Raw genomic sequence first — 288,358 nt, 5'->3', positions numbered from 1 at the left:
TAAACTGTTTGCTATTGAGCGCTCTGCCTGTTTGGGTCAATATAACTGTAAGTATGTTTTGAATATCAGAATTTTCTTTGACCTTAAGTGTGCATTTGAGCAACTATTAAAACTCTGTGTAATCTGTCAGATTTCTCACAAATGCCTTTCCCAAAGCAAAAGAATTTGATTTGACTAGTCTAGGTTCAAACCATGTCTCACCTTGTACAAACCTACAAAGATTACTTGTAACTGTGTCAACATGCCAATATCCAGGGGGAAGGTGAAACAATTTATCAGTATTGCTAATCCATGAATGTTATAGATCAAATAACAGAATATTTTTATTTTTTGTTCATGTCTTTAATGAAACCACTGCCCCTTGCATCACCAATTTTTTTCCTAGTTAAAAAGAGAGAGGACTCAATATCACATATTAAAACTACCTCAAAGGTTCATTGACCCTATTTGTTCTTAGGAATCTAGACATCCAGATGATTCCCAGTTTTTGTCTTAATGAGTTGAATAGTTATTGCCTAGTTGTTATAGAATAAATAAGTACAGTTTTGTTTTTGTTTGTTTGCCAGACTGTGAAAACAATAGTTAAATCAGGAGATCTTTTACAGTCGCTTTCGATGGTGGTCTTCTGGTCAGTTACATTATCATTAAGGGATGTCTTAATTTTGAGAAGAATGTTGATTCACAGATATAGATTAACTAACTTGGAAAGGCACATTTATGGGTGATCATAGCCTATTCTTTTTGTTAGGCATCTAAGTAAAGTTTCAGATTGCAGTGTCATCATACCTACAGTGGCATGTCCATAAGCCCCCCATGGATCATGTTTTGCCCCTTAGCTATTTTTGTATTTCATTTGAAAGAAAAATACTAACAAAATCACGTAAAATATTTATTTTTGTAATTTGATGATTCTAGCCAAAGTAACTAACCTGTAAGCTCATTACAGCTAAAATTAGACTGAAAATCTCTCTTCACCTCCTCATCTCATACCACCACTACAACATGTATACTTACCTTACTTTTTCCTCCTTTCCCTGAAACAAAAAGACCATCTCACCACAAAATAAAACCCTAGGCAGGTGTACACAAAACAGTGAGAGATCATCTAGAAATCTAGTGTTAGATTCAACAGAGCACAAAATCATCAAAAATTAAAAGAGAGCACATACTGAGATTCCACAAAGCTGTTTTTTTTTTTTTTGAGGAAGATTAGCCCTGAGCTAACATCTGCCGCCAATCCTCCTCTTTTTGCTGAGGAAGACTGGCCCTGCGCTAACATCTGTGCCCATCTTCCTCTATTTTATATGTGGGATGCCTACCACAGCATGGCTTGCCAAGCGGTGCCATGTCCGCACCCGGGATCTGAACCGGTGAACCCCAGGCCACAGAAGCGGAACGTGCGAACTTAACCGCTGCACCACCAGGCTGGCCTGCACAAAACTTTTGAAAATGCTTTTATTCTAGATATTAAAGGTTAGTTTGCTCGATTATATTTTGAATACTTTTTAAAGTTTTGCACTTATGAAACAAAATCATTATTTACTATGTACACACTTTCTTGAAAGCATGTCAACCAATATTTAGACTTTAATTTTTATTGAAGAACTCCACCAAAGGCCTCTTTTTTAATCTTGTTTTTTTTTTTGAACCAAAGTTATCGTTTTCCAACCATGCAGTACAACACACAGGCACATGTGAGCAAATGTACACTAACACACAAAGACACAGCCTTAGTGTTATGTGCAGAATTCTTTTTCACAAGACCTATTTTTAGATGAGTTCTGCCCCAAACTATACTGTTTCTTTTTTTTTTTCTTTTTTTTCTTTTTTTTTTAGCTAAGAGCAATATTTCATTTACAAATGTTTTTAAAAATATGTTTGAGCCTTCTTGGGAATAATCCAACTGTTTTGGTGAGCTCCCTCCCTTTTTTTTCAAGGTTGCACAAGTACAAAGAGTAGATTCAATGTGTTACATAAAGGATGTCCTCAGAGGAGACAGAAGTTTCTTCTAGTTAGCAAGTTCTTTGCCCTTCAGGTAACAATTTATCACAATTTGACAAGATACACTTTTTAAATTTGAGGTTAAGAAGGAAAGTAGAAATAGCTCTGGGCCAAAAGGAAAGGCTGGCATGAAAGTATATAATGTGTTGCGATGCCATATTTTACTCCACACCCATATTATAAATAAACACAACTGGAGTATAGTATAAAAATCCTCCAGACATTTACGGTGCTAACACTGGGGCATGTGTGCTATATTAAGAGAAGTGGTATAGGTGTTTGCATTTGTGGAAACTGGCTGGTAGTTTTCATGACAAAATGCTTGCTCCCCGCCCTGCCCCCCCAAAAAAAGTCTTCACAAACTTCTTCATTGTGATCGTATAGTTTGTAATTAGAAGTTCACCTTACACGTGGTTAGAGATGTACAATTTTCATTTATAAACTTTGTAGATTATCTATAGGCAGTTTGCTCTCTTTGGTAGTCATTTTAAAATCTGGTTGGCCTCTCCTTTCTATCTGAACACTGCCTGGGGTTTCTTCCCTTCCAGAAACCTCCTTAAATTTCCCAGCAGTGTTTACAAAATAGTAACTAATTTTGAAGATAGCAAACCTGCTCCGAGAAAGGAGCACACAGTGAGATTATTTGAAGGTAAATGTGTGTTGTTTTGGTAATCTGCTGTTTGGAATGGTGACATCACCAGGCAGTGTGTCATTCACAGAACCCTGCCCAGGTGCTAGTCTCTTACCAGTTTGTTTACCTCAGACTATTCTAGAAACAAGTTAGGCTATGACTCAGGGCGAGCACGGTGATATTTTGTAGCATTTAAAATAATTCACCAGAGTGTATATTGATTTTATATCTCTTTAGTCATGAAACAGGGGGAACCATTGTATTTTGAAAATATGGACAACTTTTGGTATGATTGTTATCTGTCCAGCCAAAGCCAGTAACTTTCAGGAAGCTTAAATCAACTATTCCACTTTTGGGAAATCAGAACCCCATTATTTAACTTCCACATATAGTAATATCACTTTCAATTATTGGGCTGAGAATTACTGACATGTAATATCTACAAAGATCATTCTTTCATTAAACAAACATGTATTGATGTCTGTTTCGTATCAGGACTATGCTAGGTGCTAGGCATGCAAAGATAAGAGAGGTAATCCTTGTCTTCCAGGAGGTCAGAAGCTAGGGAGGGAAACCAAGCCACAGACAAATGATTATAATGCAGCATGGAATACATAACCTTCAGGATGTGCCCACGGTACTGTGAACACAGAGAAGCATTCGTAACTCCACAGGACAGGGCAGTAAGGAAGGCTTCCTAAGGGAGGATGCCTGAATTGAATCAAAGAGGATGAGTATCAGCATGTCCCCAGCCGAAGTGGGGGAAAGGGCATGTGTGGGTGGGGTGGTAGTGACGGCGGAGACAGGCCCTCGTGCATGACAACAAGGATGCAACAAAGAGTATGACGCACTCCGAGGAAGGATAAGCAGTTTGGCGTTGTTGGCACGTAAAGTGAGAGAGAGAACGAGGCAAGGGAGGAAGTTGGCACAGTAGGCAGGGCTGACCCCTGAAGGCTTTGGGGCCATCTTAATAAGCTTGGACTTTGTCCTCAGCCAGTGGGGAGCCATTGAAGATTTTAAGCAGGGGAGTCAGAGGGTCAGAGTTGCATTTTATGCAGATCAATTTACAGAGGACAAATTGAAGAGAGCAAGACTGAGCCCTGGGAGGAGAGTTATGAGATTCTTCGAGTCACCGGGGGAGAGAGGGACTAGATGGTGTTAGGAATGGAGCTGGGAGACAGCCTCAAGAATTGTAAGCATCGCATCACCAGAACGTGGTGACTGACTGGACCTGAGCCGGAAAGGAGCAAGAGAAGTCAAGGGGCACTCCTAGCGCTCCAGCTCAGGCGACTGGGTGGATGGCAAGATCGAGAATAAAGAGGGGTCTCTGGAGGGCAGATTATGGGTGCGGCTTCCTCTACACCTGCCACCCCAACACACACGCGCGCGCACGTACACGAGTACACACACATGCTGTTTAAATCCATCTTTCCCTCTCCCCTAGTGCAGCATGCTTCCCCTCCACGAGCATCATTGCGCTTCATTTTAATTGCTTACTTAATTGTCTGTTTCCTCAGCAGACTGTGAGCGCCTTGGACCAGGGATTATGTTTGCCTTCTTCATTCATTATCCATTCCCACAGTTAGCAGGCTGCCTGGCCCATAGTAGGCATCAGTGACTATGTACAAAAGGAATGAGTTCAGTTTTCAGATCATAACTGAGAGTCAGCCATACCTTTTCAGTTAGTTTTCTACAGTCTCTTCTTTTTTTTAATGACAGCCCTGCTGAAGTTATTTAATAAAGAGACTGGAGCTGTGGACACTGGTGAACCCGGGTTCCAGTCCCAGCCCTGCCCCTTGTCAGATCTGTGATATTGGGCAAGTGACTTAGCGCCCTCCTGGGTGTCCTTTCTTCATGAGTATACATGGTTAGGCATATGGATGGGTATGACTGCTGGGGTCCTGCCCAATCCTGATGGTTTACAAGAAAGGAAGACATTTTATAGGACTGACCAAACAGAGAAAAATAGTAATAATACATTAAATACTTTATTGAGCAGAAAAAAACTCAGGAGAACAGAGAACCCAGACTCTGACTATACTTACCTTTAAACTTTCCAACTTTTGGGATGTATATGGACTTACTAAACCAAAGAGAAATCAGCTCGAGTGATGTTTGTTACATGTTTCCGTGTGGCATCGCTGTTGTCCTAAGGTCTTATGGTTCCAACAGTTATCAGGCTAAGAAGTAAGGGGCTGGCCCGGTGGTGCAGCGGTTAAGTTCGCAGTTTCGCTTCTCAGCGTCCCAGGGTTCGCCGGTTTGGATCTCCGGTGCGGACATGGCACCACTTGGCACACCATGCTGTGGCAGGCGTCCCACATATAAAGTAGAGGAAGATGGGCATGGATGTTAGCTCAGGGCCAGTCTTTCTCAGCAAAAAGAGGAGGATTGGCGGCAGATGTTAGCTCAGGGCTAATCTTCCTCAAAAAAAAGAAAAAAAGAAGAAGAAGAAGTTCAATGAGACATCAATGTTCCTGGTGTGCTGGCGTGTGCCCCAAAGCAGCCCCATGTGTGCCGCAAACTCATTTGTCGCCGATGTCTCTCTGTCCCTAAGAAACCCTGCATTGATTCTCCTTCTAAATGCTTCCTCCGCTTGCAAAGCATCATTATACTCCATAGAAAAGAATGTGAGCTCAGAGGCGTCTTTGTCCAAAAAACTTTGAAGGCAAATTCCTTGAACTTTTGAGACATTCAACATGGATGCGTGTGTAACTCTGGCAGGAACCTTTGACATATTTTTCCATAATTCCATTTATTGTGACTTCCCAGGGATATTTCACTGTTGAAAATTTAACTAGAAAAGAAAGTACGAGTTACTCTTGCTAGGTTTTAAATAAGCTTGAGAAACCCATTGGTTTTACACTAATCGATAATAACCTTCTTAAGACAGCTGTGGGTTTACCTTGCTGACGTAGCAAGGTGCGCTGAAGTGACGTGCATGGATTAAGTTTCTGTGAATCGAAACATGCTAGGCAAGATGGTTAGTTAAAGGAATTGGTCATGTTCCTTTTTAAGGTGAAAAGCCTACTTTATAGGACAGTCTCCTAACTAACCTACTTACTAGTCCCATATATTATGACATCAGAATAGCTGCTTCTCCCCACCTTGACCCTGATCCAAGGCATCTTCTGTCTCATCTGGACTATTGTTGTGATCTCCTAGCTGGCCACTTAGTTCCACTCTCGTCCCCACACAGCAGCCAGAGCGATCCTTTTAAAATGTCAATATGTCTTAAAGCTTAACTCCTTTATTCAGAACACTCCAACACCTCCCCATTTCTCTCCAGGGAGAATCCTAAACCCCCACAGTCGCACACACCAGGCGGCTCCCCTCTCAGGGTCTCTGTGCTGACTTTTCCCTCCACCAGGGACCTCTTCCCAGAGACCACACGGCGGCCCCCCTGCACTCCTCCAAGACTTTTCTCTGCTCCTCACCGGCTCAGTGAGGCTGACCATGACCACTTGATTTAAAACCACAATTTTCAGCCCCACTCTGCACCCCTCATCCTCCTTCCTTGCTCAGTTTCGGGCAGTCACCACCTTCTGACATACACTGTACTTGCTTATTTGTTATGCTTCTTGTCCCCATCAAGAGAATGTCAGCTTAATGAAGGCACAGCTTTTTCCAGTTTTATTAGCTGCTGTAGCTCCAGTGCCCAGCATGGGGCCAGCACATAGTAGGGGCTTTAAATATTTGTTGAATGAATGAAATATTTATGGAATGAATGAATGAGTGAGTAAACTGGGTGTATTTCACATGTAATTTAAACGAAGTCAAATTTTTATTTTCTATATAGTTTAAGCCTGTACAGTAAGGGCCAAGTCTATCAATGTGTACATTTTAAAAATTGTTGGTAACTTGCTAACAAGGATATTCTTTATGACATGGAGAGTAATGATGATGAGACCTAAAGTTAGGGAGGCCTAGAAGACAGTAGAAGCACAGACTTAGGGCTTAGCCAGAGCGTTCGGGCTCAGTGTTTGCATCAGGAAAACGTGCATAATGAGACCTGCCATTGTTGTAAGGATTAGAGAGAATGTGGATAAAGTGTCTAGCCCACCTCAATGATTATGGCATAAATAGAATATTCATAAGCTCTAGGTCACTCTTTGAAGCCATCCTGGAGATTGCCTCAGCTGCCCCAATGACTTAGGGCTTCCAAGAAAGGAAACAAACAAGCCAATTTCCCACTGGAGGCCCTTCCCTCACCACAACCCCCAGAGGGGACAGACTGGAGCAGTGCACGGCACCAAAGCTATGCAACCGTACTGCTCTTCAGAACAGAGGTTGAGTGAAGGAACAGATTCTCTCCCCTTGCCCAGGGTAAAGCAAACGCTTCCTTCCGTCGACTCTATTTCTAGCATTTTGCACTTGTCAGTGCCTTTGATGTTTCAGAGTCTTGCACGTGTATCATTGCCTCGAGGGAAGCCTGTGAAATCGATGTGGCAGGTACAGTCGCTCTCAGTGCCAGGTTCCAAATGACTTGCCTGTGCAACAAGGTAGACACTCCAAGTGAGTGTTCTTTTTGCCATTTATAGCCTTAATTTATCTACGCAATGAATATTTGCTTATTACAGTCATGCGTCACTTAATAACGGGGATAAGTTCTGAAAAATGTGTCGTTAGGCGGTTTCGTCATTGTGCGAACATCATCGAGTGTACTTACAGGAACCTAGATGGTATAGCCTACCACACTCCTAGGCTGTATGGAGCCAATCTTTTGGGACCACTGTTGATGGAAACATCGTTATGTAGTGTGTGCCTGTATATGGCAGGCACCGTTCCGGGCACTGGGAATACAGCAGTGACTCTGACCTCAGGGAGCATACATTCTAATGGAGGGAAAAGAGACAATAAACAATGACAAGTAAATATACAACATTCCAGGTAAAGATTCCCGCTCTACAAAAACATCCAGCAGGTGAGATGCATCGGATGCTGGGGGACTGCTATTTGACAGCTGGAAATCAGGTAAGGGCCTGGCTGAGAAGGTGACATCTGGGCAGAGAGTGAAGCAAGCCTTGCAGATGTCTGGGGAGTGTTGCAAACAGGGAGCAGCAAGTGCAGTGGCCTGAGGACGATGTTTGGATCCTGGAAGCATGACAAGGCGGCCGGAGTGGCTGGAGCTCGGGGAGCAGGTGGGAGAGGTGGTCAGAGAGAGGGGGCAGCGGGCCAGGCCCTGACTGGCTTTCTAGGTCATCAGAGGACTTTGGTTTTTACCCCGAGTGAGATGGGAAGCATTGAGAGGTTTGAGGAGAGGACTCATCATTCTGCCACTGTGTTGAGCAGTCTGAAGTACGACCAGGGGACCCAGGAGAGCAGATCCTGCAGCAGATCCAGCTGGGAGGCGTTGGCAGCTGAGACCAGAGCTGTAGCAATGGTGGCGTTGAGAAGTGGTTCCCTTCTGGATCTACCCAGCAGGTAGAATGGGAAGATTTTGCTGAAAGACTGAAAGTGGGGTTTCAGAGAAATAAAGACATCGACAAGTAGCTCCAAGTTTTGGGCTCGAGCCACTGGAAGAATGGGGTTGCCTTGTCCCCAAAAAGGGAGACACTGCAGGTCGAGCAGGCTTTTGTTGGTTTGATTCTTTCTTTGAAGGATGCAGGTGAAATCAGGGGTTCATTTTGGATGTGTGACGTTTATTAGATATCCAAGTGGAGATACCCAGTAGGCATGTTGATAAGCTTAAGTCTGATAGGAGCGCAGGGCCTGTCTGAGATGGAGATACGCATTCAGATCCATCAGTGTAGAGATCCTGTTTAAACCCATGAAAGTAGATGGAATCATCTGGAAAGTGGGTGTAAACAAAGAAGAAGCTGAGGACAGGGGGTCCTGTAGTACTCCAACATCTGCCAGTTAAGGGATAGCAAGGAACCAGCAAAGGGGGCTGAGAAAATGTGGCCCTGGAGTTATAAAAAATGATGTTGAAACACAGTCATGATGGCAGGAGCTTGAGTTTTTTATTTTTGCATTATAATTTTAAAAAATGTTCACTTATCATAGAAATATATGCTCAATGTAGAAACTTAGGAGCATGAAAAGCAAAGAGAAACAGAAAAAAAATTACCCAGCATCTCACTATCCATGGACAGTTTTTTTCTACGCAATTTTCCTTATATATTTGAGACCATATGTGTATATATATTTATGAGTGTGTGTAACCTTTTTATTAAGCTTAGTATCATATCATACATTCCCAGGTGATCGAAAGTGCCGTGTAAACATCATTTCTAGTGACTGGACTGCACAATATCTTATTATATGATATATCATAATTTATTTAAATATTCCTCTACTGCTGGATATTTAAGTTTCCAAATTTTTACTATTATAAATAAGATTGATCGTAACTTCTTAGTTCTCATTGGAGGTTAATTCTTGGGATAGCTAGCCAGAAGCGATAGAAGATGAGAGCAGTCAAGGCTACAAACATTTTAGAGCACTTGGTACGTATTGCCAGATTGCTTTTGGGACAGTTTGTGGGAATATACACGCTCACCCAAAGTGAGTGAGAGATGCTTTCTTACCCCTTTCTGGCACTGAGTATTATTAATCATGTTAGAGTATTTTTTCCCATTGTTAGAGCAATATGTTTCATTGAAGAAAATTTGAGAAATCAGAAGTGAATAGAGAATTTTAAAACAAATAGCAACAAACCCTTTCATGATTTTTGGTGATGTCTTCATGCTTAATTATTTTTTTGCAAATTGGAATCATGCCATATGTGTGTATACAAACAAACGTAAAGCATATACATATGTATGTATTTGCCTTCTTAACTTGACATTACTTCATAAAGCATTTTCCGTATCATTAAATGTAATTCCCATACATGGCTTTTAATGACCCCATAGTATTTCATCTCATGGGTACACTATAATTTATTTGCTATTCTCTGATTGTTGGGTCTTTGTATCACTTTTTCAGTATCATAATTCTTGTATGTAAATCATCATGTTCACCCTCTGATTGTTTAATATAAGCTCCTAAAACTGGAATTACAAGGTCAAAAGTGAATATGTGTTATTAGCATCCCTCCAGGAAGACTCTACCAATCTCTGCTTCTACCAGCTTTGTAGAAGAGCAATACTGATTTTACTGCGACTTCATCAGCATTATCTATCAGTCATTTTTCAAATTTCTTGACGATAGAGTAAAAATTATTTATCAATGGTGTTTGCATTTTTTTATGAGATTTTTATGGCTTTGTATATATTTTGTTAGTGTCTTTTGTCAATTTCCCTGTTGGAGTCTTGTATTTTTCTTAGTTACTTGATCAAGCCACTCATGGTTATTCTAACAGTTAGTCCAGATTCAAACTTATATTGGGGCACTTAAGTATATTAAAGCTTAAGCTTCAATGTGCCCTTAAACTTATGTAGTAGTTGCTAAATACACATTTAACCACCACTCTCTTCCAACTCCCTTCACTATCGTGATTGAATACCGGGAGTCTATTTTTCCAGAGTAAGAAGACCATTAAGGCCCTCTTGAACTCTGCAGAGTCAGACTCGTGTCAAACTGCCACTCATTAAATGCATAGTAAACACATCTTAGAAACCCGACCATTCCATGTGCTACCCTAAAGGTATTTTCAAACATTATTTCCAAAACATGTTTTTATTCCCAGTAATGGGAGTAGGTCTCGCAATTAACTAATTTCCAGCCAAGTCTGAAATATCAAAGGTTAGTCTCCAGAGATGGCAGTGGGTAAAAGAATGGAAGCTCTTGTTTTAAAATTCAGCTGTGTTGATCTTACAATTTCAGGACTGGAAAATGGCCAGAAGACTGGATTAACCTTCTTTTCAGTCTTTCCTAAGAATTCTCTGGTTTCTAGGATGCCAATTAGACTCCGAGAATTCATGCTTATTCTGTTGCGCCCCGGGGGGATGCCCATGGTTATCAGTAGAGTGAACTGCAAGGGGGAGGGGTCAGGGATTAAAAGGGTAAAACTCAAGTTTTTAACCCAAGTATAGGGGATATGTTTCACCAGGCATCACAGTCAAGTTAAGGACCACCTGGAGGTTCAGGAGGCCCAGAAAAGAGGAAGGAAGTTCCAACCATATCTACCTTTCAGGGCATAACCCCAATTGCTTGATCCTTACTAAAGCTTGGTTTCTAGCTTGTTCTCTTGACTGAAATTTTAGTTCCTATTACCTTGGCCCTCAGATCTGTAGGTTAGAATCTTAATAATCTTTGCTTCTCCGTTTTCCACCACCAACCCTCCTATCCATCCTCGGGCCCCAGGACTCTGTCGCTTGGGCTGCCCCAGCTCTGAGGCTGGGCTCTTCAGAGCCGTGCTCTCCAGGTTTAAAATGTTCCCCAGGTTTCATCACTCAGGAACATTTCAGAGGAAACTCAGATCAACATGTTTATGATATGATTTGACCCAGTTCAAATATACTTCAGGAAAAGGAGCATGGTTTCAAGTACAAAAACTACAATTTATTCAGAAATAGCTGAGTTGTAAACTTTTGCACGCAAATTCACAGTATGTAAAAATGATCACAGAATTTTGTAGTGACAGTAGCCCCTGCATAGAAATATTTTTTGTAGCACGGCAGCAGGCCCAGATTTCAAATAGACTGGAGGCTGTGGGAGATACACATACCACAAACCTATAAATCTTTAAAAAGTAACCTAATCTTCCCCATCTCCCCAAAACTAGTCTCTCGCATTCACTTCTCTCTAGCAGTATTAAATCTGGTATAGATTATGTGTATCTTGCCCTAATTAAAAGTCTGTAAACTAAGAAATTTCCGTAAAAGCCAACCACCAAAACATGTGAAACTGCAAAAATGTTGATATAATTGAAACTTCTCTTCCATGTTTGCTAAATACATGTTTTCCATCCCTTGCTATCTAATAAACAATTGTACAGCTATGTCTCGGTTTAGAATTCCAAGACCTGGATTCAAAATACCACAGGAAAACAGCCAACTCTGGTTGTCTCTGGGTTCATGGGTTATTTTTTAAATAAATACCAAATACGTAACTAATTTTTTTAAAAATCAAAACATTATATCTGATTGACTGGTTGAGATACAAAACTTTCCATGTGGTAGAAGATAATAAACAATGATTATCAACTTTCCCTGCTCAAGAATTCCAAATAACTTAGGTGACACCGCTCCTCGAGGAGGGTGAGCATAACTCCTCACGCCTTAGATATGGCTGCACGTGATGACATCCTTGCAAAGAGTAAAGGATGCAAAGGGGAAAAGAGACTTCATAGTGGAGAAACCTGACAAACACTAGTCAGCCAGGTGATCAAGGTTATCGTCAACAATGATAAGGACCCTTGATATGATTGATGAGTTGGGCACTTCACCTTTCTGGGCTTCCTCCCCCAAACTCGTAACCCTAGTCTAACCGTGAGAAAAACATCAAACCCTGATTCAGGGACTTTCTACAAAATACCTGACCATTATCCTCAAAATTGTCATCAAAAACAAGGAAAGTCTAAGGAACTATTCCAGTCACAAGGTACCTAGGGAGACACCATGACTAAATGTAATAGGGTATCTGGGATGGGACCCTGGAACAGCAAAAGGACATTAGCAAATCCATATAAAGTATGGGCTTTAGTTAATAATAATGCATCAGTGTTGGTCCATTACTTGTGACAAATGTATCATAGTAATGTGAGATGTTAATAACAGGGGAAGCTGGTGTGGAGACATGAGAACTCACTATACTATCTTTACAACTCTTCTGTAAGTCTAAAATAAAAAGTTTATTGTAAAAGACGCCACTAACAGACCATGCAAATGGGCCAATATGGTGCTCCCCACAACCTGATTTTGAGTCACTCCTGCTTCTGTGTTCTAACTCAGACTCCTTACCTGGTGAACTGTCTCTGCACCTTCTCTAGGGCTGAAACATCTTTTAAGTTGTTCCATGTACTTGGCACCAGGGTCTGAAGTTCCCTAGAGTTGTCTGAACAGAGGCCCACACAGATGTAGTAGAAGATATTTACCTACTTGTTGCCTGCCCTTTATCTGACTCTCGTTCCTGCTTTATGAGTTTCCATGTGGTTTCCTACTACAGAAATTGAAAATCCCAGACACTGGCCTGAGATGGGGTCCTCTGCTCCACTTGTCGGACACATCCATGCCAGCCTTAGACTCAGGAGGCAGGGTGGTGAGGAAGCTTCGCAGAGGGCAGCACTGTGTTGTGGGGCAGGGGCTGGTGGAACAGGCCTGCAAGCTACAGGGTCTCCTGTTGGGCAGTAGAGTGGTGGCTGCAGCATCCTTGGCTGAGCAGTTCTGCAGCATGCTTCATCTCCCTTTGAAGCCCTGAACGTGGTTCTCCAACCCTCCCAGCAATACTGAAGCCATACAGTATTCTTTATACAAAATTGCTTATTGGAAAAGAACGCATATATGTAAGACTGCTCGGATCATAAGAGTATAGTTGAATTAATTTTCACAAAGTGAATCAATCCTTACTAGGACTCATATCAAGAAACAAAATCCTAGAAACACCTCACATTCCTTCACATCTCTCATCAGGCACTGCTGCCCCCAGAAGGAAATCAGCACCCTGACTTCTCCCACTATGCATTAGTTTTGCATGTTGTTTAAACTTCAAGAAGGTAGAACCATATAGTACTTACCCTTTGGTGTTGGGCTTCTTCATTTTGCGGTAAGTAGCCCCATGTTGTTCTGTGTCATTGTGATGGTTCATTCCCGTTGAGGTGCTGTTTTCCACTCCATGAATGTACATACCACAATTCACATGTCCGTCTCAATGTCCATGGATGTCTGGCTTGGGTCCAAGTGTGGCTGTTATGAAGAGTGCTGCTATGAGCATTCTTGTACTCATCTTTTGGGGCCAATGTTTAAAGAAAAAAAAAATCCCTTTTCTACCTAAATCAGTGAGAATTAGCTTTCATTGTTTTTAACCAAGATCTCTGATTCTCGGAAACATTACTGCTGTTCCATCTCCCGGTGCTCTGGCCATTTCAAAGCTGAAAGCTGAAGACACTTTGAATAGAGAAGGTAGAATAACATGATGATTTTAGATGTTATGATTCTTACTGTGTTGACAACTCTGAAGTGTTATCTATTCTTATACTTAAACTTTGATATTCATTTTAAAGATCATTTTGGTGAGGAAGGTTAGCCCTGAGCTAACATCTGTTGCCAATCTTCCTCTTTTTTGTTCCTCCCCAAAGCTCCAGTACATCATTGTATATCGTAGTTGCAGGTCGTTCTGGTTCTTCTATGTGGGATGCTGTCACAGCATGGCTTAATGAGTGGTGTGTAGGTCCACACCCAAGATCTGAACCAGCAAACCCCAGGCGGCCAAAGTGGAGCCCACGAACTTAACACTCGGCCATGGGGCCAGCCCCTTAAAGATCATTTTGTATCTGCTCTTGCTTTTTGAATCTTGCAAAGGTATTTGGCCAAAAGCAATACATTTCTACCCTGATCTAACAATGCCAGTTTTTAACTGGATAAAAAAATTCTCAACAGCAGGATCTCTTCACCTGCCTCTGCCTAAGACAGAGTATACATTTCTGTTATAATGTACATCAGAAGATCAAAACTGGGCATTGTGCTGCATCTTAGATTCACTTTGTTCTAAATCTTTGAGGATTGGGTCTGAGTTTTGAAAATATTTTTATCTCTTGCAGTGCTTAATAAATTGTCTTGTTGATATGATTAATTAAACTCATATTTACATTATAAGGAAATACAGATCTAGGCTTGTGAACCTACTTTTGAAACAAGGTACAGCTAGGCCAATAATTTGATTTCCTTAAGCTCAGCTTGAAAGACATAAGGGAGAGTGATGACAATAGCAGACTGGCTCAGTGAGTTGCCGCATTGAAGTTTGTTGGTACTGACAAGAATTGTTTATGTGGTAGATTAAAACACATTATTTTAAGGGCTTTGTCCTTTTCCAAGTAATAAGTATCCATATTGTTATAATCCAGTGACTTGTTGTTAATAATTTTATAGTGCTGCCAAGTCATCTCTGAGTTATTGCTTATTCATATTAATATGGATAAGGTCTGGCCATAAGCAGAGGCTTGCAAGGGAATAGCTGTATTTTATAATTTTTAGCAGGTAGATTAGAATGATGTTAATAGTTAGCTCTTTATCTGTATGTTTTATAGTAGAAAGAATTTGGGGGGGGCCGGCCATGGCCGAGTGGTTAAAGTTCCACTCTCCACGTAGGTGGTGTAGGGTTTGTGGGTTCAGATCCCAGGTGTAGACCTATTCCACTCATTAGCCATGCTGTGGAGGCCTCCCACATACAAAATAGAGGAAGATTGGCACAGATGTTAGCTCAAGGCTAATCTTCCTCAAGCAAAAAGAGGAGGATTGGCAATGGACATTAGCTCAGGGCAAATCTTCCTCACACACACAATAATAATAAAAAATAAAAATACAGTAGAAAGAATTTTGGAGTCAAGTATACATGGGTTCAAGTCCTGGCTCCACCACTTATTGGCTCTGTGACCTTGAGTCATACAGAGACATAGGTCATGTCCCCAAGCCTCAGTTCCTACAAATGAAATATGTTAATGACACTTATTTTGCGGGATATTTGGAAGGCTTAGATGAAATAATGCATATAAAATGCCTACATAGTGCTTAGCATAAAATATCTATTAAATGTGAATTTCAGCTGTTAATCTAGCTGGATGTATTTTTTTATTCACCTTCTTTCTCTGCTTCAGATGTGAGACTTAATTCCCAGATGTTTCTTAGTTGATTCACGTATTATGTAATTTTACTTGTCTTTACTGGGCAAAGCAAACCTTCTCATGAGGTCCGGAACAATACCTCTAAGGGAAACTGCCTATCAGGGTCCCTGCTGGCTAGACAGACATGTTTGGGACTACATCATTGCCTTCCCACCCCATCCCCTGAAGCCACAACCGATTGGACCAGAGTTGGGTATCTGACCCAAGTAAACAAACCCATAGGCTGGCCAGTGACGCATGGTGTTAAAAGTCAGGCTGGGTGGAAGCAGTGATCTGTGTTGAGAATGTGACTTGGTGAGTGCTGGGGCAGCAGCTGAAAGGATGTCAAGAGTGAGTCAGGGCCATGCCATCTGAGACCGTAAGAGAGAAAGGGCTGTGATTAGTAGAGGAAGCTGGCGAAGAGAGACAAGGAGAGGCAGAGCCTGCGAGAGGCCGTGCACCCGTCCCCAGACCTGCCTCCCATGTCAGGTTCTATTTCCTTTTCTCTGTGTCCTCATGGTGAGCCCCACTTTTCCTGAGTTGGTTAGAGTGTGCTTCTCTTCCTTGCAGCCAAAATAGCCGGAATAGAAAACTGTCTCTCCTGGGCATAGAGAAGACACCTAATCCTCCAGGGAAAACTGTGACTCGCTCATGGTAAAGTCTCCTGGGAATGAATACCTACGTTCAAAATCATTGGCTTGGGAGGGATAATTAAGGCCACTATAGCATGAAAAATGAGATGTCATTTAAAGGTTAGGCTCAAAAGAGTGATAGTTATAGAATTAGATATAATGTTGGAATGGAGACTAGGAGGTTGGAATGCCAGCAATACCCCAGTGATGCCTGATCAGTGGTCTTTAGTAAATCATTTCTCTACTTGCCTGCCTCCCAGTCTTTTGGGTGGCCATCATCTGGTCTTCAAACCATTTAGGAAATTGTTCCTTTCACAGTGAGTGACACACGTACAGTGACCCACCCCCCCCCCCCACCGTTGCCAGGGTGATAGATAGGCTTTATCTTATGTTCCAGCTCTGATTGGTGGTACAGTGGCTGTCTGGCAGGCTGAACTGAGAAGGTCTTATCCACGCTCAACTGTAAGGACTGCCTTGATTATAGTGATGTCTGCCTTGAGTCCAGGAGGGGACCAGGTGCCCAGCAGGGTGTGTAGTTACTGATCCCAGTCTTGACCGTTGACTTGGCATCAAAGACCCTCCATGATCAGCCTCTATCTTTCAGGCCCATCTTTCACTGTCTCCCCAATGTATCCCATGTTCTGGCCACATTTTCACACAATTCAGGCACAGGAAGAGAGTGTTAAGAACCTGTGCTAAAAGATGCTGCCTGAGTGACAGCATAATGATTTTACATGGCAATGAGTCTCATACATTAATTTGCTATCAAAGTCTGTGTCGAGCCCAGATGTTGGGGGAGAAAGTGAAAATGACACCCCAAACAAAACAAAAGTCCCTTTGGTTCATGTGTTTGCTGGCAGCCTGTGTGTGTCAAACTTGGTGAAATGCATGTGCCGTCCTCTGCCAACATTTAAGAAAGCAGCTGTGAGTTCTCATGCTGTGAACTCCACAAGCCACCGAAGCAATTTAGCTGATGCCACTGAGTATCAGTTTATGCTGAGACAGTGAGTGGACTGTTTTCTCCTGGGCGTTTTGCCTTCTGGACGGTTCATGGGAACACGCGTAGAGACTATAGAGGGCATGTAGGGCATTTTAGGAGAACTGGGCGAGTGGCAGTCAACGATCACACATTTATGGGTCCGCTCAGAGTTCTAAGTGCTTACAACTATTTTTTCAAATTTCTTTTATTCATTTAGTCTTAGCTAGATATGTTTGTTTACAAATATTTGCTTAGCATCTGATATGCAAAACCCAGGAGAGAATTTCCAATGTCTATTTGGGACATTTTTCTTTGCCTTGCATTTCTTCCTTTATGAATTCCATAAGGACAGAGATTTTGTCTTTTCCATTTGTGAATCCTCAGGTTTGGGCTCCGGGGGGACAGTGACTGGCTCATAAAAGGAGCTCAAAATCGAATTAATGACTTTGTGGTGTGTTAATCTCCACAAGAGATTTGATCCTTTAAAGCTGGTTTTACATAATTGAAGCAGAGAGCATTCAGAAAGTGAATGGACTTGGAACCTGAGTTCATATGCTGGCTCTGATATTTATTAGCTGTACTGCAACCAGGGAACCTGACCTCTGAGCCTCGATCTTAACCTGTACTGTGGGACGATAGAACTGCCCTTCAAGTTTCTTCTGAGGATTAAAGGATGGACTGTAGGTGAGATTCCTGGCACAGAGTGGTACTCATGGTCATCGTTATAAGCGTCATAAGAGTTAAATGCTTGAGAGTGAGGGCTTTAGAATCAGACTTTGGCTCTAGTCTCAGTTCTCCTATTGTCTTGCTGTGTGATCCGTGTGAGTCATATGGCACTCTCCCTATCCCTCAGTGAGTGATCGATAAATTATTATTATTAACAACAACAAAAGGCAATTATCATTACGGTTGCTATTAATAAATTACTTCGCTAGAAGGACATACAAAATAAAGATGTTCAAATCCATTTAGAGGGAAGAGAAATAAATTTTAGAGGGAATTGGGATGAGAGAATTTCTATAATGAGCACCAAATTTAGCTTTGAGTTTCCTGGCAACCAGGGCAATGAAAAGAAACACAATAGTTTACGTTTTGTTATTATCAGCTATGATTAGTCAACTAGAGCTGTGCTATCCAGTGTGGTAACCAGTAGCCACGTGTGGCGATCGAGTCTTTGAAATGGGGCTTATCCCAATTAAGATGTGCTGTCAGAGTAAAATACACTGGATTTTGAAGACTTAGTATGAAGAATGAAAATATCTCACTAATAAAGTTTTATGTTGATTACATGTTGAAATTACGGTATTTTGGTTACTTGGATTAAATAAAACATATATACTTTTCAGTTACAAAGGTTTACTCCTGACAAAGGTGCCTAGAGATACGAAAGTGTATTTGTCAGAACTCGGAGCCTGACAGGACCTAGAACTTTGCACCTATAAAGATCATTTATTCTAACAAACTCGTAAATTAAGCTTCTGACTATCTCTTCCCACATCTGTTCCGATTGTTGTGTTTTTTTTTTTTTACTGTTATTTGTTTTTTTAATTCAATTTATTTAAACTAAAAAGAAAGGCAGTTCACCCATTTCTCCCGCCTCCCACCCCCTGTATTATTAACATTAACTCTGCCTGTTTCTTTTTACTTTTCTGGTGTGGCTACTAGAAAATTAAAAATTTTATATGAGACTCACATTTGTGACTTGTGTTATATCTCTCTTGGACTACGCTGAACTATTTTTGACTCTCATTATTCTAAGTGGAACTTACATTTTTATATTTTTTATATTCAAATAAAATATTCTTATAATTATATAACATCATATAATTACAATATATTATAATATCAACTTATAAATATATAATAAAATATATAGTGAATGTATAAGTATATGATTATATGCAATATGATTAATATAAAATAGTAATATAAATATAAAATAATGTTATATATTAACATACTATTATATACTTTATATTATTTATAAAAGAGGCTTTTGATAACCAAATGAGTAATAGCTTCACCTACAATTTCAAAGAAAATTTGACAAGTATCCTGATGAGGGAAAGATGTAATGATCATCGTAATAGCTACCATTTACTGCATGCTTGCTTATGTACTGGGCACAGTCTTAATTTCTTTATATGTATCAGTCATTTAAAAATTCATAAATGGTGTGATTATTCTTACATTACAACAGAAACTCTTAGTAAGTGGTATAAGATATAAAAATATCTGGCTTCTCTCTCTTTTTTTTGTTTTTAGTGAGGAAGATTGACCCTGAGCTAACATCTGTTGCCAATCTTCCTCTTTTTGCTTGAGGAAGATTGTCACTGAGCTAGCATCTGTGCTCATCTTCTTCTATTTTTTTTGTATGTGGGTTGGCACCACAGTGTGGCTTGACTAGCAATGTTAATTCCGTGCCCGGGATCTGAACCTGTGAACCCCAGGCTGCTGAAGCAGAGCATGTGAACTTAACCACTACACCACTGGGTGGCCCCTGTCTTCTCTTTTTTCTACCTTTCTTTGGATATCATTCACAGCATTCAGCCAGGTGCTGGGCAGCAAATGATGCTCAATAAAGAGGTATATAAATGAATTAATAAATAAATGGTGCCTTCCCCTGTCTGCCATTCAGACTGGGTATATAGTTCTCTTACATCTGAGTAAGGGCAGGACATTTAAAAGTCTATGAAACTGGGCATAAATTGTCACCTGAAATTGTGTTGCGATTTAAAGTCTGCAGGAAGAACTTGGCAGGAGAATTGAAGAGAGTCTGCTAATAGATTTCCTCAAGCTCATTTGTGCTCGGAGCCTGACTGTGTCAAGGTGAACTGAGTTACAACTAAAGAATTAGCTATTTCCTGTGGGTAAAAAGCATCTCTAAATTTTTTTGAAATGCTTGTGTAATTCAAAGAAACTTATTACAGCTTGTATTGATCGAATCTGAGTACATTAAAAAAACAAATATTTCAAAGAATAAACGGTTTCTACAAGAGGTAACAGTGTCAAAGAGAATAAATGAATCTGATCTCTTATCCTCAGCCTTCTACACCCCACTGAGATCAGGAGAAAGAAACTGTGGAATTTAGAAAAATAAGTTTAAAGTTTAACTGGAAGTCATAAATATGAAGATGTGTCCAGCTCTACATGTGAATTGCAAGAAGGACCAAGAAAATACTGCCTTGCAGGTTGCATAACCTGCAAAGAGAAGAAAACAGAAATCATTTGAAAGAGAGTTAGAGATGTTGACAGGTTTGGAAAATAGGTCTAATGAGCAAACCTGGTAGTTGGTGTTATTTTTCCTGAGGAAAAGAGAGCAAGTTAGTAATGATTGAGAATACACAGACGTTGTCGTCCAGGGCACTAATATTTGGTCGCATTCCATCTGCACTAAGGCTGGGCAGAATGAATGGTCTTAAGATGGTTCTAAGTGTGGATTTCAGGCTATAGCTAAAAGAATTTCTTCACACTCTGAGATGTAAACCGATGATCTGGCCAGCAGGGGGACAGAGAAGAATCTTTCTTCCAGGAGGTCCTTTAGTAGGCTGATCTGGGCTACCTGTGACAGCTGGGGCTGTTCTGGGCTCACTGATGGTGGAGCATCCTATTTAACATAGCTGTTGTCCCCAGCAATCCTGATCTGCCGCAGATATTTAGACAACAGCTCTCTTGACTCGGGATACTTCATCCTTATCTTAGTAATTCTCAAACCACATGAGCGAGAAAGGAGAGGCACAGTTATTTTTTTATAGGATTGAGTTTGAGAAGATGAGATGTGGAGGTTGAGAGACTGGCTCTTGGTTGCATGAGCGGACCCAGAGTCACAAAGAAAACCTGTCCCGTCTGATCCAAGGCTGTTCCTCACGACCATGCAACAATTTGCAGGAATAGCTTTTGAATGTGAAGTTTCCTGAATCACAGCATTTATATTTCAGTTCAAAACTCCTTGTACTTGACTAGTACGAAAGTACCTGTAATGAGGTGGCATTCCAGATGGCTGCGGGGCCACTTTCCAGCTGTAGATGGAGGCACAAGAATGGGCTATGTTGGGTCATGAGGTCTACAGCCCGGAGGACATAGCACTGTCCACGCCCTAATGCAAATCAAGATGCGATTTTTTCTGATCATGGCCACAAGCTTCTGCAGCTTAAAGGCCGCCATGGTTCATTTCGACAAACTGCAATATTTTATCCCAATAAAATATCTCAGCAAAACCACTCTTGCTCAGAATTTAAAAACTGTGAGGAATTGAAGCAGTTACCACTTGGACATTGGTGGGTTTTAATAGCTGCGTCTGTGGAAGCTTGGTAGAATTCGGAAATCCATTTCCAGCAGACATAAAGGACGGCTCCTGACAGCTCCATCGCCATGACTCGCTGGGATTCACGCATTAGAAGTGACTCTTAGGCACTTTAGATGGGGATAAAAGTTGATTTTTAACAGTTAAGGAGAGAACATTGTTAACATCAGAGCATAGAACAAATAACAATTTAAGATAAGCATTAGAGACCGGGCTTTGTCATGACTATTTATTGAAGTGTTTCGAGGAGAATAATAAAGATTTCAAAGATCCGTCTTATCTCTTCCTGCATTGCTCCACCGAATAGCCTAGGAGTAGTTGTTCAGGTGCTTCTGTTTATTTATCAGAAATCAGCTCAGAACACACGCAAGGCTGGTTATGATGGGTCTTGATGTGAAAATAGATAACCTACTGACCTCTGCCCTTGGAGCCTCCAGCTCATTGACATTGATTACTTCTGGGTCATTCTCCTCTCTGAGATGCCAGAGAGCTACCAGTTGCGCAGGTGGGATGCCTCATGAAGTCAGAGCCCTGTGCTGTGTCACTTGACTGTTGAGTCTTTTCTGTGTGCTAGTTGTTGAGGGGAATGCAAAAGAAATGTAAATTGGGGCCAGCCCCAGGGCATAGTGGTTAAGTTCTGTGTGTTCTGCTTCAGTGGCCCGGGTTTGAGGATTCGGATCCCCAGTGCGGACCTACACCACTCATCAGCCATGCTGTGGTGGCGACCCACACACAAAATAGAGGAAGGTGGGCACAGATGTTAGCTCAGGGATAATCTTCCTCAAGGAAAAAAATAATAAAAAAGAGGAAGATTAGCAACAGATGTTAGCTCAAAAAGAAGAAATGTAAATTTTGCCCCCTAAAAGATTGCCCTCCAGCTCAGAGACAAATGCAGCACACCCAAGATAATCAAGTCCAAAGTGAAGACTGTGTATGCACAGGAAGTGGCCAAGTGGAGCCTAGGGCAGAGAGAGATGGGCCACCTGGAGAGGCTGAGGACTTTGTCACGGAGGAGATGAGACCTGGGCCGGATCTAGGGGGATGGGCAGAAAGCAGAGCAGACACTTACCTCCCGACGTTGTTATTTACATGTTATGCATGCTTTTCTTATCTCCCACCCAGATTGCACAGTCCCAGGGAACAGCAACCTTTCCCTAGGTAACCAGCACAGAGCCTTGCATACAGCAGGTGAATAATCATCTCCTCTGGAAGAAGGCTATCGTGAAAGTGCTCAAAAATAAAGGGGGGAGGTTAATTTGCAATTATTGGCATTGTTAATGTTGAGGATGAGACATCTTTGAAAAGATCTCTTCAAAACCTCTGTGATTCTCCTGCAAACATTTCAACGATTCGAATCAGAATAAAGCCAGAGATTTCTAATGCTTATCTGAAATTGCTCTTTGTTTTATGCTCTGATGTCGACAGTGTTCTTTCTTAAACTCGACATGAGTATTTTGTTAAAATCAACTTTGATCTCAATCTAAAGTGCCTAAGAGCCACTTCTAGGAAGGGGAGGCTCATTTATAAGGAACATCCTAGAGGAACTGCCTGAGGATGCTTTCAAAAATTTTTTTAATAATTAGGAGATGAGATCATTGCATTTGGATGCTTCCTGGCTGTGGGCAGTGGACTCTGGACACCAGATGTGAGCAGTGCCCCGGGGGGTTGAGATGTGTGCGTGGTGTCCATTTGATGGTCTCCTGTCCCACTTACCTTGCTGGACTTGGAGAATAGAGGAGAGACACGAAGGGACCACCGTTGCGTGGACACCTGTGTTTAGAGGACAAGGGCTATCTTCATACTCACGTGTTACTCCCACTTTTCACTTTCACCAGCTTCTTTTATTTCTTGTCGATAAGCACCTTGGTTTCCGTGTTTTCCAGAGAGGAAATGGGAGCAAGCCCAGAACCAGATGAAGTAACCAGAACACTCTCCCACACACCTGCCCTCGTGTGGCCGAGGTGTTTGGCCGGTTCATAAACACGCCATGGTGATGACCTAGTAATAACAGACATGTCACAACCTGGCAGGCAGCAGGGGACATGAAGAAGCCTGGCCTGAGAGGCTCTGACGTGTGCAGGCCTCATGCTCCGGTTCGAGTTTCACGCAGTTCCCGAGCACCCAGCGAAATGGGACCCGGGACTCCGGCTGGGGCATCTGGTCTGAATGAACCACAGCAGAGGCTGCCAACAGAGAGAGACATTTACAGTCTGCAGCCTGCACTTCTCAGCGTTGTCAGATGTGGACAGGCGCTAGAACGCCTCCTGACATGGTCTGGGCTTCAGGCCCAGGCTGACCTTGTCACTCTGTGCTGCTGCTAGGGAACCACGGCGACTTCGAAATGCATTCTAATCCGCCCTCTCGCTGTGACCATTGGTATGGTACGATGAATCTAAAATTAAGGCTCTCAGCTAGCTGAGAAGAATAACTTCGGGGCCATCCAGAGCAACTGTGGTTTGCACACAGGGTACAGCCTGACGTTTGAAATGCTTCACTTTCGAATCCCCACCCATTCTCCCACCCTTGTCGCCATATCTGAACGCTGTCTGTCCTCCACACCCTGCAGGCACCTCTGCTGTCTGTCCTTCCCTCTCCCTCACTGCCCTCCCACCCTTTCTGCCTGTGACACCAGATTGGTCTCTCAAGGCCCTGTTCAAATGCCACCTCCTGCCTGAAGTTGTCTCTCATCCACTCCTTCCATGGAGACCCACATATGTTGCTTTATGACAGTCATGTTTGGTAAAATGGACACCTGGATGATTCCAGCTCTGCAGGCAATTGCTTGAAGCCATGTCTTAAATGTGCTTTGCTGCACCAGATGCAGACTGAGAGCAAAGATGCAGAGAAAACCACAGCCCTACTGTGACAACTGGCTCTGCTTCTCACACTGATTTCTAATATAAATATATTATTATATAATATTTATACAATAGGTTTATTGCATATGATATATAAATATTAATTTTATTGCAATACAGACATATGTTATATACACATAATAAATATACAGTATATTTTACAATATTTATAATATACTTTTTATTTATAAATATACCCTGGGGTATTTGTTTAAAATACGGATGCCGAAGTCCTACTCCAGGGGTACTGATTCACGGATTCCTGGATGGGGCCTAGTGATTTGCATTTCCACGTAGAGCTTCTGATGCTGGTGGTCTAAGGATCCTGCTTGGAGAAACACAAGCCTAGGATGTGCTGACCTGTTCCTACGTCCATCCTCCCTCCTGTTCCCTTCTTATTTAGCCTTCTGTCAGTGTTGGACTCCGTGAGATCTCTGTGTGATGGTTAATTGTATGTGCCAACTTGGCTGGGCTGCAGAGCCCAGATACATTGTCAAGCATTATTCTGGATGTTTCTATGAAGGTGTTTTGGTATGAGATTAACATTAAAATCAGTAGGCCTTGAGTAAAGCTGATTGCCCTCCATAATGTGGGTGGGCCTCGTCTAATCAGTTGACATCTTACATAGAACAAAAGCCTGACCTCCCCTGAGCGAAAGAGAATTGTGCTGGAAGACAGATTTGGATTTCATGTGCAACATCGGCTCTCCCCTGGGTCTCCAGCCTGCCAGCCTATGCTGCAGATTTTGGACTGGTCAGCCTTCATAATCTTGTGAGCCAATTCCTTAAAATAAATTTCTTTATACACATATCTCCTGGGGTCCAGCCCCATGCTGTAGAGGTTAAGTTCAGTGCACATTGCTTCAGAGGCCTTGGTTTGCAGGTTTGGATCCCAGATGGGGACCTACACCACTCGTTAGCCATGCTGTAGAGACAACCCACATACAAAGTAGAGGAAGACTGACACAGATGTTAGCTCAGGGCTAATCTTCCTCAAGCCAGAAAAAAAAAAAAAGAGGAAGATTGGCGACAGATGCTAGCCCAGGGACAATCTTTTTCAGCAAAAAAAACCCCAAAAAACCCAAAAAACCCCAGCCGTAATATATATATCTATCTCCTATTGGCTCCTATTGGCTCTTGTCATGTTGGTGTCCTTCCACTCCACTCTAGGCACTTTTCCTCAGAGGGCCACCACACGGCTTCCAGATGCTCCTGAGGTGATTTCCTGGAGTGGCTGTGGGTCCTCTCAGCCACCATGTGAAACCCAGGTGTATTAGTTCCCTGGGGCGGTACAACAAAGTATCACAAAGTGAGTGGCTTGAACCAATTGACATTTATGCTCTCCCAGTTCTGGAGGTTAGAAGTCCAGAGTCAACGTGTCTGCGGGGCCCTGCTCCCTCCAACAACTCTAGACGAAGACTCTTCCTTGCTTCTTTCAGCTTCGGGTATTTGCCAGCAATCCTTGGCTTGTAGATGCATCGCTCCAACCTCGGCCTCTGTTGCCACATGGCCTTCTCCCTGTGACTCTTCACATTGCCTTCCCTCTGTGCATGTCTATCTCTGTGTTCATTCTCCTCTTCTTAAAAGGATGCCACGCAGTGAATTAAGGGCCAACCCTTCTCCTGTATGACTTCATCTGAACTTACATCTTAAATACATCTGCGGAGGGCTCGGGAGCTCCTCGCTGGTCTAGTCCTTGGTTCTCCATGCCTGGTTCCACGTTGTGTGCAAAGTATACACGTATTGATTTGAAAGGACCTGGAAATCGGTTAGGAACTGCTGCTTGCAGGCTCAGAGTTCTCAAAAACTCACACCACACTTGGACATCTGAAAGAGAAAGGAAAGGAGGCAAATCCAGACAAGTTCTGTGGACGTTTTGGTGGGGGAAAGGATTGCAATTTTTGGCTAGCAAGAAGAGTGGGATTTCATTTTTTAAAGGTCCCCATTCCTCACCTTGGCTGGATCCTCAGAGGTGAATGGAGAAGTCAGAGCAGGGATGAAGAAATGTGGGCTCTCCTGATTTTTCCTGCCGGCACTTCTAGGAGGAAAAGGAGTCGGGGGCCCTTCACTCTGTGGATTTCTGCTAGCACATCTCCCCCACTCCAGATTCTAACTGTTTTTATGTTGGAAGTCTAACCACTTCCTTTGCCTTTGGTTGTTTCTTTTTTTTTTGGCTAGGAAAGATTCACCCTGAGCTAACATCTGTTGCCAATCTTCCTCTTTTTTGTTTTCCTCCCTAAAGCCCTGGACATAGTTGTGTATCCTAGTTGTAAGTCCTTGTTCTTCTATGTGAGCTGCCACCACAGCATGGCTGCTGACAGCCGAGTGGTGTGGTTCTGCACTTGGGAACCGAACCTGGGTCACCGAACTATAACCACTAGGCCATCAGGGCTGTCTCTCCCTTTATTAATTTTATTCTCACTATTCTAACTGTTAGAGTAACTTTTATCCTTTGTTTAATGATTCAGAACCGTCGGAGGCTCATTTTAGACCCTTTGTACACAGGAGAATGTCTGAAATAAGGGGTGATTTTTGTCCTGGTCGAGAAATTACAAAAATAGGCAAATCACCTCTCAGAAAAAACCAGGGGGGGTTTTATCCAACTTCCACTACTCAACAGAGAAGCATGAAACTTAAGTGTTGCAAGGGCTGTTTAAAAAGGGTGATAACTAATTACTTTTTGTATGTATCCAATATTTTTTTGTTTTACTAGTAGGTAGAAATAGATGTCATTGTATCATTAGGGGGAAAAAAAATCAATGTGTGCAATGCTCAGTTTAGCTTCTCCTCACTAACAGTGAGGTTTTTATTGCTCTCTGTCCCTGAATTGACCTTTCTCTGTGTGTGCTGGAAAGAAAATGAATCAACCTCTCTGGTCATGAGCAGATTGGGATGTTTGTACTCTGGGCTTTCTGTCTCTGTTGAGCTGGGCGGAGCTGCCAAGGAGCCACGGGCGAGGAGAGGGCAGGGATCTGAGTGCGAAGTCCTTGTCTGAGCATTCGCCCTGGAATCGGGGTGGAAAGCTCACCAATACCACGGGGAAGGGAGAAGCTTACTCTAAGTAAAATGCTGCACCATGCTCATAATAACTGTAAAAACTATAGCCTTAGAGTTTTTTTTTTTTTTAAAGTAACAAGGATATAACTGTATTTACAGCATAGCTTGGCACAAAAATTCTTTTTGAATCATCTTACAACGAAACCCATAAAACTGACTTTCTGCTAATACACTGGCCTTGATAAGATACTAAGGTACTACATGATGCCCTTTACACTTATATATATTTATAATATATAATATAATTTATAATAACATTATATATATCACATAACATACTATATATGTATATATGAACATATTATATACAAGTATATATATTTATATATTATATATATATTAGCTTGAGACTTTCTAACAGTGGTAGCACGTGTCAAAATTGGGCCTGAAACTGGTAGGAAGCAACATTAAGAATGTTACGTAGCTCAACCTAAACTGGTTCTTTAGAAAAACTTTTGTCTATCTCTTGCTTAGGAGTTGCAGTGGTGGACAACAGAAGGTGGCGCCTGTCCTGAAGGAGCACATGCTCCAGCGGAGAAGGCAGAGAAGGAATCTGGGGGCCGGAGGGGGCTGTGAGGGCCTGGGTGGGGGCAAAAAGTCAGTGCACTTCAATTGAATATTTAGTACCAGTTGGGTTGGTTTTCTACACATGATGCCTGATGCAATTAGCTAAATGTAAATTTGTTTGGTTCCTGCTAAAATAGACAGTACCCTCAAGTGGAAATTAAAACAACAAGAAGCCACAGGTCTCTCCAATGCTGCTCTACACTTGCTGAGTGTTTTTGTGGCCTGGGTGTACCTGTCACAGTGGGTTGGAATGCCAGCATCAAAGAATAGATGGTATAGTGCTGTTTAGAGGAGAGGGGTTTATTTGATTCTATAACATTCAAGACTTCTAACATGCCTTCCTAGAAGGGTTCTGGCTCGGAAAATTGTAAAGGAAAATTAAGAGAACTAGAATTACAGAAAGCAGGGGAACATTTGGCTGAGCTTTCCTCACACAATGGAAATGAATTAGTAAGTCACTTTATATATATCTATATATATATATTTTTTTTTTGGAAGATAAATTCAGTTTATCCTTTTTGAACATTTTTTTTTTTTTTTTACTGGGAAAGATTGACCCTGAGCTAACATCTGTTGCCAATCTTCCTCTCTCTATCTTTTTTCCCCTCTCCAAAGCCCCAGTACATAGTTGTATATTCTAGTTGTAAGTCCTTCTAGTTCTTCTATGTGAGCCACCACCACAACATGGCTACTGACAGACGAGTGGTGTGGTTCTGCGACCAGGAAGTGAACCCAGGCTGCTGAAGTGGAGCGTGCAGAACTTTAACCACTAAGACATCAGGGCTGGCTCTTGAATAAATATTTTAAAATTATCATTTGAATGGATGCCAGTTCTTAGCCTTCTGGAGTGCCCTGCCCTAGGGGGAGTACTTCAGCAGGTCAGGGATGGCCTCCTAAGAAACAGGAAAGGTCTGGCTGGGCAGACAGGGTGGTGTGATGGAATAGGAACTCCTTTTGCACAATTCTAGTAGCAGGACCAACTATGGGGCATTTGAAGCACTCAAAAAGGTTCATTATGGACTTTCTTCTGACAGCAATGAGATGTCAATCAAATGAACTAGGTAAGAGAGTGACACATTTGATGGAGCTTCAGAAAGACGCTTGGGAGTGCACTGTGGGAAAAGATGGGGTTGGGAGTGGACACACCATAGAGGCAGGGTACCAGGAGACTGTTGCGATTATCCAGGTGAGATATGAGCGTGGTCTGAGCAGTGAGGATGGAGGAAAGTGAATGGATTTGAGAGGAGGTGGAATTTGACAGGATTATGGACTCATTGGTCAGGGGGCTGCAGGAGGGGTTGTTCAGAGTTCTGACTGGATGAAGTGTGCCACCCAAGTCAGAACACAGCAAGGGGTAGGTTTGAGGCTGGTGTGGGTAAGAAGGAAGTAACTTCAGATCTTGAAACGTGCGATACTGAACTGCTGAAATGAAGTTGCACAGAATAGGAGAACACAAGTAACAAGACAGGCTGACCCAGGACGCCTAACTGACTTGAATGAAGAAAAAAGTCACTGCACTTCAACTAAATATTTAGTACTAGCAGACTGTGGTTTCTGTGTGTGATGCTTTACATGACTAGTTAAATGTAAATTTGTTTGGTTCCTGCTAAAATACACAATACTCTCAAGTGGAAATTAAAATGACAAAAACCACTCATTCTCCCAAATGCTGGTCTATATGTCAAATATCACAGATTTGCAAGCTTGGAGACTTGAGGACAGGCCCCAGGCTGACTGTTCTTGGGAATGATTTGTGAACCATGACTTATTCAAAATATTAAAGTACTTAAAGATGAGTTAGTGAGGAGAAAGTTAAACGATTTGCTCATACAACGATCTGCAAAGAAAATTTGAAATTCAGTAAGTAAGAATCTATTACAATTTTCTTTTGAAATAGTTGTATGGCAAAATCATTTAACTTTAGCCTGACCAATTTGGGTAAAACAGCATTCCCCTCTCCCACCTCTTTCCTGGCTACTTTTCTCCATAGCAGTTATCACTGGCTGATTAGCTATAGATTCACTTATTTATTTTTCTTTTGTTTTCTCTCTTCCTCTTACCTAAGTAGGATGTTAGCTCCATGAGGAAAAGACTTGGTCTGTTTTGCTAGTTGCTATATGCCCAGCATCTAGGATAGATCATTACACATATACACATTTAAGAAGTATCTGTTGAATGAATGTTGTTAAATACATAAAATAAATGTCATTTCTGAAATCCAGCACTATGAGGCCATTTACATAATACACACTATCATGATATAGAAAATGGATTGAAGCAGTTTTTCAACTACAGAGAAATTTCCGTAACGTACTTTGAGCACAACAGAGCTCATTTCACAACTGGCCTGTAAATATAATCATATTTAAATTTTTCTGTCTAGTCAGTTTTCTTACCAACATTTATCCAAAACGTGTATTTTACATATTCAAGCTCAACGGAACGAGGTTTTACAACCAGTGCATTTGAATGAATAGAAATGTATTTAATTTTAAATGATGCTATTTGGAATCAACCCTGGACTTCACCCCATTGGAAATTCTGTAAATATCTGCAACTTAAAACTGTGAAGCCTCAAGTGCTAAGAGTACACGATGCAGGGGAATTTCAACAGTATTTCTGTAACTCTGAAATACTCCTTTAGAACTTTTTTTCCTTCGCTACAGGAGCACTCCAGCCCATTTCTGGAAGATCAGTACACAACCTCGTGATACTGAGCTTAGGCTGGATCACTGGTTTTGATGTGATCAAAAACACTGATCTGAGTTTGATGTGTCCGTTGAAGATTGCTCTTTCATCAGAGCGCACCCTCGCCCTGCCCCGGGACCCACGGGTCCCCCAAAGCTTCCACGCCCGCGTGTGAGTTGTGAGCGCCTGCGTTACATCCAGCCCTATTTCTGAGGATGGCATCACCTCTGGCGGTGAGCCACTCGCTGAAGTTTACAAAGCACTTCGAAGTCAGGCATCGCCGCCTCCCCGCGGCCGCGCTGCCCTTCCCGGGTCCCCCGTGCACGCCCACCGCCGACCACCTGGGCGCACAGCCCATCGCACGCTCCCCGCCCGCGAAACCCGGCGGCGGCCGCCAGACCTCGGCCCCCGGGGCCAAGCGCCGCTGCTCCGACGTGCCTCCAGCGCCGCCGCCTCGGTCGCCCACGCCGCCGGCCACCCGGGGCCGCCCCCTCCGCCCCGCCCCTCGCCGGCCCGCCCGCCAGCCCGCCCGCCGGCTCGAGCGCCCGCCGCCGCCGCCGCCGCCGCCGCCGCCGCCGCCGCCCTGGGAGGCTTGTCCCTCGCCGCCCGCCGTAGCCCGGCGCTGGCCGGTCGCCGTCTCCAAGATGGCCGCGGCGCGAGCGGCTCCTGCGGCGGGCTAGAGGCGGAGGCGGAGCCGAGTCACTCCCGCACTTCGGGGCTCCGGTGCCCCGCGCCAGGCTGCAGCTTCCTGCCCGCCGCGGCCATGCGGGGCTCCGTGCACGGATGAGAGAAGCCGCCGCCGCCGCCGAGCTGGTGCCCCCGCCCGCCTCCGCCGTCACCCCCGCCGCCGCCATGGAGGAGCCGCCGCCGCCGCCGCCGGAACCCGAGCCCGAACCGGAGCCCGAGCGCTGCCGGTCGGCGAGGTGAGTGGGGCCGCCGCCCGGCGCCCACGGCGGGGCTCGTCCTGGCCCGGGCTCGGTGGGGGGCCGAGGGGGCGTGGGGGCCTCTGCTTCCCGCCAGGTGCTGGGGGCAGCATCCAGCTCCCGGGCCGGGCCGGAGGGCGGGGTGCAGCCCCGGGACCCGGGCGCCGAGGCCGGGGGTGCCGGGGGTCCCGTGCCCGGGCGCCCAGCCTGCTGGCCCTCCCTGCAGCTTCCCTGCTCGCCCGGAGCGTGGGGGGGCACCCGGGTCCTGCGGGAGCTGCGACCCCTCTGTCGCCGCGAGCTTCGGAGCGGGGGCCGCGCCGAAATTGCTCCATCGGTGCTAGAGGAAAATGCGCCCTCTCCCTCCGCCCCTGTTCAAGTAAAGAAGTCGACGCTCGGGAAGCAGATACGCACTGTTTCCCCTCCGTTCTCCTCCTGCCCTTCTTTTGCCCCCTCTCCAAGCATGCCTGCTGCCTCTCCTGGAAGAAACTGCCCTGCGTCTCTGCAAACGGGCAGGTTGGTTTCTCTTTCTGAGGGCCCGTACCGGCCCTTCGGTGGGAGCATTGTGCCGATTGTTGCTCACACGTGAACGTAAACTAAAGGATTGATTTGTCTAAAACTTTACGACCGCACGAAGCTCGAAGATGGAACTTTGGTACCCGGAGCATTTGTTGCATTCTGTTCCTTAGAGGCTCTATTGATTAATTTTATGCCATTGTTTTAAAAATTGGGAGATCAAACTCACCATAACTAAGAAAGAATTTCCCTCCTCTTTTATGCTTGTGTTTGTATGTTCAAATGTCCTCTTACCCCGTCCTTTGCATCCCACAGTAAACTTGCGAACTGCTGCCCCCTGTCCCCTCCAAGGAAAATACTTGCACAGCTCCTCCTGTATCTTGCTGTCTTGCTCTGTTGTTCCAGGAATAAGGCAGTTAAGCGTCCTCTTTCTTTTTTCTGCTTAAAGAAATTTTAAACAAAGTCTGTAGCTGTCGTTGAAACTGAACACAGGAACCGCGTTCTTGCTTGGCATGACCCAGTCGGTCCCAACAGTTTTATTTTATGCTTATAAACTGTGAAGAAAGTCGTTCTTCATTTTCCTTAATTCTCAGGTAGTTCTGAGATACTCCTGTGAGCTTTTAAGGAACAACTTCTCTAAATAATGGTACATGGTGTAATGAAATTCGTTTTGTTTTGAATACATCTAACATTTTTAGAAGTTTTGTCAGAAAATTTATTGAGTTAATTTGTTAGTCGATTCAGTCGTGGAGCATTTTGACTCCTTTAAGTTGTTCTTTAAAATGTAATAGTGAATGCTTCCTAAATGCTTATGTACCATTTTCTTGAATCCTTATAACAACCCTATGAGGTAGGTCCTGTTATTATCTCTCTTTTACAGATGAGGAAACTGAGGCATGGAGGTTAAGGATCTTGTCCAGGGTTTCACAGGTGGTAGTGAAGTCAGGTCTGGCTGCACATTCCATGCTCTTAACCACCAGGAAGAAGCAGTGTGCTTTCATTATCCACATCGGCAGATCAGAAGTTATAATTCTGTATAACCTATACTTTGGGAAAAAATGGATGTGAACGTTCTTAGGTAAAGGTAAAAAGGACAGGAGAAAGTCAAAATGTGCCATAAAAATGACTATTTCTCCAGTGATAAAAAGAAACCTTGATTTTTCAACCAGGTTTATTTCTGATTTGTTATAGTAAAAATAGGTCAGGATAATGGGCTTCATCCAACTATAAGTGAACAGCAGTGTACAGAACAAGAAGATCTTAGAAATATTTTTCTTAGCAACATTGCAGTTAATTTTACAATGGCAAATTTCTAAAACAGATTACTCAACAGGGCGGTTGTTTTCTCTTTCATACACCCTCATTGTCACCACCACCTCTTCAATACGCAGAGCTGACCTCTGACAAACTTACTGTAGATCATTAGTAAAAGATGTTTCAGGAGTTCTGCGATTTGTTTACTTAATTCCTTTTGTTTGTGTTTTTAACCGTTTTAAAAAAGCTCAGCATGCATGTTCAAAATGTGGTGGATGCCACATTTTTACGCATTGGAGATCAATAATACGGTGATCTGTGCTACCAGGTTAACCGGTTTGGGGACAGACCTGAATAAAGCTCTGTCTGCCATCTTTGTTCAGATTCTTGATGTCAGTGTGTCATTGATGAGGAAGACGGTTCCAGTGCACAGGTCTTTTGTAGAATGCAGGCCTGCACATGTTGGCCAGTGCACCACTGCGGGAGGTGCCAGCCCCGCGCATCTGCTCCGTGTGTGCTGACGGGAGAGTTATGCAATGACCAAGGGACACAAAACAGGTCGAGAGGTGATAGTGCTCTGTGATAGTTTTGCTGCTTATTGTCACTTGTGGGTACTTCTTGTCCTTATTTTTGATGAACAACTCATGATAACCATAGTAGTTGTTATTGCTAGTGGTTGAACCTAGAAGTAAACATTCCTTATAATTTCTTTTTCAAGTTTGGGGGTCAGTTGTAGGAGGATCCTGAGATTAAAAGGAAAGCTATTAACACTAATTTGGAACAATTTGCTTTCATGATTTCTTGACTCTGAATTTAAAAAAACATAGAACTTGGGTATTAAGGCTGATATAAGACTGTTCCTATCTACAAACCTTTCATTTAGAATTATTTATGTTAAAAATAACCTCATTGTTCTCACTTATTGACCTTGTAAAGTTCATGTTACATGAACTTAGGAATAACTTGTTTTCTTTACCAATGACCTTATCTATTATTTGCTTGATATGGTTCTTCCAAGTTCATTTGAAAAAATGGGTTTCACTACTAAAAAAGTACTTGCATATCCTATCACTCCTAGGTGATTTGATCTCTCTCTCAAGTTGAATGTTTCCTTTGACCCTGCATGTTTCAGTCTTGACATTGGATGTCACCTATTCTCCCTAGCGAAATCCACCTTACGGTGCCGGTGCCGCTGCGGACTGTCGTGGCTGCTTCAGTGCTGGGCGTGGCTTGAGACCATTACAGCAGTAGATACCGTGGGTGGGGGTGGCTTTCGGCAGAGAAGCAGTGACCACACAGCAGTAACAAAGGGCTCCAGTGATGGCAGAAGCTCCCTCATGCCCTGAAATGGGGACAGCTGGTCTCTCAAGAAGGACTTTGTGGTTCCCTTTAATTGTCATGTCGTTAGAAGTTGCTTCTACTTCCTTCACGTGTGTTCTCTTGGTTTCTTGTAAATCTTGTTCTGAGCTCTACTGAAATATGGGGATATAAGATCTTGACTGCTTACAGGATGTTTTTGCCTTGATAACTTCCTGTTACTTAATAATTCCTCATTCCTCAGTGATTATCTTTTTTACTCATAGAGTTCTGTTGTCTTAGCCTTCTCATTTGACCAGGTGGTATGTATCCTTTTTTTTTCGTGAGGAAGATTGGCCATGAGCTAACATCTGTTGCCATTCTTCCTCTGTTTTGCTTGAGGAAGATTGTCGCTGAGCTAAGATCTGTGCCAACCTTCCTCTATTTTATGTGGGATGCCACCACAGTGTGGCTTGATGAGTGGTGCTAGGTCCACGTCTGGGATCCAAACCTGCAAACTCTGGGCTTGCTGAAGCAGAGGGCACGAACTTAACCACTGTGGCGCTGGGTCAGCCCCAGTATGTAGCCTTTAGTTTATATCATTGTGAAATTTCAGTGGTGCATTATTTCTTGTCTGTCGCAACATGGTTGCTCCCCTTTACCCCCTCTGCACACCCCTCACCCCCCTTCCCCTGGTAACCACTGAACTGTTTTCTTTGTCCATGTGCTTGTTTATATTCCACATATGAGTGAAATCATCTGATGTTGGTCTTTCTCAGTCTGGCTTATTTTGCTAAGCATAATTCCGTGCAGGTCCATCCATGTTGTTGCAAATGGGATGAGTTTGTCTTTTTTTCTGGCTGAGTAGTATTCCATTGTATATATGTATACCACATCTTCTTTATCCAGTCATCAGTTGATGGGCACTTGGGTTGCTTCCACGTCTTGGCTATTGTGAATAGTGCTGCAATGAACATAGGGGTGCATATGTTACTTTGGATTGATTGTTGATTTCAAGTTGTTTGGGTGGACACCCAGTTGTGGGATAGCTGGGTCATATGGTAGTTTTATATTAGTTTTTTGGGGAATCTCCATACTGTTTTCCATAGTGGCTGCACCAGTTTGCACTCCCACCAGCAGTGTGTGAGGGTTCTCTTCTCTCCACACCCTCTCCAACATTTGTTATTTTTAGTCTTAGTGATTATAGCCATTTTAACAAGCGTAAGGTGGTGTCTTAGTGTAGTTTTGATTTGCGTTTCCCTGATGATTAGTGATGTTGAGCATCTTTTCATGTGTGTATTGGCCATCTGTATTTCTTCTTTGCAAAAATGTCTGTTCATATCCTCTGCCCATTTTTTGATCCGGCTGTTTGTTTTTTTGTCGTTCAGTTGTATCCTTTTTAAAGACGCTTTCATGTTGCCAATCAGTAGGCCGTTGGAAATAGTTTCTTTAAAGAGAAAAGAGAAGAGCTGTCAGAAAAAGGATTTGGCCTATGGCTGCTGTGGATCTTTCTGAGCTGGCATTCCTTTGGCAGGGTAAAGTAGAGAAGGTCCAGGTCCTGTGCTTCAGCTCCTTGTCAGCTTTGTCCACACCTGGTGGGTTGGTGTCTTTCCTTACTGATAGAAAGCCAAAGTGTCCTTAAGGGATTGATTGGTAAGCATGACATCAGCAAGGGAAATTAGTTGCGTGATCCTAGTGACTAAAGTTAACAGACCAGAGAGGCTGGCTTACATCCTTCGCAGGCGTCCCCCTGCTCCTCGTATGAGAGGCATGTGACAGAGTCTTACTCTGGTTTTCATTTCCCGAGACTTCACACAGGCTGCTTTTTTCCTCTTGTCACTGACTTACCTCAAATGGTTGGGTTATAGTGTGTGTTTTTAATCTTCAGTCTTACTTTAATTAAATTGTGACAAACCTTGCTTTTCCTGCTTTACTTGGAGGTATATTGTATCCTTGTCCCTAAAGACATTTGTTTAAATAACCCTCAGGTGTAGATTTTAACAAATGGCGAGTCTCAGAGGATGGCTTAAGTGTCTCCACCTTCCCCATAATCCACCGCCTGCTGCCGCCCCCCACAAAGAAGCCTTTGGCATAATTTCTGAGAAAGGTGTGGCACAGATGGCAGCGGTTGGTGCTTTCATAAATGCCTTTTGACTCTTGAGAGTATTGTGTTCAAAAAAGATCATGATGGTATGTGGTTTGTCTGGATTTAGTTATAAAATTAAATTTAAGAACTTTAGAACCACATCAGAATTCTGTGCAGCTATTAAAAACCATGTTTCTAAGAAATAGTCAGTGACATGGGAAAATACTTTGTGTAAATCCTTCTAGAGAAGTCCTTACAGATGAGTGGGACCTGAGTACCTATTTTTAAAAAGATTGTCGAGTACTTCTGATGTGTATATACCTAGCACTGTGTTCGGTGAGAAAAGCGGATTGTAACACTGTGGTTGCGGAAGATGTTAGTCAGAATTTGAGACGGCTGCTCAGCTCATCTCTCTCCACCGGCTGTGTCTGTGCTGCCTCCATCTTCCCTCCCCTCCATTCTCACCTCTCTCAACTCTAGCTTCAAGGTTCGCATTGCAGCTGCCCTCTGCTTACACACTCCTGGCTATAAGGGTGCACACTTGACCCAAGCCGGGCCATTAGGGTTCTTTCCTGGGGTTTTCAAATTGAAGCTGGGGGAGAGAAATGCTGTTTAATAATCAGAATGTTTACTGTCGAGTCCTGGGCCTAGAGCCAGCTCCCTGAAGCTGTGGTCACAGTCTCGGAGAGAAGTGGTTTGGTCTCAGGCAATGACATTAACCCCCGGAGAAGAGCAGAGAGACCCAAAGAGGTCTTTGGCCAGTTTCCTTTTATGCTAGGTTCACCCCCATTTTTCTCTTGATTTGATATGTGAGTTAATAAATTCTCTACTTTTGCTTAGACTGTTAATAATTTGAGTTGAGTGTCTTAAAAATCCTAAGTAGTATTCAGTATGATCCCATTTAAGAAAAAGTGTATATGTGCATAGAAAAAAGATTAAAAGGATACATACTAATTTTTTCCTAAAATTTTTTAATGAACATGTTACATTTTTTTAATAATAAAAAGCTAGTTGTGTAATCCAAATTTTTGTATATTTATAATTATGTTTCCTTTCTTTGAATTGTTACTAAAATTGAAATGGATAAGATTATGTATGTTGTGTAAAGAGAATATTGTTGCCAACTTTTAAATTAACTTAAGTTTTCCTTTTTAAAATTTATTTTTACTATTGATGAACTATCTGAACTGACTATCGAGATGGTTTTCTTTAATTTTTTAGTTCATCTTGGGAAACAGAATTTGTACATTAGAAACAACTGCAATAACAAAATAAACAAAAGGCTTGCTTTATGGTGGCCTTTTATATTTATAGAATATTATTTAGAATCTGTAACTGTATTCTCAACATGTATGTTGTGTTAAATGCTTTCCCCCTTTTTGAGAGGCATATTTGAAACCACTATTTTAAAAGGAACATTATTCCTCTGGAAAGTAGGTGTGGTAGGTACATTCTTCTGTTTCCCACAGACTCACATTCACACTCCTGTAATGCAGTGCAATTTGCCTTTAGATGTTTACTCACTAACTGCATAGGCAAAATGAAATTTTGTTTTAGAGCTATAAGAACATCATTTGTCATATTTTGCAGACATCAGTAGAAGTATTAGTCTCGTGGGTCAGGATGCCAAATGTTTATAAAGTGGCAGGGACAGCTGTTAAGAATATATTAGGCATTCTCTCAAAAGTGTTTCATAAGTGGGTTTCATTTGAGCATAGTTTCAGAAGAACTAGACCTTCTGTGAGCAAAGTGCGTATTAAGCTTTGAAGCTGATCAGATTTGATGTTTTCAGTGGAGCTTTTTTTTTTTGCATGTGAGCAGGCCATTTGAGGATACTGCTGAGCTGTCGAATGTTCTGAATAGGGCTTGTTAGGGGACAGCCCGTTTAGAGATGTAAAATTAAGAGAGATTGTCAACCTTTTTAGTCTTTCAGTGGAAGTGTTTTGTAAGAAAATTTATACATGCTTTATTTTTATTGTACCATTAAAAATCCTAAAGTCTTTTTAAGTAGGAACATAAATGTATAAGGACATAAATTTTTTATGTAGGAACATAAAAAAAAACCTCTCACATATAATTTGGTTTTCTTACAAAATTTTGAGAGTTAGTTTCTTGAGTGTATAAGTATTTAGTTCTTCTTCAAATAAGGAATTAAGCACTTACGAATGAAATCTTATGGGTGGTAGGACTCTTAATTCATTTAGTCCAATGAATTTCCTAGCCGTTGCTTATAGACTTAGGAGAGTTTAGAGCTGGAAGGGAAATTAGAGATCATCTGGATCGTGTTCTTTATTTTAGAGATGAGAAAACCAACCTAGAGAGGCTGCGGCTTCCCCAAGGTCAGAGCTGAAGACCCAGGCCTCGCTTATGGCCCACTGCTCCCCTTGTTAGGGTCCAGAGCTGAAGATGCTCTGCAGTCACCTGAGCGCGCAGCCCAGTGTCAGCTCAGCCCGCACACCCAGTCACTCAGCAGCTGAGGGATACTGTATTTTCTGGATTAATCAGAACTTTGCAGGAGAGAGCAGTGATGAAAGATTCGTTTTCAGGAAAAAAAAATGCAGAAACCCCCTGAAATCTCCCCCCAATTCATTGTATATAACTTTTTTTTTGCCATGAAACTTTTATTTCAAGTTCACAGGAACCAATGCTCAAACCTTTTTAGATATCTTGTTATTCTTTTCTGTGTTCAGTCTCTAGACTAAGCAGACAGTAGACGGTAATTTCTTTTCGGTGGTGGTAATGTTGAAACTCTGGCAGTAAGAAATACATTTTACGACAGTATGTGTGTGCTCCATAACTGAAATAAAATTTACGAAACAATATTTGACCTTGTGAAATTTGATGCACTCTGATAATTCTTGTTCTCTTCTGTTCTATGAAAAAATTGTTCCTCATCACCCATTAAATTGACGTTGTTACTCACAAATGGGTTGTGACTGTCAGTTTGAAAAACATGGCTCTACCAAAAATAAGAAAAGATGCTGCCGTATTCTGTCCCTTGTCCCTGGAGACTGAATCAGGAGAACAGGCACAGTACTTACCCACTCAATGATCAAAAGGAGTTTTGAAGAAGCTAGGCGAGGTTAGGATCCTAGTATTTCTTCCTTGAAAACAGCATTCTTTCCCAAAGGCAAGGCTAAGAATGCATCTTTCTCCTTCTCTTTCAAGGTTGCTCTCTTGGTTGCTTATCCTTAAACACAAGATTTGTAAAGATGAGTTTAAAGTTTAGGATTAATTTTAGAGTAAAATTGGGGTTGCAATATATGAGTACCTTAGGTAATTTGTTCATTTCCCCCAAAACACTGATCTGTATTTAATTTTTTTCAAATAGAGCGATCCTGAAGAAAAAAAAGGAACCCATTTTCTTGTGTGTGTGTGTGTGTGTGTCCGTGTGTGTGTCTGTGTCTACGGCAGTTTTCACTGCAGGGAGACGTATTTTTAAGAAAAAGGTGACCTGGAGTGTTGTCCCTTGCCCTTCCTTCAGCCTGATAATTCTTTCTCCTCTTCCGGCTCTTCTCTCAGGCAGTGCTTACTTTGGGTCAAGCTTACCTTGACCTCTCCCCTCGCGCCCTTCCTCCTAGACTAAATTAGGTCCTTCTGTTAAAACTCCTCATAGTCCCTCTAGTTTTCCACCATAGAGCGTGTCACCATTTGTCATTATATATTTGTAAGAGTGTTTGTTTACTGTCTCTTGCCTTTGGTAGACATTAAACTCCATGAGGGCAGGGACATTGTTTGGCTTACTGTTATATGCGAGTCCCTGGCCCAGTGTCTGACAGTTGGTAGGCTCTCTCCATCTCTCCACCAGGCCAGTTAGGTGAACGAGGCAGGGAGCGTAGTGGTTAGAGCATAGGTTTTGGTGTTAGGCTTTGAATCTTACCTTTTGATTGATAGCTGTATGATTTTGGGAAAGTTATTTAACCTCTCTCAGACTCAGTTTCCTGATGTGAGAAACAGGAAGAATAATAGCACGTACTTCTTAGGTTGTTAAGATTAACTGAAATAACCTTTTATATAAAGTGCTCGGCAAGTATTAGCTGTCGTTACTACATTTCTCTTCCTTCCTTTTTGGTTTAACATGAGAAATGGAGAAGTCCCTCGTAATTAATTTTCTTAAAAAGCCATCAGCTATGCTTTGAGGCTAGATACTCTTGAAAATAGCTGCAATAGTCTGTGTTATTCAGGAAACACTATGTCTGCGGAAGTCATAGAAGGGAGAAACAAGTTTTTGGGGCATGGCTTTTCCAAAATCCCTCTTTGCTTCAGTTGTGATTTATTTTGCATGTTATTCCTAAAGGTGTTGAAATTTGACCCCTTGGAGGGTCATAAATCATGCTACTAACATCAGAAGTGTAACCCTACTAATTGAATGACTTGTTTAGGTCATAGGCACAGCTCAGGCTTTTTCTTTGGAAGTTCTTTTTAGCTGTTTATTTAACTTGACATGTCTCTACAACTTAGATTAATACTATTTTCATTTTTTAAAATGTTTTACACTGTATTTAAGAATATTTTCCAGATTGATCTAGCTGCTGCCTCAGAAAAGCGAATGAAATTGTTCGATTAATAAAACTAATCAGTTAGAAATCTCTGATTATAAAAGCAGTGCATGTCTATTGTGGAAAAATCTGAAAAATATGAAAAGTATAAAGAAGAAAATAACTAATTATAATCTTACCATCTAAAAATAGTTACCTTTAACATTTTGGCATATTTCTTTCCAGGGCTTTATGTGTATGTGTGTGTGATATCTATATATATATTTTTTTCCTCCGCAAACTTATCTTTAGCAGCTACCATATCATGAGCACTTTCCCATGTTGTAAACATATATAATTACAAACAATATTCATCTTTATGTGTATATCATAATTTAATTGTTCTTAAATTATTTTATGACATATGTTTCCACTTATTACTAATGACATGATACAAATCTTTATGTAAACTTTTCAGTATTTTAGATTATTCCGTTCTTTTTTTTTTATTATTTTTATTTTTCCTTTTTCTCCCCAAAGCCTCCTGTACATACTTGTGTATTTTTAGTTGTGGGTCCTTCTAGTTGTGGCATGTGGGACGCCGCCTCAGCATGGCCTGATGAGCCGTGCCATGTCCTTGCCCAGGATCCGAACTGGCGATACCCTGAGCCACTGAAGCGGAGCGTGCAAACCCAGCCACTCGGCCATGGGGCCGGCCCTCGATTATTTCTTTAAGATAGATTGCTAGATCATAAGATATTTAGAGTTTTAAGACTGGAGACATGTTGCCACATTGCTCTTTAGAAAGGTGCTAAGTTGTTACACTCACACCAGCGTAAAAGAGAAAATACACTGGACAGTTTGAGTTACAGAAGCATAGTCTCCTAAATTATCTTGCGTTATAGGTAGTTTAAGAGAAAAGAGAAAGAGATTTCATACATATCCAGAAAATAAAACGTTAATAAAGCAACAGCATTCCAAGCAAAACCCACAATCATCCTTCGTTAGTTCATTCAGGCTTATCTGGTTTTCATTCTCGTTGATGTTCAGTTAGCAGTCTCATGCATCCATCTTCTTGACTAGAGTTCTAGAAATCCTGACTCAGTCCCCAGGTATAACCTCAGAGTTGTTTAAACACGCCATCAGAAGCCTGTCCCCAAAAGCACCCAGCAGAGTCCCTCCCCACGGCCTCTGAGACAGCCTTTCTTTGTGGAGGACAGCGGCTGGCTGCAGGTGCTCTCAGGGGAGCAGCAGAGTAAAAGCAAACGGGTCTGTAGGGGATGGAAAACTTAAGGTGGCTCTGGTTAATTTATCACTTGTAGCTTTCAAAAAGGGAATATCTGTTGAGGATTCCTTACAAGATTAAGGCAATAGATAAGAAAATTCGGTTGTTTCTGTAACATGCAAAACAAGATAAAAGCCAGTCCAAAATTTTTTTAGACACAGCATTTATAAACATAGTGATTAGCTCTATTGTCAAGAAAGAGTGGATATTGTGTCTAATTTATGAAAATGAAGAACACACAATCTTTATAGAGAAAAAAGATTTTCAAATGTAACATATAATAGTCCTGATATAATATATCAAGAATATACCAAACATGTAGTTAGAATATACCAAGAATATATGAAGGATGTGAAGTAAAGAGATTCTGTAAGTCTGGAGTAGGTCCTAAACATCTGTGGATGTTAATAAAACTCCATAGGTAAGTGACATGAATCTCCAGTTGAGAACCACTGGCTTAGAAGATCCTAGATTCAAATGAAAGAAGTTGCAACCGAGTAAGCGTGGAGCAAACATAACTGAAGTATGCCTGAGAACACTGTGCGTTTGTCTAATATCAAGCAAAGTGGTTCCAGCACTCTGATAAACAGAAGTGTCATGGACAGTGAGGGTATTGACAGTTCTCTACGAACTTCCTATACAGCAAACCATTCCTGAAATAGTTACCACATCTTACCCACAAATTTGACGTGGGAAGGCTAAGCCTTTCCTCTGATTTGATTAAGTCATCAATAGTAACGCATCAGATACACTTAATTGTTTCTAGCACCTCTCATTTGACAGGGTGAAAGAACAAATCCTTTGTAATTTTCCAGTGGCCCTCTGGGAAGTCTTAAAGACAGTTTTAGGTATAAAAGATACCATTTAGGATTTGAGTTGGGGAAGGCAAAATATCAAAAGTTGTCAGGAGATTTGAATGCTTAAGGATAGGATCATGGACTACCAAGAAATAATACTTGGATATATATTTAACCAAAGCGACAATAAAGGTTCTAAAAGTAAACATGGAGGGGAGTGTAACGTGATTGTAAAGAACCTTTCCTGGATGAGAAACTTGTTTCTTAAATAATGAAGGACGTAACATTCCGGCTATTGCAGTGTGGAAAACGTTCATTAATGGAGAATGTCTCAAAGAGGAAGGAGAAAACTTGCTTTATGAAACATGGGAATCGTGGAGGAAGACAGGGGTGGGTCTTGTCTCATAACATGCGAGGACATGGCAGCCCTGTAGGTTAGCCACTGCTTGGAAGACAGAAGGGTGGGGGGATTTCTTACTCATTGCTCTCTTCCAGGACCACAGGGCTCAGATAAAATTCAGCAGTTATCCCAAGCGATGTGTGTAAGTGCCCAGCTGATTGTGTCCTCTGGAATGTTGAGTATCTTCATTTGTATCAAATAGTTTGAAGTAGGTTATTTAATTGTGAATATCTGGACATAATCCTTATGAAAATCTGTAAAGAAAGTTTTCTCTTTTAAAAATTGCTTTGGTTCCTGTTTATTTTAGTGCTTTTGCTCTTGAATAGACTTAATTTCTAGCTGTCTTATGCTCATTTAACTTCTTGAAATTGAGCTTTTAAAGAGTAATATTTTAGCAAATATAAGACACCACTGATTGTAAGATGCAGTATAATTTTATATATCACTAAGGAAAGAATACTGCAATTAAACTATGACGCAATGCTTTTTATATCAGTTATAGGAAATGATGCAATGTCAGAGGTGTTAAAATGTGGGAAAAATGTGCATTTTAAAGTCAGTGAAATATGAGAAAGCCTTGACTCTTGCTGTTTTTAAACTTAATGTGATTCCATATGTGATATATAGGAAGCTGCTGACTTCCTCCACGTAACCTGTTCAGTTTATGAAGAGTGAAAAGAAAGTGGATGGTTGAAAGTGGGATAGGGTAGAAAGAAAGTGGGATGGAAGCGTTGTATTACATAATGTTTTGCATTATCTGGGTCTACCAGTAGGAACCTGTGTTTGGCAACTGCATACTGACTTCCATTGAATATTTTCTGATATTTCTATTCCAGGAAGCCGTTTGTGATCTTAATTAATTTAACCAGTCCTTTGTTGGACTTTTAGGGTGTTTCCATTTCTTTTTCTATTATAAACAACATTGTTATGAGCATTCTTTTCAGCTCAATCTTTATGTATATCCAAGATGTCTTATTAGAATAAAATCTTGGAAATGTAATTGCTATATCAAAGAGTTATGCATCTATATATACTTAGTTATAATCTGTTATTCTTTAAGTACGGAATTTTACATACTGAATTTGTATATATAAGAGAGGCAACTGTACAAACTGTGGACAGAATTTGATAATACAGAGATGAAAGAGAGAGGCCAGTTCACCAATTAGGCAGGACCCGGTAGGTTCCTTTCAGGTTTTTTTATTTTAAATTTTTGTGTAATATTTATTGGTGTATAATGTAACACAGACATTTGTTTATATATGAAATGTGTAGCCTGATAAATTATCCAAAAGTGAATGTACCCTTATAAAGATCACCAAGTGGAGAAATGGAACACGGGCAGCGTCCTAGAAATCCCTTCCTGCCCCACACAGTCACGGCCCCACCTCTCCTCAGCGCCCTGACACTTACTGGTATTTTACATCTTTCTTGCAACATGATGTGTGTGAGATTCATTTATGTTGTTTTGGGTGGTAGTGGTTCTTTCCTTCTTGTTGCTGTAAAATAGTCGGTTGTGTAAATGTATCACAGTGTATTTATTCATTCAGGGTTTTTTCCCTATAGTAACTATTTTTAAGGGTACTGTTCAGTAGTGTTTAAGTACATTCATTCACACTGTTGTGCACCAAGTCTCCGGAACTCTCTTCATCTTGCAAAACTGAGACTCTGCTCATTAAATAACAACTCATCCTCCGTCCCCCAGCCCCTACCACCCCCATTCTACTTTCTAGTCTCTGAATTTGCCTGGTCTAGGTGCCTCATGTGTATGGAATCATCAGTATTTGTCTTTTTTGTGACTGACTGCCTTCACTTAGCAGAATGTCCTCAAGCTTCATTTATGTTACAGCATGTGTCAGAATTTCCTTTTTAAGGCTGAATAATACTCCATTGTATGTATATACTGCATTTTGTTTATCCATTCATCTGTCCATGAACACTTGGGCTGCTTCCATCTTTTGGAGTGTGCATAATTTTAAAGATCTTTCATTTCTGTTGCCAAATACTCCAGAAAATTTGTGCCAGTTTTCATGAGGACAGTATGGCTTTATTCTTGCCATTACAATGATAATTTTTAAGTCTTTGCCAGTGTTTTGGTTACTTGTGAGATTGAACTCTGTCTTGTGTCATTTAGTTACTTACATTTCTTCCTATTGTGTTTTAAAAATTGTTCATGTATCTTTCTTCTTCTCTTGACTGTGAACTACTTGAGGGTAGTGACTGTCATCTGAGATGTCCTGTTCGTCTGTGAAGTGCCTAGGACTGTGTCTACCACATGAGATGCCTAGGGTTCGTAAATAAATGAATACGTTTGTTTGGGGATAAGACTCATAAGACTGTATCCTTACAGTATTTTTTGTTTTGTTATAACCTATTTTAAAAATATTTCTTAAAGTAGTTGCATAGTAAATAGTCTCAAGTAGTATTTGATAGCTGGACTCAAGTAGCATTTGATTAGAAATTATCTGTTTTAAGCTTTTTTCTTGTTCTACATTTCTTAGCTTAAAACAGTATGTATGTTTTTCCTCAGATAGGCAGCCTTAAAAAGTTCAGTGTAAATAAAAGTCATGTTGATGCATTAAATTTTTCTTTGCTATTTAGTCCTTAGCCCATCTGCGTTACGTGTGCGCTGGCCTACCCCTTATTTTCTTTTCAGTAGAGCAGATAAGCTTGACAGTACTTGTTAAGCCTCCGTTTAGGATCAAATCACTGATCCCTTTGCTGTACCTGCTATCATTAATCCTTGTTAAATGCTCAAACACTAACAGTTTGATTGTCTGGAAAGTTTGAAAAAGGGCTTACACTGCCACGTGTCAGATCTGATAGAAAGCGTTTTAAGCAGCTTTGAATTCACTGCTCTGGAACTCTCGGGTTAGGGGTCCTTGAAGGCCGTGAGCCTGTTCTTCCATGTGGCTTTGGTTGTGCTTTTTGTGCCTCTTTCCCCTCGGGATTGTTTGGAGGGGAGGATCCTTAGAACATCGGAAGAGCTGCCAGGGGGAGAGCTCCGACGCTCTGGTGCTTCTGCTGACACAGTTCCCTGGGGCGTAACTCTAGAGGTGCTTGTGGGCGAGTGATGAGCGAAGAGGACAACAGAGAGGGTGAGTGTGGGCTGCAGGAGCCAGAGGTCCAGAGAAGGAAGAGGAGGCGGCAGAAAACAGGCTTTCTTACTCAGGGGAACCCGCTTGTCCTGATGGGCTCCTAAAAGCAAAGACTTAGAAAGATTTTGAAAGTAAAATGCTTTTAAGGTCAGTTTCTCTGGTGCATGAATCAAGTCGACTCCTTTAACGAGAGGTTCCCAAACAGGCACTGAAGTTATCAGCCTGCAGTGAATCGATAAAGTGACAGTGTGGTGATTTTTTTCTGTACAGTTAAACTTATTTTCCAGGGTTAAATTGTATGTTTTTGGAGATGATGGTGGCAGTAGATGTCTACATTTTTAGTATCTTTCTTGGCAAAGTAAAATGGTAGCAGCCCTGTGTTGGTTCCCTTTAAGTACCCCCAACCCCCATCGCACCGTTAATTTTGGATATCATGTCTTGAACTAAAATAATTAATTTAGAAACTGTTTAGTGATACTCATTAATCTGAAGAGGTAGGACCTCAGAAATAAATCGGGGAAAAATACTTCTGGAAACATCAGAAACATTTGCCATGAAGCTTCAGCCCGAACAGTGAGCTTTTACTTTGTAAAAGATGCCCTTAGAGTTTTACTTGCCTCTTTGAATACCTAGGTGTTCTTTAACAGAAAACCAAAAGGAATATGTGTGTACTGAGGAATGGTTACTAAAAATGGAGAGTCAGTAGCCTGATTATGTGAATGAAATTTAAAAACTCAACCGTAACTGTAGCGATTAGAAGTTGAGATGGCTCACTTCTTCATCCCATCTTACCCATTAAACCTCCTGTACCATTTAGTCATTTCCCTCGCAGGCTCACTCGTGTATGAAGTGCCTACTGTGTGTTAGGCAGTGCTGCGCCAAGACCATGGACTGCAGTGGTGGGTGAAATAGACCTGGGCTCTGCTTAGTTACCAGGCCCTCGGAGAGCTTTGATAAGGCCCTCGGAGCTTTCTGAGTTGGAGATCTCCCCACCCTCAGATTTAGCTAGAATTAGGGAGGCCATGAATTTCAGTTAAAGTCACGTTTGTGAAGAGACCTCATACTGAATGCTTATATACATTTGCCACTCAACAGTAGCAGAATTTGAGGCATCTTTAAGCTTGAGGTCCAGGCCAAGTAGACCTGCTGAGCCCCTTCCCTTCTCGAATATAGTTTCCATCCACACTGAATATCTTCCCAGTTCCTGAACATGCTGTTGTCATTCTCAGTTTCTTGCCTTTGTGTAGATTGGTGCCTGTATGTCAGCTGCCCTTTCCTCTCTATTCTGTTGGAGTCATTTCAAATGGTACTTATCTTATGAATATTCCTGTATTCCCCCAGGCAGATAGTACTTTTATTATATATAAGCGTGATGTAAAAGATTCCCTGCCTCCAAGGAAATTATAATCTAGTTAAGGACAAGAGATAAGGTAATGGAAACTTTCTAATTCATGGTCTGGTACAGAAATGGTAATAAATTTACATGTGTCATCTGCCTGTGTGCTATCATTCAAGTGGTGTAATATGTTTTCTGTAAAGATTACAATGAACTTGTAAAATAGATGGGCATTTTCAAATGAGGAGAGTGAATCTTTAAGAAGTGTGTTAGTTTAGAATACGTGCAGCCAGGACTCAGGTATGTTTGTTATACTTCAGAGTCTATGAATCTCTATTTCTTATGCTGTCTCCTCAGGCATAAATGTGAAAGGACGTGGTGAAGGATTTAAATAATAGTTTATTATATCAATATGAGATATCACAAGAAGGATTAATTGCTAAGTAAATTATACAGGGGTGAGAAAAGGTCATTTTAGGCTAAGGTGGGCATGAAATATTATCTGAACATATTGTGAGCATTTGCCGGGTTAGTAAAAATATGAAAACGTCCTTTTTCAGTGCTGCATCGTACTCGGTTTTGTGGTTGTATTGTGGATGACTTAAGTTATTCCCAGGTTCTCACTGTTCGGATGGCACTGCTGTGGACCTCTTGGTGCACAGCTCTGTCTACTTTTGTAAAATCATTTCCTCAACATAGAATTCAAGAGGAGTTTGAACACTTTTAAGAGTTTTACTATCTAATATTAAACTTTTCCTTCTGGAAAGATTGTACAAAATGTAGAGGCTGTGAATAGCGCTTACCTTACTATACTCTTTCTGGCTTTGAGTGTTACAGAAAGTCTTTGCTAATGAAATAGGCCAGAGAGAGTTATCTTGTTCTAATTTGAGTGTCTGGTTACTAGCATAGGTGGAACCATTTTCATGTTTTATTGCTATTTAAATATATTTTGTGAATTACCTTTTTGTATTCTTTGCTTATTTTCCTCTTGATATCTTAGGGTTTTTCTTGTCAGTTTTAAATAAAGCTTTTATACATTAAGGACAATTTTTTTTCTCCAGCTTAACTTTTTTTTTTTTTTGAGGAACATTAGCCCTGAGCTAACTGCTGCCAGTCCTCCTCTTTTTGCTGAGGAAGACTGGCCCTGAGCTAACATCTGTGCCCATCTTCCTCTACTTTGTATGTGGGACGCCTGCCACAGCGTGGCTTGACAAGCAGTACATAGGTCCACACCCAGGATCTGAACCAGTGAACCCCGGGCCACCAAAGTAGAAGGTGTGAACTTGACCAGTGTGCCACCGGGCCTGCCCCTAAATAATTTCCTTTAAATTTTCTTCCATTTCTTTAAAGCTAGAAAGTCCAACACACGAAATTAAGGGAAAATGATGTCAGGCCCATTTTCTAAAAAAATACCATAAAATACATTTGCTATGGTATTTTATGGAAAAATGGTATAGCTGACATATACTGTAAGCTATGAAAGATATATCTCCTTTTCGCTCATTCACCAAACCGTTGTGTCCATGTTTACTTAAAACCTTTTTCTCTAGAAGGTTTTGCCTTTATTGAATTTAGCGAAAGCCTTGATTATGAATCATTTAAATTAACCATGTGACTAAGTTATGGTTAGTTTGTTTTAATTAACCACTTTAATTAAAGTGTGGAGAGTGTGGAGGTTAGTGTCATTCCAAACATGAAACAACAGCGTATTACAAAAGATTGAAAATTACTCTTATTTGGTTAACTTCTTGAAATTTATGTGATTTTTAAGTCAGTTTCTTGTAAAGCTAGTGTACCTGGTTGGGAAGGGGGTTGTCTCTGTTCCGTGTGGAGTGGAAGCAGCCTTTTAGCTGGGGCATCGATTTTGAATAAGCTGTGCATCTGACGCTTTTATCCTTTGAGTGTCTAATGTATGTTGGGACGAGGTATTTTGGAAAGAACCCTCCTAAATGTCTGGTAAATATTGTCTAAGTCAGTGCTGCTTAACCTTTTTTGGTTTGTAAACTGCATTTGAGAATCTGTTGAAAACTATGGATTCTTAACTCTGAAAAATGTACGTGATAAAAATTTGTATTCAGTTTCAGGGCACTCGTAGTGCCCAAGATTGAGGTATAAAGTAATATAGTTTTGATACTTTAACTATTTTTTACATTCCCTATATTTTGTACATGTGGCATTTAATTATATACTGTGAGACATTTCTTTTCTGAAACTGTATGTGGGGTTTATATTTGGAAAACACAGGATTTTAGGCTTCACAATTCCAGTAAATTTCACATTGGCCTTATTTATTCAACTACGATTACCAATTATGTTCTTCTTAGCGAAGAAAACCATAAAATTAAGCACAGGAGCTTTTATTTTTTCTTCTAAAATTTTTTAAGATCCATTTAAGATTTTTCCCAGTTTATGTAGTTTTTAATTAGAAGAAAGTTATATTTTTCATGGGACAAACTTTATTTGTGTGTGTATCTTCAACTACATCTTTGATGTTGGGTAGTGTTTTAGTTTGTAGATGTCAACTTGCCATTTTTAAGGATTTCATAATTTGTAAAGGTGTTGTTCCTCTCAAGTGAACAATTCTCTTTCTCTTTTGGGTCCCGGCAGGTGAATTGGTCTTGTTTATTGGAGTGGTGTAGACAGAATAGCTGTCTAGGGTGACTTCAAGACCAAATAGTTGAGAAGTCTAGTGTGTGAAGAAGTCAAAGTAGTGTTAGAAAGTTGTGTATGTCTGTGTGCCTGTCTGTTGGGGTAAGGTGATGTGGTAGAGGCTTTGACGAGAAAGGCAGGTCCACTCCTGCCCGTCCCTGCCTCGTGCCCTTCATGGCGGCACCTTCCTGTCAGGACGAAGGGCACGGCGTCATCGGACCACCGCCCGCTCCTTTGGGTGCTCTTGCTCACTCTGCCCGCTCCGCTCTGGGCCATCATGGTCATCGGACCACTGCCCGCTCCTTTGGGTGCTCTCGCTCACTCTGCCCGCTCCGCTCTGGGCCATCATGGCCTTTCAGTTTCTCAGATGAGTCGTGTGCTCTTCTGTCTCAGATCCTTTCCACGTGCTGTTCCTTCTGTCTCAGCCACTTTTCCCTTCCCTCTTCCAGTCAGTGCCTTCAGAGCTTTGAGTCTCTGTTTAAATGTTCCTTCTTTAAAGTCTTCTTTGTTATCTTCCTCCCTATTCTCCAGGCTTCTTTTCAACTGTAAATAAATAAATCGTTAGAATAGTGATCCAAGAAACAAAAAAACCGAAAGTGAATAAAATAAAATAACATACATTTAAAGATTTGATAGCGTCTTCTATCTCATCTCCTAGACAAAATCCTGTTCTCAATGAAAAAAGTTAATTGTTAATTCAGAATTACTCTAGGGGTAGTTTATGCTCTTTTTTAGACATAAACACACAGATTTACATGAAATGAACAGAAACACCAGGAGCCTGATCTGATAAATGCTCTCTTGGAGGAACAGTGAATTGGCGTTCCAGCGAAGGCAGGGCGTTGTTCTTATCCTTGGTGGGGAGGTGAGTAGTTACCTAAACGAGAGAGGATTTGGATTAGATCTTTGATTGGATATGCAGAAATAAGTGGGCGAAGCAAAATCCTCACTTTTTTTCCTTTCTTAAATTGTAGCCAAGCTATGTCTCCCTAGACCCTGAGTTTAGATTCAGGGTCTCATCCAGGCTAACACCTTCATTTATAGGTGAGGAAATTTAGACTTAGAGTGGTTAAAAGGTTTCACCAAAGATGTGAGCCCTAGAGCTGACCAGAGACCTAGATCTCTGAACTGTCCCCCAAGCTTTTTCTCCAGCCCGTAGGGACGTCTTTCCACAGGGGGGGCAGTCCTGCGTGCCTCCCACTGGGAAAGGACAGGCATCCCAGTGACCTGAGAGCAAGTGGTGGGCCGAGGGTGGGAGGGCCTGGGCCTTGGGGTGACACCAGGACTCCAGTTCTGGCCCGGACACTTTCCAGTGGAGCGGACAAGTTCCCTTTACAACTCTTCCTGTTCTGAAACACAGTGATTGTGATAGTACCTGCGGGGGTCATTGGGAAGATTACATTGGATGACATTTGTAAAGTGCCTAATTGAGTGCCTAGTATGTAATAGGTGTTTGATAATGAATACCTCTCATAATCAATGAGAATTGACCTTCTGGGCAAAAATCCTTTCCTAAAATGGTGCCATAAAGCTCTGGCGAGGATTCAGTGAGATTATATATGATATTTAGCATAGTGCCTGGCAGATGGTCAGTACTCAGTACCTAAAGGTAGCAATTATACTGTTAGAATGAAAATTTTTTATTACTGTGTAACAAATTGTACAGCTGATTAGAAATGTAGGTAGAAATCTGACACATATCCCAGTTTTGGAAGGGCCGATTTTAAATGGCATTTCTTCACCTACCACTTACATTTTTTTTACAGCCACAATCATTAGTTATATTGATTAAAAAAATTGCTTAATTTTATAATTAATGTTATATTTTTCATTTAGTCCTGGCTCTTAGTCTTTAATACTTGTACAGTAGCACCAAATTTATTCACCATTGTCATGGAACTATTCCATATAATGTAATTAAATTAATTAATTTTAAAATAAACTTTTAATTTTAGAATAGTTTAGATTTAGAGACAATTGCAAAGATAGTACAGAAAATTTCCATATATCCTGTGCCCAGTTTCTACTATAGTGAAGTTTTACATTACTATGTACATTTGTCACAACTAATGAACCAGTGTTGACACATTATTTACTAACCGCTGTACTTTCTTCAGATTTCATTCATTTTCCCCTAATGCTCTTTTCCTCTTCCTGGATCCCATCCAGGACACCACATTACATTTAGTCATCATGTCTCCTCAGCTGCTTCTTGGCTGTTGCTGTTTCTCAGACTTGGCTGTTTTTGATGACTTCAACAGTTTTAAAGAGTACCAGTCAGGTATTTTTTAGACTGTTCCTCAGTTCAGGTTTGTCTGGTGTTTCTATCAAGGTTTGATTGGAGTTAGGGGTTTGGGCAGACGACCACAGAGGTGAAATGCCCTCTGGTCGCATCGGGGCACATTACCATGATGGTGTTCACCTGGATCACCTGGTGGCGGCCGGTACGGAGTTTGCCAGGGTTCTGCCCGTAAGGTTGCTTTTTGGCTCTAGCTTTCCATAAAAGTGCAGCCCACACTTCGGTGGTGGGGAGCCAAACTCTACCTCCTTGAGAGGTAGTGTCTACATAAATTGTTTGGACTTTTTCTATCCAGGAGATTTGTCTCTTCTCCCATTTATTGATTTAGTGATGATTTATATCAGTGTGGACTCGCAGATTTATGGTTGTAATCCAGGACTGTGTCATTTGTTTTCTTGCGGAGATTGTTCCAGCTTTGGCCAATGGCACTTCTTTCACTTGGCTCCCCGGTCCTTTTACTGTGCTCCCATTGGTTTGTTGTTGTTTTTTGAGCACTTCCTCACTTGCTGGCACTACAAGATGCTTCAGGCTCATGTTACAGCTTCCTTGCCCCAGTCCTGCACCAGCCATTTCTCCAAGGCGTCCCGGTTCTTTTACTGGAGTGTGGCATTGGACACCAAGATCTGGCTCCTGGATAAAAGAGCTCTTTCTGTGCTACTGTCAGCGCAGAGGTGAGAGATTTAATGTCCAAATCGTCCTAATTGCTTTTGTCACTTTTCTTTCCGTTTTCCTTCACTCAAATCCCTGGGAGAAATACAGAATATGCTTATGTTTCCTAGATTTACCCCCCTAGCAGTTGGAGTTCATCTTTTGAAAGTGTATGTGTGTCATAGGGCATATTTACAGTTAACTATTTTTAAAATCCAAGTTAGGAAAAAGGTAACTTGAGCTAAGGAGATTCAGACAGCTCCTCTCTTTCCTGCAGAAAGTGGCTCTTCAGTTACTTGATTTCTACGAATGACAGGGAAGTGTAATTCATGATATAAATTTTTTTTCCACCAATAAACTCAGAATAAGGGAATTTAAAAAGTATTCTCACTTGTAAGAAGAATGGGTGAGGGACATCATAATTAGATTTTACTTCCTTTAAAGTTTTAAACATTTTTCCTGTTTCTCTTTAGACTCTGTTTTGTGTGCACTTGGCAAAAAGACCCTTTGTTTGTTTTTTCATCCAGCTGTGATACAGTTTTTCATCTTCCACATTTCCCTGGCGTAGCCCCAAGTTCTCTTTAGTTAAGCCTAAACAACCTTTGAACGAATCGTCACTTTTATTTGATATTGCTTTTCTTTAAATATTTTTTTCATTGGCATTTTCATTGTAAAATGCATCCACCACGAGACTGAAGTGGCACTTATTTTCACTTCTTGTATTGAAAGGACACCCTCCACCTGTGTTCTCTGAGTCACTTCCCCTGTACAACCAGGTGTATCTGAGAAGGGTTTTCATTCTGTTTTGATTGTCTCCTTGCCAGTCTGTACACATACGATGGAGTATTGATTTGCAAAGCTTTGGCTAAAGATATAGATATAGATATACTCACACTTTTTGGATCTGGTAAAAATAAGAAGGCACACCTGAAAAATGTCTTATTCTTTGTGCTCTTGTTATTAAATACTCAACTGTTTGCAGCAGAATTGCAGAAATAAGGGAAATAATCACATTTGTCTTTCATCTGTCACTTCTCTCTCTCTCTTTTTTGTTCTAGCTCTTTTTGGATAGTGTTCTGGTTAAGCAGAGTGAAAGATAATAATATGAAGTCTTTAAAGCATTTTGTTGTATTTGTTTATATGATTTTATAAGAGTTTATTTTCTGAAAGCCTTCATCTGAAAATATTTTTTAGACAGCTTATAATTATTTTTATTTCTAATGATGAGCAAAGTTTATCTGTATGGGGTGATTTTTTTTTTTATATATATTTGTTTTCTATCTTTATGTTTCTTATTTGTTCTACTTAGTTCAGGACAGATAAAGTATTCTTTGTATAAATCTATGAGTGAAATAAAAGACCTTTTTTTTGGTGAGGAAGATTGGCCCACAGCTAACATCTGTGGCACTCTTCCTCTATTTTTTATATGGCATGCCACCACAGCACGGCTTGATGAGCGGTGTATAGCTCCACACCTGGGATCCGAACCTGCCAACCCGGGGCCTCTGAAGCAGAGAGGGTGAACTTAACCACTACACCACTGGGCTGTCCCCTAAAAGACTTTTACCAGAAGCTCTAAGTCAGCAGGCCTTATCTACTCTGCCTATCCCTTTCCAAGACCTAGTCCTATCCATTCCTTCTATAACACATCCCGACTGCTGCTCACAGCATCACGAATGCTTACTGCTCATAGGCTGCTCTCCAGAATGCCTGCGATTTTGTTCCCACTAACTGAACTATATGCTTATCAAGAGTTCCTGGTTTGTTCCTAAATCTATTGTACATTTTATTGTTAATTGCCAAGTTTAGTAAATTATTATACAAATATAGGAAATGTGAATGCAAAAGAGAATTGTAGTTTCTACATAAACTAATTAGGAATGCTTTGGAAATTCTCAAGATAGGTCACAAAAAGAAAATTGCTATCAAATTAGGTATAAGAGAGAACTGTTAAAGTTTAGAAAGGAAAATCATGAAAATCCAGAAGCATTCCTCCCAAGAAGTCTTAAAAGAGAGTGGGGATTGCAGATGGTGCACTTTGGTTGTGGTGTATGTGACGAAGTCGACTTGTGACTTCTCTCAGGGAGCCACACTAAGAGGCAAGGCTGTGGCCCTCATCACAGTAGGATTTAAACTCATTCTTGGGCTTAAAGTGAAAACAGAATGTTTCAGTTTTGTGTGTGTGAGAGTTATCTCTTACAATTTAACAAACCATACTAAATCTGAATGGCTTCAAATAAAAACCATTTTTTATCTGTTAACGATATTGAGTGGTTCTTCTGCTTCTCATGCTGTTGGCTTGGGCTCAGGGACAGCTAGAAGGTCCAAAATAGCCTTACTCACAGGCTGGCAAGTTCGTGCTGACTGTCAGCTGGGAGCTCAGCAAGACTTTGACCTAACTAGCTTCTCCTTCATGCAGCCTCCCTTCCTGGTTAGGGTGGGCTTCCAAGACCGTGGCATCTCAGGGAGGTTGGACTGCTGACACGGCGGCTGGCTTCCCTGGGAGTACAGAGGTGGCCTTCTTAAGGTTCAGGCCCAGACCTCGCCCAGGGTCACTTTTGCTACATTCCATTGGTTAAAGCAGGTTACTGGGTCATCCCAGATTCAAGAGGAGGTAGTCACGCAAGGGCGTGAGTACTGGGAGGCCAGGTTCATGGAGGGCCTCCAAGAAAAGCCACCACGGATGTTTCCTTTCTTTATTTGCGTGTTTTATTTTTAATGTTTTTAGTATATATTTTTAAAATTAATGGCTAACCACAAGTCCCAGTGACATTTGATAAGAAGGCGTCCAATAAATGAAAGTGTTTACAAGCAAACTTATAATAATTTGATTAAGATGTATTCAAACTAGTAAGCGTGGGGATGTAGGGATTTCAGCCCACATTATCTGATTCCCATCATTATTCCTTACACCATACTCCACTGCTGTCATTGGGGTCCGTAGACGGTCTTCTTGGCACCTAGGGGTACAGTATCACTTAACTTTATTGTCAGAAAACAACAATCTTTAATTCTTGTAACTTTTAAAAAATTACATTCTTCAAATAATTAAATGCAACTATATTCTAGTAGAATTTAGGTAATGATTAAGTCTAAACTATCAAGGGTAAAATTATTTACCTCATAAATTCATTTATTCAGCAGATAGTTCTTGGGACATAATCCATACCGGGCGCTGTTCTAGACGCTGGGGAAACGGTGGTAAAGAAGACAGACAAGGTCTCTGCCCTCATGGAGCTTCAAGTTTACTTATGGGGGATAGTTTCTTGTTCATTTCCATAAGAAGTATTTTAAAAAATATCTGCTTCTGGGGGCTGACCCTGTGGTGTAGTGGTCAAGTTCACACGCTCTGCTTTGGCAGCCCAGGGTTTGTGGGTTCTGATCCTGGGTGTGGACCCAGCACTGCTTGTCAAGCCATGTTGTGGTGGCATCCCACATATAAAATAGAGGAAGATTGACACAGATGTTAGGTCAGTGACAGTCTTCCCCAAGCAAAAAGAGGAAGATTTGCAGCAGATGTTAGCTCAGGGCCGATCTTCCTCACCAAACCAAACCAAACCAAACTACTTCTGTTAAAAAAATGAATTTTAGTTAAAAAACAAAAAAGTCTTGCATGTCTATCCTGAAAAATAATCAAGACTCACTAGGTTTGCAAAGACCCTGCACTGTGAATAAAAGGAAATGTTAAATAGTGAATGTTGGATAAGCTTGAGGTTTGACAAGAGCTCACCTGAAAGTTAGCTGATAAATGTTTAATTATAGGCTGATAATAAAGATCAACTACCGTATTAATTAATTGGCCCTTACAATACCAACATGCAACCTCAAACTTAGCTGAGCTCCCTTTGGTTTTTACTGCAGGCCAAGCAAACTATACAAGTTCTTAAAAAAAGAAACTCAAAAAATCCACTTCCTCTGCCTGCCTCCCCCTCCCTCCTTAGCCCTCAATAGCAGAAGTCTCCCTTTAGTTATTACTTAATAGAGAAGAGGTTCGCGGGGAAGCGGAGGTGGTGGAGAGAACCTCACACAGGTGAGAACTGTACTTCAGAAGTGAATAAAATATTTTATTTCTAAGGACTTAGCTAAAGAACTTTTAATGAAGTTTTTTTTTTTAGGGCTTTTGCGAAACCGCAGATGTTTTCGAACTCATCTAATCCAGCTTCATCATTTTATAGATGAGCTATTTCAGGCACCATGTGGTTTACCTACTATGTCAGAGCAGAACTATTTAACCCCGAGTTACTTGAAGTTTTGTCTTGTCTTCCACACATCTTTCATTTAAAAACTGCACTAAAGCCCCTTGGATTGAGTTCAAGACATAGTTTTCTTTGACCAGATTCCAGGTCAGGTGAACAGTACTTTAGCAAAGTTTTATGTTAAAAGAGTGAAGCACTGTTTTATGTGACTGTCAGAAGTTTAGTACAAGAAAGACATTTTACATTTGTATGTTTTTAAACACAAATAAGGCAAATGTTTCAGGGCAACTGGTGTAGACCTTGTACGACTTTCCTCATCCAAAATAATTGGTATCCATGGAAACAGTGTGAACCAGTCAACTGACCGCATTAGCTCATCTCACATGAGCTAATACAAAATGGGGTTTGGGATGCTTTTGGTTAGTTAATTGAAATGATGCAAGTTCTTTTGAGCTTACCACTAGTATTTATGTTCCTAGATTTAGTATATAAATTTTTTTAAGGAAAAAAGGAATAAAGTTGCTTGATTTCCCCTCCCACCTCCCTTTATGTATTGCTTCTTAGCCCCCAAACTAAGGGTTTTTTGCTCTGGCTGCTTTTAAGATTTTTCTCTTTATCACTGGTTTTCAGCAATTTCATTATGATGTGCGTAATCAAAAACTGGTAGTTTTCTCGTAGTTCTGCTTGGAGTTTGCTGAATTACTTGGATCTGTGAGCTTATGTTTTTTTCAAATTTGGAAAATTTTCAGCCTTTATTTCTTCAAAGATTTTTTTCTGTGCCTCCCTTTCCTTGTTTTGGACTCCAGTAACACATATGTTACACTGCTTGATATTGTCCCACAGGTTCCTGATGCTCTGTTCTTCTTCTTTTTTTCCACAATCTTTTTCTCTGATTAATTTTGGATAGTTTCTGTTGTTATCTTCAAGTTCACTGATCTTTTCTTCTGCTGTGTCTAATCTGCTTGTAATCCCATCCAGAGTATTTTTCATTTCAGGTATATTTTTCATCTCTAGAAATTCCATTTGAGTCATTTCTTGTCTGTTTCTACTGATTTTTCTCCTGGGTTAGTTCATATTTTCCTGTTTCTTTGATAGTTTTTGATAAGATGACAGACACTGTGAATTTTATTTCTTGGATACTAGACCTTTTTTTTTAATTCCTTTAAATAACGTTGAACTTTGTTCTGACGTGTAATTAAGTTCCTAAGTTACTTGGATGGAATGTAAACCAAAGACATTTCCAGCAAGTATGAATACCATCTTGACTGAGTTAAGTAAATCCTAAGAAAGTATTAAATGCATAGTTTCACTTTTGTGTAATGCCTGTCCTAAAGTTTATTTTAATTATGAATTATAAATATAGTGGCTGGCAGCACCACATGACATTTTTCCTACCTCATTTTCCATGATGCATAATGATCAGGGGGGATGAAATGTATTATGTTTTATCTTATTTTAATATATTGTTTATGGCAGTGTTCATCTTCACTTTCATGTGATTATGTTTCCTTTTAAAATAATTAAATAGTAAAGGCTAAGATAGATGACTTTTTGTTTTGCAGTAGATATAGGTGTGAAAACAAGAGATCTTCAGCTTCTGTGGAATGATCACAGGGATTTATTCTTCTACTTTTATTTGGAGAGTGCAGCCAAATGAATTTTTTCATGTGTAGAGAAATAACTCGTCTGCAGTTGGAGGACAGTACAATACAAGTATCTTTTTCTGTTTCCCCAAATGAACTTCTTGATAAAAGTTAACGTATGTTTTTGCTGGGAAGGGTTCTCCCTGAGCTAACATCTACTGCCAATCTTCCTCTTTATTTATTTTTTCCTCCCCAAAGCCCCGGTACGTAGTTGTATATTTTAGTTGTGTGTCCCTCTAGTTCTTCTGTGTGAACTGCCACCACAGCATGTCTACTGACAGACAAGTGGTGTGGTTCTCTACCTAGGAACCGAACCTGGGCCACGGAAGCAGAAGGTGCCGAACCTCATCCACCAGGCCATTAGGGCTGGCTCAACATTTTTATTACATGTGCTTTCTTAGACTCCTTCTATCTGCTGAAGCACAGGAATTGTTCCTTTGTAGGTCAGAGGAGGGTACTTATTTAAAAAATAAACTCTCCTGTGCTGAGATCCTGGCTCTGTCCTCAGGGTAGGGGGCTTGCCATTGGACACTTGGCTCCTTCAAGTTTGGACATTTTCAGGCCCTATTCAGAAAATCCTCTTCCACTTTTACTTTGCATGTCATTAATTCTCTCATCTACACAGTACTGATGGATATTAGTAAAATATACCATTTTATATGCCTGGTTGGTATTTTAATATTTTTTGTATAGCCCTTTATTTCCATTATTTTTTTTTTTGAATCTTCACAACTGAATTTCCTGAAATATTTTAGAATGTTGACCTTATGAATGCAAAATTCGTCTTCTTCTTGGTCTTAGAAAGAACAAGTCGTGCATGCAGTCACCCATCCAGTAAGCCTTGGCCTCGGCCTTAGCACTCTGCCTCCCGAGTTCACGGTCCTCCTCACCGCAGAGGGCGTGTTCTGAACGAGGTCGTGTTTGCTCTGTCATATCTGACTCCATTTTTCTCTTTGTCCTGGTATTCTGTGCTGCCTGGCCTCAGTGTATTTAACTGACTAAATGTTTGTGCTATAGTTTTCTGGTGATTATCATTCTAACACATGAATTATATTATTGTGGAAAAGCACTGAATTGTTTTGAGCACTCTACTAGAAACTATTGGATATACAAAAGTAGTATATACAAAGTCCTTCCTTACCATTGACTTTATCTTAGTAGGGAAATTTTTAAAAAGTTATAATATTGAATTTCTAAGAATTTGGAAGGTGTTAAAAGTATTAAAATGGCTTCCTGTCCTGTACCCACCGAGCTCACCTGCAGACTTCTCTCCTAATGTTAAGCAGATGCTCCAGGACTAAGCTTCTCTCAGTGGGTGGTGAGCGAGCACAGCGCCTTCCGAGGCCTGTCATATGAGGGTATCACCCCTTTGGTGAACCCTGACTCTATTAGTACTCTTTTGTTAAGCATGCATTATTGGATTTAATCCTTAAACATATGGAGTCTGAGTATTTATTGTTCTTACTTTGTAAAAGGGCAATATGGAGATTTTAAATAATTTGGCCTAGGCCCACACAGCTAGTAACCATCACAGCCAGGATTTGAACCTGAGTCCCTCACACCACAAAGCCTGTGCTGTCACTTGTTCCAAAGCCTGTCCTAGTAACCACCAAAACATATGGAAATAAGATTAGCAGCCTTGTCATTTATAGCCATGTCTCTTCATTAGCTGAATCAACTATTTTGCCGTGAGTGTAGAAGAAATGGGTGTAGGGGATTTCAAGCTAATCTGTAAGTTATATTATTTGTTATATGACTTTGTGAGACTTAAAAATGTAGTTTATTTATTCATATACAGTATTTATTCCTACAAAGGAATAGGTACATTTAAAACTTGCTTCTAAATCTGCTCATGATTAAATTCGTTTTAGTTAGCTTTTAGGTCATCTCACTTGTGTGTCTTACTGTGGGTGTACATGTGTGGGAGCGTGTGTACTCACAATATCTGGACTGCTTTTGTCTTCTTAAAAAATAGGTTTTGGCCTGTCAAAGGCATTCTTTACAGATTTCAGTGCTGCAAATTTGTATAGTTCTCCATCATCTTTATTTTTGTGAAAGGTAATTTATTTTCTGAAGTTTTATTTGTCAGTCCAATTCATTAATAATGGTATCAGACATTTTAGAGTGGTTTTTCTTTTTTCCTCATGATTTTGCAGTAGCTTTGATTTTCTATCAGGTTATAAATTATCAGGAAGAAAACTGGCAGAAAGCTGATTGTATCTTAGATGTAGTTTGGAGTTACGATTATAAAACATATTTTATAAAGAATATTCAGAATAGGGTAGACTGTGGTGGGACGTATTTGAAAGGAACTCCATGATTGGTGCCCTCTAGTTTGCTGTTTTGGAATTATATTTGTTCTCAGTGTGTACCATTAAATTTTATTTTGTTAGCATTGCAAAAATAAAACTTTATCAAAGTAGTGCTATCATTTGAGAAGTCAGCTGGGGAGAGAATTGCGTGAAGTCTTGCTAGAGAACAAGGTAATGAGGACCTGCGTTTTGAAGGTGAATAGAAAGGAATCCCTTTTCCTTCTTCCATAGCGTCCTTCTCCCCCACCCCGCTCCTGAGGTCTGTACTGTAGTGTTTGTCAGAGAACATAGAAAAGTTGACCTACTGTGTGTTATCACTGCTCTCTGCTTTGCTCCTCGGGCCACAGTAAAGTGTTCCTGTGCTTTCTGTTCTGTGTGTGCTTTGAAAAGAGAAAGGAGCCAGGCTCTGAAGTCAGGGCAGGGCTGTATTTGCCCACTCATCAATTAAGCTGGCCAGTGGCTAGCACACAAATACGTACTTAGTTCTGTCTGATTTGAATCTTCTGGTCCTTTGCGCTTTTTTCCCTTCATCCGTAAGTTTTTGGTTTTAAACTTCGTTTATGTTAGAAAGAATTCTACGAAGAGCAGAAACTGCACATCCGTCCTCCCGTCTGGTACTCCTTGTTGTTCGCTGTCAGAGCAGCAGCAGGCACGGGCCTTATCCCTTTAGTGAGACAGAAGTTCTCCTTGTGAGTTTCCACAAGTGCAAATAGAGGAGAAAGATCCACAGAAAAGTTTTACAAAGAGTTCTTAAAAGAAATTAAAAGTAGTTTAAATTTGAAATCACCTGACAGTTACTGAATATCCTCTCTGCTTATTGTCTTTCACAGGCAAGAGTGCACACTGGGAGATTCAGCTTGCAAGAATTCTGAATCTGATCCAGAGGATTTTCCGGATGAAACGAGTACAGAGAACCTTTATGGCACCTCTCCCCCCAGCACACCTCGACAGATGAAACGCATGTCCACCAAACACCAGAGGAATAATGTAGGGAGGCCTGCCGGTCGATCTAATTTGAAGGGTAAGTCTTGTACTAAAAAAGAAACACACGAGAGGGCCTGGCACTTACGGTACGTAATCTTTGTATAATGTGTAGCTACTGATTGATCCTTTCCAAGATAATGTTAGTTATTCCTTTTATTTTAAAAATGGTCTTAATACTGTTTTTAAATTTTATTTTTTGATTTTTGAATTACCACCATTAGCAGTATTGTTAATAAAGGAGAAAATAATTCTCCAGAGATAGAAAGGTTTGTCCTGAGTAACTGTTAAAGTCGCGGTGTGAGGCGTTTATATTCCTTTTAGGATGTGGAAGAAGCCAAATGTGGGTGACTCAATGTACACCTCCAGGATGGCTACTGGTGTGGGCTTTCTTTTATTCTTTGAATCTCTTAGGCTGAAGTTTCTAGATTCTGTCTTCCAGACATGATGTGTTGGACACTTTGGGAGAGGCAGATCCAGGCTTTCTTCCCCAGGATTCCTGAGGCAGCCCGAGACCTGTGCTCTTTGCTGATGACTGTGATGCTGGCCTTAGTGGCTAAGGTCCTCTTTCTTAATCAGCCCGCTGCCTACACGGTACCCCACACCTTATAACCATGGACAGAACCTGTATTCTACTTTTCTCTTTATTTAGAGTTCCAAAGCCCAGATAGTGTTTGGCTCCCAGAAGCTGAGTTCTCTCCTTTCGTTTCTGCCTCCTCCTAGCATGTCACAGCTGTTATTTTCTCAGGTAGATGAATTGCATTGTGCTGACCTGCTGCCTTCTTGTACCCTGCTTCCTGTTGTGGAAAATCAGGTCACTGAAGCCTTGTGGTTTAGCCTTTCCCTGTTAGTTTCAGCAAACGGTTGTCCTAAAACTGATCTTACAGCTTCCTGGAATTCATCTATCTATTACTGCACAAGATAGGGATTTCATTCTTTATCTCATGTGAGAAATTTCCCCATGTCGTGTTCTCCCTACTGAGGTCAAGCTCATTCCCGTTTCGCCCTTTGTTTAGCAGTGCTCTTCCTCTCTTTCGCCAGGTTCCCGCTCCCACAGATTTCTTCCACACATTGGTCTCTGTGTGCCTGTCATAGCCCTTCCTCAAGAAAAGAGGAGGGCAAGAGAAGTGGATTTTATTGTGTTTATTTGCTTGAGTGAAAGCTTATCCAAGGAGGAATTCCTAAGCAGCATTCTTTTCCACAGGGAAATTATTTTTTACTTTCTTTTAAAACTTTGTTTGTTGTAGGTTGTTGACCTGTGGCCTGTACTTACTGGTAACCCTTTGGAAATTAATAGCTTTCCATTGTAATTTATCATCTTTAAAATCAATCTTCATCCATTTTTCTCAAAGAAATTTCTCACATGCTTACAGAAGGTTTTTTTAATCTAAAATAGTATCAGTGAAGCAGCATCTACTGAATCAGTATTAGTTAATACATATTTACTTTGTGGCGGTACAGTGAGAGGATGCTGATAGTATGTCTGCTTTTTCTTTGCTTGTTGGTTCACACAGTTTTAGAACCGGAGCTGACGGCACAGGTCCCCCCCGTTGTATAAATAGAGGAACTGAGGCCCAGGGTTTTAGACCAACTTCTTTAAGGCCAGAAGGCTCGAGATAGCAGCAGGGCTGTGTTTAGAACTGGTTCTCCTGGTGCTCCGTTTAGACCTTTTCTTAGGACACGCAGCAGGGGTTAAGCTTGCCTGATTGCAGTGCTTGAGTTGACTGGACTGTCTTTCACTAATCAGTCAGAAAAACGGTCACCAGATGTTCGTTGGGTTCCTCCTGTCCTTCTGGGCTGTGTGGGAGATAGAAGGAAGAGGAGTGTTGTCTCTTTTCCTCCAAAACTTCTTTTCATTGTTTATTTCATAAAATTAGAGAACTTTCCATCTGGAAGGAGTCTCAGAGACCACCTGCTTCAGCTCCTGCCATTTTTCTGGTGAAGAAGTGAATGCCCTTGAACCTTTTGACTTGTAGCTGTCTAGTAGCAGACTCAGGACACCAAAATCCTTAATAACGTATTCTTTTTCTTATTGCAAAAGATTACATATTTGTTGTAGGAAATTTAGAATATACAGATAAGAAATAAAAATACTCATAGACCCAATATGCAGAAGTAACATCTTTTACCATCTTTGCCTTGTACTCTCTTTGCTTGCATATTTTTATATTGCCATACTATATTTACTGTTTTATAACCAGCTCCTTTTTTCATTTAATGTTTTGTGAACTTTTTATGTCAAAGAATAACCCGTTCTGTTCTTTTAAATGGCTGCTGTGTCGTTTGTAGCAGCATTTATCCTGTTATCACTAACAGTTATTGAGTGTTTATTCTGTGCTAAGCACTGCTCTTAGCTCCTTAAATAACAGCTATCTTTTAAATATCATCATGCCCCAGTGAGGTGTGGTCCTATGTAGTATTCAGTTTACGGTTGAGGAAATACACACAGAATCTCTAGAGTTTTTAGTTTGAAGTGTCTCAGTCATGTGTATATTGGAAAGTAGCTTCCTGTGTTTGCCGTCTGGTGGATTGTGTCTTGCCAGCATTCTTGTTCATGAATACCAGGAAAAGATGGAAGTGAAGCGCCCAGGTTGGTCCAGCGGGCCATTTTCACGTTTGCTGATAGGGTGTTTGTGCTGCGATGGTGGAACAGTCCCTGAGAACTCACTTGTTCTCAGACTGCAGCAGCAGAGCGTGGTGGACAAGAGCACAGACTCAGTTGGCAGACTGCCTAGATTCTAATCCTGGTTCTACCAGCTTCTGTCTGGGCACCCTCTGTCTCTTATTTTCTTCATCTGCAAAGTCATCTGCCTTAGTGTTGTGAGGGTCATATCTTCAGTGAGTATTAGCTGTCATTATTATTGTAAGCTAAAGGTTTCTTTCTCAGTATTGATTACTTTCTTGCCTTAAATTTTAAAGTAGAATTAAATAATAATGTCATTGAATGTATCCTTATTAATTGGTGTCCCCACTTTCAGGACACTGAGTCTGAATTTCACATAGCTACCCAGTTGTAGAGTTGGGACTCCAGCCTGAGTTAGTCCCGCCTGGACTTGTTGAAGCTCTTCCTAGCCCTTTTTCTGTTTCTCACTGTGTGTGTTGCTACCATAGTTACTTTTTCATTAAATCTTTTTCCTTTCTTTCTTTCTTTCTTTCTTTCTTTTTTTTGGTGAGGAAGATTGGCCCTGAGCTAAGATCTGTTGCCAATTTTCCTCTTTTTGCTTGAGGAAGACTGTCACTGAGCCAACACGGGTGCCAGTCTTCCTCTATTTTATGTGGGATGCCACCACAGGGTGGCTTCATGAGCAGTGCTAAGTCTATGCCTTGGATCCGAACCTGTGAGCCCCAGGCCACTTAAGTGGAGGGCACGAACTTAACCACTATGCCACCAGGCTGGCCCCTCGTTGAATGTTTCTTTCCTTCCCTCCCTTTCTTCCTTTTTTCCTTTAGCTCTCTTTCCTTTCTTCTACCCCCTCATTCTCTTCTTTCTTTCCTCCCTTCCTTATTCCTCTTTCTTTCTTTCCGTTGAATCAGACTTTGAGTGACTCCATAGGCATGTACTGTTTAGATGATGGGTAACCCCTAGCCTCATGTCTGGTAGGAATCGCACAGATAAACAGGCAGTGCAATCTCGTGTGGTAGAGCTGGGATGGAGGCTGCTGCAGGTGCCCACAGGAGGGGATCAAAAAGACCTGGGGTTCGGAAGACTTCTGGAACAAGTGGTATTCGTGCTATGACCTGAGGGCTGAGGCAGGGAGACCAGTATTTCAAACTAGAGTGTGCTCATAATAATATAGTGGCCTCTCAGTATTTTCAAGAGCTTTTGGAATTAATTAGATTGGTCAGATTTATTTTAAAAGCTTTCCAAGGAAATCTGAACTGGTGCATTCTTTCTTTCTCACTGCGACAAGCAAAGGCTCTCTGAATCATACTGTATAGTCACTTTACAACTGCAGTCCAAGGGGACTCATCTTTTTAATGAAGGTCACCAATGATATTTACATTTTTCTGCTTATTTGTTGCTGTGTAACAAACCACCCTCAAACTTCGTGGCATGAAAGAGCACTCATTTTATGTGCTCATGATTCCCTGGGTCAGGGATTGAGGTGGGCCACAGCTCCTCTCTGCCCCTTGATGTCTGGTGCCTTCGCTGGAACAACTCAGTTGGCTGGAGGTGTTGTCATGGCTTGGCTGGGGCCCTGTGTCTGGGCCCTCAGTTCTTTTCCTTATGGTGTCTGCTGGGCCTCTAACATCCCACACGGCTCCTTCCCTCACATGTTTGGCACCCGGGCTGAGGGCTGCCTGGCATTGTTTTTTTCCATGTGACCTCCCATGTGGCTAGCCTGGGCTTCTTCACAGCTTACTGGTCCCTGGGTTGTTGGACTTCTTGCATGGCAGCCGGCTTCCCTCAGAGAAAGTGTTATAAGAGATCAAGGTAGAAGTTCTAAGCCGTCTTACGTCTTAGCCTGGGAAATCACACAGCATCCCTTCAGCTGCATTCTTTTGGCTACTCAGGGCCAGCCAAAACTCAGACTGCACAGAACATCAGCACCAGGAGGGATGGTTTGTGGCTTTCTTGAGAGACTAGCTCCTCCCTGCATGTAAGGCTGCGAGGAATTAGTGTCTGGTCAGTCACACTGTCTTTAGGCTCTCCAGCCCCTCTCCTTCATAAATACAAACAATGTCAAGAGCATCCCTGGGGCCGGCCCGGTGGCCGAGTGGTTAAGTTCATGCGCTCTACTGTGGTGGCCCAGGGTTTCACTGGTTCAGATCCTGGGTGCGGACATGGCACCACTCGTCAGGCCACATTGAGGCAGCATCCCACATGCCACAACTAGAAGGACCTGCAACTAAGATATACAACTATATGCCAGGGGGATTTGGGGAGAGAAAGCAGAAAAAAAAAAAAAAGATTGGCAACAGTTGTTAGCTCAGGTGCCGATCTTAAAAAAAAGAAAAAGAACATCCTCGAAGAACTGTAAGCATACAAAAAGGTATGAGGGCAACTGTTTGTTGAAAGGAGGTGAGAATAACCATTAACACTTTTTTTTTTAGTGGTGGTAGCCATGGTCATAAACTGATTACATGTATAGGATTCTTTAAATATTTTTATTATCATAGTCTCAGAGTCACTACTAATGTTATAGATTTATTTCTTATAATTGGAGATTCAGTTCCAGGGCACCTTTTGGTCAACTGACTATAAATCAAAGGTTCCCATGAGCCCCTCTCACATTCCATAATTTGTTAGAACTGTTCACAGAACTCAGAAACACACTTTACTTAGGTTTATTGCTTTATTATAAAAGGCTCAGGAACAGCCTAATGGAAGAGGTGCATAGGGCAAGGTATGGGGAGGTGACATGGAGCTTGCAGGCCACTCTGTGGGTACCACCTTCCTGGTACTGAACCTCTTAATCTCAAGTTCCTGTTCCTGTGCCCGATGAACAGTAAGGCAATCATTGAGACATGGTGCAGGGAGATGGAGGAAGGTTTATTTGAATTGGCCAAAATGAGAAGGTGGGAGGATAGGTTCCCTCATACCTTCACAAGAGAAGAAAGCAGGGGGTTTTATAGAGCTAAGGGCTTGGCAGGAGGAGTGTTGAGAATCAAAGGAGTAATCTGTGTGCCTTTCACTCCCAGAAGCCCCTGGGCCATCTGACTTCCGGGCATCAAGGCCAGCTGGGGGCTAGTCATCTGGTGATCCTTGTTCTGTAAAGCAAGCTCATAAATCTTTGTGACTTTTGAGTCTCTCCTCAGGTTAAAGGGAAGAACAGTAAATTGACAAAATTAACTTAATTTACAGTAACCCTCAGGTACTGGCTTCACTCCCAGCCCCTCGATATGTTCCCCAACCTGGAAGCTCATCCAATCTTCTCCTTCAAGAGTTTTTGTAGAGCTTAATCTTCAGACCTTCCCCCACCCCGACCCTCTCTGGGAAGTCAGGTTGCTGGGTGGGACTGAAGCTTCCAACCCTCTAATCACTTGGTCCTTCTGTGACCAGCTCCATCCTGAGGCAATCTAGGACCCCACCCTAAGTTGCCATATTAGTGTAAATTTAGATGTGATTGAAAGGGGCTGCTTATGAATAACAAAAGACACTCTTATCACTCAGGAAATTCTAAGGGTTTTAGGAGCTCTGTGCCAGGAACCTGGACAACAACCAAATATATTTCTTATTACACGCCAATGAGCAATATCAAATACTTGCAAAGATGTGGCAGATGTCGGTGGGAGTGTAAATTGTCTCAACCCCTGTGGGAAAGTAATTTGTTAATACAGTCAAATTGAGGTTGATTGTATCCTTGACCCAGCAAATCCACTTTTGGTGTAGACTTTAGAGAAGTTTTGGGATTAGACTTTAGAGAAGTTCCTGCAAATGGACACAAGAAGTCTTGCAAAGAGATTCATTGTTTTTTATTTCCATCCATAATATGCAAGTGTGTAATCACCAGATAGGAAAGTTCAAAACAGTATCTGTCATAGCCATTGTCTGAGACAGAGGACTGAGGCGACACGGGATACTGGACAAAGGTGAGGCCGCCACTGCCTGCAACGTTTTCTTTCTTTGTATTGACAGACTTTAAATGATTGCCACTTAGATGTGTGGAAAACTGTATTTCATCCAATTTTTGCATTTTCCTGATTTTGTTTCCCTGGGAATATTGGATAAAGACTTTTTTTGTTGTCAAAATATTAACTTCTGCTTTTAAAAGCTGTAATAAATATATAGCAATGTTATGATATCTAGGTAAAAACAGCTCTTTATTACCTAAAAAAAATCAGTTATGTGACGTCCTGACTGATGTAGTCTACCAGTTAAGCTTTTGAATAAGCTCGCTGACCAGGCTCGATTTCATACTTTGATGAGTAATAGAATGTAGCTGTGCTGTTATTTAAGATTATACTTCTGGATAATGGTGAATAACTACCAAATAATAGCAGTTAAGATTTCGGTAAATTTTGGGCAGTAATTAGGCATATGTAGCTGTTTCTTAAGGTTGGTTTAAGAGAAAGACAAGCTATCTCATCCTTAAATTTTTGTTCTTTTTAATATAGCAGAAGGAGGTAAATCCAGTTCATCTCATAGTTTAAGTAGGTTAATTAAGAATTAAGACACCCAAGCCAAAGCCCTTTTCAGAGTGAATCTGCCTCATAATCATTATCAGCTAGCTCCATTTTGCAGCAGTTTTATAATACTGCAATAGCCAGATTATAGAGCTAGAACAAATATCTTGAGATAGCTCTATCAGAATTTGTACATATACACACAGGTGTGTGTATGCATACACATTTATTAATCTCCCTGTTGTTAGCATATATCTCAAGGTGTGTGTGTAAGTAAATGTGTGTGTGGTTTTTTGCCAACAGTAGTGAGATTAGCAACTTTTTTTTGGAAAAATTATAATACTGCTGTAAAATTGAGCTGGTAAATGGATTCAATCTGTATAATTAGAGAAATGTTCGTCGTTAGCTAGAGTGGACTTAAATCCATGTTTTAGCTCTTTAGTCCAAACTTGGCCTATCAAGGTTCTAATTTATATTTCTAGGCTACCTATATACAGACTCTAAGTCTCTTCTTTTCTGCCTTTCTGTCTTTTCATGCTCTTCTTCTCTGGTTTAAAATATCCTCTTGTCTTCCTTGTTACCCTTGCTTAAGCTGAATCTATTCCTCAAGGCTCCCAGTCTAGTACTTGGTCTTGCTTAAAGCCTTTGCAGTTGAGTTGGCCCACTGTAATCTGTCCTCCATGGCACTCAGTATCTTAACCTCTCCTTGGTCAGTTGGAACTGCCGTGTGAACAACTTTGACAGGTGTAAAGGTGTGATGGCACCAACATGGGTTAGCCTGTCCATACGTTTGCTATCTGTCTACCTTTGTATGTTCCATGGTAATCTTCATCACACTGTAGTTGTGAAGATTATGACAATGTCTGTAAAGCCCCTACCTCACAAATGAGGGGATTGAATAGAGCAGTGTTTGCCAAAATATGGTGTCATTCTAGCCAGGATGAATCAGAGATACTGGGAGTAGGCCCAGGAATCTGCATTTTAGCAAGAACGAAGTGGTTCTTAATATTTACTGAAATTTGAGAACCTTGGATTAGAGGGTCTCTAAGCCCCTTCAGATTGCTAACATTGAGAGTCTAGGCCCTCATTGCTCTAATGATCATCTCACAGTTAAAGGAGAGAGCAGACATCTGTTGATGCTTTCTCATTAGAGAGCTCGAGGAAGACCAGTGTTTGTAATTTGACAGTACATGTATGGGAGAACATAAGATTTGCAAGGACTTCATAAGAAATACATTTTATACGTATTCTAAAGAGCCATTTCTAGGTGTGGATGGTGGGAAATTCAGTTGATTGTCTTTTTCAGTTGATCTGTTTGAACAAATGAACCGTATTACTTGTCATTTGGTTACTTTCGGTTTTGTTATAAAATGTTTTTTTTTCCTTTCGTGTTCTTCTGATTTGGCAGGAATTATTGCTGATTGACCAATGGAAAAAGTAACTACTCTGGAGGTTTCTTGAACTGTACTATAAAATTGCACCATGTAGTGTATAGCAGCCACTGGGAGATCAGACGTTCTCTTAGTCTTACTTAAGTTGTTATGAACTTGTTTTGTGGTGCTGTAATTAAAACTTGTCGTGTAATACATTCTGTATACTTCTGGTCCATCTCCTTTTCAGAGGCTCTCTTGGTATTTGACTTTTTGTTAATTGCAGAGGGATTTCGTATCAACAGTGAACTAAACAAACAAGCCTGTCCATTAGTAATGGGCTTTTGAGTATTATTAAAAGTTTCTTACTCATGTCAGAGTGGATAAAGACAGAGTATAGTGCTTGGGGAAATTGCTGGGTCTGAACTTACAGATTTTTTCTCCCCAACACCCTAATGCTTCTCATATCTCCCTTAACTGATGGGTCCCTTCTGATCTTATAGAGGTCTCCCTGGGCACCAATCGCTAGAAAATACTCTCGAGTTTCCTCTTTCCATCACAAATACATTATTTGAAAAATACAGTTCCTGACAGGATGGATAGATTGTTGTTGTCTTTTCGCGTGGTGGCTAGACTGCAGTTCAAGTCTATTTCAAGTTTAAATTACATCATTTTTAAACTAAGATTCAATTTCCATTTGTATGTTTTTTCAAAACCAACTTAGTTTTTTTTGTTTTTGAAAAAAATATATCTTCTTTGGCCCATCTGGCTACTTTTTCAGTTTGCTTTTCTTTACACACATCGTAGATCCAAATATTAAACCATTGCTTTTTATAAACACAAAATTTCAAAAAATTGTGTAGTATACTGTTTGACAGTGTGCTGGAAGATACACTTAAGATTTGTATATAATCTACAAAAATTAGTTTTTTTAGGCTTGCTAAAATTGGGTTCTGTCTAGACAGAAAAAGAGGGTTGTGGCATTTTTCCTAAGTTCTTTTAATTGTTGGAATAAAGATGAAGGCTGAGAAGCTGCATCTCTTAAGTTTTCCTGCTTTGAATGTCAGCTCTCTGGTAAGTGTGGAAGAGTTGGGACATGAAGTTTATAGCGCAGTCCTCTGGGGTTAGTAAGGTCATTCCAGGTACTCTGTCAACCCTGCGTTTCATTTAGGACCTTTAAATCATGGATTAGAAGAACATTTAAAAGTTATATAAGCAAAGTAATACTTTTTCATGTTCAATATTACTTTCAAATTATAAGTTATATGCATACATTCCCTGGCCATTATCAGTAATGCTACCCTGTATTCATTTTATAGTCTTCTTAGGGTCCTAAACCTTAAGTTAGTAAAGCGTTCCGTTCTAGGTTCTCATTGCCTCTCTTCTGCACGCATTTCTTGGATGTTCTTATGTGCTCTCCTGCTATTAAATAACATCTCTGTGTACTGATGATTTCCAAATCACTGTCGCTGGGTTTCTCTCCTGAGCTCAAGACCCATAGGTTGGTTACCTGCAGATATCTCCGCATGGATGTCCCATAGGCACCTCAAAATTCAGTGTTTTAAAAACTAAACTCATTATCTTTACCTCCAATCTTACAGTGATACCATGTATATATCATTTTGTGTTTCCTAGTAACAAAGTATAGTATGAATTGCTAGCTTGAAAAATACAATATAGTGTAGTTAAATTTGGAAGCAGTTGTTTACTTTGCTTTCAAATAACTGTTGCTTTACGAAGTAGAAATGAATGGTATGTACATGCCCTACTAATAAAGGTATAAAGAACACAGTTAAACAGAACATCAGAGAGGAGGCAAAGGGCTAGCCTGAACAAATTTCTTATGAATGAATGTTGATAAGTATTTGTAAACAGTAAAATTGTGAAGAAATTTCTTGAATGGAATTTATGAAAAGTTTTAAGACATTCAAAAGTAAAATAGGTTAAAACTACAGGTAAAAATTCCATCAGTTAGAAAATATTGCTAACTTAAAAAATAATAGTAATAATCTTTATATTAAAATATAGCAAAAATCTCTATAGACAGATGAAATCCTTTTTCATGGATCATAAAGGAAATTAAGTATAATGTGAATCAAATAGGAAGTGCTCTTAGGAATATTTGTTTTAAAACCCTTATTTTAAAACTAATTTAATTTAAATTGATTAGGAGGTGAACTGGTTTTAAACAAGTTTTCTTTGGTGAATTGATTTTGGCTGTGTTAGTCTGTAACCCATATAAATATACCCTGTTTCGTCAAATCTGATGGCATACTATAATAGTATGTACTAAGAAAAAAATGCTTACAAGTAATGACACAGTGTGTTCTTAGAGTTATTTATTTATTGAAAGAAATCTTTTATCCTTCTTGATATTTAGATACAGATTTAGAAAAACCATTTCTTACTATTATGCAGGTATATAAGGTAAACGAAATGTATTAGTGAATATGTTCCTAAAACTTATTCATATCACCATTAATTATAAAAAACGTATTCTAATTTCAGGGATGTTAAAATACAAAATGTGTGCCATAGATTCAGTGAAACAAAGTCTATCTTGAGTGTAGGGGGAGAGTGGGATGGGTTTAGAGGTTTGGGCGTTATCAGTATACGAAGCGGAAGTAAAGGAGATCACCCAGGGAGAAGGAAGGTAAGATGGAGATCGAAGAGTGGAACTCTGAGAAACATTAACTTTTTACGGAGTGAGCAAACTTCCAGGGGGGGCATTCGAAAAGCAGTGACTTAGGAAGTAGAAGAGAACCGGAGACTGTGGTGTCTAGAAAGCGAAAGAATGAGGGTTTTCAGTAAGGTAGGGGTAGTTAATAGTGTCAGGAATGCCAAACAGGGGGAGGTTGTGTGTGTGTGTTCATTTCAAAGCTTGGGAATTAAATTAATAGAACTTTTTACAGTTGTTCAAAGGATAAGTGTGATGTTTACTTTGCATTAATTTTGAATGATTTCATGTGACAGTATAACAGACTAGGCAAATTATTCTGAATTAGTCTATATGTCTTCATTTTTGTTAATGCTAAATTTAAAATGTTTTTCTTCATTTGTTTGTGGCAAAGAAGAAATCGAGGAATAGAATAAATTAAGGTTAACATTTTTGCTTATCATCTGTCTTCCAGTTCTTTATGAGGATACTCTTAAGGGACCTAAGGACTCTACCCTCCATCTACCTCATTTTACAAATGAGAAAAGTGACCCAGAAAACTTAAGTGATTTGCTCTAAGTTAAGACGTTTCGTTTATGGCAAAGGCAGGAATCGGATGTGTTTTCTACGCCAGGTTTCTGTTGGATCTGCCATCTGTTTCTCCCTTCTTGAGGTGAAGGTGGTAGCCCATGGAGGTTTGACTAGCTGGATAACTGCACTTGGCAGCATAGACGTAAACAGCTTGTTTTAGGTTAGCAGTGAAGGATGTTAGAGAACATAGCAAGTACAGTATATCAGGGAAGATGGAGAAAAATCTTTCCAAAACTTTAGAGAGAAATGTTACATATATTTTGATTCATTTAATTTTCAGCATATGGCATGATTTTTTTGTCTCCAATAAGAGCCCTAAAAATGTACGTACATGTGAATATCAGTTTCGTTGAAGATAGTGAGAATTGCTTCATATTTTAGAGTAATATAATGTTCTGCTTTTTTTAATAGAAAAAATGAATGCATCAAACCAGCCTCCACATAAAGACACTGGAAAAACCATGGAGAATGTGGAAGAATACAGCTATAAGCAGGAGAAGAAGATCCGAGCAGCTCTTAGGACAACAGAGCGCGATCACAAGAAAAACGTGCAGTGTTCATTCATGTTGGACTCAGTGGGTGGGTCTTTGCCTAAAAAATCAATTCCAGATGTGGATCTCAATAAGCCTTACCTCAGTCTTGGCTGCAGCAATGCTAAGCTTCCGGTATCTGTGCCCATGCCTATAGCCAGAACTGCACGCCAGACTTCTAGGACTGACTGTCCAGCAGATCGCTTAAAGTTTTTTGAAACTTTACGGCTTCTGTTAAAGCTTACCTCAGTCTCAAAGAAGAAGGACAGGGAGCAAAGAGGACAGGAAAATACGTCTGCTTTCTGGTTTAACCGATCTAATGAACTGATCTGGTTAGAGCTCCAAGCCTGGCATGCAGGACGGACCATTAATGACCAGGACCTCTTTTTATATACAGCCCGTCAAGCCATCCCAGATATTATCAATGAAATCCTTACTTTCAAAGTTAATTACGAGAGCTTTGCCTTTGTTAGAAATGGAGCTAGTTTTAATGGTACTTCAGTAGAAGGGCAGTGCAAAGCCCTTCATGGAACAAGGGTTATGGGTTACTCAACATACCATGAGCATCTCCAACGCCAGAGGGTGTCATTTGAGCAGGTAAAACGGATAATGGAGCTGCTGGAGTACATAGAAGCACTTTATCCATCGTTGCAGGCTCTTCAAAAGGACTATGAAAAATATGCTGCAAAAGACTTCCAGGACAGGGTGCAGGCGCTCTGTTTGTGGTTAAACATCACGAAAGACTTAAATCAGAAATTAAGGATTATGGGCACTGTTTTGGGCATCAAGAATTTATCAGACATTGGCTGGCCAGTGTTCGAAATTCCTTCCCCTCGACCATCGAAAGGCAATGAGCCTGAAGATGAGGGCGATGACGTAGAAGGAGAATTGAAAGAGTTGGAAAGTAGTACGGATGAGAGTGAAGAAGAACAAATCTCTGATCCAAAGGTACCAGAAACCAAACAGCCCCTTGACAGCAGTTTCAGTATCCAGTCGCAGGACTGCATGCCTAAGAAGCTCGAGAGGCTTGAATCTGAGGACGACCCTGTTGGCTGGGGAGCACCAGACTGCAGCACAGAGGCAGGCTTTAGTAGACATTGTCTGACTTCTATTTATAGACCATTTGTAGACAAAGCCCTGAAGCAGATGGGCTTAAGAAAGTTGATTTTAAGACTTCACAAGCTGATGGACGGTTCCTTGCAGAGGGCACGTATAGCACTGGTAAAGAGTGACCGTCCGGTGGAGGTAGGTTTCCAGTAGGCGTCAGTATGGTCTTGTCCTTAGTTTCATTACTTATTGTAAATTACAATGTGTGTTGTGTGGATTATTATGTACTTCCGTAGTCTTGATATTTCTAAGGCATAAATTGTAATTATTGTAAACTGCAGATTTCAACATTTCTATAAAGTACTGAGATAAAGGGGGAAATGGAGCTACGAAAACTTTATGAAATTTGGTGAATTAAGTGCAAGGTGGTGTGTGGAGGGAAAAAATCCAACCATATGACTATAGGATGGAAAAGCACAGGCTAGGTATAAATAAGGAGGGAAGAAAGCCATAATCATGCGTGACCACAAGCTGAATATGAGTCAGTAAAAAGTCAGCATGATGCTAAGGTATTTTTAAATGAATCTGGCATCCAAAGTTGTGTGTATAGTTCTGTCTCTATTCTTTGCTATAGCTTACTCCCTTTTTGAGTAGCGTGTCCAGTTCTGGTCACTATATTTTAAAGAGAGGTGAATTGTAGAGAAATGTAAGAATGATCAAGGGGAAAAGTATGCACTATTTGGCAAGGTTCAAGTGTTTAGTGTAGATGATGGAAGCTTGAGATGGAAGCTTAATTATTATCAGATACATGTTTTATATGTGAAGATTTTTGTGAGAGGAATATGCCTACTAGAGGAAGTGGTTTGAAACAGAACAAATTTGGTTTTTATAGCTTGCTCTCTCAGAAATTCTTCACTGTTAAGGATGGTAAAATGAGAAAGAGGCATATTGTTGGATATTGTTCTTGGGAGTAAAAGAGTATAAGCAATTTTTCCGTTGTGGTGAGTTCATCTGGCTGACAGCACACGCACCCAGATCTTTGGGATCCCTTGTACCTGGGTTTTGCCACGATTCTAAATTTTAGTAGCTGTATTTGTACGTATGTATGTACTTTTTATTTTTTAACTTCAGTTTATTACACAACCTGGCTTGCTTTGGAGTCAGGGATGATAAAACAGAAGGCATTCTTTAAGATGGGAAACATCTGACGAGACCCTCAGTTTGCAAATATTTTATTTTTCATCAAACATCCACATAACATAGCCAGATGTTTACAAAATGAATCAATACTTTGTAGCTGTAAGAGGTCAGTTTACTTTGAGTATTATTTTGATTAGAACTCTGTTTTTTTTTTTTTTGCTGAGGAAAGTTAGCCCTGAGCTAACATCTGTTGCCAATTTTCCTCTTTCTCTGCTGAGGAAGATTAGCCCTGAGCCAATGTCTGTGCCAGTCTTCCTCTACTTTATATGTGGGTTGCTGCCACGGCATGACTGACCAGTGGTGTAGGTCTGTGCTGGGGATCTGAACCCGCAAACCTGGGCTGCTAAAGTGGAGCACGCCTAACTTAAACATTATGCCATGGGGCTGGCCCCTTGATGAGAACTCTTAAAAAGGAATTTATATATGTCATTTTCTTTAAACAGTATTTTAACTTTGTGAATGATTTTTTATGTTTGTTTTATTATAGCAAATAAGTTTTCTTCCTTTTAATCCATCAATAACTACTTTGTAATAAGATTTTATTAAAGTGCAAGTTTCAAAATCAGTAGAGCAAAAGTAGATTGTAGTAAGGCTTTGTCATATGCTTCAGATGGCGAATAATTTACCTTGGTTTAGGTTTTTGCCTGGAGTGGTTCAATTCCAACAAGGACGCATGTGAGCACGACAGGGTTGATGATTACTTTTACTATGAAGCCCTATTTTTGAAGTAACGTGAATGAGAAAGCTCTGGCAGTATTACGTCATCTCTGACTCACTGGTTTTCGTAGGAGAGGGGCTCGTGGTGAGAGTCAGGGAGCCAGTCAGGACTTCTTCAGACTGCTTTACACGCCCTCCCCCAAGCTGCCTTCCTCTCCCCTCCAGAGCTTCCGTGGCAATGAACCATTGCTTCTAACTGGAGTGCTTTGTGTCACTTAGATGTGTTGGAACAAGAAAAAGATTGAGAAGGAATGCACTGCATTTTATGTTAGAACTCAGGTTGAAAAAAGACGATAGTAGGGAATCCGTAGTTTTAGTTTCGAATTCCCATTAAAGTTGTATTCCTGTGGTTAGACCAATTAGGATTTCACCAAAAAAGGTATCCTTGTTATAGAAAAAAGAAACATACAAATTCAAAGTTTATAAAGTGTGTGAATGAAACACTATTAGAATCATCTGTAGATTGCTTTTCAAAAAAAGTACAGAAGCCCCTGTTGTTTTAAATTTTGGTCTATAAAATGTTGTGTTTATCAGATAATAAAAGAGTAACCAAGACCCAAAGTAGAAATTCTTCTGTATTGGAGATTAATCCAAACTAATAAAAGATTAGGCTCCAGAATAATAATTAACTCCGTGGGAAAGTAAGACTTTATTTTTATTCCCATTTCTGGAACGTGATTTCTGTAAGGAGAGGTGTATGAATATATGTTACTCCCCTTCTGGGTTTGTTTGGTTTTAGACTTTTTTTCTAAGTATGTTGGGGAAAGAGCCACAGTTTTGAAGTCGAATAACTGGGTTCCATTCCTTGCCGTAGCTCTTTCTCACCACATAACTTTGTAAATGACAGTCTTTCTGACTCTAGTCTTCGCATCTGTAAAATGGGTATAGTACTACTTTCCTACCTACCTCACAGGGTTGTTGTGAGGCTTAAGAAGATATTTGTATAAATGGTAAAATGCTCTAGAAGTCAAATGTAAGCTTTTTTTTTTTTTAAAGAAGTTTTGTTACATTTTCTTCCTCTCTTGAAGCTCACTGTAAGTCAGTATGGGCTGGACATTCTATAAATATATATTTTAAGTGTATTTTACCTTTTAATCTCTGCCAAATAATCATACATTCCAAGGGCATACATTTTAAGCAGTGTAACCTTTTAGGTTTGAGGACGATTTTCCTTTCATTCATAATTGTTAGGAATATCTTGACCAACTGGTACCACAGATTGTACTCAATACGTATCTTCTATTTTGCACTGTTTTTATGGCTTATGTGATAATAGTAACGAATACAGTTGAAAGATTGTAGAAAAGAGGAAATATACTCATGATATTTGTTTCTTCTTGACTATGTCTATATTTTTATTCCTTATGATGAAGTCATTTGTAACTAGTGTTTATAAACGGCACATGATCTTCCATTTAATTCCCTTTGGCTTGTATGAGCATGCTTTATAAAACAATTTTCCTTTAAAATTGTATTATTATATTTCCAAATCTTTTAAAAAATTGCAACTAGTGATACTAAAAAAATCTAATTGCAGTTTTTTAATAATATGAATATCATAAATAGCCTTAGTGATTTGTTCAAAATTAGATGATGTTATCACTCCTTAGCTTCCAGAAATTCATTTTCTCAGGATGCATTTCTAATTACTTCCGCAGTCTCTGATTAACAGATGGGTTAGTTTCCAAAGTTCACTTGTATGGCAGTTGTTCTGATCTTGCCAATACTTATCTAGAGAAACTGCTGTAAATGAGAGTCTCAGGCCTTAAGTAAAACTTATTTATGTATAACAATACCAGCCACAGTTTTATTCCTGGCAGCAGGGACATCATAATGTAAGAGGAAAAAATGAGAAAGCATTTTTTCTCCTCCTTTTGGATCCAGAGATTACCCTAGGTCTTTTCCATGCTTACTCATTTATTTCCTGGTTTCTTATTCCCGTGATATTTAGAGCATCCCAGGATCTCGTTGTTCTTACTTATTTCCCCCACTTTGCTGTGTCGTAGTTCCTGTGTTCTAAGCGTGGTTGATCTCAAGTCTTAGGAATGAATGTATCTGATCGCCGTTTCAAAGTACTATGGGCTGGCGTCCCTGTAGGATCGAGGTCTTCTAGCCTCCACATCTTGCTGCTTCTCCCCTAGATACTGCTCGTAGAGTGACCCTTCCCGCCTTCCTCAAAAATGGATAGGAATCAGCTCGGCCGTCCAGGAGCTTCTAGGTCTCCTTTCCAACACTGCTGCAGCTTATGTGGGTTTTATTATCTTATTTACGGTTCAATTTTAGCTAAAAATTACAACAAGAGACCACGTAAACATACGTAAAAGATTTGTTCTTAATGTCAAAACTACCCCTGTGTAATTGCATTCTTTTTTTTTAAACTTGTAATCTTTGTAATAATTTTAGATTTATGGAAAACTTGTGGAGATGGCACGGAGTTTTCTTACACTGTTCATCCAGCTTCCTCTAATATTGACATCTTACTTAACCCTGCTACATTGTCAAAATTAATATGTTAATGTTGGTATGAAATACTGTTAACTAAACTATAGACATAATTTGGATTTCTGTTTTTCTACTGATGTCCCTTTTCTGTTCCAGGATCCAATCAAGAACACCACGTTACATTTAGTTGACGTGTCTTCCTAGTCTCAGATCGTCTTAGTTTCTCAGCCTTTCCTTGTTTTTCTACGATCTGGATGGCTTGTAGGATGTCCCTGAATGTGGATTTGTCTGATGTTTTCACGTGATTAGACTGGGGTTATGGCCTTGGGCATGAATACCACAGAGCCGAAGCGCCCTCCTGGTGTTGTCATCCCTGGCAGTGTTAACCAGAGCACCTGGTTATGGTGGTGTCGGTCAGGTTTCTCCACAAGTGACCAGTTTTGTCTTTCCTTTCTCTGATGTTTGGAAGTGAGTCATTAAGCGCAACCCACACTCATCGGGAGGGGAATTAATCTCCACCTCCAGAAGTAGGGAGTGTCTTTATGTATTATTTGGAATTCTTTGTCGAAGATTTGCTTCTTCTCTCCCATTTATTTATTCAAGCACTTATTTATCTCAGTATGGACTCATAAATATTTATTGTTTACTTTGCATTCTAGTCAATACTATTGTTATTTATTTTGTTGCTCAAATTGTTGCTGCTTTAGCCATTGGAGCTCTTTCAGTTGGCTTCTGTGTCCTTTTGATGTGTCTCCATATTTTTTTGTGTTCTTTTGCTTCTTGTTTGCATTTTGAGCAGTTTCTTACTTTTTGGCATCATCTTATATTTTCCTGTTGCAGTCCTAAAATCAGCCATTTCTCCAGGGAGTGTGGTTCCTTTTATTGGAGAATGGGATTTAGGAATGAAGATCTGGGCACTGAATGTGTGTGTTGCTATCGGGGTGCGTTCATTCCAGGCACTCTCGGTGATGCCATTGGACAGTATAGGTACGTCTTCTAACCCATGTAAGCGCACCAGTCTATAATTACTTCTCCATCTGTCTATCGGAAATAATCATGAGTTCGTACTGATGTCTCTGGCTCTAACCCAGTACCCCGAGTTTCATTCTAACCTTCCTCCCTTGTTGATTTGTAACTTATTTCTCTTGCAGTGAGAGACCTGGCTCCAGTTACAATTTATTTACGTATTTGTTCAACCTTAGTAAACATGTAAAGTAGTTTCAGAATTGCTAACCAGCACCTCTGTGAGTAATGCCTCTGCCAACTAGAGTAGTGTCTAAGGACAGTTCTTTCTGTCTTCAGCGTTAGGGTAGGTAGCCAAAGCGCAGTTGCCAGAGTTTCTTGGGTCAGCCCCTCCTTCCTTCACCCTCTACAGTGAGGCTGTATCATACATTTGTAATGTAGTTAGACTCATTCATCTCAGGCCGCATTCCAGCCTGGGATTCCCCAGTGTCCTCATTGATTTTCTAAAATTTGCAAACTGTAAAGTGCACTCTTTGTGTTGTACAGTTCTCTGGGTTTTGTGCGTTTAAAATGTTAAATACTCATAAGATATTTGAGCCATAGATTGTGGTATGGTTACTTCATGCTCCATTTTGCTATACCTTATGAAATTTATATATTTTCAAAAGAAGAGAAAGATAAATGTGAATTTGTATTTTAATGTAATATACAAAAAGATTAGCTCTCTGACTGCATATTATTATGCATCTTACCTCAAACTCTGTGAGAATTTTTCGTTGCTTTATTAATTGCTTTCTTTTGAATTATAAATGAGCATGTAATTATTATAAGTTTAGTGCCCAATGAAATATTGTCTGTCTTTGAATCTAACAATAATTATGCTAATTTTTGTTTAGTTTTGCTTTTTGTTTATTAATTATGCTAATTTTTTCCTATAAGCACAAAAAACCCTGAAGAGGTTGCCTTTTATATTCAGAGTGGACAGAGAATGTAGAAACGAGTATATGTGGTAACAACCACCGTTTTTTGAGTCTTAACCTTGTGCCAGCCACGACAACCAAATAAAGTGGTGCCGTTATTTCTGCATTTTACAGATGCGGAGAGTGGGTAACTTGTCTAAAGTCATAGAGCTATAGATTGTTGGAGGGATTCAAACCCAGGATTCTGTGATACCAGACTGTAAACCTCCAACGTACTTCATATGTAGCCAGCGTGCAGTTCGGAGTCAGCCCACCGGAAACACTAAGTAGGCTGCAGGACCTCTCCCTCCTGCCTTCAAGATCAGTTTCATTAATATAGTTCGTATCGTTAATTTTTTATTTGCTCCAGTCGTCGCTTATCTGATTTCATTAGTAAAGTTTCGTGAACTTTTTTCTTTTTGAGGAAGATCAGCCCTGAGCTAACATCTGCTGCCAATCCTCCTCTTTTTGCTGAGGAAGACTGGCCCTGAGCTAAGATCCGTGTCCATCTTTCTCTAGTTTATATGTGGGACGCCTACCACAGCATGGCTTGCCAAGCGATGCCATGTCCGCACCCGGGATCCGAACTGGCGAACCCTGGGCCGAGGAAGCGGAACGTGTGCACTTAACCGCTGCGCCACCCGGCTGGCTGCTCGTGAACTTTTTAATTGAGTAAGTGGCAAGCTAGGAAGCACATACTTGCTCATTTACCTATAGGTTTTCCGTTTTCTTAAAAGAAGCATACTTATATGAGAGAAAATAGGAAGTTGTGCTACATTACTTTTGACTGCAGTGAGCTAACTAAATCAAACTTGATATAAGATGAGAAAGATGAAAGAACAGAACTTATCAGCTTGCAGCGGAGAACTGGATCTCGTGATACCATCACCACCACCACCGCCAAAACTGGTAGCATTAATTGAATACTCCATATATGGATGGCGATTGGTCAGGTAACTTGGTCAAGGTCACATATCCTGTAAGTGATAGGGCCAAGATGGCTATAAAGCCGTGCTCTTAACCTTCACAGTACATTGCCTCCTGAAGTTATATTTTGCCCCACAGAGTGCCTTAAATATTTTTTGACTTAGGGCTATCATTTAAAAATTAGAAAATTTTACATGAAAATCTGGATTTTTCATTTTCCTTGAAAGACTGGGAGTTCTGTCACTGGGCCCACATCCTCAGGTGGTAGCACCTGGTGAACTCCAGTTTACCACAATGCCATCATTTCTTCTCCTCTTACTGTCCCCCTACCCTAGCTCACTCAGTTACATGTCCCAACTGGCCCTGTAGGCATTTCAACGATATGACCCTTTGTACAGAATCATACAAACCAACTCTTGAAGGGTAACATGAAGGCTATTTTGATCTAATCCTTCATTTTATAAAGCGATATACTTTCTTTTGTTTTATGCATTTATTGAAACATATGAAGAAAGTTGCTATTTATTCTCTACCCCTGCTCAGACTAGTAATCATTTAGTTTGTGTCATCTAGACTTTTTTGTGCTTATATAAATACATACCTTTGTTATGTAATGCACATAATTTTTTTATGTCAAACAAACATGATAGTGCTGTTTTCAGTCCGTGACTGGTGGGTCGTCCCCCCGTCCCGCAGTTCTCTACTTTGCGTCTGTCTGCATCAGTATGTGTAGCTCTACTTCAGTTCCACTTAACAGCTGCCTGGTATTCCATGATATGAATGTGCCGTACTTATTCAACCATTTCACTCTTTGCCCCCACCCTCTGCCGCTGGCAGCCATCAGTCTGTTTTCTGTTATCCGTGAGATCAGCTTTTTTTTCTTTTAGATTCCAATATTTGTCTGTCTTTGTCTGATTTATTTCACTTAGCATAATGCCCTCAAGTCCACCCATGTTGTCACAAATGGCAGGATTTCCTTCTTTTTTATGTCTGAATAATATTCCTCTGTGTGTGTGTTTGTGTGTCTCTATGTATATATGTATATACCCACCAGATTTTCTTGATCCATTCGTCCACCGAGGTACATTTAGGTCGTTTCCATGTCTGGCTGTTGTAAATAATGCTGCAGTGAACATGGGGTGGAGATATCTTTCCGAGTTAGTGTTTGCATTTTCTTCAGATAAATACCCGGAAGTGGAATTGCTGGATCACGTGAGAGTTCTACTCTTAATTTTTTCTTTTTTTTTGAGGAAGATTCGCCCTAAGCTAACATCTGTTGCCAATCTTCCTCTTTTTTGCTTGAGGAAGATTAGCCCTGAGCTAACATCTGTGCCAGTTGTCCTCTGTTTTGTGTGTGGGATGCCTCCACTGCATGGCTGATGTGTGGAGTAGGTCCATGCCGGGATCCAAACCTGCTAACCCGGACCACTGAAGCAGAAGGTGCGAGACTTTAACCACTTGGCCACGGGGCTGGCCCCTCTACTTTTAATTTTTTGAAGAGCCTCCATACTGTTTTCTGTAATGGTTGCACCAATTTACATTCCCACCAATAGTGCTCAAGTGTTCTTTTTCCTCCACATCCTCTCCAACGCTTGTTAATTTCTTGTCCTTTTGATAATAGCCATTCTGACAAGTGTGAGGTGATATCTCATTGAGGTTTTGATTTGCATTTCCCTGATGATTATAACCATTTCACTCTTAATGGACACTTAATTTTTTTACTCTTATAAACAATGTAGCCACAGATATTCTTGTACGTACCCCTTTATGAACTTATTCTATTGTTCCTGTAAGAATGGTTAATTCAAATGAAATCGCTAGGTCATAGGGTATGCACAATTAAATCTTTGGTAGATACTGCCAAGTTGCTCTCCAAAAAGGCTGTGCTAATGTATACCTTCCCCAGCAGTGTAGGAGAAATCCCCTTTTTCCAGCCATGATCAGTAGAAACTATAATTTTATTTTAATCTCTTAATTCCCCTCCTTTTTAGTGACATTGAGCCTGTTGTCATGTTAGCTGCCCATTTGTGTTTCTTCTTTGAGTTTTCTTTTATTCATTTTGTCCATTTTCTGTTGGGTTATTTATTTATTTTTATTATTGATCTATTGGAGCTATTTATATTTTATGGATATTACTCATTTTTCTGGTATGGCTATAAATGTTTTCTTCCAAACTGTGTTTTAATTTGTTTATGATACTTTGCACTAGATAGAAGTTTAAAATTTTTATGTAGTCATTACTCTTTTATCATCTTATTATATGTGTATTCCAAGATTATAAAAAAAAATTCTCTTATTTCTTTTCTTCTTTTTACGTACTTTAAAAAGTTTTGTTATGGAAAATGTTAAAGCATGCATTACTAGACAGAATAATACTGTGAACCCCCTGGAATCTGTATCCCAGCACAGTAGATGTCAGCTCATGGCCAGTACCTCCAGCCACTTGACACTGTCCTCTTATCATTTCGAAGAATACCTCAAATGCCATCATATTTTATGCTTAAATATTTCAGCATGTCTCTGTGAAAGATGAGGACTTATTTTTAACATGTACCACAATATCATCATCACACCTAAAAAAATAGCAGTAACTCCTTGGGATCATCAAATCTCAAATTAATGTCACATTTCTATTGTATTATAATTGTCATGGCTTTCTTTAAAAAATATTTTACAGTTTGAATCTATTTCAGCTGATAGTTTTAGAGTTTTGCGAGCCTAAACCACTCCAACGCCTTGAGACCTCACTGCGACCTCTTGACTTCGCTCAGGAATTTGTGCCAAAATCACTCCCTGTGTCACTGACACCCTCAGAGAGAGGCATTCTATCGCGTGCTCATTGGTGATTTTGGAATTTGTCCCTTTTGGCAATCCAACCGCCTGTTAATCCCCTCTGTTTCCCTGCTCCTGTGCTGGTACCAAGGGGTGGGCCTGGGGTACAGGTGGGTGTGGGGTACTGAGGTTCCAGGACGCCGCAGGGGTCTGGGAACTGTCCATGTTTCTCTCCCTCTTCTACTTCGAGGTTTATGAAGATACCTTGTCACCTGGTTTTCTTGTAAATGTGTCTCATGGAGTTTTGATTTTGTTGTCCCAGTTTTTCTGTCAGTTTTTATGGGAGAACTAAGGGGAATTGAAATCCTACTGCCACCACTCTCTTCCCTGAATTTTTTTTTATTGGCCTGTACTAAATTGCCAATATTTGATCATTTTGGACTGACTAAAATGGCAATTTTATATGGTTTAACCTAATGTATAGCTCTGTGTTTAGGTTTGAAAACATTTGGAATCTGTTTTTCCAAATAATGTATGTTCAACACACAATTTTGTATTTACGTTAATACATAGTTTAGTTTCTCATAACAGGCAAGAATTTCTAAAGTAGCCACGTAATTTGAAAAGTGATTATTTGTGATAGTGTGAAGTATGGTGTATAGGGTGAGATAAGGGTGTAATTATTTTTCCTTTAATTCCTTGTAACACTCATTGGATTATCTATTGTTTTCTAACTTCTTGAACGGCTGCCTACCTTTTTAATATACTAAATTATACATAATTAGGTATGTTTCTCTGTTTATTGCTGTGCCTGTACTTTTCTGTTTTAATTAAAGTAGATTATTAGTCAGTTTTGTCATCGTTTAGGGCAATTCTTCCCATTCATTCCTTCTTTTCAGAAATTTCTGAGCTCTTTTTATTTTTGCACATTACTTTCTTCCACATGAACGTTATTTAATGAATTTGTTAATCCGTACAAAATGCCATTGGGATTCTGGTTGTAATTATGTTGCATTTTTATTAATGTTTCTACATTGTTGAGTCTTCCCAGTTTTGCTGGATTGGTGAGAGATTTTACGCCATATTTAATCCTATATTTCTCACTAGAAATAATAATAAATATGCCATTCTTGTTCCTTTCCTCTCTGCCTGTGTTTTATTGAAATTGTTGGCAATTATAAGATTCAGATTTTTTCTTACAGTATGCTTTTTAATTTTTCAAAATTTCTAACACTCCTTTCTAGAACTTGAATTATAGTCCTTAACCAGGTTATCGTCATGGAGTTGGATCTGCTGGATTCACAGCTTCTCACTTCCTTGGGCGTTTTTCCTTCTGTGTCTCAAGCTCTTTATTCTGATCCAGTTTTCCTTTGACTAGACTCTACTTCCTCAATTGGTTTCTTAGAGAAGGTAAATGAATTGTACTTTGCGTTCCTCCCTTTTCAGAGGCGTTTTCCTTCTTACGTCTTGGTGATGTCTTGACTGTGCAGGAAGCTCTCCTCCATCTCTTCGTTTTGTTCTTTCCGGCACTCCTATTACTCTTAGGTTAGAGCTCCAAGATCTGACTCCCATGTCTCTTATTTTTCACGCAAGATTTCCATTCCTTTTTCTTTTGCCCTGGGTTATAGTGATAATTGCTGCAGTTAATTTCTAATTATTAATTCAGTTTTTGACAGTGTTCATTCTATTTTCACTGTCTTCCTTGAGCTTATTTCAGAAATCTTAGTTTATTTTTTCAGAGCACTTTAATGAGGTCTTGCGTGAGAGTGTTTTATCGTTCTCTCCTGTTTCCGACCTTCGGTCGCTATAGCTGTTCTGATCCTTCACTTTGGTCTCCTTGGTTAAAACTGCTTTTTCCGCATCAGTGCTCAGTAGTGTTCTAATGTCTGTTCCTCGTTGTCTGGGTGGGGTTGACCCTCCAGGCACCACCAGCAGCAATATGTGTCCTCTGCAGCTGTGCAGGTCTGGCTGTTGGGTCTCCCCGACAGTGTTGTCTTGCTATTGTTGGGAAGTAGGATTGCTCCCTTTCCCAGTGAGCCTGGAGGAGATGGCTCAGCAGGCTGGAGCTGGAGAGCATGCCAAAGGAATTCTTTAGAATTTTATCATGGAAAGTTTGCTGCATTTTGTAGAGCTCTAAATAATCATTTTAACTGATGTCATTCTCTACACCAGAAGAAAAAATGCATTTATATTGCCTAAAGCTTTTAAACAGACATGTGTTAACCTGACCACATTTATGTCAAGTAATCATTTTTAAAATTACTCGGTTATTTTAGAAATTCTTGCCTGTTACGGGAGACTAAAGTATGTATTAATGTAAATGCAGAAGTATGTGTTGAACATAAAAGAATGTGTACGAAGGAGACCAATTAAGAGTTTGTGAAATGACGGGGAGCACAGATATGAATGACATCTGGAGGCAGAGTAGCTATACTTAGTGATGTTTTAAGTTGAAGAAAAGTTGAGATTTTCAAATTGTGATGGCTTCAGATTTTTCACTCTAGAAGGCAAGGCTTTGAACATGATTGGTCAGAGTGATGTTCCAGAGGCTTAAGAACAGCAGGAAAGTTCCAATTTCCTATTTTATGGGGAAAAGTATAGGAATTTGATGGGGATAACTACAAGAATGGGTGAGCAACACTAGGATTCCAGCAAATGTCAAATAAAGGTATCTGAGTGGTACTGGCTCGGTGAATTTTGTGAACTTTTTTCTTTCAGCATCATTCCTTATAACTCAGGAGGACAAGTGGACAAAAGAACTGGTTGACCCCGTTGGTTTCTGTGTTTACATAAATAGCTACCTGGTTTTGTAATCTTTCCTCAATTTGTAGTAATTCTCTAGTTTTCTCAGTCTAGAGATGTGGTTAATACTGTATATAACCTTAAAAATAAGTGTTCTGATCATTTTAAATATGATAAAAGTGTATGATGAAAATGTATTAACTTCTTCTTCTACTATATGTTTTTGATAAAAATATTACAATTTGATTTTAGGTCTTGTTATGGTTTTCTAATACTTTTGTAACTTTTTGGGTTTATGTTGAAAATGTTGAATTATTCTAATGATTATTTTTCCTGTAAAATTGTGATTTTAGTATATATGTCAGCAAATTATAGAGAATAATAGTTTATGACTACAACCTTAGGACGTTCTCCTGCGTGCTCTTTTAACCCTTGTTGAATTTTTGTCATAGTTTTCCGAATTTCCGGATCCCATGTGGGGTTCAGATTACGTGCAGTTGTCCAGGACGCCGCCTTCGTCGGAGCAGAAGTGCAGCACTGTGTCTTGGGACGAGTTGAGGTCCATGGACTTACCGTCATTCGAACCTGCCTTCTTAGTCCTCTGCCGCGTCCTTCTGAACGTGATACACGAGTGTCTGAAGTTAAGATTGGAGCAGAGACCTGCTGGAGAGCCATCTCTCTTAAGTATTAAGCAGGTTTGTTTCAAAGACTGTTTAAAAATACTTAGCAATTATTATTCTACAGGCTCATAATTTTGATTTCAAGGATTTTTTTTCCTCTTTGTTGCAAAATGGTAAAAAATGAGTCTATATTAGTGTTTTTAAGCTGCTCTTTTTAGGGTAATTTAAAATGTGTTTTACATGCAGTCCTCAAGGATAAGATTGTGATTCACCCTTTCCACCACCCACTTCCTTGTTCTAAAAGGATGTAAAAGTCTATGTGAGTCTTTGAAGACTGGAAACTTAAAATTCATTCATAAGAGTTTAAGTTCTTAAAATTTATTTTTTTGTTCTTTTTAAGCTATGTGTAAACAGATGAATGTCTTTGAGCATGCAGAGGGGAGGTGTCTGGACTTTTTGCTTGCTTAGGCAATGGTATGGTTTAAACAGTAATGACAGCCTCTGCTTTCTTAGTTATTATTAATTTGGGGTGGAATTTTCTAAGGAGTTGGATGCTCCAGGGGTAACAGAGGAAGGGGTGGGAGCAGTTGTGTCTAGCAGAGTGAGTGCCGGAGAGTGTTTATATTTATGCTTCACGAGAGCAGCTTATTGACATTCGCTATATAAAATAAACGTTTCAGATTTTGAAAAAAATGTTGATATGTCTTCTGTCGACTGCATGTCCATCCCCAAGAGATTGCAGGGTTAGGAGTTCCTTGGTGCTGAGTGACAGGATGGAGCCTAGGGACAAGTGCGGGTTGAGGAAGGACAGGCCGTGCGCTAGGTACACAGCAGGACTGGGAGCTGTTTGTTCAGTTGGTGTAGATAGGTGTCCACTGGGTTGGAATTGGATCCCTGCACCTCTTGTTGCCCCTTCACTCCATCCAGCCCCAAGCAGGGCTCTGCTTCCTTCTCACCGTCGCGGTTCTGGTCACTGTCCTGCTGTCGTCCACTTTGGCCGTGCTGTCGCTTGTCCTCCATAGCACAGCGATTACTTAGGAAGTTTTGGTCCCTTCCCCACCAGATGAATACTTCAGGAATGTAACCTGGTGAAACAAGGCGGAGTTTACGTTTTGCTGATGGGGCTATTGTGTGGATTAAACAGTAATTTATGTTAAAACATTTTGAAAAATAAAGAAACAATAGTTAGACTAGTGTAGCATTACTGAAGTAAAAATAAAATAGAAATTTTGGCTTAAATGCATTCAGAGACCCAGTTGTAAGCACCTCAGTGACACCTTTCACATAAAAATTTGTGTCTATGTAATCTGAACAGAACTTTTTAAAATAGATTTAATTCTAGCCATTGCTCTCTTACCATGGGTTTTTAAAAAACATTTTAAAGGAGAACTTCACTTTAGAAAATTTGAAAAGTACGGAAAATGATACAGACCAAAATGAAAGTTTGTCCCATTATTCTGCCACTCAGAGATAATCACTATAACATTTTGGTGTATTTCTAGCTGTTTGTTTTTCTTCTTCATATGTGTTTTCTATGCCTACAAGTGTAAAAAAAAAAACAAGAAAAAGGAAAAATATATGATTTTTTACCCTTAAATATTTTTCAAAAACGAGACTTTAAACATCTGTGATATGGGGCCAACCCGGTGGTGCAGCAGTTAAGTTCACATGTTCTGCCCTGGTGGTCCAGGGTTCGCTGGTTCAGATCCCAGGTGCAGACCTACCCACCACTTGTCAAACCGTGCTGTGGCAGGTGTCCCATATATAAAGTAGAGGAAGATGGGCATGGATGTTAGCTCAGGGCCAGCCTTCCTCAGCAAAAAGAGGAGGATTGACTGCAGATGTTAGCTCAGGGCTAATCTTCCTCAAAAAAAAAAAAAGAAAAAGAAAAAAACCCAGCTGTGATAGTGCTCTGCTATGTAGGTGCAGCACAATTTACTTAATCACCATTGTTGTTTTGAGTAATATTGTGATAAATATATTTGTATGTAAGTTGTAGTCTGTATGTCTGATTACTTCTTGAGTATAAAACATAAAAGTAAATTAATGAGTCATAAGTTTTTAGATTCTAGAAAGTTGGTATCAGTTTACTTTCACAATGGCAGCATTGTGGTTCCTTTTGTGTCTTAACAACTGGTGTAAGTGTCCTGTCGCACCTACAGTCCTTGCTGATTAGAATGTGTCCCAGCGTTCTCTTAACGGGAAGGGCTTTACAGGCCGTCTCATTCTGCCTCCTTCCCTCCTTTCTCCCCTCCCTTCTGGGCCTGCAGACTCTGGTCTTACTCCTCTTGCTGTTGTGTTGTTTTGTTTTCCTTGACTTCCGTCTAATTTCATCAGATTAATCTAGGTTGGTTTGTTTTGGTGATTATTAGAATTTTTTGATGGTAAAAGCCACAAATCACGGTAGATAAACTATGACAAGTTATTATAAAGGCCACCATGCTCTGTGGCATGTAAGGATATTTGAATATTGTATCTTTGGTTAAAAATGATCAGCTTCAAGAGGTTTTTCCCTGCATCTAGTATCTTACAGTGTAAAATAGAAAAATGCATCTTTTTCTGTGCAATTTATTTTCTATATAAATTTATTTGTAGGAAAATGTAATTTAGCAAATCAGATTTCACTTAGATATTTTCTCTGTGTATTCATGTTGTAATATTAAATACTCTAATTTTCAATAATTTGTTCTTACTCAATTGGGACTACTAAGATTTTATGTAAAATGAACTGATAAAGATTCTGGAAAATACTTTAGGTTTTTCAGAGGCAAGGTTCCCTTTTTCTGAGTGTTTTGAGGATTTAGTTGGGAAATGTGTGAAATCTGATGAAGGCTCTGGCCGGGCCGTGTGGGATGATAGAACGGGTGCCTCTTTCTCTTGCAGCTGGTGAGGGAGTGTAAAGAGGTGCTGAAGGGCGGCCTTTTAATGAAGCAGTATTACCAGTTCATGCTGCACGAGGTTCTCCACGACCTGGAGAAGACGGACTGCAACATTGACGCCTTCGAGGAGGACCTGCACAAAATGTTGATGGTAGGGCAGTCGAGAGAAGAGAGTGTGTGTGTGTGTGTGTGTGTGTGTGTTGGGAGGGGTGTGATCTTTAGTCTGATTGTTTTCACCTAGTATTAGGTTAAATTGTTTCTCCTAAATCCACATTTTAAAAAATCCTCACTGGTTTATAAGTTAGAATTCTTGACAGAGCTTACCCTAGTTCCTTGTTTAATTGTAGGATCTTACAGCAGAACAGTCCAGAAATAGAATCATGGTCTGGTCCTATTTTATTGAGCCATCTGTCATCCGCCATTTTTCCAATACTTGGGATGCGCTAGGGACCTTGCACGGCTCTGGGAATACAGTACTGAGCACCAAGAAACTCAGTCTGGTGAGAACTGGGCATAGTCCATGTTCCACCCCGAGAGGTAAATGCCAGGGCAGAACTGTGCTGAGATGCAGCGAAGGCTTAGAGCTGGGACACCTGCACTAGCCCAGGGACGTCCAGGAGCTGTTTTAGCTCTGAGGAAGCCGAGTCTTAAAGATGAGTCGAGTTAGTTGAGGAATTTGGCACATCCGAGGAATTATAAATAATGATTTGGTAGGAGCAGACTTATTTTTTATTTCTTCCCAAAAAGAGCTCTCCCAGATGCATGGCTCTCTTCTCAGATGCATGGTTACCTGTGCTGTCTAACCTCTACTTCTGTTCACATTGTTCCTTCCTCCTTTAAATATCCCCTCTCCTCCTCCTCTGCCCATTTAAGACTTACTTTCAAATTTTATTTTTTTCTAGAAAGCTTTGTCTGACAGTTTTAACCATTAGTGTGCGTTTGTCTGTACCTTCTCTGAACTCTTACATCAGTTATAATTAGAACCATACTGTTTAATACTTAATGATATACCACCTCTCTGTTCTCAGGTTTCCCCAGTTAGACTGAAAGCTGCATAAGCCAGGGGCTGTGCCTTGAAGCTCCTCTGTCTTCCCTCCTGGCTGGTAGTGTCGCTGTATAGTCAATGCGTGTTAGATTCTTTACAGTATGCGCACAGATGGTGACATAATGTGGCAGGTTGATGGAATAACATAAAATGACAGTGCTTGTCGGTGTATGGTTTCTGGAATGATAGTTCAGCGCCTCCAGATACCCCCAGCTTTCTAGGCTGGCAGGAAAGAGAAGGGCAGAGGGGAAAAGTATCCATGCCAGCTAAGTCCAGAAAAGCGACAGCTCTCCTGGAAGCCCCACTGAACAGGTTTCCCCTACATCCTACTCACCAGACCTGTTGCACGGCCTCTAAACTGTACTGGAGGCTGGGCATTCGAATAGTCAGCTTTTCAGCCTCTGTGGTAGACGGAGAGAAAGAAGAATGGGACTGGAGCGCGACTTACTGTATCTGGCATATTATGAGAGGTAATTCTGAGTTTGAGATTATTTCCTAATTGTTCAGAAGACTACATAAAAGACCACAATGTGTAAAATGTGGCTACGGTCTGAAATACTCTATATTTCTTTTTTAAGAAATGTCTTTATCATTGAAAAGTTATGATAAAAGGCAACAAGCAAATTAATTTTTCTCTTTTTCTATGGATTATTAAACCAGAAGTTTAAAAAGACAAAATGTGCTTTGCTTTTCAAACTGTCTTTGATGGCCTTACAAAGTCACATGCAGCACCTTTTACTGTGTGATCCCGAAAGCAGGAAGGATGAGAAGGAGGCGGTTAACACGTGCCTTCCAGGTCATCTAGTTGCGGCGTCGTCGGTGCCCCTGTGAGGCATCTGAAGCCTAGGTTAAGTGAATTACCAAAATTCACAGCTAGTTAGAACTAGAAATGCTTAGCATTTTGTTTTGACTTTGCTACCAGTTAGCTTTGTGAGGCATGATCTTCCTTAGTTTTATCTCCATAATTTCACAGATGAAGAACTAGAAGTTATCAATGGTTTTAAAATTGTGCCCCAAAAGGCTCTAGATGGATAAGTGCAGGGGCATGTTTTGAGAACTGGGGGAGCCCAAAGAGAATCAGTGTTTTTGTTAGGAAGGACGGAGAGAATGGCCTTTGGGCAGGCAATCAAATTATGTTTACTGCAACAGTCTTCCCTTGAAACTCACGAAAAACAGCAAAAAGAATAAAGAGTAAAGAAAAAAGTTATTTGGTAAAAGAGGAAAAAAGGACTATTATAATTATTTACCTTAAAATTTAGACTAAATGAGGGGATTTAAGCTGTAACTATATTCCACTTTAGATACAGAGGGCCCACCCAGTGAAATGAGATCTGTGATATCTAGGGGTATGAAGAGGCGGGAGAGGAGCAGGGTGTGTCCCTGTAGAGGACTGTTGGAGGTGGAGCATCTACCAGACTCAAGGAGCACGGGTACCGACACCTGTCGTCTGCAGCTTCTCCTGTTAGCTGAGGAAGACTGCCAAAGGAGAGCTAGGTTAGAAGGGTCAGGGGAAGCAGTGATTAGCAAGTTATGCTGCAGAAAGTCTGTGACTTAGGGGTCCTTACTCTGTGCCACATAATCCTTTCAACTTGAAAAATGAGGAACTTCTGCCTGCAGTTCCAAGGGAATAAATGGGTGAGCATTTGTTTGAGGCAGCAAATGTGTATTGAAGCTGTGACCTGTCTTAGTTCATTTTCCTGGCCCTGGCCTTAGAAATAACCAAAACAATAAACATCTACTATATGATGTAGGAACATGTGACAGTAGATTTAAGGAAACCAGATCAAGGGAATGAAAATGATGAACAAAATGTGATCGTTATAGGAGACACCAGGGAGAGCTCAGACATGCACAGTTAGTGTTCCTGTAGAAGAATAAAGAGCAAACGGGCAGAAAAGATTCAATTTTCCACTCAACAGATAGTATTAGGTGTCTGCTGTGTGCCAGGCACGCATCGTGCCAGGTGCCGAGGATTCAGTGATGAGCATAAACTCACTCTCAGAGTTTGAGTGATGAGGAAAATGCTTATTAAAGAATCATGCAAACATAACATCACAGCAAGGAGAGAGACCACTCTTTTATGGACTCTTACCAGTAGGAGGTGAGTTCACGTGCTGGTTAGGAAACCTTCTCTCAGGAAGGGACACCTGGAGTTTACCTGAAGGTAAGGTTGATATGTGTATTATGATCCAGTTTATGTAGGAAATTGAAAACTTAGACAAAATAATACTATGCATTGTAAATTATATAACATTATCTTAAAAAGCATGTAAACTAGAAGGAGACATACTAAATTCATAATTGTTGCCTCTGAGGAAGGAAGAAAGAGATAGAAGTGAAGAAAGAAACAAATGAGAAGTTAACTTTGTGATGTATTATTTCCTATTGAAAAAATTTCCAAGGCAAATATGACAAAATACTAACATTTATTCATTCTGGGTGATATTTGTTAGAATATGTTTAAGCCTTTTTACTTCTTAATTAAAAGAGGGAAATTGAAAGAGACACTTCTGACAGAGAAGGCAGCAGATGCAAAGTCTTGGTGGGAAGCAATTTTGGGACGAAGGGTCCTTAGCAAGCGTTATGGAGGGATTGTTGTGGCTGCTGTTTGAAGAACAGACTGGAGGGATCCAGAGTAGATGTGAGTGCACCACTTAGGGACTATTCCAGTAGCGCGTCTGCTAGTCCTTGGGTTAGAGTGGTATAACACATTTAGGAAGAAGTGTAAGGATTCAGAAGAAACTTAGAAAGTGAAATTGGCTGGCCTCAGGGGTGGATTGAATGTGGAGGAGGGATTGAGAGTGACTGCTGAGTGTCTGGCTTGTGGAGAAGATCAATAGTGAAGATAATGGGTCCAGTAAGAGAACTTTAAAGTGAAGATACCCAACACCATTTGAAAGCCTTTGGGGTTGATTTTGTTAAGAAGAAGAGATGAAAAAAAGTATATATATGTGTGTGAAAGAAGAGGGGAAATGGATCCTGTGAGGAGATGGTTCTCAAAGCACAAGTGTTGGGGTGAGGGGAAGCACAGCTCCTCTGCTGTTAAGAAAGGAAGGACAGTCTGGAACAGTATGTAGCTTTGCATTTTTGGTATCAGGAAGATGAGAGATTTCATTTCTAATGACTTCTCTTTATTTTGTGAAGAGAGGTGAGAGCATCTGCTGAGAATGGGTGAGAGTGGGTATTGGTGGTTTGATCACAATGGAGAAGTTTCAAACTTGTGGTTGTAGAGAGAAGGAAAATGAGTAGAGATATACATATTTCCAGAAATGTTGTACGCCATGTGGTTGGTGACTATGATTGTGTAGAACTAGCAACTCCTCCCTGTCACGTGACTCTCGTGACCCTCAGCTTCTTGAGTAGGTGCATGGGGAATGGAGTAGTTTGGCTTGTCTGGCTTTGGGGTTTTGACAGGCAGATGAGATAAAAAGGCAGTGGGGGTGGCTGCAGGGTGTAGAACGTGGCAGGGGAGTGGCTTACTGACAGGAGTGCTGTCGGAAGGATAAACTCACGGACTAAACTGAGTAAGGAGGAAAGTGAACAAAGCGGGGTGTAGTGAATTGGGGAGAGAAGAGGAACCAGTGGACTGGAGCTCCAGATAAGATTAAGAGAACAGTTGTACTGGTGGTAGTTGAACAAATAAACCGGAAGGAGGAGAGAAGGTTTTAACATCAGTGTATTTGAATTGGTGATTCGGGGCTTGGAGCAGTTATGGTGATGACAAGATCCAAGATGAAACCTTGTCAGAGTGGAAAAAAGGTGGTTGGAATGGAGGCAGTGAGGGAAGGGAACTGAAATGATGGTAGGGGGGTCATCCACATGATGTGAAGTCACACGGCCTGGTGGCCGAGCCCGGGATGGAGAGAAGACTAAGTCAGATGCCGGAGTGTATCAAGTGACAATGGGTATTTAGAAATCAGGAGATGACTATATGAAGATGGGGGTTGATGGTATATCTGACGACAGATCTTAAAAGGGCAGGGTATTTTTTTTGTTTTTAAATAATCCTGTATAAGAGTAGTGGTTTGAGTAGCACTGGGAGCACGAGGATCCTGATGCCTTGTAGCCCTTGAGATGGTAAGCCAGTTGCCCCTTGAGAGGGCTGTAAGGGGACAGTGCAATCCTCAGGAGACAGCCAGGGTCCAGGGAAACCAAGGAGATGAAGGAGCGCTCCAAGAAGTGAAAGGGAGGGCCTGGGCCTGGTAGTTAAGAGACTTGTTTCATTTGGATAAGGTGGTGGCAGACCCATAATTGTAGTTTCCACATGCACAGCTGTATTCATGCTGGACCCAGACTGCAGACTCATACTTCACAGCCTGCATGGAGGAGGACCCAGCAGCATCCAAAGATACAGCATGAGACAGTTTTCTTGAAAGAAAGAAAAGGCCTGAAATTTGCCCACTGAAGGTTATTACTGGATGTCAGAAAATGTTCATTCCAGTGAACCCTAAGGTGTAGCCTGGTGAGATAACTGGAACCTGAGATGAGAAAGAATCTGTAAACATTTGAGCAGAGAAAACAAGTCACCTTCAGGGTGTGGGGAGAGTGGTGACAGTTGTGAGATTAAGTTGGCGTCACATTTCTTCACACTAAGATAACAGACAGCATTAGAAGGTGGTGGAGTAATATCTTAAAAGTTCTGAAGGAGAGAATGTGTGACTCAGATATTTTATACCCAGCCAGGTTATCCTTTCCGTGAAGGAATCCGTAGGCAGTGATGTTTTGTAACGTAGCAACTGTGAACCTGTGTTGAGAAAAACTGCTTGATAGTAAAACCATACTAAGCAGCAGATAAAAGAATTTAGAAATGCAAGAGCTGTTGTATTGGGACTTGTGGTGGGCATAAACCCCACTGCAGAATAATTGATTATTTTGGTTATAGATCATAATTTATATGTCATAAATCTTGAAAAAATTATATCATAAAAATCTGGGTGTCAGGAAGGGATGGTAGGGAAAAGTGTGCTCATTTCCTCCTCTCAACATGTAAGATACCATCTAAAGTTAAAATACGTCAACAAGTAGGGGCTGACCTGGTGGTGCAGTGGTTAAGTTTGCACGTTCCACTTCAGCAGCCTGGGGTTTGCTGGTTTGGATCCTGGGTGCGGACATGGCACTGCTTGTCAAGCCATGCTGTGGCAGGCATCCCACATATAATGTAGAGGAAGATGGGCATGGATGTTAGCTCAGGGCCAGCCTTCCTCAGCAAAAAGAGGAGGATTGGTGGTAGATGTTAGCTCAGGGCTAATCTTCCTCAAAAAAAAAAAGTCAACAAGTAAACATCCCAGCCTCTTAACTGAAAATATTGTTCACAATATATTAATAATGAAAATTTCTAGGTGGTATTATTTTGATTTTTTTTTACTTTATTGTACTCTTCTGTATGTTGAGAACATTTTGGTTAATAGGAATTTGAAGGGGATTATGAATAATGTGTTAAATTGCCAGGAGTTGAGTTAGACAATTTAAGGAGAATCCTCATTGAGACCTCAGTTGACCATGGTGGAGAATGTCCCTTCTCTCGGTGCTGGTGCCTCGGCGGGCCCCTCCACCTGCCCTTCTGCTTTGTAGCTTTCATGTTAACAGAGGGGAAAGTTGTGAGTTGCTGAATTCTGTCCTCCGATATCTCCCTGTACGTTTTTGTCTTTAAGGTATATTTTGATTACATGAGAAGCTGGATCCAAATGCTACAGCAATTACCTCAAGCATCTCATAGTTTAAAAAATCTGTTGGAAGAAGAGTGGAATTTCACCAAAGAAATAACGCATTACATCCGGGGAGGAGAAGCCCAGGCCGGAAAGCTCTTCTGGTAGGAGTCCTCATGCTCCCGAGTCCGCCTGCTTTCCTTTCTCACTCTCACTCTCACTCCCACTCTGCCCCCCAGTGCTTGTCTGCACTTTTAGTTATGTGAAAATGACAGTGGTTCTTGAAAATGACAGTCATTCATATCTGTTGTGTGTCCCTCTCCCAGGTTTTGTCATCCTTAGAGGGACATTCTCAGTGAGGGGTGATTTGCCCCCTGGGGACATTGGCAGTGTCTCTAAACAGTTCTGATTGTAGCAACTGGAAGCTCCCACTGGCATCTAGGAGTAGAGGCCGGGACGCTGCCAAACATCCCCCCTGCGTGCAGGACAGCCTGCCCCAAACAAAAAAGGATCCACCCACAATGTCAATTTGGAAGTTGAAAAATCCTGCCTTAGAGCAAACCCTCTTGATTATATATAAAAAGAGGCAGAATCCAAGGCCTCTGAAGAGTAGAGTAGACCTCTAGACCTATGTGTGTGAGTCTCGGCGAGGACATTCGCAACCTGAGAAGTGTGTGTCTGCACTGACGCTGTTTTGGGAATCACAGAATACTAATATCAATCACAGAACCTCTTTGTAAACTGGGTATAAATATGGTGAAAGAGTTGAAAGGAAAACCAAGAGTTGGGGAGCGTGGTCTGTTTGTTCCAGCAAGTGAGTGTCCCTTCTCCTGGGGGGTGCGTTTCAGCGCTCTCTGCCGGGCCACGTCCTGCCGCCTGATGAGGGTCTTTCCTCTCCTGGCTCTAGCCCCTGCTGCTGTCCTGTGGTGCTGCCTTCTCTCGCTTGCCTCATCAGCCATTTTGTTCCTTTGGTCTCCTTTTTATGAGGTCTTTTATACCCAGCTCCTACTTCCTTCCCCTCCCTTTGTGTGCGTTCTTTAGGACTTCCCCTTTCAGAATTCTCTCCTGACTCCGGAGACTCACTGTTCTCAGCTCCACCCATAGTGGTGTGCTCAGTTTCTCAGAATCTCGTGTTGGCTTTTCTGCCCTGACCACCAGTTCTTTCTGGGTCTTCCCTGTCCGTTTGAGTGAGTGGTGAACTTGCTCTGGTCTCAGCTCTTCGGGCCTTCAGGCCGTGCTTCCCAATCCGATTATCTTGCTCTCCTGTTCAGAGTGGTCCCCACAGTCAGCCTTTTGAAAAAAATGCATTCACTCCCATTTTCAACATCTCTTCCTCTCTTAATTTTCCATAATTCTGCTTTGCCTATAATTTCTTCTGTTAGCATTTTCGTTTCCAGGCTGTCAAGCTTTATTGAAGAAATTTTTTTAAAAGATTACTGTTTAGTTCCACTGCCAATTCACATTGTGTAATTTCGCTGTACGCTTATTTCCTCCTGTCAGTCTTTCTGTTTTTACTGTTGCCTGTCCTTCAGATTCCGCACAGTGCAGACCCTGGCCTCCCCGTGCATGTTCCGTGTTCCCAGACGCTCCCAGTGCTGCCTCATTGCCCCTGCTGTGGGACTGCCCATGTGCACTGTTCCTGCTCTGGATGCCTCTGTTGTGTTAGTGCAACCTTCTACTTCATATGCTGGTTTTCCCAAGTTTAGTTAGTCTTGGAATTAGCCCTTCCATCTCTCTCACTCTCACTCTCTACCTCTAATCTGCTCCTCATCCTTCAGGATATATCCAAAATTTGACCTCTGCTCACGCTCCAGTCTCCACTCCTCCCAGGCTGTTATTTCTACTTGTGTTACTGCAGTGGCTCTCTAAGTAGTCTCTGTTTCTGCCCTTCATCCCTTATAGCTTATTCTCAACGCCATAGCCAGAGTGATCTTGTTAAAATGTGCGTCAGACCATTTTCTCCTCTGCTGCAAATACGCCAGTGGCTCCCCTTCTTACTCAGTAAAAGAGAGCACCTAAACAATGACCCGTAAGCCCTGACACAGTCTGACTTTTCCCTAAATCTTTGTCCTCATCTCCTGCTAGGCTCTCCTGTGCTTACTCTGCAGCCACAATGGCTTCCTTAGTGTTTTTCACAGGCTGGGCCCACTCCTACCTCAGGCCCTTTGCACTTGCTGATCCCTCTTCTTGGACTGCTCTTCCCCCAGTTCTTTTCGTAACTCATTTCCCCACTTCCTGTATGTCTTTGTCTAAATGTTACTTTCTCCATATTTAAAATTGAAATTCCTACCAGCAAGTCGTCCTTAACTTTCTTTCCTATTGTATTTCTCTCCATAGCACTTATCAACATCTGAAATACTATGTATTTTTCTTTTTTATTTTTATTGTTTTTACTCTTTATTCACTGGAGAGATTTTATCTCTTTTGTTCACTGCTGCTTGGGACATAACAGATACTCAGTATTTGTTGAATAAATCCATCCTGGCTATCCTTGTGTAGTACTGTTCCTAAAAGCGTGTTTCTAATCAGGTCGCTTTCCCACTCAGTTATTTTTAAAGCCCGCCCTCTTTGCCTGACAAACAGAGATCAGACAAGTTAGCTGACATCCAGACCTTCCATTGTGTGGCCCCGTTGGTTTTCCTGGTCTGATTCCACCACCCCCTACTCCATTCAGATTGGACAGTTTCTTTTCACAAACATGCATCTTGCTTAACACATTGTCGTGCCCTTTGATCATATTTGTTGTTCTTCTTGGACTTCCCTTGCCGTCCTCCCTTCTCTTGCCGACAGAGCCCCTGTTCCCGCTGGTGTTCTGCTTGTTAGGAGGCCGCATTGCCCATGAAGCCGCAGCTTCCGCTGGGTGCAGGCCTCCTCCTCAGACGGCTCCCCCAGCACCACCTCCTGCCACATCCGCTCTTGGTTGTGTACTGACCTCGCTTTTACTAGACCCTATGCTCCTTTCCTGGAACATCATCGAGGTCAATGAGCTGCTGTTGAATTTTTACTGCGCTCATTTAGATTTGTTTTGTACACTTTGGTTTACAATTTAACCTGAGTATTTAGATTATATACTCAACAAGAAGCATCAGCTATATAGAGTGTCTGATGATTATTGACTATGAAAGGCTAATTGTGATGGAAATTTTTAAAGACAGTTGTATTTAAGGAATTTACTTTGTTTTCTTATGCTGTCATTTAATTTCTTAAGCTTTTAAAAAGCATCTGGTCAATAGATATATATTTGAGGCCATTTTATACCATTTTAAACATTTGTTTAAGATGAAAATAACATTTGTGAAATAATTACATAACTACTATGAATGTGATTTAAGATTTTAAGGTTTATGGTGAAAACTCTGGTAATAGAACAAAGCTAGATACATGCCATTATCGAGATTTCTCCTTTTTCATATTCATCATGATTTTATATTAAAAGAAAACGAAATTCTCAACTGTGATTGATTTTTCAAACTATTGAGACGATAGCTGAACCTTTCAGTTTCTCATTCAAGAGTTTGAGTGAGGACAGTTTTTCTTCTCTGGTTTACTTTCGTTGTTTTTGTTCCCTTAGTGACATTGCAGGAATGCTGCTGAAATCTACGGGAAGTTTTTTGGAGTTTGGCTTACAGGAGAGCTGTGCTGAATTCTGGACCAGTGCTGATGATAGTAGTGCTTCAGATGAAATCAGGTGGACGCTGCGTTTACTCTTCTCTCCCGTTTCTTATTTCCTGTAGTTCTGCTCTTGGTAATGAGCCTGAAATGAGCTTTGTTCAAACCAAATTATGTTGGACTTTAAGAATTTGGGTAGTAGAACTAAAGGGATTTACTTATTACTGTAATGTCTTTTCATATGATCTCTTATGGTTATGGTTTTAAGTGAAATTTTCTCTGAAAGTGAAGTTAGAATTTATTTAGCCCCATAAAAACAGTGTCTTTAGAGAAGAAGAGAGGAATAGATAGTTTAAGTTGACTAAAAATGAGTAGAGTAGAATTCATCCACATGTTCTGGAATGTCTTTAAATAATTGTTTCTGTTCTTTAAAACCTCCATTAATACATTGAGTTGGCATTTGGTACTTGTTTACTGTTTTTATGCTTAGCTTATCCCTTCTGTTGAACTTTGAGCTTAAGTATGTGAAACCATGACTTGCTCATCTATTGCATATCCTCCAGTTCTGTGCAGGTAGTGTTTAGGTTGAGCCATGTTCACTTGCTGTTTTTATGGGATGTCTATCACTTGAACAGCCATTTTGTGATCAATTATCAGCAGTATCATATGAGTCTTAGGAAATGCTCAGGTGGAACTAACTTCTCTGGAGCTGAAATGTCTTCTCTCACCATCCAAAATTTGATGGAAAACACATTTTGGGTTTCAGAACACCTGGAATGTCTTTAGGCCAGGGTTAAAGAAAGAAGTCACCACATACATTCTCACCTGGAAAATACTGAATAGCTGAGAAGTGGGGTGAATCAGTTTGCAGAAGTTCTTGCTGTTGTTAGAGCTAACGTGGTAGATTAAAAATGAGCATGAGAATTCAAGAACTAAGATACTGAACTAGAGAATGGCTCTTACGATGCTCTAATTTGTTTCCTAGGGATGGCTCTAAAAAGTGGGTTCCTGCACAGTGGCGTGCTCAGGCTGGCTTGTCCTGGCCCCCGAGAGCCCGTGCGCGATTGTGCCCTTCTCTTCCCTAGTCATCACTCAGTGGTGTGGTGCTGGTAGATTGAAAGCAGCTACGATGGCAGAATTTATGCCGTGAAAATCGACAAACACCGCATAGGACAATACTTTAGAGGGAGACAGTTGTTAAACATTCACTAGCCCATCACGTATATATTCCTTTTTAGTTAGATTGTGAGCTGGGAATTAAGAACTTATTTCAGATTCCAAGAAATTGTCATAATGAGATCTTTAGAGAATTGAGCTTTCTGTTATTTGAAGGTTATTAAATATGCCTTAACAAATACAAGTACTTTTCAGAAAACTATGGGGAGCACGCTTCTAAATATTTCCAGTACGTTCTCAATAATTGCTTGCTCCTGTTTATAAAATCTTTATTACAGTAGTGTCCCCTCTTATCTGGTATGTTCCCAGACCCTCAGTGGATGCCTGAAACTGAGGATAGTACTGAACCCTATATATACTATGTTTTCTCCTATATGTACATATTTGAGGTGTGACAGAAAAACTAGCACGAATTTCTTTTTCCTTCTTCACAATTTCATGGAGATTCATTCTTAACCCAGACCGTAGCAACCTCAGCATACGATTGTTTTCCTTTCTTAAGTTGAGAACTCTCACCTTTCCACTTAAAGGAAGCACTTTACAGCTGGCGTCTCTTTGGCGTATCCGAGTTGCCAGCATCACTAATCTTGCTCTTTGGGGCCATTATTAAGTAAAATAAGGGTCACTTGAACACAAGCCCTGTGATACAAGCCCTGTGACACCGCAACAGTCGATCTGATAACCAAGTCTGCTACTAAGTGACGAACAGGCGGGTAGCATCTACTGCGTGGATCTGCTGGACAAAGGGACGATTCACGTCCTGGGCAGGATGGAGTGAGAGTTCATCACGCAATGATGAAATCTCAGAGCAGCATGCAATGTAAAACTTGTGAATTGTTTATTTCTGGAATTTTCCATCCAATATCTTCAGATTGTGGTTGACCGTGGGTAACTGAAACCGCAGATAAGGGGGAACCTCTGCAACGTGATTTGGAATTTGCTTCCTCTTTATTGTTACATGTTTCTTGATGTGCCCTGAGGTGCTCTGACCAGATTTCCGTCCCCCTGCAGGAGGTCTGTCATCGAGATCAGTCGCGCTCTGAAGGAGCTCTTCCATGAGGCCAGGGAGAGAGCCTCCAAAGCGCTCGGATTTGCTAAAATGCTGAGGAAGGTGCGTAACAGTCCTGGTTTGTGGTGATCATCTTATTTTTCTTTTAGCTTATTTTTTAAAAAGCTAACCCTAAAGAAGTTTCTTTGTAACTGTGATCCTAGGACCTCGAAATAGCTGCAGAGTTCATACTTTCAGCCCCAGTTAGAGACCTTCTGGAGGTTCTGAAATCAAAACAGTATGTTAAGGTGCGTATTTAAGATGGTATAATTGAAATATTTTGCCTTTCTTACTTTACTCTAAAACAAGCAGACTTTTTCTTAGAGGTCCAGAAAGGAAATATTTTAGGCTTTGCAGGCCATATATTGACCCCACTTACAAGACTGATCTGAAAAACAACAGTTTTTCATATTCGTTAGCTTGCTTTAAGAAGGCAGATAAAGTAATTAAATACTTACTCATGCTATTTAATTTATTAAATTAGGTACACATATATATATTTAAAATAAGATATATAAAGTAATATGTCAATTTTAAGTAGTTGTTTGGCTTTTCACCCTCACATTTCCTGAAGCAGTTCGAACTTTCTACATTGGTCTTTGACGTCAGCGTCCTGCTTGTACTCGAGCCACTTTTTGAGTCACCATGTTTGCTCCCATTTAAGTTGTTTGAGATTTAGCACTTTTAGGCTCGGTGTCTGGTGTTGTTACTGGGCAGTTTGTCCCGCCCATGTTTATGTGTGACTTGCTCAACATATCCCATATGCATTCCTTGTTAAAATGATCTTTAAAGGCTTTTTGTGATGTCCCTGCTAAGCGTAATTAGTGAGTCTGTATTCTCGGTTTTTTGCCTTTTCGCTGAGTCAAGTGACTCTTGCGCAGACATCCTGCCTGCACAATCCCGTGAGCTTCTCCATCATGCTGAAGATCCGAGCATCAGGGCCCACTGCAGTGCGTTGCCGTAGGGGAGCAGCTTCCTAACGGCCGCACTGCAGACTAGCACTGAGCTTGTTTCAGGCTGGCATCCTCCCCTGAAGAGCGTTTTCTTGTCGTTCAGAATAAAGAAGTTAGAGGATGTCCTACAGGTGGAGAAATTTTACAAAGCCTCTCCACCCTCCCTCCTCCGGTCTCACTGAACTGAACTTCTTGTTCTTGCGGTTCCCCTCATTGCTCTGGCTAACGCCTTTCCCACATCTTCTTCCTCAAACCTGCTTGTCTTTTTCTAGTTTGTTTTTTTAAAAATAATGTTTCTGTGATGTGTCACGTTCCTTAATTCAAGACTTTGGATTGTTTCTTTTCCAGGTACAAATTCCTGGCTTAGAAAACTTGCAAGTGTTTGTTCCAGACAGTCTTGCCGAGGAGAAGAGTATTATTTTGCAGTTACTCAATGCAGCTGCAGGAAAGGATTGCTCAAAAGATTCAGATGATGTGCTAATTGACGCCTATCTGCTTTTAACCAAGCATAGTGATCGCACTCGGGATTCGGGTGACAGCTGGGCCACCTGGGAGGCACAGCCTGTCAAAATTGTGCCTCAAGTGGAGACTGTTGACACTCTGAGAAGCATGCAGGTATGTCTCACCCCCAGTTCCCACACCCACTGCTCCCCACCCCCTACCTTCAAGCAGTATTACTTACTTAAAACACTTGTAGGAAGAATGAACTCTTAGCAGCTCATGAATGATTGGCTTAACTGCCATAGTAGTCTCAAGTATACACTTCCCAAAAATATGCCTTGATGTTTTAATAGATAATTTTGTAGGATTACTTGTACTAAACTTATTCCATCAAATTCTGTAAGTATGTTAAATTACACTGGAATGTTTGGAATATTTTATTTATATCTTTTCTTAGTTCAGTCATGTAGTTAGGTCTGTATGCCCATGATCTAAAGGAATCATCTTACTCATTTAATTTGGAGTTCCAGAAACCCCAGTTCTCCAGGCCCCTGGTTTACTGGCCACTAGTTTTCATTTTTGTAGCACCTGCCTACCTGACAGGGGTCCCATGACAGTTTATTAACTCATTAGTTAAAGCTGTAAGAAGCCTCCTCATGTTCTCTGTGTTCAGCTCAGGGAAAGTGATGGTGGGCGCTCCCATGCACCCCTAACTCAGTCCCACTGGTGCTGAACACACTGGTCGGCTGTCCCCTCAGCTCCACAGAGCTGCTCTGTCTCCAGTGCTCTCTGGCTCAGTGAGTGCTGCTCTGTCCACTCGGTTGTTTAACCCAGACTGTGACAGTTAATATAAATTCAGTCTCCCACCTTCCAGGTAATCACTAGCCCTCGCAGGCCTGAAGCATTTTCAGCAAATGACCCTTCCCTTGCGTCCCCGGAGCCCTCCCATAGTCAGACCTCATCATGCCTTTCCCACTTTTAGTTTGCCTGCTTCGACCTTCATTTTCTCTCCCTCCAGTTCTGTATTTCTTTGTTCTGGTTCTGTCATTCTGATACAGTGATTATTATAATGCATACGTTTGATCACATCACAGTTCTACACAAAATACTGCAATGACTATCACTTAAAGAATAAAAAGAATAAAGTCTTGATTTCTTACTGTTTCATAAAGGGCCATTCCTCTCATCCCACTCTTATTCCTGCGTTTGCCATCCTCACATGCTGCTGCAATACACACGCACATGCACTGTACAAGGAGTGTTGAATTACTTGCAGGTCTAGGGTATTTTGAAGACGACATGCCCGCATGATCCCATGGGCTTCTTCACCATTGTGCTGCAGATCCTGAACGTCAGTGCCTTTCGCAGTGTGTTGCTCTATGGGAGCAGCTTTGCTTGAAAACTACTTTCTGCTCAGATGGTTGCTGGCCAGGTAGCCCTGAGATGGGCATTGTTTTTGGTCTGCGGTTGAACTAGAACGGGAAAACAACAAGTAGGTCTGTTTTTAAGCCCGTTGCTTGATTTTCCTCCCAGGTGGATAATGTTTTACTAGTTGTCATGCAGTCTGCCCATCTCATAATTCAGAGAAAAGCGTTCCAGCAGTCCATTGAAGGACTCATGACTCTACGCCAGGAGCAGACGTCCAGTCAGCCGGTCATCGCCAAAGCTTTGCAGCAGCTAAAGGTATTTCACGGTCAAGTTTACGTTAGCTAATTTGTTTATGTTTGGCTGTAATACTATGGAAGAGTCAGTATGTTATAATTTAATAGCAGTGAAGGGACTCGAGCTCTTGAAATTGTTCTCCCTGCTCTCCCTCTTCCCACGTCTCAACTAAAGATTTCCTGCCTCTTTCCTGGAACTGTCGAACATGAGAATTGGAAAGGATAGAAATGTGAACAGTTACGTGACTTCTTAACGGTCACATGGCTGGTTAGTAGCAAAGTTGATGTTGGAATGTAGGCGTCTTCATTCCTAATCTGAGTTCCTTTCTGCTGTAGCACTTACCAGTATTCACTAGAGGCGCTCCAAGTCAGTGGTGTGTGAGCTGAAAGGAGATGTATGCTTTTGTTTAACAGGCAATTCAGCCAAATTAAACAGAATAGAGAAAGCCAGTTGCAGACAGGCACAAAGGCCTTCAAAGTTCGTGACAGCCAGAGCCTCGCCTTCTCTTCCACTGTTTCCTGTTTGCACCACTCTGTCTTGTCCTCCATTTCTCAGAGGTGTGGTCTCATCCACAGTTTTCCACAGGTCATCAGTTATGTCTTCTCAGTCACATTAAGGCTTGACTTCTTAGAGAAGCACTTCTTGAAATTACTAGTAGTTTGATAAGCATTTCTTTTTCTACTGTCCATCTGATTTGTCTTATTTAGCTGTAAACATTCTCTCTTGTAGATTGTCGTCCCACTTTACTACCAGCGTGGGGGCTTTTGTCTTTTCTTTTAGTTTGAGTCAGTGAACTCTGGAGAGTGCAAAATTCTGTAAGATGTCAATTCTTCTTGAGTTTAGGGGATTTATCGCCTTTAGGATCTGAACGGTCACACTGAGTACAGAGGGATACATCAGCTCCTCCTGGTAGCATCTGGGAATTGCCACCATGGAGGCGTTTCAGCTTGGGAGGAGTTCAAAAGATGCACATTGGGAAGAGACTAACAAAAGGAACATTAGGGTGTTGGTGTCCGTGGATCAGGGTTAAGCGAATGCTCACTGAATATCAAGTAGTGTGATTTAGCTGGATCTTGGTGTATACAGTGGGAAGTGGTGGGAGATAATCAGGTGGGCAAAAATCAGGCTGTTGAGAGATTTTGCATTTTATTTTTAAGCCCCAGAGAGTTGTTGAGGATTTAGGAAGAATGTTTTAGAACAATATGTAGAGGGATTGCCTGATGGCGACCATGTATGTATATATGTGGTTTAAGGATGGGCGGAAAGGGAGCCCAGTTTAGAGCTGTTGTAGGGTTGCTTAGGGGGACAGCAAAGCTTGACTGGGGCAGGGTTTCTCAGCTTCTGTGCTGTGGGCATTTTGGGTCAATAACTCTTTGTTTTGGGGAGCTGACTGTGTAGGGTGGTTAGCAGCATCCCTGGCCTCTACCTGATAGATGCCAGTAGATTTCAGGCCCCCCTCCCCAAGTTGTGACAACTCAGAATATCTTCCCACATCGCCGTTGTCGCCTAGGGGCATAAAGTCAGCCCTAGTTGAGAAGCCCTGAACTGGGAAGTGGCAGGGGCGTAAGAAGGACTGTATGACTTGATGACACCGTGGAGGTCACTTAGGAACACATTGTCACTGCACTCTGGGATTGAAGCCATGCTTGCACTTGAGTGACCCCCAGGGGGAAAACACACTGGTTTTGATAAGCAGAATATCGGAGCTGTAAGCGTCTATCCAAAGACTACATTGTGATTAGGCATTATCATTTTAAATGGATTTTCCTCTTGTGTTTCCTAAGATGTTAAAGAGTACCTAATGAAAATAGTATAATTTCCTCTACTTTTCATCATTCCTTTTGAATAACCCAAAGATATATGTCCAAAATATATTGCAGTGGTTAATGTCTGTGTGATGAAAGAAGTCTTCCTCTAAAATACAGTAATTATTGTGTGATTTGCTTCGTTTTGGATTAATTATGGTTTGGGACTCTTTAGAATGATGCATTAGAGCTTTGCAACAGAATAAGTGATGCCATTGACCGAGTGGACCACATGTTCACTTCAGAGTTTGATGCTGAAGTTGATGAATCTGAATCTGTCACGTTGCAACAGTACTACCGAGAAGCGATGATTCAGGGGTACAATTTTGGGTTTGAGGTAGGTACAAAATAAGAGAAAAAACACAGTGCAGCGTAGCAATTGCTTTGTAACTTACTTACAAAAAGTATTAGGAATCTTGTACAGCAAATCTGATTGTTGATTGTAATCACAGCCTAGTCAAGAATGTCGTCTTACACCGCTGCTGAATATCGGAAATGTTGGTTTCCTTTTAAACTGTCAGATGGTTGCTCTGTTTTGATTTTGTGCTAGCAGCTGTCTACTTACATTTAAAAACCATCCTTAAGAGATGTTTAATATCATAAAAGCACATTCTTAATTTAAACTTATGAATAAAACATTTGTGAAACTGCATTTTAAGACATTGTATTCTCTAATTCTTCCTACTCTTTGCAAAATATGTAAATTTTGATTGGATTTTGCTTTTTGTTTTCAGAAAAATGACATTTTAAAACATTTAGTGGCATTGTAGTGTTTAGGTGTTTGTATAATCTTTGTTTTCTTCTTCATTTTGATACACTTGAAATCTTCTTACAGTATCATAAAGAAGTTGTTCGTTTAATGTCTGGAGAGTTTAGACAGAAGATAGGAGACAAATATATAAGCTTTGCTCGGAAATGGATGAATTATGTCCTGACTAAATGTGAGAGTGGCAGAGGTACCAGACCCAGGTAAAGAGCAAGTAGGATGTTTCCCTTCATGAGTCATGTGGGATTGGTTGCATTTTATTCTTATCTTCTATATGGGATTTCTGAGCAGATGACACAAAAAAGAGCATTTTGAGCTTTTTGTGAGTTTTTTTTTGTGAGGAAGATTGTCCCTGAGCTAACATCTGTTGCCAATCTTCTTTTTGCTTGAGAAAGATTCTCCCTGAGCTAACACCTGTGCCAGTCTTTCTCTCTCTTTTTTACATGGGATGCTGCCACAGCATGACTTGATGAGTGGTGTGTAGGTCCACGCCCAGGATCTGAACCCCAGGCCACTGAAGTGGAGCATGCAAACTTAACCATTACACCACTGGGCTGGCCCTTCTGGGTTTTTTTATTTGTTTTTGAGCTAACATCTGTTGCCAGTCCTGCTCTTTTTGCTGAGGAAGACTGGCCCTGAGCTCACATCTGTGCCCATCTTCCTCTATTTTGTACAAGGGATGCCTGCCACAGCATGGCTTGACAAGCGGTGCATAGGTCTGCACCTAGGATCTGAACCGGCAAACCCCGGGCCACTGAAGCGGAATATGCACACTTAACTGCTGTGCCATCAGGCCAGACCCTGTGTTTTTTTTTTTAATGATCCTGTTTACAAAGAAAACCCCATAACTCTTAGAAAACTTTTTAAAAAATTTGTTCCAAAATGAGTTATCTTTAAGGGAGTTTACATTCTCCCTGGACGGATCTTCCTGATTGCAAATCTTCTTTCTTCCCTCATGAAATTTAAGCCTGTTACTTAGTGTAAATGGAAAACAAATTGGTAACCAGTTCTTTTATTAAGAAGCCGTTTGTTGTTCTTTCCCAAAACACACTATAAACTTACTCAGCCCCAGGCATTTATATAAAGACAAAAAATGTGTTTGTCTTAGGTAGTAATTTTCTAATCAGATTACTTTTCAGTATTGTATAGATTAAAACTGCTGCAGCGTTTTCTGGGTTGTTTTGTGATTATTGAACTTTTCCATGTAACAGGTGGGCGACTCAAGGTTTTGACTTTCTGCAAGCCATCGAACCTGCGTTTATTTCAGCTCTACCAGAAGATGACTTCTTGGTATGGAATCTTCCAAAGTTTTTTCATTGAAAAGCAAGTTGATGACTATCTGTTCCTGACTGTGTATTTTTTATATTTAATAGTGGGTCTTAAATATTTTATGCACAGTCGCAATGATGGTGCTGAGAAGTGAAAGCAATCTCAGTGGCACAGCCAGACCTTTGCTGCTCTTTTCTTTGGTGACAGTGTTGGTCAGCTGGCTTAGTCAGTGTATAGTTGTGTAGCCTGGCGTTTCTATAGTATTTGTCAGTTTCGTATTTTATAAAGTACTGACTTAGTTGCTGCTTTTTAGCAGTTTAACGAAGAACAAGTCTTAGCTGTTTTACTTTACTGTGTGTCATTTGAGAGCGTAATGCCAAATGTTAAATATTATCACTGTTATTCCGGTAAATTCCATCAGATCAAAAATGCCGTTCAGAAGGCGAGTGCATTCATTTTGGCCTCCAGATAGTAGAGATGATTACAGGAGAAGTTCCTTGCTCGTGCACATCATTGCATTATGGGGAGTTGAATGCTAATTTGCTTTTACTTATAAAAATGGAAATGCATACTATGTTATTTTAAATTATGTACAGCGTGTGTTTAATTTATGTTTATGCCAGTTTCCTTTTAAACTAACTTTGAAAATATTTACTAATGATAGAATGTTTTTTAAAATACACTAAAAGCTTAATTTGTGCTACTTACATAACTGAGAGAGTATACCTTCTTTCTCTTCTCCTTTGGTTTCTAGAGTTTACAGGCCTTGATGAATGAATGCATTGGCCACGTGATAGGAAAGCCGCACAGTCCTGTTACAGGTTTGTACCTTGGTAAGACAGCAGTTACAGCGTTTCTCCCAGAGCGTGCAGGTTTGGGTGACCACATTGTCTTGTTTGTAGTCATTTAACATGGTACAGAGGTTCTTTCAGAACATTCAGGACCATGACACAGAAGGTTATAGAACGAGGTGTGTAGGGGCTAGCCAGTGATGTAGCATTTAAGTTCGTGTGCTCTACTTCAGCGGCCCAGGGTTTGCCAGTTCGGATCCCAGGCGTGGACCTATGCTCATCAAGCCATGCTGTGGCAGGTGTCCCATGTATAAAGGAGAGGAAGATGAGCATGGGTGTTAGTTCAGGCCAGTCTTCCTCAGCAAAAAGACAATTGGTGGCAGATATTAGCTCAGGGCTAATCTTCCTCAAGAAAAAAAAAAGAATGAGTTGTATATATAGAGAACTCCACAGTAATCTTTCTAAATCCAATAGGAAGATTAAAAAGCCAACACGGGGTATTCGGTGCTTGCCAGCAGTGTTAAACTACAATTTTGTTTTTGCACACCAAAACCATTCTGTTCTCATTCTCTTCTCCCCCTTAAAATCTTTTCTTCTGGGGAGGGAAGACTTGGAGAGATAGTTGGCTGTTAAGGAGCAAGGGCCTTTCCTGCTGCAGGTGGGTGAGTGTAATTGTTTTGTCCCTCCTTTGTCACCTTGTGAAGGAGAATAAGTTCGTTTTCTTCTCCACAGCTTTCCTAGGTCCCCATTTCCCCACTGATGTAGTCAATTCCTATTTGGTTTTGCTAAAAAAAAAAAAACTTGTTGGGGCTGGCCCGATGGCGCAGCAGTTAAGTGCACACGTTCTGCTTTGGCGGCCCGGGGTTAGAGGTTTGGATCCTGGGTGCAGACATGGCACCGCTTGGCAAAAGCCATGCTATGGTAGACGTCCCATGTATAAAATAGAGGAAGATGGGCAAAGATGTTAGCTCAGGGCCAGTCTTCCTCAGCAAAAAGGGGAGGATTGGCAGCAGACGTTAGCTCAGGGCTAATCTTCCTCAAAAAAAAACCCAAAAAGTTGTTATGTTACAATAAACTTTAATTACAGTTTTCAGTTACAGTTATTATTGTGTTACTGTATACATTGAAATAAAATATGTATCAGAAAAAAGTCTTACTCCATTCTTGAGATAGTAAATTAAAGCAGAATTGTATTTGTATGTAACAAACATCGAGACATGGAAACTTAGAAATTTTAAACAATTTAAATTAATGAAAGTGAGAGCACCTGAGCTGTCATTTTTGTTGTTGTTTACTTTCTTCCTCTGCCTCTGCTCTACCCCCAGAACTAATGATAGCAGCCAGGTGTAGAACCTCCCGCATTTTCTCTATCCTCATATAATTATACCAACACATTCTACTGCGCCTTTATGCTCATGTAACCACACAAGCATATAAAGAGTTGTTGGTTTTCCTGTCACTTATGGTATAAAGATTAGGTCACGTTGGATATTCATCTCTGGCTTTTCTTGTCTGACAATTGTGGAAATTCCTCCATGTCAGCAGGTATAGATCCAATTCATTCCCCTCAGTGGCTGCGTTGTGTCCATATGATCGCACTGCAGTTCTTTCCACTAGTTCCTTATGGACGTTTGTTTGTTTTGCCATGAAAAACATCTCTATGATAAATGTTCACCACTAGCGAGATTTGAGCATCTATTTTATGTTTATTGGCTATTTGGAGTTTTTTTTCAGTATCACAGTTTTGCAACAGTTAGATATGCATACTCTTAAAAGAAATATCTTCTTTCATGCATGAAGAATGTTAAACGTGTGTGTGTGTTAACAGAATGTCTTTATTTTATTCCTTCATAGGAAAATTTTGTAGTTTGACTCAGTAGTTCCCAGTATGTTAGCTGTATTAAAGACATCACCATTCTCACTGAATCTTTTTTTTTCTCATCTTTGCTACTATTGGATTTCTTCCATTTGTTATTGTAATAGTTGAGATAATCAACCAGGGACACAAGTTGCCTGAATTTCTTCTTAACAATTGCTTGATTTTTGTTTTGCAAGTTTTCCCTTTAGTCTCTCCATTTCTGATACTTTTGTCTTTCCTGTGTAATATTATTAAAAGCAAACAAAAACCATGAAGAAGGAAGTACTTCCGTTTAGGATAAAACATATGTAGACTATATAACATATGTCCATGAATAGTTGGGTTTAGTTTTTGGGAAAGTAGAATTGTCAGCATTTTTGTAGTCACTAGGTGAGATTGCTTTTAAAAATTTTGTTTTAAATTTTATCCATATTTACCTTCTATCAGAATATTTAAAAGAAGAAAACATGTTCTGAAAGAAAAGAATAACCAATTTAAACTGTACCCCATCCTCCGAGTTTGGTTTAAGGGAGTTAAATAAAACTCCAGGTGCTCAGGAAAATGACAGTGACCCCCCCCCAACTCAGGACCTGTTGGAATGTCACCATTGACCAGAATCTTTTTAAAAGTGTAGATAACATAAAGAACTCCTTTTTGTTAAAGAGAGTTGCCTCATTAGCCACATTTTCATCTATTTCTAAAATCAATTATGTCATTTATTTCACATGTATTATGTATATTTCACTCCGGGATTTAAAAAATGTTTTTGATGGAGAAAAGTTTGTGTGTGTGTAATATAACTAAAAAGTGACATTTTCCCACAACATTTGTATATGTAATATGATTTTCTTATACAAATAGGTTTATTTTGGTCACCAGAAAAATTAAGTCACATCTGTTTCCATTTAATCCTCTGGTTTGGCAATTTTCCAATGAGCCCTTTAACACGTTGCATTTGTCGCCATTTTCGCTGGCAGCGATTCATCGGAACAGCCCCCGTCCTGTGAAGGTACCGCGATGCCACAGCGACCCTCCTAACCCGCATCTCATTATCCCAACCCCAGAGGGATTCAGGTATTTGGTCTAGTGATTGGCTTTACGGATTCTTCTTTGATGCGCATGCTAATGCTCTGAAAGCTACTGGATGCTTGCTCTGATAACTAAACATTTTTTCTGTGTTCTTGTTCCTACGATTTTAAAAGCTCTTACTTGCGTTATCTTGAAGACATATCACAGTGCCTTAGTTGCAAAAGAAAAAGTCATGCAAATTTAAAAGAGACTTATACCTTTCAAGATAACTTAGTTTCTCAGCTTATTTATAACCTCCAGCTACTAAATGCTTTCCAGCTTTGGAATCATTCTTTCTTTTTCTTTCTTTGAAAAATGACCTCAGGAAAACAAATTTGAGTATGCATAGATAGCATAGTAAACATTTGAAAAAACAATACTAAATATCAGCTTAAAAGTGGTGAAGAAACTGGAGTGATCTTTCCAGGTTGGACTTTTATGCGTGTGTGTAACTACACAGCAACTTAAATACTAAAGTGAGCTTAGAAACTCCAGTACATTTGAAATACTTACCTTGAATGTGGTGGCATTTCTGCATCTTGAGGTAGTGAGCATCTTCTCTCCCCTGTGTAATCACTTTTTAAAAGTTAATTTTATTTGATAGTATTCTCTAGGAAAGGGTCACGATGATTTTTAATAATAATTAGTTTCAAATTAGTTTTTTTCCTTTTTACACCTAGACCTGAATCAAGTTGCATTTTATATTTTTAAATATTTTTCACTTCCTCGTTTTTATTTCTAACTGAAAACCATTTGAGCACCCATCCCCTTTGCTCGTCTGTGTTCCTGAAGCTTCTCTTCTCGCCTTAGCACTCGGAGCGTGCCCTCAGACACGCGGAGCCACGGCAGCCCTGCTGCTGCTGCTGTCGCTGCCGCCGCCGCCACCGCCGGCCGCCCCGGCCCCGCAGGCAGCGACTCTGCGCCGCCCAAACCCATCAGCAGTGCCCATGAGACCAGGTAGTCGCTCTCACCAGCATCGCGTCTCCTCGCCCCCTTGCAGTGACCTCAGCTTCGGGTGTGTCCCAGGACACAGCGGGACTTCTCTCCCGTGGTGTGTGTGATACACAGGGGCCTTCCGTGGGGTGTCGTGGCCCCAAGGCTCTGGCACCAACCAGCATGAGTAGACAGTCTGCCTGATTTTAACATTTCTTTGGAGCTGATATTTACCAAAATGACTGGAGTCTCTGCTGGTAGTAACTCTTAAGAGAGAGTTTTGGAGGAAAGAACCTGGTCCACACCAGAAGGAGGCATGAGAATTTTGGCAAACAGTGCTTTTCCCGAGGAGTCTTGAGGTAGTTCAAAGAAAACGTCTCGTTGATACCATTAGGTGGCAGTTTGTTCTGTAGGAGGATCACTCTCCTAACTGAGTTTCCTAATTTAACAGTTGTGAATTAGAAGTTGTTTACAATAGTGGAAAAGCAAGTTAATGGGGTTTGTATCTTCTCTGGAGAATAAATCATTGCTAGAAGAGCTGTCAGACATTTGGCAAGCCCAGAAAAACGGGAGTCTCTTGCATGAAGTCTTGACTATATAAAGGGGAGTTCTGCAGTTTTTCCCACTCTAGTGCTTTTTTTGGGCAGAGGATTTCATCAAGGACTCATAGCTTAGTGGAGAAAGGTCATTTGGTTGCTCAATTCTGCCCTTTTGTCTGGGAGAAGGGGACAGGGTCACTATACTCATCTTCCAGTGCAGATGGTGATGGAGTCCAGCAAAACTATGGGGGTTGAGGGTAATATGATCAAAACAGATGAAACTGAAGGAACTCAGTGCTCTGGATCCTGCTCCTCAGAACTGCTAGTATACTGTTGGTAGAACAGTGATGTGTAGCTTTAGAATTTAATGTAGACTAAAGTGTTTTTAGACTTACTTTATAACAGTCTAAAATTTATACAAACATTTCCATTCTTCTCATTCATTAAAATAATTAATATTCCTAACTTTTGGTGATAAATGCCTATAACCTAAAAAAATGTCAAAGTGTCTTACAGCTTGAGCAGTCAACTAAAAAAATTAACAATGTAGAACAGATTCCAATTTACAGTCCTTATTTTTATGTTTAGAGCATTTCATGGCAGGTAGTTCCACATATGCTTTCAGGTCCCTGTGGGGGCTTGTGAAAGTATCTTTTTTGTAAATGCGATACAAAGTTAAGGGAGGTGATGTGCCCTGAGATGCGCTTGTAGGTGGTCCTTAGGCGGTCATAGTTGAGGCGAACGCTTCCCCAGGTCTGGGGAGCCTGGCTCCCACACCTACTCCATCCACCTTCCCAGGATTGCTCCAGGCCAGAAAAAGGGGAGTAACATCCCAGTTTTTTGGAGGTTGGTGAACTGTGGTTTAAGGCACCTGTAAGTTGGTGGTGTGGGACAGGAAACGTATTTAGTATCAAAGTGAAACACCTACAGGTGGCCTTTCTGTGCACGTAGTGCCGGGCTTTGCAAAAGCAGTTTTCAGCATGGTATAAGTAGCATTTTTTAAGTGTTCTTCATCTTAAATTTGTACATACTTTAGGATGACCCTTGATACCTAGAAATTTTACTACCATCATAGTGTGCCATCTCAAAGGCCATTTTTTACGAAAGAACAAGGTGTTCTTTATTTTGTGGTAGTGTATATGAGACGGCAAGTATAGAACAGCAAAGCAGGTGAAGGTGTGCATAGCCGATGGTTGTTAGCCTCACTCCTCCGTTTGAGCTGTGCACATGCTCAGTTTAGCTTCGGCCTCAGCCCCATTGCCGTGAACCTGTGTAGTGGACCTTGAGGTAGACTGCACATGCCCGAAAGCTGGAGTCTCAGTGCAGCCCTGGGTTTGAGAATGTGCTGTGAGGAAGTGGAGTGATGCCCCTGACCTCTGGCATGGGCAGGATGCCCCAGCCTCACAGGGTGCAGCCCTTGCCTGCCTTAGAGATACAGCAACCACAATGAAGTTTTACTCTGCTCCACAGCATCCAGTAACTATTTTGATTTGATTTGCTTTGCCTTAGGAAATAGTCTGAGCTTCAGTTATCTTACCATTGTTTATAAAACATTTTTGCAGTGTTCTGCTTGTTGGAGCTGCCACTTACTGGTTTGCAAGAGCTGATTAAGTTTTCAGGAATTTTGCAAGCCAATTGTTACACCACAGAAACTGTCGAACTTCACAACTCCTCTCCTCCCCACACCCCCCCCCCCTCCCCACAGCTAGTTGTTAACGTTCACTAGCACACCACTTGCTTTAAGTATATTTTCTTGCCTTTTACCCTGGCAAAAATCTCTGAGGATGTGGAGTTAACTAATTTTGTCTCTAAGAAATCAGGAAACTAGAAGTGTTAAATGACTGCTCCATGGTCCCACGGTCTTTGACATAGCTCAGGAGCGGAAGGTGTTTCTTGACTTGAACATCAGTGATTTTTCCATGTAGTGGTGCCAGACTTTTTGATGAACCTCATGCCAGTAGAAGATGTCCCCCTCTCTTGAGACTTAACAAGTAGTTACTAGATTTGAGAGTTTAGGGAAATAAAAAAGCATTGCATGCGTCATAATTTGTGAACGTCTGTCTGTTCAGTAGACCCCACGTTGCCTTAAACCTATTCAGTGTATAATAAAAAAGAGCATAAATGCTACCATACTTCATTATATCATTCATTTAAAAATGCACACTAAACTTGTTAATAAACTAATGCCATGTTTATTTTGGATGATTTGAATTATAATTTTAACTTCCTTTATTTCATTCTGGGTTTCACTCTTTATGGATTCATTCTGGATGGCTGAACACTTAACTTTATTCTGGGAAAGCAGCAGATTAACTTTGTTCTTTACGTGTTAAGCTTCCTGCTCTTCTGCACTTTTGCTTGGCTACTGCTTGAGAAACTGTTAAGTATTCCCGTCCATTTTCTTAGTAAGAGATTTGAAATCTTTTGAATCACGTAATGATTTTAGCACTTTAAATAGAATGAAGTACATAAATAGAATTTGATGGTAATTGTAAATATTAGCCAGATTTGGTTAATAATTTTTATCCATCCTGGGTTTAAATTATGGAGCTTTGCACACATATCAATAACACTTTGGTAAATCCTGTTTTGTTTTATTTTTGTTGCCTTTAACATAAAACAATGTATCATGCAGTAAGGTTCTCATGTGTTGGCTGTGGGAGGATAAAGATATACCTCCCCTTGCAAACTGCAGAGGAGGGTTTCTCAGTAGCAGCAGTACTCATTTGGGTGAATAATTCTCTGTTGGGGGCTCACCTGTGCACTGTCCTCTACCCACCAGACAGCAGATGTCCCAGGGCTCAAAATCGCCCCCAGCTGAGAATACTGCTCTAGAAGAATCTCACAGATCTTTCATTTCGAGTTCCATTCAATTGATAGCTCAATTTTTTAAAATATTAAAACAGGGGTTCCAGCGTCCCTGAGAATGATCGCTTGGCTTCCATAGCAGCCGAATTGCAGTTTAGGTCTCTGAGCCGTCACTCCAGCCCCACTGAGGAGAGAGATGGTGAGTGTTCAAGGCGTCACCTGCCTTCGCAACCAGCCAGTCATTTGTCTCCATCCACCAGTTTCTGTTGTTAATGCCTTTTAAAAGAAATGAAGAATAAGAAGTGAGAGAGCTTTATGAGGAGATTTAATGCTGAACACATTGGTTTTTTCCAGATGCCTTTTTAGCCGTATTTGCATTTTCTGGGTCTACTTTTGTTGCTTTTTAAAAAATCGTTATTCCTGATATTTTAATTTCCAAGCACTGGTATTCACTTTAAAAATACAAAAGGGACACTGTGTTTGTTGGTGATATGCTGAAGCTTTATTACAGCGCAGACCCAGGAGTCTTTTCCCAGGAACCACATGGTGCTCACTCGTGCTGTAAGGTTGCTGGGCTCCTGGCAGGACCTCTTGAGGGGGGTCCCTAAAGAATCCACCTTCTGCTCAGGATTCTGTAGTCTGTTACTTGTGGAAAGTGTGTGTAGTTAAAATCCTTTGGCCCATTAACAACTTCTTAGTTTGGTGCAATTTTCTAGAATTGATTGTAGACACAGCTTCTCATACTCACGTCAAACAGAAATTAATCACCAAAAAGGATAGGTCGATGGTAACTAATCATGACCACTCCCAATTTCAGTCTTGCTCTCAATTAAATAAGCGCATTTGTTTTATAAGTCTTAATTTGTATGAAAAAATACTTTGTGCAGAACCAGCGTATCCAAAAGGTGATTCCAGTGGGTCAGCGCGGAGGAGCTGGGAACTTCGGACACTTATCAGCCAGACAAAGGGTAAGAGGAAGGCCGTTGAGCTACAATGTTTAAGCATAAGTGAGCAGATGCAGAGAAAATATGCTTTATTTTCTTATTATTAGATCTTCTGCGTTAAATGTATCTCTTTTATACCTCTCATAGCACTTTCTGTATGTGCTGTTTGTGTACATTTACTATTTTTTATAGTAAGTTACAAGCTCCTTTGGATCAGGCGCATGTTTTATTCATCTTTGTATTATTTAAGCAGTGTGATACTTAATTTTATATGTCACGTTGGTTGGACCTTTAGCATAATTCTTTGTACATGGTAGAAATATAATAAATATTTGTGAAATGAATAAATGTTCATTTTTTGTGCTAAGTAGTTGAGGCAAAACATTTATCTTACAAAGTAGGTGATCAGTCAATATTAATCAAAAGGATAAATAGAAAAATTATTGGTCTAGCATTTGATGACGTATAAAATGCTCTCACATATTGTTTGGCACAGCAGTCTTGAGCAATAGGCAGAATAGATCTTGTTCTCTTTCCATAAATGGTAAAAATTTCTGAGAGGCCAGATAATTTGGTCAAGGTAATAAATGACAGAGCTGGGACTAGAATGCACTGCTCCTGTCTCCAAGTCCAGTACTCTTCCCAGCACAGCGCCCCTTTGAAATATGTGTGACTGATCAGAAGAATAATTGTCCACCAAGGCCGGGAGCAGTCAGGAGGGATTTCACAGAGGGTTGAGGCTGGAGCTGGCCCTTGAAGGAAAGGCAGGTCTGCATCAGGCTAAGAGGAAAGTGCAGAATGAGAAACACTTCTGGAGGCCCAGTGACTAAAGAATAGACCGGCTGGACTGGACTGGAGACTTTCGATGTACGCGGAGGTGAAATTGACAGGGGAAGGGGAGATCAGATCCCAGCCAGTCTTCAGTCATGGGCTGAGTGCTGAAGGCCTTACCCAGAGATGGTGGGCAGCCCCTGAAGCCTCTTGAGCAGCTGGTATGTTCAGGGAGTGGGCGGTGGGAGTATAGTAGACACTGAGCTAGGTTAACCTGCTGGCCTGAATTGGGGAGGAAATAGGGAGATTGGTTAGAATACCACTGCAGTAATGCGGTGTGAAATAGGAAGAGACTGGACTAAGGTGGGATTCGAAAAAAGGAATAGAGGCAAGAAACAATTGTGATGCAACATTTAACAGGCTGGGGCAGGTTGGGTGTGTGGAGAGGGCTTGGGGTCAGGGATGGTTTCACTGGCTTGAGCCTGGTGACGGGGAGGAGGGTCTCTCCAGTGGCTCTCGTTTAACTAGTAGTGCCCATAGATACCAGGTATTTGCGATGATTTTCAAAACAAATACTTTGTGGTCAAGTAAACTTGGGAACTCTTGGGAGAGTTACAGTTCACGTTGACTTATTGAAGACTGAGAGATCTTGGGAACCTTTTACTGTATAAAGAAAAATAAACCTTTCCCAGAAATATTTGACAGTGGAGTCCATGGCCTCACAGCTGTGAAATCTTACTCAGTGCTCAGTGGACTCGATGTGTCGCGTACTGAGGTAAAGGAAACAAGGATCCGTGTTTTAGGAAATGATTGTAGTAAGAAGCTATAATTAGAACATTATAAATCTCGGGGCATTTCTCTTAAGTTAACCTTACAGTCATCTGAGGCCTCAGTGATCTCTGCCAGAAGTTTCAGGCTCTTAGATGCTAGTTTGGACACAGCAGGAGAAGTGCTGTACGGGAGATGTGTATGAAGCGGTGTTTTTCCAGTGAAGTTCCATCACTAACCCATTGGTGGTTTGTAAAATAAGCATTCGTACAAACAGGATGGAATCCAAATCACATGGAGTAAGAGTAATGTTTCATGAAACTGTTGTTTTAGATATCTATTCTTACTATAAATCACAATAAAATGAGTTGGAGAAAGAGAGGCATAGAACCTGATGGGAAAATGAGGAGTAATAATAACAATAGCTAGAATTTATTGAGTATTTCTGTATTTCAGGCACTGGGCTAAATGCTTTACAGGCGTAATTTCATTAGGTCCTCACAATAGCTCTGGGAATTAGGTATTATTACCTTCATTTCACAGATTAGGAATTTGATATGTGAAGAAGTCAATTAACTTGCTCATTGTGACGCACCTAGAACATGGTCAGGCCAGGATTTTCTCCCAGGCATTCTGATTCAAGAGCCCTTACTCTGAGCAGTTCCTCGAGAAGGGCCCAGTTAACTCCCTTCTCATCAGAGGTAGCTTCCTAGAAGAGGTGTGGTGTTTCTGCTGATTTACTCGTAAGTCAGGCACTGTGGTGAGAAGACGACGTTGTAGGCAGACAGGAAAGTGTGAACAGAGGCCTGGAAGGGAGGACAGTTCAGTGTGTTCCAAGAGAGTCTTCTCAGTTTGCTTCTCCAGAGCCTGTGGTAGGGAAGAAAAAGGGAATGGCGTAAAAAAATGAATCAGAAAAGATAAACTGGATCCAAATTACACAGGACTTGAAATCCCTTCTGAAGGGCTTTGCATTTTTGGGAAACATTGTGATGACCCATGAAATAAATTTATGTAGGACAGTAACACGATCAGATTTTATGTGTCAGTAAGATAATTCTGGCCCACGAGAGTGGGTTGGAGAGAGGAGAAACTCGAGGGAGGTAGGTGGCTCCTGCAGGAGTCTCACCAGCGGTCTCGGGAGAGGAGCTCAGCCGTGCTGTCTGACTGGCGGATGTGATAGGTGTGTGTTTATATGGTGGGTGGGATGCTCTGAGATATTAGACTTTGATGGACTGTAATTCACCTGTTATGTATATGAGTAGACAATGAGAAGTCTTGCTCTGATGGAGTGCTAATAATGTATATTGCTCTGTTTTTATTATTATTTGCTGGAAATTGACTTGATAATAATGATTGGGAGAACTGAGTTTGTGATTCTCTCTGCAGATACGGCTTCTAAGCAAGGACCCATAGAAGCCATCCAGAAGTCAGTCCGATTGTTTGAAGAAAAGAGGTATCGAGAAATGAGGAGAAAGAATATCATCGGTCAAGTTTGTGATACCCCGAAGTCTTATGATAATGTTATGCATGTTGGTTTGAGGAAGGTGACCTTCAAGTGGCAAAGAGGAAACAAAATTGGTAAGAAAACTAAGGAACGTGATACCAAGATCGTCTCTGTTAGAAATAGCAAGAGTTACACTTCTTCAGGTTAAATCTTATGTAGTTGGTCCTTCTCTCCTAGAGACATGGCAGATATACATTGTATCTTTGCAGAGGGTTCTGTGTTTCTCTTTCATTTTTAAGATGTGTTCTAAGAGCAATACCAAATGAGATTTTAGAAAGGTATTACTACATGATTCATTAAGTTGAATAGTTTTACTTGATAACTCCAGAGGTTGCCAGTGAATAAGTACATAAATTTTACCTGTTTGTTCTAGTCTGTATTCTTTTTAATTTATACCCACAAGAATGTTACTGAAGAGAGACTGGATACAGATAAAGGCAGGACAGTCTTTTCTAAAACATTGCCTAATTAATTGATTTCCAGGTAAAATGGCTTCTTGTAAATTACTAGTAGTAGATTGTGTGAGAAGGAGCCCCATCGTGTTTCAGACCCTTCCCCCATTTAAGTGCCTTTGTGTCTGTTGAGCATTTAGGACTGAAGAGGCAAACACAGTTGTAATTCGGGGCTCTGAACCTCAGGAGACCTGGAGGGTCCCTGGAGCTGTCAGTCAGGGCAGAAAACAGTGAAGATAATCAAGTACTCTATAAATTATATTATTGTTATCAACCTTATTCAGCCACGTCTCCCCTGTAATTTCTTGAAGGTGTGTCAGTAGAATATCCACTCCCACACAGTCCTGGACGAGCGGCAATGACGTGCCCCTAGACGGAGGCCAGGCTTCCTCCAGCGTGCTCCCCCTGCCCTGCCCACCCCTGCCCTCCCGGCCCAGCCCTCTTCCAGGCTGCAGGGGCTCAGGCGTGTGCACCAGGGCGCCTAGTGCTCTCCTTCGGGCCTCTTCTGACATTTACCAGAATTAAATTAAAATGAAAACCCACACAGTTCTACTCTGTTGAAAGCTATTTATAGGTAAGACAGGGTGAAGAGATTGTCTATGGCTTGGTTTATTAGGGAACTAGTAATAAGACTCTAGTAAGATAAACATAGACACGTGAATATGGATTTAGAATCGGCTGAGATGGTTGTGCGTCTGAGTGGCCTGGCTTTGGTGACTGAGAGCGCCGTGTGTGTTCCTGTTCCCAGGGGAAGGGCAGTATGGAAAGGTTTACACCTGCATCAGTGTCGACACCGGTGAACTGATGGCGATGAAGGAGGTGAGTGGCCGGCCCTCTGGGGCCCTCTGTCAGGCATCTGTGCGTTTGGGAGTTTCCCTTAGTGCGTAGCTGTGGGCTGGCTTTGGTCCTTCCACAGTGAGCCGTCTGGGCCTGAGGCCCGCTTTTTATCATTTACACCATTGGGACCAGCCAGGCAGACACACCGAGAAAACACATGAGAGTAAAGGAGTTTACAATTCCAGCGAGGAGGTAAGACCAGGAACACAAATAATTCTGACACCACACAGGGATGGTAAGTGCCATCCAGAGGGAGACAGACGTAAAGTTTCCTGAAAGCTTAGAGGACGACGGTAGCAGTAGCATCTTATAGGGGTGGTTTGGGGGGAGAAGATGACGTTTGTGATAAGCTTCAGAAGTGAGCCATGTTTAACAGCTGGAGGTAGAATGGGAAGAGCAGGGAAAACCTGAGGTAGGTCCGTCAGGGAGGCAAAGACTGTTGTCGCTGTGAGGAGACGCCGCGTGACTCAGGAGCAGGGGCGCAGTGGAGGACGAGGCTGGGGCTGCTGCAGCCACTGCTATCCCAAGTGGCCTTGCGTGCAGCAGGGCACACAGCGCCTGACCATGCCGATCACCCCTCTCCTGACCTCCTGTAGCATTTCTTCATCTCCCTGCCCGGCACTTACCCCCACAGCTTTTATATCCTTATTCCAGCTTGATTGTAAACTTCTTAAGGGCAGAATCCTGTCTCATCTTTTTATCTTGCCCAGAGCCTAAACACCTCTGATTGCTTACTGAATGTGTAATGTTTTTATTAATTCAGTTTGCGCTTTTGAGCACTATCCCATTAGCTGTTATCTCACCGAATATTCTAAAGCAGAATTCAATTGGAACAACAAAGGAAAGGAAGTCTGGAAGTAAAGTCACAAAGGCACTGACCGTAGTCTCATGGGTCTGGAGGGTGAAAATGTCAGGAGACAGCTCTCAGCCCTTGTGTTTAAAGTTGTTGTGTTTCTAGTTTGTGACAGTACCAACAGTAATCAACAATTTTCCTTTTACAGATTCGCTTTCAACCTAATGATCATAAAACTATCAAGGAAACTGCAGACGAATTGAAAATCTTCGAAGGCATCAAACACCCCAATCTGGTTCGGTATTTTGGTGTGGAGCTTCATAGAGTAAGCAGCTTTAATCCCACGGTTTTTGTGTGAGGAATCAGTGAGGGTCCAAATGGAGTCCTGTTCTACATCACAGGTCTTCTCATTTCAGAGCACAGTAACTTTGCCTAATTGTCAGGAAATCTCCATGAGTTACATCATTTCTGCCTTCTCTCTGAAACTAGAGGAGTTCTTCCTAAAATGTAAGTTGTAGACTGTAGTCATTAACCCACCATTATAAAGCACTGAAACCCATCCTGCCAATCAGAGGAGTCTTCTGAAATGCCCCATATGCAGCTCCTCACGACCTGTGATTTTCCTGCTATTTTTTGCTGAACCACTCTTGAGCACACTGTGAAGTAATACTGATTTTTCTTTTATATGTGTTTAAGGAGCCCGTGTGAAATGAGAGGGAATTGAAACCTCACATTCATTTCCCTCTTGTGTTTAGAAATAAATACACGGAGGGAAAGAGGATAACTTGGAGCATCTTGGTGGAATACAAGCTTCCAGGGGAAGTTGGATATTGGTGATTTTTAATGTTTCCACAAATAAATCCGTATTTGAAAAGGATGTGTTTCAGTACTTAATAATATATTTATAGGGACAGCCCTGTTGGTCCCTGTCTGAGATTATATGGCAGACTTAATTTTGGAGGATTATAGACATTTGTCACCTGTGGTGAGGAACTGTTCTTACCCCATCTGACTGTATAATTCCAGACAGAGGAGGCAGGCAGACACTGCTGTAGAGGAGTTAGAAATGACGGTTATAAGACCACTCAGCATTCAGGATGACAGGTGCAGCATACTGTTAGAGAGAAGATTACTTTGGGGCGTGGCCTGTGAAGTTTTCCAGATCCTTCACTTAGTGTACATGTAAACACAGGCTGCGTTTTATTCCTCCCGCAGGAAGAAATGTACATCTTCATGGAGTACTGTGACGAGGGTACATTAGAAGAGGTGTCGAGGCTGGGACTTCAGGAGCATGTCATTAGGCTGTATTCAAAGCAGATCACCGTTGCAATCAATGTCCTCCATGAACATGGCATAGTTCACCGCGACATTAAAGGTAATCCCCACACTCGCCTGGCTGCCGTGGGCCCGAGACTCATCTGGTGTGTAGTACATAGTAGGTACTCTCAAGGCGCTTGTTCCCACTCCCGCGCATTGCTTCTCTAGGGAGAAATCCCTGTACTGTAAGTATTCTTCCATACAGAACCCTGTGTTGAGAAACTATAGAGCACACGTCTCCCTCCAGGAGTGGGTAGGGCTGCTCTGTCTTTCTGTTCAACACTGCGTTTAGTGACATCTATTTCCCAAAAATGAAATTTGCTATTTTATAGGCTGATTGGGCCCACCCTGTGTATTTACTGGACATTCGTCATGAGAGCGTCCTTTGTCCTATGTTGAGACTCTTGTGTATTTATATATGAGTGTCGTAAATACGTAAAATGACAGTGAATCAGAGATGCTGGTGTAAGTCGCGATGTGCAGGTGTGTTTTGGGAGACAAGGACAGCGTTGATGTACGCCAGCCTCCTCCAGTGTAGACTTCTGATAAGACAGATTTGGTGGGGCTGATGGATGATAAGTGTGTTTCCTTTCTGGTGTGAGAGGAATAGCCATGCCACTGTCTCCGAACTGTCTCTCTTGCATTTGCCCAACACGCCATGCCCCTGACTTTTGTATTTGGGAGTCTTTGGGGATAATTAAAGTGACAAGTTATTTTTGTCTCTAATCGACCCTAGACTAAAGGATTCTATCTGTCACCTTGTCTGAGGCCAGCCTAAACACATTCTCTCTAGAATTGGTCTGACTTCTAACCCCACTAGACGCAGTGGGGCCCACGTTACAGCAGAACCTGCTTTGGTCTGAGTATGAGAGTTGTCCTGCTCTCGAGGGTGGCTCGGCCTGAATCCCCAGCATACTCCAGTCTTGTCCTCTGCCTGCCCATCCACCACCTTGCTTCGTTCTTTGAGATCATTCTGGGCATTTGCTTAATTGGGCCTTTTGTCAGGCCATGGCATTGCCTGTTTCCAGTGGTTCTTCCCCAAATACCATGCTCAGTTCTTTGTCCACTGTCATGAAACAGTACTGTCGTGTCATTGGCTGTCGCCATAAAGAGAATCCCTCGGAGTCCTTGAAGGAAGTCTGTTCACTTGTGTCCTTGTGATATTCCTGACAGTTCAGCATGGCTAAGAATGTGCACATAGGGACTAGCTGCAGAATAAGGAAGCGAGCACTTGTGTAGTCCTCTGTGGGCCACCTGCAGTGGGAGTGCAGGCTGTGAGGATTAACAGTTAGACTTCAGTGTTGTATGGCTCATTGTCTGACTTGAGTGGCTCTGTGTTGCTTTTTAAAAGAAGTGCCACAAGATACATAACGCCAAGATGGGTGGCTCAGTTGGCGTGATAATATCTTGTGGCTTATAGCAGATGGCAGAGCTGCCCTGAGAGATGAACAGTAATCCACATTCCAGCTAGAGTACAAGTTAGGCACATATACTCCTTGTAGAAATGCGAGACAATTAAGAACATTCTTTTTGGTCACAGTCTAAAATAAATCCAGTGTCAGCCTCAGATACAGCTCGAAAGACAGCAGCGGGTGCCAGTTCTCGTCTCCATGTTGTTTCCTGTTACAGGAGCCGCTAATGATATACAGCTCTAATTTGCAGGGACTCTCACCACAAGCATTTGTGTTTTATATGTGATTTCTTTTAAATATCTCTCTGGGTTTTTAGTGTTAGAATTGATGCATGTATTTCAGTTTGGAATGTATTGGTCAACACTATCTATAATGATATTAAAATTGTTTGTATTAACGTTTGTGTAGAAGGCTTTCTTGATTACACTTTGTAAGTAAAATTTCATTAACCTTTATGTTATTTAGTCTGTGAATCAAGTTCCTGGTAGTTTGGGTTACCATGTAGGCTTTAAAATGCCCTCAGTGTGCCTCGGAAGCTCACGACTGCTTGTTTCTGTTAGGTGCCAATATCTTCCTCACCTCGTCTGGACTAATCAAACTGGGAGATTTCGGATGCTCAGTGAAGCTTAAAAACAATGCACAGACCATGCCTGGGGAAGTGAATAGCACACTGGGGACAGCAGGTGGGGACCAGCTTGGTTTGTCTTTGCACTGTGACTCGTTCCTGTGTGCTCGGTAACCGGGCTTTCCCCTCTCCTCTCTTGTCAGCAGAGGCCTGGAGAGCAGGTAAGGCTTTCTGCCCGTGAAGGACCCAGGCCACAGACGCTGAGGCTCCGCCTGACCGCGCTTGTCGGACTGGGCAATTCAAAGGAGGGAGGAAGGCCTTTTTTCCTTCTCAGAAAAACTTGATTGTTCGCATTGGGTTTACTAAAACTATTCTAGTTGAAAGAGCCTTATGTTTAAATGGTAATTATTTGTTTTGATTGTTTTGTGTCATAAAATTTTACATCCTCCTTTGCAGGTTAAGTTTCATATTTTCATTGTAAATATAATTTAATCTGAAGATTTGCACACTCAAAAATTGTCTTATAGAAGGTAATTCGGCCCCTAAAATGTCCATTCAAGAAATTGATTTGAAATATCTCTTCAAGTTTCGATATTTCCTATTATGTAATTTGGAGAAAGTATCCCCCCTCAACTAATTAGTTGTTTCTTCTTGTAGAATATTATACAATATTAATTTATTGCTTGACTCTGTTAATACATTGTGTTGTGTTTATGACCCATTCTTATCTCCGTATCTGTGGCTTTTAAAGCGTACATGGCTCCAGAAGTTATCACTCGTGCGAAAGGAGAGGGCCATGGGCGTGCGGCCGACATCTGGAGTCTGGGGTGTGTTGTCATAGAGATGGTGACCGGCAAGGTAAGCAGAGACCACACCTGGAGGAGAAACTTCAGGAGGGCACTTTACATGAACAGAGCAATAGTTGTGTTTTTATTATCATTATAAATATTGTGGACACATTTTTCTGCTAAATAGACGACACAACTAGAGATTAAGAATGTGACCTGTCAAAAGATTCAATAAGTTAAGTGACAAACTAGGAGTCAAATATTTATAAGATATATGACTTAAGAGAACTCTCATGAGGGGTGAAAAAAAGCATAAAGCTCTCATTAAAACACAGGGCAGCAGGCAGCTACAGAAAGAAACATGAAGTTGAAGACTTATGTCCACACAAAGACTGGCACATAAATGCCTATGCCAGCTTTATTCATAACTGCCAAGACTTGGAAGCAGCCAAGGGATCCTTCAGTAGGGAAATGGGTGAACCAACTGTGGGGACCCATACGACAGACGATTATGCCACAATAACAAGTGAGCTATTGAACCACAAAACATTATGGAGGAACCCTAAAAGCATGTTGCTAAGTGAAAAAAGCCAATTGGAAAATGCCACATACTGTATGATTCCAACTCTGACATTCTGGAAGAGGCAGTAAAAGGTCAGTGGTTGCCTGGGGCTCTAGGAGAGAGATGGAAGGACGGACAGGTAGAGCACAAGGATTTTCACAAGGGCAGTGAAACTGTTCTGTATTGTATAGTATCTGAAAATTCTGAAACTTGATCTTCTGATGAAGATACTGCTAATGAACAGTTGCACAGATTTGTAGAGGCGCAGTGTGCATGTGTGTAGTGTCGTTTATAAAGCAGAAAAGTTAGAAACCTCCTAAATGTTATCAGTAGGAAATTAAATTATCATACAGCTGTACCTTGCAGCTGCTGAAAAAGATCACGCATAATAAGTGCTTAATAAATATTAGCTAGTAATTCGCATTAACATAGAAGGATGCCTATGATATGTGTTATTTTAGTCAAGCCATACATCAAAGAAGGTTCAAGCTCTCACACTGAAGAATGCATACCACGATAACTAAACAACGGTACAGAAATATATACAAACTTAGTTCTTTCCCCACTGAATCTCGTTTTTCCTGTGATCATAAAATAATCTAAGCTTCGCACTAATAGAATTTGATGCTCTTTATTCAACAGGGTAGCCTATTAAACATTCCTTTAAGATAACTGTTGAATTTTATATGTTTTGTTAGATTTTCATATCACTTTATATATTATATTTTTTATTTGCATGATGATGGCATCTAGATAATGCTGGATTAATAGAACATCCAAATGGGGTAGGCAGACTGTGCCGACAGCCTGGTTTTCTAAATAAAGTTTCATTGGCACATGGTAATACCCATTCATATATACTGTCTGAGGCTGCTTTCACACCACAGTGAGGGAATTAAATAGTTGTGGCAGTGATCATATGATCCACAAGCCTAAATTATCTACTATTTGCCCTTTAAGTAAAAGTTTGTCGGCCCCTGATATGTGTTAATATTGGGATGCCTAAAAACAGATTGAGAAGTTGTGTTTTTTTATGGTGACGTAGTATTAAAACCTGATTTTTTTCTCTTTTCTCAGAGGCCTTGGCATGAATATGAACACAACTTTCAGATTATGTATAAAGTGGGAATGGGACATAAGCCACCAATCCCTGAAAGATTAAGCCCAGAAGGAAAGGACTTCCTTTCTCACTGCCTTGAAAGTGAGCCCAGGATGCGGTGGACGGCCAGCCAGCTCCTCGACCATTCCTTCGTCAAGGTTTGGCAGACTGCTGTATAGTTTTCTCCATATTTGAGTATATAGAAGTTCTGTTTGTATCTGGCACTTAAGAAAATTTGGAAACTTAAATATAAATACCTGTATCTGAAACGGAAAGGAACTAAATGGATTATGCCAGGGAATTTTGTATATATTTTTTCTTTTGGACAATGTTTACTAAGGTTCTCCTGCTTGATCCATTTTGGTGGTGTGTTTGAGGAGTGTATAGTCTCCTCAAGTACAGGGTTAGTAATGACTGATCTCTGCTGAGAGAGTAGAGACAGGGTTAGTAATGACTGATCTCTACTGAGAGAGCAGAGACAGGGTTAGTAATGACCAATCCTTGTGTTAAAAGCTGTGATAATGGTCTGTGTGCCATGTGGTAGGGTCATTGAGAAGGGGAATTTAATCCAGTCAGGTAATCCTAGATACTGCTTTCTCTAGGATGAGATGCCTGGGCTGTTTGGGAGGGTTTCGCCAGATCAGGAATGGGGGTAGGGGTACGGGTATGGCAGACAGTGGAAGAGAGCTGGAAGGGCTCACGACTAGGAGGGTAAAGCAGTCAGGAAGTGTGCATGGGTAGATGCTGATGGCTCACAGGATGTGGCAAATGGCACAAGATATGGCTGGGAAAGTAAGCAGGAGCCACGTGAAGGACTTTCAGTGTAATTGTAAGCGTGACAGGATGAAACTGTGTTTTAGAATGATCATTCGGGAGACAAGAGACGACTTAGGATGCTGCTGATACGGCTGATGGGTGGGAGTGGGAGGTGAGGGGTGAGTTATCAGTGGTATTTAGGAGTTGAAGTGGCCATGACTGAGTGACTGGATGTGGAAGGTGAATGAGAGGAGGAGTCTAGGATGGCTCCCAGGCTTGTGTCACCAGCTTGTCGAGAGTCCGCTCGCAAGGCCAGGGAAGGAGGGCAGCTGGTGGAGGGGTGGGTGAGGGAGAGGACGATTTCCTCTGTAGCAGATTGTGTTTGAGGTGTGTTTGGAGCATCTGCTTGGGGATTTCAGATGGGCATTTGGATATTTTGAGTTGGCGTTCAAGAGAGAATTGGGGTAGCATACAGATTACAGAGACAGAAATGTTGCTGGGAGAGTATTCAAAGGAGAAATGGAATGAGAATGGGACCCTGGAGAAAACTTTGAAACGGGCCCTGCAGAGGAGCTCCTGATAAAGGAAAGGAAGGTGCAAAGGAGCAGGGTGAACGAAATCGAGGGACCACTGCCAGATTTGCTATATAAATATTAGGGATTTGTAATTAAATAAAAAATTATTTCTTTGTTATAAAGTATGAAAACAATTTATATTGACTTGATATTGTACGAATGCTTTCAGTCCTCGGTCCACAGAGCAGTGACTCAGCCCTGACATTACTCATTGCACCGGGTGAGCCTCGCTCTGTGCCGGGCGCAGTGCTGGGAGCAGCAGGATGCGTGGACTGGGGCTTGCCTGTTGGTCTTATCCGGAGCATGACTAGGGCTCAGCTCTCTCCTGCCTTCCTCACAGGTTTGCACAGATGAAGAGTGAAGCCGGTCAGTCTGTGGCCTAGTAGTGCGTGTACTCGGAAAATTCTCTTAATCACTACTGTATGTAATATTTACATAAAGACTGTGCTGAGAAGCAGTATAAGCCTTTTTAACCTTCCAAGACTGAAGACTGCACAGGTGACAAGCGTCACTTCTCCTGCTGCTCCTGTTTGTTTGATGTGGCACGGGGCCCTCCTGAGTGACGGTGTCCACGAGGTGAAGAAGCTGCATGTTAAGTGCCATTACTACTGTACACGGACCATCGCCTCCGTCACCTCCGTTTCTTGCGTGACTGAGACCGTGACATCAGTGTAGTATTTTTGACCTTTGTAGGTTCAAAAGCAGTTGTAGTGTTATCAGGCGTCCTGGGCCTTGTTGTTAATCTGTTTGTCGAGTGCACTGACTGTGAAACCTTACCTTTTGTTGTTGTTGGCAAGCCACAGGTTTGTTATGCAAAAGGCTAATTGATGAAATTTAAGAAAAAGGTTCTTTTTTCAATAAATGGTTTATTTTAGGAAAGCTCAGTTATATTGTCTTTTAATGATTATCAGCTTCAGAGCCAACACATTATCCGATAAGGAAGTCTGTCATTTTCACTCATGTGTTCCTCAACAGAAGGGGTACTATCGAGTGTGCTGGAGATGGGCCCTGGATTAGGAATTCCTTCAGGACCTGGGGTCTCCTCGCTGAAAAGTGAAAGGGCTAAATGAAACAACACTAAGGATGTAAGAGGGCCTGTTAAATGATTTTATATTAGCCAGCAAGTTTACAGCAGATAAAAGTTTAAGCCTTGTTATCACATATTGGGGGTTCAATTTATTTTTAAACCAAGATGTACAGGGGCTAGGTCGATGTAAATACTGCTGAATAGTCTCTTGACAAGAAAGCATCTTTTTCAGAATGTAAATATTTCAGCAGTTAGTTTTCTGAAATTGCCCAAATTAAGTGTCATTGATGCTGTTCTTTTCTTTCTTTTTGCTATTAAATTTTTTAAAAGATTGACCTTAAAGCTTCCTGAAATCTTTTTAGAAGATCGTTGACTTCTGTTCACCTTCCCTCCAGGATGGGAGATGCCCTCAGCCAAGACATTAACGTCCAGAGTATGCTGGCATCAGAAGGATTTATACAAACACTTAGTTTTTTTAATTTCAGTTTTTTAAACAGCTTTTTAAAGCTGTAATTTACATACTGTTCGAAGTGTGAAGTTCAGTGATTTTCAGTATAGTCACATAGCTGTACAACCATCGTCACAGTCCATCTTAGAATAATTCCATCACCCCAAAAACAAACCCTGATGTCCTTTTGCATCACTCCCTAGTCCTACCCCCAGCCTTAGGCAACCACTAAGCCACTTCCTTTCCATAGATTTGCCTATTCTGGACATTTCATATAAATAGAATTTTATAATTTGTGGTCTTTTTCATCTAACTTCTTTCACTGAGCATGATATTTCTGAGGTTTATCCATCTCGTAGCATGTATGAGTACTTCATTTCTCTTTATTGTTGAATCCTATCCGTTGTATGGCTATGCCACATGTTTTGTTTATTCTTTCACTACTTCTGCTTTTTGGTTTATGACGGATAATGGTTCTCTGAACATTCACATAACAAGTCTTTGTCTGGATATGTGTTTTCATTTGTCTTGGGAGTGGAGCTGCTGGGTCATATGGTAAATCCATGTTCAGTATTTTAAGAAGCTGCCAGACTGCTTCCAAAGTGGCTACACTCTGTTGCGTTCCCGTCAGCAGTGTAGGAGGGGTCCAGCTTCTCCACACCCTCACCAGTACTTGATATTGTCTTTCTTTTTGATAATAGCCATTCTAGTGTATGTGAAGTGGGATCTCACTGTGGTTTTGATCTACATTTCCCTAATGATGGCAAGCATTTCTTCTTGTGCTTCTTGGCCATTTGTATGTCTTCTTTGGTGAGATGTCTATCTGAATCTTTTGCCTGTTTTTAAACTGAGATATTTGTCTTCTTAATGAGTTGTGAGATTTTTTTATATATTCTAGATACGGGTCCTTTACCAGATATCTCCCAGTCTGTGGCTTGTCTTTTCACTTTTTTAATGATGTCTTTTGAAGCGCAAAAGTTTTGAATTTTGAAGTCCAGTTTATCAACTTATTCTTTATGGCACGTGCTCTTGAAGTGATCTAAGAAATCATGACTTGACCTGAGGTCATGAAGATTTATACCTATATTTTCTTCTAAGAGTTTCATAGTTTTAGCTCTTATATTTAAGCCTATCATCTAGTTTTAGTTAATTTTTGGGTATAATATCAGATACGGGTCCAAATTCATCCTTTTGCATGTGGATATTTATTTGACCCAGCATCATTTGTTGAAAAGACTGTTCTTTCTCCATTGAATTGTTTTGGCATCCTTGTTGAAAGACCATAAATCTAGGCATTTATCTGTGGACTCAATTCTGTTCCATTGAGCTCTCTCTTATTCAGTACTACACTATCTTGATTAATGTAGCTTTGTAGTAAGTTTTAAAGTTGAGAAGTGTTAGTTCTCCAACTTTATTCTCCTGTTTCAAGTTTTGCCCTGAAAGTTTTGGCTATTCTGGGTCATTTATATTTCCCTATGAATTTTAGGATCAGCTTGCCAATTTCTGCCCGAAAAAACCCAGCTGGGATTTTGATAGAGACTGCATTGAATCTGTAGAATGATGTGGGGTACTATTATCTTAATACTAAGTTTTCCAATCTGAACACAGGGTTTCTCTCCATTTATCTGGATCTTTAATTTCTCTCAGCGGCACTTTGTAATTTTCAGTATACAATTCTTGAACATAAGTTTATTTCTGCTTTATTCTTTTTCATACTATCGTGAATGAAAATATTTTCTTAATTTCATTTTCAGATTGTTCATTTCTAATATATATCAATACAGTTGATTTTTGTATATTGATCTTTTATCCTGTGTCATGGTTGAACTCGTTTAATAGCTCTGGTAAAGATTCATAGATTCCATAGAATTTTCTACGTATAAAATCATGTTGTCCATGAATAAAGACAGTGTTACTTCTTCCATTACAATCTAGATGCCTTCTGTTTCTTTTTCTTGCCTAATTATCCAGGCTGTTGTACTCTATCGAGTACAATCTTGAATGACAATGGTGAGAATGACATCCTTGATGTGGTTTTGATCTTAGGTGGAATCATTCATTCTTTCACTATTAACTATGGTGTCTGTTGTGAATTTTTCATAAATGCCCTTTATCTGGTTGAAGATGTTTCCTTCTCTTCCTGGTTTATTGAGAGTTTTTCTCATGACTAGGTGTTCAATTTTGTCAGTTGCTCTTTCTGAAATTATTGAGATGACCATATGCTTTTTGTCCTTTATTAATATGGTTGATTTCATCAGCTGATTTTTGGATATTAAACCAATCTTGCATTCCTGGGATAAGTCCTAGTCACTCATTATTTATGATTCTTTTGGTTTATTGCTGTTGATGTATTCATTTCAGATGTTTTGTTGAGGACTTTTGCTTCTATATTACACGAGGGATATTGCTGTGAAGTTTTCATTTCTTGTGATGTCTGGGTCTGGCTTTGGTACGAGGGGAATGCTGCCCTCACACAACGAGTTGGGATGTTTTCCTCCTCCTCTGTTTCCTCAAAGAGATTGTGAAGAATTGGTATTATTTACCATGTTTCTTTAAATGTTTGGTAGAATTCACTAGCAAAACTGTGCCTGGGTTTCTCTTCGTGGGAGGGTTTTAAATTACTAATTCAATCTCTTTACTTATTACAGGTCTATTCAGATTTTCTGGTCTCCTTTAGTCAGTTTTAGTAATTTATATCTTTCTAGGGATTTGTCCATTGTAGCTAAGTTGTCTCATTTGTTGGCTTGCAGTGTTCCTAGTATCCCCTTAGAGTACTTCTCTGTAAGGTTGGTAGTGATGTCCACTCTTTTATTCCTGATTTTAGTATTTGTGTTTTCTTTCTCTTTTTCTTGCCTAAAGGCTCATCAGTTTTGTCACTCTTTTCAAAGAATCAATTCTAGATTTATTAATATTCTCTACTGTTTTCTGGTTTCCATTTCATTTTTTCCCCCACACTAATGTTTGTTATTTCCTTCCTTCTGCATGCTTTGGGTTTAATTTACTCTTCTTTTTCTTTAGTTTCTTAAGATAGAAGATGGTGAAGATAAAAGTAATCTGCCACACCATTTCCTTTTTTATATCTAATTTACAAATAGAGCATATATCTTGAACGCATTCTAAAGATAGTTTCTCAGTAAGTTAAGAAAATGTAAAGGCAAGGGGTAGATTTTCTTTTCCTTCTGAAATAGCAGCCTCAATCTACTAACGTTGTATTCTCTAGAGTGGGGTCAGCAAACTTTTTCTGTAAAGGGCCAGAGACTAAATATTTTTGGTGTTGCAGGCCATGCAATCTTGGTTGCAACTACTTAGCCCTGCCGTCGCAGCGTGAAAGCAGCCCTAGGCAATGTGGACACAAAAGGATATGGCCATGTTTCAGTGAAACTTTATGTACAAAACAAGCAATGAGTAGACCATAGTTTCCCAAAGGCTGCTCTATCTAGAGCATTAAGCAAAACTAAGAAACAGTTTTTTCTTAGGCTAGTAGGGTTTATAGAAAGAGTTATGTTTCAAAGGCAATGTGTAATGGTGCCTTATTCATACAGTTTATTTACTGCTGTGAAAAGGTGAGTTAATTCTTATCAGCTCAAAACTGAAGTGTGGCGGCTGTGAGAAAACACAGCTGGCTTTCTCATGGGCTTAAACAAGGATGCTGAAGGCAGCTCCAAGAGGAGTTGAGCTCCTGCTCAAGAATGCATTTCTCCTTGCAGGAGTGTAGGTCTGTCCCTTGAAGCATGCCTTTTTCTCCAAGTAAGCAAAAAATTGTGTCTTTTTCCAAAATCGGTGAGTTTGTTACTGACAATGTGTTGAAGCAGGTAGCTCCCTTCTTATTACTTGTGGTATCGAAAGTCACTGCCTTGCAAATCACTCATCTAATGTCGTGATTGAAACTTCCATGACGTGCTGCTTGAAACGTTCTTCACTTCCACCCTCCCCGTAGCCCTTAGCCTCTCAGATCCCCAGCCTCGTCCTGAATTAGCATCCGAAGGGTCACAGACCTTCCACTCTGGAGTAGCTCCTCCAGGCACATGCTCCAGCAGTCTGCCATTTTGTCGTGTCAGTTTTTCTCTTCTTGAGTCAACTGTTGTGAATTGTAGAGACTCAGTGTTTTTCATACCTCATTAGGTGATTTTTTTCTTAGTCCCTCAGAATCATTCCTTTTCAGAGTGACTTATTCCAAACACATGGGCAACTTTAGTGGTTTCCTTACCACCCTCCATTTTTGTATTATCTCTGTTCCTTGAATTGACAGGGTGGCTATGTTGCACAACTCCAGGAGGCACTGTTAACATTAATTGTATTTATTCTTTAGTCATCCTCTTCCTTGATAACCTCTTTCCATTTTAAAATCATTTTGATTGCTATAAAATATTTCTTTATTTTGAGCTGAAATCAGCCTCCTCATGTCGCTGATTCATATTCTGTAAACCTGACTCTTCCTACACGTATTGAAATTGCTGTGGTTCCCTTCTCTTCCTTCCGGGTCCTTCGCCTCTGCCTGCCGACTTCCTCCTGTGGCAGCGTGTAACTCTGAAGCCGTCGAGGCTCTCCCAGGTCCCCCTGCAGTTCGTCAGCTATCCTTTTAGACAGCGTCAGACCTGATTGTGATTCTCGGAGCTCTGACAGTAACAGGAATATAACATTCCCGTTTTAGATCTGTGCTAATATTCATGCAACGAGACAGAAATGGGTCCTGTCTTCATGGAGCCTGTAGTCTAATCAGGACCTGGAACAAGTAGTTAAATGTAAGGATCCCCCCCCTCCCCCAGGTTGGTTTGTATGGGGAGCTAGCTAGTTAGGGAAGCTAAGAGAAAGCCTCTCTGAGGAGGTGATAGTTAACCTGGGAAGGTAGTCATGAGCTGGGCGAGAAGGGGAGAATGAATGACCACACGTGTGTGGGAAAGGGGTGGAGGGCTCAGGCGGGGCAGGGAGAGCATAGAGTGATGGCAGAGCTGGAAGAGGTGGAGCACTGGCAGCCAAGGGCCCAGATGGCCCGTGGGGAGGCGAGGGGGATGGGGCACAGGCTGCAGGGCGTTTCATCTTGTCCTGAACAGAGTGGCCACAGTGGTGGAGAGGTCAAAGATCTGCATTTTCCCAAATCACAGTTTCGTGTTAATTTTATTTCATCCAGTCCGTTAGGCCTTCCAGCGGTATCAACTGCATACTTTGTCAGTGTTGACTTTGTTCAACTCATCAGTAAAAAATCTGAAAAGATTGCTACATAGCATGACACAGACGGTAGCCCAGGTTAACATTACCATCCATTTATCAGCTCTCTGTTCTCCATTAAAATGCTGCCATTCATCTGATCTGCACATCCTCCTCTTTTCTATAAGACTGGCATGGTTCTGTCAAATACCTTGCTGAAATTCAAATTCACTATTTCTGGAAACCTATTTGAAAGGGCAAGTTTGGTCAGTCTAACGTCATTTGTTCTTAGGGCATCTTTGCTGTCTCCTAGGACAGACACTATCTCCTAGGCTAGGACATTACTGCGTTCTTTTATATGTTCAAAAATCACCCACTTAATAGTCTGTTCCAGAATCTTGCTGCAAAGCAGTCTGTAGGAGTCGTTCATCTTCCCTCTTTGAATTGCTTCCCTCCAAGTCTCCGTCCTCAAAGAGCATCCCTTGGTGGTGCAGTGTAACCTGAGCCCTGGGCAGCAGTCAGTACAGGCTCAGAGATGAGGATTGACTGTGCGCTCAGAGCAGCTCATGCCCTGACAGCAGTGTGGACAAGACAAGAAAGAAGAGGAGCATTCCACCCTGTCGTCCACAGGAGGCCTGGGGAGCCTCGCTCTTTCTGCCTCAGATGCACTTAGCTCAGTGTAGGCCCTACCCCATTCCCGCAGGGCAGGGCTTCTGCAGTTTTGTGACCTTATATTGTATGCCCTTTAAAAGTCTGAGCCACGCTGTACTATTTCATCAACTTCGCTGATCTCCACCCCATTCCTTCCCCATCATTTGCGAACATCTAGATAGAATAGCATTATGAAACTCCCTTGATGACTTTTCTGAATTTCGTAGAATATTTGGCAAAGATCTGGCTAAAACTAGCACTGTGGAGTATAAGAAGAGAAGGTGCAATTTGTGTAATTTAATTCATTTTAGAAATCTGCAGGGCTCGCCTGTGGCCAAGTGGTTAAATTTGCATGCTCTGCTTTGGTGGCCCGGGGTTTGCAGGTTTGGATCCTGGGTTCAGACCTACACACCACTTGTCAAGCCATGCTGTGGTGGCATCCCACATAGAACAACTAAAATGACTTACAAGTAGGATATACAACCATGTACTGGGGCTTTGGGCGAAAAAGAAAAAAGGAAAATTGGCAACAGATGTTAGCTCAGGGCCAATCTTTCTCACCAAAAAGCATACCTTAAAAAAAAAAAGAAATCTACAGAAATTTTTAGCAATCCTAGCTTTGTTTCATACTACTCACCGCCTTAAAATTCAACAGCACAGATGCCAGAAGTTTCAAAAATAGCTAGTCACTCCAACACGTGAGACAAGACCGTGCTTTTGTATGAAAAAATTATTCAAGTAAAAATGATCTGAATCTTCCTCAATAAACAGCTTTACTAACAGCCCTGGGAGATGTTTTCTAGATACTGAAAAGATCTAAGTACATAGGCGCCTAATAAATGCTTTTTAATCAATTCACAGCCTTAATAGTAAAATAAGACAGAGCTTCAGGGGCTGAGGAACGCCTGGCTTGGAGCTGCTTATCCTTTACTGGAGAAAAGCTTTGATTTTTTTCCCTGGTAACCCTGAAACTTCAAAATATTGACCAATTTTATTTTGGCCTAATTGTGCTTAAGAAAGGTTCTTATTTTCACTTTAGGAAAGGGACTCAAAAGAAGACAGTGGAAATGCAGTTACTGAGGCCTCTGAATCACTCAGTCCCTCCCTCACTGACGAGGCACCACTGGGGCTGGCCCAGGAGCCCGTCCCTGCCCCCGCAGAGGTGACATGCTAAGAAGGTGACATCCAGTCACTATTTAGGTGAAGTCTGTGATATTCTGCTGCTTCTGACCAAAATAATGGTGATTTCAAACAGTTGAATGTCATAAGCAGACGCTGCTTTGTGACAAATGCTGGGAGTAGTGTTGAATGTCACGGGTTAGAGGAACAGGGACATGTGCTCAGTCCTCTGCCCTCCTCTCAGGTTGTGCATCCAGTGCTTTGTGGCGCCATTGTAACAGGACAGAGAGCCTCAAGGCATCTCAAGTGCTCGGTTCTTGTTTAAACTGCCAGGAACTCTGGAAGTACTCACGACCCAAGCCGGGGATGCAGGAGTGTGAGATGCGGCAGACGTGCATTAGAGACCGAGAGAGCCGCTCGTTCACAGCTGTCGCATCAGGCGCTGTGCTGGCTCAGGGGAGTCGGTGTGGACTGAGCCCCTCGCCCCTCTGTGCAGGGTCTTCCAGAGGGCTGAGGGACTGGCCCTGGAAAGACTGCCTGCCTCACTCTTTGTCTAGCGTGTTTGTCACAGAGGTGACTTGAACCTCATTCATCCTGGCAAAAAAAACTTGTTTTAAAAATGTTTTGTAATTAGATCTCTGAAGATAGTTTAAGGAAATAACCCTACCACAAGACAATCAATTCTGTATTCATCCACTCAGCCATCATGTCTATATAGAGAGAAGAATCCAGAAAAGAGGGAGTTTAAGCATCTGGCCCGACATCCCTAAATGATTCCTTGGCAAAAGGCAGAAAGTGCCCTGAGTCGACACCAGGAGAAGGGCCTGCCCCACAGTCCAGCGTGTCCACCCCAAAGCCGTTTGTCTAAAGAGTCGCTGGCGTGCCTGCCCCTTCCACAGGGGCGGCAGTGAAAGCCATGCAGCAGGAGGCAGAGAGGGGGCCGCCACTGCGTCCTGGAGCTGACAGCACAGTGGAGCCCAGCTCACACCCCCATCCCAGGAGTGTTCTCTCAGAGGAGGCAGGCTTTGTCTGTCGTTCCAACAGCAGACTTCGGAACTTTTTTGTTTGGAGGAAGAGCGTTTATCAAAACAAGAGCCAGGACCATGAACAGGCTGTTAGCCCCGATCTGCAGCACCTGGCATGGCAGCTCTGTGCCACCCAGCGTGCCGTCAGGACTGAGACCTGAGGTGTCGGGACGGGGGGCAGTGCCAACACGTCAGGGGACATGTTGCGTTTAAGCGTTCTTTATTTTATTCCCTGGAAGCAGAACGCAGAACTTCCAGTTAAGGCAGTGGAGAGCACCGTTGCTGGAGGAGTGTCAGCGCTGGTACCTAACAGGACAACCCGAGTGACTTCCGTGGTAAACGAGGCTCACGCTGGCAGGTGCCCTTCCTGGAAGCTCTGGGGGAGGAGGGGTCAGCGTACAGCCGGCTGCAGACACAGGCAGGCAGACCTGTGGCCATCTTGCTTCCGCCGTCTTTTCAGCACACGTGGCGGTGACAGCGGCCCTGATATTCCTCTGTTTGCTCGGGACCCCTGCACCCAGACCGTTTGCTCCTCCCACTGCAGCCTCGCAGATGCGCAATGTCTGACCAGGCTCTGGGGAAAGCTGGGTTAAGCCTCTTGCTTTGAGCAGGGAACAGGCATCCTTGAGAATTTTCACTCCCACCTTTCCTCCCATTTTGTCCCCCTTTATGAGTAAGTTCTCAAAGCCTCTGCAGAGCTTAATCTGTTTTGCTTGGGGACCAGCCAGATCTCTGTTCCACTCCACCAGGAGAGAAACCAGAAGCTGCCAGGGCCCCTTTTTATGTCCGTCACGTTGACTATTGCTCCGTTTTGGCTGGACTGTTACTGGATTTTACATCTAAATACCATCTTTTAGATTCATTTATGGATATATTAGAAAAACACTAATGATTTTAAGTTTTTAAGCATCAGTAACCCCTTTCACAAAGTTTTGCATGCATTTCTTTAGAGACTACAGCAGTCAGATAGTCCAGCACTGCTCTGTGATCATAAGAGAGAGGTTCTGTTCCCTCTGAAGAAGTAAACGAGGTGATAGACAGACTTGCCCGGTGCGAGAGTTCTTCCTCCACGGTTAGTCACGTTAACTCCTCATCACGGAATCCGTCCACTTTCCCCAGACTTCAGGCTGCATCTCGGATGGTGGATGTGTTTTAATAGTCACATTGTGGGCTTGCTGTCCTAGAAACGCATGGCACTGCCTGCCTCAGAGCCGCAGGGGAGTCTGGGACGTGGCCCTCAGTGTCCCAGATGATCTGTGCTGCTCTCCAGACTGCAGCCCGACTTTGAACTTTCTCTGCCACCCTGGATTGTGGAGCGGCCTCTCAGCAGGCCTGACCTGAGCTACCGGGAGAGGGAGGTGTCAACAGACACGACCTGAAGCTCGTAGTCCATGACACACTACTAGGGGACAGAGGTGGCTTCAACTCCACAGGTTTTCAATTCTGAGAAAAACCAATACCCTGGGAGCCAGGACAGCTCTCTGTTGGAGAGATTGCAGTTCAGGGATTTCGGGAGAAATGATGGGTCTTTCCAGGCCTCCATGCCTGTCTCTGCCACTGCGGTAACAGGACAGAAGGAAAACTAGGTGCCCGTACATGTAAAAAAATGTCTCTTCATGGAAGGGCCAGACAGCTGAGATGTCCGGATCTTGCCCCAGGACACCACATTCTCTTGTTTTCTAAGATGATTTAAGGAAAAGAGCGCTGATCAGTTCTCTCCCAGGAGAGTATTTTGCCCGCCATCCTCTGATGTGGACCTGAGCCCCTGGAGAGCAGCCTGTGTGTGTGTTTGCTTGTTATGTTCTGTGTTTGGTCCCAGAGTCAATTCAGAAGGAAATGAAACGTCTGGGCCCCTTTTGTGATCCAGGGAGAAGGAGGGGTGTGTGTTGTTAGAACTTAGATGGCCACTGTATTGAATGGGAGGGCACAATGAGAAAAATGGCACATTTTTTGACACTTGAAGGTACTTTCTGAGCATTTTTGAGAAGTAGCCACATGGAGGCAACTTTCTAATCTTTCATCCCTTACTCGTTTAGTGCTTGAGGATTCTTACAGTGTGTTCCCATATACTGCCTCGTTTTACCCCTGAAACAGCCCAAGAGGTAGCATTCTCACCCCATTTACAGATGGGGACAAGGGGACTCCAGAGGTGAAGTGGCTCGCCCAGGGTCTTATGACTAGTCAGCTGCCGAGTCCATGAGGGTGAGCTGTGCAGCCCAGAGTGTGACCCCCACTTCTGACTGCTGACTCAGGTCTCCTGCAGCTAGGAGTCCCCAGTGTAGACTGTCCAGGGTGAGCCGGCACGCAGGAACACGTGTACGCACCTAAGCTGCCCCAGGGCCCTCTCGTGCCTGGGTGGCCCTCCCCAGGCTTTTGCCCACGAATCGCTGTTCTGTGTGCTCTGTGAGAAGGCTGCCTTTGAAACCAGCACGTGGCCTTATGTGGGGCAGGCAAATGCATGGGGCCATCAACGCTGCCCTCAGGGATGCTGCAAGTGTCAGCCCCAGCCCTGGCCCCACCACACTCTTGTCCCACAACTAAGCCGGAATTCATTCCCCTTCCCACTTCTGCAGGTTCGTATCAGTGATTTATTACTGCCACCTAAGCAGAGAGCACTCTGCCAGACTCACGGCTCCCTGGCTGACCAGGTTCAGTGTGTCTGCTAAACACTTAGTGATGCAGTGAGCAAATGTATGAAGACATGATTCTGAACAGAATATGCCTTTAAATAATGTTTGGTCATCTTTTGTGTGGAAGAGTTCATCCCTTATAGAGTCATGTGTCGCTTAACAACGGGGATACCTTCTGAGAAATGCATTATTAGGCGATTTCATCATTATGTGAACATGATAGAGTGGACTGGAAGGGAACAAGATTTGCTCCCTCCCCCCAAAAGTGTGTCACTTTAACATGAGGATTATTTTAGGCTGATTATTTTTAAGAAACGAAAGACTCAAAGTTTTTCTTATTACCTTCCCCTTAACTGCCTAAAACAATTCCGATAAAAAACCCGTCTCAGGGGGCCAGCCCTATGGGATAGTGGTTAAGTTTGCTGCATTCTACTTCAGCACCCTGGGTTCACAGGTTCAGATCCCGGGTGCAGACCTACACCACTTGTTGGCCATGCTGTGGTGGCAACCCACATATAAAAAGTAGAGGAAGATTGGCATAGATGTTAGCTCAGGTCTAATCTTCCTCAGCAAAAAAAAAAAAAAAACACACCCATCTCAGGAAGCCAGCTGTCACCTTAGCATCACATGAACTAGGTGATGGACAGGGAGGAGCCTAGAAAAGCGTGTGGGTGGGCTCCCCTCTGTGTTCTTCTGTTTCTCTGTCTCCAGAGAAACATTGGTTTTCCAAACACTTGCTCCTTTTCACCTACCTGTGAGTTGCCTGCCTTCCCTTTGAAGTCCCTGACTCTCCTCAGCCATGACATCTTCTTTTGTCTTTGAGGATGGTATTTAAGGTGAAGTTTTCGACCATTTGAGCAAGTTGCTCAGTTTTCCTAGGTTTCTCCCATGTATACATGTTATTAAACGTTTGTCTGTTTTTCTCCTGTTAATCTGTCTCATGTCAATTTAATTCTTAGATGAACCAGAAGAACCTAGAAGGGTAGAGGAAAATTTCTTCCTCTCATGCAGTACTTACCCAAACCTAGATGGTGCAGCCTACTGCATACCTAGGCTCCAAACGACCACTGTTATGGGACCACTGTCTTATATGTGTCTGTCGTTGAAAATATTGTTATGTGGTGCATGAGCATATAACCACAGCCAAAGAGGAGGTCTGAACTGGGCAGCATGTAGTCGTATACAGAGAGGAGGGCATCTCCTCTCCATGCTCATGCTGTCAGTACCCATCAGTCCAAGGGCCATTGGCATCTCGGCCTGAGATTGATTGTCCTCCCGAAATATTGCTGCTTTTCCTTTTTTCTTGTTTTGCACTTGGCATCTGTTGATGGGCTGCCATTTGCAGGAGTCCTTCATGTGGACTGTTACTCCAAAGACCGCCCTAGATGGCAAGGAGCAGAACTTTTCCATGGCATAGAAATCTGGACTTCCAGAAGGAAAGCAGAAGCTCAGGGGCTCCTGGTACCGTGGCGTTTGCTCCATCCAGTCTGACCCCGCTCAGAGGAGCACCTTGGCTCCTGTGAGGTACTCTCACAAAGGGAGCCTGCATTTGTTTGGGGACCCAAGTTCTACTTGCTACTGAGATGAACGGAGGATGCAAAGTCATCTCTCAGTTGCCACAGGATGTCCAGGCTTTAGTGTTACGTTCAGTTTCAAGATCAGTTTCTTCACGGAGTTGGCCACATCTTCAAGATGTAGTACAGGGGGACTCCATGGCAGGGAGATTGGGAAAACCAAAGCTGCCTTACAGGGCCCCTGTCCCTGTGCCATATGGACATGCTCAGCTAGTCCTCCAGCACCTGCCATCTTCCCCTAAACAGACGCCCACAGCTTCTGCTTCTGTGTCTGCTGCCAGGAGTGGTCATCATGGTGGCCTGCCCTCCCCCTTGACCTGCATGCTGAGTCCTCCCCACCCCCAGCTCCCTCCTTCAGAGCACTCCAGATGCCTGTGGTCCAGGACACCGGAAGTCACGGCAGAGGGTGGAATGGAAGGATGGGCAGTCTATAAACACACCACAGAGGAGCCAAACACTTGAATTGTTTTTTTTTTGGAGGCATAATTTAGTTTTCTCACCTAAAGCGCCTTTCACTCTATATCTGGCGATCCAGGGTTACAGAAAACAGCACCAAAGGATGGAAGGGAACATTTCGCCCTCACTCCCCATCCCTGCCCTCCCCCTGTGCCTCAAATACCATCTGAATGATCACAGAATGAGGCTCACGCTCAACCGCCCGCCTTTCTCACTTATGTGTCTTCTTTCTCTTACACACACACATACTCACGTGCTCACACACTCTCACACGAAAAGAAAGAGAACCGAAACCCACTAAAGCATATAGGGAAAAAAGATTTAAGCACATCTTCCTCCCCATTCGGCATTGAGACCAAACCCCCTGCCTTCCCAGCAGGGGCTCACCCAGCTTCGTCACTGGGTCCCACCAAGGATGACAGGCAGCGTCCACCAGTTCCCAAGGTCCCCTTTGGATGGCAACGTGTCCTGAGTCAGTCGTTCTGTTTCTGCTTGCTGTCGATGTTGCCGTAGGCAGAGCCCTTGTCTATTTCTGTCACGCCAATCATCCATCGAACTCCCATGGAAGCTGCAGAAATGGGAGGGGCAGGGAGTTAGGAGGAGCCTATGGGGACCCCAGGGAGATTCGCCCAACGAGAACCATCAGAGGCAGCTGTCTGCAATCTTAAGCATCAGCTGAGAGCTAGCTGAGTTGGGGTGCCATTTCCTAATCCCTGCCTTACATGCTCCTTGGGCATGGGTACCAGGGCTCTCACCGGACTAAGTGACATTAACAAATGGAGCAAGGCTGTTCTGTTGGTGAGTTTCAGTCCTTCCACCCTGGAAGTGAGGAGCATTTTGTAAGCTGTACCTAGCTGTACATGGGAGCTTACAGGATCCCTCTACTGACCCCTAAGGCAAAGAAGATTCTCTTCTGAATGCAGAGCAGGAACTTATGGGCGCCCTTCAATGAAGCTTAATAAAAAATATATCAGGAGCCTGGAGAACGCAAGAACCCAAATTTGCATGTCCCAACATTGCTTTTGGTGCAAGTCTCAGAGCACTGGACAGGCAGAGTCCCTGCCTCCACGGAAAGCCTTTTCTCTAACAACAGGAATGGCCCAACCAGAGAGCGTGGGACCCATACGAGAGCCCACTTGAACCACTAAGAAGCTGAGACCAGAGTCTAAAGCTCAGAACTGCTTCTGGAGGGGGCGGGCTCGAGGAGCCCCTTGAGTGTAGGGACCACATCTTCATCACCTTCATATGCCCAGCACTGAATGCAGAGCGTGGCCAACAGTCCATTTGCAGGATGGGTAGATGGACAGTGACAGTGGGTATATGGAAATCTCCAAGTCTCGATGTACATGTTTACAGAGCATTAGCATTACGGTCTGTGAATTGTTAGGCACAGAGGGAGCTGACTGGGATAGGCGAGTCCACCAGCCAGTATGAGGTACATGTGTCCTGTGGGTCATTTACAAATGGGCAGACTTCAGCCTGGGGCCAGCTCTAAAGAGGCTGGGACATGAGCCCCTGTCCCAATATTGTGACTTCTGTGCAGTGGTGATGGTGATAATGCAGAAAACAAAGAGGTGGTAAAACATGGACTCCACTACCCGAAGGCCTCGTAAGAGGAATGAGATGCCAGCACAGAGTAATTCAGGGCAGAGGGTGGTCAGGCTCGGGGGCATGGGTGACGAGGCTTTGGTCTCTGGGGCAGGGAGACTCAGAGCACTCAGTTCCTCCAAAGCTCCTGGAGGCCCGTGTCTCCCAGGGAACGGGCGGCCTCTGTATGGCACTCACCACGCACCTGGGCTGCCCCTTCCCACCCTTCATCTCCAAGGAGCCGCAGCTTTCCCCAGGGGGCACTGGTCTCCATTGATGGCAGGGGGCTGAGTCTGTGCTCAGCCCCCTGGGGGCCCCGGCCACTGTGCACCAGCCCTGGGTGGCCTCGGGCCTTGTCCATAGGGAGTTAAATCAGGGGTTTTCTGCATCCTCTTCTCTCTGTACTTTTTTTTTCTGCAAAGACTGGGTGTTATTTTAATTTTTTAACATTAAAATGTACCTTAATTTTTAAAAAGACGACAGTAGGGTCTATTTTAGGAATAATGGCCAGTTTGCCTATTGCAACCATGCAGTCTAAAATTGGTTGTCTTGGTCCAAGAGAATGAGATAGGTGTATGTGTTGTGACATGTTGTGGCCACAATTTACTAGGGGAAAACAGTGAGTTAGAGAAACTCCACTTATGTGAGTTTGTATATGCATATATGTGTCTGAGCCTGGCAGAATGTGCACCCAACTGTTAGTAATGGCCATCTCTGCAGAGCAGGATCAAAGGGGGAGTTCTGTCCTGAGACAGTGTCAGTTTTACACACTTTTCTATGAGTCTTTTACAGTGAGCATAGAGCACTTATCTCTTGTGCAGGAATAACTGAGAGATGTCCACTGAAATAAACACACAGATCATTGCACACTTCTAACTCTGTGCCATTTCTCCTCGTCTCAGAAAAGCGGGATGCACTCTGCCCACGCCCTCCAAGGTCTCAGGGCGGACTCCTTCCTCCCCAGACTCAGGGTGATGGGGCTGTTTCAGAGGGTCTCCCTCTAAACAGGAAACCCCCCAAGTTTCCCTCTGGCTCCAGAAAGCACAGAGTGCCCCTTTCATAGGGCAAACAGCAAATGTAGTGACCCCTGGCTGCTCCACTTCAGAAGCAAGTGGCAGCATGCAGGAAAGCTTAATGGCATGAAGAAATAGCAGCACTTTGAAACCCCTGTTCAAATAAAGCCAATATGGATTCACGAAAAAGCTGAGTCCGAATACCGCCATTGAATGTCAGTGCATGTGGCAACCAAGGGGGAGCACACACACTTCCCAAAGGGCCCTGGACCTGCTTGGAAGGGCAAAGAGCCTTTGTCAGTTCCTGTTTGGCTCCCGGAAACGGTTTCCCTCTGGTCAAGGGGGAGATGACTACAATGGGCAGAGCTGTCTGCAGAGGCCAGGGGAGTGAGCGATGCCAGCACTGGAGGAGTTTAAATAGCAGCTGTGTGGCCAGCCCCTGGGGACAGTGAGGGAGCTCCAGCCCTGGGCAAGAGGCTGGACACCTGGATGTGAAATTCCCCCAGCTTGGGATTCTCGGTGTGTTGGAACACCCGTCCTGAAATCGAGGTTTTTCCCTGTCAATCTGCAGGCTCTGCCTTCTCCTCACAGGTGCTACACCTGCGTGAGTTTATCAACCTTCTCCCTGCACTCGTCCCTTGTCCGATGCTCCTCCCGAGCCTCCTGCTCTCCACTTACCCACAAAGAAGACGAGGACAAAGCTGGCCAGCGTGAGGGAAGACCCGCTGCTGATCATGTTGACGAGGAAGCGGAAGAAAGGGTAGAGTAGCAGCGAAGCCCAGAACAGCCAGTTCACGAGCGTCCAGGGCCGCCGGGGGGGCACCATGGGCGTCTCCGGGAAGGTGCCTGTCCTGTAGTACTCCTCCTGGAAGGCATCCTGGGGACAAAGAGGGGACCTCATCACATCCGACACCGGCCTCATGCAGGCCCCTCCCCAGCTCAGAGGCCCCTAGGGCCACAGTGGCTCAGCAGAGCTGGGGGTCTGCGGCACCTCATAGAAGTGTCTTATAGGCCCCTAATGTGTCTTCACGATACTGACTTTGGCTGTCCCCTTCCCACGGTGACACATGGAGAGGCAGGACCGCTGCAGCTCTGTCACTGAGTCCAGGTGTAGGAGGTTGAACTTGGGGCCCAGGCCTGCTGGGTTCGGTTCTGTCCTGCCCCTTAGCACTTACTGACTCCAGGCAGGTGACCAGCCTCTGAGGCCCAGGCAGTAGTGGCATCCAGAACAGGTCAGTGGGCGAATGAAATGAGACGACGCACTGAACCTGGCCCTCAGTGAACATCGCAGAACAGTAGAAATCTGAGCCTCAGAAGAGGAGTGGGCAGGGCCGTGAGCTGGCCCCCCGCACCCACCCCACAACCCCGCTGCACTGTCGTCTGCCTCAGCACGCCAAGACTGCATGATGACAGAGGGCTGGGGGTCTGCTCATGGGAGGTGAGGCACTCCCGGAGGAGGCCCAGCAGATGAGGCCAGCCACCAGCGGCACTGCTCTCTGGGTCAGGATCAAGCGACCACTGTAAGTGACCATCGAGATGACCAGAAGGTCAAGAGGTTCCAGCCCTGCCTTGGGGCAGACTCTCGTCTGACACCCTACCGGAAATGAAATACCAGAAATTCTACGTGTCCATGCCCGATCTGCCTGTGTGTATGTGTCGCTGAATGTTGTGCAGGAAATTCACTCAGGCCCAACATCAGCTCGGTGAGGGCACAGGTAAGAAGTGGGGAGTTCCCCCCCAGCCCAGGGCCCAGGCTGCTCAGCAGGTGCATGTGCCGCAGAGCTCCATTCGAGCCGGCCTCGGGTGAGACCCACCGAGCTGCATCTAGCGGGCAGTTCATGCAAGGAAACACTGCGGCTGAGAGAGCTGCCAGGCTGGCCAGGGGCAAGAGCGACGAGGCCAGAGACCGTGGCACCAGGACGACGGCAGCCGTCCCAGGGTGGTCACGGCCGTGTGAGGACGAGGGCTGGGGACTGAACCTTCTCGAATTCAGACTCAGACAGCCATGGGGAGCTTCCTCGTTTCCTAATAGGAGCAACTAATTCAGTCGTCGTAAAAACACCCTGGGGGCTGACGGTGTGCATGCCGAATAAACACTGGGCCACCCTAGGCCTGCTTGTGGCCCATCTCAGCCTAGTAATGTCCCCGTTCTCCAAGGGTCCAGTTTTCTGGAAAACAAGCTGCCATACACCTGAAACTTACACCTGAAGTGTTGAGTTTTTTCCTTTGAGAACTTGAGATAGAAATGTTTAAAGTCATCATACTTTTCTTCTCTCCCGGTCAGGGTGTACTGAATAATCCAGTTTTTTGACCACTCAGGGTCATGATTAAAACGAATCCACAAACGGGCCATTTTGGAAGGAGAACCTCTGACCCCTTCCCTGGGGAGGTAAGGAACTCTGCCCCGAAGCCCCTCCCCGGCCTCTCCCCAGCCAGGTCCAGAGCTCCCTCCTTGTCTCTGTTCTGGGACAGAGGCCGAGGGGAGCCCGGAGGCTCTTGGGGGAATCAAGCAATCACAGGACAATCGACTCATCTGCCCAGTGCTCCCACCCTCAAGAACTGAGGAACGCAGAGCCTGTCGCCTAAACGGATGACTTACAGGGAAGTGACGATGACACGTGGGATGCCCAGAGAGTTGGCACCTAACTCTGGCAAGGCCTCCCATTTCACCTCCCTGCCGGAGCGTGGGTGATTTTTCTCATCCCAGGTGGGGGCCACCAGGAGCCCGATACCCATGCAATGGACTGAATGTGTCCCCCCAGAATTCCTGTGTTGAAACCTACCCCCAGTGTGTTGGTGTTGGGAGGAGGGGCCTTTGGGAGGTGACTAGGTCATGAGGATGGAGCCCTCAGGAATGGGATTAGTGCCCTTATAAAAGGGACCCCAGAGAGCTCCCTTGCCTCTTCCACCACACGAGGACACAGTGACGCGGACGAGAGCTGTGACCAGACCCAACCCTGCTGGCACCCTCATCTTGGTCTCCCAGCCTCCAGATTGGGAGACAAATTTCTGTTGTTTATAAGCCACCCAGTCTGTGGCACTTTGCTATAGAAACCCAACTAGACTAAGATGGGAGGTGACATTATTGTGCCCTTTTTAAAAAAGCAGCTTTATTGAGCTGTCATTCACATACCATAAAATCCACTCACTTTAAAAATGGGCAAGTTTTTTTAAATCCTTTTCCTTAGCAGTTTTGATCGTGTTTTCCTGTTGTAATATTACAATGGGGGAACTGATGACACTTTATTTTTCTTTTTTTTGAGGAAGATTAGCCCTGAGCGAACATCTGTGCCCATCTTCCTCCACTTTATATGTGGGATGCCTACCACAGCATGGCGTGCCAAGCGGTGCCATGTCTGCACCCGGGATCCGAACGGGCGGACCCTGGGCAGCCGAAGTGGAATGTGCGAACTTAACCACTGCGCCGCTGGGCCGGCCCCTTAATTCTTCTTGCAGGCCAGTAGCATTTTCTCCTGGCTTGGCACCCCTCCCTCCCGGCCCTGCACCCCACACAGAGCCGCTCCAACCTTGGCCTCCATGGACCCTGCACACCCACAAGACAGCCCAGAATGTTGCTTCTTTTGCCCATATTTTAATTTGCACCATTAGTGACTAATTTCTCATCCCTTCAGCAAACTTCGAACTGCAACCCAGGGAGACCGTTTAAGTTAGAAATGAAAAGTTAGAATTCATTCAGAACAGACAACTGAGAAACCATGATGGCTCTGGGGACAGTGGTTCCGGGCTTGTAGGTTCAGCCTGAGATGGAGTTCATTTGGGAGCTGCCTGTGTCCCCAAGGAGATTGTGTGAGGGTCATGTCACACCCCCTACAGCCGCCAGGGGTTCCAAATGGTGACATGTAATAAATGTGTGTTTTCTAAATGCTAAGCTTGTTCCACTTAAAGGATGGCCCTGTTTTCAGAGATGACATCTTTCCTATTTCGGAGACTGTTTAAATGGCCGTGGTAGATTTCTTTTTATTTATGTCCCTGTTGAACAGAATAACATGTCGGCACACCCCTGTTGGCTGCCCACCACCCCCTCCCACATTTTGCAGAAACTTACTTGGCCATGAAATCAAAGTCTGAGAACTGCTGCCCTAAAACCCAACCTCAAAGCCAACAGTTGTCTTTCGACACCATACCTCTAAAAGATGATGATTAAAATGGAACCCCGCTTCGACGAGCTTGGTGGGGCACCAAGATTTTTTGGCATAGAAAGCCCTGGATCCATCTAGGCTCCTGACACAGAAACGATAGGCCACACGTCAGTCTTTGATATCTACTCACATTTCATTTCCTCTTGGAGGCACCACTGACCACTTACTTCCACTTTCTGGTCAGTGGTTGTTCCCCAAGGGAAAGGGCCAGCCTCAAAAGTCTGTTCACAGATGCAGAGAACTGGGCCATCGTCCCAGCCTCTGTGGAGACAAGGGACCTGATCTCCAGCACCTGGCTCTGATTATGGAACTGGAAGACGTGGGCAAATTATATCATTCTCTGGGCCTTAAATTTCTTCATCACCAACATAAGAGTTTTGAACTCTGAATATTTGGAGGACCCCTTCCAAATTGAACACTATCATTTTAATGCAAATATAGTTGAGAGAAAAACATCCTGAGACTTTATCTAGAAGGAAAGGGGCCTCTTTGCTTAAAGCCCAAGGGGGCCCGGTTTGCACAGTGACCACACTTCTCGTGCCTGAAGACGGAAGAAAGGGCTGATTGAGAAAACTCTCCTTTGCTTTCATGGGTTTGGGGATTGCATCTGTTGTAGATTTGTTTGTGTGGCTCTTTACGAAAGGATTCATTTCTTGGGCCTTTTCTTGGCACCTTTTTCTTTTTGCTAACAGTGACGTTTTTTATACTGCCTCAATGATGAAACTAGAAAACAGCACAAGGAAAATGCTGCCTTGTGCAGGAAAGCAGAGGGCAAGAATTTCTATTGTTTTGTGTTTCTCTGTGCGTCAGCACAGAACCTGGACAACCTGTTGTTATTCTTAGCATCCCGTTAAAAAGCATCAGGCAGCGCAATTGCAAACCCGGCTCCTCAGACCGTCTGCGTCAGAAGCAGCTTCCCAGAAATACACGCTTGTAGGTTCCACCTCAAACCTACTGAGTAAGAATCTCTGAGTTTGAGGCCCAGGAATCTGCGCAGTTCCAGCTCTGATCACAGGTAAACTAGTCCCTATTTACTGTTGGTAAGAGGAGAATGGAGAGCTTTGCACCTAACCCATCCAGAAAAGAGACCAAAATGTCAAACTCTGAGACTGCATTTCAGAGACATCATCAGAAAAATCACTTCCTTGAGAAAACAAGAGCCACTTCTTGCTAAGAGGATATCAAGATCTTGGTCCCCAAAACAGCATATTTATAAGAGCATCTGTACTTAATTAGATGGCAGTAATTTGGAAGTCTTTTGGACCGAAATCCTAACTCATTCTCAAAGGCAAGATTACAATTCTTACTCAAGTGGAGCAGAGGTCCCATAAAGTTCTGCGTGATTATCTTCCGTTGAGGGATGGGGAGAAAAAGACAGCAGGTGTCAGCCAGTCTGTGTTCACCAATTTTGATGAAAGGAAGTTAGAGTCCCACCGAATGTGTTTGATGCTAGACACTGTGCCGGCTTGGGCTTAAAATGTATGACGGATGAGAAATCAGTTTTTACTGGGTAGTGAGACCTGGTCATAAAAATGCCTTCCTCGCCAGGTAGAAGCTAAACTTTCCTGCTTCCTAAGATCAGGCACTCAGGACAATAATAATTAGACTCCCCCTGCCCTGCACATGTCCTGGAGGAGAGAAACCAGTGGAGATGCGGCCCTGCTCAGAGGAAGGAAAGAGAAGAGGGGAGCTCGGGGGCTGGAGCACAGACATAAGCAGGGGGCGCTGCAGCAGATCAAACCCGGCCGAGGTGGACCCTCCTGGGGTTTCATCCTGCTTGTGCCCGTGATGTTTTGAGACCACACAGGCGAACAAATGGTGCACCCAGAAGCCATCCAGACCACATGCATTGCTAAAGAGAACACCATGCCTCCAAGAATATTTTGCCTTAGGACCGGAAACAGGAAAATAGAGACAACAGCTGTTGGGGCCGTTACTTCCTTTTGCGTCCACGACACCCATGAGCTAGTTCCATTCTTTCTCTGAAGCCCCTGTAAAACGTAATTTGCTATGTTCTTTTCCTCTTGCCAAGGAGAGCGTCAGCTCCAAGATCACTAATAACTGGGCTGTGAGGTCTCACCCAGTGGAAGAAGGCTTGCCACCCCCCTCAACTCCCAAAGGCCCCCACGGTGCGCCCACAGCGGCCACCCGAAGTGGATCCTTCAGGTCCCTCAGGGCCACCCCCGTGGCACTGACCTTCTCCTGGTAGAGCTTGTGGAGCCAGGCGGAACACTTGTCCTCATCTTCTGGGACTTCTTCTAGAGGAATCCGCCTGCAAAGCAGAGAGCAGCTACTGGGAGGAGGCCAACGCCAGAGGCCCTGAGCGAGATTCCAAAATTACAGCGCTCGCCGACTTTGACTTCTGCTTAGGCAGCCGAGGTCAGATGGACGGGAAGAGGGTAATTCAGCTGATAGGAAGGGGGAAAAGCCACATCCGTGTTGTGGTCATGGCCCGGGAAGGAACGAGCAAGGGCCCTTCAGTGCTCAGATAGAAACACAGCTAGGAGAGGACAACTGTCTCTTTCTGTCCGCCCTCCCACCTCACAGAAAGGCTCCCAACACCTGAGGTTTGCCTCTCAGTAGAGGACAACGAGGCCTCAGTTTCCACATGAAATAATCCCGTGTGCACAGAATCTATGTAGGAGGTGATATACTAGATCTTTTCCCAGCCAGGCAGCAACTTAATGCTAATGGCTAAGTAGCTCCCATCACATGATCCTTTGGCCTCTTGGGTACCATTGAGGCTGACTTTCAGCAAGGGTTTTGCCAAGTAAAAGGATGTGTATCTTGGGGAACTAACGTTTCCCCAGGATGGGAGAAGCCAGGGACCCTCCCCAAGTTTTGTCGCTCAGCCCCTTCGTGCACGAGTGGGAGATACAGATTCCAGGGTGGGTCTGGGCTGGTGCTGTCAGGGCTGAAGGCTCAGCCATGTGCAAATGGCCAGTCCTGAGCGAGGGGAGAAGTCATTGGGCCATGTTCCCTCTTCCATAGATATTTCTATCTGTTCTCAGTTTGCTGGCTTTTGTGATTGCACGAAATGCATGGCGTGTTCATTTACGTGGCTTTATCCGTGCAAACTTCTGCATCCATCGTGATTTTCCGTGGGTCGTTTCACTCCCCACTCTGGCCCAATTACTTACTATGATACATTTTTAGAACTTATCTATCACACTATAGTCTGTTAAGAGAGTAAACTGTGAAATTTCATCTTATAACAGAGGCAGTATTGTACAGAGCTGTTTTTCACACAATTAAAAATTACCCTGTAAGCTCCCACGTATACTTTCCCGAATAGTCCACTTCTTTGCTCTTTCTGATCTGCTCTGGTTTGCAACCAGATCTCTAAATGTGTTTCTTCAAGAGTTAGAAAGCCTGCCGACTATTTATTTGTATAGTGGGCGTTTGGGCCATTTTGCTCTTTTCAATAACTTATTTGACATGATTGCCGTAAACAAAGCGTCACAGAACACGTGTCTAATCTCCAATAGTGGGTATTTCAGATCATCCTGGTTCGCCTGCAAGGGGGACAACCTCCAGCACAAGAAGCCAGTGCCATCCCTGAGCCCCATCACACTGGATTTTAATGTGTGAATCTCCTTTGGGTTTTCCTGTCCGCAGCATCTGTCAATTGTTTCCCGCTAACCTCGATGACATTGCAGAAGTCTCGGGTCAGACCCATTCTAGAAGTCTTGTGAAAGTATTTTCAATAAAATCATAATGGCTTGGAATATAACACACAAGTGAGATACTGCTAAAATGTTCTCCATTTGCTTCTGGGCTGCCTTATAAATTATATGTGCTCTTATCTGTGTGTATTTCTATGTACCAGACTCATCCTCTAAGAAAACGGCTCAATAAAATCATCTCTTCACATTCAATCTCAAAGTGATTGTAAAACGTTGTCTTCCATTTGTCCAACCTGAGCCCCATGATGAGGGTGAGTTGGCGAGAGAGAAACAGGAAGTAGCTGGGAAGAAAGGAGACTTCACCCGATTATGTGCAGTCGTGGCGTGTGTCACTCGAGTTCATGATATAAATACAGACTGTGAACAAGTTCAATTCAATACAGACCCCAGACAAGAAAACAGCACATAGATTTCCCTGGAAGAAGGCCTGCAGGTCATCTGTGACTTATTCCCTTTGAAGTGGGCACTCTCTCTTCTGGAAGGAAAACGGAGCCAACTTACCTGACATATAAATCTGCGTGGTATTTCTTTCCATTTAGGACTCCCAGCAGTGTTGGGTTTTCATTATTTCTGAAATTGAGTGTACAGTCATATACAGCTGAAACTATAAAAAATAAAACAAATACAAAGCAGTATAGAGCGTGTGAACCCAGTTTTGTTTCGTAAATACACACATTGGAAAACAATAATCGAATGGCTAGCTGCTTATCTCAGAAGGAGGGCGTTACTGGTTTCATCTTCATGCTTTTCTCTGTTGTCCAGATGGTCCACACTGGACACATTTTGTAATCCGAAAAGCACACTGCCTTTTAGTAATAGGAAGCAGAGTTATTCCTGAAGTCAGACCAGCTTAAAGCAACACTCTGGTGTCCCATCGAGATGTATGACAACAAATGCCAGTATTTAAACAAATAAGCAATAGGAAGATGAAGCAGTCCGAAGAATCCTGTCTAAGGATGTGTCTGAGTTTTGGCTGCATCACCATTTTAAAGAAGATAGCTATAAAACTAGAGTAAGATACTGGAAACTTCTTAAGGACTTGAACTATAGTCAGTTGAAACAGGGCTGAGGAACAAACGAGAATCTGCGATTTTAATAGGTCTGCCGAATGGTGAGTTAACCTGCCAGCGTATTCAAAGTGATGTCAGAATTCACTGTTGCCACCCCGGGACCTGGCCCGTGCCCAATAAATGCTCGTTGGATGGAGGATGCGTGAATGAACAGTGAGTGAACAGCAGTGTAGGAATACGGAGTGGGGCCCGATGGCCACTTCCTGCCGTGTCAGGGAGACAGGACTGGACGGTAGAAAGAACAGGAGTTTTGGAGTCCGGCTGGGTGCGAATCCCAGGGCCACCTTTTCCCAACCGCGGGATCTTCTCTTGGACGTGCGCTCAGCCTCCCCGAGCCTAGTTCTCCGGGAGAATGGGACTCATGAAGCCTTGGTCCCGTGGTTGCTGAGATGACGATGTCAGCATTTCCCACAGGCTCAGCACATTGTGCTCAACAGATCGTGAGCCTGGTACTCTATTGAGAGGCTTGCATACCTGCAAGTACTATGAATAAAGTGCGTGGGAGGATGAGGGGAGGGTAGAAAGTCATTTGGTCTGGCTGGGAACATGAAGAATCAGGATTCAAAAATCAGGAGAAAAAAATGGCCATCCATTTTCTTCTGCCTGGTGTCTGTCATCATGTAGGGCCCACAGCGGGTGCTCTGGCAGCTCAAGTGTGTCTTAGCCAAGGGGAGAGGGTCCCACCTGCTGGCCTGCAGGAGTGCCTGGGGGTAGCCCCCCGGACCCCATGACCCAGCAACCAAGACCGCTCCCTGGTCCTCACCCTTGGGCTGGAGACTGACTGTCCTTCCTGGTGGGGAGAGGCATCACTCCCCCACCCCAGGAAGATTGGGCTTGTGGCAAATAACCCCCTTTTCGTTACATTTTCTAGGCATTTTAAGCATAAAATTACACCTAGTAAAAGGCATGCAGCCAACATTGGATTAAATGTTCATTATGATGCTGAGTCCTACACATATTCCTCATTTCACCCTCCTTGCAACCCTAAAAAGTTTTACGGAAGAGCAAGCTCAGGATCAGAGAGGTGAGGTGACTCGCCCAGGCTCACACAGCTGGTGAGGGAAGGAGCCAGGCCCCAGGGCTAGGGTCCTGAGTGTCTCTGACTCTGCTGGATGCTGCAGGATGGAAGCAGCTGTGTCGGGGAGGGATAAGCAACAGGTGCGCATCCTCGGCCCTGGTTGCTGAGGTCAAGCATGGGGGCAGGGGCAGCAGGTTGCTCAGCAGCAGGCGGGTTTCTCGCCCTTAGAGTGAGTCCAGAATAAACCCTTCGGTGACACAGTTCCTTCGGGAGGCCTGGGCCGGGAGAGGGAGTGTGGAGGTGGCCACACCTGGAAGGTTCTGCAGACCCCAAGAAGCTACCGAGTCTCCAGAACCCACTTCTCTTCCCTCTCCCAGGGAGTGATGGCTGGATGCTCGGGTGCTGTGAGGAGTAGAGACGGTGATGTCTGTGGGTGACACCTGTGGCACGGGGCCAGCAAGGGGCAGTCAGGGAATGCCGGTGACCAGGAGAAGGTGGGGCAGGAAGGACGAGATAAGAAGCCAGGCAGGGGGAAACTGGAGTCACCCAGGTGATGGGACAAAGGTCAGAGGGGGAGCCGCCAGGGCACAGCCGAGGGCTGTGGGGACAGGGTTAGAAAGGGAGGCAGGGCCGGGAAGGGGGTGTGGACGGGGTTCTTAAACCCCTGCTGCAGTGGCTCCAGAACTGGGAACTCACTTGGTTAAAAAGTGCAGATTCAAGGCCCCAGTGGGGCAGAGGTCCCCGCAGGAGGCCTGGGTGGGGCTGGGATTGCGCCCAGTGGTCCTGCCGCGTCCTTGGGCGTGTGCAACACCACAGGAGACCCCACCCACACCATCCAACCCAAACACCTGATGTAGGCCCCGGGGGAGCTGGGAGCCCCATGCCCTTGGCCTCACGGGTAGATGGGAGCATTGCCAGCCAGGTCAAGGGAGGAAAGTCGTGCGGGGACAGAAGCCAGGGACCCCATCTCTCCCTCCAGGACAGCACACAGCCTGGCCCCGGGAGGAGTGAGGAAGGCCTGAACCCCGGAGCTGGGCGTGGTCCCTCCAGCCCGCTGGAGCCAAGACACAAGGGAGGTGGACTGTGGGGGTAGGGCTGGCTGCATGGCAGGATGAAGAATAAAGGACGGTGTTTCTGAACCGAAGGGATGAGGACTAGAAAGAAGACAGGGTAATCAGGACAAGAGGCTGGAGAGAAGTTGTGGTTGTTGCTACTTTTGTCCTCCTTTTACTTATGGTGACTTAGGGCTCCAAACTCAGGGGGCAGCCGGGACAGACGATAAGGTCACAGAGGTCATCATCTGGAGGCAGCTGGTGCCAACAGGTGGGCAAGAAATGCCAGACAAAACAAAACAACCCCGAAACCTGGGCTCCCTCGGGGAGGCAGGGGGTGTGAGGCCAGGCTGAACCCAGGAGACGACCCGGAGGGTCCACGCGGGCCCCACAGCCTTGCAGTACCGGAGCTGAGCAGTAGAGGGCGGTGTTGGCTTAGTGTGTGTGTAGTGTGAGCGTGTGAATGTGTGTGTGTGTGGGCGAGAGAGACAGCGGGCAGCAGCCACACCTCCGATGCCAGGTGCCTGGGCCTGGCTAACCAGGTGTGCAGAGCCGTCGTCCGTCCCCTCCTAGCTCCTAGCTGTGGTCACTGGCAAGCACAGCCAGGGACAAAGCTATCCATATCAGGGTGCTGGGGTTCGGTTTTCCTTGCCGCAGTGGGGAGGCCGGGGGACCCCAGGATCTTCCTTACCTACATTTCTCAAACTCCTCACGGTGATGGCAAAGCCCTTGGTGCGCGGCAGCAGGTGGTACTTGAGGCTGGGCAGCCCCTTGGCATGGGCCACCTGCATGCTGATCTGGTGCTTCTTCTCCGTGAACCGGGTGCCCTCGCAGTGAATCAGGAACTGGAAGGGACGGGGCGGCGGTCACACAGGGTCCCACAGTCACACACACTGTCCCCCATTGTACACCGCAGTCACACACGGTCCTATAGGAGCCCTTAGGGAATGGCCAGAGCAGGGATGGCCTGGCAGCTGGTGGGGCCCACCTTCCTCCACCCATGGCACTGGGCAGGACCTCTGGCTGCCACGTGCCTCCTGTGTGCAAGATTCTTGTGAGCTTCGGAGACAAAGGGTTTACCATGGGAGGGTAGTCAGGAAGAAGAGGAGTGAGTGAGTGTGACAAGAGCATCCTGAGTGTGAATGTGTGAGTGTGACAGAAGCATCCAGAGTGTGAATGTGTATGACAAGAGCACTCTGAATGTGAACATTTGTGTGACAGGAGCATTCTGAGTGTGTGAGAAGAGCATCCTGAGTATGAATGTGTGTGACAAGAGTATTCTGAGTGTGAATGTGTGAGTGTGACAAGAATACCCTGAGTGTGAATGTGTGAGTGTGACAAGAGTCTCCTGAGTGTGAATGTGTGAGTGTGAGTGACAGGAGCATCCTGAGTGTGAATGTGTGGGTGTGAGTGACAGGAGCACCCTGGGATTTCTTTCTTCCCCAGTAAGTTCAGAGGGCAGGACCAAGGCCGCGTGTGCACAGCGTGGCAGGCCGCGGGCAGGCTGGCAGGGCCGCGGGCGGCATGTCGGGCTGTCTGGGCGGGCGTGCATCGGGGCTGGTGTGGGCCTTACGTACAAAGTACTTCTCGGGGTAATCCCGGAGGTGCAGCAGGCTCTTGGCGACGGTCTTGCGGTCCTGCTCCCACTTGCGCGTGCAGAAGACCATCTCGGTGAAGTACCACATCCAGCCAATGATGGGCACGTAGGCCAGCTCCTTCTTGGCCAGGACTTTGGAGCCCTGAAACAGAGGAGGGGCCCGGGCTCCGTGAGCGGGATAAGAGGGCCCTCCCCCGTGGCTGTTGGAGATGTTACTAGAAAAAGAAAATGTGCTCTCCAAAGGCCAAAGCGGACAGTTCTGGAACACTGTGAAGCAAGAAGCCACTGACCCTGGAGCCTCCGTACTGGTCAGCGAGGGGTCAAGGTTGTGCTGAGTCTGTCCTATGTTGGGGTGGGGAGGGAGGCAGCCTGGGTCTCAATAGAGGAGGGCAGGCACCAGGAAGAGCCAGGGGCATTTAAGGGTCTTGGAGATGCTCAGGTCACCCTCCAGATGTCTCCAGGTGGTCACCGTCACTTCTGCTCACTAAGCCCATCACGCAGGGGGGTGACACCAGTTTACCAAACTCCCCTAGATCTCACTCAAGCCAAACTTGCCGAATCTGCAGGCAGGGGCGGCAATGCTCTCCTTTCAGGCTAGGAAAGGGGCCGCAGAAGGTTCTCTGGATCGTGTGGCCGGGGAGATGATGGGGCCGGGAGTCAGGCTCAGATCCCCAGCTCACGTTGGGAGCCCTCCACCTGTCCCCTCGCCAGCTCAGCCCTAAGGCTGAAAGTGGGGCTTGCGCACCTGCCAGAGATGGCCCAAGGCTGCTCAAGAGGAAGGACTTGGCCCACCAGCGGGCTGAACCCCCGGTGCTGCTCAGCAGGGACCATTAACCAGCCGAGCCAGGCTGTACAGGGGTGGGGGGGTGGGGCTGGACCAGGGACAACCGGGGATTCAGCGCAGTGGGGGGTGGGGGAGACACCAGAACAGCCTTTGATCTAGTGGGTTTGGGTTCTATATTTGTCGCTCTTAATTTTGGGATTGGTCAGGACACTCCTCGAAATAACCATCATTAGTCAATCAATGGCACAGATGTGAGAGGCGGTGACGTGGACGGTCGGGGTGGCCTTAGCTGATCTCCTGGTGACTAGGGTCGGGGTATGCCCCTGAACCCAGGAGGCCCAGAGGCAAGTCCCCGTGGATCAGAGGACTCCTCGTGCATGGGGTGAGGGCTTATCATGTGCCACAGGCTGTGCACCCCACAGAAATCCTGTTCAATAGGAATAGGTACCCAATTGTACAGATGATCAAACTGAGGCTCAGAGATGTTAAGTAACTTGCCCAGAATCACACAGCTATCAGCTGGGGAAGCTGAGAATTTAGAATTCAGGAGTTTAGAATTTTGTCGGAGGCCAAAGTCCATGCATGATAAACGTCAATGAACTTCAAATTCCTGGGCCAGACGCTGGCCACCTTGCAATGGCTGTATCCCCTCCTCTTTCATTTACAGACTCTCCATTCTGTTCGAAAGGCAACATACTCAGGCACCAGGGGTGACCCTGAGTGATGCCAGCCCAGCCTGGGGTTCCCCCGGACCCCTTAGCTTAGTGTGGGCATATGACCCAGTTCTGGCCCAGGTGACTCAGAGGTCCACTGGGGATGCATATTGCTGGGGCTTCTGGGGAAGTATTGCTCCCTGAGAAAAAGAGAGACAGCCAGGAGGCCCAGCTGCTTTTCCTCCAGGAGCACGGTTGCTCAGTGTGTCACGGCTTTGAGCATCCTGTGGTGACCCAGAGACAACAGCCTAGAATGCCGAGGCCACTGGGGACCCTGCGCCAACCCAGGAGGCATCTGGCTGCAGCCGTGCTGTGGTCAGAGGCAACAGAATGTCTTCATGGCAGAAGCCCCTGGAATCAGGGTTTCTGTCCATCTCGAGCTGGCTACGGCCTCAAGAAGTGCCATGACAGAGCGCCAGTCACGTTACTGTTAAAAATCTCTCCTGAATTCAGCTTCTTTCTTTGCAACACGGGGTTACTTCAGTGTCCTAAGAGGGTGAGTTAATTATCCTGACGGCTGCCCCCTCACGCTATAAATGAGAAGGAAATGCCTGTCACTCAAAAGCATGAGAACAAATCGCCTGGGGATCACCACTCTCCCCATAGGAGCCATTTAAAGCCCCTCCACTGGGTGTCCACTGGCGGGTTTCAGGCTGTGGGAGGCCCCCTCCCCCTGGCCCTCCTGTCAGCAGGAATGTGCTCATGTCCTCTGCTTCCTGTACTTTAGTCACCTCCCTATTCACAGCCTTTGAGATGAAAACAAAACAAAAAATCTTTACCAATGAACTCAACTTGTCTTCTTGGTAGATTAGGACCATTTTTTAAAACTTTTTTTTTTTTCTGAAGAAGATTAGCCCTGAGCTAACGTCTGCTGCCAATCCTCCTCTTTTTGCTGAGGAAGATTGGCCCTGAGCTAACAACCGTGCCCATCTTCCTCCACTTTATATGTGGGACGCCTGCCACAGCATGGCTTGATAAGCAGTGCCATGTCCACACCCGGGATCCAAACCGGCGAACCCCAGGCCACCAAAGCAGAGAGCACAAACTTAACCACTGCGTCACTGGGCTGGTCCCCAATCTTCCTCTTTTCGCATTTGAGTCGCCGCCACAGGATGGCCACTGGCAGACAGTGGTGTAGGTCCACGCCCAGGAACCGAACCCTGGCCGCCAAAGCAGAACGTGCTGGACTCAACCACTAGGCCACCCGGTCTGGCCCTAAAAAAACTTTATATTCCTGAACTCATTCCAAAAAGTAATTCATAGCAATATGAAGGAGTCATAAAGGACGATCTGATCCATAGCTGAGAGGTGGGTCATGTCCTCTAGAAGAGCAGCGTTGGCTCTGGGAAGGCAGTGGTCCCGTGTGGTCATCACAGCTATCTGGTGGGAAAGGTCCTCTCAGAGGCACTTCCTATTAATGGTTCCATCCCACAAGCCCCAAGAGGCTCTTAGTGGTTGGCCTTGGATGGCCTGCTGCTAAAAGGAAGTGGCCACTTCGACGGTGATGTGGGATCCATGTGCAGACCAAAGGAGGGGACCTCAGAGTCTATATGTCCATTGCCATCTTACTGTGTTAGAGCACTGAAAACCATTCGAATGTCCCACAGTAGAAGAGTTTGATGAATTATGGTGTATACTCTACGCCGTACAGTAAATAATGTCATGCTATAGAGCAGGTCTCAGCAAATTGGAGCCCATGCGCCAAATCTGCTCTGCTACCTGTCTTTTTTTTTTTTTTTTTTGGTGAGGAAGATTAGCCCTGAGTTAACATCTTCTGCCAATCTTCCTCTTTTTGTTTGAGGAAGATTATCGCTGAGCTAACATCAGTGCCAATCTGCCTCTATTTTATGTGGGGTGCTGCCACAGTGTGGCTTGATGAGTGGTGCGAGGTCTGTGCCCGGGATCGAAATCTGTGAGCCTCGGGGCCACCGAAGTGGAGCATGTGAACTTAACCACTACACCACCAGGCCAGCCCCTGCTACCTGTTTTTATAAATAAAGTTTTATCGGAACACAGCCACTCTTTCACGTACGCATTGCCTACGGCTGCTTTCAGGCTGCAACAGCTGAGCTGAATAGTTGTGACAGAGGCTAATGGTCCACAAAGCCTAAAATATTCACCATCTGGTCAGTTGCAAAGTTTGTCAGCCTTTCATTTAGAGCCACTAATATTTGTTTTCTCTGAATAGTTAATGGCTAGGGAAATGCTTATTATATAATATGAAATTTTTAAAAGATCTGGAATCAAAGCTGAGTCCACAGTCTGATTGTGACTCTACGGAAAAGAGTAAAACAGAAAAAAATAACGGTAGCTATAGCTGGGTGGCCAGCTTGGGAGTGATTTTTAAATTTTAGTAGATTTTCCTGTATTTCTTCCTAATCAGGAAAATACTTTGCCATGTCCCTCTAATAATGCCACTTTTCAGAAGTGACTGACTTCAGCACATTTTTGACCATTTGCTTCTGGAACGTAAGTGAGGCTCTGAATTAAAAGCAGCCTGTTTGTTTCTGATGATCAAAAGGAAGAGAAGAGATTTCTGTGTTTATGCTGAATTATGACATCTTTCAACCTTAAAATTCGGGATGCTGTCCACAGGTCTAGGCCTTGATGTTGATCACGTTTACTTGATATAAGAAATGTTTTAAAATATTAAAGGAGAAACTTTTATCTTCCAAATCAAAGACACTGCACTCGATTTCCTTTCCTTGGCAGGGACAATAGGACCTCGTGGAAAGCTGTGAAATCAGACAGTCCTGCTTTTAACCAGGGCCTACTGTGGCCTAGCTGTGTGATTTTGGTCCCGATACTTAACCTTTCTGAGCCTTATTTGTTCCTGGCTGTATTATGAGGAAAGTAATACTTACCTCAAAGTGTTGCTGTCAAGATTTAATAACATATGGAAGCATATACAAAAGCACAGAGTTGAGAACCTGACACACAGGGGTTGAATAATGTGTAGCTATTAATATCACCACCACGTGAGCACAGTGGCTGACTGTCTCTTTCAATTCACCCCATTTTCTAAGCCAGGCTTTAGCAGATAGTGATAACAATAGGTTACAGTTATCAAAGCATGCCCTGATGGGTATGGCGCTAAGAGACTTACAGAGTTAACTCATTTATGACCAAGAGCCTGGAAACTTACGATTCCCATGTGCTCACAGCCCTCCGGGAAAATCAATATGCTATCGATACCGTGACTCTCCCAGGCAGAGCAAAGGTTTCTCTGTGGGGATGGGAATGCCTTTAAGTACAAGAAAAGATACCGATTTCATTGATTCTGAATTTATTGTGAAGACAGACTTGAGGGGATTTACTGATGAGTTAGTTTTATCAACAGACCCATCTAGACAAAAGCGTGTCTAGAAAATCAAAAATGCTCACAGGGAGCACAGAGTGACCCACAACTGCAGGGAGCTGTAATGTACCGCCTGGTCGTTTTCTAGACGCTGCCATTCTGTCACATGCTATGGTTAAGAGTTTATGTAACTTTCGAGTGTGTGTGTGTGTGTGTGTGTGTGTGAGAGAGAGAGACACAGAGAGAGAGAGAAGAATTGTCTTATCGCAGCTGCCTAACCAGTCTAATCAAGCAGCCCATAATCAGAGTGAGGACCACCCAATGCTCAGACAAGCAGCCAGCCGCCTGAATCCCGAAGTTTGCACCTCCAGTCACCCCCAGTGCGCAGACCATCTGGTGCTAGAAAGAACTGCTTAAGGAGGCACTGGGTTCCAACCCTGAGATGGCGTGGCTCTTGCCTCATGTCCCTTGGCTCCGCAGCCCCAGTGGTGACACAGGAGCAGAATCAGGACTTTCTAGTTAAGGTTTTTCCCAACACGGCCACCTGCCAGTTGATAGGATGAAATTAAGTGTTGATGCTGGGTCTGCAGGATGGCTGGAACCTGTAAGGCATCCTCTTCAGTCACCTGCCCACCCGCCTCCTCTAACCGCTCCGTAGGGACCAGCAGAGAACAAAAGATGTCTGTGGTCAAGGCGTTGTTTGCATAAATCTCTCTTCCCAGCTTCCAAACGTAGGCCCATCCCTGAAGGTTTACCAGGATGGTCACCCATCACTCATTTGGGTTCACTCACAGTCACTAATTTCTACTAAATATATAAACTACCTGAATGGGGTATCATAAGTGGAACTTCAAAAACAAGTAAGATTTTCATAATAAGCAGGCTAAAATGTCCACACTTTAACCTTTTGAATTATTTCTTGACTGTGAGCTCGAGACCCCGTTGCAGATGTTTAAGATTGGTGACCAGCCACGCTGTCCAGCCCCATCACAACAGAAGACTAGCAAGTCCACCAACAGCTCAGTCTCTGTTTTGATGTGTGATGTGTGAACTTTAACCTCAAAACTGTTCTGCCCATGCAACAGATATTTGTGAAATACCTCCTTTGTGCCAGGCGCCGGGAGCACAAAGATGGATATAATTATCCATGACCTTGAGGTCTCAAAGTCTAGTGGGAAGAGTGAAGCAGAAAGCTAGCAATTTCGATGCTACTTCGGACACTAAAACTCTGCAAATAAGTTGCTGAACAGACATGCTCTCCAGCACAAGAGATGGGGCCAAGAAAGGGAAGATGGGACGAGAGTGTGTCTCTGAAAGTGAAATCTCTAGCCTCAGTAAAATGCGGGAGATAAGACTGGAGCTCAAAATACCAAACCAGGTGTGTGTGTGTGTCAAAAGATGAGAGCCTCAATTTGTGTCAACTAGGGTAACACACATGTGGCCTCGTTCTGCTTATATTGCGTTCCTTTCTTCCTTCTCTGATGCTAAAGAGGCAACTGCTGGGAACTTACCCTTCCAGAAAGATCTCAAGAGAGTTCCCAGACAAATGAACACTCTTCCACGATTTAGTCACAGCCACAGGAGAAATGCATACAACAAACATGAAACGAAAGCTCTCTCTGGGAATTCCTCTCTTAGACTGGAAATACCCATGTGTTATTTGTCAAAGTCAAGCAGAATCTCAGAGCTCGTTGGCTCTTGACCACAGCTTCCCCCACCTGGCCGACATCCTTCTCTTACCAAGCCCCAAACTCTTCTTGGTTTGACGGGTGTGCAGACGAAGATGTAGGGAGATGAAGGGGTTGGGGACAAATGCCGAGGTTCTTGGATGTGGGGTATTTATCATAGCTGACGCAGGGCCGTGGGATCAGGGCTCCAGGAGGAAACAGCTACGAGAGGAGCTCCTTGCACAAGGCCCTGTAACCCCCTTTGCGGGCACAGACCCTAGTGGCCCCTTCCCAGCCTCTGTTCTGAAAGGCCAGCCTGAGTCCTTCTGAGGTGGCCCTAGGCCTGGGCAGATAGGGAGACAGAGCAGAAGGCATTCCAGAGGCAGGCGTTGGGGGTGGGGAACAGGATTCCTCAAGGGCAGAAGGTAACGGGAGCCGTTTGCTTGGACCCAGCACCTTCCAGCCAGTGGGTATTTGATCAAAACAGTGAAGGAAGCACAGGAAGACGGGGGCATGGAAGGGCCCGGAGCTGGTAGCAGATGGATGTGACACAGACAGAGCAGTTGTGGGGCAACACAGAGTCAGTTCCCAGAGCAAATCCACAGGCTTTTGTAGTTTGCTTAAGGTTGTATAACGGGATTTCCAGTCAGTCAGTGTGATCCGACTTTGGCTTGGTTTTTCTTTCGGTGAGGACGATTGGCCCTGAGCTAACATCTGTGCCAGTCTTCCTCTATTTTTTCACATGTGGCACACCATCAAGTGTAGCTTGATGAGCGATGTGTAGGTCCACGCCTGGGATCTGCGAACCCTGGGCTGCCGAAGCAGAGTGCACGAACTTAACCACTCTGCCACCAGTCAGGCCCCAGACTTTGGCTTGTTAAAGACATTGCCAGAGGTTTCTGTTCAGTAAAAAGAAGACTTTCTTATGTCTACCTCAGGACTACTCTTTTAAAAATAAAGTGCACGCTAACATCTCCAGCAGTATATTCAGTTACGAACTCAATGTGCAGTTGTATTTCCCGTGAGCTGCTGACTTCCTTCCTTGACCAGTGACTCACCTGGCTCCCTGAGTCGTACGGGATTTCACCCCGCCGCCATTCTCTTGGGTTCCCTGTCTGTATAATCCAGATCCCAGCACACCTGGCCTAACTGCTGAGTACTTAGAGGAAAACGGGGCGTCCCTGCCCACTCCCAGTGCAGTGGGTGGTGCCCGGAGGGCCATGTGACAGAGCTGCTGATGGACCTGTGAGGGCACGGGTGGAGGGGGGAGCTCTCCTGCATGCCCATGTGGTCGCGGTGTTAAGGGTTGTGCAAAACCACCCCGTCAGCTCACAAAACCACAGCTGCAGGTGTATCTGTTGGAAAGGAAAACAGAAAACCCTTCTCCGCATCTAGATACTTCTTGTCTCTCTGCAGCCAAAGGGAACTTGACACGTGCGTATGAAGGACCCAGGATTCGATCTCCCTTCTGTCCTCCACACTTTAAGAAAATACAAATGAAGGGAAACTAATTAGAGTCCAGGGAACTAAGAATTATGGCATGCCAACTTTGCACGAGGCACGCCAACTAGATATTTCACTATAATCATTAAACCCTTACATCCATCTATTCATTAAAGCCAAACGTATATTCCTATATCCTATCTATTCATTAAACCCTTACACCACCACGAAATGGGAATTATTAACTGAGGTTCAGAAAAGTCAGATAACCTCGCCAAGGTCACAGAGCGGGTCAACTCAGGAGCCAGGATTCAGGTCCACATCTGGAGGACTCTAAGCCGTTGGGTTTGTTTTTTGTGTTTTGGGTTTTTCTGCCTACACATCTATTTCTCCCCTGCTACTTTATCAGAGAACTGTTCTGGAGTAAGTAGAGAGAAAAAGAAAGAATTGTTCTTGATACCTGAGCACAGAAGGCGTAGATTCATCTTTCAGAGCATCCATGTTTTTGCTAAGTTTTACATGTTCAAAAATAAAACACAGGAAATTACCATTTGGGGGAATGTTTCCATGGATGGAGGTTTATAGGAAACAACATTCATGTAGACTTTCTAAAGAAATCTGTGTCAACATTTTTCCTGCAGAAAGATTACAATTAGAAACGTGGGCCCTTTATAATCAAAGTTGAAGAAATGTGGGTTTTCAGCGATGTGTGGTCTTTTATAGAAGGAACCGTCTTTAATGTTAATGACCAGAAGCGTCATGGCAAAATCAAGTTGGAACACCCACAGTTTGGGTTCAGTTCTTGTTTCAGCTCCTGAGTGACTTGCTAGGGTTTTATGTCATCCGTGAGTCGTCTTACTGAGAGCCGTGCCGACCGCTACGTCTGCCCAGGCAAGTACAGCAAGACGGCAGCATCGACGCCCAGACCTTTCCTTCTGATTTGGTTCAGCAACTCCAAAATCACCCCAGAGTGACCTTGAGACACAGAGCTGGTGGCCAGCGAAATGAGGCTGTGTGGGAGGGCAAACGTGCACACTTGGCCAGACCCAGGTGGAGAAGGATCTGTCTGCACAGCCCAGGACCATGGTGACTGGCTGTGTCCTCACTGAGTGGGTGTACCACTCTTGACCTCCCTTCAGCCTTCTTCCCATCTCCCTCCCTGGCCTCAGAAGTACCCCTTCACCTGGCTTTCTCATCTCTCCTAAAATCATGCCATTCTCCAAGGCCTTGTTCCAACGTCATCACCTTCTGGAAGCCTTCTCTATTCCTGGGAGCCAATGGTCAGTGTGCTGGTAAATCCCGAAATGTTACACCAGTTGTTAAAATACTGAAATTCTTCCCTGCAGGTTGGTCAACAGAGCTGCCCCAATTGCCAAAACTTGTCCCCCCAAATTCCGCCTTTACCATGGTGGCCCCCGTTTCTCCCCTGGGACCTCTGGGACCCCAATGGAGTGACACTCAGAACAACAGAGGACCCCCAGGATGCTGCTGGACAGCTGACTGGTCTGAGGTTAAACACACTGGGTCTCACCCATGCCTGCCCACTCCTGCGGCCCCAAGTGGACAGTCCGCTCTTTCCTGTGGCTCTCTCAAAGCCCCTGCATCGTGGGGCTGCTATGGAAGTCCCTTCCTCACCTCTCTTTATTTATTACAAAGTCACTGAGCACAAGGACTGTATCTTTCAATCCATCTTTGTATCTCCGCAGCACCCACACAGTGTCTTCTCCAGGAAATAGCTACAATGCACTTGTGTTGGGTAAATATTTTAAAGATGCATCCATGGCTGTCATCGTCATCACAAGTCCTCACGTTGAGAAGGCAGCACGGAGCTATGCGAGTGACGTTGGACAGAGTGCCCTCTGCTTAGGAATAATAATTTCTACTCTCTTCCTTCTACTTCTCCCTGTACGAAGGAATGCCACAGAAATTCAATCTGTCTTCAGGCTGAGCTGTAACAGGTTCCCTAAATGGAAAACGTGAGGTCTGAAACTAATGGGCATGCTGTGGTGTGGCAGGCAGCCTCTGCGCTGGCCCCAGTGATCCTCACCTCCTGGAATTTAAGTGTGTAGCCCACCCCACTTTCCTGGAGTGTGAGCTGCGCTCCTCAACTCACTTCCAACCAACAGAAGGTGACAGAAGTGATGGATGCAACCTCCCGTGAGTCCCCTGCCGGGTCCCCCCCGCTGAGCTGCGCCTGGCCCCCAGACCACACAAACTAAGACAATACGTGTTAGTTGGATCAAGTTTGGGGACTTGCGATGCTGCCATAGATATCTGCTAAGTATGGCTTCTTTAAAAGGCTGAAGAAAAATCTCCCAGCTGGCCTCCGGGTTACCCTCCAAGCCATCCCACCCAGCAGATAAATATCGACAGTCTCTGCTCCTGTTTATGGACTGCTGAGTGGGGCCTGGCGCTGCTCAAAGACCCAACAAACATGATCTCAGGTCACCTTCCGGGGCCGCCTTGAAGTAGCATGTACATGTATTACTGGTGCAAAAAGCTAAGTAAACAGCGACCTGAAGCGTCGAAGCCTTGACCCTTTGCATTGCATGCTCCGGTTTGTTTGGTGTTTTAGTGACACACGCTGTCAACTGTCAAAGGTCACACATCTCCCCAGGGACGAAAGAGTCCTTGTGTTCCTCAAAGATCATAACCAGAGCCTTTGGTGCCCCGGCTCTGCTGTGAAATGCCAGCTCAGAGGGAAACCTGTGCCTCTGGGGAGAGGCCACCGGAAGGAGCACACGGGGCCTCAGATGCTTGGCAACAGTTGAAAGCCTCTTTTTTTTCTTTTTTAAGAGAATCTCATCACTTTCCCTCCAAAACCGATTTCACATTTAATAGCCCCACTGTCAAGAATGTCTGCAAATTCTACTTGCTTCTATTCAAAGTCACTTCTTCTTGGGCTGTTACATGGGAGGATAAAAAATGCCCAGTCAGGAACCTTCCATAGGTCCCTTCTTCTCTAAAAAGCACACTTCCCAGGCTCCAGAGGGTCTTAACATCGTGTGCCATTTTAAAAAAGAGACGAAGCAGGTGATTTTCTTTTGAAGGTCATTTAGGACGAAAGGTGCCACTGAGCAGTTCCTGGAAGTGGATGCTCTTTCGCATTCTTTCCAGGGGAGCGGGAAGGATGGCTCACTTTGGAAAGAGGCCGGGAGCTCGTCTGGCGTCGTGCCCTCTTGCTGGACCTCAGCTGCTCCAGGAGACACACATTGGTGGTAAACTCTTCGCTGTATGAAGGGAGGACATTCCACCTACAGAACAGTCTGGCAGCTTCCACCTGAGCCGGCCGGAGCCCGCTACTAGGTCACTCATCCTCTCCTGGAGGCGCCCACTCTCCGCCAGCACGCGGCTTCATCAGAATTTGTACGGCCACAGCCCTGGCTGTTTCTCCAATGTTTGGAGGAATGGGGACCCCGTTCACCTCCTGCCCCCTCTCCACCCTCTCTCCAGTTCTGGCGGGAACTCAGGGGCTCCAGGAAGCACTTTAGCAAGAATCCAGAAAACCTGAAGGCCCCCCTGAGCAGGGTCCTCAAGTTCCAGTGAGAATGGGAGATGCACCATCCCAAGCGAAGGTTTTGAGACCTGCCTACTTCACCGCTAGGTGGAATCTCCTAAAACTGCTAAATTCCCGACAACAGTCTCAAAATAAAGTGGCAATGCTCATGCTCCTTTGCACGCAACAGTAGTTGTTCGGTTTTTAACGGTAATAAATGAAATCTGATAAATATGGTATTCGATTAAGAAATCAAGGTTGGAGATGAGGCCCTGTGCTGTTGGGGGATGGGCCTTCTGTGTAATAAATTCCAGGTCATTGGTGCTCTCATCCTTGTGCTCAGACTTGTAAAGCCAGCACGGATTTCAAAGTCTCCGTGGGAAAACCCTAAATGGTGCTGAGATGGAGTTACCATTCTGTGGGAGCCTCCCCTTTCAGTCCTGGGTCCTCTCTCAGTCCTGGGCCCCTCTCAGTCCTGGGCCCCTCTCAGTCCTGGGTCCCCTCTCAGTCCTGGGTCCCCTCTCAGTCCTGGGTCCCCTCTCAGTCCTGGGTCCTCTCTCAGTCCTGGGCCCCTCTCAGTCCTGGGTCCCCTCTCAGTCCTGGGTCCTCTCTCAGTCCTGGGCCCCTCTCAGTCCTGGGTCCTCTCTCAGTCCTGGGTCCCCTCTCAGTCCTGGGTCCCCTCCCAGTCTTGAGTCCCCTCTCCACGTGTTACTTCTCCTCTCAGCACAGTGGAGAGTCCACCTCTCGCTGTTGATTCTGGACATCATTGTGCTTCCATGAGCCTCTCTGTTCGTGCCCCTGCTTCCTTAGCTCCGGCTTTCTCCATCCCTGGCCCGATGAAGGTACTGATAGCCTCACACCTCAGAACGAGCCCTGCGCAGACAACGAGCTGGGAGGGAATTGGAAGCCTGGTCCCGTCCCTGCCTGCATTTGGCCCTGGTCATTTTCTGACGGAGGGCTCCCCATCTCTGGAGCAGATCTCGAGCCCCTGGGGCCCCTGCAGCTTTTCCTCCCAGCACCTTCCAGAGAGAAGAGCAGAGCCCTGAAATCAGACTTGCTAGTTATCATCCTGGGGCAAATTATTTACCCTCACGAAGGCTCTGGGAGTATATTTATAAAATGTAAATAATCATATCATGAGCATTAGAAACAGCATAATCACAGAGAAAGAGCTCGTGGTCATAAAGCTACCCAGGGGTACAACCACGGGAACTGGAAAGCACCTCCGAGTCCAATAGACTTGTCACTGTACCACGGGGACTCCAGCACCCAAACGACGTGTATTTTCACATTCCGAGCATGAACACCACCAAAAGCCACGTGGGAAGCCTGGAAAATCACCAGCTGCCCCTAAACTGCACTCGGGAACCAGCGTTCGGGAAGACATTGGCATGTCAGGAAGTCCAGCTCTAAGGCCACAGAACTGGTGTTCTAGGAGTCCAGATGCAAAGACACCAGGTGCCCTGTCTCCCGTAACGGAAGAAGAACCCGGTCATTAGTCATCTGTCCACGATGGGGTCAGGATTATGGTATTTTAAGGGGTAGCCTCCTCTCAGAGAATAAAACCACAGGCTGTAGCTGAGATCTCTGCCTACCGGCTCTAACACAGCGAAAGGTAGATACCAGGATTTGGGGTTTTGTTCCTGGAAATGTATTCGAACACACACATGTGGGCGTGCAGATATCAAGTCAGTACTGGAAGGAAAAATAGGAAAACAAAGGAGAAAACGGTTGGCAGGAGGGCCTCTTACTTTTCTAGAAATCCTTTCAGATGCATTCACCCCCAGGCAATTTAGTTTTCTAGAAGCCTTAATGTAGCGACTGTGATTTAATTCAGGGTTTCTATCTCTTAGAAAACTGCTCAAGGGGCTGGCCTGGGGGCACAGTGGTTGAGTGTGCACGTTCCGATTTGGCGGCCCTGGGTTCGCTGGTTCGGATCCTGGGTACAGACATGGCATTGCTTGGCAAGCCATGCTGTGGTAGGCGTCCCACGTAGAAAGTAGAGGAAGATGGGCATGAATGTGAGCTCAGGGCCAGTCTTCCTCAGCAAATAAAGGAGGATTGGCAGCAATCTTTAACTCAGGGCTAATCTTCCTCAAAAAACAAAACAAAACAAAACAAAACTGCTCAAGGCCTTAGTTGCCTTTTGGTAGATTAACTGCTTAATAATGAGTGTCATTTGTCCTAAAGACATTAATGGGGCTTGTTTCTAAGCACATTTCCTTCTCTATCCTTTTTCCCAAATTTAAAAATGCATGAATGCCTAAAAGAATATAAAAATGTGTCCCAAGGCTGCTTAGTCCTGCTTAGCCAAGAATCTCCCCAAACAGGCAGAGTCAACAGAACCCAAAGTGTCGTTGCTGACTCCAAGACCACGTGGGCTCATCAGGGACTGGACATGATGGGGATCAGACCCACGGACACTTGTAGTGCCATCTTCTCCCCATGGTCTACACTCTTCTACATTCCAAACACTGTGATTTGGTCTATCTGGGCCACCAAAAATAATGTGATGTAAGGATCCCCCCTGTTTAGCTGCGGGGGTTCTTCCCAGGTACAAAACATGATCCCCAAGTTCTGGTGCGAGCTGTCACAGCCTTCCCCTGTTATGGGCCAATACGCGGCGTGATTCCTGTTGGAACACCTGAGCCCCGACTTGAGTCAGTTACCTGATACGGGCTCAGCCCTCACACACCTCGACGTGTTGAAGACGACAAAAGTCAAGCAAAGAGAGCGGGTCCCAAAGGCATACAAGAAGTCAAGCTAGTTGGAGAAAAACAGAATTTCACATTTAATCTGAATTCTGCAATTCCATCTCTCGCTTAGGGATTCAACTTAAGCCCACAAAGATGAAAATTCAGAGGTGAATCCTGCCTGGTAAGCATGAAAACAGCAGAGCACAGAGATTAAGAATATGAAGTGGCCTCAAACTAGACAAGCTCCAATCCAAATCCATTTAATAGCTGTGTGATCCTGAGCGGATTAAACTCAGCTTTTAAAAAAGGGAGGGCGTGTATTACATACTCATAAGTGTTTCTGTAAGGATTAAATGAACTAATGGTATGTAAGATGCCGCCCAGCACATAGTCATTGCCGAATAAATATTACTGTTGCTCGTAAGATGTTCATTTTGATTCCAAGCAAGAAGGAAAAGCAGTTGGTTAAGAATTTTCATCAAGTAGAAACTCTGTTAACACTTCTGCAAATCTTGAATGATTGAGAGCAAAAAGGCAAGTTATGGTGTTGATCAAGAGAAATCAGAGTGTGCGAGGCGGGTAAATGCGCGTCTGACTTACCCCTAAAACCCCAAAGCGTTCGGCCAGGCTCCAACCACAGAGAAAGTCAATCTCAAACTTGTGGTTCAGAACCACGATGGCATTTTCCTTTCCATACTTGGGGTAGGCCCGGGGGTCTGTGTGGATGATGCACTCCGTGCCCGACCACCACTCCAGCAACATCACCAGCTCTGGAACAAACCACAACAACAGACAGACGTTTATTTCACGCACCCTTCATGACCAAGGGGGACGGCTCTGCCCTCCCAGCTGGGGCAGAAAGCAACTTCTAGGAGTAAAGTCTGGATCATTTCAGCCCAGACCCCGGTCCTTGAAAGGGTGTCGAAGAAGGAAAAATGAGAAATACTCCACCACGGTCTCCAGGGCAGGAGTGGAAGCTTGGCGAAGGCAAATGGCTTGCATTCCTTGATTAAGTACCTTGGGGAAAAATACATCAGAAAGGCTGAATCCATCAAGAATTCATGCCCTTGTGTTTACAGAGCTGTGAAAGGCAACGTGATATGATGTACAGAATTCTTAATATCCTGGGAAATGACTAATTGGGATACTCATAAACTCCATCAAAGAACACTAAATACCCAATTTTTCTCTCCCATTTAAGACACTTGAGCGCACCAGGAATAATGAAGAACTGTGGTGCGAGGAAGCAGAAACACCAGCACCTGGAGGGCAAGGATAAATTAGCGCCAGTGTCCCGGAGGCCTAACTGAAACTATTGCAACATCCTTGTTAGGAGCTTGTGAAAATGGTGATGAAAGCTATAGCAATGTAGGAGCTTCAAAATGAAATTTTAGTGAAATGAAACGAAAGCTGAAGGTGATCAGCAGCTGGACGGGCGAGTCCTCCGTGAAGGTCATACCCCTTGTTTATCACCTGTTAATGGGGAACACGTTTAGTAGAGGACTCACTCACTCGTCACCCGCCCTGTACACACACACACACACACACAAAGACAAGCAGGTGTGGTCTAGACTCTAGCCAACCCTCATGTTTTAAAGGCTTGACTGGCTGTCTCTGAAAAACCTTTCTCCTCGAGGCTGGAGACTGATGCTTTTGAACTGGAGCACCAGAACTTTCTAGAAGGCATTGCCATCTGGTTTCTAAGCGGTGAGCACTGTGGGTCTTTGGACAAGTGAACCTCACAGCATGTCAGTGTCCTAATCTTTAGAATGGGATTGCCTCACAGGGTTTCATGAGAATTAAAGTGCAGAGCACCGAGTAAGTTACCGACACATCCAGGCATCCGGTAGCTATGAGTAGCATTAAAAAAGGTCCCCTTCCTCAACACTGAAAAGTGTCTACCTATTCCTAGGAGTGGAGAACACGCCAGGCCCCCAGTGAGTTGTCCCACAGGCAGTGACATTGGTGGGACCTAGAAGTGGCAAGTTGGGGAAGAAAATTAAATGTTTAGGGAGGGCTGAAGCACAGCCCTGTCCTAGCAGAGCAGCCATGCTAGTGGGGACAAAGGGACAGTTTGTTACCACTGGATAGAAACCTGTTTCTATTGCTGCCCTGATTTCCTCTAAGAGATGGATGGGCAGGACCAATCTATTCTGGTAATGACCACGGAGCACAGATAAGCCCCAAAGCAGAAGTACAGGGGAGTCAGCGAGATGAAGCTGAATGGTTCCGTGTGACCCGCATCCTGCTGTCACTCTGCAAATACCTCCGGATGCCTCTCTGTGCCCTACTCCCAGCTGCCCAAGGCCAGGCCGTGCACCCAATTCTACTCCCCCCAGTACCCTCCCGAGCATTTATCACACTTGGGACACAGCGTGAGATTGTCTCCCCCCTTATAGGACACAAGCCCCTTGAGGCAAGGACTGCAGCATTGGTGCCCCCTAACTCTAGCCTTAACTCCAGAACCCGGCACAGTGCCGGCACGTTGATGCTTTTGACAAACGCTGTTTGGCGACCTAGTGTGTACAGCACGATGCGAGGGCCTGGAGATGTAACAGCGAATGTATGAGTCAGGTTCCTACCTCCTGGAGCCGACGGTCCAGCAAGAAGACAGTTACAGACTCACAAGTCGGGTGACAGGGAGAGGAGAGCTTATTCACAGGATGGGTGGCTGCTGAATACCGTGCTCATGATCAAGGGGGTCAGACACAGCCAGGCTCCAGTCCTGGTGGGTCCCTCACTGGTTGTGAGACTCAGCATGTTTCTCAAGGTCCCTTAAGCCTCAGTGTCCTTGTCTGTAAAATGGGGGCAGGAAAATCTTGTAGAGATGCTCTGGGTATTCAATCCGATTATGCATCCAGGGCACCTAGCATAATGTTGCACATAGCGGGTCACAAGTGAGTAGCCAGCCTATTACCATTACACGCATAGTTATTTTATAGCACACAAAGCTCTGTGCCCACTGAAGGAGAGAGGGTAGGAGCGGGGAGAGAGACAGACAGACAGAGACAGACAGAGAGAGCAGTGACTTCTGGACCAGAGTAAGGAGTTATGATTGATGATTTCACAATAAAGGCAAGGAGAAATCACGGGAGTGTTTTAAAATCGGCACACAGCAGCACCTAATTTGCATTTAGAAAAGATCATTCTGGCTGAAGTGGGGACAGAATGGAAGAGTCGGGCAGAAGCAGGGAAGCCAGTTAGGAGGCGATGGCAAGAGCCCAGTGTGAGGTGATGGTGGCCGGGACCAGACAGGTGACAGCAGAGAGGGGGCTAACTTCTCACTCATCTCGACGGGCCGTCAGCTATACAAGTGAACACCAATCTTGCTGTGTAGAAGAGGTTTCTTTCCTTTTTTCCCCCCGAAGTGTTTCAGGTTTTTTATTCACAAGAAATTCATTTATATAGTCATATTGTAAAAGAATTCAAATGATCCAGAAGTATATAGAGGAAAACGTAAAATTTCCTTGATGGCTTTGTAAGGTGTCAGGCTGGGTGGGACTACATTTCCCAGAATTCCCTTTCTTGTTTGTTTCTGGGTAAGGGAGGCCACAAGGGACACACTTACGAGATTTGACAGATGGAAGGGAAGCCCTGCCATTTTGTAGCTTACATGTGTTGTTGCTGATTTGCGGATTCACCTCCTCAGCGTTAAGCAGCAGCTGGGCTTGCAACTGCTCCTCCATCTCCCGTACCCTTCCAGCTTCTCTGATTCCTGAGCCGGGTGTGTGTGTCTGCTCCCTGACTGAGGGCGCAGCTTCTGCAGGGCCCCCACCCCATCCATGGAGGATGCAGTAAGAACTGACCCGGGTTTCAGTCTGTCCTCGTAGGGCTGCAGCTTGTGCTTGGGGGTTCCAACCTCTTGATCACCCCATTTTACATCCACACCCCCTCCTGACTTCCTCCTGGGACTTGAAACTCCGCAATGAGTTGCAGAGACAACACCGTTACAGAGAGCTTGACAGCCCCACAGGTGAATAAGGTCAATTCCCTGAGGCCACTCCCTTTTCAGGTGTCTGCATATCTGCCCTGGCTCTGCTTCTCGAACCCTGATGAACCATGACAGGGCATCTCCTCCTCCCCTCCCCCAGCCCCACTCCCTCTGTTTGGAAGGTAGCTTTCTAGCCCTGCTCCTAGGCATTCACACACAAACACAGACACAGACAGACAGATACACACACACACACACACACACACACACACACACGCTTTCCCCCTCACAAATGAGTTCATACTTTATCAACCTTTGTAAACATATACATATAGTTATTTTCTCCAAATGGTGTATTTTGGATCTTTCCATGTTAATACATATACATAGTGATATTAGCAAATATTTATTGGGCTCTGGTCGTGTGCTGGCACCGTTTCAAGGGCTTTATGTGTGCTATTGTATTAAATCCTCACATTAACCCTATGAGACTGGGGGCAGTACTATTAACCCCATTTTAAAGCTGAAGAAACGGAGGCACAGGGGTAGCTCTCATCCTCTGTTCAGTATATGAAATTACCATTTTTTTAGGTCAAAAAGAACCAGGGTGGCGATTTCATAAAGGCTAGCACCATAGCTGCAGGCAGTTTGTGCTGTGACTATACCATGATTTCTTTAGCCATTCTGCTCTTGATGAGCATCTTTCCCTTGTTTGTCCCTGTGACAAATACTGCAATAAACATCCTTGAAAATGCATGTTATAAAAAAATATTGGTGAAAGTATTTTTCCAACATAGGTACACCAAGAAGTAGAATTGTGGATTGAAGAGTATGCATATTTTACATTTTTATGCATATTTCCAAAGTGCCTTCCAAAAGGATCGCACCAATTTATGCTTGAATCAACAGTGTGGGAGAGGGTCTCTTTCCGGCTGCCTGGACTAACACTGCAAACCCCTTGAAGGCTGGGACCCACTGTGTCCTTCAACACATATTCCTATAGAGTACGGAGTAAGTCTTGTCAATTACCTTGTGACATCCTCAAGGCAGCTCCTGAGTCTTGTTCATCTGTCTCCCACATCCTTGCTCCAATAGCCGACACATGGTAGGTACTCAAAAAGCTTTTGCCTTTAGTGGAATGATAACTGGCTGATGTTTTAGTTGGATGTTCCCGTGTAAGTAACTGCCTGCAACTTACAAATATTGACATGAATTGAGGTTTCATTTGCTTTCCTGTGTGGTTGCTCTGAATGCTGTGGGCCAGGGCCTGGCTCAGGCCTTCCCTCAACAGTTTCACAGCCGACTGCCAGGCAGCCCCATCTTCTGCCTAACTGGGCTGCTCCCATTTGAGGTGGGGCATCTGTCATTCAAGTTACCTGCACTCCGTACCATCGCGCGTCGAATGTCAGGGCTTTCCAGCTGCCCAGGCTCAGGGCCGGCGGTGGTGCCTTCAGCCCTCATGTCCTGGGGCTCCATGAGGTCTGTCAGGGGCTCCCTCCACATGAACACCTGTTTCAGTCTGTCCTGCCCACTCTCCCCAGCAGCCTGGGATGGTGGCAGATCTCAGAGTTGCTCTGACCCCCTCGCTCCATGGAAATGGTGGTGCCATTTCCTTTCAAAGGACACATTCTTTGGAACCTCTAATTTAACTAAGAACATTGCCAAAGGGCACAGGTACCTACTCGGTGCCTGCGATCCTGCTCAGAAAGTATGAGCCGGTGAGTAGGGCGAAGGAGGCCTGGGAGAAAGCAATGCCCTTCTGATGTTTATTCAGGGGAAAATCACTTGTGAAGAGTTTCAGATTACAGTCCTATGATTTAGCATTGGATGCCAGGAGTCAACAAGAAATGCCACCAGGGTAAACATTCTAGAAGCAAAGAGAAGGTCTTTGACCCCAGGCATTTACCTCCTTGTGTGGGTGTCCAACTCAACGCACTTAAGCAACCAGGAAAGAGCAATCGAAGCTTTTACCTAACGAGAATTGCAGCCAGTAGTTGAGTAGTTAATTGAAAAGGATCAAAGCTAGCAATTACAACAACGCCTCCAATCAAAATTGAAGCAGAAGAAGGGGGAAGTGGGAGAGGCTCCTTCTGACACCCCAGAGAAGAGGTTGCAGTGACTGGTACTGAGAGGGGTCCCAGTGGGAGAATGCCAGAAGGGAGGGAACCAGGCCAGTGAAATCCCAGTGATCTAGGTGTTCCCAGGTCTTCCCCAGAGCCATCTAAGACCACCATAACTTGGCAGTGGCGTCTTGACAAGGACATGGTCTATCTGTAGCCACGTCTCTTCAGGGCACCGCCTGACACATGGCTGAGCATGGAGAGGGCGTTCTGTGCAGGCCCCAGGGCACCCCAAGGAGACAGGACCGATGAGGTCCCTGCCCAGGAAGCCCACTTGGGAAAGCAGCTCGGGCTTGACTGCTCCAAGGTCAGGTGCTGCCAGGCAAAGACAATGTGCAGATACAGATCTGCTGAGCTCCATGCTCCAGCTTCCTGGGCCTGGCCCTCCTGCGAGCTGTTAGTATTTAGTGAGCCAAAGAGATTGCCGCCCTGGGCCTGAGTCATCCAAGGGAATCTCAGTGGTCCTAATGTCCAGGAAACAGAAAAGGCAAAGAGGAGGACAGGGGCCGGGCCCGTGGCCGAGTGGTTAAGTTCACACACTCCACTTCAGTGGCCCAGGGTTTCGTCAGTTCGGATCCTGGGCGTGGACATGGCACTGCTCATCAAGCCGTGCTGAGGCGGCATCCCACATGCCACAACTAGAAGGACCCACAGCTGAAAATGTACAGCTATGTACCGGGGGGCTTCGGGGAGAAAAAGGAAAGATAAAATCTTAAAAAAAAAAGAGCAGGAGAACAGAAATGTCTGGAGCGTGGTGCAGCCGCTGTTCTTCCTCAGTCTGTCCCCGCGGAACGCCTAACTGGGGCACTCAGGGGACTCTGCGCATTTCTTCTTGATCAGTCTGTAACTGCTGACCTTGGAGTGGGGCGGGCAGCCCTGGAACCCTTTCACTGAACAGTATTTGATGCCCCTGGGCTCTGCCCCCATCCAGGAGCCTGTGGTGGGACCGAGTCCTGGGACCCAGGTTGGGCTTGTGACGCCGGCCTGGCCAATGGGCCTCTCCAGGGAAGGTGAGTGGCCTTTTGTCCCATTTTGAGATGTTCACTTTGCCAAATGTTGCCATCTTTACTCTTACCCTGGCTGCTCCCCGAGGGCAGGGTGGCCGGGCTTTTTCTCAGCAGCCCGGCCACCCCTGGACTCTGTTCTTGGGGCCACACCTGGCTCCAGCGGGTTGCAGTTGCTTGTTTTGCAAACTCCCCTTGGAGACCCCTGGGGCCAGTCCCAGCTACCTGCAGGGATGGCCAGGGAGAGACCTTCTCTGCAAAATCCCCATCTGCTGCCTACACTTTCGGGCCGATGGAGGGACCACACCCGTGTGGCTGTAAGGACCGTGGTCTGAGTACAGATTTGTCTTTGTTGTATTAGCTACTGTGCTGTTAGCTTAATCACAGGTAGAAAATAAGAGGTAGATGGACAAAAGGAAAAGTAGGGTAGGGAAGAGAGGCACCTATTTCATGTGTGTAAAGAAGGAGGAAGAGGAGGAAAATACTAACAACCAACATTTACTGAGGCAGCTCACAATGTCCCATGAGAGCCACTGTCACTGTCCCCATTTTACAGCTGAGGACATGGAAGCACTGAGCCGAGGCAGCCGGCTAGGAAGCGGGCGTGTTAGGGGTGGAACCCAGGCAGGGGGACAGTAGGCCCCTGAAGACTCTCGTGATGCACAAGGACTGAAGGCCATGATTATATGGGCTGAGCGGGGAGGGAGAAAGGGAAAGAGCATTTTGAGAGGTAGGGAGATAAGATGATCATTGACCTCAGACAGCTGTGGTCAGTTCCTTATCTGTAAAGAAAGACACCCAACTCAAAGGTTGGCTGTGAAAGTCAAATATACAGGAGTATTTAACACACGCCTGGCACAGAACCAGTGCCTTCCTTCTCCCAAATACCACTGCCATGAATGATGACGTAGCAGTGACAACAAAGGAAAGAATTAAGGGACAGAGACAGACAGCCAGGAAAGAAACAAGCAGCACACCCGCTGAGTGTCCACATCCAGGCAGCCCCAGCGCTACCCTGTCCTCAGCCCTGACACCTGTCCAGACACAGCAGATGCTGCACAGCCAAAGCCCCAGCTCCATCCTGGTCCAGATCCCAGGAGTCCACATGCTTTCTGGGAACCCCAACAATGCTTCCACCACAGCCACGATCTTCCCATGGCCCAGGCAGACGGGGTACAAAGGCTGCCTCCTTCCACACCAAGTCTTTCACCCAGGTTTCTGCTCCCCCGCAGCTTGACAGGACTGCCATTTTCTCTCCTCTCCGCGGCCCTTCTGGCAGAAGCGTGGAGGAGAATCCTGACAAGATGGGGGGGCAGAGGTCCTGTAGAAAAGACCTGGACCATTGATCAGAGTTCACTGTTCAAACACTGTCAACGGCCAGAATCTCCCACATCTGCAGATATGGGAGAGATGCAACCAAGGAAAATGGTACTTTTATAATCAACTTTATCTAATTTTAATAATTGTATAATTACTTATAATCTCTAATGTAAGTATATATAATTATGTATTTATAATAGCTTTTTATGATTTAGCTTGGATAATAATTTAGGTTAAAAAATTAAACCTCTCGTCTTCAAAAGCCTGTAAAAATGCAAAAACAGAGCTCTGGAGTTTCTAGTCCATGAAGGATATGGCCCCCCTCCTGTCCCGGACGCAGAGAAGCATGCTTTCCCCTGGCCTGGACGGCGCTGGGGCCCGGGGAGAGACAGGCAGCATGCTCCTTTGTGCCTTTTCCATGCCCTTGACCTTGAGGTCACTCATCAATTTACAGGTGCCAGCCCGGCACTCTCCTGGCCCTGTACAAAAGTTGGAATAAAAACATGAAATTGCACAAGGTGGGAGGGGCTGATAAACAGGAAGGATTTGGCCCAGCTCTTGACCCCATAGTGTTACTGAAGGTGCTGGCCTCCACACACAGGAGCTGGGTGGTCCCCGAGGGATCCCACAGAGACGCTGTGACAGGGAGTGGAGTTCATGACCAAATGCAGCTGTCATGTTACAATGCTTGATGCGGGAGTCTGGGAGTTCTGGTCTGAGCCCAGCTGCCTACGGGTCCCCATCCACCTCTGGACTAGTCTAGGCCAGTCCACCTGCAGGGTCTACTGCAGAGCCAGCCAGGCCCTACTCCCCACACACAGCTGCCCCTGCCCAGCTCCCCACTTGGCTGGAGCAGGTCCCTCCCCACCTAGCCACGCCCCACGGACCATCCTTACCACTTCCTGTCTTTTCCCCACTTCTGTCTTCCATTCCAGCCTTACCTATCCTCCCAGGCTCAGTACATGCCCATGTTGCCATGAACTCTTGGATCTAAGGCCACACAGATATGAGTCTTCCTCACTTCCTGACACTAAGCGTGCTTTACTCATTTGGGCACTTGCTCGTACGTTATTCTGAATGATTCTTAGTTAATTCCCCAGCATGTGCCTTTCCACAACCACCAGAATTCAGCGCTTTCTTTCCATGACCCCAGTTGGGAGCCCAGTTGTACTCCAAGCCTTTTGGTCTACCTCCCAGAGTCTTCCTAGCTTTCCCACTTCCATGCCCAGGTCACTGAAAGATGCTGAGGCAAGAAGCCCATAAATAAAGACACAGGATATCTGGGCTATTAAATTTTCATGGAGTTGATGAGGAAAGTAACATATAAAAAGGCTCCTTAGAGGGGGCTAGAAGGAGAGAAAGTTTGAGAAGCCCCACCATACATCTCTGACTTTGATTGATCTGCTATATGCTGGCATCACAGAAGCCAGTTCCTCTTGATAACACAGCATCCTCCATCACTGTTCTCCTCGCAGCCCTTGTGAACTACCTATTTCTGTGTAACTTTGCCCTTAGCAGAATATGACGGGAGTGGACTTTGCCTGGTATGTTCTTGGGGCTCAAATCTTAAAGAGCTAATGCTGCTACATTGTAACCTTCTCGAAGCCTGGAGATGGCAGGTCAGGGCAATGAGCGGCCATGAAAAGATGTGCCTGAAAGGGGGGCAAAAGTGCTGCTTCTTCCCCACTTACATCCTCGCAAATGAGGAGAGGGGAATTGGGTAACTGATTTTGACATAGAGATGCACTGAGAGCAGGCAGTATAAATACCACAAGCATTCACAGTGTGTGTGAACATGGAGTGAACAACGCTGGGAGCGGGAAAGCGGCTTACTATCAAGTAGAGTCATCACTCTGTTTCCAATTGTTGGGTTAAGCTTTCAGAAAGAGGCAAAGTGTCAAGAAATATGAAACCCTATGCTTCCTGCCTTCAATCAAAACCCTCTGGGTGGGAGGAAAGGGAAAGGAAGGGTCTAGAAGCCAACCCCCATCCCACCACTCTGGTGCCCTGACATTTGGCTTCTCAAAACTCCCTTTCAAGAAAGCAGCTGAGAGACCACTGAGCCGTGACACCTATGCCACTTGATTATCCAGTCCTGGATCTGTCAATGTTCTTATTCATCCCGTCATCAGATATGGATGCAGAGCCCACTGGAGGCCTAGCACTATGTGGGTGCTTCGATGTGGCAGAGAGCAAACAGATTCTAGATGGGGAGATGAGCAGCAAAAACAAACAGCCACAGAGACACATGACATGGCGGATGGCTGTAAGTGCTGTGATGGCAACAGGAAGGGGGAGGGCTGGAGGAACCAGAGGGCCTGGGGGGATCTCTCATAGAGGGCTCAGAGACGGCCTCTCTGGAAGTCACTTAAGGTTAGAACATGGTCTAATTGAAATAGGATCTGCGAGAATATAGGCTCTACTAGATAAGGGGCTCGTTTTGTTCATGGGTATTTCCAGTGCTTCGACTTGGGAACACACTTTGACACTTTGAGGATGACTTTGGCTGTTGTGTAGACAATAAAGTCAGCAGGCTCAGGGTAGAGGCCAGCTATGGGGAGTGGGCTACTGTGATCAGCCAGGGGACAGGGGAGCATGGGCTCGGTGGTAGTGGGCACATGGAGGAGGAGTCGGGGTCAGGGTCCTGCTGAAGGTAGAGTGGACAGGATTTGCTGTTAGGCTAGATGTGGTGTGGGAGAAGAGAAGGTTGAGGGGCAGTGCCAAGATGTTCGCCCTGAACAGCCGGGATGTGGGGTGGACTTGCTGTTAAGTGAGGTGCTATTGCTGAGGGAGGTAGGGCAGGTGGTGGGGGGATGGGGGGTTGGGGGGGATTGTGTTCAGACACATTAGTCCAGTGTGGGGATCTAGCCCTCCTGGCTCAGAGGAGGTGGTATGATGGTAACAGTTCTATCCCACCATGGCCTTGCTCTGCCACTGCCTTTGACACCCCTCCCCTGACACCGCTCAACCCTCTGATAACTCTATCCCCACTTCCCACATCTCTTTTTCTCTTCCAAACCCTGCTAGTAATTCTTCTCACCACACTTTCCCACTCAGTCACCCGTGGAAGTGTACTGGTCAGCTTCCCATCGCATCTGGGCACTTGGCAAGACTAGACATGGGACTTCACTGGGCCTTGAAGCAGTGACAGCTCAGGATTAGCAAGCACCATTGGCACCCAGATTTTGTTCTAAGGACCACTTCCCCGCCATGTTTCCTGACAGGAGGCACACTACCCACAGTGAGCAGCAGTGCCTGGGATGTTCTCATGGACCACTCTGAACCTGGATCCATTGAGCGATGATGTCTAATGTCTAGTTTACCATCCAGAGAGGGAGAAGCACAGGTTCAACTCCACTCCAGGAGGCACTTGCTTATGCCCAGAGTGAGGACAGGAGAATCAAAACCCATGGTGTTAAACTATAAAAAAGGTGGGAGGGGTCTAAGTTAAGAAAGACTCAAAAGATATAGCAACCAAGTGCAACGTCTGCACCCTATTTAAATCTAGATTTAAACACTCCAAATGTGAAAAAAAATTAGAAACAAATTGGAGAAATCTGAATCTGGATGATGTCACATGATACTAAGAAAATTGTTCCCACTGTCACCAAGTAAAGTTCCAACACCTTAGTCCGGACTGCAGAAGTTGGACCCTTGACCCCTCACTCTTTCTTGGCAGAGTGACTTTGGGGGTTCTCCATCTCCCCCATCTCAGGCTCCTGATGTCTAAAGTGGAGACAACGCCCACCACACGGGCTTCGGTGGAGCTCACGTGTCAGTGCCTGGTGAGTGGTAAATAAAGCTAGGTCTTCAGTGGTTATTGACTTTGGGCGACGTTTCTGTCCTTACTCAAACGAGCAAGTTCTTACTAAGTGCTTTCTCTGCCACGTCTGGGCATCACAGGGGAGGGATGGTGGATGTCTGAGATTCCAGGCTTCCTACAGAACTAAGATCAGAAGCATCCACATAGGGGCCAGCCCCATGGCCCAGTGGTTAAGTTTGCATGCTCTGCTATGGTGGGCCAGGGTTTCGCTGGTTCGGATCCTGGGTGCCGACATGGCACCTGCCACTCATCATGCCGTGTTGAGGGGGTGTCCCACATAGTACAACCAGAAGGACCCCCAACTAAAATATACAACTATGTACTGGGAGGATTTGGGGAGAAAAAGCAGAAAGAAAAAAGAAGATTGACAACAGTTGTTAGCTCAGGTGCCAATCTTTAAAAAAAAAGAAGCATCCACGTAAAACAGGTTTATTAACATGTTGCAAAGTGTCCGGCCGAGAGCAGACACTCAACAGCAACAGACACTCATCCCTCTCTTCTCTCCAACTCTTCACACACCACACCTCTCCCTATCTGATGCAAATCCTGGTGGCCCCGAGACACAGATCTAATCCCCCTCCTTTGGAAAGCTACCCCAGACTCCAGATGCTGAAGTGCCCTTGACTTCTGAACTGATCTTGTCTTCACTGCTTCGCGGTGGCAGGTACATATGCCTTGGGGCTCTTATCCTCTTGAGCTATTACTGAAATGTGGTGTTATTCAAATTCTCAGATGTTTCTGGAAGCCTAGACTTCAACTACCCCTTCCTAAGATCTCAGTCAAAGTAGTCCTTCTAGAATTACTTGTGGTTATTTTAAGGAAAGAAAGATTTCTTGAAGCCAAGAAGTATGAAGGCCATGGTCTTATTCCAAGGTGTTTCCCTTCCCATTTGCACAAAGATGTTATAACCTTGTTAAGCCTCAGGTCCAAATGTTCTATAGTCATGTGTCGCCTAACGATGTCTCAGTCAATGACGGAGAACATATACAATGGTGGTCCCACAAAATTAGTATCATAGAGCCTGGGTGTGTAGTAGGCTGTACCATTTGGGTTTGTGTAAGTTCACTCTATGATGTTCGCACAACGACGAAATCACCTAACAACGCATTTCTCAGAATGTCTCCCCTTGTTAAGCGATGCATGACTATACTTGAAGATGGCAAGCCTTTCCCTACATCCTTTAACAGAAATAGGGATAAGATGGTCCTCTCAAAGTAAACTGTAAAAGCAAATACCGAGGGACAGTCCAGAGATATACAGAAGTCATCTTAAGGAGAACAAATGGTTTCCAGGCCAAGACTCAGACACCACCCCTGAAATGGCCACATTTGCAGAAAGAGTGAATCAACTGGGAGGCATGTTGGTCACTCAGGAGCAATGGCTGCGCTCCCTTCCGGGAGCCAGCCCTGTCCGCATGGCTTATCCACACTGTCATTGCACACCCATCACTGGCGGTGCCAGACCCCGGCATCCATCCCACTCCCTTTGCCGAGATCACAAATGTGCTTATCCACCTGCTGAGTGTCATCTGACTTCACGTGCAGATCAGCCTTAAGGGCAAAAATGTGTTGATTAGAGATATGAGCATTCACAGCCTCTTACCGTCTCTATTGAGAAATAGATTATTAACTGCATTCTAATTTTCATACATAAGTGTTTCATAAGATGGCTCAATAGGAGTTCATCAGAGGCTGATTAAAATAATAATATCAAATGTCTTAGCCTAACAAACTGAGGATCAGACTCTGGAATGTGATAACTCAGGGTCCAGCCACCCTGTGGGGAGCTCCATCCACCTCCACACTCTCTCCCACAGCTCCTGCGCAAGCAGCCGTACTCCAAGTGGTCAAGAATTTTAACTCACGGCCAACTCGCGGGTCATCTGCTCAGGCCACTACAGTCTCCCTTGCCATCCACTGCCCGTTGTCCTGGTCCCGTCAGTCCTACCTCGTTCGTGTCTGCTGCCATCTGTTCTCTTTCCTATTCCCAGGGTTGCCCTCGTCAACCCCTGATGACCTGCTATCTGGTCTCTCTGCTTCCAGTGTCACCTGCTCCCATCATGCAATCTGTGCCTGCTGTCAGCTTAGCCCTGTCAACACCCTCCCTGACTCCTCACCCTCCACGGAGGGAGGGAGAGTCCCTAGCTAGGCCCTACTGCTTGGCCCAAACTCTTTCCTCCCCTTCTTTCTACCACAGACCTCGAGCTAAGGTCAAGTTGAACCACATGCCGTTCTTGGAACTCCCTAGAACGCCGTGTACCCACCCCTTCCTTTCCAGAGAATGTCCAAACTGTGTCTGCCCTCCAAGTCTCAGCTCAAATGAGATCTCATCCGTGATCTTTTTCCTGATGCCCTCACCCTCTCCCTCCATTAGAAGTCATTTGTCTCTCTTCCGAATCCCCCGCTGGGGATGCTGCGTCCATAGGACTTTGCCATCAGGCAGACCTGATCTGAACTCCCATTCCGTCACTTTCTAGCTCTATGACATCAGCATAATACTTCACCTCTCTGGACTCCAGTTTCTCTATAAAATAGGAATAATGTAATATCACTCACCAATTTTTTTCTTTCTTAAGGATTGGCACCTGAGCTAACATCTGCTGCCAATCTTCATGTTTTTTTTTTTCTTCTCCCCAAAGCCCCCAGTACATAGTTGTATAGTCTAGTTGTAGGTCCTTCTCTAAGAAAGGAAAAGAAAGTCCGCAGTTAACCTAAGGCACGGCACGCGTGGGAAGATGCACTAGATTTCAGGCACACTCAGATGAGAATATGCATCTCGGAACAGCTAAGATGTCACCGAAGTTCAGGGCCTGCACAAAGACAGTGCTTTATGGAAAACGAAACAAAAACTCGAAAGAATTGCACCAAGGTTCCTTTTGGCCTCTGCTGGGGTGGCAGTGAGAGGAGGGGGTGACGGAGATAGTAGGGCAGAAGGCATCCGAGCTGGCGAACCCCAGGCCGCTAAAGCAGGGCATGTGAACTTAACTGCTCAGCCCTGGGCCAGACCCCTAGAGCAACCTTTAATTGTTGAGGACAGTGTATAAATTGTTTCTTCTTGGGGCTGGCCCCGTGGCCGAGTGGTTAAGTTTGTGCGCTCCACTGCAGGCGGCCTAGTGTTTCGTTGGTTCGAATCCTGGGTGCGGACATGGCACTGCTCATCAAACCACGCTGAGGCAGCGTCCCACATGCCACAACTAGAAGGACCCACAACGAAGAATATACAACTATGTATCAGGGGGGCTTTGGGGAGAAAAAGGAAAAAATAAAATCTTTAAAAAAAAATTGTTTCTTCTTCTCTCATACTTGTGATAAACGAGGTCACCAGAGAGTTCTAAATCTTCCCTAATGTCAGTTCTTTCAAGTGAAACTTCTTGCAAGTGTTTTCAACAAGGTAATGTCTGGTCCCTATTAAGCTTGCCAGATAGAATACAAAGTTAGTGAAATTTGAATATCAGATAAACTGCGAATTATTCTTTAGCCTAAGTATGCCTCTGCAATGCAGTGAGCCATGCCATCCCTGGGACATATTCAAACTAAACAATGATTCATTGTTTCTCTGAAATTCAAATTTAACTAGGAGTCCTGCATTTTTATTTGTTAAGTCTGGCAGTCGGCGACTTTATCCACCCAGCAGTAGCCATGGCAACAAGCCCTGATGTGGTTCTAGGAAGGCAGGTCTGGACCAGCTGGAAACTAACAGTTAGGATTGAACGGCCATGGACAGGTCCACGGTGGGGGCTGTCACCAACATCACCTCCTGTAACCCTGATGGCCACCTGGTGAGAAGGGCATTTACTCCCTGTTTTACGGATGACAACATGGAAGCTATGTGGCTTTCCCAAGGTCACGCCAATTCTGGGGAGCAGAATAACTGAGCTCAGCTGCCGCCACCTGGAATTCCTGGCAGTGGATGGCACAGTTCCTCTCATCCTGCCGGCCTCATGAATATGCAGAACACGTGTTTCTTAGAATCTTAGCCATTTTTAAATAATAAACCTGTGCTTCCATTATGTCCCAATCTTTCAAAGGTCCCTGAGAACTCATTTTACCAGGGTTTGCCTGAGCTTCAGTTAATCAAGTGGTGAAGCCAGCGAGTGGGTACAATGACCGGTTACTAAACACTAATTGCTTGGCAGCCTTGGGAACCCCAAAGCCAAGAATTACGAGGCTTTGCCATCTGTGAGCTGTCCTAGGTAATCCCCATCCAGCTCTTCCTGTGATGACTAATTAATGCGGGCCAGTCCAAGACTGACACAAGATCCCAGCATCCAGCCCGCTGGCGCGAAGGTGAGGTACCCCAGCCCAGGGGGTCAGTGGAAGGACACAAATGAGATGGAGGAGAAGGGAAGGAGGGAAGGAGTCAAGGAAGGAGGGAGGAAGGGAGAAGAAACATTTACTGAGCGCTTACTGTATGCAGGCAGTGAGCTAAGTTTGTTACATATGATAACTCATTTCTCTAGCCCCGTAGTCCCTGGCAGGGCAAGTATCACTCCGCACAGAGGCAGAAACTGAGGCTCAGAAAGTTTTAGTGACTTGCCAGGGGTCTCTGCTTTGTGCACTTCCATCCCAGGCCATGGGGGGGCGGGCACAGCTGCGTGCTCCCTCCTTCAGATTCCTTCTGCCCTACTATCTCCATCACCCCCTCGCTCCTTCCTCTCACTCCCACCCCAGCAGAGGCCAAACCTTGGTGCAATTCTGTCGTGTTTCTGTTTCGTTTTCCGTAAAGTACTGTCCTCGTGCAGGCCCTGAACTTCGGTGACATCTTAGCTGTTCCGAGATGCATATTTGTTCTCATCTGGTTGTGCCTGAAATCCGGTGCATCTTCCCACACATGCTGTGCCTTAGGTTAATTGTGGACTTTCTTTTCCTTTCTTAGAGACGTTGAAAATAACGATGCACCTTACAATCAGTGACGTCTTAGATTCTATGAAACGCAGAGATGAAAAAAGACAGGGCGCCCTTCGCAAACTGACGTCATTTAGATGGGCTATATCTGAAATGTGGCCATGTGTGTGCAAAGTGCCGGGGTTGGGGTGCAGGAAAGGAAGGATGAGCAAGAGCAGCACAGGGGCCGAGGGGCAGCGACACTATTCTGTATGACGCTGTCAACGTGGATACATAATAAGATACATTTATCAAGACCCATAGAATGTCCAACTCAAGGAGTGAACCCTAATGCGAACTGCGGACTTTGGTGAATATCATATCAACAGTGGTTCATCAACTGTCACAGATGCACCACAGGCATGCAGGATGCTGAGACTGGGGGAAGCTGTGCGTGTGCTTGTGTGCAGGGAGGGGGAGTGGTTATGTGAGAACTATCTGTGCTTTTTGCACAATTTTTCTGTAAATCTACAACTACTCTCAAAGCCTACTTCAGTAATTAAAAGAAAAAGACAGAATGAGTTCGTCCTTTTATATTTCTTCCATAAAAAATTACAAAGATGACATAAGATACTGCTTTGTGTTTGTGTCCCTGGCGATTGTCCCCTCCTCCCAGCCGGTGCCAGTCGTCTATGACCTGTCCACAGAGAGTTGATGGGACGCTTCACTAAGAAGAGAGCAAAATGGAGGAGATCCTCAGGCCTTAAGATGTGGATCAAGTGAGTCAAAAAATTCTTATTCTGCCTAAACTTCTGTACACCCCAGATCTCACTCTTTAATCATGTGGATGGGAAGAAAGGCCAGCGATATGCCAAGCCTGAACAGGTCTGAAGCAAAAAGGAGCAATTTAAACATGACCTGAAGTGCCCATCGCTACTGTAAGGATAAGCAGAGAGGAATTAATTATTAGAGAAGTAATGACCTTGGCCCTTGGGTCATGGTTAGATCTATTTAGCAAATAGACTGTAATCTAAGGTTACAACGAGAGTCAAGGATTGTTCTTTGTTCTCGACAAATATACTCAGGGGAAAACAGTTTTCCCAATCCAGGTATCCCATAAATAGAGATCGATTCGACTCGCGGCTACTCTTGCTGTTCAAATCTCCCGGCACCACCATGGTGGTTTCTGAATCCTTGAAGAATATAACATTAAGAAGGCTTACAATCTGATTCCAAATATAATAACGTATTTATTAACTGCTTGTTGCAGGTTATGCATAGTGACGATGTTTACAAACGTTGTCTTATATGATGAGGTGGGTATAGTTCACCCTTTGTACAGATGGGAACACCAAAGTGTAGAGTACTTGAGTGACACTCAAGGTCGCAAAGCCAGTAGGCATCCAATCCAGCATCAACCTAGGCCTGTCAGACCCCGGATCCCACACAGTTAACCACCCTGCTGTATGCAAATAAAGAGTAAGAAATATGTAAAACAGAATTTGGTGCTTGGGAAATGAATGAACCTAGGAGAAATGCACCATTGCAATATGAACTCGAGAGTAGAGAAGTGAGTCACTGAATGCTGCTCAGACCAAGGGGACCAACCCCCCCACCCCTTGTGCCACTATAGTTTGGATGCCAAGTAGCAGAAGGAAAGGGGACCAAACATCTTAGGTACAAGTGGATAGATTTTCCACCCTAGCAGTTTGGATGGTTGGCGAAACTAGAGCCAGACAAGATTAAAGATGTATCTATTTTTTTCCCACCTGTCGTAGTCCCAGAGACACTGATTGAATAATTAGGTTAAGAACACAATGGAGGTTAAATTGCAGCAATTTGATTTTTGTGGATTGACATGTAGAATATCAATAACCAAGATTTTGTCAGCTGTAGATTACATGACCTGAGAGATGGCATCTACATCATTCTGGTTGGTAAAGATGTGGTTGCAGAAAAGAGTTACAGTTACTGTGGACAAAACTAAACCACAAGGAGGTTATTGTTGCCTCAACAAGTTGAAACTCTGCTGTCAACACAGACTGAGTTTGATTACTGACTCTACTTTTTCTAGGTAATGACCTTGGACAAGTTATTTGTTTTTCTTTCAATTTTGAACACAGAAATGGTGCTTTCAACTCTTAATTCACATACCCCCATACTTTATAACCAGAGATGTACAGTTTACAGGGAAGTACACTGTACTCCTTCCTGGATTTATAGGGACTGTCCTATTTTGTGCACATTATTTGTCCCGTACTTTCAATGTGTCTTTCTTCTCTCTTTCCTTGCTTTCTTTTGGAATAACTATTTTAAATCATTTTTTCCCTCTCCACTAGTTTAGAAGTTATGCATTCTTACTACTTTCTAGGTAGTTTCCCTAGAACTTATAGCCTGCATGCCTAACTTATCAACCTCTAAGCTTAATCAACTCCTTAACCCTCCCTCCAGAAAATACTACTACCTTAAAATATTGTCTCAATTTATCCTTCCTCATTTTTTTTATGTTATTATGGTCTGATGTTTTAATTTTATCCTTTGAATTTAGCCCCACAAGACTCTGAATGTTTTACATAATCAGTGTTCACTTATTTTTATATCCATATATTTTTTCCTTTTTTTGTTCTTTTTTCATTCTTGCATCCCATATCATCCATCTGAGATCACTTTCTTTTCCTGAAATTTTATCTTCAGCATTTTCTTCAGTGAAGCTCTGATGTGACAGATATTGTTTACCTGAAAATATATTTATTTTGCCATTTTTCTTGGAAATTATTTTTGCAGGGCATAGACTTCTAGACGAGAGCATGTTTTTCTTTCAGCACACATTACAGACATGATTGTATTGTCTTCTGGCTTCTGCTGTTGCTGGTAGGAAGCTGGACTTTAGTCTGTCACTCTGGAAGGTGGTCTGCCTTTTTTCTTCTGGTGATATGTAATATCTTCTTTTGCATTTTGGCATTCTGCAATTTCACTATGATGTACCTAAAGGTGACTTTTTATCTTCCGTGGGTTTCACTGAGCTTCTTGAATCTTTGGATTGACATCAGTTCTGGAAAATTCTCAGCTATTGTCTCCTTTAATACTCTCCCTTCCCCACTTCTTCTGGAAGGACATACTTAATCTCTTTCCCATGTTTCTTTGATATTTTTCATCTCTGTGGCTCTGTTGCAGTCTGGATATTTCCTTTTATTGTGTCTTCCAGTTCACTAATACTCAGTTCAGCTGTGTTAAAGCTGACATTAACACTGTAGAGAGAGAGCAGGAGAGAGAGAAATTTTTTAATTCACTAGATTTTTATTTCTATAGGCTCTTTTGGTTCAAAACTTTCTTGGTTACTTTTTATAGCTTCTTGTTCTTCACAGGTGCCACAGGCCTCGTCCAAGACTATTTTAAAGTAAATGGTTTAATGGTTGGAGATGGTCTAGGGCATCTGAGAGATGTGAACATGGATTTCAAATCTGTAAGCAGGCTGCTCTCTGGTTACAACTCATCAGGGACGTTTATTACCTTCAGCTCAACTCAGAACAATACAAACTTCCTCGTAGGCCACTGGGCATGTGGGGTGGGTTTACTTTTGGTTGATCCTTACGTCAGGTGTATAGCCTTTTAGGTTCCAGTTTTATGGGGGAAGTCTCTCCTATTAGACAGGCTGCAGTGCAGGCTCTGCACTTAGATTTCCGTGTGTCCTGCTGCTGTAAAATCTGATGATCAAATCTGCCTGGTTCAGAACATATCCTCAAAAGCCCTTTTAGTTCCTGGCAAATTCTCTGAGCTCCTATCTTCCCTTAGATTTTGCCTTGTATGTCCTCACTATCTTGATAGCAATTTGATACTTTTAAGAAGATTTAAAAAATATATATATTTTATCCAGTATTTTTACTTACTGTCAGAAGAGGAGTTGGGCAAAATGACCTAATGCCATGTTATCGGAAATGGAAGTCAATTCTGCTTCAAGATCATTAACTTTTCTAAGCCTTAATTTTCCTAAATGTAAAATGGGGTAAGTAATCATTGTTGGCAGTCGTGCTGTCCTGTATGGTGGCCACTAGCCACATGTGACTACTGAGCATTTGAAATATGGCTGGAGCCCACTGAGATATGCTGTAGGTGTAAAAGAAAATTGGGCTTTGAAGACTTAGAACAGGGAACGGAATGTAAACTATCTCATTAATCATTTTTTTTTTACAACGGTTACATTTTGAAATGATAATTTGAATGTACTGTGTTAATAAGATATATAATTAAAATTAATTTCACCCATTTCCCTTAATATTTTTAATGTGGCCTCCAGAAGATTAAAAATGACATATGTGATTTTCATTATACCTCTAACAGCAGTCATCTGGAAGATAAAGTGAGAACTTCTTAGGATGTTTACAAAGACCCTTTATGAGCTGTTCCCATGTCCTTTATCAGCCTCATTGCCAAGCTTGGTCACCATTCCCTTGTATGTGAGTATGAGTGTCCTCCACAAGACTGTTACTTGAGGAAAGAAACATTTTATTCATCTTTGTGTTGTCAGACCTGGTGCCCATTACCTAGTAGGAGCTCAGTAAGCATTGGAGTAATGAATGAATGATGACTTCCCATGGATGGTCTGATACGCTTACCTTTCAGATGGGAACACCTCTCCTTACTTCTGGTTTCACGAGGAGGGGTCTTTCCCTAGGTAAATGCCTGCCCTTACAGCACCCTTTACTCACTTGCTCCAGGAGAGATGGGGTGATTTACATGACCGGTGAGCTTGGGAAGGCTCAGTGGGCATTCTCAGCTTGGCTCTGCACTTCCTCCTGAAGTGCCCATACTGCCCTCCCTGGGAACTGCTCTCTTTGACCTTAGGAGGCTGCCCCGGGCCAGCACTGCCCGAGCTGGTTGGTTATATCTGCCCAGTTCCAAGGTTTGGTCAGCAGGTCCATTCGGCTCTCACACAAAGCAATAGCTTCCAAGATACACTCTACCAGTGATAAAGGAAATATTTTGGCCACCAGCTTCCATGCCTTTGCTTAAGTTCTCAAGTTGTTCAGAAATGTTGCTGAGAAGGGTCCTACTTATTGGGGCCCTCTTGGAGATCTCAACATTATCTATGTCCAAAATTGCATATATTCTTTCCTTCAAAAGAATATAATACAATTTAATTTAACCATACCAGAAACATTCAGAATTTGAAGTGAGCTTCACATTCAACTCAAAATCAAGTTGAAGGGTAACTCAAGACAAGAAATTGACTCTTATTTCAGGGTGAGGTTCTAACTTTCCTTTTCCACTGGCAGTCTTGCCAAATGAAGGGGGAAAAGCAATAATTCAGAGAAGACAAGCTCTGTAGGGGAACTGGGCTGGAATGCAAACTGGACTGTAAACGCTTTTTAAACAAACATTCATTGTGTGGCGTGTCCTGCAATGAATACACAGTCATTCCAAGCTTTAAAGCCATCTAGAATTCCAGAGATTTCATGATCATCAGAATTAGCAGCTTGTACAGTAGCCAGTCATCTTACAGAGGCCAAAGCAGCTTCTTAGAGTGCACTTAATGTAATAGTTCACTCAGCCGCTCATGGTGGATGCAGTAAAAGCATACTTCGCTGAACTTCATCAAGTAGTCAAAGAGAGGGAGAAATGGAACCTTGAGACATCTAATGTGTCAGGCTGTGGGGTGCCGCAGTCATCTTCCACTATTCTAAACAGGAAAGAATTCTAGAAAGGCCATTCTCCATCTCTTGGATCCAAAACTTTCCAGGCACAGAAACTTTAGACACAGGGAGGCTTAACAGCCCCTAAGGTTCATGTAACACGCTCAATTGCATCTAACTCTCTTCTCAGTGGCAGTTGCAGTGGCCGATGGGCAGGTCAATTCTCCAGCCTCAGGCATCGAGGCAAGTCTTGACTGTGCAAGTTCTCAAGGTCTGCTCCGGTCATAGTTTTTCCCAAAGCATTTTGACCTTGTTAAAGCTCTCCCCGCAATTTGGCAGTGACCTGGCCGTCTCACTCTGGCAAGGTTCATGATTCATACGGCATTGCACGTCTTGATATTCAAGAGCCCTTAAAGGCATCAGAATTTTAGGACTAACATAGCTTCATGGATCTTAACGACACCACAGTCACAAAACAGAAAGCTAATCCTGATCTTTTTCTTGAGTAATTGTGTTCATCATTTTCAGATACTCTCTTTCTAGGAGATGAAGAAACACAGCAGGTGGGGACATGGTAAGTTACGCTTTGGACTCTGAGTGCTGAACTCTTACCAACTTTTAAAGCAACATTAAGAAAAATTCAGGGGCTGGCTCCACGGCTGAGTGGTTAAGTTTGCATGATTTGCTTTGACGGCCCAGGATTTCACCGGTTTGGATCCTGGGCGCGGACATGGCACCGCTCATCAGGTCATGTTGAGGTGGCGTCTCAGGTACCACAACTAGAAGGACCCTCAACTAAAAAAATATACAACTATGTACTGGGGGGCTTTGGGGAGAAGAAGAAGAAAGATAAGAATAATTCAGGAACTGGAGAGTCTGGAAGCCTGGAGGGGACTCAGGAGAAAGAGTCCTGGAACTAAGAGAAGAGAACGTTTCCAAGGAAAGAAGGAGGTAGTCAGTGCCAAATGCACATCAAATCACATCAAATAACACATGGCTATTGGGTTGGGGGTGATGAACTCAGTGAGGGGTTGGACTGGGGTTGGGATGGACCTAGGATACCAAATAGGTCTGAAGCAACAGACGTGAGGTGAAGACTAGAGTTAAGAGTCATAGTTCAATTTAATGTGTTCAGTCCTAGAAGCAAGGAGAGGACAAACCGGAAGAATGAGCAGCAAAGGTGATGGCTGGGAGAGTGCCATCAGGACCTGTTCATCGGGCGAGCATTTGGGGAGCACCCACTGGGGGACAGCACTGTTCCAGGCACTGGGGAATTCAGCTGTGAACACAGGAAACCAATGTCTGTCTTCATAGAGCTTGTAGACTAATGGAGGAGACGGTGATAGGAGAGGTGGTGGTGCCCCTTACGGGAGAATATGGTAGATTAAAGTGGAGGGAGAGGGCTTCAGGAGCGGGTGTTGAAGGGGACGGTTTTAGATGGGGTGGTCAGGGAAGGAGTCTCTGAGGAGGCAGTATTTGAGAACCTTTGATCAAGGGACAGAAAGGGCGATTCTGGCCAGGGGAGCATGCCCAGTGCATGGAAGGTCCTGAAAGGAGGTAAGAGTGAGCCCAAGGTGTGAGGTTGGAGGGGTGGGAGGTGAGTCAGAGGAAACCTCTGACCATGCCCGTCTTGAGACCCCAGGAAGCACTTGGATTTTACTACAAACATGATGGGAGGGTTTCAACACTGGAATGAGCTCATCTGACATGATTTTACACATGGGGTGAGGTGGGAAATCGAGAAGTTGAGCTCTGAACCGGGAAATGACTATGTGCCAGTTTAGATGGCACAGAGGAATGAGGCAGAGGTGGGGAGGGGGCGATTGTGGAACGAAGGATTTCCCAGAAGTCCAGACACACCAATAGGCTTTTGTTTCATGAACCTCTTCCAGAAAAGCTAATCACAGTTGGTCAAACATATGCGGACTTTACCTACATCCACAAAACCACTTTCCCAAACTCGGTTCCATGGAACCCCAATTCAGTAACACACTAGTAGATGATGCTAATGAGCATCTCGGGAGATTGGTCATTTGGAAAAAAGTGAGGCAAGCCAATGTCTTCATTGGCTGACTTCTCTTAACATTTAATTCACTAGGGAGACTTTTCAGAGAGCGGCCATGGCATGAAACCCCTGACCTTACCCTACAGGCATGTTAAGGAACCAGTGTTCCATGAAACAGTGGGTCCTGATGAAATGAGGACACCAGCTTATCTTGACTTCTTAAAATTTTATTCCATGTAATCTTCGTAAAAATTTTCAAGGTCTAAACCTACTGGGCCCCTCCTCTGGAATATCTTCCAACCCTTTTCCAACTCCCAGTGGCCCAAGGTCTGAGCCAAGTAATCAGCACCAGGCTTGCGCCCCTCCTGCCTGAGCGAGCAGCCTTGAAGTGGGGTCCTGACCTACTCACTCATTATTTCATGGGCTTATGTTTTTATCTCCCAGACCAGATCTGAAGTGTTCTTGCTGCTCTTAACCTAGAGTGGTCATCTTCCAGAAGCTCCTGGAAGGACAGGGATGGGTGGGAGGGAGGCAGGCAGGGAAGGAGAATCTCTGAAGGAGACTTGATGACCCAGCTCCCCCGCATCCCATTGAAGGTCATGGCAGAGGGCAACTGATGACCCAGACCCCTCCTCCCAGTGAAGGTCATGGCAGAGGGCAAATGATGACCCAGCCCCACTCCTCCCCATGAGGTCATCACAGAGGGCAACTGATGACCCAGCCCCCCTCCTCCCAGTGAAAGTCATCACAGAGGACACCGGCCAGGAGGGTTAAGTGCCTGCGGGCATTCGAATTCTGGGAATAAAATTACTTACCTTTCCTTTAGAGGAAATGTCACAATCAATAAATATTCACTGTTGATTAATTGAAATATGGTCTTGGCCTCACTGTCAACAGAAATGAAAAACTACCCATAGAATGTCCCCAGACTCTACAGAGCTAGCACCTAGCTTGTTCTATTTCACTATTTTCTCTTTTGAGTATGTATATATTTTCCACTTCTGTTTTTACCCCCACTCTTCCTCAGCTTCCCATATTTCTTTCTTCCCCACTCTTCTTTTATTTTATATTTTTATATCTTTTCCATAACTCTTCTACAATAAAGAACTGGAGTACATTTCTGTTGGATTTACTGATATGCTTATAGAAGAGGTTTGTGTTTCTTATTCTTTTTTTTTGTTTTTTTGAGGAAGATTAGCCCTGAGCTAACTATTGCCAGTCCTCCTCTTTTTTGCTGAGGAAGCCTGGCCCTGAGCTAACATCCGTGCCCATCTTCCTCTACTTTATATGTGGGACGCCTACCACAGCATGGCATGCCAAGCAGCGCCATGTCCACACCCAGGATCCGAACCGGCGAACCCTGGGCTGCGGAAAAGCGAAACATGAGAACTTAACTGCTGCGCCACCGGGCCGGCCCCTGTGTTTCTTATTCTTGACTTTAAAACTAGATAAGTAGAATGATTTATATGTTCTTTGCAAAATATAATAAAAACCTCTACATTATACTGCTGTTTACTTTCTCCCCAAGTATAGTCTTTAAATAATTTTTCCCTCTATGGCAATGGTTCTTAGCTGACAGTGATTCTGTGCCCCCGACCTGGATGTCTGGCCATGCCTGGAGACATTTTTGGTTGTCACAACTAGGGGGAATGGCTATTGGCATCAGAGGGCTGGGGTCAGGGGTGTGGCTGAACATCCTACGACACACAGACCAGCCCCCATGATAAAGACCTATCCAGCCCCAAACGTCAATAATGTGGAAGTTGAGAAATTTGCCCCATGGCCATCAACAGGGGAAAAGATAAACCAGGTTTGCAACAGAGTTTTAGGGTTGAATTTAGATCCATAATTGCTGGGTCTGGGTTGAATCCTGGCTCCATCCCTTACTAGTCGAACAAGTTCTCTGACCTCGCTGTACCTCCGTTTCCTCATCTGCAGTGGTTGTCCCGAGGTTTAATAAGCTGACACATGTAGAGTGCTTGGGGTGGAGCCTGGAACACCGTGTGCATTATGGCTTTTTTCCCTTTACTTTGGCAGGCCGTGTGAATATTAACGGAAGAACTGGCCTAGAACTTGTATATGTTTTCAAATAAACACGAGATTACACAGCTTGTTAAGGGAAAAAATACCTGGTTTATCTTATCCAAGATTCTGTATTTTAAACCCCAGAAAATCCTCAAACCAACAGACACCAGAATGACTGCTAATATTGATTCATCCTCTGAAGTCCTAAGATTTGTTTTTGGAATCCATGATGCATAAGCCTTTGGAACCGATTATCTACACTCTAAACATTTTTCACTGGCCTGGTATAGAACATCTGGATAGCGCACGCCTGACAATGCAAATTTTAGAAAGAGTCTGGTCTGGTAATTATAGAGAAATTACAAAAACCATTAATTGGCCCCTCCGTCTCTTCTGCCTAAACAACACGTTACAACACTGCAGACTTCCAGAAACACATAAAAGCTTTTCCAGAGGACTGAAAACATCTTCAACAGGCCTGCCTTTGTTATTTCCTCTGGGCTTCTTATCCCACAGCTCTCTCACTGTCCAAACACAGGCCTGATGAGGCCAAAGGGCTCAAACCACATGTGGGCACCTTGACTTGGTTCCAGCCATGGCTGTGTGATGGCCAGTTTATGTGCCCACCCGGCCAGGCTATTGTACTCAGTTATTTAATCCAACACTAATCTAGTGAAGGTTCTTTGTAGACATGGCTGTATCCATCAATATATACACATATATTATTTCTCTGGGGAACCTGACTGATAGAGCTGGCCATAATAGCCCCTTGTTGAAGAGAGTGGCTGGCCAAGAACAGGAGAACGGTGGCCACATTCATCACCACTGCTGGAGAAATCGCCAAGGGTTATTTCCCACTGTACAGTGCAAATTCTTGTGTAAAGAATACATGCCCCTCAGCCTCCGAGAATACTAGCTTGCTCCTTAAAATGTCTCAGAGCCACAAACTCCTTTGAACATCACCGGAGTGACATGGGGAGGGAGAAAAAGGCAAAGGAAAGGAACTAAGGAGTGTTCCCAGGGAACCCCACTTTGGATCAGGATGAATCTGGACATAAAGGGGAAGGAAGAAATAAGGAAAGAAGGAAAAAGAAAAACATTAAGAAATTCTCTACTAGTCATTCAATTAGACCTCACTGAGGGAAATGTAAATTGCGTATCACTTCTAAGTGGAATAATGCTGATAATATTAGCATGAACATTTGTATATTTACTACTCACATAGAAGGCATTCAATAAGTGTTATATTTTTAATTAAGCTCCACGTGCTGAGCACTATGTAAGGGATTTACAGGCCAGTGAATAATTGAGTGGGTTGTCTGATTCAGAAAGTTTTATTTTAAATAATATGCCATTTCATCCCAAAAAAATTGTAGTAAAATCCTAGTTATCTGGGAAGACCTGCATTTTCTTCCTCTCCTTCCATCTCTGCCCAGTGTCTAACCAGAACTGGGCCGGACAAGGAGAGAAAAAGAAAACGTGTGTCTTTGAACACATGCCAAGTGCAGCATAGTCTCATTTTTTGATTGCCCAGGAACACTGTGAGAGAATGATCTGTGTCTCTGGTCCTCTTCAATAATCACGTTTATTGTGCTGACCAGGTAGACCAGAGGTCCCTTCTTTCCTCTCCGTAAAGCATCGGGAACAAATAAATAACATGTTTGTGTTCAAAGAAGGACCCATCTCTTCCTAGGCCATTCAGTGGGTTGCCATCACAAGGCTCTAATCGCTCAGAAGCCTGTTCTATTTGGTCATACTTTCTGATCTATCCAAACTCATAAACATAAAGCTCTTCCCCCGCCTCATTTCAGGATAACTGGTGCCTGTCACAGTTGGGGTTATTGCTGTAACTAAAACAACACATTCCGGCCAGGGGGATGGGTAAGTGCAAGGCGGAGTCAGCCAGACGACCCTTCCCATGAGCAGAGACAGGAGAACTGCAGCTTCCTGCAGAGGCATCTTCTCACGCTCTAGCCAGCCGCCCAGATACCAGCCGAGCTGAGGAAGTCATCATTTATCAAGCGGTGCTACAAAGGAAATCTTGTCCCATTGATCAGCTCAGCTTCTTCTGCAATATTGATCTTCTAGGTCCTTCCTGGAGAAATGAGCCAAGAGGGACGTGGGGATTGGAAGCTTTTCAAGGGAGTCTTAATTCTGCGTCTAATAAGATAAGGCGAAGGTTAAGAAGTCATTAATGAAAAATGACAATTTTCCTTGGGACTAGATTAATGACTGCTACAGTCCCAAGGGAGATATCAAAGTACCAAAAGAAAAGGAAATTACAGGAACTAATTCTCTTTTCTTTTTTTTGGAAGTCTTATTTTTATTCAAAGAGCACTTTGGGTTAAAAATAGAGCGTAGAAGTAAGAAAGTCATTTGTAACCACCAGGAAAAATGGTTTTCTGTTTCTTTTATTAGGCTCTCTGGTTTCCGAGGCTGCCCTCTAAATTTCCCCACTGTGAGCTCTACCTATGGGGAGCTCAGAGCTCTCCAGAGGGGACCCAGCCTCTCTCCTCTGTAGCGAGGATTCTCGAACCTTAATGAGCATTTGCACCATCTAGAGGTGGTGTTACAATGCAGATTCCTAGGTCTGGGGAGCAGGGAGGGGCTTCAAGCTGCATTTTTAACAACTCCAGGGGGATGCTGAGGCTAACTCAGGGAAGAGGAGAGGGGACTTGCTGTGCCCCAACTCGGGCCAGATCCTGTTCTCAGCTCTTTAAATAAATTTGTTCTATTCGGGCTCTGAATGGTCCAAGGGACAGGCCCCATTTGACAGACAATCAGCAGACTTTGGTCACTATTCACCCATAGTTCTTTCCCTATTTTGAATGTTCTTGTGTGGCATATCCAGGTTCACATGCCTGCCATTCCCAGTCTGAGCATTTAAAGACTCATCACATGTGTTTCTTCCTCCAGGAAGCCTTCCTGGCCCAGCAAACCTGGACAAGGTGGCTCTCCTATATAAACCCAAAACACACTCCTATATGCTTGTTGTACCAGATGCATCAGTTATCTATTGCTTTGTAACAAGAGTACCCAAAACTTAATGACTCAGAATAACAAGAAACGGTTATCTCTGATAGTTTCTGGGGTCAGGAATTCAGGACTGACATGACTGAGTGGTTGTGGCTTGGGGTGTCTTGGGAGGTTACTGAAAAGATGTCAGCTGGAGTTTGACTGGGGCTGGAGGACCTGCCTGTAAGGTGGCCACTCATATCGCGGGCTAGTTGGCAGCAGATCCCAATTTCTCTTCTCATGGACCTCTCTCAGGGCAGCTGAATGCCCTCATGATGTGGCGGCTGGCCCAGAACGAGATGGGAGTGAGAGGGGAAGAGAAGGAGGAGGAGGAGAGAGAGAGAGAAGCACAAGCCATACTTTTTATGGCCTCACCTTGGAAGTCACGTAGCATCATTTCCACCACTCACTTTACTAGAGGAGAGTCACTGAGCCCTGCCCACATTCGAGAGTTAGAGGAATTAGTTTCCACTTTTTGCAGGGAGGATGGTCAAAGACATATTTTAAAATTACCATCCTGCAACAGATTGAATTTTCTAAAGATAGCTGAAACGATATCTCCTATTCCTCATGCTCGTCTAGAACATAGCCTTTCCCCCATCAAGAGGTAGAAGAAATTCCCCTCCCTTTGATTCTAAGAGGGCTACTAACTTGCTGGTAACCAACAGAATGTAGGGGAGTCACGTATGAATTTCAAGACTAGGTCATAAAAAGCAGATCACCTTCTGCCCCATGAGCTGGGACACTCACGTTTGGAGCCCTAACTACTACCTAAGAAACCCTACCACCTTGAGGGTGCCATGCCATGGGGAAGCCCAGACTACCTGGATAGGGTGCTCCCATGGACAGCCCCAGATGAGGTCCCAGCCAACAGGGAGTAAAGACCCCTTTAGTGGATTCCAGCCCCCAGCTCTGGAGTCCTTCCACTGAGAATCAGACATCCTGAAGCACAGTCTAGCCGTTCCCAATGGGCCTTGCTCAGATTCAGGAGCCACAGAATCCATAGGCATAATGGAATAGTTGTTTTAAGCCACTAAGTTTTGCGGTAATTTGTTACACAGCATTTAGAAACCGGAGCACATACTGCCTTTTAATTGTCTCTTTATGTTCTCTCTCTCTTTCTCTTTCTTTCCCATTAGGTTGTTATATGGTAAGTTCTTCTAGGGTATAAGGCTGTCTTACTCCTTTTTATAAAGCCAGAACCCAGCATAGTGTGTGGCATGTAATGTATGCTCCATAAACGTTTGTTAAATGAAGATGAATGAATAAGAGTTGGTGGAAGGTTGCTGGGATAGTTCTCTTTGGCTGGAATTCACGGGACCCATTGGTTTGAAGTCCGATGGTGGAGCTACCAGTGTCTACCTATCTGGCTCAGATACCCATCTGCCCGCTCCTTGTAGCTTCGTTTGTTTGTTGTATTTTCATCTGCCCTTCTTTTGACTTCTGAATTCACCCTGCATTTAATCAGGGACTCTTTCTGCTGCTATGCAAAGATTTGCATACCATTAATATAAATAAACAGTAATAATGATCGTAAAAGTGGTGTGACCTCTTATGTTTAATTTTGATTCTGGGTTGTTAAATGTTTGGAAAACAATTTCAGACTCTTGAGTTGACTTTACCTTCTCAATTCTAAATATAGAGGCTGAAAGCTGTGTTTAAAAAATTAAATTTTTCTCAGTTGCCTTCAGAGGAGTTGAATGCATTTAATCTTCGTATTAACAGATGTATACCAAGGGGATTAATTGCGTGTTTATTAACATCTTGTATATCTTTCTACATAAATGTGGAACATATTTTAAACATGTCTGAAATTTGAGAAAAGGGTCTCTAAATTGGTCTGGATAGAAGTTTCGACCAATGCTTTCTCAACAGTCCTTCCTTCAGTTGGTCCAGTGTCTTTATATTTATTTTATTGGATTTAATAACGACGAATGCCTCCAATTTAATATTTATACAACCAATTCTATAACTGGCTTCAGCCTTGAAGGTAAATACTTCAGTTACTACTTAATCCCCCCACCAAAAGTCTCTCTTTCTGTCTATATGTACCCTGCAGCCAAAGACAATTATCCAGAAACAGCACTCAGTTCTCATTATCTCATGATTAAGTTTAACTCTCCCAAATTTTATAAATGCTAATTAAATCTAAAAAAGCAAACGAAATGTCAATCAAAACTGATCTACAGCTGTTTGGCACCAACAGCTGTGAAAAAAATTATTCCCTCAAATTCAAACAATTTCTGTGCTATGGCATCAAGCATAGTAGTTGACAAGAGGCAGGAGCTACTTTCCCCGGAATTAAACACATTCTTGCAGTGAAGTAAAGCTTTGACTGATTTTTCCTCCCTTCCTCCCCCTCCGTTGTACTGCATTGTGACTATTACAGCGTCAGCTATGGAAATAATTTCAGGTGTAGTTAAAAGAAAGAGAGAGAAAAAGATAAGATCACTTCCAAATTTGAAAGATGATCAAGTTTAAAAATACACCCAGTATGAATGCCTAGACAGCACTGTTGATTAAAAAGTGCTGGAGAGAAACCAAACATGGCACCAGCCTCAACCTCTCCACTGGTGACGGAGTAAAGGAGTGCAATTGGTGGACACTCTGGGTCATAAGGAAAGTGTGGGAAGCATCAGAGTGCTGACTGCCCAGGGTCACACTGATAATGATTCACTGGCATGACTGATCCTAAACTATATACCTTCCACCCCTAGTCCACCCCCCCTCCTTCCAGGCTGCCCCACCACAGTCAGTGCTCATGTATGTCCCATTGACCTCCAGGTCCTGTACCACGCTACTCTCCAAGCTTGGCCAGGGAAACTGAGGCAGTGGAGCCAAATGGCCAAAATCAACCAAAAGAGGAAGAAAGGCAGTCTTAAGTCTCCTGGAACAAGGGTAGTCATCATCTCCTTCACCTCTGTTGCCTGATGCTGAGGTTAGACTATTCTTTTTCTGCATCAAATCTGGGCAATAACTCAGGCACTATCAAGAATGACCAAGAGGGACACGATAAGGTCAAAAACCTGAAAGAGCAACACTCAACAACCAGAGGGGACAAAGACTCTGATGCACATCTCATCAGGTAACTAAAAATGTATCCAGCTTATTTCTACTCAAGATGTCCCCAACTGGCATGCAAGATCAACTAGATAAATAAATACCTGATTTGTGAAGCAAGAAGCAACAGCACCTTCAGGACAAAAAAAAAAAAAAAAAGCAGCGTGAAACTTCCTATTGGCAGATGACAAAAAATCAAAACAGTTGAAGGTAAATCAATTTTGAGAAATAGATTATAGGAAAAAAGGCATCGTCAGAGATGAAATTGCAATTACAACAAACACGCTAACATAAAACCTTCTATTTTTTTTGTCTCCTTTTCAAAGTTGTTTCTACTAAAATAGGACATGAAAATAGTCCTTCTAGACTTCCAGTTTTGAGACAAGATGGAGTAGACACCCTTCTTCCTGTTCTGCAGGGCATTATATACAGAAGCAACATAAGAAGACTCTGGAAGGTGGAGACAAGAAGGCAGGGACCACCTGAGGAGCTGAGGAAAGACATGGTGGGAGTTTCTTGGTGTTCACATATATTTTTTCATATATCCCAGACTTAGGGCTGTAGATACTGCAATCTAGAAAAGCCAACGGGGTTCAGACCCAAAAAAGCCCCGAGGAAAGTCTGGTCTCTAGCTAAAGGACCACAGAAAGGGAAGTCTACAAGACAGAGACAGTTAACTGCCCTGCTCCAATCAAATATCATGGAAAAAACTGTAGCCCCATCCCAATCCCCATCAGCAAAGACCCAGTGGGGGAACACTTTCAGGCTGTAATAAGGTATCCCTCCCACTCCCCCATCTACTGGTGATGTCCAAGAAGGCTGACTGGGGTGCTGGAACTTTCACCATCCTCCAGTGGGAATGAGCCCAGCCGGCCCTGACATGACAAGGCACCCTTCCTCCTTGCAGCCAGAGTGAAGTTAGTAGAGGCTTGGTGGGGAGTCTGAACTCCCATCTTTGCCCAGCAGTAATGAGGCACCCTTCCCCACTCTAGGGTGTCAGTGGAGGTACAGTGGGGAGCCTGGACTTCCACCCCAGCCAGGTGGTAGCAAGGTGGCACCCCTAACCCTACTAATGCAGTGTCAGAGGAAACCTGCTAAAACAGGTTTAAATAAGATCTGGAGTCTCATAATGTAATTCCCAAAATGTCCAAGATACAAGTGAAAATCACTGTACATACCAAGAACCAAGAGAGTCTCAACTTAAAGGAGGAAAGACAATTGAAACATGTCCATGCTGAGATGACACAGATGTTGTAATTATCTAACAAGAACTTAAAATAGGCATCATAAAAATGCTTCAACAAGTAACTATGAACACACATGAAGTAAACGGAAAGTAGAAAGTCTCGGTAAATAAATAGAAGATACAAAAAAGAACTAATGGAAGTTTTGGAACTCAAATGCAATAACCAAATAAGAAACTTAATGGATGGGAAGAGAATGGAAAGAGAAGAAAGAATCAGTGAACTCAAAGACAGAACAATAGTGATTCCAGTCTGAACACAGGAGAGAAAATAGGCTGAAAAACAGTCCTTCTAGTTACTCAATGGAATATTCCAAGGAATTCCTGGGTTCCTAGAAAGTATAAAGCTATTATCTAGGCACTCTTTCCAATGCAGATGTGAATTTAAGAGTCTTGTGTTTTGGGGCTGGCCCCATGGCCGAGTGGTTAAGTTCGCGCGCTCTGCTGCAGGCGGCCCAGTGTTTTGTTGGTTCGAGTCCTGGGCGCGGACATGGCACCGGTCATCAAACCACGCTGAGGCAGCGTCCCACATGCCACAACTAGAAGGACCCACAACGAAGAATATACAACTATGTGTTGGGGGGCTTGGGGAGAAAAAGGAAAAAAATAAAATCTTTAAAAAAAAAAAAAAAAAGAGTCTTGTGTTTCCACAAAGCCTTTGTAAGCTGAGTTGATTTCTCTTCTGCCAAGAAGAGTGGGCAATCAATTAGTGATTCTAGAAATCCTCTGGAGGTAAAGTGGCTAAAATTTTTTGCTGTTTTAAAGTGGCCATGGAATCAGTCACGGAAGAGGTAAGAGCCCCTCTTGCTCCTAGTGCACTGGTTTGGGCCCATCTGTTCTCCAGGGAGAACCAGGACCTGCCTAACTCTGGGGCGGGTCTAAGTGTAAACAAACCCGCTGGGTCATGTGATCCGTCTCCAGGCTTTTTTGGTGGCGACTGTCATTTAGGGCACTGGGTTAAGCTATGAAGATGCTATAGAGTAAACACATTCAGTGGGAAGATAAAACAAGTAAAATGCAATGAATTTATTCTTTCAACAAATATTTATGAGTGCAGCCAGGTGCAACGCACTGCTGTACACAGTTGGGGTACATATACGAACTCTAGACAGAGATCCCTCAAATTTCAGTGAAGTGGGGGCCATGCCGGGGGTGGAGAGAGATGATAATAAACAACCAACATGAACAATTAAAGAAATTAATATATTAGAAAGTGATACAGCTCTGGTAAAAAAAAAGAAATGATAGACTAGTGTAAGGGAGATGGGACGAAGTGGGGGTGGGCTGTGGGGCAAGGGAGATGGAAGGTTACTGAGAGCAAAAATAGTGCTCAGTTGGCAGAGAGAGGAAAGTCCTACGAGAAGCCGCCGAGGAGGCAAGGATGCATTCTGAGCGCCATGTTGAACATGCAGTGACAGTAGCACCCCCCAGCCAGGAGAGGGAAATTCAGCTGAGGCTTGAGTAGGGGCTCGAGACTAAGAGACATGGATTTAGAATCATCCAAGGGATGCCTCGAGAATTTCTATCCTTTATGTCCTCAGAAGGGACAGAATAATGAGAACGGAAAGAGATAGCCATAATCATTTCCTAGGCTTTCCTATTTCCCTCACTCAAAATCCTGTGAGTCTTGTCCAAATCAAGGCGAGGCTGAGTTCCAGCTCTAAGAAGAAACTGTCAGTTAGTTTAAAAACAGATTTTCTGGAAACCAAGTCTCTGTTTCACATTCAGTCTTTCTGTTTTTATATGAATATTAGCTACCCAAACATGGTAGTACTAAAAAGTAAGCTAGTCGATATTCAGACCAAGCCTTCAAGCGTTTTCCTATGTGGAACCGTCCCCACAATATTTATCATCTCTGCAGCTTTGGCAATATTTCTCTATTTCCCCATCTTGAAGTCCTCTGTTCTTAATAGCTCAGTGACACACACATATACACACTGCTGTATACAAATGTGTGCACACACAAACACTGCACTATCAACATCTAGAGATTTGAGGTTCCCCTGGCAACACTCACAAAATTTAACACAGAATCCAATAAAGCATACATGACAATTCCTATCTCTGTAGGTCAAGTTTGAATTCATTTGAAACAACAATAACAAGAAAACGCTTGCAATGAGCAACTTGGTTGAAAAAGTAAGTATCATTCCTCGCTTAGATTTTCAAGTTTCATAGCTACAAAAAAAAAAATGAGAAGAAATGGAAAATAACTTTATATGCTCAAAAGGAAACTATTTGGTGCTGATTGATTTAAATCAAGGCACAAAAAAACCTTAATTTGAATTTCATCCATTCTTAATTTGTAACAATTCAAACAGAAGCCAGGATGAAATGTGAAGCTGCTCAAGAGGAAAGAATTGTTAATAATCAGATGAAACAATGTAATCAGAACCACCATGGGGAACAGAAGCCCAGTGGGTGAATATACACCGGAAGGAATCCTTACAAATATCACCACTACCTTGTGTGTCAGTTACAGGGAAAAATGCACTTGTCCAACGGGCAAGGCTGGCTTTGTCAAGGAAACAGAAGTGCAAACCAAATGGAAAAGTCGAGTTGCCCATAAGTCAGCTTGATGATAAGAACTTGGTGATAAGAAGTCAGAATGGTGTTAGAATGAGATGCATTCCTCATCACAGTGGAAATCTGCTGTGTGAACTGAGTTTCCTCCCTCTGGAGAGCAGCTGAGCAGAAAGGTGAAATCAGAAATCTCCAAGCCTTGCCTGAAGGTGATCATCACTTCCTCTTCTACTGTGCTTGAATTAATCCACTAGCACCATCAATTTCTCTAACAGCTTGTGATACGGTATGTACCATAGGGCTGGATAAAAGGGTTTAATCACCACTCACGTACGAGGAAAGTGCTGCCAAGACACTAGAAAAAGTTTCACAAATTCAACTACAAAATATGTTAACGATTCTAACAAAGGCAGAAAGAGGAGGGAATTTTTCTGTTTCCTTTGTTATTAATCTTGATAGCGTGAAATGAGTAAGAGAAACCTCGACCAAACTGGAGTCGGGAAGGCCTGCTCTCACACCCTATCATACATCGTTAATTATTCCAAACAGGAAGAGATAGAGGATTGAATCTCCGGCAGGAAGTGCAAATACTTTACTACAACAGGAAGATTTCTCTCCCTGCCTGGCAACAGCCCAGCCAATGAGAAATGCCAGACTCAGCCAATGAGATGCTGTTGCTGCCCTGACTGTTACCTTCCTCCAATGGACTTTAGTTAAGATCAGCCTCTCCCCTCTATAAAAACAAGCCCCTTCCTTTGTGTCTTTGGATTCACCTATGGTGCGCCATAGCAAGCACATCCAGAATTACAATTCCCTGGCTATTCCTGATTAAACTCATTTTGAGAGTAAAACAGCTGGCTGATTTTCTTTTTAAGTTGGTGATGGTCCACACCCAGTCTTAGACACAATGAGGAGCTGGGACCTGCAGAACTGGGGGAGTCTGAAAGCACAGGCCAGGAGAGGCTTAGAAGTAGACAGGGCAGGGCAGAGCGGGAGAGCTGGAGCTCAGTTTGGAGGCCACTTAGGTAGCAAGACTCCATGTCAGAACGTAATAGACTCCTGGAGGGTCAGAGGCCAAGTCCACGGGGATGGAAGCCCAAAGGGGGCAGGTAATGTGTCCTCAGTTGTCTGCCCGGCTGCTAGGGCAGTGTGTGGCATAAGCAGGTGCTCAACAAATGCTTGTTGAGTGAATGAATGAAGTTAGTCAAGGCACAAATACAGAGGAAGGGTTGGAGACCAGACAGGATGTGCTGAAGGACAGAAGCCAGGAGGCAGAGCAGGGAGAGTGGCGTGTTCCGATCCCAAGGTGAAGCTGGGACCAAGAGAGCAGGCAGAAGCCTGGAGACGAGCCGAGGTAAGAGCAGACGGGAGTCTTCTGAGCCATCCTGTGGAGGCAGGAACCAACCCAGCCTGGCCAAGCTGGGCCCTGCAGGTCACGGGGCACGTCTGCCTGTGGTGAGCTGGATGTGGGGGCAATACCTTCTTTGGTCTAGTCTGTGTTTCCCTCTTTATGCTGTGGAAGTGGTCCATCAGCACCATTCCTGGCTAAACGTCTCTCGGAGGAGCTGCCAAAGACTTCTTTCCTTCTCAGGCCAGCAGCCATGTGCCTACTGCCCACGCTCGACTGCCAGAATCCTTCCCGGGACAGTGTCTACAGAAGTACAGTATTTCAAACTGTATTGTATTGTATTTCAGGTCAGAGCCTTTCAAAGCCGTGCATTTCTTGGCTTCCAAACCTGTTCTGCTGGCTTTCCTTGGATAGGACTGAAAGAAAGGCAACAGGGCCAGCCAACAGCAGTTTCAAAAAATCAGTTCACCTCCAGCTTAATACTAACAATTGTTCCTTTAGGGAGGCTACAACTATGCTCTTTATATAATATTTTAAATACTAACTTATATCCCCCCTCAAAAGACTATCTAGACCCTTCTCATTTCTACAGACTTGAATACAATTCTTCATTTTTTTTTTTTTTTTTTTTTGGTGAGGAAGACTGGCCCTGAGCTAACATCTGTTGTGAATCTTCCTCTTTTTGCTTGAGGAAGATTGTCACTGAGCTAATATCTGTGGCTATCTTTTTCTATTTTGTATGTGGGACGTCACCACACCATGGCTTGACGAGCAGTGTGTAGATCCATGCCTGGGATCTGAACCCAGGAACCCCGGGCCGCCAAAGCAGAGCATGTGAACTTAACCACTACGACACCAGTCCAGCCCCATGAGTACAATTTTAATACTCAATATTGAATGAGTCTTCACAATTTGGCAAGATACACTAATTATCCTATTTAATTGATGATCCCATTCCTATATTCACCAGTGTGTTGCATTTCTAATCTGTTGCTTGGTTTGCAAATGTGTTCACAGACTTGGGTTTCCAAGTATCTGTGAGCTGAAATGTTTGCATGACCCAATGGGTATAATCTGTGCTGGCTCTCAAGCTCCTGGAGGTTATGAGTCATTCCTTCTCTGCTATTTCACACACTCCTGAATCTGCAGAAAATGCATCCATACCCAAAGGCTGGGCTCAGCCTGGTCCAGCTCCTGGAATCCTATGGAAACATCTTGGCTCTTCAGCATGAATGTGTCTCTTAGGCCTTTCTCTCTGGCACACAGTATAGGCAAAAATCATATTTTAAACCCATGATAAGCTCTTTTTTGAACCTCAAACATTCTAGTCTTTGTGTCCTGGAGTCAAGCACATATATGAGATACTGAGATGCTTGCCAGAGTGAAGAGGTCCACCCAGGAAAATGATCTCCCCACCTCAGGAAAAAGAAAAATGCCCAAGGTTCCTTTTGGCGGCTCAAACTCTAAAGGTTCCAACATACAGTCAACAACCACTACAATTTCTCCTTTTAAGGTGTATGTACCCACCCCTTTGTTATCAATACAGCATGACCACTCAACATCCACATCAAATTGCATGGAGTAGACAAAATCAAGTAAATCTACATTCACAGGTAAGACTTTCCTGCGTGCATCCTTTTATGAAGGGCTGTCAGCCTTTCTCTGCCCCCAGAGGTGGAAAGCTGTTCTAGTTCAGACATGCTTGCCTCTCTCTCTCTCACTCCATGGCCTGTTGACAGGGACTAAAGAAAACAAACAAAACATGACATCCAACTAAAGCCAAATTCGTGAGGCTGCCTAGAGCTCGCTTCCTTCCCGATCTGACAAGTTCCTGACAAAGGAGATGGTAACACGTTTAGATGCAAATACAAATTGGTGATGCCTCTGTTTCAGAAAGACTTCTGACCACATCTTGGGGTCAGGGGCTTGGGAGAGAATCAACTAGCGGACGATGGAAGCCAAGAGGCAATGCTCTCAGGGCTCTTGGAGCAAAGCTGTGAGAAGGAGAGGCAACCACATCGCCGGTCTCTTCTGTCCTCAAGCAAACGTCTGCAACACACAACCCTCTTTGACCAGGAGGGTAGACAACATCTACCATCGCCTTCTTGAATTCCCCAGCTCGATTTCTTCACTACAGTCCTTCCTTCCCAACTCACTCCCTTTGTTCCCTTTGAAAACTCCAAAAATGCTCAGTCAGCGTCTGGTCCCCCAACTCCCTCTTTTTGAAACTGAAGAAGAAGGAGTTGCAGTTTGCCTGTATTTGGGTGAAACTGTGTCTGTACCCACAAGGTTCACATGGGAAACAAAGTAACCAAAGTTTCTGAGCTCGCGTTGCAGAACAGCGGGAGGACCACTGATAAGACAGTAGCTTGCTGACAGCCCCTCCGCCTGACTAAGCATCTCACAGGAGCACTGAGAAACTAAAATGACCGACTATGAGATTTTCACGTCACCGCTTTCAACACATAGAACCCCGCCCTGAATTTGCACATGTGTTCCATGAGGAAATAAAAAAGACAGTCACCCCTGCACAGACGACTCTTGCAACTTCAGCACCCAAGGCCACATGCTCCCCTCCCTGTCTTATTCTCACAGTACGCTTTGGAAAAATGCTTAGAACTGCACATAGGCAAGCTAATCAGTAAGCGGTGGAGAGAACAACTTGTTAGCAGAAAATTTATGTCCTCTGCCCAAACTGTTCCTTCTGTTCCAGATAAAGAAGTAACTGAGGGTTTCTTGGATTCCTCAGGAATGTGGCATTCAGCAGATCTGCCACGGAGAGGCAGCCAACATTCTGCGGTCATCCACCACCTGACTCTCCTGAGCCCCCTCCCCAACCCCGTTTGCCTTATATAAGTCATTTCCAAATGAGTTCCCTTCGAGGTGGGTTTTTTTTAGGATGATAGTCCACCATCTTCCGATTTGCTAGATTATCACTTATGGAAGTTCTTTCTCTACCACCACCTGCTTGGCCTCTTATCTTGTGGCGAGCAGATGGAGCCCTTGCTCGCTAACATTTTAAGGTAATTTTTCTCAGGGAGTCCACCTCCTGACCGACTTTCCAGTTTGGGCTTTCCTGGTGCACGTCATCTAGATTAATCTTCTTCCACTTGCTGCCACTGTTCTCATGTCATACTTGCTCTTCACTTCCAGGCTTTCCCGTCACAATTCCCTTTTGGGTGCCTCGTGGCTCTGGCCTGACTTGTGGCATTCCGGCCATGAAAGATGGGCAGACAGAGTAAGGAAGCCTGCCAGGCGCGAGAGCAGACTGAGTACCGGAGTGGAGATGTGGCCATTCTGCTGGGAGGCCAAGGCATGGGGTTGAGGGAGGGAAATGCAGCTGAGGAAAGATGAGGGGGCTAGCTACGTGAGGCCAGAAAGTGGTCCCAGTCACCTCTGGGTGCCCAGCACCTAGAGCACAATGCCCAGGATGTGCTAATAGGTGCTCAATAAACGTGTAATGAATTCAATCAGTAGGCATTCCATTGTTCGAGTGTGCTTTTCAGAAATGTATTGGGTGTCAGGTGGAGGATGCACCCCAGGGAGGGCTGAGGTGGAGACCTCTGTTAAAAGCTTATTGCAACCTTCTGAATGACATCCAAGTCCAGGACAGGAGCTTTTCCTTGCATCTACCTGAGGGTCCAACCAGGCATGTGCTGACCAGTATGAAGGTGCTTGACTTCACCCCCATTGTCTCTCACTAATCCTGCCTCTACTGCAGATATGGGAATAACATCTGTTCTTTTCCACTTACAGAAGTAGGCTACTGGGATATAAATTGTACACGAGCAATCACATATTTATGAGCATCCTCGTGTCCCGGTGAAAGTCATTGACTGGGAGGGACCACTCCTCAACTCAGCACGTGCAGATTGCTAGTGAGAAACGACCCACAGCCCTGGAAGGGGATGAAGAGTCCAGCCACAAGCCTGCCTCTCACCCTACCCAGGTTGCTCTCTGGCCAGAGGCTGCACTGGCCACTTGGAATGGCACCCGCCCCCCCATCCCCCCATTCAAGGCATGGTCAGCACTGCCCACTTCCTGCGTGACCCGGCGCTCTCACCATGAGGTTCATCCTTAGTATCTCTCGTGCATAGATCTCTCTCCCACTAGATTGTGGCTGGGTTTAAGGACAAGTCTCTTAGTCATCTTGGTTTCCCCCACTCCCAGCTCACCTCTTGGCCCAGAGCTTGTGCTACGCTGACACCTGCAAAGGCCCTCCGAATGTCCCCTTGTCCACTGCTGGATGCCCTCTGAGGGCTGGTGTCTTTGTCTGACCAGTCTGGTCCCCCTTTCTTCAGGTAACAGAGCCACACACTCAGGGGTGGGCATGTGACCTGGACAAGGTCACGACAGTATTCCCTGCCCAGAGTGACAGTGCAGACAGTGCTGTGATGGAAAATATTTAACAACCAGCTCTCCAGGGGTGGAAAAAAACTTTGATATATAGCTTTGCTGATTTCCATGGTGTAAATAACCTCACCGCGGTCGATGTCAAGCTGCCAATTTGCAATCGCTAAATGCGAAGTTGTGTAGCATTTCTACCATCCACATCCAATTGACGTAAATAACCTCCAGAGCAGAGATAATAGTAAAATGCAGTAAACTAACTACGGAGTGATGAGTTTTCAGTATTTATTACCTTTGTTTTACAATTTATTGTAAGCTTATAGTGGATGTGTTTAATAACGGGCTTGGAGAATCGCTGACATTTTAGCAGCTGGCTCTGGTGACACTGCTGGCTATAGAGACAGGCTCGTGACTTGGATAAGGCCAGGCGCTGGAGCTGAGGGGAACGCCTTTTCCTTCTCGGTAGCAGAAGTGATGGGAAGGTGCGTTCGAAGCTGCTGGTGGCCATGGTTGGTGAAGAAAAGAGGGCAGTCGTAAAGAATCAGGGCCATCAGTGCAGAGAAGCGAGGTGTTGCAGGGAGGGTCTGTCAGCATCCCAGCTCCTGTGCCCAGTGGATGCTGATGCCCACCACCCTCCCTGCGGTTTGGTGCTGTGAGCTAAGAAAGTCCTGATTTGTGCTTATGCTGGCTGGGCTTGAGCCCCATGCAACCAAGAGTCCTGGTGAACTTGCCCTCCTCTCTCTCCTCACTCCAGGACTTCGGTCTCCGGGGTCTGGCTGACGTCATTCCCTTCTGAAGCCTTCTGACTAGTCCAGACTATGGTTACTGCTCTTCCTCGCTCTGAAATCCTACAATCCTTAGGAGTGAGTTACATAGTTGTACGTTTCCCTCACATATATTATATTTAGTCTCATGGCTGAAACTAGCTTAGTGATCAATAAACAGGTTTTGGCTCATTAAATAATTGTGGAAGCAGCATAATGCAATGAGTCCATCTGGGTCTTCCAGCCACCCACACCCTGCAGGTTACAGAGCATTATCTGCAGGGTCAAGATAGTCTGTGTGGGACAATGGCTCACTCCAGGCCCAGAAAGGTTGCCTCATTCATTCGCGACCATTATAGAGAGGAGTCTTGCTCTGGGCCAGAACAGCGCTGACTGCTGGCTCCACGGGGATGACCCCTACTCAAACATCACTGCCTCCAGAGACTTCGCATCCTGAGGGCAATGAGGTAAGTCCTGCAAAAGAGGTAAGTGCAAGGAAGAACAGGGAAGGGAGTGACTCATCTTTCCAATGTTGGAGGGGAAGGGGCAAGCAGAGGCTTTCACAGAACCGAGTAGGAATTCACCCGATTGAGAAATCAGGTCCTTTGGTACCATCCTTTAGTACCTGTGGTCTACACTATGCACCTGCCAAGTGCCTTTCATGGAAGGCATCGCTTTATCCCCTGAAAGTGGTAATCCCCTCTTTTAATTCCAAGAAAATAATCAAAAGCATTACACACACGTTATTCTGATGCAAGTGATATGGAAGAGAGTTTTCCACTTTCACATCTCCACCAGTAATTCTCCAACCCGGTCAGGCCTTGGCCTAAATGACTATGCTTATCGCATGAAAATGACCTCCGACTGCAGTGTCGGCCAGACATACCAGCCCTCTAAACAGAAACCTCCCTTTTTTATGATTGTTGAATTGATACAGTTCCTTTCTTTCTCTGAGAAAGAGCTATGAGCTGAAGCAACACGCATGAAAGCCGGATTTACAAAACACAGGATGAATAGCTGTGGGGTTAGCTCAGAGAACCGTCAAACTCAATGTCCCCTTAGAGTGTCCTTTTGAAATGAGAAGTGGGGAATTCTTACGACGAAGGGCAGGTTAAGTGTAAAATTAATACCTGGCAGTGTATATGACCGTAATGTGTGTGCCCTTGGCTTCAGATCACTCACAATGAGCAGAAAATGAACATTAGCTCGTTTTGCTAGTTCTGGGGATGGCTTTAGGCCTGGGCATCTGCACTTGGGCTGGGAAGGTGAGCGATGTGTCAGTGTGCATGGGGCTGTCCTGGTTTGAAACTGGAAGTCCCGTATCTTGGGAACCCCGTAAGTTGGAGGCAAACTGGGAAGGCTGGTGACCCTCAAGACCCTCTGGGGCAAGCAGGACCCACACAGGAGGAAGAGGCAGATGAGAGAAGAGTCTTACAGCGAGGTGAACCCTCTCCCTTCCCGAGCTGTCACCTCGCTCTGAGAACCATCGTCAGGCAAAGCATCACCAAAGGAGGCCTCGTTCCTACCTCGTGTTTCCTAACCTTCAAAACGTTAGTTTTCTTGCCATAAGTGTTTAATCCTGTTGTTTTAAACATCATTTGCTGTCTTCTTCCCTCTGCCTGTCTGACGCCATCCCAGCCTCTCCCTCCATTGATGGGAAAGCACACCTTGTACCTCTGTCATCTCTTATCTGTTCTACACTCACTTTTTCTGAAACAAGGCCCAGTATCTTTTGTTCAGCTCGGAGGGGGACCGCATTAGGAAGCCTTCGACACAGTCTCCTCAGCCCCCAGGCCGTGGCAGGTCCCCTACCGACATGCCCCGAAAACAGTCCTGGCATAGATCTTTGAGGCTGGAAGGGAGTCTAAAGGTCATTTGAACAACGGCTCCATGTAGATGGGTTGTCTGGAGAATACCCGCAACACACTCCCCTGGAGGTCAGTCCCAGCCCCGGAGTCCACGGGAGGGACTCACGTAAGGTGCCTTGATGTTCGCGGGCAGCCCTGTCATTAGAAGTCTTTGCCCACGTGTTTGTGGCTTCCTCTGATGCCTGACTCCTTCCCTCTGAGGTTAGGAGATGCATCTAGTCCTCCTTCCACGGGATGTCCTTCAAGTACTGACACAGCTGTGGTGCCTCTCAGGCCTGTCTCCTCCCTGTCCCCAGCGTCCTCCCGCTGTGTTCCTTCTCTGTCCCAACTACGTCCTCCTCAGCCATTCCAGGTTCTCAGAGCTCCTTGTAAAGCAAGCTCAGCCCTGTCTGTCCCATGCCTGGCTGACTAAGTGCAGAATAACAGCAAGAATACCTGCACCTTACATTTTTAAAAAATTTCTTTTTCTTTCTTTCTTTTTTTTTTGGTGACGAAGATTGGCCCTGAGCAAACATCTGTTGCCAATCTTCCTTTTTTTTTTCTCCCCAAAACCCCAGTACATAGTTGTATATCCAAGTTGTAAGTCCTCCTAGTTCTTCTATGTGGGATGCTGCCACAGCATGGCCTGAGGAGAGGTGTGTAGGTCTGCGCCAATGATCGCAACCAGTGAAGGCCAGGCTGCCAAAGTGGAGCACATGAACTTAACCGCTATGCCATCAGGTTGGACCCGCCATTCGCCTTACATTCTTATAGCATGTTATAATTTATTTTTCTTGTTTTACGAATGAAAAACTGAAGCCCCAGTCACAAGGTAGTTAGGCCAGTGCGCAGGAAACCAGGACTCCAGGCTCCAAATGCAGTTTTGTTACAGGAACACCAGAGCAGGTCCCCCCTCCATGGCCCTAGATGCCATACATCCATGTCAAATCTACCCAAGGAAGCTGCTTGGGGCTCTAAAGAGAGCCTGAGCGGGCTGGAGAAGACCCACTCTACCAGCGCTTTCCACAGGACGTAACCGTGTACTCAGGGGGAAGAGCGGTGTGGTATGTATTTTAAAACATTATAATAAAACACCAAAGCATTTCTGGGATTTTTTTCTTCCACACAAAAATATGGAAGTGGGGAAACTTTTACTCCCCTCCCTTCTGGAGACTTGAGATATGACCAGAGAGAGGATGCCTCAAAATGTTTGAAAACACCTCATATATCATATGGACGCAAGATTAACTGAAATAGAGGAAAATATGGGAATGTTTTGTGCTGTTAGAATTCCCTTTGCTTGGAGCTTGTTTCTGTGAAGACTACTTCTTCCTAACTTCCAACTGTGCTATTTAAATTCTATCCCCAGTAAGCAGACCCCAAACCGTACACTAAGGCAGTGGTCTTCAAACATTCTTGACGGTTTAAATAAAGAAATTAAATATGCACCATTAGCACATGCAAATTTTATACACATAAAAATTTGTGTTTCACATAGTTTATAAAATATATAAAACTTCTATTTTATCCGTATATATGATAAAAGAAACATAAATGAGAAGCTCTAGGATTTGCTTTCTAGACCCTCGTGGCTTGTCTTGTTTACATCCTGGAGAACACCCACAATGTCTTATGAAGTTACAGGACACCCAAGTCAAATTTACAACCTAATTTGAAAGCCGTAACTTAAGTCACGAGTGAAATTTAATGCTTGCAGAAACAAATGGGCACCTCCGCTGGGAATTAATTTATTTATAAACCATATCAACAGCTAAGACAGGTAAGCATCTGCTCATACAATTCAACATCACATTTGTATTCCTAAATTTGCTGTGCCTTTAGGATGCCTCTTTGAAATTTGGAGTGGTTAAGCTCCCTATTTAAAATATAAGGTCATTTTTCGTAGGGAAGGTCACATATATAGGCTTCTACCATGAGTAAAGCATATTTGCTTATATGTGTATATATATATACACACACACACATATTTAAGATTCAGAAACAGATTGTTACTCAAAATAAACAAAGTACACTATAACATATAGTACTCTTTTAAAAAACTTTAGAAAAGCCCAGCATCCTCACTTACCACTGTCCTTTTATTGACTCAGTTTCGTAAGATGAGACCATTTGTATATTTAATATGCTTCCAGTCACCAGGAGTATCAGCCACACAGCCTGATATTTCTGATGAATTGAGCTGATAACATACTGATGCAATCAGTTCTTAATCCCAATACTTGTTTTTTCTCCACTAAGTAAACAAAAAGGTGTTGGCACAAGGGGCTAATTTTGTAACAAGCTTTGTGTGGAAAAGGTCAGCTAAGTAAAAGCCCAGTTCCAAATAAAATCGTGTCACTAGGAACTGGACTGGAGGGTGACACTGATTATAAAGAGAAGACATTCGATCTGGGGGAGCTGGGTAGACATCCTCCTTGATGGTTCAGAATAAAAGATCCAGGAGTGTGTGAGACAACAGAACAGACTGCATGGGGGGAGATTACTTCATTTTCTACTGCCTTTTTAGGCAAACCAAGCAGTGAAAGAAAAGATTTGTATGGCCAAAGAGGTTGCCACTAAGACAGACCCGAGCATTCCTTGGCTTGGTCTACGGAGAGAAGCAAGGCATTCTATCTGCATAATCTCTCATTTCCTGTGTTATCAGTGAAACAACGCTGGGGGTGGAGAAGCAGAAGGGAGGCACCAGGGCGAGGAGAGAGAAATAAACACGGTCTCCACCTGAGTTGGTGTCAGCAAATTCGGCGTTACTTGGCAATTCATTGCCACAGTGGAAGAAAAAAGACAGAAAGCAGAGTGCACTGTTTCCTGGGGCTCCTAGCAAAGTAGCACAAACTGGGGGGCTATAAACAGAAATATGGTCTCACAGTTCTGGGGGCCAGAAGCCCGAGACCAGGTGTTGGCGGGGCTGGTTCCTTCTGAGTCTGCGAGGAGCCACCTGCTCCAGGCCTCTCCCCCAGCTCCCTCTGTCTTCACATCATCTAGCACTACGCATGTCTGTCTCTGGCTGCAAATTTCCGCTTTGTATAAGGACGCAGGATTAGGGCTATTTCAATGACCTCATCTTTTTTTTTTTTTTGAAGATCGGCACCTGAGCTAACATCTGTTGCCAAGCTTCTGTCTTTCTTCTTCTTCTTCCCAAAGCTCTCCAGCACGTAGTTGTATATTGTAGTTGTAGGTCCTTCTGGCTCTGCCAGAACCTGAGGAGCGGTGCCATGTCCGAACCAGGATCCGAACCCGCGAAACCCTGGGCCACCAAGGCGGAGCGTAAGAATTTAACCTCTAGGCCGTGGGGCCGGCCCATCAATGACCTCATCTTAACTTGACGATCTGCAAAGCTCTGTTTCTAAATAAAGCCGCCTTCCGAGGACTGGGGGTTGGGACTTGAACATCTTCTGGGGAGACGGGCGCAATTCAACCCACATCCTGGGTATGCAGCCCTGGGGGCCATTCGCTCCTCTCCTTTGGACTGAATTTCCTCAGGATTTGCAGGAAGAGGTGAATCTGTTGTATGCAGGTCCCGGGAAGGCAAGGCTGCAACATGTCATCACTCCTGGTCCCCAGCCTGGGGGAAGCTCTCTCACATACACACACACACACACACGCACGCATACACACACGCACGCATACACACACACACACCCACACACACACACAGTGAATGACTTCACACGGTTTATTGCACAAAGGGCTCACTTTAGCTTCCTTTTCTACACCCTTCTATAAGCCATTCGCTATTTAGTTTTTTTGTCGTGTTTTTTTTTTTTGTTTATAAAATACATGCTCATTGTGTGAAACCGACATTCAGAAAATATAAAGGCAATTAAAAAATCTCTATTTATAATTCCTAAAAATAGCACTCTGATCAATTTCACTTCCAGTCTATATTTATAAAATTGACATTATATTGTCCAATAGCTGGTGTCATGCTATTTTTACTTAATATTATACTTAGGGTGTGACAGGGTTCAAGGAAATAGTGACCTAGCTGAGTATCTTTCTATAAAAGATTATGTGCGAATAGATTTTTCAAAGTAACAAATTAACAATTGCGCAAGGCACATTTGGAACAATGCTGCTCAGGGCAAGACAAAAATAAATCTTGAAGAGTAAACTGATGTTCACAATGCTTAGAATTCCCAAGGACAAATACACAGAGTCCAACTAGGGAGAGTGCCAACGGCTGGGAGCCTGTGGGGCGCCACCGTCCTCCCGGGCTGGTACGGGGCTGCTGCACTCTCATCCATTCGTGCTCCAGCCTCCTGACCCAGCACGGTCCTGACATCTGGTAGGTCCATCTCCTTTCAATGCCTGGTCGCCTGGCAAACCAAGTTAGCTCTTTGGTGATGCTGGGAGATGCTTTTTCTCCAGGCTGGACCAGCCTTTCCTCTTCTTGCCAACATAGCACAGTTCCTCCTCATTCTCTAACACCTGGCTTGTGACGTCGCTTCAGTGGGGCATGGCTCCACCCCTTCACAGGGTGGCTTGTCCCTCTCTCTGTGTTCCTTCTGTACCTCCATCCTGGCTTTTATCTCAAGGCTCTACCATGGTTTATGTCACAGCCTTCTCCACTAGCCTGGGTCCCTCTGAGGGCAGCAGCTGTGTCCCCTTCATCTCTGAGCTCTATGCGCTGGCCCAGCGTCCAATCCCAGAATGAACTCAAACGCATGTTTGTTAAAGAATGCTTGCTGAGCAGTGACAGGCATCCTGCAGGGTCACCTGGGGCTGAGACAGAGAATTAACATGCTCAGGGTGGATCCTAGCAGGTGTTTGCTTAACATCAGCCATGGGTGTTAAATCTCCTATCGCATACTTTATTTGTTTCAAAATGTAGTTGAAAAAAGGAATTTGGGGATCTCAGCTCTCCTATTACTGTGTGACCTTAGACAAGTCATGTGGCCTCTCTGAGCCTCAGTTAACTGATCCAAAACATAGAGGATTACCTGTTCAGAGCGGTTATGTGCTTATACAAGGTAATGGATATAGAAGGCTTAGCATGATGCCTAATGCATAATCAACACGACAAATTGTGATTACAATGATTAGAAATGAAAATAGCTACTTATTAGGATTATACTTTTTTCCTTTCTCTATAGCCCTGTGGAATGTCACTACATACAATTGCCAGTTGGATATGTGGCCTCAGCTCAGGAGGCTGGTTCCTCAACCACAAAGCCATGATGGGTGCGCCACAGAGAGAAGCTCTGACGCAGACTTTCTGGCCCCAATCTCAGCTCCCCTACTTCCTGTGTGATCCCAGGCAAGCTGCTTAACCTCTCTGTGCTTAAGTACTCAAAACAGTGCCTGGAATGGTAAGTGCTAAGTATTAGCTAGCTAAAAAATTCTAGAATAAGGGACATAATTAGGAAACCTGATTCCTCTTAGCTTGCACATGCCATGATTCTCTTATTTTTCTCATATCTATCATCTCGCAATCACTTAAATTCAGACACTCAAGTTCTTTGACTCTATAAGGAGCTTTAAATAAGATCTAACATAAATCAATTTCTGGATTGCTTCTGCTGCATTCCTTTTGGAATGCTGAGTTGCTAACCTGATAGGTTTTTTTGTTTGTTTTTCGTGCTATCCAAAAGGCCTTAGTAATTGCAGAGAAAATGGGAAAAGTTCCATTTTGCCCAAAGATAGGTCAAATGAGATGGTTCTGGTCTGTTAATAATGACCAATACGGAAGGGGCAGGTAGGACTCATTAAAGATGCCCTTGTGAGGGATTATTACGAGATCTTTAGGGAACCCGACTGTAGGCTCCCTGGGGGCAGGACAGGAGCCACCTTCTCACCATCATTTCCCGGTGCCAACACAGTGCCCAGGCACACAGAAGGTGCTCCATACTTGTCGATTAAATCATGAAAAATGCTACTTAGAGTAAGGTTTTCGTTGCTTGGTTCAATGTGGTCTTCTCCTCTCATGGATCCAGTTACGGATCCTCTCGTCATTGTCTGGGGTTGACAAGGAGGTTTACTCCTTAGAATTGGAAAGAAAGAGGAAGAAGATGCTCTTTGCCAGTTCCTGAAAGCGCACGACTGAACATTCCTTGTGGAAGCTGTGGAATCTCCTGGGTCAAGCCAGGAGAAGTCGGGCTGCGTTTGCTTGTTAAAGCCGTGGGAGCGTGGAGACCAACATGCTTCAGGAGAAGGAACAGGTACCAGCAGGTGACAGAAGCGAGGGGAGAAAAAGCTTATCCCAATAGAGAAGTTCGGGAGCCCACTGCTCTGTCCAGGGGGCACAGCTTTGCCCTTAGGTTAGAATCTTTTTTTTTTTTTTTAGGTGAGGACGATTGGCCCTGAGCTAACATCTGTTGCCAAGCTTCCTCTTTTTTCCTTTTTTCTCCTCAAAGGGCCAGCACATAATTGTGTATCCTAGTTGTAAGTCCTTCTATGTGGGACACCTGCCACAGCATAGCTTGATGAGCAGTTCATAGGTCCGTGCCCAGGATCCGAACTGGCAAAACCCGTGCCGCCAAAGCAGAGCGTGCAAACTTAACCACTAAGCCACTGGGCCGGCCCCTGGGTTAGAATCTTAACCCGATGCCCTAGGGCATCCTGAAGAACTTATCATGGGTCTTTGAAATCATTCTCAATCTGACTCTACTCCCCAAAGCCCCCATCCTATCACATAGCTGTAACGAGGGAGAAAGTGCCCGCTTTCGCTTTGTCCACTGATGTCCATCTATAGCCAGTTATAGCCTACCTCCTGCAGGCAGGTGGTCACCCCCTGGGAGCTGCTAACGATGAGTCTGTGGCCTTCAGAGAGAATGCCCAGATTCTGGGCTGTGGCTCCCAACAGAGATTCCTGCTGGGTTCTGCCAAGAACAGCAGTGTGAAGGTCAGGACTAGTGGCTTTGGGGACAATCTAACAGAGACCCTCTCTGACATCCTGGAGGTCATAACTATTGTGACAAGTGAAGAGTCAACCCTGCTCGGGACTAAAAAGAGTGAAAACTCAGCTTGGGCTGAATGGAGAAATAGCAGCCCTGCCATTAATCAGGCGGGGAAGAGAGACGCCGACCAAGTCAGCTGCCGAGTTAGCAGGATGTATTATTTCTCCCAAGGTCGCGCTGGAAAATGCCACAGCGACGCCCTCATTGATGGATCGCTTTCGTTCAATGACAACCTAGACCTGCCTTGTATTTTCATGTAACGGGGGACGTCCAATTGTGGCGCTCCCCTCACGACAGCACACAGCAATGCTCATAATGCCCATTTCTCCTAGTCCTGCTCAGAAGCAGAAACCTCAGGAGAGCTGGTCCCCACTTCCTTCAAACCCTCTGCAGAATCCGCCAGCAACGCATGGACTCTGTGGAGACGGGGTAAATGGAGAGGTTTGCTCTTCAGAGTCTGCTCCCAGGGGAGCTGTGCGCCTCTGAAAAATCTCCTGCCAAATGCATCAATGAGCAACCGAAGAAGTCTAGGGGAAATCCAGGAATGGATCCTGGGAGAGTCCTCTTACTGTTCACTCTTCTGGAAATTCCCTTCTCCCTCCCTGGGGGAGGGGGCCCCTTCCATGTCCACCTCCCACTAGGGTGCTCTAGGGCTGTCCCTCTATTCAGGGGACCAGTGTCCATGACGGGTGTCCAGGGACCAACTCCGGGTAGGTAGCGGTAGTGGTCCCCGCTCAGGATAACTGATGCTCTGCCCCTCTTCTCCTCCTCCCCTCCCCCTCCCCATCTCAGGCTCTTGGTCCAGATCCCTCTGCCTCCCAACAGCTGCTCATCTCCCTGGCCCTGGCCTGCACCCGCCGCACCTGTGCTAACCGATCTCAAAGAAAGGAAACGAACACGTGCCTGAGACTCTGGAGCTCAGATCAGGGATTTTTTTTTTAAGGTTTTTTTCCTGCTTCAGGATGAGCTGGATGGGAGAAGGTATTTTGATTTCGAGTGAAACAAAAGAAGGAAAGATATGCATAAAAACAGCCAAATTAGCACTTTGGGAGATGGCCTTATATTAAAGTCTAACCAGCCAAATGGCACCAGGGACAAGCCTGCCATCCAAGTTGCAGGGGGAGCAGGGGAGCGGCATGCCCAGAGGACCCGAGGGTCGCCGCTGGACGGAAGGGAAGAGGGAGCATCCTCAGTGAAGCCCGGGGTCCCGCTGGGGCTCCAGGGAAGGTGTCCACCAGTCCACAGCTGGGTGTCCACCCTCGGTCTGTCATCGCCAGTAGTGGTAGCCCCTGAAGAGGAACCGGGGCTGGATGGGGTCAGGGGACGCCTGGGGGACAGGTAGCCAGAGCTTTTTCCCTGGGGGGGGGCTCCTGTTAGAGCTGGGCGCCCTCAGGCAGGCGCTGGAAAGGTGTCCTCACAGTAGGCAGGGATGCACATGGCCACAGGTTGTCCGGTTCGGTACCAGGAATGGGCCCCTCCTCCCAGGGCAGCATCCCCAGCTTTTGTTCCCACAAGGGCATGACAGCTTTACCTTCTGGAGCCCACTCGACTGTCCTCCTGGATGCTCCTGTGGCTGCTCCTCTGCTTCTCTGGGCCTTGTGAAGGGCTTCCATGTTGTCGTTACCCACCAGGACAAGCCCTTTCACTAACGCGCTTATTAGGGATGTTAATTACACCTGCAGAGACCCCCCTGCGGCAGCCGGACACCAGCGTTTGACTGAAGGAGACTGGGAAAAGGTGCAGGTGTGTGCTGGAGCCGCTGCCTCCCCGGGGGCCCCCTCCAAGGGGAAGCAGGTGGAGGAGAGCCCTGGCCAGCACTGCTCAGCCTCACCGAGCTGCTGGGCATCACCAAGCCACCACCGATAGTACCCCCCTCCACTTCTCGGAGAGTCAGGAAGTCCGCTGGACAGTGTCGGAGAGCTGAATGGTTGGTGTGAATGTTAACACTGGACCTTCAGGCCACACAGTCCTGCCACATCAGTGACATCGGGATGAAGGCGCTGGACTCCCGCCCACAGAAGCCTCCTGCTCCTCCTCCTGTCCTCTCCTAGAGGAAAGGCCATAATACTGACACTTGTCCTACTTGGAGGACTCCCCTAGGCATGGCAGGAAATGAGATTATTGTAAAAAAAAATGGAGGAGGGGCATGTGTGTTTTGTTTTACAGTTTATTGCACTGTTACTTGAAAATGTGCAAGAAGGACTTCAGCAATAAGGAAAACGAAATTCAAGCTCAGACCTCACCCAGCGGGTCCCAGCAGCCAGCCCTAGAGATGGTGGCAGAAAAGCAAACCTGTCCACACGTGTCTGGGACCAGAATGACCCACCTGGGAAGGCACGTAAAACCAGACAGGAGCCGCAGCATCTCCAACAGTGTAGACTCAGAAGCCCCGTGCCAGCAGCCTCTCGTTTCCTGAGTCATGTACCAAAGATGCTTCTTCTGTTCCACTCGATTCATCTTGTTAGGTCTCCAGACCAACGCAGGGACACTTGGCTCATGACGAGTGAGCGCATGAACAGATTCATAATGGGGGGACCAGCACTCTTCCCCCTGACCAGAGGAGGGCACCAGACATCCCATCCAACCTCCAACCAGGGGAAGACCTGACTCCTCTCAAAACTGCCCCCAAAGGCTGCTGGCTGGGTGAGGAATCCACCTGTTCTCAGGAGAATAGCGTCACCTCCCTCTCTCCATGCTGGGGATTAAATGCCCCCGCATGCACATTTTCTCAGGCATCTTGGAGCTTCCACGCCTGCATGCACATCCCTAGCTGAGGCTGTTCTGACAAGTTACCGAGCCCTGTCTTCCCTTCCTAAGAGGATCACAGACCGACTTACGCCAGGCTCACCACCCAAGCCCTGCTTCTGGGGTCCCAACTCCGAGGGACTTATCCATCCGAGAGTCCATTGCAAATGTGTATTATTAGGATGGCAGGAAGATTGACATCTGTGTCAAGGTAGGACACGAGTGGTGTCGCGGGTGGCGATATAGAGCTGGCTTCTCGCTTCCTGCTCAGCCACCACCCACTGCAGATCAAGTGGCCGATACCCTTCAAGTCAGAGGGAGCAGGACGGGGGTGGGACTGAAGAGCGAGGTAAACATCCTCCCATGTGCAAAAACAAAAAATCTAAACCCTTCTTAGAAAAAGGTTGGAATCCTGGTCGACTCCACCCCTCCCCTTCATTCAAATGTAGTTTGCTTTTTGAAGTTACCTAGCCAAGTAGTTAAGGTCCAGAATGCGAAGAAAGAGGACATCCTTGCTCCTCCTCCCTGGACGCCTTCCCTCCCTCCATGGACACAAGTTCCAATTTCCATCCTGAATTTGGTGTACCTCATGCAATTCTTTAAGCCCTTTTATACACAGCATCTCATTCTGGTTTTTTTGACCAGCCATTGAGCTCAGTCCTGCTAGTCTATGGTGAACTCAGGTGGTTTATGTGGCTCACCCAAGGTGATGGCCTGTAAGCAGGAAGGGAGGACGTTTTAAGTGGTGTCTCAGCACCACAAATTCCAACTTCCTCCTCACCACCATGTGGCCTTGCCCATTAGAGAAATTTAGTGGCGCTGTGTGTGAGACGATTGTTGAAAACCATGAACTTCATGGTCCAGAAAAATGAAATGGCAGACTCAAATGCACAGAACCAGTTGGCAGTCACAAGGAATTTAGAAGCAAGGCACCAGAGCTGGGGGGTCGAGGAGTGGGAGAGGGGTGTCTCCATTTTGTTTTGTGTCACCAGTCCTTTCCGGAACCTTAAGGTCAGCTGTAATCTTCCCCATCCCACCCCGCTTCTCAAAATTCTGCCATTAATAGATTCTCCTAATCTTTCTCTGTTTTTTTCTTAAAGCCATAGTGTCAGAGGCGAAGAAAAACAAGCCAGCCTGTTTGGGCCACATTTCCCTAGAGATTTAAAGGTACATGCCATGCAAAAGACAAGTCATAGAATTCTACTCCTCACCCTGCTTCTTGTCACTTTCTTCCTCTTCTCCCCTTGCAGAAGCTTGCTCCATCCTCGCCCTCCTCATCCTGCCTGCTAAGCCAGCCTGTCTTGGCCTTTCTTGCCTACAAATCTAGGCAAAAATAAAATAAAACAACCCTCCAAAAACCAGCCATCTAGATCAAACATCCTTTCAAATTGTTATCGTGATGTTGGTCCTTGCGATTAGAATCAAGTTGTCTGCTCTGTGCGCCATGGTGGTACATACCATCTACACTGCATTTTGTCCCTCTTTGTCATTTGCATCAGTAGGGCCTCTTGCATGTGAGCTTCAACACGCCAGGGCTGATGACTACTTTGGAATTACCTGGTACAACACCAAGCTCTTAAGAAACATTGAAGGAAAAAAGGGATGATGGCACAGCTCTATTGGTAGAAAGTAAACAGAGCGATGGAGGGGGTCTGAGTCTCTAGGAAACAATTGATTCTGCCTTTTTTCTTAAAAAATCAGCAGCAAATGATGAATGCTGCTGATTTTCTAAGCTCTAGAGTGATTCATACGCCAGAAGACACAATTAAACCCCATGAACAGTTTTTATCTTAACTCAGAGGGAAGAAGAGGAGAGTGAAAACAAACAGAAGGAGCTTGACGCTCTCTTATTCCGAGCTGCTGAATAGCCCACAAACTGTAGCGCCTGTGGTGATCAATGGCCCGACAAAGCTTCCTGAACGGTTTGGCTTTTACACGTCTTTTGTGGTCTTTGTGAAATGCTCGGGGTATAAGGAAATCTGTCAACTATGGAGAACAAGTGAAAAGAGAGAGAGAAGCCCAGGAATGCAGAATCCGGGAAGGCGCGGGTGAGCTTTCCTATTTTAATAGACTGTTTACAATGAGATGCCCATAAGCCAAGCCCGGAGGCATCACCCTCCCATCTACCACATTCTCTTTTTCCAGGAGCCAGGACTGCTCCTCTAGAGAGAGGAGCCTTCCCTTCCCTCTTCAGGTGGGTATAAAATGGATGGCTCTGCTTCTGCTCAGCCCAGAGCCCATGGAAGCTTTCCTCTGGGGCAGTAGGCACAGAGCACTACGGGATGTACCTGCATGGGATGTACCTGGATGGATGTGCTTCCAGGCCATTTGGTAATGTTAGACTTTCTGCCCTTCATCGCATCCTCTGCAGGGAAATGCCAGTGGTCTTGGAAGACTAATTCTTGAGTTTCATTTGGAATTGTTCTAAATAATTTAATTACCTTGTGATGGATAAAAATCCACCTTGCTTTCTGTTGTTATCCATCTTAATTTCCCCCAGAAGCAAGCAGGCTAAAGCGTCCTCAGAAGAACATTGACATGATCCGGCTATAACCTTGGTTGTCTTCATTACTTACCAAAAGCAAAATACAGTACTCTAAGGAACTCCTGTCCCGAATTCTATCTCTTATGTCTTGACTCCAAATGAGAAACCCTATTCTTAACCACCTGTCTGAAATCTGGATAAGGGTTATGACTTTGCAAAACGACATGATTTCAAACTGCAAAGTGACAGATTTTGGAGTCTCCATAGGTGTGTGCAAATCATATAAATGCAAGTTTCAATGAAGGGTGCAATCAGCATTGCTTTGTTAAATCTAAATTTTGTTTAAATAGACACCTATTGCTAGAGTATAAGAAGATCTTTAAAATTACAAGCTAAATCTCAGACAATTGTCTCCTTCCCTTGATTATGTAAACGCTTGTCTCTGCAAACAGCTACAATTCAGGTTCAGGCCATCTTCTCCCTCAGCCCTGCTCTATACCACAGCAGACGCCTAAATACCAGAGACCAATGTCAGAGTGAAAGGAACGACAAGGACATTTGCATTAAGTACAATTGCATTGAATGGGTGTCTGTGCCCAATAGGTCATAGACATTTGGATAAAAGATTTTTCTTTTTGCAATTATAACTTGACTTTATGATCTTATGAACACTTTCAAGACATATTTATGTGAAACACTCTAATCCAAGACACAGATCTAGCACTCAAACCGTATCACAATGGTATCGGACATCTTTGCAAGTTCTAAGTCAGTGAAAGAAATCGTAAACAAGAATGTTTCTATCATTTTTTTCCTCACAAATTAGTACTTTGAGGTTTAAAAAATAACTGATTGGATCAGTAGTAATCCATTTGGATAACTGTAGGCAGCTTGCATTGTTTTGATTCAAATTCCAATTTAATTGCTTCGTTTAAAGAGTTCCATAAAGATATCGATAATTTTGGGCTCTTGGCATAATCTAAGGTAGCTGAGATTTTTAGATTGCTTAATTTGAAAGAGCTCATATTTTTCAATATATATAACCGGTAATGATACACTGCATCCTTTACTGTAGAAAATAGGGACACATTTAAGGTCAATCAACAACAAAAGTCACCTCTAGACATCCCAATATTCTGATTCATCTTTTTTCACTTTCATTTTCGAGATACAGGCCATTCAAATTAGTCATGTTTTAAAATAGTCTAATATAATCAAACACACACCCACAGACACACAAATGAGTGTATCTAAAACTGGAGAAATCTAAATAAGATTGTGGATTGCATCAATGTCAATTTCCTTGTTGGGATGTTACATTGTAGTTATGCAAGAGGTTACCATTGGGGGAAACTGGCTGAAGGGTGTATGGAGTCACTCTGTATTATTTTTTACAACTGCAGGTGACTCCACAATTATCTCAAGATAAAATGTTAAAGAAAAGAAGCAAGGAAGAGAACAATATATTATATTGCCATTTAGTTTTTAAAAATATGTGTATATATTATGTATCTATACATGTACACAGAAAGACTCACCTGCATACACGTACACACATTTACGTACGTATTTCCTTATAGACGTAGCATATATAAACACATAGACACGCTTATATGATATTTCTGTAAGGATAACTAAGAAATCAGTAACACCCCTTGCTTCTGAAGAAGAAAACTAAAGAAACAGACAGAAGGCCTATTTACTTTTCTTATGCTACTCTTCTGTGCCTGTTGAATTTTGTGCCATTGGCATGACTCATTGAAAAAATAATTTCTTGAGAGTGAGAACAAAATAGACATTTCAAACCTAAAACAAACAAATAGGAACAACAACAAAAAATAGCTTAACATTTTTTGGTAACCTATATAAAAAGTCCTGACTCTGATACCCACACCGGCAGGGAAGATGCCAAGAGAGAATTAGAAGTAAGGATCTTACGGCTGGAGATGCAGTAGGACAGTCGGCAGTTGATTTTCCTGAAGAGCTGTTTGTTAATCGGCCAGAGGATGAGAGTGAAGAGCTGAATGGTGTTTATTATTAGCCCCGAGGCAATAAATACGTAACAGAAGACGAGATGACACAGGAACTGAGACTTCAGCAACCCGACGAGGTCCATGATGCGGGGTTGTTTGTATTCCAAAAAATAAATATCCGTCGTAGAGTACTTCCAGAGGGAAAAGGGGCCTGGGCCTCAGGAAAGCACCTAAAACACAAACCAATGTCAAATGTTAGAAAAAATATTATGTGCTCTTACAGTAGGGAAAAAAACTCTTAATGGAAAAATCTCCTTTTGAGGTTAAATACATTGTCCATTCGTTGATTTATTTTTATTTAGCAAACATTTATATAGTGCTTACTTAATGTTGGACACGGCGTCAGCCCTTTAAAAATAATAGCCCCTTTGACAGTCTTAACATCCTGTGCAATAGCTACTGTTATTACAGAGGAGGGACTTGAGACCCTGAGAGGGTAAGCAACTTGGCCAGGCTTCCCCAGCTTCCACCGCTCAGAAGCGGCCAAGCTGGCTGGAGTGCGCGTGCTCAGCTGCTTTGCCATCGCCTCTCTAGAGTGCCATTTAGGACCCTCTGCTGTCACTTGTTCAATTGTTGGCCTTCCACGAGTGACCTGTCCCTTCTCCAGGGCCCATGATTATCTTGAAGATCATCATTGTCTCCCCAGCACTCGGAATAGTCACTGGCACATAATTGGAGTTGAACGTTTTTTTAAAAATATTTGTGGTGGGGCTGGCCCCATGGTGGAGTGGTTAAGTTGACGCGCTATGCATTGGCGGCCCAGGGTTTCGCCAGTTTGGATCCAGGGTGCGGACATGGCACTGCTCACTGGGCCATGCTGAGGCAGCATCCCCCATGCCACAACTAGAAGGACCCACAGCTAAAACATACAGCTAGGTACTGGGGGGATTTGGGGAGAAAAAGCAGAAAAAAAAAAGATTGGCAACAGTTGTTAGCGCAGGTGCCAATCTTTAAAAAAATTAATAAAAAAACTTAAAAGAATAAAAATGTTTGTGGAATGTATTAATGAAGATCGACAAGGGAAGAACTTTGACGTATCAGCAAACACAAATAACCAACTATGAAGGCAGGAGAACCACCCCCATCAGCCCCCCGACACCCCCTCCCCACACAGACACTTGAGTTTTAAAATCAGAAAGAAACTCAAAACATGCATAGCAGCCAGACTTAGAGTCCTGTGATCAGTCACCAGCCCCCAATGGAATGGTGAAATGACTTCACAGTTTTGCAAATAAAGCCTTTAAAGAGAAGCGTAAAGGCAAGAGGTTCAAATACTCTGATTGGAAAAAAAAAGAAAAAAAAACAGGCTAAGGGGATGATGTGCAATAGACTAATTTCTCATGGAGGCAGAATTTCATTGCCAATGGCCCCAGGAAGAGCTCCAACTTGAAGACGAACTTTCTAACAGCAATGGTTGAGAGATCCTAGACTTCATTATAATCTTTATTAATAATACCAAAAAAAATCTGTCTAACAGTTTCACATGTATTTTATCATTTTAAGCCTCACATGAATCCCATGAGATGAGTATCGTTATCCCAGTTTTCAGAATAAGAAACTGAGACCCCACCCATAGGCTGGGGAATTGTCTAAGGTTGCCACAATCAACACCTATCTTAGGACTCAGTCTTAACTCCGAATTCCTTCTCCTGCACCTGTCTGGGCTGTTTTGCTCCTGGAGTGTGAGATGGGGGGTTGTCTTGGGCTCAGCACTCCCCTCTGCAGAGCCGCCCAGAAATGATCCCAAGGGTAAAAAACAGTGCAGCCTTCAGTGAGGTTCATAATCACAAACGATGCTCAGAGCGGGGAAAAGGGGCCTTGCTCCCGGCCTGCCTCCATTGGTTTTGAGAATAGTCTTGGGTATAAGGACAGTGGCAAGTTGCCTTCTTCTAAAACACCCACACTTGCTCAGTCTATCTGGAAGGCACACTGTACTCCCTTTTATACATTCCGGATAGGAGGGAAATGGAGAGTAACCTTTGGCCTGATTTCTGTGAAGTCAACTCAACTCAGCTGAGACATCCCATTCTCCCCAGAGGCCCTGCTGGCTGGCACAAAGCCAGGGTTCCGCGGGGGCTGGCGCAGCGCATCCCTGTCCTTTCCCAGACAACATTTTCCATAGACATCTCCAGGATGTCAAACTCCTTACAATACATCCAGTTACAACACATCCAGTCTCTCTACAAGAAACAGACATTAAGCTGGCAGCTCACCCTCCATGCACTTGACCTTAAGGAGCCACATCGAGAGGAGTGATGTACTTCGGTTTACAGTTTGGCAGGCGTTATACTATGATGTTGAATATTCATTGTCCCTGGATTAGCCACTAAAAGCTTCCAGACAATCTGGCCAGGAGAAGTTTGACTCTTCACTAGGTTTCTGGGATGTAGGGTTTGAGAAATATTTGACAAATCCTTGGCTATGCTGACTTCACACTAAGAAATGGAAGTCAACTGACATTGGAAACGCAGGTGATTAATCAGTTTGCAGTCAGTTGTAGGACATTATGAAGAAAACCTAAGATTTTTTTTTCCCCCTTGTAGAAGACCGAGGACCACCACGTCCTCTAGTAAAACCCTTGCTAGTAGTGCATGCACCAGGGGTTTAATACAATCTTGTGATGTTTAAGGAGGAGTCACGGGCAAGGGGGATCACAGACGGGCAGGCCTTGGTTTGGTTCTGCACACACTTCCTCAAATCCTCCTCCTAGACTGGTGTAGGAGTGAGTGTGGGCTTGCGATGCAGCTCTCTGGGTTTGAAGCTCTGCTATGTCTCTGTTGGTCGTGTATCCTCGGGTAAAGGAACTTTTCTGAATCTCAGTTTCTTTATAAAAAGGGATCAGAGATTGCAATCAAAATTCCAAGGAGGCTATTGTTTTTTTTTTTTTAACTTAAGCTGATTCTCAAATTCATAGGCAAGAGAGAAACACAAGAATAGCCAAGGAATCGCCTGAACTAGAAGAAGGTGGGAAGTCCTCTGAGATAATTTAAATGACTTTGGTGTTAGGGCTGATTATTAAAAGACAGACAAGGCTGAATTATTTGTGGAGGCATCTAGTAGGTGAATATGTGTTGTATGTCTTTAGTTTATTCCAGAGAGAAGTTTGGGGGACAAGCTACCCATAAATAAAAGAGAGCTTTCTCTCTAATGTGGTAATTAGCCAATTTAGTGGCACACTGAAGAAAGATGGTATAAAGCTCTGACCAGTGACAAAAATAGAGAGAAAACATTTGAAACTATTTTGCCTACTTCCTTTTCAGCTTTGTGAGTACCTAGAACGGTGTGGGGAGAACCTTCCAGCAAATCCACTTTAGTAGTTTATACGAGGCAAAGAGATGATGAATAATTTTATGCTATTTCTCAGAATAACCAACAAATTTCCATGTCATATTTCTGTGAATAAAGATATTTCTTATCATCGAGGGCAACAGTGAAGAACCCATGCGCCCGAAAAACTGAAACTGATATTGACTTTTGTTTGTTTTGGGGTACTTACAAAATGAACAGCAGTGGCCTGCACACCACTGAATTGCCACTTAACCTTCACTCCTTTTCCCAACTCTCACCCACGTGACCTTGAGAACTGACCCTAGGGATGGGAAGTGTAGAATTCAGACTAAACTCTACTCGGTACCCCCTTCCAATGTGTCCATATAGTGAAATCCAGCTACAGCAAACAGCACAGGTCACCTCGGAGGAGTGGAGAGGTGAGAGGGGATAAGATTAGGACTTGAGCCACAAGGTGGCTACGGGGTGAAGGCAGAGGGAGGAGCCTTGCCAGGTACTGAACTCCAGACAAACAACCACCCAGGGAACTAAGGCGACATGTAGAATGGATTGCTGAAACAGGAAGACATTTTAAAGAGAATTCATACAGAATAGGAAAAATGCCAGAAAACCCAATTTGGATACATTATGTGAATTTTTCAAGGGGTAGAGTCTGACCCATGAGCTTAACACACATCACCTGAAAATTACTGAATTAGCATTTTAAACATAGACTAAAAGCAGCTGTCACTAGGATTAGTAATAGGTTCAAGAGGAATAATTTACTCCAAATTGCCTTTACAGCCCAGGCTACTAGATTTTGAATTTAACTAATAATTTGAGAATGATTAGTTAAAAGTCTCTGGCAGTCCTTGACAGCACATTGTTGGTTACGAGTCCACGTCAAATTGGTCCATAGCTATTTGAAAAAATGGGTAATCATCATCAATGTGGGAGGAGGCTTTGCGTTTGACAGAAGGAATCTCCCTGTGCACCATCTGGATGTAAAAAATAAGTTTTTCATACAAGGACATGAAACCTAAGAATTCCGCACATAGGGGACATTGAATGATCATGAACCAATTGTGTAACAAAGGCATTAAACCAGTTAGTATAGCCCTTTGAAGAATATATTGAGTGAAAAATGTTCAGAAAGAAGCATGATTCAGATTTGTAAAATGATGCGTTATTTATATCATTCACATCTACACCTATTTCTATATTCATAGCTGTCTATTAATAGAGGCTAATTTTTCATGGAAGAATTATGGTGGTTTCTTTTTTCTTCTCTGTGTTTTATTATTCTTTTCTATAACGATGGTGAAATCTTCCCCTTCCTGGGCACAGAACTGGATGAACCATTCCCGGCGTCCCTTGTGGTTCGGTGTGGTCAGATGATGGAGCACATGTGATGAAGAACGGGGGATACTGGCAGGTCTTTGGTGGAGAAAAAATAGGCTGTTTGCAAACTGGATGAAAAAGGACAAGAGGGTTGGCATGCCCCGTCAGGTGAGCAGAAATGGGATAATCCAGCCTGTGAGCAACAACCAAGAGAAATTTTGAAATGGGAAGGTGAAACCGAGGATGAAGGACTTAAAGTTTCCTTGGATCAGGATGATGCTGTGTCTGTATCCGCAAGGCTAATGTGGGAAACAAAGCAACCAAAGTTTCTGAGCTTGCCTTGCAGAATAGCAGGAGGACTGCTGAAAAGACAGTAGCTTGCTGACAGCCCTCCGCCTGACTAAGCATCTCACAGGAGCACTGAGAAGCTGAGATGACTGACTGTAAGTTTCACACATCATAGACTAAAGATCCGCCGCATGCAACACATTGAAGCCCCCTGAATTTGCACATGGCGCTCATGAAAAGATAAGAAAGACAGTCGCCCCTGCACAGATGACTCTTAGAACTTTAGCCCCCAAAGCCACATGCTCCCCTCCCTGTCTTATTCTCACAATACACTTTGGAAAAATGCTTAGAACTGCACATAGGCAAGCTAATCAGTAACCGGTAGAAAGAACAACTTGTTAGCAGAAAATTTATGTCCTCTGCCCAAACTGTTCCTTCTGTTCCAGATAAAGAAGTAACTGAGGGTTTCTTGGATTCCTCAGGAATGTGGCATTCAGCAGATCTGCCACGGAGAGGCAGCCAACATTCTGCGGTCATCCACCACCTGACACTCCTGAGCCCCCTCCCCAACTCCGTTTGCCTTATATAAGTCATTTCCAAATCAGTTTCCCTTCGGGATGGGTTTTCTCAGGACAATAGTCCACCACCTTCTGATTTGCTAGATTATCACTTATGGAAGTTCTTTCTCTACCACCACCTGCTTGGCCTTTTATCTTGTGGTGAGCAGATCGAGCCCAAGCTCGGTATCCAGGACAATTTGAGGCCACCTTGAATCCAAGCATTGTTGCTTGTGAGGGGCGATACAGCACAGCTGTTAGAACATAAGGAGTGGTTGACGGGATGTTTCGAGTCAGGCAGCTCTGGCTAGAAATCCAGGCTTGGCCACTTGACAGCTGTGGAAGTTACTCCATAGCCCTCAGCTTCCTCATCCGTGAAATCCGAACAATACCTTCAACATGAGGTTGCTGTGAGGATCAAGTATAATAAAAGCATTTGAAACCCTTACCACAATGCCTGGAACACAAGGAATTTTCCTATCATTGCAAGAAAATAAGAAGGCAAAGGAAGAGCAACTAAAATATATTACTTTGGCATTTCTGAGAAAGTCAATGAGATATAAATCGACTCAGTTTTCCTTCTCACTACATATCTAGATCCTGACATTTTCTTTAATTTACCTTCAAGCCTGTTAAAACATTTCCTCTCCCATTTGTTTTAATTCTAATCTATACTTTTCTGCTTGTGACTCAGAAATGGGAAACAATGTGTTCCCAAAAACTCACATATACTTTGTCTTCTTAACTACCTAATGATCTTTCCAAAGCATGGAGATGAAGGAGCGGACTTTAGAACAAGGCAAAGTCCAAGCCAGCAGGCTTCCAGAGCACTTTATTTCTTCCAGGACATTGTGCAGACGCAGAGAACCAACCATACATACACTAGTGGAGTTTTCCTCCCCGGGACTCCTGACGAGAGGGATGCATGGTAAGGCAGATGGCGCCATATGCTGCCCAGCCTCCGTCAACAGAAACATAAGCAAATAAAAGCAAGCTCAGAATCTCCCCACGAGACGATGCAAACTGCATCCTTCTTTAAATACACACAAGAGCTTCAACATAAAGCATTAAATTAGGCAACAAATAGGAGAACCTTAGTGAAAACTTACATGTTCGGCTTTAGTCAAGGTTCTGAAACTGTTAAGTCAGCACAAACTTCAGTTGCACCCAGGAAGAGAAACTAAACCTGAAATGGGATCAACTCTTTCACTAGCTTGTTTTTAAAGATTTTGTTTGTTTTGTTTACATTTACATGACAGCACTAAACCAGGTTAGGGTCTTAGAAGAAGAAAAAGCTTTCTTCCAAGAAATCAATCCAAGCGGAATTGCTAAAATAATACCCATGACCAATTTAATATCATCACTGAAATCTAAACAACCCCATTACTTAGGGTCTTTTAACACCAAACACCAGAACAGTTCACAAAACAGAAAAGAGATAAAAGAAATGCAAATTGAAATAATACTATTTTTTACATTCCACACTAAAAATGATAATACTCCATTCTAGAAGAGACAGGGTAAAATGGGACCCATACCCTCAGTGTGAGAACAGCCACTCAATCTTTTCAGAAAGCAGTTTGACACATGTAGAAAAACCCCAAACATCTTCCTACCACTCGATGTAGTAACCAACCTCTGACAATCACTCTAAAGACAAAATGAGTCTTTAGAAAATTCTTTCTGCACAAAGATATTCAACAAGTATTATTTATAAGCACCCAAAGTTAGAAACAGCTTACATTTCTGACACAAGGAAATAATGAAGTGAATTACAGGAAACCCCAACAATTGAATGGATAAAGTATCACTATGATAGGTTTTCATAAATTTTCATTATGACATTAAGAGATAAACGACACAAACTTATATAGAGAGAGAATAATCACAACTCTAAAATCAAAATATAAAAAACATACTGGAAGAAAAGAAAACTTTATCAAAACACTAACAGCAGTTGTCTTTGTATACACACGCGCACACACACACACACACTTAGTCTAGTCAGCCAATTTTGGGTTGGCTTGTCCTGACTACCACTTCAGCATTTTTATCCTTAGGAAGAAATCGAGTAGGGGGGCACCAAGATCCTTTACAAATCAAACTGTCTCTGATTCTAACAGAAAATCGATGCCTTCAGAAACCAGGCTTTTCCATTGTTTCAGCGGGGTCTTCCTCATTAGTAATTAAGGGGATCCACTCCATCTCTCTTCCCCAGCTCCCATCTATGGAGAGGGATCTCAAATAGGTGAGGTTAACCAGACGAAGAACAGGAAAGGTAAACTCTGCAGGGATTAGCAAAGAGAACAGCAGGAGGAAAGCGGGGCTAGCTGGTGAATTTTGTTGCTGGACCAATATTTTTGGTCTGTAGGGCAGAGAATGCCCAGGGACAATGGCGCCCCTAGAGGAAGGGGACATGGATGCAGTCCCAGGTGAAATGAGTGAGGTGGTGTTCTGATCGTGGAATAGTCACATCTTGGGTTCTACGTTAGGTTGAATGAATTTAGCAAAACTCTCCAAGAGGACAGCAACAACTTGTGGAAGCCTGAGGCAGCCGCTTCACACTTCATCCTGACAAACGGGATAAATTTAGTTTTTGGATTCCTGGCAGTTAGACTGGCCCAAGGCCCAAAACAAAACAGGAGAGAAAGTGTTTCAGACTGAATTTAACTGTCTCTGAGACCATCTCTGACTAAAATATTCCTCAATTAAAAAATCATCATCATCTAACGGTTTGGCAGAAGCCTATATAAAATTAGCCTATTTTAAAATTTTATGGAATTTTATGTCCAATATCCCTGTACAGTACATGATGTCCATTAAAACAGACCAAACCCCAGAGAGGTCATAAATCAGACTCAACTTTTTCATTATGTCCTATAATAAAGAACCCTTAGTCTTTCTCCAAAGTCTCATTTTAGGATGATAAAAACTTAAGTCTATGGAAAACTGAGGCTTCTAAGTTTGCATTTAATAGTTGGTTCGGAGTGACTTATAAGAGAAAAACAAATTCTAAAGAGATCTTATACTTAATCCCAGGAAACCAAGACTCAGAGGTCAACATGGATGGACAACCTAGATAACTTTCTCCGTCATGAGAAAAAACGAAGGAGGAAGGAAATTAAAAGAGGTTTTCTCTAAGGCCTTTAACAGCTTTAACATCTATAGGATTAAAATATCTGGAGTTAAAACTCAGGTTTTCTGAGTTTTCAGCAGGAGGAAAGCAGGGCTAGCTGGTGAATTTTGTTGCTGGATTTTTTACATACATTTTTCTCATTAACTGTCATGAAAACCCACTATGGAAGGTATTGTCCCATTTGACAGATGAGGAAACTGAGCTCTCTAGTGAGACTAGGTAACATGCAAAGATCAAATAGTGAGTAAATGTCTGACCAATTACTATGCTGCCTTTAAGAACGGAAGCCTGAGGTAGCTGGACTTCCCGTGAATGTGGGCCTTCCTAGCACCATTCCGTATTTCTTCATGGTCCCGTTTCTGACTGTTGGGGTGATCACAGTCGTTGACCTACTGCCCCGCCAGTCGGTCTTGTAGAGGCCCCAGTCACTCCCTCCTTCCAGGAAGAATGTCTGCCATCTCCAAACCCCAGTCCAGCTCTCCCACCATCACTGGATGCAGAGGGCTCTGACCTCACCACCATGTTGGTACAGTCTGAGGGAGGTGGGGAGCTAGCCGCGTTTCCAACAACCAAGAGGAAGTAAAGTGTATTATAAGAGACTCAGTGGAAAATATATTTTTAAATCATGTTCAGTCTCTGGAAGTTTCCAAAAAGTTTTATTAAGTCCTGATAAAAATCCAATATCATGAAACCCCAAACTGAAATGAAATGTGGAAAATTAATCTTCCAAATGGGGAAACATTCCCATTTCTACTTTAAATGAGTATGTTCCAATGAATAATAAAACTTAAAAAAAATTTTTTTGAGGAAGATGAGCACTGAGCTAACATCTGCTGCCAATCCTCCTCTTTTTGCTGAGGAAGACTGGCCCTGAGCTAAGATCTGTGCCCACCATCCTCTACTTTATATGTGGGACGCCTGCCACAGATAGCTTGATGAGCAGTGCCGTGTCCGTACCCAGGATCCGAACTGGCAAACCTCGGGCGGCCAAAGCGGAATGTGCGAACTTAACCACTGTGCCACCAGGCTGGCCCCAATAAAACTTTTTTAAACAAGGAAGGAAAGCAGGATGGATGTTGAGTCGACATCGTGATTGTGATCCTCATCACTATTACTGTCGCCACGTGGTGGTGGCCATCCGTCTAGTAACACCCCTGTGAAGGTTGGAAATGTGGAAGCTGAGGAATATGGCGGGGCAGCTATTCCTCAGGTCTATCCACGTGAAGAAATGGCCTGAGACCAGCTCTGGGCCCACAGAAGCAGGTGAGAGGTGGATGCATCACCAGCTGGCACCAGAAACAAAAAAAGAGAGCTTTCTTCAGTATACAAACCACCTCCCACTCCAGTCCTCCCGTCACCAAGGCAACATGGTCAGGACTCTGGTCTTAGCACAGTGCCCACTTCCCTCCTGCCCACACGGGCCGTGACAAAGCTGAGCGGCAGAAGCATGGGAGGAGAACTTCTGCAGGCAAACTCGGGGTCTAGATCCACATTCACTAACTGCGTGACCTTGGGCAAGTAACTCATCATCTCTGAGCTAGCATCTGTTTAACGGAGGTAATAATCCTCACCTCCCAGGAACGTTGTGATGATTAAATGTACGAATGCACAGAAAGAAAGTGCTCAGGCCCGTGTGAAGGAGTCTCTGCCCACACTCCTGGGTCTCCTGTGGCATGTTGCTTCCCCTTCAATGGCTGTGCCCACCACCCCATAACCATCTACCGCCTTTTCTTACCAAGCTTTTCACTTGTGGCTTTCACGATCAGTTTCTCTTTTTGTTTGTTTTAATAAGACTTTCCTCCTTTGGACTTTTTTTTGAAGAAGATTGGCCCTGAGCTAACCTCTCTTGCCAGTCTTCCTCTTTTGGTTTGAAGAAGATTGTCGCTGAGCTAATATCTGTGCCAATCTTCCTCTATTTTACGTGGGATGCTGCCACAGCGTGGCTTGATGAGCAGTGCTAGGTCTGTGCCTGGGATCCGAACTTGTGAAACCTGGGCTGCTGAAGTGGAGCGCATGAACTTAACTGTTACGCCACTGGGCTGGCCCCACGTTTGAACATTTTTTTATGACATCCACCAAATTCAGGATGCCCCTGAGCTGAAGTGACTTGTAAGGCCCCCAAAGTCCACTCACAAGTTTTAATTAAATGATTATATCCCCATTCGCATCTGAAAATAAGGTAGTTCAAAGTCATTGGTTCTGGGACTCTTTTCATAACGATGGGCAAGACCTGTTAGCTTCCTGTATCAACTCATTTCTGTGTTGAAGAAATGAGTTGAACATATGATATGAACCTTGTTCTTACCTTCAGGAAGAGAAACAAAAACTGGTACTGACAAGACCCACACCATCATCACTTTGGTGCCCTGTGGATATACCGGTATTCCCTGACCTCAGGGAGCCTTACAATAAGGAGCTGAAGATACAACTCTGGCAAGATGCAATATGTAAAGAATGAGCAAATAAAAAGCACGTCTGCATCTACAAGGAAGCAGATCACAGGGGGCAGACTTCTGAGCAGGGTGAGGCCGGGGCGGCCTTACTAGTACAGACAGACCAGTGCTTAGGTCACCACAAATCATGGCACCTAAAATTTTTTTCATAAAATCTGATCTCTACTATTTCAAAATAAACCAAAAACAAATCACAAAAAGCCTTTAAAATAAAGACTGAAGCCAAAATTCAAAACTCTGTTGGGAATGTCCTTAAATGTATTTTATAATTTAATATTTTCATCTTTAATACCCATTAGGTGAAGGGGTACAGCCCTAATATTTTCAATATTTGGGAGTTCTAACCTTTACGCAGGCTCCAGCATGGCTAAACAACGCCAGATGCTTTGTGAATGGCCTGGTCAGGAATCTGTGGGATCACTCGTACTGAACGACCAGACAGAGATAGCCGAGCACGATGTCTGGCATCATTTTTGTAGTAAAGTTGATAAGATTGAACATATCTCCTTAGTCATTCTGGCCTAGCCCACCCAGGGTGTCTGGGTCAACAGCTCCCTTAGGAGTGAGCCATGAGAGTCTGTGGCCACATGAGTGGGGTTCGTAATCAACAGAGGTCACCAGCCTCAGACAAATGGCCAAACCACCAGTCCTGGGGAGGCTCCGAGCATCAGAGATAGGTTATCTCGTAAAGCTAAGACATGAAGTGATAGTAAACTTGAAGGCCATGTAACTAAACCACGTGGGCATGAGAGGCTGCTCTACACCACAGCTAACCTGGGACAGACACAGGTTAGGGGGCGTTAAATTGATTGGGAACTTATTTTGCACTGGCGTGCCTCTACTGGGCTAGTGCCTCCTTGGGAACCTAGAAATCATGACTCTATCAGCAGTCGAAGAATAAATGCAGAAGGGGAAGCACCAGTATTGAGTTGGTAGTCTGGGTTTGTCCATATCAGCCTCGTCAGTTGGCCTCTAGAAATCTCAGCTTCCTCATCTGTCAATAGGAGAAACTGACAGATACACCGACCCCACAAGGGTGGTGGGTGAGTTCAGTGAAGTAAGGGATGTGAAGGCTCTGTTGGGCAGACACTTAGGCATCTGTGACCACTCCCAATTTTATGGCTCAGAAAATGGGAAATGGGGCCACTTATCCAAGTGCTCCCGGTTCTTGGAAATTAACATGACATTAATAGCCTGGAGTACTTACCGGGGAGTAGAGTTCGGAGGAAGTGCTCTGCTGGCCCTGTCATGATCAGTGGAGCTCACTGTAAGTGGGGTGGTTCACTGAGGGTCGGCTCAGAGGAGCTAACTTTTGGGGGAAATAAGCAAGTGGCCTCTTTTTCTTCTGTGTCTCAGACACCAGTAACCGAGCTCTTCTCTCTCTGGTGGGTTCCTCTCCATCCTCCTCACTATTCCTTATGTGCCCTTGACCCTTGAGTTTTTGGAGACCCTGTTGCTGCCAATGCTTATTTTATGGTAAGGAGTGTAGGGAAGGTGGGAGATCAATAAAGCTAGATTTTAAATCTTTTATTTCTTTGATTTTCATAAAGGGATGCCAATGAACTCAGGCAATTTTCCTGACTTGATTCATGCATAATGGACCTGAAAGCAGACTTATTAGAAAACAAATGCACTCAAATGCTTTCCTGACATGAATCATTTATTGAAGACAGAATTGCTGGCTGTGAGAGCCCAAAATAAGTTGACTTACAGTATCCTTGTTTCTAGGTAGGTCTGAAATATGACCACAGAATATTGAACTACTTGAATATGAGCGATGCTTTTGGGGTCATTATGGACTGACTATTCCTCGAAAAGTTTCATTAATAATAGCAGTGATAAAACACGAAGCAGGGCCTTCTCTTTCTCTTTTCCTTTTTCTACTTTAGTCACAAAGCTCAGGAACAGAGGATGCTTGGCGAAAGCAGTGATGTTCTTTCCAAGTTCTGTCAAGTAGAATCCAGGACAGGTATTCTTGGGTTCATGAAAACATTCTTTAATCTATTGATAACTTTATTCATTCATTGGGCTGTCTGTCCATGAAGTTACCCATTCATCCATTAAGTTAAAAATTCATTGACTCATATTTATTGTTACAGGTTTATTTGTGCCATTGATTAGACTGCTGAGAGTAAACACAGAGAATTCTTATAGACCCCCTCTTTGTTTTCTGTGGCTTGGTACCATGCCCAATACACTAAAGCATTTATTGAGTAATATTTCCAGGCCCGAGATGAACCCCCATTCCTTCCGCCTATTACAGAAGAGATGCTCAATAAATGTTGATTTCAGTTTGAATTTCTAGATGACCTAATATAATTTAATCTCCATACCAATAACTGTCAAAAACAATGTAGGAAAGTGATAGCGTGAACTGATAAAGTCTTAGGTTTCTTCCCCATTCCAACAAGCACAGGGAGGAAGACCCAACAATTTATTCTCCCTGCAAAAGTCACACAGATAAACCCACGAGATTGCCCTCCAAACCATCACGTCCCTTAACCAAGCACACAACCCCTTTCTATCAACACTGAAATGGCATGAGGTAATATATCAAACTGATGTGAAAATAACTAAAATGAAAGCAAATTACCTACTTAAAACCCTAGTAGAGGAGTTCAGATTTTGCTCAGGAAACAGAGTTGAATTTTTTTTAAACAAAGAATCTTCTATTAAAATACAAATCTGGTAAAAGTAAAGGAAATTATACTCACTGGCTAAGTCGCTTAGCCAAAGTCCTGGATATTTTTAAAGGTAATTTCCTCCCATTAGAATAGCAATTCACATTCATTATAAAAAATGTGTAAAGTTCTAAAATGTAGAAATTTTAGCACTTATAACAGCCACTGACATTTTGGTTTATTTTCTTCCCATCTTTGGTGAATGCAGAGGTTTGTTTTTAAATATGTTGAGATCTTATGTTAAATCAATTTCCTATGCCCTTTGGTTAACCTTTAACAAGATCATTTTCAGTGTCAGTTATCACAATATAAATGTTCTAGTAGTTAGACTGGATATATCATAATTATTATCTTATTGCCTCATTGGTGTATATTTAGGCTTCTTTTTTGCCTTTTCAATAATAAATAATAGAATGACTAATGATTCACAGCATAAAGCTTTTTTTTTTTTTAATGAATATTGGTGTATTTCTTTAGAATAAATTCCCAGATGCAGGATTTCTGAGTTGAAGGAACGAACATTTTAAGGTATCTGGGGAATATTGCCAAATTGCTTTCCAAAAGGTTTGTAACTATTTATGTTCCTAGCAGCAATATTCAAAAATACCCATTTCATCACATTGTTGATATGAGTTCTCATTTAAGAATGACAAAAACCAGACTAAAAAAGTTGAGTCTCATTGTTTTAATTTGCTTTTTTTTGAGTGACAATTGAAGCTGGATATTTTTAAACATTTATTAAACCATTGCTTTTTCCTACATAACTTATCTTTCTATCACCCATTTATCTCTTGCATATTGATTTGTGTGAGCGCTTCATATATGAAGTAGAATGACTTCTTTCCTATTCCATTTACAGTGACCAATTTTTTTCAGTTTATTTGCTTCTATGTGCAGCTTATTGCAGCTTTAAATAATTACAAAGTAAGAACTGTGATTTCTTTCATAAAGTTTAAGCTTAGAAAGGTCTTCCTTCTATCCTTCTTGTCCTGCAGAAAACGAGTCAACATTCACCTATTTCATTTAGTTTTTCTATCTTTATTTTTAACTATTGGGTCTGTCTGACATTTATTTTTGACTATGCTGCTCTGTGAGGATCTAAATGGATCTATTTCTAAATATTGAACCAGCTGTATCAAAGGCATTTATTGAAAGATCCTTCTCTACTTCGTTAATTCATAGTACAATTTCATACATTGAATGCCAATAAACAGAGAAGAAATAAATCATAGGGATCGATACTCTAGCTGCTTATTTGTAGATGAGACACTGGCATCTAGAGAGTCAGATGACTAGCCCCATCACTCAGATGGTTGGAGATAATGTTCTGAGCACTCTTTCTTCCCTTTGCCTTGTTCTCGTGGTCCTCCCACCTGGCACCGTTTCCTCTCTTAGAGGCAGTAAAACATTACTGTGTATTACAGATCTGCCTTTCTCAATTACCAGTTAAAGATGCACAGGACATCAGGAAGCTGTACCCAGAACTATATTCATGCCAACATAATCTTGGGCGGAAATGAGCAAAACCAAGGTGGATGCAGAAGCCACTTCCTGGACCTTACTCTTCCCAATCAAAGATCACAGAAGTACTCTCAATACTCATAAGGGTATTGCTAGCTCTGATATTGTACAAATCTACCTGTAGGATGGTTTCTGCAGGAAGAAAAAAGTGGAGAGAGAAATCGTTCAGATTTTTAAAGGAGATGCATTATCCACTAGAGATTGGGGAATGGAAGCTCTCGTGTGGCAAGGAGTTGTAATTGTCTTCTTAACTGGTGCATCTCAAGAATCCAGAATGGGAATGCATGTAGGAATAGAGAGGAAGGCAAAGCCTCCGGAGGCCCCTGGGCCACCTTCTGCTGAAGGACTAAGAGCCTAGGACACAAGGAAAAGTGAAGGGAGTCGTGGGCAGCAGCCAGTGACCGAGTCCTGGTGGCGGGGATGAGAGACTGCTCTTTCCAACCCAGAAGTTTGTTTGATTAATTGTTATTTTTGGTAACAGTAAATAGAACTTCCACGTGGTGAATTCCTAAACTTTGAGGACTTCCTTAACAAACTCAATGGATTCTTTGTGTCTTGACCAAACCAGACTTTCCTTTTGCCTCTGCTTTTAGGTTATGAGCTCCCTCAGTGTCAGAGACCGAATATGTCATAAATGAGGGGCTGGCCCGGTGGCACAGTGGTTAAGTTCGCACGTTCCCTTCTCGGGGGCCTGGGGTTTTGGGGTTTGCCGGTTGGGATCCCAGGTGTGGACATGGCACCGCTTGGCAAGCCATGCTGTGGTAGGCGCCCACATATAAAGTAGAGGAAGATGGGCACAGATGTTAGCTCAGGGCCAGTCTTCCTCAGCAAAAAGAAGAGGATTGGTGGCAGACGTTAGCTCAGGGCTAATCTTCCTCAAAAAAAAAAAAAATTAAAATTAACATTAAAAAAATCATAAATGAATTAGAAATAATTACAAATAATTACAAGTGAATAAATAGAAAATAATTACAAAATATTAAGAGGAAGCCTCAGCAATTTCTCTTCTTGTAAAAATTCTTCTCTGGGTAAATCATAAAATTGGAACAGAAAGACTCAGAAGGGCCAGGAAGAACAATGAGGAAGTATGTTTTGTGACAAAAAGATGTTTATAGCATACAGTCAACAAAAACATGTATGACGTGTGGCAACTTCCTAAGTCACGTGCGTCTCTGTGCTTAGGAAGCACTGTGGATGGTAAGTCACCAAATGCTTTTTTAGTTTCTGAAATATTTTAAATACACAAAACACACAAAAGGTCTTACCATGTTGATATTTAGTCACGTTTGCTTAATTTTTTTTAAGAAATAAAATATTATAGATATTGAAGCCACTTCTTCAATCTGAGGTTGAAATTGGTGTGTTTCCTTCTATATTTGTATTCTTTTACTGTATGTATATGTATTCACAAACAATATATAATTTTCATATTACAAAGAGGTGCTAAGTAATATTTGAATGCTTTTGTGATTTCCTTTCTATATTCAACACTATGCTTTTGAAGTTTTATGAATCTAGTTTAGTCATTTTAATTGCCGAGGAGTATTCTTTTGCATGACTATAACAAAAATTAATCTATTACCGTATTGATGGACATTTAGGTTATTGCCAATGTTTTTTCTCTGTTACAGATGATGCATTAATGACCCCTGGAACTGGAATTGCTGCACCGTTCAGACATGCACCTCCAGCTTCTCCAGATAGTAACAAATGGCTTTTCAAGAATGTTGGACAATTACCGCTCCAGGAGGATGTTCTGGATTAGCGAGATAACGGGAAATCATCTTTTCTTCTTGATGCTTCTCTGTGCTTTCTAATTATTCCCCCAAAAGTATTTACCACTTGGGTAATATATTTAAGTTTTTTAAAAAAAAACAAACTGTGACACAGCATTTTTCAGATTACTTGAGAATGTTAGCATATATCTTGATATTGACAGTGCGGCTTTACTAGTGTACCCATTTTACAGACGGGGAAATGGAAGTTCTACGACTTGTTTAGTTGATTATTAACCTGTTTGGTCCCGTCCCTTCTCTGAGCCCCAGTGTCCTCTTCTAACATCCCCATCACCCTACCTCACCAAGCTCTCGAGGGCACAAAATAAGACAACTGATTTGAAATACGAAAAAATATTAAAGTGATTTATATACATATATATGGTTCATTGGTTATCTTTTTTCATGATTATGTTCTTTACATCTCTGTAACTCCTCTGTACACAGAAAGAGATAACTAAGTATTGGGAATATGGGAAAAATACATTCTTAGAAAATCTCAAGGTACCATTTCAACTGGTTCTTCTCATGGAAACAAGTATAGTTTAGCAAATGGTTTACTACTAGGAGACATTTCTTTAATCCTTGATCTAAGCTTTATTCTAATAGCAATTTAATTCCTAAAGATCAGTAAACACTGATTCAAATGAGAGAACAAAAAAAATGGATTCGATACGAAAAGCAAGTGCTTTTTGGTTTCAGATAATGCTCTTCACGGGACTTCCTGCATTCTCAGAAAGCAAATCCTGGCAGAGTGGAGAGCTCTGGAAATACAATGCTAGGCTCAAAAGAGCTAGTGCCCTAAAACTGTTAGGAAAAAGGCACAAACTGCTGACACACCCAGCAAACGGTTTTTACTGTTCTGAGGGCACTACAGAGCCAGCTAAGCTGCACAGCACTTCTAATCCAAAAGACACACTAGGTTGGAGGGGACACAGCTTTGGTTCCCTGGGATAAATAATCACCACTACATAAGTTGAACCAACAGCTCTTCTGACAGTACTTCATTCCTTTCCTGTGGTATCTCACACATAAAATTCTCCCGCAGTAATTCTTTTTTAAAAAAATTTTCCCATGTAGTTTTTTTTTAAAGGTATGCTTATTTTTTTTTTTTTTTTGGTGAGGAAGATTGGCCCTGAGTTAACATCTGCTGCCAATTTTCCTCTTTTTTTTTTCTCCCCAAAGTCCCAGTACATAGTTGTATATCCTAGTTGTAGGTCCTTCTAGTTCTTCTACGTGGGACGCCACCACAGCACGGCCTGATGAGTGGCATGTAGGTCTGGGCCCAGGATCTGAACTGGTGAACCCTAGGCCACCAAAGTGGAGCATGTGAACTTAACCACTCGGCCACGAGGCTGGCCCCTCCTGTGTTAATTCTATCATAGCATGTTGATATAGGTCTGAATAGCAAAGGGATTTGGATCTGAAAGTCCGAGACATCTATGCAAATCATCATTGCTTCCTTAGCCTCAGAGATTTTGGGAAGTAAATGAAAAACGCCTGGCTTTGGTTCCTCAGGTGTTAAACAGAGTTACCCTATGACCCAGAAATTCCACTCTTAGGTGTCTGCCCCAAAGAAATGAAAACCTAAGTCCACACGAAACCTTGTACGTGAATGTTCACAGCAGCATTATTCATAACGGCTGAAAGATGGAAACAGCCCTAGTGTCCTTCAACTGATGCACAGACAAACAAAATGTGGTGTACTCTCACAATGGAATATTATTCAGCCACAAAAGAGAACGAATTACTGAAACATGAACATGGATGAACCTCAAAAACATTACACAAAGCGAAAGAAACCAGTCACAGAAGACCACCTATTGTATGACCGTGTTTATATGAAATGTCCAGAATAGGCAAATCTATAGAGACAAAAAGTAGATTACTGGTTGTCCGGTGCTGCAAGGGAGAGGGGATGTGGAGTTACTGCCCATGCGTATGTGGTTTCTTTTTGAGGCAATGAAATGTTCTAAAAGTGGATACTGGTGATGGTTGCACAACTCTGAATACATTACAAGTCAATGAATTGTATAGTTTAAATGCATGAACTTTCTGGTATGTGAATTACATCTCATAAAGTCACTTAAAACACAAAACATAAACTCCCGGCCTTACAGAAGACAAACCATAAGCATAGTCAGCTTTCAGTCCACATGTGAGGTAGCCACACCTGTCTTGCCATTGTTTAAAGGAAGGAATGAATGAGTCCTTAGAGTGGAAAGGAGAGTAAGGGGAGTTGCAGCCTGCAAGAAAAAGGCACTCTCTCCTCTCCCAGAGAATAGAGCAAGATGTTGGTGCCCAGGTCTGCTGGTGTGACGTTAGTGCCCATGAGAACACTATAGGGATATAGAATGGATCCTTCTAAATTGGTGTGACCTCTGTGAGACTGAGCCATAAATAAAGGTAGGATGGGAGCTCACCTTTCATCCTAAGTGTAGCTTTGGGCAAAGGCTGTAAGGATATTAATCATCCCTAAGTTTTCCAGGCAGTCTCAAAGAGCAAAGAGAAATCAACCCCAGCCACGCAGGCCAACAGCACCTATTGCCACCATGTAGGATGATTACGCTTTGTGCTTAAGACCCAGAGAACATCTTCAGGGGGTCCAAGGTTATCTCCCCTTCACACAAGGCTGCTTTGAATATCTGAGATTGAATACCCTGCTTATTTTCATTACTATCAGTGCTACCCACCAAAGTAAGTAACAGACCATATTTGCTGCAGCAGACTGACTGTGATGAAATTCGGTGAAATTTCAGGGCTCAAATATGCAAAAGAAATGATACTAGAGCAAGAAAGTCAGCTGCCCTTTAAGGGCCAACCAGAACAGAAGGTGACAGACAAGGCTTGCCTGGAGGAGCACCCTGTGAGGCAGGGTGGTGTCTGGTGGCTTACGCTGTCCCGCAGGAGCCAGCACGGGGCTGCGCACAGCAGACACTTACAGAAAGAGGTCGTGAATGAGACTTGGTGAACGGCCAAAAGGTTCATTTAGTTAATTAAATCATCAGGGAAATAAATAGGGTCATGTGTTGCTTAACGACGGGGATGTGTTCTGAGAAACGCGTTGTTAGGTGATTTTGTCGTTGTGCGAACATCACAGAGTGTAGTTACACAAACCTAGATGGTGTAGCCTATTACACACCTAGGCTCTATGGCATAGCCTATTGCTCCTAAGCTACAAACCCGTACTGCATACTGTAGGCAACTGGAACACAATGGTAAGTACTGGTGTATCTAAACATATCTACACATAGACCAGGTACAGTAAAAACACGGTAGGAAAGGTAAAAAACAGTACACTTGTATAAGACTCTCACCATGAATGGAGCCTACAGGACCGGAAGTTGCTCTGGGTGAGTCAGTGAGTGAGTGGTGACTGAATGTGGAGGCTTAGGACATTATTGGACAGTAGTGTACACTTTATAAGCACTGTACGCTTAGGTTACACTAAATTTATAAAAAGATATTTTTCTTTCTTTAATAATAATTTAACCTTAGCTTACCGTAACTTTCTTACTTTGTAGACTTTTTGATTCTTTTAAATTTTTTGACTCTTTCGTAATAACACAGCTTAAGACACAAACACAATGTGCAGCTGTACAAAAATATTTTCTTTCCTTATGTCCTTATTCTATAAGCATTTTTCTATCTTTAAAATTGAGTTTCTTTTACTTTTTAAACTTTCTTGTTAAAAAAAGTTGACCTACATGGCGCTGGTCCCGTGGCCGAGTGGTTGGGTTCTCGCGCTCTGCTGCAGGCGGCCCAGTGTTTTGTTGGTTCGAATCCTGGGCGCGGACATGGCGCTGCTCATCAAACCACACTGAGGCAGCGTCCCACATGCCACAACTAGAAGCACCCACAACAAAGAATATACAACTATGTAGTGGGGGGCTTTGGAGAGAAAAAGAAAAAAATAAAATCTTAAAAAAAAAAAAAGTTGACCTACATATGGTTGGGATCATCAATATCACTGTCTTTCACCCCCACATCTCGTCCCGTTGGAAGGTCTTCGGAGTCCATAATACTCATGGAGCTGCCATCTTCTACAAAAACAAGGCCTTCTTCCGGAACACCTCTTGAAGGACCTACTTGGGGCTCTTCTTGAGGAAGTGTCACTCTTTCCAGAAATATGTCCATGGTCGTTTGCTTGGTTTTTTTCTTGTTTTCATCAGAGGTTTGCTTGTAAGCAGATAATGCACCATGAACATTCCTCTCTATTAATGAAAACCCATCAGTGTTGGGGTCCATGTTTTCAAACTTTTTAAGGAGCTTGTTGAGGTCTGAAAGTCTTCTGTTAAAGCCCTCACTACGAATTTTCTTGGTGGTTCTGCTTCTTTTTCTTCTCCTGCTGTTTCCTTTTCTCTTGCCTCTTCTTTAGCTATGTGTTCCTGTTCCAGTTCCAACAACCCCTCATTAGCCAGTTCCTCAGAAAGCTCCTCTAGGAGCTCCTAGATGTCATCCTCATCCGCACCCAGGTTAAAGCTGCTTACCATCTCAACCACAGCCTTGCGGATTTTTGCAATATTCTCATCCTTGGCAAATCCTTTGAAGTCATGGATGAACCCCTTGAGTGTCTTCTTCCAGGGGCCACTCATATATCCACTCCTTGGTGACATCACCCAAGCCCAAGCAAGGTTCTTGATGCAGCCATAGGTACTGTAATCCTTCCAGAATTGCGTCAGTGTCTTCTCGAGGCAGCAAAGCCTGGGCAAAGGTCCTCCTCAGGTAGCAGGCTTTAAAAGCTGCTATAACTCCTTGATTCATTGGTCGATCAAAGAGGTGGTGTTTGGAGGGAGAAACACTGCTTTGATATTGGGATGAAGATCGCCAATAAAAGGAGGATGTCTGGAGCCTTATGAACAATAATCAAATCTTGAAAGGTATGTTATTCTCCAAACAGTACTTCTCCATTTCACTGGCACAGCAATTCAGCAGGGCATCTTGGAAGAGGAGCTGGGTCATCAGTGACTTCTTATTGTTCTTGCAATACACAGGCAGTATGTGCTCACTGATAAGCTTGAAGGCGCTGGGGTTCTCACTGTGCCAGATCACAAAGGGTTTCAATTTGTAGCCTGCAACATTGTCCCCAAGCAAGACTGTTATCCTGTCCTCAAAAACCTTGAAACCTGGCATTGACTTGGCCTCCTTTTGGATGAAGGTCCTTTCAGGCATCCGTTTCTAGAACAGAGAATTTTCACCGATATTCCAAAAATCCTTCAGCTGCCTTCACATCAGCACTTGCAGACTCCCCACTCACTTTCACATTATGCAGTGAATAACAATCCTTGAATTGTTTAGACCACCCAGAGCTGGCAGTAAATTCAACACTGTAGTCAGGTCCAGCCTTTTCATTCAACATTGCAAACAAACTTTTTGCTTTGGCCATGATTGTCATGGTGCTGAGAGGGATACACTTCTGTGTCTGGTCTTCAGTCCAGGTCATTAGAAGCTTCTCCATGTCTGACACAGGCCCTTCTCGAACTTTTCTTAGTCTCATTTGCCTTCCATGAAGCAGATCCTTTAACAGCTTCCATCACTTTGTTCTTGTTCTTTAAGATCGTAGCTATGGCGAAATGGGGCATGCCGGACTGGCAAGCAATAACCATCACTGATTTTCCACCTTCACAGTCCTTAATCACTTTTAATTTTGTTTCCAGGTCAATCACTCAACATGGTCTCTTACTGGCGACATTAGCAGTGGATTTTGTATACTTAGGGGCCATGGTGAACAAAATAACATGATATTAAGTCAAGCACAAGAGAAAATGATGCAATCAAGATACACGGGTAAACACAAGAGGTATGAGGCTGCCGACGTAACACAGCATACTGTTTTACAGTAAACTTTTTTTATATAAGTAGAAAGAGTGAGCTAATTTGAAGTAGGAAAGCTCAGTAACTTAGCTATACCTCTCTTCTAGGAATGTATGTTGGTTAGAGATGATAGACTCTTCCAGACTCTTTCTACTATAACTTTCCCCACGCCATTAAAATAAAATCCAAGAGATGTTGGGAAAAACAAAACAAAACAAAATCAGGGATAAGGGATTTCCTGAAACTGGTTTGATCCTCTTTATTCCTTTTATCTTCAGTTATGAAGTAGACCCTTAGCTTCTCATAGCACTCTTATAACATGGAACTTGGAATACTGAGCATCGAAAGAGGATAGATAGCATATCAACTTTAACTCGAGCAAGGACTCGAGAGCTAAAGAGCTGGTTTGCCTTTATGGGCTATGCAACCCTGGGCAAACTGCTTAACCTCAGTTTCCCCATCTGTAAAATGGAGATAATAGTTCCCAGTGTGGTGAGGATTAATTGTTTCTAGAACCCTGCCTGGTACATGATAACCTTGGAGCTATCATCATCATCATCGCCATCACCATCATCATCATCACCATCACCACTGCCTTTGTCCTGGCTCTGGTTTTCTTTTTGTCCAGAGTCACTTTCTTGCTGGCCACCTTTCTTCTATCAAGTGGTTCCAGTTTTTCCAGCCCATCAGAATCACCTAGAAAACTTAAAAATAAAACAAAAACAAGGAACCAGAGATAGGATCAGCTGGCCAAAGGTGGGTGATTCTAATGGACAGGAGGGTTGAGAACACGGGTGAGACTCTGCCACTTAGACCTGAATAAAGTGAGTGAGACGCCCCTCCTTGCTTGCTGCAGCCGTGTCTGCTCTTCGTGTCATCAGTGGCTGCATGTCATGACTCTGCCTTGAAGACCCAAGTCTTTGTGTTAGGTCACCAAGCCCTTCCACAGTCAGTTCCATTCCGGCTCATTCTTACTTCCTTTGATGAAACTGCCCATTCCTTCTGTTTTAGCTTCGATCAGAAATGAAATAGGGAATATATGCTCTTGGAGACTCCATTTTGTGTTTGGGAATCCAGCTCAGAGCTCAATTTCCTGGAAGGAGATCTGCGGCCAGGAGCAGGTAGCAGCCCACCTTGACTCCATTGATGGCAGACTCCTTCCTCACCTATGTCAGCGGGAGGACAATATTTTTTGAACAAAAGAATTTTCTGAAAAGTTAAAATTCATAACTTAAATTTCCAAAAGTTAAAGTTGACAGCTTCTCTTTGTTTTTGATAGCCATCTTTCCAGTGTCATCCAGCCTTTTCTGCCTTAGTAAAAGGAGTAGGTTGGCTACAACATAGACAGCTCAGGATTGTGCTTCTGCTGTACATCAGTGAAGCTCTCAACCACTAATAATGTTTTTAGTTGTTCTTTCTTTTCTGCCTTGCTATCAATCATTGCTTTTTCATAATTTACCTGGGAAAACAGATAACCAAGCTTGTTAAGATGGTAATTTCACATGTTGTATAAATAAGTTCAGGGTAAAATCAGATTAAGCCTAATAAAGTACATAGGCTTTTTTTTTTTTTTTTTAAAGATTGGCACCTGAGCTAACATCTGTTGCCAATCTTCTTTTTCTTCTTCTTCTTCTTCTTCTTCTTGTCCCCAAAGCCCCCCAGTACATAGTTGTATATTCTAGTTGTAGGTCCTTCTGGTTGTGGCATGTGGGACGCCACCTCAGCACAGCTTGATGAGCAGTGCCATGTCTGCGCCCAGGACCTGGGCTGCTGAAGTGGAGAGTGCAAACTCAACCACTTGGCCACAGGGCAGGCCCCCTACATAGGCTTTTGATAATAATTTTTCTCACTTTATACTTCAGATTTGGGGTTTTGTTCCACATGGTTGAATGTGTCCCCAACTAGATATTTTACCATCCCTTAAATGGGATATGTTCTAGCCGACTTGTTGGATTAATCTAAATTAGATAACAAATTCCCTGTGGTCAGAGGGTAACTTTTCTCCACTTTCAACAGGCCCCATACATGCCTATTGACTGCCCTGTGTCTCGTGAATATTCTAATATGAATTGCGCTGGAATAGATGGTAGTATTTCTTATGCGCAGACCCTCTAGCACCTTAATGTCTTGACAGCACTATTTCCAATTTCAAATGACTACTAAGAAATGCTGAGTCAAGTGGCACTTCATATTCATGCTTAATAACATGGTTTTAAAGAGCAAGGACACACACACACACACAAATGAAAGAGGCCCACCCTTCTTCCTTATTATTCTCTAACACATCAAAAAAATCTTGATTTGCTTCCGTGGGTGAAGTCCACAGTGCAGGTTTTTCTGCTCCAATGACTTATCATAAAGGAAAAAGAAGCGTTTTATTGGGGTAGTTGGCACTGAGTTTTCCTTTTCCATTTCTTACAACAGGCTCTATCCAAGCTTCTTATTTCACGCAAGAGGTTTCTTCAATCCCCCTGGAGAGTGTGAGACCCTGAAAGTGATGGGTACCATTATGACAGCTTGTTAGGAGATGAACTGGCAAATTTCACACACCTGACTGTTTTGTTCAGATTTCAGATAAGATAATCCCAAAGAAAGAAGCCTTTATGAGAACAAGAGGATAACCTGATAAAAGAGTGGTAAAATAAAGGATATCAGCAAGCAGTAAGAGGTAAAGCAATTCCTTATCTAAGAGACAGTCAAGGTAAGGGGAGAGGAAGAGAGCGCAGAAAGAACAGAACAAGTGCTGGGCTAATCCAGAGAAGAGATTATTCCAGCAGAAGGGAGAGAAGGCCCAAAAAGGTGGGTGACCAGGGACAAAAAGAGAGACCCAAGCAACCCTCCATCAATTATACCATGAGGAGCAGAGGGACAGAGAATAAAATTTAGTCCAGGCAGGCATATCTCACGGATGACTCATGCCCTGCCTGCCATCCCATGCCCCAGACTCACCATTTGGAGAGGGTGGGAAGAGGGAAATTCAGTGGAAAGGCAGGACTATAAATCTACACTCCTCTCCCACAAAGAGTCACTGAGAGGTCATCCCGTCAGTTTTCTTCTCAAAAATTTCCACAGAAATATTCCCTTCAGCAGAGGAAACTAATTCTGAAGGTTCTGGAGCTATGGCCTAAAGCCATCCAAACAACCAAGTGTGAAAAGTCTGCTGTTCTGTCTTAAAAGTTCATGCAAATTTGGCCCGTTATATCGTAGCATATCCACATTTGTTTTATTTGAAAAAATTCTTTTCTCTAGGATCTTTCAGCAAAACTGATGCTTGAGTGAGCTGGGCCCATTTTATCCTGCAGCTCTGCACGCTCGTTGGCATACCACCAAAATGGCCCTAGGATGTGGCGGTTGAAGAAGTTCGTGTCTACCCTGCACCCTTCCTTGACCAGGTCAGGAAACGAGGACACAGAATGGGCCAGGTCACTTCTCTGTGTCAGGGACAGCACAGACCAAGAGACAGTCCCTGGTCTCAAGGAGCTCAAGGTCCCATGGAGAGTAAGCAGGTGGCCATGGTTGGGGCCCAAACCCAGGCATTGCGACTCAGGCATGCTCCTCTTTAGGTCATGCTGCTTTGCACCGTCCCTAAAAGGCCCCCAGTCTCCACCGCCCAGCAGAGAGTGTCTAGAGAAGGAGGCTGGGCTGTCTCCAGAGTCTCGTTAATGAAACGTTCCTGCAGCCTTTGACAAGGGGAGGACACCTTAGCTGACACAAGAAGCAAGATTGTGTCAAGTGGTACAAATGTTATTAGGAAACTGCCGCTCAAGGCCAGCCCAGCACCCACAGGCCACAGCTAGATCCCAGCCTTTCAAACCATATTCCAGAAAGGTACATCTTCTCTGGGGAGTAAAGCCTATTTAAGACCAAACTACCTTAAAGGCAAATCATAGTTCAGCCTTTTGAGAAGGCTGAAAGAGTGGGAGAAGAGGGGAAGGAAGTCTCAATCGGGCTAAAATTGAAACCAACATAAATAATTAAAATAATCAGGCGCACATCAAGTATCTCTATGGTCCTCTCTCTCCATTTCCACTACTTAAACTTTAACCCTATTAATCTTCTAGAAATGGAAGCCAAATGAGAATTTTAATGACACCATGAAACCTTCATTATATCATTTGGTCTTAAGTAACTTAAATTTCCCCAGGATCCAGGAGGTTAAGATGTAGAATTTCTGCCCATTTTGAAGCTAAGAAAAGTCCTTTCACCCTAAAAGAAGATCCAGGGAAATTGTGGGGAAGAACATATCGTACAGGTATACACGATGCTTTTATAATTCTTTACGGAGCAAAGTCTCAGGCTTTGCTCCACAAACAGGTATTCCTAGCTCTGTGACTTTAGGAAAGTTAGTTAACCGATCTGTGCCTCAGTTTTAAATCAGACTCGAGAAAATAATTCATAACCCACAGGGCTGGAGTAGGATTGAAATGAGACATGACACGCAGAGCACACAACACAGTGGTAGGTGCTGAATAAAGGATGTTGATTATTATTCAAGTGCATAATTGACTACATTACGAAGCATAAGATAAATGATCCTTTGGGAAGAATATTATAGAAAAGGTTTTTTCTGTACTGACTATTCCAGAGTCTAAGAGGCCCTCTGTTCACCCAGTTACCAAATCCTGTGGCTCTGCCTCCTGCAGTTCTCAAACCTGGTCCCTACTCTGCATCCTCCTCCAGAGGCCTGGCCAGGGCCCTCCACCTCTGTACCCTGGACAATGGCACCAGCCTGGTTGGGGTCTCCCTGCCTCCTGCACATTGTCCCAGGAATGCTGTAACCCCATCTCGCTGTCCACTGTCTGCACCCCTTCACCACCTGGCCGCATTCCTCTCATCGCCTCCTGACTCACATGCCTCCCTCCAGCTTTAGCTGTCTCACCTCCCAGACCTAACTCAGGGGTTATACCTTCTCTAGGACACATTTCTGAGACCCCAGACCAGACCAGGCAGGGAAGTTTAGTCGTGCCCCTTTCTGTGTCCCAAAAGAGCTTTGCACACTCCTCTTCCCGCCACTGAGTTAAAATGATCGATTTAGATTTCTGTCCTGTCCTCCAGGCAGACCCGGCCTCACTCATCTCTGTACCCTCAGTGCTTGGCCAACCAAGGCTGGACACAAGGATTCCGTAAGAAAAATGCTGTAAGAGGATTCTGGATTTGCTTGGGAAGTTGGAATCACAGACTGGCTCCACTCACGCCAATCTTTCATGTCCTGGAAGGGAGATGGGAGAAGAGCGGCAGACAGAAGGAAGGGGCATGATAGTGATTGAGCACGTAGTGTATACCAGGCATTGCGCTGGGGAGCCGGGTCCTTACCTAAACGAGGGGCAGGGTCAGCAGGTCCGAGGACAAGCAGTAAAAGTGGCCCTCTAGTCTAAGTGAGAAGTGCTGGTGACAGAAAGGGAGGGAGAGGCTTGAAATACCCTCATTGACTGGGTGTGGGTGCTGAGTCGCAAGGAAAGGCTAGTGAGACTGGATTGTGGAGCGCATGGGTGAAGGAACCTAGGAAACTGGGAATAAATCAGCAAATCCCAGCAGAGGCAGGTGAAGTTAGCTATGCTGAAAGGCTCTCGCAATTCTTTCTTTAGATACGTTAATCCATCCCACCAGAGGGGGTTGTTCCTCCAAGACTTTCAGCCAGCTGGGCTCAGCCAGGCTGCAAGGTAGGGGGGGTCTACCTAACAGAGTTGTGTGTAGTGGGCGGGGCTATCACACCACCAGCCCCGCCCCAGCTGGCCCTTGGCAACTTCGGGTTACAAGGTGATTCTCCATCAGGTTTGCTGGGAGAAGAGAAGGCAATAATATTTCAATACTTTCTGCTCTTCACTTACAATTTTTCAATTCCCGTCTATTCATTAATTTAAATGAATGACAAGCCCCTTGGGTCTGGTCCCATCTTTGTACACTGGTGAGTGCAAGTTAGTCCTGAGAGATGGGTTTGCTTGGCTCAGGGAGTCGACTCGCTGGATTTCTGAGCGTCAGTTGTAGGAATTTCCTAATGCAGTGGTTCTCAACTGCAGGCGACTTTGCCCCTCCAGGGGACAGTTGGCAACGTCCGGAACATTTTTGGCTGTCATAGCTGGGGTGGGAGGGACTACTACTGGTATCTTGAGGGTGGAGACCAGGCATGCTGCTAAACATCCTACAGTGCACAGGGCTGCCCCCACGACAAAGAAAATATTTGGGCCAAAATGTCAACAGAGATTGAGAACTTGCCCTAAAGGAAGGTCAACCTGGGATGACCTGGCTGGGAGGTCATCAGATTAGCAAATCTGACCCTTGACTCCCATGCCCACCTCTTCTCTGGACAACGATACCAATTCCACGCCAGGTGCTCTGCTCTGTGCTAGAAACAGTGCAATTAGAAACACCCTACCATCAATAAGTGCCAAGTGCATCATGGGGATAGAGGTATAAAGAGAATTATCAGAGAAGGTGATAACACCCAGAAAGAGTGAGCGTTTCTGAAGGATGAATGGGATGGAGGAAGAATGTCAGGAAAACAGAGGCCAGAGGTTCGGGAGATAGGCACAAGGGTTATGCACTTTTGGGGAAGGAAGCTTTGAATCTACCCTTCCCCATAGCAGAGGGAGAGGAAGGAGGGATGAGCCAGAATTACTTACACCGGGCCCCAGTGGGAAGTTTCCGATGATTGCATTGATTGTGTGCTGATAGCTGAAGCATCCTGGGAAGAAGTACTTCGTAGGGACAGACTCTTTAAAATTTCATCAGCCTGGGTTAACCTCTGCCCACAGAGGTGATGGCTCACGAGGGAGCCGATGGAGATGGGAACAAGACCAAATCTGACTCTCCGGTCAATTCATTTCTCCCATTCTCGTTTCAGAGTTTGTCTAAGATAAGAACTGGCAGCGTCTTTTCAGATAATACTCTGCCTTTAAACTCAGTGATAGATTTGTTGACAATCAACAACAGAAAAGAAAGCCTCTGACTCTATCCACCCACAGCCTTGGGAACCATTAAGAGCAAACACCCCAGGTATCCTTAAGAGCAACTTCTCAGCAAAGTTCAATCTTCGGTGAAAAATTGGTCTTGAGAACAGTTCACATTTAATTTGATGTATGGACTGCACTCACTCAGATATTTTAATCACAGGGACTTTGCCTTCCCCCACCATATCACCTCTCTGGCTGAACCACGAGAAATCAACACAGCCCTGAAAACGATAGTAGCTTATCTTATCAGTACTGTTATTAGCTGTGCCCTCAAGTTCTAAAATGCTACTTTCTCTTGCAGTGTTTCTGCAGCAACTAAAAACCAGGATGAAGGGCATGCAAGTGGAAGGCCTACGTGGTAGAGATCTGTGCATTATTTCAGAAGTATTTACTGCACGCCTGCTACATATAAGGCACTGTACTGGCCCTGGGCATAGATGGATGAATGCAACACCAACGAGATGGGAGTGCACAGGGGTTCAGAGGGAGGGCTCTGGGAGGCAATAGTCTTGGTTCAAATCTCAACTCTGCTACTTATTGTGATACTAGGTGACTAACTTCCTCTCTCTTATCTTTACTTTCTTTATCTGCAAAATGGAAAGTGATAATAGTTTTTACCTGCTTGGTTTGTTATGAGGATAAAGTGAATTAATAAATGTGAAGTCTGTAACAGATTGGCACATAGGAAGGCCTCAGTCAAGGTGGACTGTTATCATCCCATCTATCCTACGGGTTGGCAGGTTACCTCGGCATCTCTGGTGGTTTCTACTGGTTACCTGTCCTTGCCCAGACTGAGGAATAATTTCCTGCATGAATTTTAGTGTCCAGCTTCAAATTACCATGAAGTCCAAAATGTGCCTCCTCTCTTGCAAGATCCTACATAGAAATGACCATGAAATAGCTATTATGTAACTCAAGTACGGAGGGTGGGGATCTGTGCCGACCAGATTTATCTGGAACAGCTTCATGGGGATGGGAGAAGCTCATCTCATCTGAGATAAAATAACAAAGAAGAATAAGGGGCACTTGCTAAATGTTTTCTCTGAAGGCCAGACAAGGAGAGGTGGGTGGTGTTCCATACAAGCTTTGTTATGTTGCCCATATAATCTCCGTGCTGAAGGTAGAAATTAAGTGGGGGCAAAAGAGTTGTACTAAAAGGAGCTTCATGACATCAGGAAATCCAAACAGGAAGTATTATGACAAAGTTTTCACATTCGTTATTTTGGGCGTTCAGAGTTCATGTATTGAAACCTGCTTGGTTTTGTTGGATGGAGACATGGACTTGCAACATGTTACGGAAAATCTAGCTCTAAATGACAAGGGGATGTCCAGTGAACTCAAGGGCATATAATTTAGGAGTCTCTTTTAAAAATGCTACACTTTGAGTCCGTCTGGAAGGAGCCATAGTCTGGAAGTTTGCAAGTAGCTAACCACGAGGGAACTTTTGAGAGACTAGATTGCTCAGTTTGTACTTTTCAAAAAGATAATTACAAGTCTTCTGGATTCTGTTCCTCTATGTTTCCAAGGTCACAAATCCCACTTCGTCCCACTGAGTTAATCAGCAAATGTTTACTGACACCAGCCATAAGTTCAACCAATATAGAAGGTAGAAGAAAATTATACAATGGATAACAGTCAACCGCGAACCACTCTCTCCCTCTCTGCCCAGCAGAATCTATGTATAAAATTGTTCAATGAAAGTAGCATCTAGTGCCATCAGCCAACAAATGCCTCTATCAAAAATAACACCCCTTGGTTTGAGGGGCTGTTCCTACCTCTGTCTCCCTGCTAGTCCCTGAGCTTCTTTAGGGAACAAATAGTTTCCTATTATTGTTATATCCATAATATGTAGTGCCTGACACATGATACTCAACATCATTTGTTGAGTGGGTGAATAAATGGATGGGTGGATGGATGATGTGTGTATGTATATATAAATGAATGAATGCATGAATGGTGACAGAAAGGTGGGACTTAGGGTCAAAAGAAGAAGCAGAGTAAGCCAGATTGGAGTAACAAAAGGAAGACAAAAATGAAGACAGGCAGAAAATCTTAGTGGAGCAAGAGTGTGTCTTGAAACATAGAGAAAGGCAAGTTAGATAGATTGTTCGATAGTAATGTTCACCAAAAATTGGTCTTATTTTAAGATATTTCCTCTTATTTGGTCATTAGAAGAAAATGGAGATCAGCCAGTCACAGCATCTCCCTCAAAAACCCTTCAGATATCTGAAAACTGGAACTATTTATTGTGTATATAGCTTTGCTCACAGTTATGTCCACAGCACTTGGCACATAAACACACAATATAAATTGTTAAAAGAATACGTTCATGATTTAAACTTCCTCTTTCCCACGGCCTTAGCAGCGAGCCTCTTTGGTCCATACAGGCAGCCAAATTTCAGAGTTCCAAAGCTTGCTTTCCAAACAGATTCTGTCTTGGACAAAGCTGACTGAGTTAGAGTCGCCAGGGCTCTGGGTGATATTGGGTGATTATTAAGGCTTGATCACATATGTTTCTCTAAACATTTGGTGTCAAAAACCACTCAGAACTGTGAATGCAGCATCTTTCCACACCCCTTAGACCTTCTTTTCAGAAGACAGAGGACTGCACAAAATGTAATCAGTTTGCCAGGTGCGCATGTGAGCATCCCACAACTGAAAGCGAAGGCAATGGTAGGTATTATCTGAATGACGTTGTGAGGGCATATGGGGTTCCCTCTCCCAAATTTCTTACTTTTCAAAAGTCTTATTTAAGTCTGGTCTTTACTTCCTGAGCTTCAATTCAAAAATCATTGGATTAGGAAGGATTCCGCCTCCTATTTACATAGTCTTTCTTGCTCTGCTTTAAACAAAACTCTGTCCCTGAATCTGGATCCACTGGTTCTTTCCACCAGCACACAGTATACTTGCTGTACGTCCACACTGAAGATGGACTTCCCCCTGCTTGAGACAAGAGCCATGGACCATCTCAGCATCCATCCCTGTTATCTGGGATGTTTTGCCTTCTTCCCCTTCAAGTGTCTGTCTCCTCTCCTTCAACCCTCCAACATCATCATCCTCGCAATACTCTTCTCAGACTAGCTGTGTCCCGCTTTCTCATCTCCCCCTCGCCATGCCTCCTTCTCTCCAGCCATATTCATCCACACATGTTGTCACCCCTATTGGTGGATTTTAAACTCAAGAGCACAGACAACTTGTATTTTCTTCACAAACTTCACAGCACCCATTTCAAAGCCTTGCAGATAGTGAAATCCCGATACAATGGTGACTGACCCTAACCTCAGATGTTATTTCCTCTGCACCCCCTCTCTTCACCCTCCGTCACAGGACCCTGAGTTGACTTTGCATCTATAACTCTGTTGACCTTCCCCAGGTCAAGACTGTTAATTATGTTTTTAACCTCTACTCAGGGTCCTATTAATAGGATAGTATTTGGGGGATTTTTTTTTTTTTTTTTGGCTGTGCTTCCAAATGATTCTTGCTAATTTTCCTTGCTGAGAAATTCTTTGGTCTGGAAAGTCAAGAGTGCCCACATCACAGACTTTGACTTACACACTGTCCTTCTGCTTTGCAGGGTCGCGTGGTAGCCGTAGATCTTTGAGGACCATTTTCAGGCTAGAGAAACAGTAACTTAGCATGACTCTTTCCATACTCTTGGCAAACATGGAAAACCTACAATCCAGCTGTTCATGTGTACCAACACGTGCTTTTGAAAAGGAGAGTCAGACTTCTTTTAATGACACTTTTCTATCTTTACGCCCTTTAACGAGTTCTCTTGTCTTGAACCCCATTTAGTTCAAGTTAGTTTGCGCCATGCTATTCATCCCCCTTTTTCAGACAACTTTTGTATCTGAAATACCCAAGACCTCTTGCACTTTAATAATAAGTTTTATAAGTCATAGATAATAGCATGTTTAGAGGTTCTGCAAACAGACCCTCGTTAACACCACCCTTCTTCCTGCTTCCCTGTGAAGGGGTTCCTTGGAGGTTTCTGAGTAATACTTTCGGCTTCAACAGCGGGAAGGCACTGTGAGGGCTAAGCGATCTTCACAAATCTTTAGCCAAAATTACAGATAATTTTAAGACTCGAGGGTGAGATTACTATAGATCTATCTTAGAAAGGCTAATTTGATAATTTGATATGCCCATTAAAAGAGTGGTGTCCATTATCAAACATTTCCTCAGATGTAGCGAATAAAAGCATCAATTTGACTCCTACCTGATAATAGGTCCGTTTGGACTGTCTTTCTAAGAGAAGTGTGACTAGCTTCTAATCACATTTAACTTTGCTTATTACTAAGTAGGTGACACTTTTCTCTCATGTTTTATATTTCCCTTGAAAATCAGTTCTTTTTCTCTCCATAGAGGATATTACAAAGATTTAAAATGTTCTCTTAGGGCTATTGACTTGTCCCTTTTGTACCTGCCCAATTACACACAGACACACACGCAGACACACATACACACATACACACACACACTTTCTCCCTTATTTCACCATACTTTTTTTCCAACTGAAGATGCTTGCCTAACAGTCACCATGGGGCTAACCCTTTCCCAGTTTTGAAAAAGACAAGTTCTAGGGACCCTCACCTTAACAAGAGTGGACAGCGTGGGTGATTCACGTAAGGAGGATGTGCAAAAAACTGAGAATTCTGCTGGTGGTTCCCATTTGTCACTTGCTCATACTTGTTGAACTTTAGATTTTGTGCTAAATAAGTTCGGACTAAAGCAAAGACTCTTCTTTTAAATATTTAGACTTTTAGGCGAACCTGGGCAGACAGTAATATATCTATCAGGGCTGATTCTCAGATACCCTCCAAAACTTTCTTCCAGGCTCTCACCTCTTATAATTATGAGGGCTCTCCTTCCCTTAGTTTGATCACAGCTTTATCATCACTGTCTTGAGAACTGCTCAGATTTTTCTAAAAAAAAAACCCACCTCCAAAACATCAAATCATTCCTTTTGTAATTCCTAGATAAGATGGAGAAATTCATAGACCGAAAATTAAGTAAATAAAGAGGTAATTACAAATGCCCGTTTCCTTGACAACTCCCCTCCCCCAGCCCTCCGGTGATAGGGAAAAACCAAAATGAATGTGAGGAGGGGTAGCCACAAAGCCATGCTGGATTTTAGCAAGCCAAGGCAATAACCAGCGCGGAAAGCAGCGGACTCGGAACGAAATACAAATAAATCAATTTATATCGGGGCTGCATTTGGTGTAGTATTTCTGTGGTTGCCATAGAAACGCCAGAGACGGAAGAACATGTTGCCTGACACAAAAGAGACCGATCTGTAACGGCCACCTTCTCCCCAGCTTCATCTATTGCAGACAAAATGCTTTAACCCAAGGGCGAGAGAAGTCGGGGGAAACGAAGCCAAGAGCAGCAGCTCGAAACCTCAACCTGGAAAGGAACGCTCACCCAGCTGAGCACAAAGAAATGGTCCTTTTGTAGCAGCAAAGCCCCCCTCTGCCATCCAGGGTTATCCCTCCACGTTCCCACTGTCGCCTCACTTCCTTCTCCTCCGCCTTCCACTCTTCCTCTTTCTGTACCTACCCCTTCCAGAGGTTTTAATGAAATCCAGCCAAGGAGAGAATAATAGTGATAGAGGGATACGAACATCCGCCACGCCCAGAGGTGAAGTCGCCTGGAAAGAGCACGAATGGCACATACCTCCTTTCTGGCAGCCCTTGACACATGGACTTAGAAAATCAGAAACTGAAGGGGAGCAGGCTGGGGTGCAGAAATTGCCACTAGTTTATAGGAGCTGTAAGTCAGCCAACACTGGAAAGAAAAAGCGAGACTCCACCCATGGGGTGGACCCTTCGGGAAAAAAAAAAAAAAGTGGTCCTCAGCTGACGTCTCTCCCCACCCCATGTCACTTCCTTTTAAAGCTACAACTTAGCTGTTACAGGCAGGGAAGATACGAGCTGGTGTAATATGAGTCATCCTCTTCCCCTTGCAATTAGTGTAAGGAAGCGCTCCGGTCGGCTTCACGTTTGAAATCTCCGGCTGGAGAACCTGCCAGAATCAGAAACAAAGCCCGCTAGGTGGCCTTTCCTTTTCTGCCTCGGCTCCCAAACCCTGTTGCGTCCCTCTGCCGAAATGGCTCCTCCAACCTCAGCTCGGACAGACTCCAACCCCCGTCTGTGTTGCGACCTGGAAATTGTCCCCAACTGGCTCATGTTTCATTCAGCAAGTAGCCCATCAAGGTGTTTTGTGAAATACCCACACGCTAAAAATCCCCCCTCACCTCTCGCTGGTCCGCTGCGCGGGCAGGAGATTGCATTCCTCTCAGAAACGCCCCTTAATCTCCAGCAAAATAAGACTGAAAACTCAAGAGATTTGAGATGCTAAGAACTGGGAAAGAGAAACTTGGGTTCTTCGGAGGCAAGGTATCTTCTCCTTGCAAAGCAGCCACCGGGGCTCATTAGCACCACACACGCGTGCACACAGGCTTGCACAGACACGTGGCATTTACACGCAGCGTATTAGAGAGGGTCTGGGCAGATCTTTATAATAAAATAGTATCACCACAACTTTAAAAGAGGGCGTGCTGTTGAAACTCCAGAAGTGTCAGGTCTCTAACGTTCTTGAAAAATGATTTCCACCTCCAGAGTTAAGGTGTATGCCCTTCAAATGTTCACTATTCGAACCGTTGTCACAAATAATGTTTGAGTGTTTACACGTGACTCCTGTGCTCACCCCCGTTCTTTAGAGGTTTATAATCCACAGGGAAAAAGAAAAAGTTCACAAATAACTAGCCCACATTGCACAATTATTAAGAGCTATAAAAGCAGTGTGCCATGAGAACAGAGAGGACAGAAGGAGCTCTTTCTGGTTATGATGGGGGGCGGGGAGGCGTTCATAGTTCAGGAAACCAGGTTTGGACTGAGTTCTCTGGAGCGTGGTACGTTATGATGGTCTGTGGGGGGGAGGAGGAAGGTAAAGTGTGGATTGGCTGAGGATAAAGGACATCGAAGCTATAGAAAAGGACTTCGAACAGAAAACCCGTTGGTGACAATGGCTTATTTTAATATCCAGGTGAAAACAAATTTGACCACATCGAAACGCTTATAAAAGATGTTTACAAGACGTTTCTTGCAGCCAATGCAATTTTCGAGTTCTCATAACTTTTCCAATGGTGTCTTAAAACGCATTTGCTTCTAGTTTTGTGGACACTTGCAAAGATTTTTCAAAGTACTGCTCAAATACAGTTAGACTGATTGATTTTCATATTTGAATTTTGAATGGGAATTTATTTCAAAATCTGCCAATTACATAAATTTGTGCTAGACTTACCACAAGCACAGTCAATGATTTTAATAGAAACAATATGAAATTAAAATTTTTCATTTTATTTATTTATTTATTTTTAAGATTGGCCCTGAGCTAACACCTGTTGCCAATCTTTTCTCCTTCTTTCTCCTTCTTCTTCTTCTCCCTGAAGCCCTCCAGCACACAGTTGCATATTCTTGTTGAAGGTCCTTCTGGCTCTGCTATATGGGACATCGCCTCAGCATGGCTTGATGAGCGGTGCTAGGTCTGTGCCCAGGATCCAAACTGGTGAAACTCTGGGCCAGTGAAGCAGAGTATGTGAAATTAACCACTCCGCCATGGGGCCGGCCCCTGAAATTAAAATTTTTGACAATTGCAAGTCTAATTCCCATCTCAATACTTTAATATCTTTATTCTGTTGTGATTATAATTATGATATGTTTATTATTGCTACAGTAACACTTGGCCTGTTTAGATTGTGTGGCTCACAGTCTCAATTACCTTAGAAATATAACAGAGAAATATGAAAGAAAAAAATGACTACTTCTAAAAATTTAAAGTGGAAGTATGACCTTGATGGATTAGATCCTATGCACTTTATTCGGAGTCCCATTTAGAGTCTATCCTTAGTTTAGATATCCTTATTTAGCTATTTTTATCTAAACAAAGAATTTTGAAAGTTTCCAGGTCACAGTCTAACAATTCAACACATATTTGAGCATCCGTGTTAGTGGCTGAAGATATAAAAACATGAATAAGACATGGACATTGCCCCAAGGTGCTCGAAGTCTTGGGAGAGAAAGTTTTCCTAGGAGAAACAATTAAGATACGATCTAACGCAGGCAGTAGTTGAAGTCTGTACAAGGTTCAGAGATGGCCCAAAGAACCGGGAAAGGGAAGGGAGGGAGTACGTCGACATAGTTTCTTAGCTCACAGCAAACTGTAAAAGAGATGAGAGTGAACAGCAGATTCATCAGTGAGACTGTCATAGGTGCTGGTAGCTGGAGAGATTTCAAAGCGGGTAAAAGGCATAAACTGGCAACTCAAAAAAGGACACATAAATAACCAATAGACAACAGCAACAAAAAAGATGCAACTTCACATAAAAATACAAGCAGAAAGGAAGAGATGTCATTTCTTTGCCTATGCACTTGCCAAACATTCAGAAAACTGTTACATACAGTGTCAGGCGGATTCTATGCAATAGGCTCTTTCACTCTCTCCTCTCTCCCTGGTGACTATAAATTGGTACAGTCTTTCTGGAGTTCAGTTAAACAAGACCTATCATGAGGCTTTAAACTGTTCATATTCTTAATCCAATAATTCAACTCAGAAGAATTTATATCAAAGAAATAAGCTGAGATGACCCCAAAGATTTAGGTCCGTGTAGATTCATCAGTCATTTATAATAGTGAAGACTGGAAACCACCTGAATGTCTGACGTAGCAGTTTAGTTATGTAAATGATGTGATATTCATGGGATGGAATGCTCTAAAAAAATTTAAAATGCTGTATTTGAAAGACGTAGGGAAACTTTCACGATATATTAAGTGAAAAGGGAACTAAGCTATATACGAAATATGAACCCTTTTCTGTAATTCGATATATATGCTATATTGTGTGTGTAGTGGGTTGCATAGTGTCCTCCCAACATTCATGCCCACCCAGAACCTCAGAATGTGACGTTATTTGGAAACAGGGTCTTTGCAGATATAGCTAGTTAAGATGAGGTCATACTGGATTAGAATGGGCCCTAAATCTGATGGCTGGTGTCCTTATAAGAAGAGGAGAGGACAGAGAGAAATACACACAGAAAATAAGCCAGAGCCTGAAGTGATGTGTCTACAAACCAAGGAACGTCAAGGCTTGTGTTCTGGCAACCACCAGAAGCTGGGAGAGAGGCATGGAACAGATTCTCCCTCAGTGCCTGCAGAAGGAGCTAACCCCACTGACACCTTAATTTCAGACTCCTGGCCTACTGATCTGTGAGAGAATAAACCTCTGGTTCTTAAAGCCACTCAGTGTTTGGTACTTTGTTGTGCCAGCCCTAGGAAACCCATACAGTGGGCAAAAAGGCCATTAAATTGTTAGTGATTATTTCTGGACTGTGAGATTGATTTTTATTTGCTTCTTTATACTGAAACCAAGGATGAAGAAGTTAAAAAAAATCTTCCCAAGGGCAAAAATTTGAGATAAGTTTTCCTAACTGCAACTGAGCGTATTCAGCACAATCGACTGTTGTTTAAAACTAACCAAGTCTTTCTGTCCCTCCTTAGCATGTGAGTGAGCTGTCTTTCCCAGGAAGTCAAGGTCCAGACATCAAGATTCCGCCTCACAAGGCCAAACACAGGCTGAAGGCGAAAACTAGCCAGAAAAGTCCCACCAGTCAAGGGAAAAGAAATTCAGTCTTCAAGGTCAAATTCAGGCTGGTGGGAAGACACCAACCAGCAAGGCCACATGCTCCCCATCCCACCTATCACCCCAGCACATGCTCTTCTTCCCCTACCTAAAACCCCAGATACAAACCCCTACCTTTTTGCTTTGAGGAGGTGAATCTGAGTTCTAGCTCCCATCTCCTTGTCTGGCTGCCTTTTGATAGTAATAAATCCTCTTTCCTTGCCACAAGCTTGACGTTTCAGTTGTTGGCTCTACTGTGGGACAGGTAAACGAAACTGTGTTTGGGTTTGAGGACAATTTGGTGAGTGAGCCAGGAGGCTCTTTTTGCACATGGCTCCATGGCCCCAGGACCACTGGGATTTCCTGGGAAGCACTCCAGCGGCTGCCTAGGTGATTTGCCCTAGGGACTGTCCCTGGTACTTTCCATCTGACCTGCCACTGCTGACCATAGGCGTATTTTTCTTGTGGTGAGGAAATAGGCTCTAGATTTGTTTGTTTTGGCTTCTGGTTTGGAAGAGACATCCTTTTGGTGAGTTTCCTTGTTAAAACTGACCAAGTCCTTTCTTTCCTTTCTTTATTTCCCTCTGTTTCAGGGCCTCTGTTCCAGTTCACTGGAGTTTGTTTTGGGGGAGCCCTGATTTGTTGAAAGGACTAACGCTTGTCTCCATCTGTTTTGATACTTGTGTAAAAATGTGTAAGTCTGTATAATGCGTGTGTGTGTGTGGTGTCATATTGGAAAACTTGGATTCAATTTCCAGTGGCAGCCCTCTGGGTTATGTATTGCAAAATTGAGATGTTTTCAGTTATAAACCTATGAAAAAGAAAAAGATGAAACAATCAAATTTGGGGTCTCAGCCTCCTCTCATGGTCTTACAGATGCTAATGAAAACAGGTTAACGAAAGAATAAAAAGAAGCTGAGAAGAAAAATAAGGGGACTCCTAAACAAGATAAGAAGTTTTTTAAAGGATTTTTTAAAAATAAGGTAAATAAGACAAGGGGTAAATAAGAAAAATATTAAAAGGGAGAAAACAAAGAGGAATCAGAAAGAGAAGAGTCACGGGACTCATTTCAGGAGGATGGAAATGTTGAGCTAGTTATTAAAAAGAAAAAAGGGATGAATAAAACAGACATGAATGAGGTTAAAACAAAGTTCTCAATAAAATACCACCTAAGGTTGAGTGGGCTAAGTGGACCCTCTACTGGCCCCTCAACATTAAAGGACCTCAAACAAGTTTGTTCTATTCACCTCAGTTTGGAAGAAAAAAATTAAAAAAACCGGAAGGCAGAAAATCACAGAATCACAGTGAGAAACCAGACCAGTAATTGTTTGGGGAAACAGTTAGGCTGCCAAGGTTGATAAGATTATAAAGATTAAAATGTTTGAGCTAGTATTCTATGAAGAGGTCATGTCAAATTTGCCTGAGTGGTTTTTTTGGGAAGGGATGTTATGTCTGGCTGGAAATGCTTCCCCTTCACAATATTATAAGACTGAGACTTATTGATGGAATCCTAATGGAAGCTATGATTAGAGGTATAAGAGTTGACAAGATTAAGATAGAATTTTATAAAAAATTAATATATTTAAATGGACTTTATGTAAAATGATTGAGTCTTTTTTGCCTAATTATATTATAGATTATGTTATGGGGATAAACATTATGTCTCACTGGGTAACGTTTCCCCTGACTGATATTATAAGAGCATACAATTCCACCCTTCATGCAATGTTAATTAAACATGCCAAAAGAGATCTCACTTTAAAATGGGCAAAATGGGACAATTTTAGTTTACCCAAACTGGTGTATTTACATATGCAATTGGAAAAAGCCAGCTACAAAGTTAAACAACCAATGGGAAGCCTATTTTAATCTTTTGAGGCTTCTTAATGAAAACAACAATACTGTACTGCCTCTTTGAAAGGAAGTAATTAAATAATTAAACATGCCAGACTGAGGGATGCCAGTGGCCCTACTAATGAAAGAAACCAAATCTCCCCTCTTGCTGAGCTTTCCCACTTCAACTCCCCCCAAATTAGTGACCTAAAACTAAGTAAACTTTTGAAAAAAGAAATAAGTAAACTTTTGAGATAATTTGGAATTGTAATGGCCATTCTGGGGAACCTCTGTTTCGGATGAGGCCACTTTAAGGGTTACCCTTAGAGGATTCAAAACTTCTCACAATGGAATTCAATCTTTGATTAATATGCAGAAACTTCTAAAGGACAAGATGATTTCAAAAACAACTCTAAAAGGGATCCTTACAGCAAAAAGAAAAGAATCTTTAGTAAAAAAATCTTTGGCCATCTGAGCAGGTCCATCTGCCAGGGAGCAGTTTAGATCCAACTGTTCCTCTAAGTTTTGTAGCTGAGACCTGGCTAAAAATTTAAAGATCTCTGTTTCTGTCTATCAGCATGTAAGTCTCTCTCTATATTTGTCTGCCTCCAGATGACACAATTTCTAAAGGATCTCTATTTAATTGGCTTGAAGTAAGTGCTTATATAAATTATTTGTAAATGTTACAGAAACTAGTCCGGATGTCTTTCAAGTTACTGTGATATAAAATGATCTTTGGTAAATGAAGAGCTTAAGTTTGTCAGTTTGATTAAAATAAATATGTTTTCAGAGTTAGCAACATTGAATATGGTGCAAACATGTTATCTCTCTTACAAAATTTGTCAGCAAAAAATAGTAACAGAATAATAGCTGATGTTGTCTGATGTCTCATTAGGGTTTTGTAGGCAATCTAAATATAATTATTGGGAACAAGTAAACTAAATAGATATGCAAAGGATAAAAATTTGGGGGGGAACTTCGTAACAATAATTGTGTGTTATGATGTATGTACTTAAAACAAATTAAGGTGATGGCTAACTACTTTAATGCTACATGAAATTTTTGAAAATAATTGAAACATAATTGTAGAGAACAAATGACTTAGATAGATGAAAATGAGAAGAGTTTTAGGGGGCAATAATTATATTTTATGGTGTACACACTTGAAAAATAGCTTCCAAAATCTTTTTGGTAACTTAAAACTTTAGAGTTTTGCTAAATTCAGTTAAATGATGAAATTTGTTGAGTATCTAGGTCAGTTGCACATAAGATGAAATGTTAGAAATTGATTACTTAGCATAGATTTGTCTGCCTTTGGTTTCTTATTTCAAAGAAACTGAAAGATGCTTAGGTCTATTGATAAACATGTTTTGTGCATGCTGAGAAATTTTCTATGAGAAATCACATATTTCTAGAAAGTATTTATACAAGGAAAGTAAAATGTATGTTTTCACTAAAGACGGTATAAAGAATAGAGATATTTTTGTTTGTTTTGTTAAGAAAGACAAATTTGTCCTAAAGTAGTAGGAAAGAAAAGAAAGCACGGGACAAATTCTGGATGTAAAAAGCAAGCGACAGAAGGTTTGTGGAAGTAACACCCTGAAGAGTTTTGTGTGTGGTCAGTTGGCTGAGATTGAAATTAACTTAAGTAAATAAGTTTCAATATCAAAAGTAAGCAGTTGGAAAATTAGAATTTGGCTTTCTCTCTTAAAAAGATAATTCTCCTGAACTTTTAGTCTGCTCTTGTTAAAGAGGTTATAAAAGGTTTTCCTTTGAGTAAGTCTACCTAAAAGACAGAAAATCTATGTTTTGTTAAAATAATTTCTTATGTTAAAAAAGACTGAGTTCTCTCTATTAAGATTTTTTTGACTCTTTCTGCTGTCGACTTGTTTAAATGGATAACTAAACATTGTTTCCTATGTAACCAAGTGTTTTAAAACTTTCTGATATTTTTGACAAACTTCCCCCAAAATTAAAGTCTTTCTTTTGAGTTAAAAAAGGAAACTTTGAGAATTTCCAATCAGCCCCAAGAATTCTCAAGAATTTGTTCTCTCTTTCTTTAAAGAGGAAGTTATTAAACTAATTACACTTATTTGGCATGTTAAATTACATGGGAAACATTATCAAATAAATGATAATAAGCCTCCCTAGGTTATATTGTGTTGGTAAATGTTACTAATATACGTGTTTTAAAATATACATGTAACATTCCAAAAATTCTGACCTTTCCTGGCTGTCAGTCATAATTCTACTTATTATCTCAAAGTGTTATATGTCACAAAAACAGCCAAGTGCCTTTGTCTATTGCCCTTTTGAGTTTTTTTGTCATTTGTAGACAGTGGTTTTACTCTGATGTTTTTGCAAATACGTTTCATTTTCAGAGAGATTCATTGAAAGGACTCCAACACTTGCTCTAAAATACAGATTCCCGGTAAACTTTCAGATTATGAAACTGAGCTGGCTAAAAGATTACAGAACAGTAATGGAGAAACAATGGCCATATGAAACTGCTAACAGAAGATCAAAAGTTGACATCATGGGATTAATTATAATTTTTATGACATGTGTTTAAAATTTTGCTTATTTTTTAATGTTTTGCTTTTCCAGATTTAAGGAAAACTTTTCCTGTTTTCTCTTAAGGAACTAGGACTTATAACAATTTGTAAGCAAAATTGGAGCATCTATCTTTTTCCCCCAACTCATCCCTCCAGAATTTGAAAACTCTTTTTTTTTTCTAGATTGGCACCTGAGCTAACAACTGTTGCCAATCTTCTTTTCATTTTCTCTCCAAATTCCCCCAGTACATAGTTGTATATTCTAGTTGTGAGTGCCTGTGGTTGTGCTATGTGGGATGCCCCTCAGCATGGCCTGATGAGCGGTGCCATGTCCATGCCCAAAATCCAAACTGGTGAAACCCTGGGCTGCTGAAGTGGAGTGCATGAACTTAACCACTTGGCCACAGGGCCAGACCCTGAAAACTCTTGATGAGTAATTATTCTTATTTTCGTAGAAATATAGTTATTTGCCTAAGTTCAATAAGAAATTGTTTTCCTTATAGTAGGACACAATTGCAAACACTGGTTATATTACCAAAGGCTTTGACTGGAATGTCATATTGGAGAAAAACATTCATAAATTTGGATATGACTATACAGCTTTGAGAAGCAAAGATTGGACTTTATGGAATAAAGCCACTTGGAAATATTGGCCTGGTAGCTTGATTACAGGATTCCCAGCAACCTTACCAGGTGAGTAGAGAAGGTCACTTCCCTGACAGGTACAAGGAAACTCAAGATATTTTGGGGACCTTGAGAAGAGAGGAATTCACCCAAACCTGTAGGTATTACAGGCTGAGTCTGATGACAAGTCCTTGGTTTGGCCTGGCCTCAAGAGGCCTATAAAGTTCAATCTGAGATTTCTTATAAAAAGTTCTAGTAAAGAAGATTCAAAAGAGCCTATATGATCAATTGCTATTCTTGTTGTACTTGTGCGAATAATTGGGCAAAGCTTATTAGAACTAGACTTATTTTACAAGCCAATGAGCCTTAATTTGGTTACCTTTGGTAAAAATGAGGGTGATTTTAGAGAGAAAAATTATGTTTCAATAAAAACTAAAATACTTATTTGTGGATAATGGATTCTGGTTCTGTTAATTATGTTTGAGGTTTTTGTTTTCTATCTGTAAACTGCACTGGATCCTGAATTCCTCTAGTTTCCTCAAATATCTGGTATAGATCTCCAAATTAATATTTTCAATTTTTTTCTGTCCTTTTCATTTGGAATCATTGATAACTAAAACCACACTTTTTGAACTATGTGCCAACAAAAATGGACAATCTAGAGGAAAGGGATAAATTCTTAGACTCTTCCAACCTCCCAAAGCTGAATCAACAAGAAATAGAGAATCTGAATAGACCAATCACAAGTAAAGAGATTGAAACAGCAATCAAAAGCATCTCAAAGAATAAAAGCCCAGGACCAGATGGCTTCCCTGGGGAATTCTACCAAACTTTCAGAGGCGATATAATACCTATCCTTCTCAAGCTACTCCAAAAAATTAGGGAAGATGGAACACTTCCTAACACATTCTATGAGGCCAACATCACTCTGATACCAAAGCCTGACAAGGACAACACAAAAAAGGAAAACTATAGGCCAATATTGCTCATGAATATAGATGCAAAAATCCTCAACAAAATATTGGCAACCCAAATACAGCAATATATCAAAAAGATCATACATCATGATGAAGTGGGATTTATTCCAGGGACACAGGGATGGTTCAACATCCACAAATCAATCAATGTGATACACCACATTAACAAAATGAGGAATCAAAACCACATGATCATCTCAATAGATGCAGAGAAAGCACTTGACATGATCCAATTGCCATTTATGATCAAAACTCTTAACAAAATCGGGACAGAAAGAAATTATCTGAACATAATAAAGTCCATATATGATAAACCCACAGCCAACATCATACTCCCTGGGGAAAAACTGAACACCATCCTTCTGAGAACAGGAAGAAGACAAGGATGCCTGCTATCACCACTCTTATTCAACATAGTACTGGAGGTTTTGGCCAGAGCAATTAGGCAAGAGAAAGGAATAAAAGGAATCCAAATAGGGAGTGAAGAAGTGAAATTTTCACTGTTTGCAGACAACATGATCTTATATATAGAAAACCTTAAAGAATCCATCAGAAAACTATTAGAAATAGTTAACAACTACAGTAAAGTAGCGGGGTACAAAATCAACTCACAAAAATCAGTTGCATTTCTATACTCTAATATTGAACTTAAAGAAAGAGAACTCAAGACTATAATTCCATTTACAATTGCAAAAAAAGAAGAATAAAGTACCTAGGAATAAATTTAATTAAGGAGGCAAAGGACTTATACAATGAAAACTATAAGACATTATTCAAAGAAATAGATAATGACATAAAGAGATGGAATGAGATTCTATGCACATGGATTGGAAGAATAAACATAGTTAAAATGTCCATATTACCCAAAGCAATCTACAGATTCACTGCAACCCCTATCAGAATCCCAATGACGTTTTTCACGGAAATAGAGCAAAGAATCCTAAAATTCATATGGGGTAACCAAAGACCCCGAATTGCTAAAGCAATCCTGAGAAAAAAGAACAAAGCTGGTGGCATCACAATCCCTGACTTCAAAATGTACTACAAAGTCATAGTGATCAAAAAAGCATGCTACTGGTATAAAAACAGGCACACAGATCAATGGAACAGAACTGAAAACCCAGAAATAAAACCACACATATATGGATAGCTAATCTTCAACAAAGGTGCCAAGAACATACAAGGAAGAAAAGACAGTCTCTTCAATAAGTGGTGTTGGGAATACTGGACAGCCACATGCAAAATAATGAAAGTAGACCATTATCTCATGCCATACACAAAAATAGACTCAAAATGAATCAAAGACTTGAAGATAAGTCCTGAAACCATAAAACTTCTGGAAGATAATACAGGTAGTACATTCTTTCACACTGAACTTAAAAGGATCTTTTCAAATACAATGTCTTCTCAGACAAGGGAAGCAAAAGAAAAAATAAACAAGTTGGACTTCATCAGACTAAAGACCTTCTACAAGACAAAAGAAACTAGAATCAAAACCAAAAGACAATGCACCAACTGGGAGAAAACTTTTGGAGATCGTATATCTGACAAGGGGTTAATCTCCATAATATGTAAGGAACACACACAACTGCACAACAACAAAAAAACAGCCTGATGAAAAAATGGGCAGAGGATATGAACAGACATTTTTCCAAAGATGATAGATAGATGGCCAATAAACACATAAAAAGATGTTCAATATCATTAATCATCCAGGAAATGCAAATCAAATCTACACTAAACCAAAAGTACACCTTATGCCTGTTAAAATGGCTATAATCACTAAGACTAAAAAAACAAATGTTGGAGAGGGTGTGGAGAGAAGGGAACCCTCATCCACTGCTGGTGGGAATGCAAACTAGTGCTGCCACTATGGAAAATAGTATGGAGAGTCCTCAAAAAACAAAAAATAGAGATACTATATGACCCAGCTATCCCACTACTGGATATCTACCCAAACAACTTGAAATCCACAATCCAAAGTAACACATGTACCCCTATGTTCATCACAGTGCTATTCACAACAGGCAAGACGTGGAAACTATCTGAGTGCCCATCGACTGATGAATGGATAAAGAAGATGTGGTATATATATACAATGGAATACTACTCAGCCAGAAAACAAGGCAAATTCATCCCATTTGCAATAACATGGAAAGACCTGGAGGGAATTATGCTTAGCAACATTAGCCAGACTGAGAAAGACAAACATCAGATGTTTCCACCCATGTGTGGAATATAAACAAGCACATGGACAAAGGAAACAGTTCAGTGGTTACCAGGGGAAGGGGAGTCAGGGGTGGGCACAGGGGGTGAAAGGGAGCATCTATGTGGTGAGAGACAAGAAATAATGTACAACTGAGATTTCACAATGATGTAAACTATTATGAACTCAAATAAAAAGAAAAACACCCTTTTTGCTGAAGCCCTGCAAACTGAAGCTGGAAAACTTGATATAAACCTAAGATAGAGCACTGTGATTGCCTATGGTTGTACCATCTTCATGCCTATTGCTGTGTAAGCCACTTGAAAGGCTTACCTGAATGCCTGATGACATTATCAGAGACATTTTAAACTGCAGGGGATGCTTCACCACTGACATCTAGAGATCGTCTTGACTGACCACACCCTGGGCTCAAAAATTGGTTTATAATTTGCTCCAACCATTAACCTTGTTTTTCTTTTTGTTCTTCCGGAAATGCTTCTTATTAAATACCTGGTTACTTGCTTACACAGTACACGCCTGACCTTTGGAGATCCTTTCTATGTTCTAGAAATGATCCAAAAGGCCTAGAGGGAACTTGAACTAAGGAACTAGGCACTGCCAGATGTTTCTCTGGATTATCTTTGTCAAGGAGACTGGGTCCTTTTGAAATCTTGGACTTCATCCCTCCTGGATGGGACCGTATGAAAACTACCACAGGGAAAGGGAACAATACCACAGAAAAACATCACAACTGGGATCACTCAAACCTTGGCTGGCTTCTTACTCTAGAAACAGATTTTTCTGAATGGACAAATAAACCCCTGACAGACTGAAAACTGCTGTACAGAAGATGGTCTCCTAAAGTAATAAATGGCTCCCAGGTTCTTACCTTACTTGTTGGACCATTAGACAGCAGGCTACTTGGCTATATCAGATTTCACTTGGGGTTCTCGGTTCTAACATTTTTGCTTTATAGGCCTCTTCTCCTGGATTCCCCAAGGATTGAGGTCCATAATGGAGGGGAGACTAAAATTTGGGCTGTCTATTTTGCTAATCCACGTGGTCATCCATGTAACTATAAAATGTAAGCTTAAATGTTGTTCCAAAGCCATTGATCAGAGTACTAAATTTTAATCATGCAAAGCATATCTTGCTCTCCCCACCTGGTACCCTAACATATTTTAAAATAAAGGTAAAACCGTTTCATTCCTCTGATCTTGATCTTCGCCCTTTCACAGCACGAAGTAGCTAGAGCAGTCTTCACCCCCATTCCCCAAGAGTGAGGAAAGATCATAAGACAGTGGGGATTGAAAACTGAGGATGAAGAAGTCAAAAAATCTTCCCTACAGCAAAAACGCTGAGGTAAGTTTTGCTAACTGCAGCTGTGCAGGTTCAGCATAACCAACTGTTGTTTAAAACTAACCAGGTCTGTCTGTCCCTCCTTAGGACATGAGTGAGCTGTCTTTCCCAGGAAGTCAAGATCCAGACATCAAGATTCAGCCTTATAAGGCCAAATACAGGCTGAAGATGAAAATGAACCAGCAAAGTCCAGACAGTCAAGGGAAAAGAAATTCAGTTTTCAAGGCCAAACTCAGGCTGGTGGGAAGACACCAACCAGCAAAGCCACATGCTCCCCACCCCACCTAAAACCCCAACACATGCTCTCCATCCCCTACCTAAAACCCAGGACAAAAATCCCTACCTTTTTCCCTTTGAGGAGATGGATCTGAGTTCCAACTCCCGTCTCCTCATCTGGCTGCTTTTCAATACTAAACCTCTTTCCTTGCCACAAGCCTGGTGTTAGAGTTTTTTTTTTTTTTTTTCTTTATTGGCCCGACTGTGTGGTGGGTAACAAACCTGTGTTTGTGTTTGGTAAGAATACCTTATTGCATTTTGGAAAGTTCTATACAATGAACATTTATAACTTTTATAAAGGAAAGTGATTATGAGTAAAAAACAAAAGACTCAAGGTTTCTAAAGTCATAGTGTTCTAGGACAATTTGGGACAAAGGCAAAGAATAATTGATGATAATTATAACATGTTCTATCCCAAAGAATAAAGTATTATCAGAACTCTCTATTAAAGGTAGAATTCTATGAGTTTCAGAAAAGTTTTTTAACCTAAATTTTGCTACCTAAAATTATGGATATCACCATCTAAAATGTTGACTTACATACCAGATATTTAACTGCCATGCTAGGTAGTTGAGCTATTGATGACATTATTTCAAACAGTCCATTCTCTTAACACATTGTTAGCTACACATTGACAGTACTTTTTCTTTATTTTCATTTGTCTTACGTTATGCATATGAATATAGATAAATCCATATAAATCTATATACACAGTTTGAAAATTTTCTGAAGATATAGAATATAAACACATCATAGATTTGTGATTATAATTACCTCACTATATGCTAAATTATGAATTGTGGCTGCTTCTAGGAGACAAATAAAAAAGTGTAATTAATAAAGTCAATTTAATATTTGGAATCTGTAATCTTATGTTTAATTGTTGTGTATTTCAATCAACTCTAATTGAGCCTTAAAAATGTGTCATATATATGTTTTTAATAGCCAGCAAACTCTTAAGTCTGTATTATTGTTATTGCAATCATTTTGTGTACACTCAGATAACTTTAACATTAACTATTGTTGAGGAAAGTGCAGAGGAACTAGACAAGATTTCCTCCTTGATCAATGATATTTATGATCTAAATCATTCCCAGAACATTAGTACATAGGCAGAACCCTCTGTTGATCAGCTCTCAATACACCTTAACTTGAAATTTTGTTTGAGCCTCTTAAAAATTGTTCTTAGTGTTCACTGAGCTCCTTTCTCTTCTAGATAGCTTCAGATCAGTTCAGCCTGGCAGGGATGGCCCTAGAAAGTCATTCATTCCATCCTTCTGCATCCAGGCAATGAGGAACTGGAAATCATTTGATACAGGAGCAAATCTACTACAATGGGAGGAAGTGAATTCAGATCAGTTAATGCCCAACTGAGGTGCAGTGAAATGAAAAAGTTACCAGCATCACATTCTGATTTTAAAACACAAGGTGATACAAATGAATACTGAAACTTAACACTTGTATTCTTCATCACTGAGTGAAAAAAGAGCACACTATCCTGAGTGGGAGCTAACTCTGGATGATTTTTCAGCCCTAGCACTTTATAGATTATATAGTTTCTTTTCTTTTAAATTTTGATAAGCATGAATTATTTTTATAACCAGAAAACTAAAACCTTCTCATTTTTTTAAGTAAATAGTTATTGTTATCAGTTGTTGACATAATGCTTTTCTTTATTTGGCAACCATTTAAGTGTATGGCCCAATAGCACCTTGGCAGGTAATCTAATTAAGGTGTGGTTGAGGACCAGCAGCATGGCTGTGACCTGGGAGCTTATTAGAGATGTAGGCTCTCCAGCCTCACCCCAGACCTAGTGAGCCAGAAACTTCATTTTAACAGCATCCCCAGGAGATTCGCATGCACATAAAAGTATGAGATATACTTGTTTTAGTCCAAATCTCTCATTTCGCAAAAGACACATCAGAATCCAGGAACACCAGGTCCACTTGTCCTGGGTTCCACAATAAATAGGAAGTAGAGCTGAAGCAAAGACTCAGTTTTTCACGATTCCTACCTCAGAATTCTTTCCACTGTGTTCTCTTGGCTTTCACATGAAAAGAAAGTCAAAAAGAACATCAAATTGGCATAAAAATGTTAAAAAGAGAATTTCTACATAAACTCGTGTGCATTATTCTAAGTGTAGTTATTAAAAGTCCACCTATGCTGTGTGTCTTTGAGTTTATACAGAGTCAGTTTCACCCAGAGAAAATTAATCTTGGAATCTGGCAACTATGGGATCAAAGTTGGCAAAAAGTGTATGTCATCTTTTCCCCGTGATCACTCATTTTATCTCGGCTCCTAGCCAAAGCCAAGTCTAGTTCAATAAAACTTAACTTCATGACTGATTTGCAGGAGGTGGCGAAGAGGAAAATGCTCTCCACGAGTTTCCTTGTTTCTGTTCTTGCCACTTTCCAATCTGCTTGTTCCTCACCCGGCAGCCTTTGCAAAATAGAAAAAAGGAGAACATGATTCTCCCCTCTCCCATCTCTGTGCCTGGGGCCACAAGAGTTCCCTGTATCCTTATAATAAATTCTCCCAGTAAGCTAGCTTTGTTACTGCAACAAATTGTCCTAATCCTTTACGGAAGTTTTTGGAGGCTCAGCTTCTTCATACATAAAAAGCATGGGGGGTGGTTGTGATGTTTAAATGCGACAGTATATGTGAAGCACCCCAAATAGTGTAGAACCTCAAAAAATGATCATTCTTTTCTTTTCTCCTCATCCCATTCATAAAATACAGATGACTTTCAGATTCATATTTCCGGTTGACATCTCTCTCCTAACTGTCAGACCCATTAACCCAATAACCAGATGAATGTCTTCATGGAGATGATGAGGATTTTTAGGCTGCTTAATTTTAAAACAGTTTATGATGAGGATTTTTAGGCTGGTTACTTTTAAAACTACAGATAAGAAGCAGGCTCCAAGGAGTGGAATTTGTTTGCCCTTTGATCAGAGACAATTGCATTTGTAAAGGAAATCTCCATGCCTCCCTCTCTGGAATTTGTTTGCCCCTTATTGGGAAACATTTACATTTCTAAGGGAAACCTCTATCTGTGAAGATGCCTCCCTCTCTGAGCCAGGAGGAAGGGGGGATGGCCTTATCTCTGGAAACTGTCTGGCAACCTCATGTAACTGACCCTCCCCCCGACAAATCCTCCTTTTATCTTTAGCCGAGGATAAAATTCAAGCGGTGACTTCTGCCATTTACTCAATCCAGTTTGATTCTTATCTAAAAGTTGTGGGACCGCCAAATGGCCAGACCAAACGGGCACTAATAAAGAGATAACTCACATACCTATGCCTTAAATTTGGCCCTAACCCTCAGTTCGGGGCAGCAGCAGAAGCTCTGACTGCCCATGGGTCCTGTCCCCATGCTACTCTATCTCTATTCTCTAAATAAAAGAGCACTACTGCCAGATCTTGAGAGTCTAAGAAATCTTTCTTTCGACTCCTCGGCTCACCGACCCCGCATCAGAGATATCCTAAAGGCATCTTAGATTGAACACGTCCAAAAACTGACCTTTTGGTCCCAGCTTTGCCAAGGCCCTGGAGTCCTATCACACAGGTCTCTTGTTCCCAGTTTTGGTGAATGGTGACTTCAATGTTGTCTTTTCTTCTTCCCTGTTCCTCTTGCATCTCTTTCTGCCCACACCCTTGACAAATAAAAATGGCAAGCAATAGGATATATTGAAATATATGAGGAAGCCATTTGGTATAAACCTAATTCAGCCTGACTTTGTTTTTTCCAAAAGGGCCTGACTGTGGCTGTTGAGCACGCATTGTATATCTGCTTAGACATTTCCTATGGCCAGAACAAAGGCCCTTGAGATAAAGGTGCAACTTCCCACCAACATTGGCATTTCCTTAGGGATAAGCATCTTTCCTTAGGCTAGGAACTGATTGCTGCACTCACCTTTGACCACCCAGCTCACCTGTGACCACCCAGCTGGAGACAACAGACTGCCACCCTGCTGTGTTCACCGAGACAGCAGACCTACCTGCTGTGTCCATCAATCGGCTGTGCCGACAGAACAGTCTAGTGACTATT

General features: G+C 43.3%; 2 protein-coding genes and 1 long non-coding RNA gene across 21 annotated transcripts in view; 1 reads left to right on the top strand and 2 right to left on the bottom strand.

The window, feature by feature from the left end:
• Window positions 1-133,530, top strand: part of MAP3K4 (mitogen-activated protein kinase kinase kinase 4) — a 138,887-nt gene extending 5,357 nt beyond the window's left edge. The window contains exons 1-28 of one of the 16 annotated variants that reach the window (XR_011434480.1): window positions 30,926-31,338; window positions 62,459-62,649; window positions 74,706-76,069; window positions 89,046-89,288; window positions 92,097-92,243; window positions 98,789-98,946; window positions 102,354-102,470; window positions 104,579-104,678; window positions 104,780-104,863; window positions 105,917-106,183; window positions 107,543-107,692; window positions 109,652-109,813; window positions 110,312-110,445; window positions 111,454-111,532; window positions 112,266-112,332; window positions 115,138-115,234; window positions 116,039-116,185; window positions 119,607-119,707; window positions 120,396-120,476; window positions 123,378-123,569; window positions 124,696-124,766; window positions 125,786-125,902; window positions 125,994-126,084; window positions 126,793-126,952; window positions 128,867-128,989; window positions 129,623-129,729; window positions 131,299-131,478; window positions 132,992-133,530. Coding sequence is in view for 11 of the 16 variants with exons in the window: in XM_023633023.2 (XP_023488791.2) it covers window positions 53,349-53,500; window positions 62,459-62,649; window positions 74,706-76,069; window positions 89,046-89,288; window positions 92,097-92,243; window positions 98,789-98,946; window positions 102,354-102,470; window positions 104,579-104,678; window positions 104,780-104,863; window positions 105,917-106,183; window positions 107,543-107,692; window positions 109,652-109,813; window positions 110,312-110,445; window positions 111,454-111,532; window positions 112,266-112,344; window positions 115,138-115,234; window positions 116,039-116,185; window positions 119,607-119,707; window positions 120,396-120,476; window positions 123,378-123,569; window positions 124,696-124,766; window positions 125,786-125,902; window positions 126,793-126,952; window positions 128,867-128,989; window positions 129,623-129,729; window positions 131,299-131,478; window positions 132,992-133,012 (4,824 nt within the window). In the remaining 5 variants the exon portion in view is untranslated. Of the gene's footprint in view, window positions 1-30,925; window positions 31,339-53,333; window positions 53,501-62,458; window positions 62,650-74,705; window positions 76,070-89,045; window positions 89,289-92,096; window positions 92,244-98,788; window positions 98,947-102,353; window positions 102,471-104,578; window positions 104,679-104,779; window positions 104,864-105,916; window positions 106,184-107,542; window positions 107,693-109,651; window positions 109,814-110,311; window positions 110,446-111,453; window positions 111,533-112,265; window positions 112,345-115,137; window positions 115,235-116,038; window positions 116,186-119,606; window positions 119,708-120,395; window positions 120,477-123,377; window positions 123,570-124,695; window positions 124,767-125,785; window positions 125,903-125,993; window positions 126,085-126,792; window positions 126,953-128,866; window positions 128,990-129,622; window positions 129,730-131,298; window positions 131,479-132,991 lie in introns of those variants that run through there. The other 15 variants (XR_011434479.1, XR_011434482.1, XR_011434481.1 and 12 more) reach the window with 15 other exon arrangements.
• LOC111771409 (uncharacterized) lies at window positions 24,181-31,875 on the bottom strand. 2 transcript variants are annotated; one of them, XR_002805232.2, is made up of 4 exons: window positions 30,816-30,915; window positions 29,788-29,855; window positions 26,057-26,141; window positions 24,181-25,930 (listed from the first exon to the last, which is right to left on the bottom strand). It is a non-coding gene; the product is annotated as an uncharacterized lncRNA (long non-coding RNA). The 2 variants fall into 2 exon arrangements; XR_002805231.2 differs by lacking the exon at window positions 30,816-30,915 and adding an exon at window positions 31,750-31,875 and having other exon boundaries at window positions 25,794-25,930.
• A 13,501-nt stretch (window positions 133,531-147,031) lies between the features above and the next one.
• AGPAT4 (1-acylglycerol-3-phosphate O-acyltransferase 4) lies at window positions 147,032-270,824 on the bottom strand. Of its 3 annotated transcripts, none has more exons than XM_001500451.5 (9): window positions 270,477-270,824; window positions 234,923-235,187; window positions 176,607-176,776; window positions 161,890-162,051; window positions 161,004-161,157; window positions 157,674-157,776; window positions 155,683-155,758; window positions 150,005-150,203; window positions 147,032-147,294 (listed from the first exon to the last, which is right to left on the bottom strand). In XM_001500451.5, exons 2-9 carry the CDS (start codon window positions 235,098-235,100, stop codon window positions 147,200-147,202), a joined length of 1,137 nt encoding a protein of 378 aa, XP_001500501.1. In that variant the 5' UTR covers window positions 235,101-235,187; window positions 270,477-270,824; the 3' UTR covers window positions 147,032-147,199. The 3 variants fall into 3 exon arrangements, with proteins under 3 accessions (XP_001500501.1, XP_023488848.1, XP_014593634.1); XM_023633080.2 differs by having other exon boundaries at window positions 270,360-270,535; XM_014738148.3 differs by lacking the exons at window positions 234,923-235,187; window positions 270,477-270,824 and adding an exon at window positions 180,967-181,202.
• Between the last annotated feature and the right edge of the window lie 17,534 nt (window positions 270,825-288,358).

The sequence above is a fragment of the Equus caballus genome, chromosome 31 (assembly GCF_041296265.1).
Source record: "Equus caballus isolate H_3958 breed thoroughbred chromosome 31, TB-T2T, whole genome shotgun sequence".
Classification (NCBI taxonomy): domain Eukaryota; kingdom Metazoa; phylum Chordata; class Mammalia; order Perissodactyla; family Equidae; genus Equus; species Equus caballus.
This window is presented reverse-complemented; position numbering and strand designations above follow the sequence as displayed.

Excerpts from the sequence above, each read along its gene's own strand:
- AGPAT4 (XM_014738148.3), bottom strand. The coding sequence starts at position 181,162 with ATGAAACCTCAATTCATGTCAATATTTGTAAGTTGCAGGCAGTTACTT. Across the intron at positions 162,052-176,606 it reads AACGCTTTGGGGTTTTAGGG|GGCTCCAAAGTCCTGGCCAA; the intron begins GTAAGTCAGACG and ends CCTCTGTTTCAG. Across the intron at positions 157,777-161,003 it reads GAGGAGTTTGAGAAATGTAG|TTTCAGCTGTATATGACTGT; the intron begins GTAAGGAAGATC and ends TATTTTTTATAG.